Here is a 288,358-nt window from a genome sequence, read left to right as displayed (position 1 = left end):
AGGAGGGGGAAATGTGTGACGTGTGTACAGGAGAGGGAAATGTGTGACATGTGTACAGGAGAGGGAAGTGTGTGACGTGTGTTCAGGAGAGGGAAATGTGTGATGTGTGTACAGGAGAGGGAAGTGTGTGATGTGTGTACAGGAGAGGGAAATGTGTGACGTGTGTACAGGAGAGGGAAATGTGTGACGTGTGTTCAGGAGACAAAAGTGTGTAATGTGTGTACAGGAGAGGGAAATGTGTGACGTGTGTACAGGAGACAGAAGTGTGTAATGTGTGTACAGGAGAGGGAAATGTGTGACGTGTGTACAGGAGACAGAAGTGTGTGACGAGTGTGCAGGAGAGGGATGTGTGTGACGTGTGTACAGGAGAGGGAAGTGTGTAATGTGTGTACAGGAGAGGGAAATGTGTGACGTGTGTACAGGAGAGGGAAGTGTGTGACGTGTGTACAGGAGAGGGAAGTGTGTAACGTGTGTATAGGAGACAGAAGTGTGTAATGTGTGTACAGGAGAGGGAAGTGTGTGATGTGTGTACAGGAGAGGGAAATGTGTGACGTGTGTACAGGAGAGGGAATTGTGCAACATGTGTACAGGAGAGGGAAGTGTGTGACATGTGTACAGGAGAGGGTAATGTGTGACGTGTGTACAGGAGGGGGAAGTATGTAATGTGTATACAGGAGATGTAAATGTGTGACGTGTGTACAAGAGGCAGAAGTATGTAAAGTGTGTCCAGGAGAGGGAAATGTGTGACGTCTGTACAGGAGAGGGAAATGTGTGACGTGTGTACAGGAGAGGGAAGTGTGTAATGTGTGTACAGCAGAGGGAAATGTGTGACGTGTGTACAGGAGACAGAAGAGTGTGACGAGTGTACAGGAGAGGGATGTCTGTGACGTGTGTACAGGAGAGGGAAGTGTGTGACGTGTGTACAGGAGGGGGAAGTGTGTAATGCGTATACAGGAGAGGTAAATGTGTGATGTGTGTACAGGAGACAGAAGGGTGTAATGTGTGTACAGGAGTGGGAAATGTGTGACGTGTGTACAGGAGAGGGAAATGTGTGACGTGTGTACAGGAGAGGGAAGTGTGTGACGTGTGTACAGGAGAGGGAAATGTGTGATGTGTGTACAGTAGAGGGAAGTGTGTGATGTGTGTACAGGAGAGGGAAATGTGTGACGTGTGTACAGGAGAGGGAAGTGTGTGACGTGTGTACAGGAGAGGGAAATGTGTGATGTGTGTACAGGAGAGGGAAGTGTGTGATGTGTGTACAGGAGAGGTAAATGTGTGACGTGTGTACAGGAGACAGAAGTGTGTAATGTGTGTACAGGAGAGGGAAGTGTGTGACGTGTGTACTGCAGAGGGAAGTGTGTGACGTGTGTATAGGAGAGGGAAGTGTGTGGCGAGTGTACAGGAGAGGGAAATGTGTGATGTGTGTACAGCAGAGGGAAGTGTGTGACGTGTGTTCAGGAGAGGGAAGTGTGTGACGAGTGTACAGGAGAGGGAATTGTGCAACATGTGTACAGGAGAGGGAAGTGTGTGACATGTGTACAGGAGAGGGTAATGTGTGACGTGTGTACAGGAGGGGGAAGTATGTAATGTGTATACAGGAGATGTAAATGTGTGACGTGTGTACAAGAGGCAGAAGTATGTAATGTGTGTCCAGGAGAGGGAAATGTGTGACGTGTGTACAGGAGAGGGAAATGTGTGACGTGTGTACAGGAGAGGGAAGTGTGTAATGTGTGTACAGGAGAGGGAAATGTGTGACGTGTGTACAGGAGACAGAAGAGTGTGACGAGTGTACAGGAGAGGGATGTCTGTGACGTGTGTACAGGAGAGGGAAGTGTGTGACGTGTGTACAGGAGGGGGAAGTGTGTAATGCGTATACAGGAGAGGTAAATGTGTGATGTGTGTACAGGAGACAGAAGGGTGTAATGTGTGTACAGGAGTGGGAAATGTGTGACGTGTGTACAGGAGAGGGAAATGTGTGACGTGTGTACAGGAGAGGGAAGTGTGTGACGTGTGTACAGGAGAGGGAAATATGTGAGGAGTGTACAGGAGAGGGAAGTGTGTGACGAGTGTACAGGAGAGGGAAATGTGTGACGAGTGTACCGGAGAGGGAAGTGTGTGACGTGTGTACAGGAGAGGGAAGTGTGTGACGTGTGTACAGGAGACAGAAGTGTGTAATGTGTGTACAGGAGAGGGAAGAGTGTGACGTGTGTACAGCAGAGGGAAGTGTGTGACGTGTGTATAGGAGAGGGAAGTGTGTGACGAGTGTACAGGAGAGGGAAATGTGTGACGAGTGTACAGGAGAGGGAAGTGTGTGACGTGTGTACAGGAGAGGGAAATGTGCGACGTGTGTACAGGAGAGGGAAGTGTGCGACGTGTGTACAGGAGAGGGAAGTGTGTGACGTGTGTACATGAGAGGCAAGTGTGTGACGTGTCTACAGGAGAGGGAAGTGTGTGACGTGTCTACAGGAGAGGGAAGTGTGTGACGTGTCTACAGGAGAGGGAAGTGTGTAATGTGTGTACAGGAGACGTAAGTGTGTGATGTGTGTACAGGAGAGGGAAGTGTGTGATGTGTGTACAGGAGAGGAAAGTGTGTGACGTCTGTACCGGAGAGGGAAATGTGTGACGTCTGTACCGGAGAGGGAAATGTGTGACGTGTGTACAGCAGAGGGTAATGTGTGATGTGTGTACAGGAGAGGGAAGTGTGTGATGTGTGTACAGGAGAGGGAAATGTGTGACGTGTGTACAGGAGACAGAAGTGTGTAATGTGTGTACAGGAGAGGGAAGTGTGTGACGTGTGTACAGGAAAGGGAAGTGTGTGATGTGTGTACAGGAGAAGGAAATGTGTGAAGTGTGTACAGGAGCGGGAAATGTGTGACATGTGTACATGAGAGGGTAATGTGTGACGTGTGCACAGGAGGGGGAAGTGTGTAATGTGTATACAGGAGAGGTAAATGTGTGACGTGTGTACAGGAGGCGGAAGTGTGTAATGTGTGTACAGGAGAGGGAAATGTGTGACGTGTGTACAGGAGAGGGAAGTGTGCGACGTGTGTACAGGAGAGGGAAATGTGTGACGTCTGTACCGGAGAGGGAAATGTGTGACGTGTGTACAGGAGAAGGAAATGTGTGACGTGTGTACAGGAGCGGGAAGTGTGTGACGTGTGTACAGGAGCGGGAAGTGTGGGACGTGTGTACAGGAGAGGGTAATGTGTGACGTGTGCACAGGAGGGGGAAGTGTGTAATGTGTATACAGGAGAGGTAAATGTGTGACGTGTGTACAGGAGGCGGAAGTGTGTAATGTGTGTACAGGAGAGGGAGGTGTGTGACGTGTGTACAGGAGAGGGAAGTGTGTGACGAGTGTACAGGAGAGGGAAGTGTGTGACGTGTGTACAGGAGAGGGAAATGTGTGACGTGTGTACAGGAGAGGGAATTGTGTGACGAGTGTACAGGAGAGGGAAGTGTGTGACGTTTGTACAGGAGAGGGAAGTGTGTGACGTGTGTACAGGAGACAGAAGTCTGTGACGAGTGTACAGGAGAGGGATGTGTGTGACGTGTGTACAGGAGAGGGAAATGTGTGACGTGTGTACAGGCGAGGGAAATGTGTGACGTGTGTACAGGAGAGGGAAGTGTGTGACGTGTGTACAGGAGAGGGAAGTGTGTAATGGGTGTACAGGAGAGGGAAGTGAGTGACTAGTGTACAGGAGAGGGAAGTGTGTAATGTGTGTACAGGAGACGGAAGTGTGTAATGTGTGTACAGGAGAGGGAAATGTGTGCCGTGTGTACAGGAGAGGGAAGTGTGTGACGAGTGTACAGGAGAGGGAAGTGTGTGACGTGTGTACAGGAGAGGGAAATGTGTGACGTGTGTGCAGGAGAGGGAAATGTGTGATGTGTGTATAGGAGAGGGAAGTGTGTGATGTGTGTACAGGAGACAGAAGTGTGTAATGTGTGTACAGGATAGGGAAATGTGTGACGTGTGTACAGGAGAGGGTAGTGTGTGTCATGTGTACAGGAGGGGGAAGTGTGTAATGTGCATACAGGAGAGGGAAATGTGTGACGTGTGTACAGGAGAGGGAAATGTGTGACGTGTGTACAGGAGAGGGAAATGTGTGACAAGTGTACAGGAGAGGGAAATGTGTGATGAGTGTACAGGAGAGGGAAGTGTGTGACGAGTGTACAAGAGAGGGAAATGTGTGACGAGTGTACCGGAGAGGGAAGTGTGTGACGTGTGTACAGGAGAGGGAATTGTGTGACCTGTGTACAGGAGAGGGAAGTGTGTAAGTGTGTACAGGAGAGTTAAATGTGTGACGTGTGTACAGGAGAGGGAAGAGTGTGACGTGTGTACAGGAGAGGGAAGTATGTGACGTGTGTACAGCAGAGGGAAGTGTGTGACGAGTGTACAGGAGAGGGAAATGTGTGACGAGTGTACAGGAGAGGGAAATGTGTGACGAGTGTACAGGAGAGGGAAGTGTGTGATGTGTGTACAGGAGAGGGAAATGTGCGACGTGTGTACAGGAGAGGGAAGTGTGTGACGTGTGTACAGGAGAGGGAAGTGTGTGACGTGTGTACATGAGAAGCAAGTGTGTGACGTGTGTACAGGAGAGGGAAGTGTGTGACGTGTGTACAGGAGAGGGAAGTGTGTGACGTGTGTACAGGAGAGGGAAGTGTGTAATGTGTGTACAGGAGACGTAAGTGTGTGATGTGTGTACAGGCAAGGGAAATGTGTGATGTGTGTACAGGAGAGGGAAGTGTGTGATGTGTGTACAGGAGAGGGAAATGTGTGACGTCTGTACCGGAGAGGGAAATGTGTGACGTGTGTACAGGAGAAGGAAATGTGTGACGTGTGTACAGGAACGGGAAGTGTGTGACGTGTGTACAGGAGCGGGAAGTGTGTGACGTGTGTACAGGAGAGGGTAATGTGTGACGTGTGCACAGGAGGGGGAAGTGTGTAATGTGTATACAGGAGAGGTAAATGTGTGACGTGTGTACAGGAGGCGGAAGTGTGTAATGTGTGTACAGGAGAGGGAGGTGTGTGACGTGTGTACAGGAGAGGGAAGTGTGTGACGAGTGTACAGAAGAGGGAAGTGTGTGACGTGTGTACAGGAGAGGGAAGTGTGTGACGTGTGTACAGGAGAGGGAAGTGTGTGACGTGTGTACAGGAGAGGGAAGTGTGTAATGTGTGTACAGGAGACGTAAGTGTGTGATGTGTGTACAGGAGAGGGAAATGTGTGATGTGTGTACAGGAGAGGGAAGTGTGTGACAAGTGTACAGGAGAGGGAAATGTGTGACGTCTGTACAGGAGAGGGAAATGTGTGACGTGTGTACAGGAGAGGGTAAAGTGTGACGTGTGTACAGGAGAGGGAAGTGTGTGATGTGTGTACAGGAGAGGTAAATGTGTGACGTGTGTACAGGAGAGGGTAGTGTGTGTCATGTGTAGAGGAGGGGGAAGTGTGTAATGTGCATACAGGAGAAGGAAATGTGTGACGTGTGTACAGGAGCGGGAAGTGTGTGACGTGTGTACAGGAGCGGGAAGTGTGTGACGTGTGTACAGGAGAGGGAAGTGTGTGACGTGTGTACAGGAGAGGGAAGTGTGTAATGTGTGTACAGGAGACGTAAGTGTGTGATGTGTGTACAGGAGAGGGAAATGTGTGATGTGTGTACAGGAGAGGGAAGTGTGTGACAAGTGTACAGGAGAGGGAAATGTGTGACGTCTGTACAGGAGAGGGAAATGTGTGACGTCTGTACAGGAGAGGGAAATGTGTGAAGTGTGTACAGGAGAGGGTAATGTGTGACGTGTGTACAGGAGAGGGAAGTGTGTGACATGTGTACAGGAGAGGGAAGTGTGTAATGTGTGTACAGGAGAGGGAAGTGAGTGACTAGTGTACAGGAGAGGGAAGTGTGTAATGTGTGTACAGGAGACAGAAGTGTGTAATGTGTGTACAGGAGAGGGAAATGTGTGCCGTGTGTACAGGAGAGGGAAGTGTGTGACGAGTGTACAGGAGAGGGAAGTGTGTGACGTGTGTACAGGAGAGGGAAATGTGTGACGTGTGTGCAGGAGAGGGAAATGTGTGATGTGTGTATAGGAGAGGGAAGTGTGTGATGTGTGTACAGGAGACAGAAGTGTGTAATGTGTGTACAGGATAGGGAAATGTGTGACGTGTGTACAGGAGAGGGTAGTGTGTGTCATGTGTACAGGAGGGGGAAGTGTGTAATGTGCATACAGGAGGGGGAAATGTGTGACTTGTGTACAGGAGAGGGAAATGTGTGACGTGTGTACAGGAGAGGGAAATGTGTGACAAGTGTACAGGAGAGGGAAATGTGTGATGAGTGTACAGGAGAGGGAAGTGTGTGACGAGTGTACAGGAGAGGGAAATGTGTGACGAGTGTACCGGAGAGGGAAGTGTGTGACGTGTGTACAGGAGAGGGAATTGTGTGAGCTGTGTACAGGAGAGGGAAGTGTGTAAGTGTGTACAGGACAGTTAAATGTGTGACGTGTGTACAGGAGAGGGAAGAGTGTGATGTGTGTACAGGAGAGGGAAGTGTGTGACGTGTGTACAGCAGAGGGAAGTGTGTGACGAGTGTACAGGAGACGGAAATGTGTGACGAGTGTACAGGAGAGGGAAATGTGTGACGAGTGTACAGGAGAGGGAAGTGTGTTATGTGTGTACAGGAGAGGGAAATGTGCGACGTGTGTACAGGAGAGGGAAGTGTGTGACGTGTGTACAGGAGAGGGAAGTGTGTGACGTGTGTACATGAGAGGCAAGTGTGTGACGTGTGTACAGGAGAGGGAAGTGTGTGACGTGTGTACAGGAGAGGGAAGTGTGTGACGTGTGTACAGGAGAGGGAAGTGTGTAATGTGTGTACAGGAGACGTAAGTGTGTGATGTGTGTACAGGCGAGGGAAATGTGTGATGTGTGTACAGGAGAGGGAAGTGTGTGATGTGTGTACAGGAGAGGGAAATGTGTGACGTCTGTACCGGAGAGGGAAATGTGTGACGTGTGTACAGGAGAAGGAAATGTGTGACGTGTGTACAGGAACGGGAAGTGTGTGACGTGTGTACAGGAGAGGGAAGTATGTGACGTGTGTACAGCAGAGGGAAGTGTGTGACGTGTGTACAGGAGAGGGAAGTGTGTGATGTGTGTACAGGAGACAGAAGTGTGTAATGTGTGTACAGGATAGGGAAATGTGTGACGTGTGTACAGGAGAGGGTAGTGTGTGTCATGTGTACAGGAGGGGGAAGTGTGTAATGTGCATACAGGAGAGGGAAATGTGTGACGTGTGTACAGGAGAGGGAAATGTGTGACGTGTGTACAGGGGAGGGAAGTGTGTAATGTGTATACAGGAGAGGTAAATGTGTGACGTGTGTACAGGAGGCAGAAGTGTGTAATGTGTGTACAGGAGAGGGAAATGTGTGATGTGTGTACAGCAGAGGGAAGTGTGTGACGTGTGTTCAGGAGAGGGAAGTGTGTGACGAGTGTACAGGAGAGGAAAATGTGTGATGTGTGTACAGGATAGGGATGTATGTGACGTGTGTACAGGAGACAGAAGTGTGTAATGTGTGTACAGCAGAGGGAAATGTGTTACGTGTGTACAGGAGAGGGAAGTGTGTAATGTGTGTACAGGAGAGGGAAATGTGTGACGTGTGTACAGGAGACAGAAGTGTGTGACGAGTGTACAGGAGAGGGATGTGTGTGACGTGTGTACAGGAGAGGGAAGTGTGTAATGTGTGTACAGGAGATGGAAATGTGTGACGTGTGTACAGGAGAGGGAAGTGTGTGACGTGTGTACAGGAGTGGGAAGTGTGTAATGTTTGTACAGGAGACGGAAGTGTGTAATGTGTGTACAGGAGTGGGAAATGTGTGACGTGTGTACAGGAGAGGGAAGTGTGTGACGTGTGTACAGGAGAGGGAAGTATGTGACGTGTGTACAGGAGACAGAAGAGTGTAATGTGTGTACAGGAGAGGGAAATGTGTGACGTGTGTACAGGAGACAGAAGTGTGTAATGTGTGTACAGGAGAGGGAAATGTGTGACGTGTGTACAGGAGACAGAAGTGTGTGACGAGTGTACAGGAGAGGGAAATGTGTGAGTGTGTACAGGAGAGGGAAGTGTGTGACGTGTGTACAGGAGAGGGAAGTGTGTAACGTGTGTGTAGGAGACGGAAGTGTGTAATGTGTGTACAGGAGAGGGAAGTGTGTGATGTGTGTACAGGAGAGGGAAATGTGTGACGTGTGTACAGGAGAGGGAATTGTGCAACATGTGTACAGGAGAGGGAAGTGTGTGACATGTGTACAGGAGAGGGTAATGTGTGACGTGTGTACAGGAGGGGGAAGTATGTAATGTGTATACAGGAGATGTAAATGTGCGACGTGTGTACAAGAGGCAGAAGTATGTAATGTGTGTACAGGAGAGGGAAATGTGTGACGTGTGTACAGCAGAGGGAAATGTGTGACGTGTGTACAGGAGAGGGAAGTGTGTAATGTGTGTACAGGAGAGGGAAATGTGTGACGTGTGTACAGGAAGCAGAAGTGTGTAATGTGTGTACAGGAGAGGGAAATGTGTGATGTGTGTACAGCAGAGGGAAGTGTGTGACGTGTGTTCAGGAGAGGGAAGTGTGTGACGAGTGTACAGGAGAGGGAAGTGTGTGACGTGTGTACAGGAGAGGGAATTGTGTGAGCTGTGTACAGGAGAGGGAAGTGTGTAAGTGTGTACAGGAGATGTAAATGTGCGACGTGTGTACAAGAGGCAGAAGTATGTAATGTGTGTACAGGAGAGGGAAATGTGTGACGTGTGTACAGGAGAGGGAAATGTGTGACGTGTGTACAGGGGAGGGAAGTGTGTAATGTGTATACAGGAGAGGTAAATGTGTGACGTGTGTACAGGAGGCAGAAGTGTGTAATGTGTGTACAGGAGAGGGAAATGTGTGATGTGTGTACAGCAGAGGGAAGTGTGTGACGTGTGTTCAGGAGAGGGAAGTGTGTGACGAGTGTACAGGAGAGGGAAGTGTGTGACGTGTGTACAGGAGAGGGAATTGTGTGAGCTGTGTACAGGAGAGGGAAGTGTGTAAGTGTGTACAGGACAGTTAAATGTGTGACGTGTGTACAGGAGAGGGAAGAGTGTGATGTGTGTACAGGAGAGGGAAGTGTGTGACGTGTGTACAGCAGAGGGAAGTGTGTGACGAGTGTACAGGAGACGGAAATGTGTGACGAGTGTACAGGAGAGGGAAATGTGTGACGAGTGTACAGGAGAGGGAAGTGTGTTATGTGTGTACAGGAGAGGGAAATGTGCGACATGTGTACAGGAGAGGGAAGTGTGTGACGTGTGTACAGGAGAGGGAAGTGTGTGACGTGTGTACATGAGAGGCAAGTGTGTGACGTGTGTACAGGAGAGGGAAGTGTGTGACGTGTGTACAGGAGAGGGAAGTGTGTGACGTGTGTACAGGAGAGGGAAGTGTGTAATGTGTGTACAGGAGACGTAAGTGTGTGATGTGTGTACAGGCGAGGGAAATGTGTGATGTGTGTACAGGAGAGGGAAGTGTGTGATGTGTGTACAGGAGAGGGAAATGTGTGACGTCTGTACCGGAGAAGGAAATCTGTGACGTGTGTACAGGAGAGGGAAATGTGTGACGTGTGTACAGGAGAAGGAAATGTGTGACGTGTGTACAGGAACGGGAAGTGTGTGACGTGTGTACAGGAGAGGGAAGTATGTGACGTGTGTACAGCAGAGGGAAGTGTGTGACGTGTGTACAGGAGAGGGAAGTGTGTGATGTGTGTACAGGAGACAGAAGTGTGTAATGTGTGTACAGGATAGGGAAATGTGTGACGTGTGTACAGGAGAGGGTAGTGTGTGTCATGTGTACAGGAGGGGGAAGTGTGTAATGTGCATACAGGAGAGGGAAATGTGTGACGTGTGTACAGGAGAGGGAAATGTGTGACGTGTGTACAGGGGAGGGAAGTGTGTAATGTGTATACAGGAGAGGTAAATGTGTGACGTGTGTACAGGAGGCAGAAGTGTGTAATGTGTGTACAGGAGAGGGAAATGTGTGATGTGTGTACAGCAGAGGGAAGTGTGTGACGTGTGTTCAGGAGAGGGAAGTGTGTGACGAGTGTACAGGAGAGGAAAATGTGTGATGTGTGTACAGGATAGGGATGTATGTGACGTGTGTACAGGAGACAGAAGTGTGTAATGTGTGTACAGCAGAGGGAAATGTGTTACGTGTGTACAGGAGAGGGAAGTGTGTAATGTGTGTACAGGAGAGGGAAATGTGTGACGTGTGTACAGGAGACAGAAGTGTGTGACGAGTGTACAGGAGAGGGATGTGTGTGACGTGTGTACAGGAGAGGGAAGTGTGTAATGTGTGTACAGGAGATGGAAATGTGTGACGTGTGTACAGGAGAGGGAAGTGTGTGACGTGTGTACAGGAGTGGGAAGTGTGTAATGTTTGTACAGGAGACGGAAGTGTGTAATGTGTGTACAGGAGTGGGAAATGTGTGACGTGTGTACAGGAGAGGGAAGTGTGTGACGTGTGTACAGGAGAGGGAAGTATGTGACGTGTGTACAGGAGACAGAAGAGTGTAATGTGTGTACAGGAGAGGGAAATGTGTGACGTGTGTACAGGAGACAGAAGTGTGTAATGTGTGTACAGGAGAGGGAAATGTGTGACGTGTGTACAGGAGACAGAAGTGTGTGACGAGTGTACAGGAGAGGGATGTGTGTGACGTGTGTACAGGAGAGGGAAGTGTGTAATGTGTGTACAGGAGAGGGAAATGTGTGAGTGTGTACAGGAGAGGGAAGTGTGTGACGTGTGTACAGGAGAGGGAAGTGTGTAACGTGTGTGTAGGAGACGGAAGTGTGTAATGTGTGTACAGGAGAGGGAAGTGTGTGATGTGTGTACAGGAGAGGGAAATGTGTGACGTGTGTACAGGAGAGGGAATTGTGCAACATGTGTACAGGAGAGGGAAGTGTGTGACATGTGTACAGGAGAGGGTAATGTGTGACGTGTGTACAGGAGGGGGAAGTATGTAATGTGTATACAGGAGATGTAAATGTGCGACGTGTGTACAAGAGGCAGAAGTATGTAATGTGTGTACAGGAGAGGGAAATGTGTGACGTGTGTACAGGAGAGGGAAATGTGTGACGTGTGTACAGGAGAGGGAAGTGTGTAATGTGTGTACAGGAGAGGGAAATGTGTGACGTGTGTACAGGAGACAGAAGTGTGTGACGAATGTACAGGAGAGGGATGTGTGTGACGTGTGTACAGGAGAGGGAAGTGTGTGACGTGTGTACAGGAGGGGGAAGTGTGTAATGCGTATACAGGAGAGGTAAATGTGTGATGTGTGTACAGGAGACAGAAGGGTGTAATGTGTGTACAGGAGGGGGAAATGTGTGACGTGTGTACAGGAGAGGGAAATGTGTGACATGTGTACAGGAGAGGGAAGTGTGTGACGTGTGTTCAGGAGAGGGAAATGTGTGATGTGTGTACAGGAGAGGGAAGTGTGTGATGTGTGTACAGGAGAGGGAAATGTGTGACGTGTGTACAGGAGAGGGAAATGTGTGACGTGTGTACAGGAGACAAAAGTGTGTAATGTGTGTACAGGAGAGGGAAATGTGTGACGTGTGTACAGGAGACAGAAGTGTGTAATGTGTGTACAGGAGAGGGAAATGTGTGACGTGTGTACAGGAGACAGAAGTGTGTGACGAGTGTGCAGGAGAGGGATGTGTGTGACGTGTGTACAGGAGAGGGAAGTGTGTAATGTGTGTACAGGAGAGGGAAATGTGTGACGTGTGTACAGGAGAGGGAAGTGTGTGACGTGTGTACAGGAGAGGGAAGTGTGTAACGTGTGTATAGGAGACAGAAGTGTGTAATGTGTGTACAGGAGAGGGAAGTGTGTGATGTGTGTACAGGAGAGGGAAATGTGTGACGTGTGTACAGGAGAGGGAATTGTGCAACATGTGTACAGGAGAGGGAAGTGTGTGACATGTGTACAGGAGAGGGAAATGTGTGACGTGTGTACAGGAGGGGGAAGTATGTAATGTGTATACAGGAGATGTAAATGTGTGACGTGTGTACAAGAGGCAGAAGTATGTAATGTGTGTCCAGGAGAGGGAAATGTGTGACGTGTGTACAGGAGAGGGAAATGTGTGACGTGTGTACAGGAGAGGGAAGTGTGTAATGTGTGTACAGGAGAGGGAAATGTGTGACGTGTGTACAGGAGACAGAAGAGTGTGACGAGTGTACAGGAGAGGGATGTCTGTGACGTGTATACAGGAGAGGTAAATGTGTGACGTGTGTACAGGAGGCAGAAGTGTGTAATGTGTGTACAGGAGAGGGAAATGTGTGATGTGTGTACAGCAGAGGGAAGTGTGTGACGTGTGTTCAGGAGAGGGAAGTGTGTGACGAGTGTACAGGAGAGGAAAATGTGTGATGTGTGTACAGGATAGGGATGTATGTGACGTGTGTACAGGAGACAGAAGTGTGTAATGTGTGTACAGCAGAGGGAAATGTGTTACGTGTGTACAGGAGAGGGAAGTGTGTAATGTGTGTACAGGAGAGGGAAATGTGTGACGTGTGTACAGGAGACAGAAGTGTGTGACGAGTGTACAGGAGAGGGATGTGTGTGACGTGTGTACAGGAGAGGGAAGTGTGTAATGTGTGTACAGGAGATGGAAATGTGTGACGTGTGTACAGGAGAGGGAAGTGTGTGACGTGTGTACAGGAGTGGGAAGTGTGTAATGTTTGTACAGGAGACGGAAGTGTGTAATGTGTGTACAGGAGTGGGAAATGTGTGACGTGTGTACAGGAGAGGGAAGTGTGTGACGTGTGTACAGGAGAGGGAAGTATGTGACGTGTGTACAGGAGACAGAAGAGTGTAATGTGTGTACAGGAGAGGGAAATGTGTGACGTGTGTACAGGAGACAGAAGTGTGTAATGTGTGTACAGGAGAGGGAAATGTGTGACGTGTGTACAGGAGACAGAAGTGTGTGACGAGTGTACAGGAGAGGGATGTGTGTGACGTGTGTACAGGAGAGGGAAGTGTGTAATGTGTGTACAGGAGAGGGAAATGTGTGAGTGTGTACAGGAGAGGGAAGTGTGTGACGTGTGTACAGGAGAGGGAAGTGTGTAACGTGTGTGTAGGAGACGGAAGTGTGTAATGTGTGTACAGGAGAGGGAAGTGTGTGATGTGTGTACAGGAGAGGGAAATGTGTGACGTGTGTACAGGAGAGGGAATTGTGCAACATGTGTACAGGAGAGGGAAGTGTGTGACATGTGTACAGGAGAGGGTAATGTGTGACGTGTGTACAGGAGGGGGAAGTATGTAATGTGTATACAGGAGATGTAAATGTGCGACGTGTGTACAAGAGGCAGAAGTATGTAATGTGTGTACAGCAGAGGGAAATGTGTGACGTGTGTACAGGAGAGGGAAATGTGTGACGTGTGTACAGGAGAGGGAAGTGTGTAATGTGTGTACAGGAGAGGGAAATGTGTGACGTGTGTACAGGAGACAGAAGTGTGTGACGAGTGTACAGGAGAGGGATGTGTGTGACGTGTGTACAGGAGAGGGAAGTGTGTGACGTGTGTACAGGAGGGGGAAGTGTGTAATGCGTATACAGGAGAGGTAAATGTGTGATGTGTGTACAGGAGACAGAAGGGTGTAATGTGTGTACAGGAGGGGGAAATGTGTGACGTGTGTACAGGAGAGGGAAATGTGTGACATGTGTACAGGAGAGGGAAGTGTGTGACGTGTGTTCAGGAGAGGGAAATGTGTGATGTGTGTACAGGAGAGGGAAGTGTGTGATGTGTGTACAGGAGAGGGAAATGTGTGACGTGTGTACAGGAGAGGGAAATGTGTGACGTGTGTACAGGAGACAAAAGTGTGTAATGTGTGTACAGGAGAGGGAAATGTGTGACGTGTGTACAGGAGACAGAAGTGTGTAATGTGTGTACAGGAGAGGGAAATGTGTGACGTGTGTACAGGAGACAGAAGTGTGTGACGAGTGTGCAGGAGAGGGATGTGTGTGACGTGTGTACAGGAGAGGGAAGTGTGTAATGTGTGTACAGGAGAGGGAAATGTGTGACGTGTGTACAGGAGAGGGAAGTGTGTGACGTGTGTACAGGAGAGGGAAGTGTGTAACGTGTGTATAGGAGACAGAAGTGTGTAATGTGTGTACAGGAGAGGGAAGTGTGTGATGTGTGTACAGGAAAGGGAAATGTGTGACGTGTGTACAGGAGAGGGAATTGTGCAACATGTGTACAGGAGAGGGAAGTGTGTGACATGTGTACAGGAGAGGGAAATGTGTGACGTGTGTACAGGAGGGGGAAGTATGTAATGTGTATACAGGAGATGTAAATGTGTGACGTGTGTACAAGAGGCAGAAGTATGTAATGTGTGTCCAGGAGAGGGAAATGTGTGACGTGTGTACAGGAGAGGGAAATGTGTGACGTGTGTACAGGAGAGGGAAGTGTGTAATGTGTGTACAGGAGAGGGAAATGTGTGACGTGTGTACAGGAGACAGAAGAGTGTGACGAGTGTACAGGAGAGGGATGTCTGTGACGTGTGTACAGGAGAGGGAAGTGTGTGACGTGTGTACAGGAGGGGGAAGTGTGTAATGCGTATACAGGAGAGGTAAATGTGTGATGTGTGTACAGGAGACAGAAGGGTGTAATGTGTGTACAGGAGTGGGAAATGTGTGACGTGTGTACAGGAGAGGGAAATGTGTGACGTGTGTACAGGAGAGGGAAGTGTGTGACGTGTGTACAGGAGAGGGAAATGTGTGATGTGTGTACAGTAGAGGGAAGTGTGTGATGTGTGTACAGGAGAGGGAAATGTGTGACGTGTGTACAGGAGAGGGAAGTGTGTGACGTGTGTACAGGAGAGGGAAATGTGTGATGTGTGTACAGGAGAGGGAAGTGTGTGATGTGTGTACAGGAGAGGTAAATGTGTGACGTGTGTACAGGAGACAGAAGTGTGTAATGTGTGTACAGGAGAGGGAAGTGTGTGACGTGTGTACTGCAGAGGGAAGTGTGTGACGTGTGTATAGGAGAGGGAAGTGTGTGGCGAGTGTACAGGAGAGGGAAATGTGTGATGTGTGTACAGCAGAGGGAAGTGTGTGACGTGTGTTCAGGAGAGGGAAGTGTGTGACGAGTGTACAGGAGAGGGAATTGTGCAACATGTGTACAGGAGAGGGAAGTGTGTGACATGTGTACAGGAGAGGGTAATGTGTGACGTGTGTACAGGAGGGGGAAGTATGTAATGTGTATACAGGAGATGTAAATGTGTGACGTGTGTACAAGAGGCAGAAGTATGTAATGTGTGTCCAGGAGAGGGAAATGTGTGACGTGTGTACAGGAGAGGGAAATGTGTGACGTGTGTACAGGAGAGGGAAGTGTGTAATGTGTGTACAGGAGAGGGAAATGTGTGACGTGTGTACAGGAGACAGAAGAGTGTGACGAGTGTACAGGAGAGGGATGTCTGTGACGTGTGTACAGGAGAGGGAAGTGTGTGACGTGTGTACAGGAGGGGGAAGTGTGTAATGCGTATACAGGAGAGGTAAATGTGTGATCTGTGTACAGGAGACAGAAGGGTGTAATGTGTGTACAGGAGTGGGAAATGTGTGACGTGTGTACAGGAGAGGGAAATGTGTGACGTGTGTACAGGAGAGGGAAGTGTGTGACGTGTGTACAGGAGAGGGAAATGTGTGATGTGTGTACAGTAGAGGGAAGTGTGTGATGTGTGTACAGGAGAGGGAAATGTGTGACGTGTGTACAGGAGAGGGAAATGTGTGACGTGTGTACAGGAGAGGGTAATGTGTGATGTGTGTACAGGAGAGGGAAGTGTGTGATGTGTGTACAGGAGAGGTAAATGTGTGACGTGTGTACAGGAGACAGAAGTGTGTAATGTGTGTACAGGAGAGGGAAGTGTGTGACGTGTGTACTGCAGAGGGAAGTGTGTGACGTGTGTATAGGAGAGGGAAGTGTGTGGCGAGTGTACAGGAGAGGGAAATGTGTGATGTGTGTACAGCAGAGGGAAGTGTGTGACGTGTGTACAGGAGAGGGAAGTGTGTGACGTGTGTACATGAGAGGCAAGTGTGTGACGTGTGTACAGGAGAGGGAAGTGTGTGACGTGTGTACAGGAGAGGGAAGTGTGTGACGTGTGTACATGAGAGGCAAGTGTGTGACGTGTGTACAGGAGAGGGAAGTGTGTGACGTGTGTACAGGAGAGGGAAGTGTGTGACGTGTGTACAGGAGAGGGAAGTGTGTAATGTGTGTACAGGAGACGTAAGTGTGTGATGTGTGTACAGGCAAGGGAAATGTGTGATGTGTGTACAGGAGAGGGAAGTGTGTGATGTGTGTACAGGAGAGGGAAATGTGTGACTTCTGTACCGGAGAGGGAAATGTGTGACGTGTGTACAGGAGAAGGAAATGTGTGACGTGTGTACAGGAGCGGGAAGTGTGTGACGTGTGTACAGGAGCGGGAAGTGTGTGACGTGTGTACAGGAGAGGGTAATGTGTGACGTGTGCACAGGAGGGGGAAGTGTGTAATGTGTATACAGGAGAGGTAAATGTGTGACGTGTGTACAGGAGGCGGAAGTGTGTAATGTGTGTACAGGAGAGGGAGGTGTGTGACGTGTGTACAGGAGAGGGAAGTGTGTGACGAGTGTACAGAAGAGGGAAGTGTGTGACGTGTGTACAGGAGAGGGAAGTGTGTGACGTGTGTACAGGAGAGGGAAGTGTGTGACGTGTGTACAGGAGAGGGAAGTGTGTAATGTGTGTACAGGAGACGTAAGTGTGTGATGTGTGTACAGGAGAGGGAAATGTGTGATGTGTGTACAGGAGAGGGAAGTGTGTGACAAGTGTACAGGAGAGGGAAATGTGTGACGTCTGTACAGGAGAGGGAAATGTGTGACGTGTGTACAGGAGAGGGTAAAGTGTGACGTGTGTACAGGAGAGGGAAGTGTGTGATGTGTGTACAGGAGAGGTAAATGTGTGACGTGTGTACAGGAGAGGGTAGTGTGTGTCATGTGTAGAGGAGGGGGAAGTGTGTAATGTGCATACAGGAGAAGGAAATGTGTGACGTGTGTACAGGAGCGGGAAGTGTGTGACGTGTGTACAGGAGCGGGAAGTGTGTGACGTGTGTACAGGAGAGGGAAGTGTGTGACGTGTGTACAGGAGAGGGAAGTGTGTAATGTGTGTACAGGAGACGTAAGTGTGTGATGTGTGTACAGGAGAGGGAAATGTGTGATGTGTGTACAGGAGAGGGAAGTGTGTGACAAGTGTACAGGAGAGGGAAATGTGTGACGTCTGTACAGGAGAGGGAAATGTGTGAAGTGTGTACAGGAGAGGGTAATGTGTGACGTGTGTACAGGAGAGGGAAGTGTGTGACATGTGTACAGGAGAGGGAAGTGTGTAATGTGTGTACAGGAGAGGGAAGTGAGTGACTAGTGTACAGGAGAGGGAAGTGTGTAATGTGTGTACAGGAGACGGAAGTGTGTAATGTGTGTACAGGAGAGGGAAATGTGTGCCGTGTGTACAGGAGAGGGAAGTGTGTGACGAGTGTACAGGAGAGGGAAGTGTGTGACGTGTGTACAGGAGAGGGAAATGTGTGACGTGTGTGCAGGAGAGGGAAATGTGTGATGTGTGTATAGGAGAGGGAAGTGTGTGATGTGTGTACAGGAGACAGAAGTGTGTAATGTGTGTACAGGATAGGGAAATGTGTGACGTGTGTACAGGAGAGGGTAGTGTGTGTCATGTGTACAGGAGGGGGAAGTGTGTAATGTGCATACAGGAGGGGGAAATGTGTGACTTGTGTACAGGAGAGGGAAATGTGTGACGTGTGTACAGGAGAGGGAAATGTGTGACAAGTGTACAGGAGAGGGAAATGTGTGATGAGTGTACAGGAGAGGGAAGTGTGTGACGAGTGTACAGGAGAGGGAAATGTGTGACGAGTGTACCGGAGAGGGAAGTGTGTGACGTGTGTACAGGAGAGGGAATTGTGTGAGCTGTGAACAGGAGAGGGAAGTGTGTAAGTGTGTACAGGACAGTTAAATATGTGACGTGTGTACAGGAGAGGGAAGAGTGTGATGTGCGTACAGGAGAGGGAAGTGTGTGACGTGTGTACAGCAGAGGGAAGTGTGTGACGAGTGTACAGGAGACGGAAATGTGTGACGAGTGTACAGGAGAGGGAAATGTGTGACGAGTGTACAGGAGAGGGAAGTGTGTTATGTGTGTACAGGAGAGGGAAATGTGCGACGTGTGTACAGGAGAGGGAAGTGTGTGTCGTGTGTACAGGAGAGGGAAGTGTGTGACGTGTGTACATGAGAGGCAAGTGTGTGACGTGTGTACAGGAGAGGGAAGTGTGTGACGTGTGTACAGGAGAGGGAAGTGTGTGACGTGTGTACAGGAGAGGGAAGTGTGTAATGTGTGTACAGGAGACGTAAGTGTGTGATGTGTGTACAGGCGAGGGAAATGTGTGATGTGTGTACAGGAGAGGGAAGTGTGTGATGTGTGTACAGGAGAGGGAAATGTGTGACGTCTGTACCGGAGAGGGAAATGTGTGACGTGTGTACAGGAGAAGGAAATGTGTGACGTGTGTACAGGAACGGGAAGTGTGTGACGTGTGTACAGGAGAGGGAAGTATGTGACGTGTGTACAGCAGAGGGAAGTGTGTGACGTGTGTACAGGAGAGGGAAGTGTGTGATGTGTGTACAGGAGACAGAAGTGTGTAATGTGTGTACAGGATAGGGAAATGTGTGACGTGTGTACAGGAGAGGGTAGTGTCTGTCATGTGTACAGGAGGGGGAAGTGTGTAATGTGCATACAGGAGAGGGAAATGTGTGACGTGTGTACAGGAGAGGGAAATGTGTGACGTGTGTACAGGGGAGGGAAGTGTGTAATGTGTATACAGGAGAGGTAAATGTGTGACGTGTGTACAGGAGGCAGAAGTGTGTAATGTGTGTACAGGAGAGGGAAATGTGTGATGTGTGTACAGCAGAGGGAAGTGTGTGACGTGTGTTCAGGAGAGGGAAGTGTGTGACGAGTGTACAGGAGAGGAAAATGTGTGATGTGTGTACAGGATAGGGATGTATGTGACGTGTGTACAGGAGACAGAAGTGTGTAATGTGTGTACAGCAGAGGGAAATGTGTTACGTGTGTACAGGAGAGGGAAGTGTGTAATGTGTGTACAGGAGAGGGAAATGTGTGACGTGTGTACAGGAGACAGAAGTGTGTGACGAGTGTACAGGAGAGGGATGTGTGTGACGTGTGTACAGGAGAGGGAAGTGTGTAATGTGTGTACAGGAGATGGAAATGTGTGACGTGTGTACAGGAGAGGGAAGTGTGTGACGTGTGTACAGGAGTGGGAAGTGTGTAATATTTGTACAGGAGACGGAAGTGTGTAATGTGTGTACAGGAGTGGGAAATGCGTGACGTGTGTACAGGAGAGGGAAGTGTGTGACGTGTGTACAGGAGAGGGAAGTATGTGACGTGTGTACAGGAGACAGAAGAGTGTAATGTGTGTACAGGAGAGGGAAATGTGTGACGTGTGTACAGGAGACAGAAGTGTGTAATGTGTGTACAGGAGAGGGAAATGTGTGACGTGTGTACAGGAGACAGAAGTGTGTGACGAGTGTACAGGAGAGGGATGTGTGTGACGTGTGTACAGGAGAGGGAAGTGTGTAATGTGTGTACAGGAGAGGGAAATGTGTGAGTGTGTACAGGAGAGGGAAGTGTGTGACGTGTGTACAGGAGAGGGAAGTGTGTAACGTGTGTGTAGGAGACGGAAGTGTGTAATGTGTGTACAGGAGAGGGAAGTGTGTGATGTGTGTACAGGAGAGGGAAATGTGTGACGTGTGTACAGGAGAGGGAATTGTGCAACATGTGTACAGGAGAGGGAAGTGTGTGACATGTGTACAGGAGAGGGTAATGTGTGACGTGTGTACAGGAGGGGGAAGTATGTAATGTGTATACAGGAGATGTAAATGTGCGACGTGTGTACAAGAGGCAGAAGTATGTAATGTGTGTACAGGAGAGGGAAATGTGTGACGTGTGTACAGGAGAGGGAAATGTGTGACGTGTGTACAGGAGAGGGAAGTGTGTAATGTGTGTACAGGAGAGGGAAATGTGTGACGTGTGTACAGGAGACAGAAGTGTGTGACGAGTGTACAGGAGAGGGATGTGTGTGACGTGTGTACAGGAGAGGGAAGTGTGTGACGTGTGTACAGGAGGGGGAAGTGTGTAATGCGTATACAGGAGAGGTAAATGTGTGATGTGTGTACAGGAGACAGAAGGGTGTAATGTGTGTACAGGAGGGGGAAATGTGTGACGTGTGTACAGGAGAGGGAAATGTGTGACATGTGTACAGGAGAGGGAAGTGTGTGACGTGTGTTCAGGAGAGGGAAATGTGTGATGTGTGTACAGGAGAGGGAAGTGTGTGATGTGTGTACAGGAGAGGGAAATGTGTGACGTGTGTACAGGAGAGGGAAATGTGTGACGTGTGTACAGGAGACAAAAGTGTGTAATGTGTGTACAGGAGAGGGAAATGTGTGACGTGTGTACAGGAGACAGAAGTGTGTAATGTGTGTACAGGAGAGGGAAATGTGTGACGTGTGTACAGGAGACAGAAGTGTGTGACGAGTGTGCAGGAGAGGGATGTGTGTGACGTGTGTACAGGAGAGGGAAGTGTGTAATGTGTGTACAGGAGAGGGAAATGTGTGACGTGTGTACAGGAGAGGGAAGTGTGTGACGTGTGTACAGGAGAGGGAAGTGTGTAACGTGTGTATAGGAGACAGAAGTGTGTAATGTGTGTACAGGAGAGGGAAGTGTGTGATGTGTGTACAGGAGAGGGAAATGTGTGACGTGTGTACAGGAGAGGGAATTGTGCAACATGTGTACAGGAGAGGGAAGTGTGTGACATGTGTACAGGAGAGGGTAATGTGTGACGTGTGTACAGGAGGGGGAAGTATGTAATGTGTATACAGGAGATGTAAATGTGTGATGTGTGTACAAGAGGCAGAAGTATGTAATGTGTGTCCAGGAGAGGGAAATGTGTGACGTGTGTACAGGAGAGGGAAATGTGTGACGTGTGTACAGGAGAGGGAAGTGTGTAATGTGTGTACAGGAGAGGGAAATGTGTGACGTGTGTACAGGAGACAGAAGAGTGTGACGAGTGTACAGGAGAGGGATGTCTGTGACGTGTGTACAGGAGAGGGAAGTGTGTGACGTGTGTACAGGAGGGGGAAGTGTGTAATGCGTATACAGGAGAGGTAAATGTGTGATGTGTGTACAGGAGACAGAAGGGTGTAATGTGTGTACAGGAGTGGGAAATGTGTGACGTGTGTACAGGAGAGGGAAATGTGTGACGTGTGTACAGGAGAGGGAAGTGTGTGACGTGTGTACAGGAGAGGGAAATGTGTGATGTGTGTACAGTAGAGGGAAGTGTGTGATGTGTGTACAGGAGAGGGAAATGTGTGACGTGTGTACAGGAGAGGGAAATGTGTGACGTGTGTACAGGAGAGGGTAATGTGTGATGTGTGTACAGGAGAGGGAAGTGTGTGATGTGTGTACAGGAGAGGTAAATGTGTGACGTGTGTACAGGAGACAGAAGTGTGTAATGTGTGTACAGGAGAGGGAAGTGTGTGACGTGTGTACTGCAGAGGGAAGTGTGTGACGTGTGTATAGGAGAGGGAAGTGTGTGGCGAGTGTACAGGAGAGGGAAATGTGTGATGTGTGTACAGCAGAGGGAAGTGTGTGACGTGTGTTCAGGAGAGGGAAGTGTGTGACGAGTGTACAGGAGAGGAAAATGTGTGATGTGTGTACAGGAGAGGGAAGTATGTGACGTGTGTACAGGAGACAGAAGTGTGTAATGTGTGTACAGGAGAGGGAAATGTGTGACGTGTGTACAGGAGACAGAAGTGTGTAATGTGTGTACAGGAGAGGGAAATGTGTGACGTGTGTACAGGAGACAGAAGTGTGTGACGAGTGTACAGGAGAGGGATGTGTGTGACGTGTCTACAGGAGAGGGAAGTGTGTAATGTGTGTACAGGAGAGGGAAATGTGTGACGTGTGTACAGGAGAGGGAAGTGTGTGACGTGTGTACAGGAGAGGGAAGTGTGTGACGTGTGTACAGGAGAGGGAAGTGTGTAATGTGTGTACAGGAGACGTAAGTGTGTGATGTGTGTACAGGAGAGGGAAATGTGTGATGTGTGTACAGGAGAGGGAAGTGTGTGACAAGTGTACAGGAGAGGGAAATGTGTGACGTCTGTACAGGAGAGGGAAATGTGTGACGTGTGTACAGGAGAGGGTAAAGTGTGACGTGTGTACAGGAGAGGGAAGTGTGTGATGTGTGTACAGGAGAGGTAAATGTGTGACGTGTGTACAGGAGAGGGTAGTGTGTGTCATGTGTACAGGAGGGGGAAGTGTGTAATGTGAATACAGGAGAAGGAAATGTGTGACGTGTGTACAGGAGCGGGAAGTGTGTGACGTGTGTACAGGAGCGGGAAGTGTGTGACGTGTGTACAGGAGAGGGAAGTGTGTGACGTGTGTACAGGAGAGGGAAGTGTGTAATGTGTGTACAGGAGACGTAAGTGTGTGATGTGTGTACAGGAGAGGGAAATGTGTGATGTGTGTACAGGAGAGGGAAGTGTGTGACAAGTGTACAGGAGAGGGAAATGTGTGACGTCTGTACAGGAGAGGGAAATGTGTGAAGTGTGTACAGGAGAGGGTAATGTGTGACGTGTGTACAGGAGAGTGAAGTGTGTGACATGTGTACAGGAGAGGGAAATGTGTGACGTGTGTACAGGAGAGGGAATTGTGCAACATGTGTACAGGAGAGGGAAGTGTGTGACATGTGTACAGGAGAGGGTAATGTGTGACGTGTGTACAGGAGGGGGAAGTATGTAATGTGTATACAGGAGATGTAAATGTGTGACGTGTGTACAAGAGGCAGAAGTATGTAATGTGTGTCCAGGAGAGGGAAATGTGTGACGTGTGTACAGGAGAGGGAAATGTGTGACGTGTGTACAGGAGAGGGAAGTGTGTAATGTGTGTACAGGAGAGGGAAATGTGTGACGTGTGTACAGGAGACAGAAGAGTGTGACGAGTGTACAGGAGAGGGATGTCTGTGACGTGTGTACAGGAGAGGGAAGTGTGTGACGTGTGTACAGGAGGGGGAAGTGTGTAATGCGTATACAGGAGAGGTAAATGTGTGATGTGTGTACAGGAGACAGAAGGGTGTAATGTGTGTACAGGAGTGGGAAATGTGTGACGTGTGTACAGGAGAGGGAAATGTGTGACGTGTGTACAGGAGAGGGAAGTGTGTGACGTGTGTACAGGAGAGGGAAATGTGTGATGTGTGTACAGTAGAGGGAAGTGTGTGATGTGTGTACAGGAGAGGGAAATGTGTGACGTGTGTACAGGAGAGGGAAATGTGTGACGTGTGTACAGGAGAGGGTAATGTGTGATGTGTGTACAGGAGAGGGAAGTGTGTGATGTGTGTACAGGAGAGGTAAATGTGTGACGTGTGTACAGGAGACAGAAGTGTGTAATGTGTGTACAGGAGAGGGAAGTGTGTGACGTGTGTACTGCAGAGGGAAGTGTGTGACGTGTGTATAGGAGAGGGAAGTGTGTGGCGAGTGTACAGGAGAGGGAAATGTGTGATGTGTGTACAGCAGAGGGAAGTGTGTGACGTGTGTTCAGGAGAGGGAAGTGTGTGACGAGTGTACAGGAGAGGAAAATGTGTGATGTGAGTACAGGAGAGGGAAGTATGTGACGTGTGTACAGGAGACAGAAGTGTGTAATGTGTGTACAGGAGAGGGAAATGTGTGACGTGTGTACAGGAGACAGAAGTGTGTAATGTGTGTACAGGAGAGGGAAATGTGTGACGTGTGTACAGGAGACAGAAGTGTGTGACGAGTGTACAGGAGAGGGATGTGTGTGACGTGTCTACAGGAGAGGGAAGTGTGTAATGTGTGTACAGGAGAGGGAAATGTGTGACGTGTGTACAGGAGAGGGAAGTGTGTGACGTGTGTACAGGAGAGGGAAGTGTGTGACGTGTGTACAGGAGAGGGAAGTGTGTAATGTGTGTACAGGAGACGTAAGTGTGTGATGTGTGTACAGGAGAGGGAAATGTGTGATGTGTGTACAGGAGAGGGAAGTGTGTGACAAGTGTACAGGAGAGGGAAATGTGTGACGTCTGTACAGGAGAGGGAAATGTGTGATGTGTGTACAGGAGAGGGTAAAGTGTGACGTGTGTACAGGAGAGGGAAGTGTGTGATGTGTGTACAGGAGAGGTAAATGTGTGACGTGTGTACAGGAGAGGGTAGTGTGTGTCATGTGTACAGGAGGGGGAAGTGTGTAATGTGCATACAGGAGAAGGAAATGTGTGACGTGTGTACAGGAGAGGGAAATGTGTGATGTGTGTACAGGAGAGGGTAATGTGTGACGTGTGTACAGGAGAGGGAAGTGTGTGACATGTGTACAGGAGAGGGAAGTGTGTAATGTGTGTACAGGAGAGGGAAGTGAGTGACTAGTGTACAGGAGAGGGAAGTGTGTAATGTGTGTACAGGAGACGGAAGTGTGTAATGTGTGTACAGGAGAGGGAAATGTGTGCCGTGTGTACAGGAGAGGGAAGTGTGTGACGAGTGTGCAGGAGAGGGATGTGTGTGACGTGTGTACAGGAGAGGGAAGTGTGTAATGTGTGTACAGGAGAGGGAAATGTGTGACGTGTGTACAGGAGAGGGAAGTGTGTGACGTGTGTACAGGAGAGGGAAGTGTGTAACGTGTGTATAGGAGACAGAAGTGTGTAATGTGTGTACAGGAGAGGGAAGTGTGTGATGTGTGTACAGGAGAGGGAAATGTGTGACGTGTGTACAGGAGAGGGAATTGTGCAACATGTGTACAGGAGAGGGAAGTGTGTGACATGTGTACAGGAGAGGGAAATGTGTGACGTGTGTACAGGAGGGGGAAGTATGTAATGTGTATACAGGAGATGTAAATGTGTGACGTGTGTACAAGAGGCAGAAGTATGTAATGTGTGTCCAGGAGAGGGAAATGTGTGACGTGTGTACAGGAGAGGGAAATGTGTGACGTGTGTACAGGAGAGGGAAGTGTGTAATGTGTGTACAGGAGAGGGAAATGTGTGACGTGTGTACAGGAGAGGGAAGTGTGTGACGAGTGTGCAGGAGAGGGATGTGTGTGACGTGTGTACAGGAGAGGGAAGTGTGTAATGTGTGTACAGGAGAGGGAAATGTGTGACGTGTGTACAGGAGAGGGAAGTGTGTGACGTGTGTACAGGAGAGGGAAGTGTGTAACGTGTGTATAGGAGACAGAAGTGTGTAATGTGTGTACAGGAGAGGGAAGTGTGTGATGTGTGTACAGGAGAGGGAAATGTGTGACGTGTGTACAGGAGAGGGAATTGTGCAACATGTGTACAGGAGAGGGAAGTGTGTGACATGTGTACAGGAGAGGGAAATGTGTGACGTGTGTACAGGAGGGGGAAGTATGTAATGTGTATACAGGAGATGTAAATGTGTGACGTGTGTACAAGAGGCAGAAGTATGTAATGTGTGTCCAGGAGAGGGAAATGTGTGACGTGTGTACAGGAGAGGGAAATGTGTGACGTGTGTACAGGAGAGGGAAGTGTGTAATGTGTGTACAGGAGAGGGAAATGTGTGACGTGTGTACAGGAGACAGAAGAGTGTGACGAGTGTACAGGAGAGGGATGTCTGTGACGTGTGTACAGGAGAGGGAAGTGTGTGACGTGTGTACAGGAGGGGGAAGTGTGTAATGCGTATACAGGAGAGGTAAATGTGTGATGTGTGTACAGGAGACAGAAGGGTGTAATGTGTGTACAGGAGTGGGAAATGTGTGACGTGTGTACAGGAGAGGGAAATGTGTGACGTGTGTACAGGAGAGGGAAGTGTGTGACGTGTGTACAGGAGAGGGAAATGTGTGATGTGTGTACAGTAGAGGGAAGTGTGTGATGTGTGTACAGGAGAGGGAAATGTGTGACGTGTGTACAGGAGAGGGAAGTGTGTGACGTGTGTACAGGAGAGGGAAATGTGTGATGTGTGTACAGGAGAGGGAAGTGTGTGATGTGTGTACAGGAGAGGTAAATGTGTGACGTGTGTACAGGAGACAGAAGTGTGTAATGTGTGTACAGGAGAGGGAAGTGTGTGACGTGTGTACTGCAGAGGGAAGTGTGTGACGTGTGTATAGGAGAGGGAAGTGTGTGGCGAGTGTACAGGAGAGGGAAATGTGTGATGTGTGTACAGCAGAGGGAAGTGTGTGACGTGTGTTCAGGAGAGGGAAGTGTGTGACGAGTGTACAGGAGAGGGAATTGTGCAACATGTGTACAGGAGAGGGAAGTGTGTGACATGTGTACAGGAGAGGGTAATGTGTGACGTGTGTACAGGAGGGGGAAGTATGTAATGTGTATACAGGAGATGTAAATGTGTGACGTGTGTACAAGAGGCAGAAGTATGTAATGTGTGTCCAGGAGAGGGAAATGTGTGACGTGTGTACAGGAGAGGGAAATGTGTGACGTGTGTACAGGAGAGGGAAGTGTGTAATGTGTGTACAGGAGAGGGAAATGTGTGACGTGTGTACAGGAGACAGAAGAGTGTGACGAGTGTACAGGAGAGGGATGTCTGTGACGTGTGTACAGGAGAGGGAAGTGTGTGACGTGTGTACAGGAGGGGGAAGTGTGTAATGCGTATACAGGAGAGGTAAATGTGTGATCTGTGTACAGGAGACAGAAGGGTGTAATGTGTGTACAGGAGTGGGAAATGTGTGACGTGTGTACAGGAGAGGGAAATGTGTGACGTGTGTACAGGAGAGGGAAGTGTGTGACGTGTGTACAGGAGAGGGAAATGTGTGATGTGTGTACAGTAGAGGGAAGTGTGTGATGTGTGTACAGGAGAGGGAAATGTGTGACGTGTGTACAGGAGAGGGAAATGTGTGACGTGTGTACAGGAGAGGGTAATGTGTGATGTGTGTACAGGAGAGGGAAGTGTGTGATGTGTGTACAGGAGAGGTAAATGTGTGACGTGTGTACAGGAGACAGAAGTGTGTAATGTGTGTACAGGAGAGGGAAGTGTGTGACGTGTGTACTGCAGAGGGAAGTGTGTGACGTGTGTATAGGAGAGGGAAGTGTGTGGCGAGTGTACAGGAGAGGGAAATGTGTGATGTGTGTACAGCAGAGGGAAGTGTGTGACGTGTGTACAGGAGAGGGAAGTGTGTGACGTGTGTACATGAGAGGCAAGTGTGTGACGTGTGTACAGGAGAGGGAAGTGTGTGACGTGTGTACAGGAGAGGGAAGTGTGTGACGTGTGTACATGAGAGGCAAGTGTGTGACGTGTGTACAGGAGAGGGAAGTGTGTGACGTGTGTACAGGAGAGGGAAGTGTGTGACGTGTGTACAGGAGAGGGAAGTGTGTAATGTGTGTACAGGAGACGTAAGTGTGTGATGTGTGTACAGGCAAGGGAAATGTGTGATGTGTGTACAGGAGAGGGAAGTGTGTGATGTGTGTACAGGAGAGGGAAATGTGTGACTTCTGTACCGGAGAGGGAAATGTGTGACGTGTGTACAGGAGAAGGAAATGTGTGACGTGTGTACAGGAGCGGGAAGTGTGTGACGTGTGTACAGGAGCGGGAAGTGTGTGACGTGTGTACAGGAGAGGGTAATGTGTGACGTGTGCACAGGAGGGGGAAGTGTGTAATGTGTATACAGGAGAGGTAAATGTGTGACGTGTGTACAGGAGGCGGAAGTGTGTAATGTGTGTACAGGAGAGGGAGGTGTGTGACGTGTGTACAGGAGAGGGAAGTGTGTGACGAGTGTACAGAAGAGGGAAGTGTGTGACGTGTGTACAGGAGAGGGAAGTGTGTGACGTGTGTACAGGAGAGGGAAGTGTGTGACGTGTGTACAGGAGAGGGAAGTGTGTAATGTGTGTACAGGAGACGTAAGTGTGTGATGTGTGTACAGGAGAGGGAAATGTGTGATGTGTGTACAGGAGAGGGAAGTGTGTGACAAGTGTACAGGAGAGGGAAATGTGTGACGTCTGTACAGGAGAGGGAAATGTGTGACGTGTGTACAGGAGAGGGTAAAGTGTGACGTGTGTACAGGAGAGGGAAGTGTGTGATGTGTGTACAGGAGAGGTAAATGTGTGACGTGTGTACAGGAGAGGGTAGTGTGTGTCATGTGTAGAGGAGGGGGAAGTGTGTAATGTGCATACAGGAGAAGGAAATGTGTGACGTGTGTACAGGAGCGGGAAGTGTGTGACGTGTGTACAGGAGCGGGAAGTGTGTGACGTGTGTACAGGAGAGGGAAGTGTGTGACGTGTGTACAGGAGAGGGAAGTGTGTAATGTGTGTACAGGAGACGTAAGTGTGTGATGTGTGTACAGGAGAGGGAAATGTGTGATGTGTGTACAGGAGAGGGAAGTGTGTGACAAGTGTACAGGAGAGGGAAATGTGTGACGTCTGTACAGGAGAGGGAAATGTGTGAAGTGTGTACAGGAGAGGGTAATGTGTGACGTGTGTACAGGAGAGGGAAGTGTGTGACATGTGTACAGGAGAGGGAAGTGTGTAATGTGTGTACAGGAGAGGGAAGTGAGTGACTAGTGTACAGGAGAGGGAAGTGTGTAATGTGTGTACAGGAGACGGAAGTGTGTAATGTGTGTACAGGAGAGGGAAATGTGTGCCGTGTGTACAGGAGAGGGAAGTGTGTGACGAGTGTACAGGAGAGGGAAGTGTGTGACGTGTGTACAGGAGAGGGAAATGTGTGACGTGTGTGCAGGAGAGGGAAATGTGTGATGTGTGTATAGGAGAGGGAAGTGTGTGATGTGTGTACAGGAGACAGAAGTGTGTAATGTGTGTACAGGATAGGGAAATGTGTGACGTGTGTACAGGAGAGGGTAGTGTGTGTCATGTGTACAGGAGGGGGAAGTGTGTAATGTGCATACAGGAGGGGGAAATGTGTGACTTGTGTACAGGAGAGGGAAATGTGTGACGTGTGTACAGGAGAGGGAAATGTGTGACAAGTGTACAGGAGAGGGAAATGTGTGATGAGTGTACAGGAGAGGGAAGTGTGTGACGAGTGTACAGGAGAGGGAAATGTGTGACGAGTGTACCGGAGAGGGAAGTGTGTGACGTGTGTACAGGAGAGGGAATTGTGTGAGCTGTGAACAGGAGAGGGAAGTGTGTAAGTGTGTACAGGACAGTTAAATATGTGACGTGTGTACAGGAGAGGGAAGAGTGTGATGTGCGTACAGGAGAGGGAAGTGTGTGACGTGTGTACAGCAGAGGGAAGTGTGTGACGAGTGTACAGGAGACGGAAATGTGTGACGAGTGTACAGGAGAGGGAAATGTGTGACGAGTGTACAGGAGAGGGAAGTGTGTTATGTGTGTACAGGAGAGGGAAATGTGCGACGTGTGTACAGGAGAGGGAAGTGTGTGTCGTGTGTACAGGAGAGGGAAGTGTGTGACGTGTGTACATGAGAGGCAAGTGTGTGACGTGTGTACAGGAGAGGGAAGTGTGTGACGTGTGTACAGGAGAGGGAAGTGTGTGACGCGTGTACAGGAGAGGGAAGTGTGTAATGTGTGTACAGGAGACGTAAGTGTGTGATGTGTGTACAGGCGAGGGAAATGTGTGATGTGTGTACAGGAGAGGGAAGTGTGTGATGTGTGTACAGGAGAGGGAAATGTGTGACGTCTGTACCGGAGAGGGAAATGTGTGACGTGTGTACAGGAGAAGGAAATGTGTGACGTGTGTACAGGAACGGGAAGTGTGTGACGTGTGTACAGGAGAGGGAAGTATGTGACGTGTGTACAGCAGAGGGAAGTGTGTGACGTGTGTACAGGAGAGGGAAGTGTGTGATGTGTGTACAGGAGACAGAAGTGTGTAATGTGTGTACAGGATAGGGAAATGTGTGACGTGTGTACAGGAGAGGGTAGTGTCTGTCATGTGTACAGGAGGGGGAAGTGTGTAATGTGCATACAGGAGAGGGAAATGTGTGACGTGTGTACAGGAGAGGGAAATGTGTGACGTGTGTACAGGGGAGGGAAGTGTGTAATGTGTATACAGGAGAGGTAAATGTGTGACGTGTGTACAGGAGGCAGAAGTGTGTAATGTGTGTACAGGAGAGGGAAATGTGTGATGTGTGTACAGCAGAGGGAAGTGTGTGACGTGTGTTCAGGAGAGGGAAGTGTGTGACGAGTGTACAGGAGAGGAAAATGTGTGATGTGTGTACAGGATAGGGATGTATGTGACGTGTGTACAGGAGACAGAAGTGTGTAATGTGTGTACAGCAGAGGGAAATGTGTTACGTGTGTACAGGAGAGGGAAGTGTGTAATGTGTGTACAGGAGAGGGAAATGTGTGACGTGTGTACAGGAGACAGAAGTGTGTGACGAGTGTACAGGAGAGGGATGTGTGTGACGTGTGTACAGGAGAGGGAAGTGTGTAATGTGTGTACAGGAGATGGAAATGTGTGACGTGTGTACAGGAGAGGGAAGTGTGTGACGTGTGTACAGGAGTGGGAAGTGTGTAATATTTGTACAGGAGACGGAAGTGTGTAATGTGTGTACAGGAGTGGGAAATGCGTGACGTGTGTACAGGAGAGGGAAGTGTGTGACGTGTGTACAGGAGAGGGAAGTATGTGACGTGTGTACAGGAGACAGAAGAGTGTAATGTGTGTACAGGAGAGGGAAATGTGTGACGTGTGTACAGGAGACAGAAGTGTGTAATGTGTGTACAGGAGAGGGAAATGTGTGACGTGTGTACAGGAGACAGAAGTGTGTGACGAGTGTACAGGAGAGGGATGTGTGTGACGTGTGTACAGGAGAGGGAAGTGTGTAATGTGTGTACAGGAGAGGGAAATGTGTGAGTGTGTACAGGAGAGGGAAGTGTGTGACGTGTGTACAGGAGAGGGAAGTGTGTAACGTGTGTGTAGGAGACGGAAGTGTGTAATGTGTGTACAGGAGAGGGAAGTGTGTGATGTGTGTACAGGAGAGGGAAATGTGTGACGTGTGTACAGGAGAGGGAATTGTGCAACATGTGTACAGGAGAGGGAAGTGTGTGACATGTGTACAGGAGAGGGTAATGTGTGACGTGTGTACAGGAGGGGGAAGTATGTAATGTGTATACAGGAGATGTAAATGTGCGACGTGTGTACAAGAGGCAGAAGTATGTAATGTGTGTACAGGAGAGGGAAATGTGTGACGTGTGTACAGGAGAGGGAAATGTGTGACGTGTGTACAGGAGAGGGAAGTGTGTAATGTGTGTACAGGAGAGGGAAATGTGTGACGTGTGTACAGGAGACAGAAGTGTGTGACGAGTGTACAGGAGAGGGATGTGTGTGACGTGTGTACAGGAGAGGGAAGTGTGTGACGTGTGTACAGGAGGGGGAAGTGTGTAATGCGTATACAGGAGAGGTAAATGTGTGATGTGTGTACAGGAGACAGAAGGGTGTAATGTGTGTACAGGAGGGGGAAATGTGTGACGTGTGTACAGGAGAGGGAAATGTGTGACATGTGTACAGGAGAGGGAAGTGTGTGACGTGTGTTCAGGAGAGGGAAATGTGTGATGTGTGTACAGGAGAGGGAAGTGTGTGATGTGTGTACAGGAGAGGGAAATGTGTGACGTGTGTACAGGAGAGGGAAATGTGTGACGTGTGTACAGGAGACAAAAGTGTGTAATGTGTGTACAGGAGAGGGAAATGTGTGACGTGTGTACAGGAGACAGAAGTGTGTAATGTGTGTACAGGAGAGGGAAATGTGTGACGTGTGTACAGGAGACAGAAGTGTGTGACGAGTGTGCAGGAGAGGGATGTGTGTGACGTGTGTACAGGAGAGGGAAGTGTGTAATGTGTGTACAGGAGAGGGAAATGTGTGACGTGTGTACAGGAGAGGGAAGTGTGTGACGTGTGTACAGGAGAGGGAAGTGTGTAACGTGTGTATAGGAGACAGAAGTGTGTAATGTGTGTACAGGAGAGGGAAGTGTGTGATGTGTGTACAGGAGAGGGAAATGTGTGACGTGTGTACAGGAGAGGGAATTGTGCAACATGTGTACAGGAGAGGGAAGTGTGTGACATGTGTACAGGAGAGGGTAATGTGTGACGTGTGTACAGGAGGGGGAAGTATGTAATGTGTATACAGGAGATGTAAATGTGTGATGTGTGTACAAGAGGCAGAAGTATGTAATGTGTGTCCAGGAGAGGGAAATGTGTGACGTGTGTACAGGAGAGGGAAATGTGTGACGTGTGTACAGGAGAGGGAAGTGTGTAATGTGTGTACAGGAGAGGGAAATGTGTGACGTGTGTACAGGAGACAGAAGAGTGTGACGAGTGTACAGGAGAGGGATGTCTGTGACGTGTGTACAGGAGAGGGAAGTGTGTGACGTGTGTACAGGAGGGGGAAGTGTGTAATGCGTATACAGGAGAGGTAAATGTGTGATGTGTGTACAGGAGACAGAAGGGTGTAATGTGTGTACAGGAGTGGGAAATGTGTGACGTGTGTACAGGAGAGGGAAATGTGTGACGTGTGTACAGGAGAGGGAAGTGTGTGACGTGTGTACAGGAGAGGGAAATGTGTGATGTGTGTACAGTAGAGGGAAGTGTGTGATGTGTGTACAGGAGAGGGAAATGTGTGACGTGTGTACAGGAGAGGGAAATGTGTGACGTGTGTACAGGAGAGGGTAATGTGTGATGTGTGTACAGGAGAGGGAAGTGTGTGATGTGTGTACAGGAGAGGTAAATGTGTGACGTGTGTACAGGAGACAGAAGTGTGTAATGTGTGTACAGGAGAGGGAAGTGTGTGACGTGTGTACTGCAGAGGGAAGTGTGTGACGTGTGTATAGGAGAGGGAAGTGTGTGGCGAGTGTACAGGAGAGGGAAATGTGTGATGTGTGTACAGCAGAGGGAAGTGTGTGACGTGTGTTCAGGAGAGGGAAGTGTGTGACGAGTGTACAGGAGAGGAAAATGTGTGATGTGTGTACAGGAGAGGGAAGTATGTGACGTGTGTACAGGAGACAGAAGTGTGTAATGTGTGTACAGGAGAGGGAAATGTGTGACGTGTGTACAGGAGACAGAAGTGTGTAATGTGTGTACAGGAGAGGGAAATGTGTGACGTGTGTACAGGAGACAGAAGTGTGTGACGAGTGTACAGGAGAGGGATGTGTGTGACGTGTCTACAGGAGAGGGAAGTGTGTAATGTGTGTACAGGAGAGGGAAATGTGTGACGTGTGTACAGGAGAGGGAAGTGTGTGACGTGTGTACAGGAGAGGGAAGTGTGTGACGTGTGTACAGGAGAGGGAAGTGTGTAATGTGTGTACAGGAGACGTAAGTGTGTGATGTGTGTACAGGAGAGGGAAATGTGTGATGTGTGTACAGGAGAGGGAAGTGTGTGACAAGTGTACAGGAGAGGGAAATGTGTGACGTCTGTACAGGAGAGGGAAATGTGTGACGTGTGTACAGGAGAGGGTAAAGTGTGACGTGTGTACAGGAGAGGGAAGTGTGTGATGTGTGTACAGGAGAGGTAAATGTGTGACGTGTGTACAGGAGAGGGTAGTGTGTGTCATGTGTACAGGAGGGGGAAGTGTGTAATGTGAATACAGGAGAAGGAAATGTGTGACGTGTGTACAGGAGCGGGAAGTGTGTGACGTGTGTACAGGAGCGGGAAGTGTGTGACGTGTGTACAGGAGAGGGAAGTGTGTGACGTGTGTACAGGAGAGGGAAGTGTGTAATGTGTGTACAGGAGACGTAAGTGTGTGATGTGTGTACAGGAGAGGGAAATGTGTGATGTGTGTACAGGAGAGGGAAGTGTGTGACAAGTGTACAGGAGAGGGAAATGTGTGACGTCTGTACAGGAGAGGGAAATGTGTGAAGTGTGTACAGGAGAGGGTAATGTGTGACGTGTGTACAGGAGAGGGAAGTGTGTGACATGTGTACAGGAGAGGGAAATGTGTGACGTGTGTACAGGAGAGGGAATTGTGCAACATGTGTACAGGAGAGGGAAGTGTGTGACATGTGTACAGGAGAGGGTAATGTGTGACGTGTGTACAGGAGGGGGAAGTATGTAATGTGTATACAGGAGATGTAAATGTGTGACGTGTGTACAAGAGGCAGAAGTATGTAATGTGTGTCCAGGAGAGGGAAATGTGTGACGTGTGTACAGGAGAGGGAAATGTGTGACGTGTGTACAGGAGAGGGAAGTGTGTAATGTGTGTACAGGAGAGGGAAATGTGTGACGTGTGTACAGGAGACAGAAGAGTGTGACGAGTGTACAGGAGAGGGATGTCTGTGACGTGTGTACAGGAGAGGGAAGTGTGTGACGTGTGTACAGGAGGGGGAAGTGTGTAATGCGTATACAGGAGAGGTAAATGTGTGATGTGTGTACAGGAGACAGAAGGGTGTAATGTGTGTACAGGAGTGGGAAATGTGTGACGTGTGTACAGGAGAGGGAAATGTGTGACGTGTGTACAGGAGAGGGAAGTGTGTGACGTGTGTACAGGAGAGGGAAATGTGTGATGTGTGTACAGTAGAGGGAAGTGTGTGATGTGTGTACAGGAGAGGGAAATGTGTGACGTGTGTACAGGAGAGGGAAATGTGTGACGTGTGTACAGGAGAGGGTAATGTGTGATGTGTGTACAGGAGAGGGAAGTGTGTGATGTGTGTACAGGAGAGGTAAATGTGTGACGTGTGTACAGGAGACAGAAGTGTGTAATGTGTGTACAGGAGAGGGAAGTGTGTGACGTGTGTACTGCAGAGGGAAGTGTGTGACGTGTGTATAGGAGAGGGAAGTGTGTGGCGAGTGTACAGGAGAGGGAAATGTGTGATGTGTGTACAGCAGAGGGAAGTGTGTGACGTGTGTTCAGGAGAGGGAAGTGTGTGACGAGTGTACAGGAGAGGAAAATGTGTGATGTGTGTACAGGAGAGGGAAGTATGTGACGTGTGTACAGGAGACAGAAGTGTGTAATGTGTGTACAGGAGAGGGAAATGTGTGACGTGTGTACAGGAGACAGAAGTGTGTAATGTGTGTACAGGAGAGGGAAATGTGTGACGTGTGTACAGGAGACAGAAGTGTGTGACGAGTGTACAGGAGAGGGATGTGTGTGACGTGTCTACAGGAGAGGGAAGTGTGTAATGTGTGTACAGGAGAGGGAAATGTGTGACGTGTGTACAGGAGAGGGAAGTGTGTGACGTGTGTACAGGAGAGGGAAGTGTGTGACGTGTGTACAGGAGAGGGAAGTGTGTAATGTGTGTACAGGAGACGTAAGTGTGTGATGTGTGTACAGGAGAGGGAAATGTGTGATGTGTGTACAGGAGAGGGAAGTGTGTGACAAGTGTACAGGAGAGGGAAATGTGTGACGTCTGTACAGGAGAGGGAAATGTGTGATGTGTGTACAGGAGAGGGTAAAGTGTGACGTGTGTACAGGAGAGGGAAGTGTGTGATGTGTGTACAGGAGAGGTAAATGTGTGACGTGTGTACAGGAGAGGGTAGTGTGTGTCATGTGTACAGGAGGGGGAAGTGTGTAATGTGCATACAGGAGAAGGAAATGTGTGACGTGTGTACAGGAGAGGGAAATGTGTGATGTGTGTACAGGAGAGGGTAATGTGTGACGTGTGTACAGGAGAGGGAAGTGTGTGACATGTGTACAGGAGAGGGAAGTGTGTAATGTGTGTACAGGAGAGGGAAGTGAGTGACTAGTGTACAGGAGAGGGAAGTGTGTAATGTGTGTACAGGAGACGGAAGTGTGTAATGTGTGTACAGGAGAGGGAAATGTGTGCCGTGTGTACAGGAGAGGGAAGTGTGTGACGAGTGTACAGGAGAGGGAAGTGTGTGACGTGTGTACAGGAGAGGGAAATGTGTGACGTGTGTGCAGGAGAGGGAAATGTGTGATGTGTGTATAGGAGAGGGAAGTGTGTGATGTGTGTACAGGAGACAGAAGTGTGTAATGTGTGTACAGGATAGGGAAATGTGTGACGTGTGTACAGGAGAGGGTAGTGTGTGTCATGTGTACAGGAGGGGGAAGTGTGTAATGTGCATACAGGAGGGGGAAATGTGTGACTTGTGTACAGGAGAGGGAAATGTGTGACGTGTGTACAGGAGAGGGAAATGTGTGACAAGTGTACAGGAGAGGGAAATGTGTGATGAGTGTACAGGAGAGGGAAGTGTGTGACGAGTGTACAGGAGAGGGAAATGTGTGACGAGTGTACCGGAGAGGGAAGTGTGTGACGTGTGTACAGGAGAGGGAATTGTGTGAGCTGTGTACAGGAGAGGGAAGTGTGTAAGTGTGTACAGGACAGTTAAATATGTGACGTGTGTACAGGAGAGGGAAGAGTGTGATGTGCGTACAGGAGAGGGAAGTGTGTGACGTGTGTACAGCAGAGGGAAGTGTGTGACGAGTGTACAGGAGACGGAAATGTGTGACGAGTGTACAGGAGAGGGAAATGTGTGACGAGTGTACAGGAGAGGGAAGTGTGTTATGTGTGTACAGGAGAGGGAAATGTGCGACGTGTGTACAGGAGAGGGAAGTGTGTGTCGTGTGTACAGGAGAGGGAAGTGTGTGACGTGTGTACAGGAGAGGGAAGTGTGTAATGTGTGTACAGGAGACGTAAGTGTGTGATGTGTGTACAGGCGAGGGAAATGTGTGATGTGTGTACAGGAGAGGGAAGTGTGTGATGTGTGTACAGGAGAGGGAAATGTGTGACGTCTGTACCGGAGAGGGAAATGTGTGACGTGTGTACAGGAGAAGGAAATGTGTGACGTGTGTACAGGAACGGGAAGTGTGTGACGTGTGTACAGGAGAGGGAAGTATGTGACGTGTGTACAGCAGAGGGAAGTGTGTGACGTGTGTACAGGAGAGGGAAGTGTGTGATGTGTGTACAGGAGACAGAAGTGTGTAATGTGTGTACAGGATAGGGAAATGTGTGACGTGTGTACAGGAGAGGGTAGTGTCTGTCATGTGTACAGGAGGGGGAAGTGTGTAATGTGCATACAGGAGAGGGAAATGTGTGACGTGTGTACAGGAGAGGGAAATGTGTGACGTGTGTACAGGGGAGGGAAGTGTGTAATGTGTATACAGGAGAGGTAAATGTGTGACGTGTGTACAGGAGGCAGAAGTGTGTAATGTGTGTACAGGAGAGGGAAATGTGTGATGTGTGTACAGCAGAGGGAAGTGTGTGACGTGTGTTCAGGAGAGGGAAGTGTGTGACGAGTGTACAGGAGAGGAAAATGTGTGATGTGTGTACAGGATAGGGATGTATGTGACGTGTGTACAGGAGACAGAAGTGTGTAATGTGTGTACAGCAGAGGGAAATGTGTTACGTGTGTACAGGAGAGGGAAGTGTGTAATGTGTGTACAGGAGAGGGAAATGTGTGACGTGTGTACAGGAGACAGAAGTGTGTGACGAGTGTACAGGAGAGGGATGTGTGTGACGTGTGTACAGGAGAGGGAAGTGTGTAATGTGTGTACAGGAGATGGAAATGTGTGACGTGTGTACAGGAGAGGGAAGTGTGTGACGTGTGTACAGGAGTGGGAAGTGTGTAATATTTGTACAGGAGACGGAAGTGTGTAATGTGTGTACAGGAGTGGGAAATGCGTGACGTGTGTACAGGAGAGGGAAGTGTGTGACGTGTGTACAGGAGAGGGAAGTATGTGACGTGTGTACAGGAGACAGAAGAGTGTAATGTGTGTACAGGAGAGGGAAATGTGTGACGTGTGTACAGGAGACAGAAGTGTGTAATGTGTGTACAGGAGAGGGAAATGTGTGACGTGTGTACAGGAGACAGAAGTGTGTGACGAGTGTACAGGAGAGGGATGTGTGTGACGTGTGTACAGGAGAGGGAAGTGTGTAATGTGTGTACAGGAGAGGGAAATGTGTGAGTGTGTACAGGAGAGGGAAGTGTGTGACGTGTGTACAGGAGAGGGAAGTGTGTAACGTGTGTGTAGGAGACGGAAGTGTGTAATGTGTGTACAGGAGAGGGAAGTGTGTGATGTGTGTACAGGAGAGGGAAATGTGTGACGTGTGTACAGGAGAGGGAATTGTGCAACATGTGTACAGGAGAGGGAAGTGTGTGACATGTGTACAGGAGAGGGTAATGTGTGACGTGTGTACAGGAGGGGGAAGTATGTAATGTGTATACAGGAGATGTAAATGTGCGACGTGTGTACAAGAGGCAGAAGTATGTAATGTGTGTACAGGAGAGGGAAATGTGTGACGTGTGTACAGGAGAGGGAAATGTGTGACGTGTGTACAGGAGAGGGAAGTGTGTAATGTGTGTACAGGAGAGGGAAATGTGTGACGTGTGTACAGGAGACAGAAGTGTGTGACGAGTGTACAGGAGAGGGATGTGTGTGACGTGTGTACAGGAGAGGGAAGTGTGTGACGTGTGTACAGGAGGGGGAAGTGTGTAATGCGTATACAGGAGAGGTAAATGTGTGATGTGTGTACAGGAGACAGAAGGGTGTAATGTGTGTACAGGAGGGGGAAATGTGTGACGTGTGTACAGGAGAGGGAAATGTGTGACATGTGTACAGGAGAGGGAAGTGTGTGACGTGTGTTCAGGAGAGGGAAATGTGTGATGTGTGTACAGGAGAGGGAAGTGTGTGATGTGTGTACAGGAGAGGGAAATGTGTGACGTGTGTACAGGAGAGGGAAATGTGTGACGTGTGTACAGGAGACAAAAGTGTGTAATGTGTGTACAGGAGAGGGAAATGTGTGACGTGTGTACAGGAGACAGAAGTGTGTAATGTGTGTACAGGAGAGGGAAATGTGTGACGTGTGTACAGGAGACAGAAGTGTGTGACGAGTGTGCAGGAGAGGGATGTGTGTGACGTGTGTACAGGAGAGGGAAGTGTGTAATGTGTGTACAGGAGAGGGAAATGTGTGACGTGTGTACAGGAGAGGGAAGTGTGTGACGTGTGTACAGGAGAGGGAAGTGTGTAACGTGTGTATAGGAGACAGAAGTGTGTAATGTGTGTACAGGAGAGGGAAGTGTGTGATGTGTGTACAGGAGAGGGAAATGTGTGACGTGTGTACAGGAGAGGGAATTGTGCAACATGTGTACAGGAGAGGGAAGTGTGTGACATGTGTACAGGAGAGGGTAATGTGTGACGTGTGTACAGGAGGGGGAAGTATGTAATGTGTATACAGGAGATGTAAATGTGTGATGTGTGTACAAGAGGCAGAAGTATGTAATGTGTGTCCAGGAGAGGGAAATGTGTGACGTGTGTACAGGAGAGGGAAATGTGTGACGTGTGTACAGGAGAGGGAAGTGTGTAATGTGTGTACAGGAGAGGGAAATGTGTGACGTGTGTACAGGAGACAGAAGAGTGTGACGAGTGTACAGGAGAGGGATGTCTGTGACGTGTGTACAGGAGAGGGAAGTGTGTGACGTGTGTACAGGAGGGGGAAGTGTGTAATGCGTATACAGGAGAGGTAAATGTGTGATGTGTGTACAGGAGACAGAAGGGTGTAATGTGTGTACAGGAGTGGGAAATGTGTGACGTGTGTACAGGAGAGGGAAATGTGTGACGTGTGTACAGGAGAGGGAAGTGTGTGACGTGTGTACAGGAGAGGGAAATGTGTGATGTGTGTACAGTAGAGGGAAGTGTGTGATGTGTGTACAGGAGAGGGAAATGTGTGACGTGTGTACAGGAGAGGGAAATGTGTGACGTGTGTACAGGAGAGGGTAATGTGTGATGTGTGTACAGGAGAGGGAAGTGTGTGATGTGTGTACAGGAGAGGTAAATGTGTGACGTGTGTACAGGAGACAGAAGTGTGTAATGTGTGTACAGGAGAGGGAAGTGTGTGACGTGTGTACTGCAGAGGGAAGTGTGTGACGTGTGTATAGGAGAGGGAAGTGTGTGGCGAGTGTACAGGAGAGGGAAATGTGTGATGTGTGTACAGCAGAGGGAAGTGTGTGACGTGTGTTCAGGAGAGGGAAGTGTGTGACGAGTGTACAGGAGAGGAAAATGTGTGATGTGTGTACAGGAGAGGGAAGTATGTGACGTGTGTACAGGAGACAGAAGTGTGTAATGTGTGTACAGGAGAGGGAAATGTGTGACGTGTGTACAGGAGACAGAAGTGTGTAATGTGTGTACAGGAGAGGGAAATGTGTGACGTGTGTACAGGAGACAGAAGTGTGTGACGAGTGTACAGGAGAGGGATGTGTGTGACGTGTCTACAGGAGAGGGAAGTGTGTAATGTGTGTACAGGAGAGGGAAATGTGTGACGTGTGTACAGGAGAGGGAAGTGTGTGACGTGTGTACAGGAGAGGGAAGTGTGTGACGTGTGTACAGGAGAGGGAAGTGTGTAATGTGTGTACAGGAGACGTAAGTGTGTGATGTGTGTACAGGAGAGGGAAATGTGTGATGTGTGTACAGGAGAGGGAAGTGTGTGACAAGTGTACAGGAGAGGGAAATGTGTGACGTCTGTACAGGAGAGGGAAATGTGTGACGTGTGTACAGGAGAGGGTAAAGTGTGACGTGTGTACAGGAGAGGGAAGTGTGTGATGTGTGTACAGGAGAGGTAAATGTGTGACGTGTGTACAGGAGAGGGTAGTGTGTGTCATGTGTACAGGAGGGGGAAGTGTGTAATGTGAATACAGGAGAAGGAAATGTGTGACGTGTGTACAGGAGCGGGAAGTGTGTGACGTGTGTACAGGAGCGGGAAGTGTGTGACGTGTGTACAGGAGAGGGAAGTGTGTGACGTGTGTACAGGAGAGGGAAGTGTGTAATGTGTGTACAGGAGACGTAAGTGTGTGATGTGTGTACAGGAGAGGGAAATGTGTGATGTGTGTACAGGAGAGGGAAGTGTGTGACAAGTGTACAGGAGAGGGAAATGTGTGACGTCTGTACAGGAGAGGGAAATGTGTGAAGTGTGTACAGGAGAGGGTAATGTGTGACGTGTGTACAGGAGAGGGAAGTGTGTGACATGTGTACAGGAGAGGGAAATGTGTGACGTGTGTACAGGAGAGGGAATTGTGCAACATGTGTACAGGAGAGGGAAGTGTGTGACATGTGTACAGGAGAGGGTAATGTGTGACGTGTGTACAGGAGGGGGAAGTATGTAATGTGTATACAGGAGATGTAAATGTGTGACGTGTGTACAAGAGGCAGAAGTATGTAATGTGTGTCCAGGAGAGGGAAATGTGTGACGTGTGTACAGGAGAGGGAAATGTGTGACGTGTGTACAGGAGAGGGAAGTGTGTAATGTGTGTACAGGAGAGGGAAATGTGTGACGTGTGTACAGGAGACAGAAGAGTGTGACGAGTGTACAGGAGAGGGATGTCTGTGACGTGTGTACAGGAGAGGGAAGTGTGTGACGTGTGTACAGGAGGGGGAAGTGTGTAATGCGTATACAGGAGAGGTAAATGTGTGATGTGTGTACAGGAGACAGAAGGGTGTAATGTGTGTACAGGAGTGGGAAATGTGTGACGTGTGTACAGGAGAGGGAAATGTGTGACGTGTGTACAGGAGAGGGAAGTGTGTGACGTGTGTACAGGAGAGGGAAATGTGTGATGTGTGTACAGTAGAGGGAAGTGTGTGATGTGTGTACAGGAGAGGGAAATGTGTGACGTGTGTACAGGAGAGGGAAATGTGTGACGTGTGTACAGGAGAGGGTAATGTGTGATGTGTGTACAGGAGAGGGAAGTGTGTGATGTGTGTACAGGAGAGGTAAATGTGTGACGTGTGTACAGGAGACAGAAGTGTGTAATGTGTGTACAGGAGAGGGAAGTGTGTGACGTGTGTACTGCAGAGGGAAGTGTGTGACGTGTGTATAGGAGAGGGAAGTGTGTGGCGAGTGTACAGGAGAGGGAAATGTGTGATGTGTGTACAGCAGAGGGAAGTGTGTGACGTGTGTTCAGGAGAGGGAAGTGTGTGACGAGTGTACAGGAGAGGAAAATGTGTGATGTGTGTACAGGAGACAGAAGTGTGTAATGTGTGTACAGGAGAGGGAAATGTGTGACGTGTGTACAGGAGACAGAAGTGTGTAATGTGTGTACAGGAGAGGGAAATGTGTGACGTGTGTACAGGAGACAGAAGTGTGTGACGAGTGTACAGGAGAGGGATGTGTGTGACGTGTCTACAGGAGAGGGAAGTGTGTAATGTGTGTACAGGAGAGGGAAATGTGTGACGTGTGTACAGGAGAGGGAAGTGTGTGACGTGTGTACAGGAGAGGGAAGTGTGTGACGTGTGTACAGGAGAGGGAAGTGTGTAATGTGTGTACAGGAGACGTAAGTGTGTGATGTGTGTACAGGAGAGGGAAATGTGTGATGTGTGTACAGGAGAGGGAAGTGTGTGACAAGTGTACAGGAGAGGGAAATGTGTGACGTCTGTACAGGAGAGGGAAATGTGTGATGTGTGTACAGGAGAGGGTAAAGTGTGACGTGTGTACAGGAGAGGGAAGTGTGTGATGTGTGTACAGGAGAGGTAAATGTGTGACGTGTGTACAGGAGAGGGTAGTGTGTGTCATGTGTACAGGAGGGGGAAGTGTGTAATGTGCATACAGGAGAAGGAAATGTGTGACGTGTGTACAGGAGCGGGAAGTGTGTGACGTGTGTACAGGAGCGGGAAGTGTGTGACGTGTGTACAGGAGAGGGAAGTGTGTGACGTGTGTACAGGAGAGGGAAGTGTGTAATGTGTGTACAGGAGACGTAAGTGTGTGATGTGTGTACAGGAGAGGGAAATGTGTGATGTGTGTACAGGAGAGGGAAGTGTGTGACAAGTGTACAGGAGAGGGAAATGTGTGACGTCTGTACAGGAGAGGGAAATGTGTGAAGTGTGTACAGGAGAGGGTAATGTGTGACGTGTGTACAGGAGAGGGAAGTGTGTGACATGTGTACAGGAGAGGGAAGTGTGTAATGTGTGTACAGGAGAGGGAAGTGAGTGACTAGTGTACAGGAGAGGGAAGTGTGTAATGTGTGTACAGGAGACGGAAGTGTGTAATGTGTGTACAGGAGAGGGAAATGTGTGCCGTGTGTACAGGAGAGGGAAGTGTGTGACGAGTGTACAGGAGAGGGAAGTGTGTGACGTGTGTACAGGAGAGGGAAATGTGTGACGTGTGTGCAGGAGAGGGAAATGTGTGATGTGTGTATAGGAGAGGGAAGTGTGTGATGTGTGTACAGGAGACAGAAGTGTGTAATGTGTGTACAGGATAGGGAAATGTGTGACGTGTGTACAGGAGAGGGTAGTGTGTGTCATGTGTACAGGAGGGGGAAGTGTGTAATGTGCATACAGGAGAGGGAAATGTGTGACGTGTGTACAGGAGAGGGAAATGTGTGACGTGTGTACAGGAGAGGGAAATGTGTGACAAGTGTACAGGAGAGGGAAATGTGTGATGAGTGTACAGGAGAGGGAAGTGTGTGACGAGTGTACAGGAGAGGGAAATGTGTGACGAGTGTACCGGAGAGGGAAGTGTGTGACGTGTATACAGGAGAGGGAATTGTGTGAGCTGTGTACAGGAGAGGGAAGTGTGTAAGTGTGTACAGGACAGTTAAATGTGTGACGTGTGTACAGGAGAGGGAAGAGTGTGATGTGTGTACAGGAGAGGGAAGTGTGTGACGTGTGTACAGGAGACGGAAATGTGTGACGAGTGTACAGGAGAGGGAAGTGTGTAATGTGTGTACAGGAGACGTAAGTGTGTGATGTGTGTACAGGAGAGGGAAATGTGTGATGTGTGTACAGGAGAGGGAAGTGTGTGACAAGTGTACAGGAGAGGGAAATGTGTGACGTCTGTACACGAGAGGGAAATGTGTGACGTGTGTACAGGAGAGGGTAATGTGTGACGTGTGTACAGGAGAGGGAAGTGTGTGATGTGTGTACAGGAGAGGTAAATGTGTGACGTGTGTACAGGAGACAGAAGTGTGTAATGTGTGTACAGGAGAGGGAAATGTGTGACAAGTGTACAGGAGAGGGAAATGTGTGACGTCTGTACAGGAGAGGGAAATGTGTGACGTGTGTACAGCAGAGGGTAATGTGTGACGTGTGTACAGGAGAGGGTAATGTGTGACGTGTGTACAGCAGAGGGAAATGTGTGACGTGTGTACAGGAGACAGAAGTGTGTGACGAGTGTACAGGAGAGGGATGTGTGTGACGTGTGTACATCGAGAGGGAAGTGTGTAATGTGTGTACAGGAGAGGGAAATGTGTGACGTGTGTACAGGAGAGGGAAGTGTGTGACGTGTGTATAGGAGAGGGAAGTGTGTAATGTGTGTACAGGAGACGGAAGTGTGGAATGTGTGTACAGGAGAGGGAAGTGTGTGACATGTGTACAGGAGAGGGAAGTGTGTAATGTGTGTACAGGAGACGGAAGTGTGTAATGTGTGTACAGGAGAGGGAAATGTGTGACGTGTGTACAGGAGAGGGAAATGTGTGACGTGTGTACAGGAGAGGGAAATGTTTGACGTGTGTGCAGGAGAGGGAAATGTGTGATGTGTGTATAGGAGAGGGAAGTGTGTGATGTGTGTACAGGAGACAGAAGTGTGTAATGTGTGTACAGGAGAGGGAAATGTGTGACGTGTGTACAGGAGAGGGAAGTGTGTGACGTGTGTACAGGAGAGGGAAGTGTGTGACGTGTGTACAGGAGAGGGAAGTGTGTAATGTGTGTACAGGAGACGTAAGTGTGTGATGTGTGTACAGGCGAGGGAAATGTGTGATGTGTGTACAGGAGAGGGAAGTGTGTGATGTGTGTACAGGAGAGGGAAATGTGTGACGTCTGTACCGGAGATGTAAATGTGTGACGTGTGTACAAGAGGCAGAAGTATGTAATGTGTGTCCAGGAGAGGGAAATGTGTGACGTGTGTACAGGAGAGGGAAATGTGTGACGTGTGTACAGGAGAGGGAAGTGTGTAATGTGTGTACAGGAGAGGGAAATGTGTGACGTGTGTACAGGAGACAGAAGAGTGTGACGAGTGTACAGGAGAGGGATGTCTGTGACGTGTGTACAGGAGAGGGAAGTGTGTGACGTGTGTACAGGAGGGGGAAGTGTGTAATGCGTATACAGGAGAGGTAAATGTGTGATGTGTGTACAGGAGACAGAAGGGTGTAATGTGTGTACAGGAGTGGGAAATGTGTGACGTGTGTACAGGAGAGGGAAATGTGTGACGTGTGTACAGGAGAGGGAAGTGTGTGACGTGTGTACAGGAGAGGGAAATGTGTGATGTGTGTACAGTAGAGGGAAGTGTGTGATGTGTGTACAGGAGAGGGAAATGTGTGACGTGTGTACAGGAGAGGGAAATGTGTGACGTGTGTACAGGAGAGGGTAATGTGTGATGTGTGTACAGGAGAGGGAAGTGTGTGATGTGTGTACAGGAGAGGTAAATGTGTGACGTGTGTACAGGAGACAGAAGTGTGTAATGTGTGTACAGGAGAGGGAAGTGTGTGACGTGTGTACTGCAGAGGGAAGTGTGTGACGTGTGTATAGGAGAGGGAAGTGTGTGGCGAGTGTACAGGAGAGGGAAATGTGTGATGTGTGTACAGCAGAGGGAAGTGTGTGACGTGTGTTCAGGAGAGGGAAGTGTGTGACGAGTGTACAGGAGAGGAAAATGTGTGATGTGTGTACAGGAGAGGGAAGTATGTGACGTGTGTACAGGAGACAGAAGTGTGTAATGTGTGTACAGGAGAGGGAAATGTGTGACGTGTGTACAGGAGACAGAAGTGTGTAATGTGTGTACAGGAGAGGGAAATGTGTGACGTGTGTACAGGAGACAGAAGTGTGTGACGAGTGTACAGGAGAGGGATGTGTGTGACGTGTCTACAGGAGAGGGAAGTGTGTAATGTGTGTACAGGAGAGGGAAATGTGTGACGTGTGTACAGGAGAGGGAAGTGTGTGACGTGTGTACAGGAGAGGGAAGTGTGTGACGTGTGTACAGGAGAGGGAAGTGTGTAATGTGTGTACAGGAGACGTAAGTGTGTGATGTGTGTACAGGAGAGGGAAATGTGTGATGTGTGTACAGGAGAGGGAAGTGTGTGACAAGTGTACAGGAGAGGGAAATGTGTGACGTCTGTACAGGAGAGGGAAATGTGTGACGTGTGTACAGGAGAGGGTAAAGTGTGACGTGTGTACAGGAGAGGGAAGTGTGTGATGTGTGTACAGGAGAGGTAAATGTGTGACGTGTGTACAGGAGAGGGTAGTGTGTGTCATGTGTACAGGAGGGGGAAGTGTGTAATGTGAATACAGGAGAAGGAAATGTGTGACGTGTGTACAGGAGCGGGAAGTGTGTGACGTGTGTACAGGAGCGGGAAGTGTGTGACGTGTGTACAGGAGAGGGAAGTGTGTGACGTGTGTACAGGAGAGGGAAGTGTGTAATGTGTGTACAGGAGACGTAAGTGTGTGATGTGTGTACAGGAGAGGGAAATGTGTGATGTGTGTACAGGAGAGGGAAGTGTGTGACAAGTGTACAGGAGAGGGAAATGTGTGACGTCTGTACAGGAGAGGGAAATGTGTGAAGTGTGTACAGGAGAGGGTAATGTGTGACGTGTGTACAGGAGAGGGAAGTGTGTGACATGTGTACAGGAGAGGGAAATGTGTGACGTGTGTACAGGAGAGGGAATTGTGCAACATGTGTACAGGAGAGGGAAGTGTGTGACATGTGTACAGGAGAGGGTAATGTGTGACGTGTGTACAGGAGGGGGAAGTATGTAATGTGTATACAGGAGATGTAAATGTGTGACGTGTGTACAAGAGGCAGAAGTATGTAATGTGTGTCCAGGAGAGGGAAATGTGTGACGTGTGTACAGGAGAGGGAAATGTGTGACGTGTGTACAGGAGAGGGAAGTGTGTAATGTGTGTACAGGAGAGGGAAATGTGTGACGTGTGTACAGGAGACAGAAGAGTGTGACGAGTGTACAGGAGAGGGATGTCTGTGACGTGTGTACAGGAGAGGGAAGTGTGTGACGTGTGTACAGGAGGGGGAAGTGTGTAATGCGTATACAGGAGAGGTAAATGTGTGATGTGTGTACAGGAGACAGAAGGGTGTAATGTGTGTACAGGAGTGGGAAATGTGTGACGTGTGTACAGGAGAGGGAAATGTGTGACGTGTGTACAGGAGAGGGAAGTGTGTGACGTGTGTACAGGAGAGGGAAATGTGTGATGTGTGTACAGTAGAGGGAAGTGTGTGATGTGTGTACAGGAGAGGGAAATGTGTGACGTGTGTACAGGAGAGGGAAATGTGTGACGTGTGTACAGGAGAGGGTAATGTGTGATGTGTGTACAGGAGAGGGAAGTGTGTGATGTGTGTACAGGAGAGGTAAATGTGTGACGTGTGTACAGGAGACAGAAGTGTGTAATGTGTGTACAGGAGAGGGAAGTGTGTGACGTGTGTACTGCAGAGGGAAGTGTGTGACGTGTGTATAGGAGAGGGAAGTGTGTGGCGAGTGTACAGGAGAGGGAAATGTGTGATGTGTGTACAGCAGAGGGAAGTGTGTGACGTGTGTTCAGGAGAGGGAAGTGTGTGACGAGTGTACAGGAGAGGAAAATGTGTGATGTGTGTACAGGAGACAGAAGTGTGTAATGTGTGTACAGGAGAGGGAAATGTGTGACGTGTGTACAGGAGACAGAAGTGTGTAATGTGTGTACAGGAGAGGGAAATGTGTGACGTGTGTACAGGAGACAGAAGTGTGTGACGAGTGTACAGGAGAGGGATGTGTGTGACGTGTCTACAGGAGAGGGAAGTGTGTAATGTGTGTACAGGAGAGGGAAATGTGTGACGTGTGTACAGGAGAGGGAAGTGTGTGACGTGTGTACAGGAGAGGGAAGTGTGTGACGTGTGTACAGGAGAGGGAAGTGTGTAATGTGTGTACAGGAGACGTAAGTGTGTGATGTGTGTACAGGAGAGGGAAATGTGTGATGTGTGTACAGGAGAGGGAAGTGTGTGACAAGTGTACAGGAGAGGGAAATGTGTGACGTCTGTACAGGAGAGGGAAATGTGTGATGTGTGTACAGGAGAGGGTAAAGTGTGACGTGTGTACAGGAGAGGGAAGTGTGTGATGTGTGTACAGGAGAGGTAAATGTGTGACGTGTGTACAGGAGAGGGTAGTGTGTGTCATGTGTACAGGAGGGGGAAGTGTGTAATGTGCATACAGGAGAAGGAAATGTGTGACGTGTGTACAGGAGCGGGAAGTGTGTGACGTGTGTACAGGAGCGGGAAGTGTGTGACGTGTGTACAGGAGAGGGAAGTGTGTGACGTGTGTACAGGAGAGGGAAGTGTGTAATGTGTGTACAGGAGACGTAAGTGTGTGATGTGTGTACAGGAGAGGGAAATGTGTGATGTGTGTACAGGAGAGGGAAGTGTGTGACAAGTGTACAGGAGAGGGAAATGTGTGACGTCTGTACAGGAGAGGGAAATGTGTGAAGTGTGTACAGGAGAGGGTAATGTGTGACGTGTGTACAGGAGAGGGAAGTGTGTGACATGTGTACAGGAGAGGGAAGTGTGTAATGTGTGTACAGGAGAGGGAAGTGAGTGACTAGTGTACAGGAGAGGGAAGTGTGTAATGTGTGTACAGGAGACGGAAGTGTGTAATGTGTGTACAGGAGAGGGAAATGTGTGCCGTGTGTACAGGAGAGGGAAGTGTGTGACGAGTGTACAGGAGAGGGAAGTGTGTGACGTGTGTACAGGAGAGGGAAATGTGTGACGTGTGTGCAGGAGAGGGAAATGTGTGATGTGTGTATAGGAGAGGGAAGTGTGTGATGTGTGTACAGGAGACAGAAGTGTGTAATGTGTGTACAGGATAGGGAAATGTGTGACGTGTGTACAGGAGAGGGTAGTGTGTGTCATGTGTACAGGAGGGGGAAGTGTGTAATGTGCATACAGGAGAGGGAAATGTGTGACGTGTGTACAGGAGAGGGAAATGTGTGACGTGTGTACAGGAGAGGGAAATGTGTGACAAGTGTACAGGAGAGGGAAATGTGTGATGAGTGTACAGGAGAGGGAAGTGTGTGACGAGTGTACAGGAGAGGGAAATGTGTGACGAGTGTACCGGAGAGGGAAGTGTGTGACGTGTGTACAGGAGAGGGAATTGTGTGAGCTGTGTACAGGAGAGGGAAGTGTGTAAGTGTGTACAGGACAGTTAAATGTGTGACGTGTGTACAGGAGAGGGAAGAGTGTGATGTGTGTACAGGAGAGGGAAGTGTGTGACGTGTGTACAGGAGACGGAAATGTGTGACGAGTGTACAGGAGAGGGAAGTGTGTAATGTGTGTACAGGAGACGTAAGTGTGTGATGTGTGTACAGGAGAGGGAAATGTGTGATGTGTGTACAGGAGAGGGAAGTGTGTGACAAGTGTACAGGAGAGGGAAATGTGTGACGTCTGTACACGAGAGGGAAATGTGTGACGTGTGTACAGGAGAGGGTAATGTGTGACGTGTGTACAGGAGAGGGAAGTGTGTGATGTGTGTACAGGAGAGGTAAATGTGTGACGTGTGTACAGGAGACAGAAGTGTGTAATGTGTGTACAGGAGAGGGAAATGTGTGACAAGTGTACAGGAGAGGGAAATGTGTGACGTCTGTACAGGAGAGGGAAATGTGTGACGTGTGTACAGCAGAGGGTAATGTGTGACGTGTGTACAGGAGAGGGTAATGTGTGACGTGTGTACAGCAGAGGGAAATGTGTGACGTGTGTACAGGAGACAGAAGTGTGTGACGAGTGTACAGGAGAGGGATGTGTGTGACGTGTGTACATCGAGAGGGAAGTGTGTAATGTGTGTACAGGAGAGGGAAATGTGTGACGTGTGTACAGGAGAGGGAAGTGTGTGACGTGTGTATAGGAGAGGGAAGTGTGTAATGTGTGTACAGGAGACGGAAGTGTGGAATGTGTGTACAGGAGAGGGAAGTGTGTGACATGTGTACAGGAGAGGGAAGTGTGTAATGTGTGTACAGGAGACGGAAGTGTGTAATGTGTGTACAGGAGAGGGAAATGTGTGACGTGTGTACAGGAGAGGGAAATGTGTGACGTGTGTACAGGAGAGGGAAATGTTTGACGTGTGTGCAGGAGAGGGAAATGTGTGATGTGTGTATAGGAGAGGGAAGTGTGTGATGTGTGTACAGGAGACAGAAGTGTGTAATGTGTGTACAGGAGAGGGAAATGTGTGACGTGTGTACAGGAGAGGGAAGTGTGTGACGTGTGTACAGGAGAGGGAAGTGTGTGACGTGTGTACAGGAGAGGGAAGTGTGTAATGTGTGTACAGGAGACGTAAGTGTGTGATGTGTGTACAGGCGAGGGAAATGTGTGATGTGTGTACAGGAGAGGGAAGTGTGTGATGTGTGTACAGGAGAGGGAAATGTGTGACGTCTGTACCGGAGATGTAAATGTGTGACGTGTGTACAAGAGGCAGAAGTATGTAATGTGTGTCCAGGAGAGGGAAATGTGTGACGTGTGTACAGGAGAGGGAAATGTGTGACGTGTGTACAGGAGAGGGAAGTGTGTAATGTGTGTACAGGAGAGGGAAATGTGTGACGTGTGTACAGGAGACAGAAGAGTGTGACGAGTGTACAGGAGAGGGATGTCTGTGACGTGTGTACAGGAGAGGGAAGTGTGTGACGTGTGTACAGGAGGGGGAAGTGTGTAATGCGTATACAGGAGAGGTAAATGTGTGATGTGTGTACAGGAGACAGAAGGGTGTAATGTGTGTACAGGAGTGGGAAATGTGTGACGTGTGTACAGGAGAGGGAAATGTGTGACGTGTGTACAGGAGAGGGAAGTGTGTGACGTGTGTACAGGAGAGGGAAATGTGTGATGTGTGTACAGTAGAGGGAAGTGTGTGATGTGTGTACAGGAGAGGGAAATGTGTGACGTGTGTACAGGAGAGGGAAATGTGTGACGTGTGTACAGGAGAGGGTAATGTGTGATGTGTGTACAGGAGAGGGAAGTGTGTGATGTGTGTACAGGAGAGGTAAATGTGTGACGTGTGTACAGGAGACAGAAGTGTGTAATGTGTGTACAGGAGAGGGAAGTGTGTGACGTGTGTACTGCAGAGGGAAGTGTGTGACGTGTGTATAGGAGAGGGAAGTGTGTGGCGAGTGTACAGGAGAGGGAAATGTGTGATGTGTGTACAGCAGAGGGAAGTGTGTGACGTGTGTTCAGGAGAGGGAAGTGTGTGACGAGTGTACAGGAGAGGAAAATGTGTGATGTGTGTACAGGAGAGGGAAGTATGTGACGTGTGTACAGGAGACAGAAGTGTGTAATGTGTGTACAGGAGAGGGAAATGTGTGACGTGTGTACAGGAGACAGAAGTGTGTAATGTGTGTACAGGAGAGGGAAATGTGTGACGTGTGTACAGGAGACAGAAGTGTGTGACGAGTGTACAGGAGAGGGATGTGTGTGACGTGTCTACAGGAGAGGGAAGTGTGTAATGTGTGTACAGGAGAGGGAAATGTGTGACGTGTGTACAGGAGAGGGAAGTGTGTGACGTGTGTACAGGAGAGGGAAGTGTGTGACGTGTGTACAGGAGAGGGAAGTGTGTAATGTGTGTACAGGAGACGTAAGTGTGTGATGTGTGTACAGGAGAGGGAAATGTGTGATGTGTGTACAGGAGAGGGAAGTGTGTGACAAGTGTACAGGAGAGGGAAATGTGTGACGTCTGTACAGGAGAGGGAAATGTGTGATGTGTGTACAGGAGAGGGTAAAGTGTGACGTGTGTACAGGAGAGGGAAGTGTGTGATGTGTGTACAGGAGAGGTAAATGTGTGACGTGTGTACAGGAGAGGGTAGTGTGTGTCATGTGTACAGGAGGGGGAAGTGTGTAATGTGCATACAGGAGAAGGAAATGTGTGACGTGTGTACAGGAGCGGGAAGTGTGTGACGTGTGTACAGGAGCGGGAAGTGTGTGACGTGTGTACAGGAGAGGGAAGTGTGTGACGTGTGTACAGGAGAGGGAAGTGTGTAATGTGTGTACAGGAGACGTAAGTGTGTGATGTGTGTACAGGAGAGGGAAATGTGTGATGTGTGTACAGGAGAGGGAAGTGTGTGACAAGTGTACAGGAGAGGGAAATGTGTGACGTCTGTACAGGAGAGGGAAATGTGTGAAGTGTGTACAGGAGAGGGTAATGTGTGACGTGTGTACAGGAGAGGGAAGTGTGTGACATGTGTACAGGAGAGGGAAGTGTGTAATGTGTGTACAGGAGAGGGAAGTGAGTGACTAGTGTACAGGAGAGGGAAGTGTGTAATGTGTGTACAGGAGACGGAAGTGTGTAATGTGTGTACAGGAGAGGGAAATGTGTGCCGTGTGTACAGGAGAGGGAAGTGTGTGACGAGTGTACAGGAGAGGGAAGTGTGTGACGTGTGTACAGGAGAGGGAAATGTGTGACGTGTGTGCAGGAGAGGGAAATGTGTGATGTGTGTATAGGAGAGGGAAGTGTGTGATGTGTGTACAGGAGACAGAAGTGTGTAATGTGTGTACAGGATAGGGAAATGTGTGACGTGTGTACAGGAGAGGGTAGTGTGTGTCATGTGTACAGGAGGGGGAAGTGTGTAATGTGCATACAGGAGAGGGAAATGTGTGACGTGTGTACAGGAGAGGGAAATGTGTGACGTGTGTACAGGAGAGGGAAATGTGTGACAAGTGTACAGGAGAGGGAAATGTGTGATGAGTGTACAGGAGAGGGAAGTGTGTGACGAGTGTACAGGAGAGGGAAATGTGTGACGAGTGTACCGGAGAGGGAAGTGTGTGACGTGTGTACAGGAGAGGGAATTGTGTGAGCTGTGTACAGGAGAGGGAAGTGTGTAAGTGTGTACAGGACAGTTAAATGTGTGACGTGTGTACAGGAGAGGGAAGAGTGTGATGTGTGTACAGGAGAGGGAAGTGTGTGACGTGTGTACAGGAGACGGAAATGTGTGACGAGTGTACAGGAGAGGGAAGTGTGTAATGTGTGTACAGGAGACGTAAGTGTGTGATGTGTGTACAGGAGAGGGAAATGTGTGATGTGTGTACAGGAGAGGGAAGTGTGTGACAAGTGTACAGGAGAGGGAAATGTGTGACGTCTGTACACGAGAGGGAAATGTGTGACGTGTGTACAGGAGAGGGTAATGTGTGACGTGTGTACAGGAGAGGGAAGTGTGTGATGTGTGTACAGGAGAGGTAAATGTGTGACGTGTGTACAGGAGACAGAAGTGTGTAATGTGTGTACAGGAGAGGGAAATGTGTGACAAGTGTACAGGAGAGGGAAATGTGTGACGTCTGTACAGGAGAGGGAAATGTGTGACGTGTGTACAGCAGAGGGTAATGTGTGACGTGTGTACAGGAGAGGGTAATGTGTGACGTGTGTACAGCAGAGGGAAATGTGTGACGTGTGTACAGGAGACAGAAGTGTGTGACGAGTGTACAGGAGAGGGATGTGTGTGACGTGTGTACATCGAGAGGGAAGTGTGTAATGTGTGTACAGGAGAGGGAAATGTGTGACGTGTGTACAGGAGAGGGAAGTGTGTGACGTGTGTATAGGAGAGGGAAGTGTGTAATGTGTGTACAGGAGACGGAAGTGTGGAATGTGTGTACAGGAGAGGGAAGTGTGTGACATGTGTACAGGAGAGGGAAGTGTGTAATGTGTGTACAGGAGACGGAAGTGTGTAATGTGTGTACAGGAGAGGGAAATGTGTGACGTGTGTACAGGAGAGGGAAATGTGTGACGTGTGTACAGGAGAGGGAAATGTTTGACGTGTGTGCAGGAGAGGGAAATGTGTGATGTGTGTATAGGAGAGGGAAGTGTGTGATGTGTGTACAGGAGACAGAAGTGTGTAATGTGTGTACAGGAGAGGGAAATGTGTGACGTGTGTACAGGAGAGGGAAGTGTGTGACGTGTGTACAGGAGAGGGAAGTGTGTGACGTGTGTACAGGAGAGGGAAGTGTGTAATGTGTGTACAGGAGACGTAAGTGTGTGATGTGTGTACAGGCGAGGGAAATGTGTGATGTGTGTACAGGAGAGGGAAGTGTGTGATGTGTGTACAGGAGAGGGAAATGTGTGACGTCTGTACCGGAGAGGGAAATGTGTGACGTGTGTACAGGAGAAGGAAATGTGTGACGTGTGTACAGGAACGGGAAGTGTGTGACGTGTGTACAGGAGCGGGAAGTGTGTGACGTGTGTACAGGAGAGGGTAATGTGTGACGTGTGCACAGGAGGGGGAAGTGTGTAATGTGTATACAGGAGAGGTAAATGTGTGACGTGTGTACAGGAGGCGGAAGTGTGTAATGTGTGTACAGGAGAGGGAGGTGTGTGACATGTGTACAGGAGAGGGAAGTGTGTGACGAGTGTACAGAAGAGGGAAGTGTGTGACGTGTGTACAGGAGAGGGAAGTGTGTGACGTGTGTACAGGAGAGGGAAGTGTGTAATGTGTGTACAGGAGACGTAAGTGTGTGATGTGTGTACAGGAGAGGGAAATGTGTGATGTGTGTACAGGAGAGGGAAGTGTGTGACAAGTGTACAGGAGAGGGAAATGTGTGACGTCTGTACAGGAGAGGGAAATGTGTGACGAGTGTACCGGAGAGGGAAGTGTGTGACGTGTGTACAGGAGAGGGAAGTGTGTGACGTGTGTACAGGAGACAGAAGTGTGTAATGTGTGTACAGGAGAGGGAAGAGTGTGACGTGTGTACAGCAGAGGGAAGTGTGTGACGTGTGTATAGGAGAGGGAAGTGTGTGACGAGTGTACAGGAGAGGGAAATGTGTGACGAGTGTACAGGAGAGGGAAGTGTGTGACGTGTGTACAGGAGAGGGAAATGTGCGACGTGTGTACAGGAGAGGGAAGTGTGCGACGTGTGTACAGGAGAGGGAAGTGTGTGACGTGTGTACATGAGAGGCAAGTGTGTGACGTGTGTACAGGAGAGGGAAGTGTGTGACGTGTCTACAGGAGAGGGAAGTGTGTGACGTGTCTACAGGAGAGGGAAGTGTGTAATGTGTGTACAGGAGACGTAAGTGTGTGATGTGTGTACAGGAGAGGGAAGTGTGTGATGTGTGTACAGGAGAGGGAAGTGTGTGACGTCTGTACCGGAGAGGGAAATGTGTGATGTCTGTACCGGAGAGGGAAATGTGTGACGTGTGTACAGGAGAGGGTAATGTGTGATGTGTGTACAGGAGAGGGAAGTGTGTGATGTGTGTACAGGAGAGGGAAATGTGTGACGTGTGTACAGGAGACAGAAGTGTGTAATGTGTGTACAGGAGAGGGAAGTGTGTGACGTGTGTACAGGAAAGGGAAGTGTGTGATGTGTGTACAGGAGAAGGAAATGTGTGACGTGTGTACAGGAGCGGGAAATGTGTGACATGTGTACAGGAGAGGGTAATGTGTGACGTGTGCACAGGAGGGGGAAGTGTGTAATGTGTATACAGGAGAGGTAAATGTGTGACGTGTGTACAGGAGGCGGAAGTGTGTAATGTGTGTACAGGAGAGGGAAATGTGTGACGTGTGTACAGGAGAGGGAAGTGTGCGACGTGTGTACAGGAGAGGGAAATGTGTGACGTCTGTACCGGAGAGGGAAATGTGTGACGTGTGTACAGGAGAAGGAAAAGTGTGACGTGTGTACAGGAGCGGGAAGTGTGTGACGTGTGTACAGGAGCGGGAAGTGTGTGACGTGTGTACAGGAGAGGGTAATGTGTGACGTGTGCACAGGAGGGGGAAGTGTGTAATGTGTATACAGGAGAGGTAAATGTGTGACGTGTGTACAGGAGGCGGAAGTGTGTAATGTGTGTACAGGAGAGGGAGGTGTGTGACGTGTGTACAGGAGAGGGAAGTGTGTGACGAGTGTACAGAAGAGGGAAGTGTGTGACGTGTGTACAGGAGAGGGAAGTGTGTGACGTGTGTACAGGAGAGGGAAGTGTGTGACGTGTGTACAGGAGAGGGAAGTGTGTAATGTGTGTACAGGAGACGTAAGTGTGTGATGTGTGTACAGGAGAGGGAAATGTGTGATGTGTGTACAGGAGAGGGAAGTGTGTGACAAGTGTACAGGAGAGGGAAATGTGTGACGTCTGTACAGGAGAGGGAAATGTGTGACGTGTGTACAGGAGAGGGTAAAGTGTGACGTGTGTACAGGAGAGGGAAGTGTGTGATGTGTGTACAGGAGAGGTAAATGTGTGACGTGTGTACAGGAGAGGGTAGTGTGTGTCATGTGTACAGGAGGGGGAAGTGTGTAATGTGCATACAGGAGAAGGAAATGTGTGACGTGTGTACAGGAGCGGGAAGTGTGTGACGTGTGTACAGGAGCGGGAAGTGTGTGACGTGTGTACAGGAGAGGGAAGTGTGTGACGTGTGTACAGGAGAGGGAAGTGTGTAATGTGTGTACAGGAGACATAAGTGTGTGATGTGTGTACAGGAGAGGGAAATGTGTGATGTGTGTACAGGAGAGGGAAGTGTGTGACAAGTGTACAGGAGAGGGAAATGTGTGACGTCTGTACAGGAGAGGGAAATGTGTGAAGTGTGTACAGGAGAGGGTAATGTGTGACGTGTGTACAGGAGAGGGAAGTGTGCGACGTGTGTACAGGAGAGGGAAATGTGTGACGTCTGTACCGGAGAGGGAAATGTGTGACGTGTGTACAGGAGAAGGAAAAGTGTGACGTGTGTACAGGAGCGGGAAGTGTGTGACGTGTGTACAGGAGCGGGAAGTGTGTGACGTGTGTACAGGAGAGGGTAATGTGTGACGTGTGCACAGGAGGGGGAAGTGTGTAATGTGTATACAGGAGAGGTAAATGTGTGACGTGTGTACAGGAGGCGGAAGTGTGTAATGTGTGTACAGGAGAGGGAGGTGTGTGACGTGTGTACAGGAAAGGGAAGTGTGTGACGAGTGTACAGAAGAGGGAAGTGTGTGACGTGTGTACAGGAGAGGGAAGTGTGTGACGTGTGTACAGGAGAGGGAAGTGTGTGACGTGTGTACAGGAGAGGGAAGTGTGTAATGTGTGTACAGGAGACGTAAGTGTGTGATGTGTGTACAGGAGAGGGAAATGTGTGATGTGTGTACAGGAGAGGGAAGTGTGTGACAAGTGTACAGGAGAGGGAAATGTGTGACGTCTGTACAGGAGAGGGAAATGTGTGACGTGTGTACAGGAGAGGGTAAAGTGTGACGTGTGTACAGGAGAGGGAAGTGTGTGATGTGTGTACAGGAGAGGTAAATGTGTGATGTGTGTACAGGAGAGGGTAGTGTGTGTCATGTGTACAGGAGGGGGAAGTGTGTAATGTGCATACAGGAGAAGGAAATGTGTGACGTGTGTACAGGAGCGGGAAGTGTGTGACGTGTGTACAGGAGCGGGAAGTGTGTGACGTGTGTACAGGAGAGGGAAGTGTGTGACGTGTGTACAGGAGAGGGAAGTGTGTAATGTGTGTACAGGAGACATAAGTGTGTGATGTGTGTACAGGAGAGGGAAATGTGTGATGTGTGTACAGGAGAGGGAAGTGTGTGACAAGTGTACAGGAGAGGGAAATGTGTGACGTCTGTACAGGAGAGGGAAATGTGTGAAGTGTGTACAGGAGAGGGTAATGTGTGACGTGTGTACAGGAGAGGGAAGTGTGTGACGTGTGTACAGGAGAGGGAAGTGTGTAATGTGTGTACAGGAGAGGGAAGTGAGTGACTAGTGTACAGGAGAGGGAAGTGTGTAATGTGTGTACAGGAGACGGAAGTGTGTAATGTGTGTACAGGAGAGGGAAATGAGTGCCGTGTGTACAGGAGAGGGAAGTGTGTGACGAGTGTACAGGAGAGGGAAGTGTGTGACGTGTGTACAGGAGAGGGAAATGTGTGACGTGTGTGCAGGAGAGGGAAATGTGTGATGTGTGTATAGGAGAGGGAAGTGTGTGATGTGTGTACAGGAGACAGAAGTGTGTAATGTGTGTACAGGATAGGTAAATGTGTGACGTGTGTACAGGAGACAGAAGTGTGTAATGTGTGTACAGGAGAGGGAAATGTGTGACAAGTGTACAGGAGAGGGAAATGTGTGACGTCTGTACAGGAGAGGGAAATGTGTGACGTGTGTACAGCAGAGGGTAATGTGTGACGTGTGTACAGGAGAGGGTAATGTGTGACGTGTGTACAGCAGAGGGAAATGTGTGACGTGTGTACAGGAGACAGAAGTGTGTGACGAGTGTACAGGAGAGGGATGTGTGTGACGTGTGTACATCGAGAGGGAAGTGTGTAATGTGTGTACAGGAGAGGGAAATGTGTGACGTGTGTACAGGAGAGGGAAGTGTGTGACGTGTGTATAGGAGAGGGAAGTGTGTAATGTGTGTACAGGAGACGGAAGTGTGGAATGTGTGTACAGGAGAGGGAAGTGTGTGACATGTGTACAGGAGAGGGAAGTGTGTAATGTGTGTACAGGAGACGGAAGTGTGTAATGTGTGTACAGGAGAGGGAAATGTGTGCCGTGTGTACAGGAGAGGGAAGTGTGTGATGTGTGTACAGGAGAGGGAAATGTGTGACGTGTGTACAGGAGAGGGAAATGTGTGACGTGTGTACAGGAGAGGGAAATGTTTGACGTGTGTGCAGGAGAGGGAAATGTGTGATGTGTGTATAGGAGAGGGAAGTGTGTGATGTGTGTACAGGAGACAGAAGTGTGTAATGTGTGTACAGGAGAGGGAAATGTGTGACGTGTGTGCAGGAGAGGGAAATGTGTGATGTGTGTATAGGAGAGGGAAGTGTGTGATGTGTGTACAGGAGACAGAAGTGTGTAATGTGTGTACAGGAGAGGGAAATGTGTGACGTGTGTACAGGAGAGGGTAGTGTGTGTCATGTGTACAGGAGGGGGAAGTGTGTAATGTGCATACAGGAGAGGTAAATGTGTGACGTGTGTACAGGAGAGGGAAATGTGTGACATGTGTACTGGAGAGGGAAATGTGTGACGAGTGTACAGTAGAGGGAAATGTGTGACGAGTGTACAGTAGAGGGAAGTGTGTGACGAGTGTACCGGAGAGGGAAATGTGTGACGAGTGTAGTTGAGAGGGAAGTGTGTGACGTGTGTACAGGAGAGGGAAGTGTGTAAGTGTGTACAGGAGAGTTAAATGTGTGACGTGTGTACAGGAGAGGGAAGTGTGTGACGTGTGTACAGGAGAGGGAAGTGTGTGACGTGTGTACAGCAGAGGGAAGTGTGTGACGTGTGTATAGGAGAGGGAAGTGTGTGACGAGTGTACAGGAGAGGGAAATTTGTGACAAGTGTACAGGAGAGGGAAGTGTGCGACGTGTGTACAGGAGAGGGAAGTGTGCGACGTGTGTACAGGAGAGGGAAGTGTGTGACGTGTGTACAGGAGAGGGAGGTGTGTGACGTGTGTACAGGAGAGGGAAGTGTGTGACGAGTGTACAGAAGAGGGAAGTGTGTAATGTGTGTACATGAGAGGGAAGTGTGTGACGTGTGTACAGGAGAGGGAAGTGTGTGACGTGTGTACAGGAGACGTAAGTGTGTGATGTGTGTACAGGAGAGGGAAATGTGTGATGTGTGTACAGGAGAGGGAAGTGTGTGACAAGTGTACAGGAGAGGGAAATGTGTGACGTCTGTACAGGAGAGGGAAATGTGTGACGTGTGTACAGGAGAGGGAAGTGTGTAATGTGTGTACAGGAGTGGGAAATGTGTGATGTGTGTACAGGAGAGGGAAGTGTGTGACGTGTGTACAGGAGAGGGAAATCTGTGATGTGTGTGCAGGAGAGGGAAATGTGTGATGTGTGTATAGGAGAGGGAAGTGTGTGATGTGTGTACAGGAGACAGAAGTGTGTAATGTGTGTACAGGATAGGGAAATGTGTGACGTGTGTACAGGAGAGGGTAGTGTGTGTCATGTGTACAGGAGGGGGAAGTGTGTAATGTGCATACAGGAGAGGGAAATGTGTGACGTGTGTACAGGAGAGGGAAATGTGTGACAAGTGTACAGGAGAGGGAAATATGTGAGGAGTGTACAGGAGAGGGAAGTGTGTGACGAGTGTACAGGAGAGGGAAATGTGTGACGAGTGTACCGGAGAGGGAAGTGTGTGACGTGTGTACAGGAGAGGGAAGTGTGTGACGTGTGTACAGGAGACAGAAGTGTGTAATGTGTGTACAGGAGAGGGAAGAGTGTGACGTGTGTACAGCAGAGGGAAGTGTGTGACGTGTGTATAGGAGAGGGAAGTGTGTGACGAGTGTACAGGAGAGGGAAATGTGTGACGAGTGTACAGGAGAGGGAAATGTGTGACGTGTGTACAGGAGAGGGAAATGTGTGACGTGTGTACAGGAGAGGGAAATGTTTGACGTGTGTGCAGGAGAGGGAAATGTGTGATGTGTGTATAGGAGAGGGAAGTGTGTGATGTGTGTACAGGAGACAGAAGTGTGTAATGTGTGTACAGGAGAGGGAAATGTGTGACGTGTGTGCAGGAGAGGGAAATGTGTGATGTGTGTATAGGAGAGGGAAGTGTGTGATGTGTGTACAGGAGACAGAAGTGTGTAATGTGTGTACAGGAGAGGGAAATGTGTGACGTGTGTACAGGAGAGGGTAGTGTGTGTCATGTGTACAGGAGGGGGAAGTGTGTAATGTGCATACAGGAGAGGTAAATGTGTGACGTGTGTACAGGAGAGGGAAATGTGTGACATGTGTACTGGAGAGGGAAATGTGTGACGAGTGTACAGTAGAGGGAAATGTGTGACGAGTGTACAGTAGAGGGAAGTGTGTGACGAGTGTACCGGAGAGGGAAATGTGTGACGAGTGTAGTTGAGAGGGAAGTGTGTGACGTGTGTACAGGAGAGGGAAGTGTGTAAGTGTGTACAGGAGAGTTAAATGTGTGACGTGTGTACAGGAGAGGGAAGTGTGTGACGTGTGTACAGGAGAGGGAAGTGTGTGACGTGTGTACAGCAGAGGGAAGTGTGTGACGTGTGTATAGGAGAGGGAAGTGTGTGACGAGTGTACAGGAGAGGGAAATTTGTGACAAGTGTACAGGAGAGGGAAGTGTGCGACGTGTGTACAGGAGAGGGAAGTGTGCGACGTGTGTACAGGAGAGGGAAGTGTGTGACGTGTGTACAGGAGAGGGAGGTGTGTGACGTGTGTACAGGAGAGGGAAGTGTGTGACGAGTGTACAGAAGAGGGAAGTGTGTAATGTGTGTACATGAGAGGGAAGTGTGTGACGTGTGTACAGGAGAGGGAAGTGTGTGACGTGTGTACAGGAGACGTAAGTGTGTGATGTGTGTACAGGAGAGGGAAATGTGTGATGTGTGTACAGGAGAGGGAAGTGTGTGACAAGTGTACAGGAGAGGGAAATGTGTGACGTCTGTACAGGAGAGGGAAATGTGTGACGTGTGTACAGGAGAGGGAAGTGTGTAATGTGTGTACAGGAGTGGGAAATGTGTGATGTGTGTACAGGAGAGGGAAGTGTGTGACGTGTGTACAGGAGAGGGAAATCTGTGATGTGTGTGCAGGAGAGGGAAATGTGTGATGTGTGTATAGGAGAGGGAAGTGTGTGATGTGTGTACAGGAGACAGAAGTGTGTAATGTGTGTACAGGATAGGGAAATGTGTGACGTGTGTACAGGAGAGGGTAGTGTGTGTCATGTGTACAGGAGGGGGAAGTGTGTAATGTGCATACAGGAGAGGGAAATGTGTGACGTGTGTACAGGAGAGGGAAATGTGTGACAAGTGTACAGGAGAGGGAAATATGTGAGGAGTGTACAGGAGAGGGAAGTGTGTGACGAGTGTACAGGAGAGGGAAATGTGTGACGAGTGTACCGGAGAGGGAAGTGTGTGACGTGTGTACAGGAGAGGGAAGTGTGTGACGTGTGTACAGGAGACAGAAGTGTGTAATGTGTGTACAGGAGAGGGAAGAGTGTGACGTGTGTACAGCAGAGGGAAGTGTGTGACGTGTGTATAGGAGAGGGAAGTGTGTGACGAGTGTACAGGAGAGGGAAATGTGTGACGAGTGTACAGGAGAGGGAAGTGTGTGACGTGTGTACAGGAGAGGGAAATGTGCGACGTGTGTACAGGAGAGGGAAGTGTGCGACGTGTGTACAGGAGAGGGAAGTGTGTGACGTGTGTACATGAGAGGCAAGTGTGTGACGTGTGTACAGGAGAGGGAAGTGTGTGACGTGTCTACAGGAGAGGGAAGTGTGTAATGTGTGTTCAGGAGAGGGAAGTGTGTGACGTGTGTACAGGAAAGGGAAGTGTGTGATGTGTGTACAGGAGAAGGAAATGTGTGACGTGTGTACAGGAGCGGGAAATGTGTGACATGTGTACAGGAGAGGGTAATGTGTGACGTGTGCACAGGAGGGGGAAGTGTGTAATGTGTATACAGGAGAGGTAAATGTGTGACGTGTGTACAGGAGGCGGAAGTGTGTAATGTGTATACAGGAGAGGTAAATGTGTGACGTGTGTACAGGAGGCGGAAGTGTGTAATGTGTGTACAGGAGAGGGAGGTGTGTGACATGTGTACAGGAGAGGGAAGTGTGTGACGAGTGTACAGAAGAGGGAAGTGTGTGACGTGTGTACAGGAGAGGGAAGTGTGTGACGTGTGTACAGGAGAGGGAAGTGTGTAATGTGTGTACAGGAGACGTAAGTGTGTGATGTGTGTACAGGAGAGGGAAATGTGTGATGTGTGTACAGGAGAGGGAAGTGTGTGACAAGTGTACAGGAGAGGGAAATGTGTGACGTCTGTACAGGAGAGGGAAATGTGTGACGTGTGTACAGGAGAGGGTAATGTGTGACGTGTGTACAGGAGAGGGAAGTGTGTGATGTGTGTACAGGAGAGGTAAATGTGTGACGTGTGTACAGGAGACAGAAGTGTGTAATGTGTGTACAGGAGAGGGAAATGTGTGACAAGTGTACAGGAGAGGGAAATGTGTGACGTCTGTACAGGAGAGGGAAATGTGTGACGTGTGTACAGCAGAGGGTAATGTGTGACGTGTGTACAGGAGAGGGTAATGTGTGACGTGTGTACAGCAGAGGGAAATGTGTGACGTGTGTACAGGAGACAGAAGTGTGTGACGAGTGTACAGGAGAGGGATGTGTGTGACGTGTGTACATCGAGAGGGAAGTGTGTAATGTGTGTACAGGAGAGGGAAATGTGTGACGTGTGTACAGGAGAGGGAAGTGTGTGACGTGTGTATAGGAGAGGGAAGTGTGTAATGTGTGTACAGGAGACGGAAGTGTGGAATGTGTGTACAGGAGAGGGAAGTGTGTGACATGTGTACAGGAGAGGGAAGTGTGTAATGTGTGTACAGGAGACGGAAGTGTGTAATGTGTGTACAGGAGAGGGAAATGTGTGCCGTGTGTACAGGAGAGGGAAGTGTGTGATGTGTGTACAGGAGAGGGAAATGTGTGACGTGTGTACAGGAGAGGGAAATGTGTGACGTGTGTACAGGAGAGGGAAATGTTTGACGTGTGTGCAGGAGAGGGAAATGTGTGATGTGTGTATAGGAGAGGGAAGTGTGTGATGTGTGTACAGGAGACAGAAGTGTGTAATGTGTGTACAGGAGAGGGAAATGTGTGACGTGTGTGCAGGAGAGGGAAATGTGTGATGTGTGTATAGGAGAGGGAAGTGTGTGATGTGTGTACAGGAGACAGAAGTGTGTAATGTGTGTACAGGAGAGGGAAATGTGTGACGTGTGTACAGGAGAGGGTAGTGTGTGTCATGTGTACAGGAGGGGGAAGTGTGTAATGTGCATACAGGAGAGGTAAATGTGTGACGTGTGTACAGGAGAGGGAAATGTGTGACATGTGTACTGGAGAGGGAAATGTGTGACGAGTGTACAGTAGAGGGAAATGTGTGACGAGTGTACAGTAGAGGGAAGTGTGTGACGAGTGTACCGGAGAGGGAAATGTGTGACGAGTGTAGTTGAGAGGGAAGTGTGTGACGTGTGTACAGGAGAGGGAAGTGTGTAAGTGTGTACAGGAGAGTTAAATGTGTGACGTGTGTACAGGAGAGGGAAGTGTGTGACGTGTGTACAGGAGAGGGAAGTGTGTGACGTGTGTACAGCAGAGGGAAGTGTGTGACGTGTGTATAGGAGAGGGAAGTGTGTGACGAGTGTACAGGAGAGGGAAATTTGTGACAAGTGTACAGGAGAGGGAAGTGTGCGACGTGTGTACAGGAGAGGGAAGTGTGCGACGTGTGTACAGGAGAGGGAAGTGTGTGACGTGTGTACAGGAGAGGGAAGTGTGCGACGTGTGTACAGAAGAGGGAAGTGTGTAATGTGTGTACATGAGAGGGAAGTGTGTGACGTGTGTACAGGAGAGGGAAGTGTGTGATGTGTGTACAGGAGAGGGAAATGTGTGATGTGTGTACAGGAGAGGGAAGTGTGTGACAAGTGTACAGGAGAGGGAAATGTGTGACGTCTGTACAGGAGAGGGAAATGTGTGACGTGTGTACAGGAGAGGGAAGTGTGTAATGTGTGTACAGGAGAGGGAAGTGTGTGACGTGTGTACAGGAGAGGGAAGTGTGTAATGTGTGTACAGGAGTGGGAAATGTGTGATGTGTGTACAGGAGAGGGAAGTGTGTGACGTGTGTACAGGAGAGGGAAATCTGTGATGTGTGTGCAGGAGAGGGAAATGTGTGATGTGTGTATAGGAGAGGGAAGTGTGTGATGTGTGTACAGGAGACAGAAGTGTGTAATGTGTGTACAGGATAGGGAAATGTGTGACGTGTGTACAGGAGAGGGTAGTGTGTAATGTGCATACAGGAGAGGGAAATGTGTGACGTGTGTACAGGAGAGGGAAATGTGTGACAAGTGTACAGGAGAGGGAAATATGTGAGGAGTGTACAGGAGAGGGAAGTGTGTGACGAGTGTACAGGAGAGGGAAATGTGTGACGAGTGTACCGGAGAGGGAAGTGTGTGACGTGTGTACAGGAGAGGGAAGTGTGTGACGTGTGTACAGGAGACAGAAGTGTGTAATGTGTGTACAGGAGAGGGAAGAGTGTGACGTGTGTACAGCAGAGGGAAGTGTGTGACGTGTGTATAGGAGAGGGAAGTGTGTGACGAGTGTACAGGAGAGGGAAATGTGTGACGAGTGTACAGGAGAGGGAAGTGTGTGACGTGTGTACAGGAGAGGGAAATGTGCGACGTGTGTACAGGAGAGGGAAGTGTGCGACGTGTGTACAGGAGAGGGAAGTGTGTGACGTGTGTACATGAGAGGCAAGTGTGTGACGTGTGTACAGGAGAGGGAAGTGTGTGACGTCTCTACAGGAGAGGGAAGTGTGTAATGTGTGTTCAGTAGAGGGAAGTGTGTGACGTGTGTACAGGAAAGGGAAGTGTGTGATGTGTGTACAGGAGAAGGAAATGTGTGACGTGTGTACAGGAGCGGGAAATGTGTGACATGTGTACAGGAGAGGGTAATGTGTGACGTGTGCACAGGAGGGGGAAGTGTGTAATGTGTATACAGGAGAGGTAAATGTGTGACGTGTGTACAGGAGGCGGAAGTGTGTAATGTGTGTACAGGAGAGGGAAATGTGTGACGTGTGTACAGGAGAGGGAAGTGTGCGACGTGTGTACAGGAGAGGGAAGTGTGTTACGTGTGTACAGGAGAGGGAAGTGTGTGACGTGTGTACAGGAGAGGGAAATGTGTGACGTGTGTACAGGAGAGGGAATTGTGTGACGAGTGTACAGGAGAGGGAAGTGTGTGACGTTTGTACAGGAGAGGGAAGTGTGTGACGTGTGTACAGGAGACAGAAGTCTGTGACGAGTGTACAGGAGAGGGATGTGTGTGACGTGTGTACAGGAGAGGGAAATGTGTGACGTGTGTACAGGAGAGGGAAATGTGTGACGTGTGTACAGGAGAGGGAAGTGTGTGACCTGTGTACAGGAGAGGGAAGTGTGTAATGTGTGTACAGGAGAGGGAAGTGAGTGACTAGTGTACAGGAGAGGGAAGTGTGTAATGTGTGTACAGGAGACGGAAGTGTGTAATGTGTGTACAGGAGAGGGAAATGTGTGCCGTGTGTACAGGAGAGGGAAGTGTGTGACGAGTGTACAGGAGAGGGAAATGTGTGACGTGTGTGCAGGAGAGGGAAATGTGTGATGTGTGTATAGGAGAGGGAAGTGTGTGATGTGTGTACAGGAGACAGAAGTGTGTAATGTGTGTACAGGATAGGGAAATGTGTGACGTGTGTACAGGAGAGGGTAGTGTGTGTCATGTGTACAGGAGGGGGAAGTGTGTAATGTGCATACAGGAGAGGGAAATGTGTGACGTGTGTACAGGAGAGGGAAATGTGTGACGTGTGTACAGGAGAGGGAAATGTGTGACAAGTGTACAGGAGAGGGAAATGTGTGATGAGTGTACAGGAGAGGGAAGTGTGTGACGAGTGTACAGGAGAGGGAAATGTGTGACGAGTGTACCGGAGAGGGAAGTGTGTGACGTGTGTACAGGAGAGGGAATTGTGTGACCTGTGTACAGGAGAGGGAAGTGTGTAAGTGTGTACAGGAGAGTTAAATGTGTGACGTGTGTACAGGAGAGGGAAGAGTGTGACGTGTGTACAGGAGAGGGAAGTATGTGACGTGTGTACAGCAGAGGGAAGTGTGTGACGAGTGTACAGGAGAGGGAAATGTGTGACGAGTGTACAGGAGAGGGAAATGTGTGACGAGTGTACAGGAGAGGGAAATGTGTGATGTGTGTACAGGAGAGGGAAATGTGCGACGTGTGTACAGGAGAGGGAAGTGTGTGACGTGTGTACAGGAGAGGGAAGTGTGTGACGTGTGTACATGAGAGGCAAGTGTGTGACGTGTGTACAGGAGAGGGAAGTGTGTGACGTGTGTACAGGAGAGGGAAATGTGTGACGAGTGTACCGGAGAGGGAAGTGTGTGACGTGTGTACAGGAGAGGGAATTGTGTGACCTGTGTACAGGAGAGGGAAGTGTGTAAGTGTGTACAGGAGAGTTAAATGTGTGACGTGTGTACAGGAGAGGGAAGTGTGTGACGTGTGTACAGGAGAGGGAAGTGTGTGACGTGTGTACAGCAGAGGGAAGTGTGTGACGTGTGTATAGGAGAGGGAAGTGTGTGACGAGTGTACAGGAGAGGGAAATTTGTGACAAGTGTACAGGAGAGGGAAGTGTGCGACGTGTGTACAGGAGAGGGAAGTGTGCGACGTGTGTACAGGAGAGGGAAGTGTGTGACGTGTGTACAGGAGAGGGAGGTGTGTGACGTGTGTACAGGAGAGGGAAGTGTGTGACGAGTGTACAGAAGAGGGAAGTGTGTAATGTGTGTACATGAGAGGGAAGTGTGTGATGTGTGTACAGGAGAGGGAAGTGTGTGACGTGTGTACAGGAGACGTAAGTGTGTGATGTGTGTACAGGAGAGGGAAATGTGTGATGTGTGTACAGGAGAGGGAAGTGTGTGACAAGTGTACAGGAGAGGGAAATGTGTGACGTCTGTACAGGAGAGGGAAATGTGTGACGTGTGTACAGGAGAGGGAAGTGTGTAATGTGTGTACAGGAGAGGGAAGTGTGTGACGTGTGTACAGGAGAGGGAAGTGTGTAATGTGTGTACAGGAGTGGGAAATGTGTGATGTGTGTACAGGAGAGGGAAGTGTGTGACGTGTGTACAGGAGAGGGAAATCTGTGATGTGTGTGCAGGAGAGGGAAATGTGTGATGTGTGTATAGGAGAGGGAAGTGTGTGATGTGTGTACAGGAGACAGAATGTGTAATGTGTGTACAGGATAGGGAAATGTGTGACGTGTGTACAGGAGAGGGTAGTGTGTGTCATGTGTACAGGAGGGGGAAGTGTGTAATGTGCATACAGGAGAGGGAAATGTGTGACGTGTGTACAGGAGAGGGAAATGTGTGACGTGTGTACAGGAGAGGGAAGTGTGTAATGTGTGTACAGGAGTGGGAAATGTGTGATGTGTGTACAGGAGAGGGAAGTGTGTGACGTGTGTACAGGAGAGGGAAATGTGTGATGTGTGTGCAGGAGAGGGAAATGTGTGATGTGTGTATAGGATAGGGAAGTGTGTGATGTGTGTACAGGAGACAGAAGTGTGTAATGTGTGTACAGGATAGGGAAATGTGTGACGTGTGTACAGGAGAGGGTAGTGTGTGTCATGTGTACAGGAGGGGGAAGTGTGTAATGTGCATACAGGAGAGGGAAATGTGTGACGTGTGTACAGGAGAGGGAAATGTGTGACGTGTGTACAGGAGAGGGAAATGTGTGACAAGTGTACAGGAGAGGGAAATATGTGAGGAGTGTACAGGAGAGGGAAGTGTGTGACGAGTGTACAGGAGAGGGAAATGTGTGACGAGTGTACTGGAGAGGGAAGTGTGTGACGTGTGTACAGGAGAGGGAAGTGTGTGACGTGTGTACAGGAGACAGAAGTGTGTAATGTGTGTACAGGAGAGGGAAGAGTGTGACGTGTGTACAGCAGAGGGAAGTGTGTGACGTGTGTATAGGAGAGGGAAGTGTGTGACGAGTGTACAGGAGAGGGAAATGTGTGACGAGTGTACAGGAGAGGGAAGTGTGTGACGTGTGTACAGGAGAGGGAAATGTGCGACGTGTGTACAGGAGAGGGAAGTGTGCGACGTGTGTACAGGAGAGGGAAGTGTGTGACGTGTGTACATGAGAGGCAAGTGTGTGACGTGTGTACAGGAGAGGGAAGTGTGTGACGTGTCTACAGGAGAGGGAAGTGTGTAATGTGTGTACAGGAGACGTAAGTGTGTGATGTGTGTACAGGAGAGGGAAGTGTGTGATGTGTGTACAGGAGAGGGAAGTGTGTGACGTCTGTACCGGAGAGGGAAATGTGTGACGTCTGTACCGGAGAGGGAAATGTGTGACGTGTGTACAGGAGAGGGTAATGTGTGATGTGTGTACAGGAGAGGGAAGTGTGTGATGTGTGTACAGGAGAGGGAAATGTGTGACGTGTGTACAGGAGACAGAAGTGTGTAATGTGTGTACAGGAGAGGGAAGTGTGTGACGTGTGTACAGGAAAGGGAAGTGTGTGATGTGTGTACAGGAGAAGGAAATGTGTGACGTGTGTACAGGAGCGGGAAATGTGTGACATGTGTACAGGAGAGGGTAATGTGTGACGTGTGCACAGGAGGGGGAAGTGTGTAATGTGTATACAGGAGAGGTAAATGTGTGACGTGTGTACAGGAGGCGGAAGTGTGTAATGTGTGTACAGGAGAGGGAAATGTGTGACGTGTGTACAGGAGAGGGAAGTGTGCGACGTGTGTACAGGAGAGGGAAGTGTGTTACGTGTGTACAGGAGAGGGAAGTGTGTGACGTGTGTACAGGAGAGGGAAATGTGTAACGTGTGTACAGGAGAGGGAATTGTGTGACGAGTGTACAGGAGAGAGAAGTGTGTGACGTTTGTACAGGAGAGGGAAGTGTGTGACGTGTGTACAGGAGACAGAAGTCTGTGACGAGTGTACAGGAGAGGGATGTGTGTGACGTGTGTACAGGAGAGGGAAATATGTGACGTGTGTACAGGAGAGGGAAATGTGTGACGTGTGTACAGGAGAGGGAAGTGTGTGACGTGTGTACAGGAGAGGGAAGTGTGTAATGTGTGTACAGGAGAGGGAAGTGAGTGACTAGTGTACAGGAGAGGGAAGTGTGTAATGTGTGTACAGGAGACGGAAGTGTGTAATGTGTGTACAGGAGAGGGAAATGTGTGCCGTGTGTACAGGAGAGGGAAGTGTGTGACGAGTGTACAGGAGAGGGAAGTGTGTGACGTGTGTACAGGAGAGGGAAATGTGTGACGTGTGTGCAGGAGAGGGAAATGTGTGATGTGTGTATAGGAGAGGGAAGTGTGTGATGTGTGTACAGGAGACAGAAGTGTGTAATGTGTGTACAGGATAGGGAAATGTGTGACGTGTGTACAGGAGAGGGTAGTGTGTGTCATGTGTACAGGAGGGGGAAGTGTGTAATGTGCATACAGGAGAGGGAAATGTGTGACGAGTGTACAGGAGAGGGAAATGTGTGATGTGTGTACAGGAGAGGGAAATGTGTGACAAGTGTACAGGAGAGGGAAATGTGTGATGAGTGTACAGGAGAGGGAAGTGTGTGACGAGTGTACAGGAGAGGGAAATGTGTGACGAGTGTACCGGAGAGGGAAGTGTGTGACGTGTGTACAGGAGAGGGAATTGTGTGACCTGTGTACAGGAGAGGGAAGTGTGTAAGTGTGTACAGGAGAGTTAAATGTGTGACGTGTGTACAGGAGAGTGAAGAGTGTGACGTGTGTACAGGAGAGGGAAGTATGTGACGTGTGTACAGCAGAGGGAAGTGTGTGACGAGTGTACAGGAGAGGGAAATGTGTGACGAGTGTACAGGAGAGGGAAATGTGTGACGAGTGTACAGGAGAGGGAAGTGTGTGATGTGTGTACAGGAGAGGGAAATGTGCGACGTGTGTACAGGAGAGGGAAGTGTGTGACGTGTGTACAGGACCGGGAAGTGTGTGACGTGTGTACATGAGAGGCAAGTGTGTGATGTGTGTACAGGAGAGGGAAGTGTGTGACGTGTGTACAGGAGAGGGAAGTGTGTGACGTGTGTACAGGAGAGGGAAGTGTGTGACGTGTGTACAGGAGAGGGAAGTGTGTAATGTGTGTACAGGAGACGTAAGTGTGTGATGTGTGTACAGGCGAGGGAAATGTGTGATGTGTGTACAGGAGAGGGAAGTGTGTGATGTGTGTACAGGAGAGGGAAATGTGTGACGTCTGTACCGGAGAGGGAAATGTGTGACGTGTGTACAGGAGAAGGAAATGTGTGACGTGTGTACAGGAGCGGGAAGTGTGTGACGTGTGTACAGGAGCGGGAAGTGTGTGACGTGTGTACAGGAGAGGGTAATGTGTGACGTGTGCACAGGAGGGGGAAGTGTGTAATGTGTATACAGGAGAGGTAAATGTGTGACGTGTGTACAGGAGGCGGAAGTGTGTAATGTGTGTACAGGAGAGGGAGGTGTGTGACGTGTGTACAGGAGAGGGAAGTGTGTGACGAGTGTACAGAAGAGGGAAGTGTGTGACGTGTGTACAGGAGAGGGAAGTGTGTGACGTGTGTACAGGAGAGGGAAGTGTGTAATGTGTGTACAGGAGACGTAAGTGTGTGATGTGTGTACAGGAGAGGGAAGTGTGTGATGTGTGTACAGGAGAGGGAAGTGTGTGACAAGTGTACAGGAGAGGGAAATGTGTGATGTCTGTACAGGAGAGGGAAATGTGTGACGTGTGTACAGGAGAGGGAATTGTGTGATGTCTGTACAGGAGAGGGAAATGTGTGACGTGTGTACAGGAGAGGGAAGTGTGTGACAAGTGTACAGGAGAGGGAAATGTGTGATGTCTGTACAGGAGAGGGAAATGTGTGATGTGTGTACAGGAGAGGGAAATGTGTGATGTGTGTACAGGAGAGGGAAGTGTGTGACGTGTGTACAGGAGAGGGAAATGTGTGACGTGTGTGCAGGAGAGGGAAATGTGTGATGTGTGTATAGGAGAGGGAAGTGTGTGATGTGTGTACAGGAGACAGAAGTGTGTAATGTGTGTACAGGATAGGGAAATGTGTGATGTGTGTACAGGAGAGGGTAGTGTGTGTCATGTGTACAGGAGGGGGAAGTGTGTAATGTGCATACAGGAGAGGGAAATGTGTGACGTGTGTACAGGAGCGGGAAGTGTGTGACGTGTGTACAGGAGAGGGAAGTGTGTGACGTGTGTATAGGAGAGGGTAATGTGTGACGTGTGTACAGGAGAGGGAAGTGTGTGACGTTTGTACAGGAGAGGGAAGTGTGTGACGTGTGTACAGGAGACAGAAGTCTGTGACGAGTGTACAGGAGAGGGATGTGTGTGACGTGTGTACAGGAGAGGGAAATGTGTGACGTGTGTACAGGAGAGGGAAATGTGTGACGTGTGTACAGGAGAGGGAAGTGTGTGACCTGTGTACAGGAGAGGGAAGTGTGTAATGTGTGTACAGGAGAGGGAAGTGAGTGACTAGTGTACAGGAGAGGGAAGTGTGTAATGTGTGTACAGGAGACGGAAGTGTGTAATGTGTGTACAGGAGAGGGAAATGTGTGCCGTGTGTACAGGAGAGGGAAGTGTGTGACGAGTGTACAGGAGAGGGAAATGTGTGACGTGTGTGCAGGAGAGGGAAATGTGTGATGTGTGTATAGGAGAGGGAAGTGTGTGATGTGTGTACAGGAGACAGAAGTGTGTAATGTGTGTACAGGATAGGGAAATGTGTGACGTGTGTACAGGAGAGGGTAGTGTGTGTCATGTGTACAGGAGGGGGAAGTGTGTAATGTGCATACAGGAGAGGGAAATGTGTGACGTGTGTACAGGAGAGGGAAATGTGTGACGTGTGTACAGGAGAGGGAAATGTGTGACAAGTGTACAGGAGAGGGAAATGTGTGATGAGTGTACAGGAGAGGGAAGTGTGTGACGAGTGTACAGGAGAGGGAAATGTGTGACGAGTGTACCGGAGAGTGAAGTGTGTGACGTGTGTACAGGAGAGGGAATTGTGTGACCTGTGTACAGGAGAGGGAAGTGTGTAAGTGTGTACAGGAGAGTTAAATGTGTGACGTGTGTACAGGAGAGGGAAGAGTGTGAAGTGTGTACAGGAGAGGGAAGTATGTGACGTGTGTACAGCAGAGGGAAGTGTGTGACGAGTGTACAGGAGAGGGAAATGTGTGACGAGTGTACAGGAGAGGGAAATGTGTGACGAGTGTACAGGAGAGGGAAGTGTGTGATGTGTGTACAGGAGAGGGAAATGTGCGACGTGTGTACAGGAGAGGGAAGTGTGTGACGTGTGTACAGGAGAGGGAAGTGTGTGACGTGTGTACATGAGAGGCAAGTGTGTGACGTGTGTACAGGAGAGGGAAGTGTGTGACGTGTGTACAGGAGAGGGAAATGTGTGACGAGTGTACCGGAGAGGGAAGTGTGTGACGTGTGTACAGGAGAGGGAATTGTGTGACCTGTGTACAGGAGAGGGAAGTGTGTAAGTGTGTACAGGAGAGTTAAATGTGTGACGTGTGTACAGGAGAGGGAAGTGTGTGACGTGTGTACAGGAGAGGGAAGTGTGTGACGTGTGTACAGCAGAGGGAAGTGTGTGACGTGTGTATAGGAGAGGGAAGTGTGTGACGAGTGTACAGGAGAGGGAAATTTGTGACAAGTGTACAGGAGAGGGAAGTGTGCGACGTGTGTACAGGAGAGGGAAGTGTGCGACGTGTGTACAGGAGAGGGAAGTGTGTGACGTGTGTACAGGAGAGGGAGGTGTGTGACGTGTGTACAGGAGAGGGAAGTGTGTGACGAGTGTACAGAAGAGGGAAGTGTGTAATGTGTGTACATGAGAGGGAAGTGTGTGATGTGTGTACAGGAGAGGGAAGTGTGTGACGTGTGTACAGGAGACGTAAGTGTGTGATGTGTGTACAGGAGAGGGAAATGTGTGATGTGTGTACAGGAGAGGGAAGTGTGTGACAAGTGTACAGGAGAGGGAAATGTGTGACGTCTGTACAGGAGAGGGAAATGTGTGACGTGTGTACAGGAGAGGGAAGTGTGTAATGTGTGTACAGGAGAGGGAAGTGTGTGACGTGTGTACAGGAGAGGGAAGTGTGTAATGTGTGTACAGGAGTGGGAAATGTGTGATGTGTGTACAGGAGAGGGAAGTGTGTGACGTGTGTACAGGAGAGGGAAATCTGTGATGTGTGTGCAGGAGAGGGAAATGTGTGATGTGTGTATAGGAGAGGGAAGTGTGTGATGTGTGTACAGGAGACAGAATGTGTAATGTGTGTACAGGATAGGGAAATGTGTGACGTGTGTACAGGAGAGGGTAGTGTGTGTCATGTGTACAGGAGGGGGAAGTGTGTAATGTGCATACAGGAGAGGGAAATGTGTGACGTGTGTACAGGAGAGGGAAATGTGTGACGTGTGTACAGGAGAGGGAAGTGTGTAATGTGTGTACAGGAGTGGGAAATGTGTGATGTGTGTACAGGAGAGGGAAGTGTGTGACGTGTGTACAGGAGAGGGAAATGTGTGATGTGTGTGCAGGAGAGGGAAATGTGTGATGTGTGTATAGGATAGGGAAGTGTGTGATGTGTGTACAGGAGACAGAAGTGTGTAATGTGTGTACAGGATAGGGAAATGTGTGACGTGTGTACAGGAGAGGGTAGTGTGTGTCATGTGTACAGGAGGGGGAAGTGTGTAATGTGCATACAGGAGAGGGAAATGTGTGACGTGTGTACAGGAGAGGGAAATGTGTGACGTGTGTACAGGAGAGGGAAATGTGTGACAAGTGTACAGGAGAGGGAAATATGTGAGGAGTGTACAGGAGAGGGAAGTGTGTGACGAGTGTACAGGAGAGGGAAATGTGTGACGAGTGTACTGGAGAGGGAAGTGTGTGACGTGTGTACAGGAGAGGGAAGTGTCTGACGTGTGTACAGGAGACAGAAGTGTGTAATGTGTGTACAGGAGAGGGAAGAGTGTGACGTGTGTACAGCAGAGGGAAGTGTGTGACGTGTGTATAGGAGAGGGAAGTGTGTGACGAGTGTACAGGAGAGGGAAATGTGTGACGAGTGTACAGGAGAGGGAAGTGTGTGACGTGTGTACAGGAGAGGGAAATGTGCGACGTGTGTACAGGAGAGGGAAGTGTGCGACGTGTGTACAGGAGAGGGAAGTGTGTGACGTGTGTACATGAGAGGCAAGTGTGTGACGTGTGTACAGGAGAGGGAAGTGTGTGACGTGTCTACAGGAGAGGGAAGTGTGTAATGTGTGTACAGGAGACGTAAGTGTGTGATGTGTGTACAGGAGAGGGAAGTGTGTGATGTGTGTACAGGAGAGGGAAGTGTGTGACGTCTGTACCGGAGAGGGAAATGTGTGACGTCTGTACCGGAGAGGGAAATGTGTGACGTGTGTACAGGAGAGGGTAATGTGTGATGTGTGTACAGGAGAGGGAAGTGTGTGATGTGTGTACAGGAGAGGGAAATGTGTGACGTGTGTACAGGAGACAGAAGTGTGTAATGTGTGTACAGGAGAGGGAAGTGTGTGACGTGTGTACAGGAAAGGGAAGTGTGTGATGTGTGTACAGGAGAAGGAAATGTGTGACGTGTGTACAGGAGCGGGAAATGTGTGACATGTGTACAGGAGAGGGTAATGTGTGACGTGTGCACAGGAGGGGGAAGTGTGTAATGTGTATACAGGAGAGGTAAATGTGTGACGTGTGTACAGGAGGCGGAAGTGTGTAATGTGTGTACAGGAGAGGGAAATGTGTGACGTGTGTACAGGAGAGGGAAGTGTGCGACGTGTGTACAGGAGAGGGAAGTGTGTTACGTGTGTACAGGAGAGGGAAGTGTGTGACGTGTGTACAGGAGAGGGAAATGTGTAACGTGTGTACAGGAGAGGGAATTGTGTGACGAGTGTACAGGAGAGAGAAGTGTGTGACGTTTGTACAGGAGAGGGAAGTGTGTGACGTGTGTACAGGAGACAGAAGTCTGTGACGAGTGTACAGGAGAGGGATGTGTGTGACGTGTGTACAGGAGAGGGAAATATGTGACGTGTGTACAGGAGAGGGAAATGTGTGACGTGTGTACAGGAGAGGGAAGTGTGTAATGTGTGTACAGGAGAGGGAAGTGAGTGACTAGTGTACAGGAGAGGGAAGTGTGTAATGTGTGTACAGGAGACGGAAGTGTGTAATGTGTGTACAGGAGAGGGAAATGTGTGCCGTGTGTACAGGAGAGGGAAGTGTGTGACGAGTGTACAGGAGAGGGAAGTGTGTGACGTGTGTACAGGAGAGGGAAATGTGTGACGTGTGTGCAGGAGAGGGAAATGTGTGATGTGTGTATAGGAGAGGGAAGTGTGTGATGTGTGTACAGGAGACAGAAGTGTGTAATGTGTGTACAGGATAGGGAAATGTGTGACGTGTGTACAGGAGAGGGTAGTGTGTGTCATGTGTACAGGAGGGGGAAGTGTGTAATGTGCATACAGGAGAGGGAAATGTGTGACGAGTGTACAGGAGAGGGAAATGTGTGATGTGTGTACAGGAGAGGGAAATGTGTGACAAGTGTACAGGAGAGGGAAATGTGTGATGAGTGTACAGGAGAGGGAAGTGTGTGACGAGTGTACAGGAGAGGGAAATGTGTGACGAGTGTACCGGAGAGGGAAGTGTGTGACGTGTGTACAGGAGAGGGAATTGTGTGACCTGTGTACAGGAGAGGGAAGTGTGTAAGTGTGTACAGGAGAGTTAAATGTGTGACGTGTGTACAGGAGAGTGAAGAGTGTGACGTGTGTACAGGAGAGGGAAGTATGTGACGTGTGTACAGCAGAGGGAAGTGTGTGACGAGTGTACAGGAGAGGGAAATGTGTGACGAGTGTACAGGAGAGGGAAATGTGTGACGAGTGTACAGGAGAGGGAAGTGTGTGATGTGTGTACAGGAGAGGGAAATGTGCGACGTGTGTACAGGAGAGGGAAGTGTGTGACGTGTGTACAGGAGCGGGAAGTGTGTGACGTGTGTACATGAGAGGCAAGTGTGTGATGTGTGTACAGGAGAGGGAAGTGTGTGACGTGTGTACAGGAGAGGGAAGTGTGTGACGTGTGTACAGGAGAGGGAAGTGTGTGACGTGTGTACAGGAGAGGGAAGTGTGTAATGTGTGTACAGGAGACGTAAGTGTGTGATGTGTGTACAGGCGAGGGAAATGTGTGATGTGTGTACAGGAGAGGGAAGTGTGTGATGTGTGTACAGGAGAGGGAAATGTGTGACGTCTGTACCGGAGAGGGAAATGTGTGACGTGTGTACAGGAGAAGGAAATGTGTGACGTGTGTACAGGAGCGGGAAGTGTGTGACGTGTGTACAGGAGCGGGAAGTGTGTGACGTGTGTACAGGAGAGGGTAATGTGTGACGTGTGCACAGGAGGGGGAAGTGTGTAATGTGTATACAGGAGAGGTAAATGTGTGACGTGTGTACAGGAGGCGGAAGTGTGTAATGTGTGTACAGGAGAGGGAGGTGTGTGACGTGTGTACAGGAGAGGGAAGTGTGTGACGAGTGTACAGAAGAGGGAAGTGTGTGACGTGTGTACAGGAGAGGGAAGTGTGTGACGTGTGTACAGGAGAGGGAAGTGTGTAATGTGTGTACAGGAGACGTAAGTGTGTGATGTGTGTACAGGAGAGGGAAGTGTGTGATGTGTGTACAGGAGAGGGAAGTGTGTGACAAGTGTACAGGAGAGGGAAATGTGTGATGTCTGTACAGGAGAGGGAAATGTGTGACGTGTGTACAGGAGAGGGAATTGTGTGATGTCTGTACAGGAGAGGGAAATGTGTGACGTGTGTACAGGAGAGGGAAGTGTGTGACAAGTGTACAGGAGAGGGAAATGTGTGATGTCTGTACAGGAGAGGGAAATGTGTGATGTGTGTACAGGAGAGGGAAATGTGTGATGTGTGTACAGGAGAGGGAAGTGTGTGACGTGTGTACAGGAGAGGGAAATGTGTGACGTGTGTGCAGGAGAGGGAAATGTGTGATGTGTGTATAGGAGAGGGAAGTGTGTGATGTGTGTACAGGAGACAGAAGTGTGTAATGTGTGTACAGGATAGGGAAATGTGTGATGTGTGTACAGGAGAGGGTAGTGTGTGTCATGTGTACAGGAGGGGGAAGTGTGTAATGTGCATACAGGAGAGGGAAATGTGTGACGTGTGTACAGGAGCGGGAAGTGTGTGACGTGTGTACAGGAGAGGGAAGTGTGTGACGTGTGTATAGGAGAGGGTAATGTGTGACGTGTGTACAGGAGAGGGAAGTGTGTGACGTGTGTACAGGAGAGGGAAGTGTGTAATGTGTGTACAGGAGAGGGAATTGAGTGACTAGTGTACAGGAGAGGGAAGTGTGTAATGTGTGTACAGGAGACGGAAGTGTGTAATGTGTGTACAGGAGAGGGATATGTGTGCCGTGTGTACAGGAGAGGGAAGTGTGTGACGAGTGTACAGGAGAGGGAAATGTGTGACGTGTGTACAGGAGAGGGAAATGTGTGACGAGTGTACAGGAGAGGGAAGTGTGTGACGTGTGTACAGGAGAGGGAAATGTGCGACGTGTGTACAGGAGAGGGAAGTGTGCGACGTGTGTACAGGAGAGGGAAGTGTGTGACGTGTGTACATGAGAGGCAAGTGTGTGACGTGTGTACAGGAGAGGGAAGTGTGTGACGTGTCTACAGGAGAGGGAAGTGTGTAATGTGTGTACAGGAGACGTAAGTGTGTGATGTGTGTACAGGAGAGGGAAGTGTGTGATGTGTGTACAGGAGAGGGAAGTGTGTGACGTCTGTACCGGAGAGGGAAATGTGTGACGTCTGTACCGGAGAGGGAAATGTGTGACGTGTGTACAGGAGAGGGTAATGTGTGATGTGTGTACAGGAGAGGGAAGTGTGTGATGTGTGTACAGGAGAGGGAAATGTGTGACGTGTGTACAGGAGACAGAAGTGTGTAATGTGTGTACAGGAGAGGGAAGTGTGTGACGTGTGTACAGGAAAGGGAAGTGTGTGATGTGTGTACAGGAGAAGGAAATGTGTGACGTGTGTACAGGAGCGGGAAATGTGTGACATGTGTACAGGAGAGGGTAATGTGTGACGTGTGCACAGGAGGGGGAAGTGTGTAATGTGTATACAGGAGAGGTAAATGTGTGACGTGTGTACAGGAGGCGGAAGTGTGTAATGTGTGTACAGGAGAGGGAAATGTGTGACGTGTGTACAGGAGAGGGAAGTGTGCGACGTGTGTACAGGAGAGGGAAGTGTGTTACGTGTGTACAGGAGAGGGAAGTGTGTGACGTGTGTACAGGAGAGGGAAATGTGTGACGTGTGTACAGGAGAGGGAATTGTGTGACGAGTGTACAGGAGAGAGAAGTGTGTGACGTTTGTACAGGAGAGGGAAGTGTGTGACGTGTGTACAGGAGACAGAAGTCTGTGACGAGTGTACAGGAGAGGGATGTGTGTGACGTGTGTACAGGAGAGGGAAATGTGTGACGTGTGTACAGGAGAGGGAAATGTGTGACGTGTGTACAGGAGAGGGAAGTGTGTGACGTGTGTACAGGAGAGGGAAGTGTGTAATGTGTGTACAGGAGAGGGAAGTGAGTGACTAGTGTACAGGAGAGGGAAGTGTGTAATGTGTGTACAGGAGACGGAAGTGTGTAATGTGTGTACAGGAGAGGGAAATGTGTGCCGTGTGTACAGGAGAGGGAAGTGTGTGACGAGTGTACAGGAGAGGGAAGTGTGTGACGTGTGTACAGGAGAGGGAAATGTGTGACGTGTGTGCAGGAGAGGGAAATGTGTGATGTGTGTATAGGAGAGGGAAGTGTGTGATGTGTGTACAGGAGACAGAAGTGTGTAATGTGTGTACAGGATAGGGAAATGTGTGACGTGTGTACAGGAGAGGGTAGTGTGTGTCATGTGTACAGGAGGGGGAAGTGTGTAATGTGCATACAGGAGAGGGAAATGTGTGACGAGTGTACAGGAGAGGGAAATGTGTGACGTGTGTACAGGAGAGGGAAATGTGTGATGAGTGTACAGGAGAGGGAAGTGTGTGACGAGTGTACAGGAGAGGGAAATGTGTGACGAGTGTACCGGAGAGGGAAGTGTGTGACGTGTGTACAGGAGAGGGAATTGTGTGACCTGTGTACAGGAGAGGGAAGTGTGTAAGTGTGTACAGGAGAGTTAAATGTGTGACGTGTGTACAGGAGAGTGAAGAGTGTGACGTGTGTACAGGAGAGGGAAGTATGTGACGTGTGTACAGCAGAGGGAAGTGTGTGACGAGTGTACAGGAGAGGGAAATGTGTGACGAGTGTACAGGAGAGGGAAATGTGTGACGAGTGTACAGGAGAGGGAAGTGTGTGATGTGTGTACAGGAGAGGGAAATGTGCGACGTGTGTACAGGAGAGGGAAGTGTGTGACGTGTGTACAGGAGCGGGAAGTGTGTGACGTGTGTACATGAGAGGCAAGTGTGTGACGTGTGTACAGGAGAGGGAAGTGTGTGACGTGTGTACAGGAGAGGGAAGTGTGTGACGTGTGTACAGGAGAGGGAAGTGTGTAATGTGTGTACAGGAGACGTAAGTGTGTGATGTGTGTACAGGCGAGGGAAATGTGTGATGTGTGTACAGGAGAGGGAAGTGTGTGATGTGTGTACAGGAGAGGGAAATGTGTGACGTCTGTACCGGAGAGGGAAATGTGTGACGTGTGTACAGGAGAAGGAAATGTGTGACGTGTGTACAGGAGTGGGAAGTGTGTGACGTGTGTACAGGAGCGGGAAGTGTGTGACGTGTGTACAGGAGAGGGTAATGTGTGACGTGTGCACAGGAGGGGGAAGTGTGTAATGTGTATACAGGAGAGGTAAATGTGTGACGTGTGTACAGGAGGCGGAAGTGTGTAATGTGTGTACAGGAGAGGGAGGTGTGTGACGTGTGTACAGGAGAGGGAAGTGTGTGACGAGTGTACAGAAGAGGGAAGTGTGTGACGTGTGTACAGGAGAGGGAAGTGTGTGACGTGTGTACAGGAGAGGGAAGTGTGTAATGTGTGTACAGGAGACGTAAGTGTGTGATGTGTGTACAGGAGAGGGAAGTGTGTGATGTGTGTACAGGAGAGGGAAGTGTGTGACAAGTGTACAGGAGAGGGAAATGTGTGATGTCTGTACAGGAGAGGGAAATGTGTGACGTGTGTACAGGAGAGGGAATTGTGTGATGTCTGTACAGGAGAGGGAAATGTGTGACGTGTGTACAGGAGAGGGAAGTGTGTGACAAGTGTACAGGAGAGGGAAATGTGTGATGTCTGTACAGGAGAGGGAAATGTGTGATGTGTGTACAGGAGAGGGAAATGTGTGATGTGTGTACAGGAGAGGGAAGTGTGTGACGTGTGTACAGGAGAGGGAAATGTGTGACGTGTGTGCAGGAGAGGGAAATGTGTGATGTGTGTATAGGAGAGGGAAGTGTGTGATGTGTGTACAGGAGACAGAAGTGTGTAATGTGTGTACAAGATAGGGAAATGTGTGATGTGTGTACAGGAGAGGGTAGTGTGTGTCATGTGTACAGGAGGGGGAAGTGTGTAATGTGCATACAGGAGAGGGAAATGTGTGACGTGTGTACAGGAGCGGGAAGTGTGTGACGTGTGTACAGGAGAGGGAAGTGTGTGACGTGTGTATAGGAGAGGGTAATGTGTGACGTGTGTACAGGAGAGGGAAGTGTGTGACGTGTGTACAGGAGAGGGAAGTGTGTAATGTGTGTACAGGAGAGGGAAGTGAGTGACTAGTGTACAGGAGAGGGAAGTGTGTAATGTGTGTACAGGAGACGGAAGTGTGTAATGTGTGTACAGGAGAGGGATATGTGTGCCGTGTGTACAGGAGAGGGAAGTGTGTGACGAGTGTACAGGAGAGGGAAGTGTGTGACGTGTGTACAGGAGAGGGAAATGTGTGACGTGTGTGCAGGAGAGGGAAATGTGTGATGTGTGTATAGGAGAGGGAAGTGTGTGATGTGTGTACAGGAGACAGAAGTGTGTAATGTGTGTACAGGATAGGGAAATGTGTGACGTGTGTACAGGAGAGGGTAGTGTGTGTCATGTGTACAGGAGGGGGAAGTGTGTAATGTGCATACAGGAGAGGGAACTGTGTGACGTGTGTACAGGAGAGGGAAATGTGTGATGTGTGTACAGGAGAGGGAAATGTGTGACAAGTGTACAGGAGAGGGAAATGTGTGATGAGTGTACAGGAGAGGGAAGTGTGTGACGAGTGTACAGGAGAGGGAAATGTGTGACGAGTGTACCGGAGAGGGAAGTGTGTGACGTGTGTACAGGAGAGGGAATTGTGTGAGCTGTGTACAGGAGAGGGAAGTGTGTAAGTGTGTACAGGAGAGTTAAATGTGTGACGTGTGTACAGGAGAGGGAAGTGTGTGACGTGTGTACATGAGAGGCAAGTGTGTGACGTGTGTACAGGAGAGGGAAGTGTGTGACGTGTTTACAGGAGAGCGAAGTGTGTGACGTGTGTACAGGAGAGGGAAGTGTGTAATGTGTGTACAGGAGACATAAGTGTGTGATGTGTGTACAGGCGAGGCAAATGTGTGATGTGTGTACAGGAGAGGGAAGTGTGTGATGTGTGTACAGGAGAGGGAAATGTGTGACGTCTGTACCGGAGAGGGAAATGTGTGACGTGTGTACAGGAGAAGGAAATGTGTGACGTGTGTACAGGAGCGGGAAGTGTGTGACGTGTGTACAGGAGCGGGAGGTGTGTGACGTGTGTGCAGGAGAGGGTAATGTGTGACGTGTGCACAGGAGGGGGAAGTGTGTGACGTGTGTACAGGAGAGGGAAGTGTGTGACGAGTGTACAGAAGAGGGAAGTGTGTGACGTATGTACAGGAGAGGGAAGTGTGTGACGTGTGTACAGGAGAGGGAAGTGTGTGACGTGTGTACAGGAGAGGGAAATGTGTGATGTGTGTACAGGAGAGGGAAGTGTGTGACAAGTGTACAGGAGAGGGAAATGTGTGACGTCTGTACAGGAGAGGGAAATGTGTGACGTGTGTACAGGAGAGGGTAATGTGTGACGTGTGTACAGGAGAGGGAAGTGTGTGATGTGTGTACAGGAGAGGTAAATGTGTGACGTGTGTACAGGAGACAGAAGTGTGTAATGTGTGTACAGGAGAGGGAAATGTGTGACAAGTGTACAGGAGAGGGAAATGTGTGACGTCTGTACAGGAGAGGGAAATGTGTGACGTGTGTACAGGAGAGGGTAATGTGTGACGTGTGTACAGGAGAGGGAAGTGTGTGATGTGTGTACAGGAGAGGTAAATGTGTGACGTGTGTACAGGAGACAGAAGTGTGTAATGTGTGTACAGGAGAGGGAAATGTGTGACGTGTGTACAGCAGAGGGAAGTGTGTGATGAGTGTACAGGAGAGGGAAATGTGTGACGTGTGTACAGGAGACAGAAGTGTGTGACGAGTGTACAGGAGAGGGAAATGTGTGATGTGTGTATAGGAGAGGGAAGTGTGTGATGTGTGTACAGGAGACAGAAGTGTGTAATGTGTGTACAGGATAGGGAAATGTGTGACGTGTGTACAGGAGAGGGTAGTGTGTGTCATGTATACAGGAGGGGGAAGTGTGTAATGTGCATACAGGAGAGGGAAATGTGTGATGTGTACAGGAGAGGGAAATGTGTGACGTGTGTACAGGAGAGGGAAATGTGTGACAAGTGTACAGGAGAGGGAAATGTGTGATGAGTGTACAGGAGAGGGAAGTGTGTGACGAGTGTACAGGAGAGGGAAATGTGTGACGAGTGTACCGGAGAGGGAAGTGTGTGACGTGTGTACAGGAGAGGGAATTGTGTGAGCTGTGTACAGGAGAGGGAAGTGTGTAAGTGTGTACAGGAGAGTTAAATGTGTGACGTGTGTACAGGAGAGGGAAGTGTGTGACGTGTGTACATGAGAGGCAAGTGTGTGACGTGTGTACAGGAGAGGGAAGTGTGTGATGTGTTTACAGGAGAGCGAAGTGTGTGACGTGTGTACAGGAGAGGGAAGTGTGTAATGTGTGTACAGGAGACGTAAGTGTGTGATGTGTGTACAGGCGAGGCAAATGTGTGATGTGTGTACAGGAGAGGGAAGTGTGTGATGTGTGTACAGGAGAGGGAAATGTGTGACGTGTGTACAGGAGAGGGAAATGTGTGACGTGTGTACAGGAGAAGGAAATGTGTGACGTGTGTACAGGAGAGGGAAGTGTGTGACGAGTGTACAGAAGAGGGAAGTGTGTGACGTGTGTACAGGAGAGGGAAGTGTGTGACGTGTGTACAGGAGAGGGAAGTGTGTGACGTGTGTACAGGAGAGGGAAGTGTGTAATGTGTGTACAGGAGACGTAAGTGTGTGATGTGTGTACAGGAGAGGGAAATGTGTGATGTGTGTACAGGAGAGGGAAGTGTGTGACAAGTGTACAGGAGAGGGAAATGTGTGACGTCTGTACAGGAGAGGGAAATGTGTGACGTGTGTACAGGAGAGTGTAATGTGTGACGTGTGTACAGGAGAGGGAAGTGTGTGATGTGTGTACAGGAGAGGTAAATGTGTGACGTGTGTACAGGAGACAGAAGTGTGTAATGTGTGTACAGGAGAGGGAAATGTGTGACAAGTGTACAGGAGAGGGAAATGTGTGACGTCTGTACAGGAGAGGGAAATGTGTGACGTGTGTACAGGAGAGGGTAATGTGTGACGTGTGTACAGGAGAGGGAAGTGTGTGATGTGTGTACAGGAGAGGTAAATGTGTGACGTGTGTACAGGAGACAGAAGTGTGTAATGTGTGTACAGGAGAGGGAAATGTGCGATGTGTGTACAGCAGAGGGAAGTGTGTGATGAGTGTACAGGAGAGGGAAATGTGTGATGTGTGTACAGGAGACAGAAGTGTGTGACGAGTGTACAGGAGAGGGATGTGTGTGACGTGTGTACATCGAGAGGGAAGTGTGTAATGTGTGTACAGGAGAGGGAAATGTGTGACGTGTGTACAGGAGAGGGAAGTGTGTGACGTGTGTATAGGAGAGGGAAGTGTGTAATGTGTGTACAGGAGACGGAAGTGTGGAATGTGTGTACAGGAGAGGGAAGTGTGTGACATGTGTACAGGAGAGGGAAGTGTGTAATGTGTGTACAGGAGACGGAAGTGTGTAATGTGTGTACAGGAGAGGGAAATGTGTGCCGTGTGTACAGGAGAGGGAAATGTGTGACGTGTGTACAGGAGAGGGAAATGTGTGACGTGTGTACAGGAGAGGGAAATGTTTGACGTGTGTGCAGGAGAGGGAAATGTGTGATGTGTGTATAGGAGAGGGAAGTGTGTGATGTGTGTACAGGAGACAGAAGTGTGTAATGTGTGTACAGGAGAGGGAAATGTGTGACGTGTGTGCAGGAGAGGGAAATGTGTGATGTGTGTATAGGAGAGGGAAGTGTGTGATGTGTGTACAGGAGACAGAAGTGTGTAATGTGTGTACAGGAGAGGGAAATGTGTGACGTGTGTACAGGAGAGGGTAGTGTGTGTCATGTGTACAGGAGGGGGAAGTGTGTAATGTGCATACAGGAGAGGTAAATGTGTGACGTGTGTACAGGAGAGGGAAGTGTGTGATGTGTGTACAGGAGAGGTAAATGTGTGACGTGTGTACAGGAGACAGAAGTGTGTAATGTGTGTACAGGAGAGGGAAATGTGTGACAAGTGTACAGGAGAGGGAAATGTGTGACGTCTGTACAGGAGAGGGAAATGTGTGACGTGTGTACAGGAGAGGGTAATGTGTGACGTGTGTACAGGAGAGGGAAGTGTGTGATGTGTGTACAGGAGAGGTAAATGTGTGACGTGTGTACAGGAGACAGAAGTGTGTAATGTGTGTACAGGAGAGGGAAATGTGTGATGTGTGTACAGCAGAGGGAAGTGTGTGATGAGTGTACAGGAGAGGGAAATGTGTGATGTGTGTACAGGAGACAGAAGTGTGTGACGAGTGTACAGGAGAGGGATGTGTGTGACGTGTGTACATCGAGAGGGAAGTGTGTAATGTGTGTACAGGAGAGGGAAATGTGTGACGTGTGTACAGGAGAGGGAAGTGTGTGACGTGTGTATAGGAGAGGGAAGTGTGTAATGTGTGTACAGGAGACGGAAGTGTGGAATGTGTGTACAGGAGAGGGAAGTGTGTGACATGTGTACAGGAGAGGGAAGTGTGTAATGTGTGTACAGGAGACGGAAGTGTGTAATGTGTGTACAGGAGAGGGAAATGTGTGCCGTGTGTACAGGAGAGGGAAATGTGTGACGTGTGTACAGGAGAGGGAAATGTGTGACGTGTGTACAGGAGAGGGAAATGTTTGACGTGTGTGCAGGAGAGGGAAATGTGTGATGTGTGTATAGGAGAGGGAAGTGTGTGATGTGTGTACAGGAGACAGAAGTGTGTAATGTGTGTACAGGAGAGGGAAATGTGTGACGTGTGTGCAGGAGAGGGAAATGTGTGATGTGTGTATAGGAGAGGGAAGTGTGTGATGTGTGTACAGGAGACAGAAGTGTGTAATGTGTGTACAGGAGAGGGAAATGTGTGACGTGTGTACAGGAGAGGGTAGTGTGTGTCATGTGTACAGGAGGGGGAAGTGTGTAATGTGCATACAGGAGAGGTAAATGTGTGACGTGTGTACAGGAGAGGGAAATGTGTGACATGTGTACTGGAGAGGGAAATGTGTGACGAGTGTACAGTAGAGGGAAGTGTGTGACGAGTGTACCGGAGAGGGAAATATGTGACGAGTGTACCGGAGAGGGAAGTGTGTGACGTGTGTACAGGAGAGGGAATTGTGTGACCTGTGTACAGGAGAGGGAAGTGTGTAAGTGTGTACAGGAGAGTTAAATGTGTGACGTGTGTACAGGAGAGGGAAGTGTGTGACGTGTGTACAAGAGAGGGAAGTGTGTGACGTGTGTACAGCAGAGGGAAGTGTGTGACGTGTGTATAGGAGAGGGAAATGTGTGACGTCTGTACAGGAGAGGGAAATGTGTGACGTGTGTATAGGAGAGGGTAATGTGTGACGTGTGTACAGGAGAGGGAAGTGTGTGACGTGTGTACAGGAGAGGGAAGTGTGTAATGTGTGTACAGGAGAGGGAAGTGAGTGACTAGTGTACAGGAGAGGGAAGTGTGTAATGTGTGTACAGGAGACGGAAGTGTGTAATGTGTGTACAGGAGAGGGATATGTGTGCCGTGTGTACAGGAGAGGGAAGTGTGTGACGAGTGTACAGGAGAGGGAAGTGTGTGACGTGTGTACAGGAGAGGGAAATGTGTGACGTGTGTGCAGGAGAGGGAAATGTGTGATGTGTGTATAGGAGAGGGAAGTGTGTGATGTGTGTACAGGAGACAGAAGTGTGTAATGTGTGTACAGGATAGGGAAATGTGTGACGTGTGTACAGGAGAGGGTAGTGTGTGTCATGTGTACAGGAGGGGGAAGTGTGTAATGTGCATACAGGAGAGGGAAATGTGTGACGTGTGTACAGGAGAGGGAAATGTGTGATGTGTGTACAGGAGAGGGAAATGTGTGACAAGTGTACAGGAGAGGGAAATGTGTGATGAGTGTACAGGAGAGGGAAGTGTGTGACGAGTGTACAGGAGAGGGAAATGTGTGACGAGTGTACCGGAGAGGGAAGTGTGTGACGTGTGTACAGGAGAGGGAATTGTGTGAGCTGTGTACAGGAGAGGGAAGTGTGTAAGTGTGTACAGGAGAGTTAAATGTGTGACGTGTGTACAGGAGAGGGAAGTGTGTGACGTGTGTACATGAGAGGCAAGTGTGTGACGTGTGTACAGGAGAGGGAAGTGTGTGACGTGTTTACAGGAGAGCGAAGTGTGTGACGTGTGTACAGGAGAGGGAAGTGTGTAATGTGTGTACAGGAGACATAAGTGTGTGATGTGTGTACAGGCGAGGCAAATGTGTGATGTGTGTACAGGAGAGGGAAGTGTGTGATGTGTGTACAGGAGAGGGAAATGTGTGACGTCTGTACCGGAGAGGGAAATGTGTGACGTGTGTACAGGAGAAGGAAATGTGTGACGTGTGTACAGGAGCGGGAAGTGTGTGACGTGTGTACAGGAGCGGGAAGTGTGTGACGTGTGTACAGGAGAGGGTAATGTGTGACGTGTGCACAGGAGGGGGAAGTGTGTGACGTGTGTACAGGAGAGGGAAGTGTGTGACGAGTGTACAGAAGAGGGAAGTGTGTGACGTATGTACAGGAGAGGGAAGTGTGTGACGTGTGTACAGGAGAGGGAAGTGTGTGACGTGTGTACAGGAGAGGGAAGTGTGTAATGTGTGTACAGGAGAGGGAAATGTGTGATGTGTGTACAGGAGAGGGAAGTGTGTGACAAGTGTACAGGAGAGGGAAATGTGTGACGTCTGTACAGGAGAGGGAAATGTGTGACGTGTGTACAGGAGAGGGTAATGTGTGACGTGTGTACAGGAGAGGGAAGTGTGTGATGTGTGTACAGGAAAGGTAAATGTGTGACGTGTGTACAGGAGACAGAAGTGTGTAATGTGTGTACAGGAGAGGGAAATGTGTGACAAGTGTACAGGAGAGGGAAATGTGTGACGTCTGTACAGGAGAGGGAAATGTGTGACGTGTGTACAGGAGAGGGTAATGTGTGACGTGTGTACAGGAGAGGGAAGTGTGTGATGTGTGTACAGGAGAGGTAAATGTGTGACGTGTGTACAGGAGACAGAAGTGTGTAATGTGTGTACAGGAGAGGGAAATGTGTGACGTGTGTACAGCAGAGGGAAGTGTGTGATGAGTGTACAGGAGAGGGAAATGTGTGACGTGTGTACAGGAGACAGAAGTGTGTGACGAGTGTACAGGAGAGGGAAATGTGTGATGTGTGTATAGGAGAGGGAAGTGTGTGATGTGTGTACAGGAGACAGAAGTGTGTAATGTGTGTACAGGATAGGGAAATGTGTGACGTGTGTACAGGAGAGGGTAGTGTGTGTCATGTGTACAGGAGGGGGAAGTGTGTAATGTGCATACAGGAGAGGGAAATGTGTGACGTGTGTACAGGAGAGGGAAATGTGTGACGTGTGTACAGGAGAGGGAAATGTGTGACAAGTGTACAGGAGAGGGAAATGTGTGATGAGTGTACAGGAGAGGGAAGTGTGTGACGAGTGTACAGGAGAGGGAAATGTGTGACGAGTGTACCGGAGAGGGAAGTGTGTGACGTGTGTACAGGAGAGGGAATTGTGTGAGCTGTGTACAGGAGAGGGAAGTGTGTAAGTGTGTACAGGAGAGTTAAATGTGTGACGTGTGTACAGGAGAGGGAAGTGTGTGACGTGTGTACATGAGAGGCAAGTGTGTGACGTGTGTACAGGAGAGGGAAGTGTGTGACGTGTTTACAGGAGAGCGAAGTGTGTGACGTGTGTACAGGAGAGGGAAGTGTGTAATGTGTGTACAGGAGACGTAAGTGTGTGATGTGTGTACAGGCGAGGCAAATGTGTGATGTGTGTACAGGAGAGGGAAGTGTGTGATGTGTGTACAGGAGAGGGAAATGTGTGACGTGTGTACAGGAGAGGGAAATGTGTGACGTGTGTACAGGAGAAGGAAATGTGTGACGTGTGTACAGGAGCGGGAAGTGTGTGACGTGTGTACAGGAGCGGGAAGTGTGTGACGTGTGTACAGGAGAGGGTAATGTGTGACGTGTGCACAGGAGGGGGAAGTGTGTGACGTGTGTACAGGAGAGGGAAGTGTGTGACGAGTGTACAGAAGAGGGAAGTGTGTGACGTGTGTACAGGAGAGGGAAGTGTGTGACGTGTGTACTGGAGAGGGAAGTGTGTGACGTGTGTACAGGAGAGGGAAGTGTGTAATGTGTGTACAGGAGACGTAAGTGTGTGATGTGTGTACAGGAGATGGAAATGTGTGATGTGTGTACAGGAGAGGGAAGTGTGTGACAAGTGTACAGGAGAGGGAAATGTGTGACGTCTGTACAGGAGAGGGAAATGTGTGACGTGTGTACAGGAGAGGGTAATGTGTGACGTGTGTACAGGAGAGGGAAGTGTGTGATGTGTGTACAGGAGAGGTAAATGTGTGACGTGTGTACAGGAGACAGAAGTGTGTAATGTGTGTACAGGAGAGGGAAATGTGTGACAAGTGTACAGGAGAGGGAAATGTGTGACGTCTGTACAGGAGAGGGAAATGTGTGACGTGTGTACAGGAGAGGGTAATGTGTGACGTGTGTACAGGAGAGGGAAGTGTGTGATGTGTGTACAGGAGAGGTAAATGTGTGACGTGTGTACAGGAGACAGAAGTGTGTAATGTGTGTACAGGAGAGGGAAATGTGTGATGTGTGTACAGCAGAGGGAAGTGTGTGATGAGTGTACAGGAGAGGGAAATGTGTGATGTGTGTACAGGAGACAGAAGTGTGTGACGAGTGTACAGGAGAGGGATGTGTGTGACGTGTGTACATCGAGAGGGAAGTGTGTAATGTGTGTACAGGAGAGGGAAATGTGTGACGTGTGTACAGGAGAGGGAAGTGTGTGACGTGTGTATAGGAGAGGGAAGTGTGTAATGTGTGTACAGGAGACGGAAGTGTGGAATGTGTGTACAGGAGAGGGAAGTGTGTGACATGTGTACAGGAGAGGGAAGTGTGTAATGTGTGTACAGGAGACGGAAGTGTGTAATGTGTGTACAGGAGAGGGAAATGTGTGCCGTGTGTACAGGAGAGGGAAATGTGTAATGTGTGTACAGGAGAGGGAAATGTTTGACGTGTGTGCAGGAGAGGGAAATGTGTGATGTGTGTATAGGAGACGGAAGTGTGTGATGTGTGTACAGGAGAGGGAAGTGTGTGATGTGTGTACAGGAGAGGGAAATGTGTGACGTGTGTACAGGAGAGGGAAATGTGTAATGTGTGTACAGGAGAGGGAAATGTTTGACGTGTGTGCAGGAGAGGGAAATGTGTGATGTGTGTATAGGAGACGGAAGTGTGTGACGAGTGTACAGGAGAGGGAAGTGTGTGATGTGTGTACAGGAGAGGGAAATGTGTGACGTGTGTACAGGAGAGGGAAATGTGTGACGTGTGTACAGGAGAGGGAAATGTTTGACGTGTGTGCAGGAGAGGGAAATGTGTGATGTGTGTATAGGAGACGGAAGTGTGTGATGTGTGTACAGGAGACAGAAGTGTGTAATGTGTGTACAGGAGAGGGAAATGTGTGACGTGTGTGCAGGAGAGGGAAATGTGTGATGTGTGTATAGGAGAGGGAGGTGTGTGATGTGTGTACAGGAGACAGAAGTGTGTAATGTGCATACAGGAGAGGGAAATGTGTGACGTGTGTACAGGAGAGGGAAATGTGTGATGTGTGTACAGGAGAGGGAAATGTGTGACAAGTGTACAGGAGAGGGAAATGTGTGATGAGTGTACAGGAGAGGGAAGTGTGTGACGAGTGTACAGGAGAGGGAAATGTGTGACGAGTGTACCGGAGAGGGAAGTGTGTGACGTGTGTACAGGAGAGGGAATTGTGTGAGCTGTGTACAGGAGAGGGAAGTGTGTAAGTGTGTACAGGAGAGTTAAATGTGTGACGTGTGTACAGGAGAGGGAAGTGTGTGACGTGTGTACATGAGAGGCAAGTGTGTGACGTGTGTACAGGAGAGGGAAGTGTGTGACGTGTTTACAGGAGAGCGAAGTGTGTGACGTGTGTACAGGAGAGGGAAGTGTGTAATGTGTGTACAGGAGACATAAGTGTGTGATGTGTGTACAGGCGAGGCAAATGTGTGATGTGTGTACAGGAGAGGGAAGTGTGTGATGTGTGTACAGGAGAGGGAAATGTGTGACGTCTGTACCGGAGAGGGAAATGTGTGACGTGTGTACAGGAGAAGGAAATGTGTGACGTGTGTACAGGAGCGGGAAGTGTGTGACGTGTGTACAGGAGCGGGAAGTGTGTGACGTGTGTACAGGAGAGGGTAATGTGTGACGTGTGCACAGGAGGGGGAAGTGTGTGACGTGTGTACAGGAGAGGGAAGTGTGTGACGAGTGTACAGAAGAGGGAAGTGTGTGACGTATGTACAGGAGAGGGAAGTGTGTGACGTGTGTACAGGAGAGGGAAGTGTGTGACGTGTGTACAGGAGAGGGAAGTGTGTAATGTGTGTACAGGAGAGGGAAATGTGTGATGTGTGTACAGGAGAGGGAAGTGTGTGACAAGTGTACAGGAGAGGGAAATGTGTGACGTCTGTACAGGAGAGGGAAATGTGTGACGTGTGTACAGGAGAGGGTAATGTGTGACGTGTGTACAGGAGAGGGAAGTGTGTGATGTGTGTACAGGAAAGGTAAATGTGTGACGTGTGTACAGGAGACAGAAGTGTGTAATGTGTGTACAGGAGAGGGAAATGTGTGACAAGTGTACAGGAGAGGGAAATGTGTGACGTCTGTACAGGAGAGGGAAATGTGTGACGTGTGTACAGGAGAGGGTAATGTGTGACGTGTGTACAGGAGAGGGAAGTGTGTGATGTGTGTACAGGAGAGGTAAATGTGTGACGTGTGTACAGGAGACAGAAGTGTGTAATGTGTGTACAGGAGAGGGAAATGTGTGACGTGTGTACAGCAGAGGGAAGTGTGTGATGAGTGTACAGGAGAGGGAAATGTGTGACGTGTGTACAGGAGACAGAAGTGTGTGACGAGTGTACAGGAGAGGGAAATGTGTGATGTGTGTATAGGAGAGGGAAGTGTGTGATGTGTGTACAGGAGACAGAAGTGTGTAATGTGTGTACAGGATAGGGAAATGTGTGACGTGTGTACAGGAGAGGGTAGTGTGTGTCATGTGTACAGGAGGGGGAAGTGTGTAATGTGCATACAGGAGAGGGAAATGTGTGACGTGTGTACAGGAGAGGGAAATGTGTGACGTGTGTACAGGAGAGGGAAATGTGTGACAAGTGTACAGGAGAGGGAAATGTGTGATGAGTGTACAGGAGAGGGAAGTGTGTGACGAGTGTACAGGAGAGGGAAATGTGTGACGAGTGTACCGGAGAGGGAAGTGTGTGACGTGTGTACAGGAGAGGGAATTGTGTGAGCTGTGTACAGGAGAGGGAAGTGTGTAAGTGTGTACAGGAGAGTTAAATGTGTGACGTGTGTACAGGAGAGGGAAGTGTGTGACGTGTGTACATGAGAGGCAAGTGTGTGACGTGTGTACAGGAGAGGGAAGTGTGTGACGTGTTTACAGGAGAGCGAAGTGTGTGACGTGTGTACAGGAGAGGGAAGTGTGTAATGTGTGTACAGGAGACGTAAGTGTGTGATGTGTGTACAGGCGAGGCAAATGTGTGATGTGTGTACAGGAGAGGGAAGTGTGTGATGTGTGTACAGGAGAGGGAAATGTGTGACGTGTGTACAGGAGAGGGAAATGTGTGACGTGTGTACAGGAGAAGGAAATGTGTGACGTGTGTACAGGAGCGGGAAGTGTGTGACGTGTGTACAGGAGCGGGAAGTGTGTGACGTGTGTACAGGAGAGGGTAATGTGTGACGTGTGCACAGGAGGGGGAAGTGTGTGACGTGTGTACAGGAGAGGGAAGTGTGTGACGAGTGTACAGAAGAGGGAAGTGTGTGACGTGTGTACAGGAGAGGGAAGTGTGTGACGTGTGTACTGGAGAGGGAAGTGTGTGACGTGTGTACAGGAGAGGGAAGTGTGTAATGTGTGTACAGGAGACGTAAGTGTGTGATGTGTGTACAGGAGATGGAAATGTGTGATGTGTGTACAGGAGAGGGAAGTGTGTGACAAGTGTACAGGAGAGGGAAATGTGTGACGTCTGTACAGGAGAGGGAAATGTGTGACGTGTGTACAGGAGAGGGTAATGTGTGACGTGTGTACAGGAGAGGGAAGTGTGTGATGTGTGTACAGGAGAGGTAAATGTGTGACGTGTGTACAGGAGACAGAAGTGTGTAATGTGTGTACAGGAGAGGGAAATGTGTGACAAGTGTACAGGAGAGGGAAATGTGTGACGTCTGTACAGGAGAGGGAAATGTGTGACGTGTGTACAGGAGAGGGTAATGTGTGACGTGTGTACAGGAGAGGGAAGTGTGTGATGTGTGTACAGGAGAGGTAAATGTGTGACGTGTGTACAGGAGACAGAAGTGTGTAATGTGTGTACAGGAGAGGGAAATGTGTGATGTGTGTACAGCAGAGGGAAGTGTGTGATGAGTGTACAGGAGAGGGAAATGTGTGATGTGTGTACAGGAGACAGAAGTGTGTGACGAGTGTACAGGAGAGGGATGTGTGTGACGTGTGTACATCGAGAGGGAAGTGTGTAATGTGTGTACAGGAGAGGGAAATGTGTGACGTGTGTACAGGAGAGGGAAGTGTGTGACGTGTGTATAGGAGAGGGAAGTGTGTAATGTGTGTACAGGAGACGGAAGTGTGGAATGTGTGTACAGGAGAGGGAAGTGTGTGACATGTGTACAGGAGAGGGAAGTGTGTAATGTGTGTACAGGAGACGGAAGTGTGTAATGTGTGTACAGGAGAGGGAAATGTGTGCCGTGTGTACAGGAGAGGGAAATGTGTAATGTGTGTACAGGAGAGGGAAATGTTTGACGTGTGTGCAGGAGAGGGAAATGTGTGATGTGTGTATAGGAGACGGAAGTGTGTGATGTGTGTACAGGAGAGGGAAGTGTGTGATGTGTGTACAGGAGAGGGAAATGTGTGACGTGTGTACAGGAGAGGGAAATGTGTAATGTGTGTACAGGAGAGGGAAATGTTTGACGTGTGTGCAGGAGAGGGAAATGTGTGATGTGTGTATAGGAGACGGAAGTGTGTGACGAGTGTACAGGAGAGGGAAGTGTGTGATGTGTGTACAGGAGAGGGAAATGTGTGACGTGTGTACAGGAGAGGGAAATGTGTGACGTGTGTACAGGAGAGGGAAATGTTTGACGTGTGTGCAGGAGAGGGAAATGTGTGATGTGTGTATAGGAGACGGAAGTGTGTGATGTGTGTACAGGAGACAGAAGTGTGTAATGTGTGTACAGGAGAGGGAAATGTGTGACGTGTGTGCAGGAGAGGGAAATGTGTGATGTGTGTATAGGAGAGGGAGGTGTGTGATGTGTGTACAGGAGACAGAAGTGTGTAATGTGTGTACAGGAGAGGGAAATGTGTGACGTGTGTACAGGAGAGGGTAGTGTGTGTCATGTGTACAGGAGAGGGAAGTGTGTAATGTGCATACAGGAGAGGTAAATGTGTGACGTGTGTACAGGAGAGGGAAATGTGTGACATGTGTACTGGAGAGGGAAATGTGTGACGAATGTACAGTAGAGGGAAATGTGTGACGAGTGTACAGTAGAGGGAAGTGTGTGACGAGTGTACCGGAGAGGGAAATGTGTGACGAGTGTACCGGAGAGGGAAGTGTGTGACGTGTGTACAGGAGAGGGAATTGTGTGACCTGTGTACAGGAGAGGGAAGTGTGTAAGTGTGTACAGGAGAGTTAAATGTGTGACGTGTGTACAGGAGAGGGAAGTGTGTGACGTGTGTACAGGAGAGGGAAGTGTGTGACGTGTGTACAGCAGAGGGAAGTGTGTGACGTGTGTATAGGAGAGGGAAGTGTGTGACGAGTGTACAGGAGAGGGAAATGTGTGACAAGTGTACAGGAGAGGGAAGTGTGCGACGTGTGTACAGGAGAGGGAAGTGTGCGACGTGTGTACAGGAGAGGGAAGTGTGTGACGTGTGTACAGGAGAGGGAGGTGTGTGACGTGTGTACAGGAGAGGGAAGTGTGTGACGAGTGTACAGAAGAGGGAAGTGTGTAATGTGTGTACATGAGAGGGAAGTGTGTGACGTGTGTACAGGAGAGGGAAGTGTGTGACGTGTGTACAGGAGACGTAAGTGTGTGATGTGTGTGCAGGAGAGGGAAATGTGTGATGTGTGTACAGGAGAGGGAAATGTGTGACGTCTGTACAGGAGAGGGAAATGTGTGACGTGTGTACAGGAGAGGGTAATGTGTGACGTGTGTACAGTAGAGGGAAGTGTGTGATGTGTGTACAGGAGAGGTAAATGTGTGACGTGTGTACAGGAGACAGAAGTGTGTAATGTGTGTACAGGAGAGGGAAATGTGTGACAAGTGTACAGGAGAGGGAAATGTGTGACGTCTGTACAGGAGAGGGAAATGTGTGACGTGTGTACAGGAGAGGGTAATGTGTGACGTGTGTACAGGAGAGGGAAGTGTGTGATGTGTGTACAGGAGAGGTAAATGTGTGACGTGTGTACAGGAGACAGAAGTGTGTAATGTGTGTACAGGAGAGGGAAATGTGTGACGTGTGTTCAGCAGAGGGAAGTGTGTGATGAGTGTACAGGAGAGGGAAATGTGTGACGTGTGTACAGGAGAGGGAAATGTGTGACGAGTGTACAGGAGACAGAAGTGTGTGACGAGTGTACAGGAGAGGGATGTGTGTGACGTGTGTACATCGAGAGGGAAGTGTGTAATGTGTGTACAGGAGAGGGAAATGTGTGACGTGTGTACAGGAGAGGGAAGTGTGTGACGTGTGTATAGGAGAGGGAAGTGTGTAATGTGTGTACAGGAGACAGAAGTGTGTAATGTGTGTACAGGAGAGGGAAATGTGTGACGTGTGTACAGGAGAGGGTAGTGTGTGTCATGTGTACAGGAGGGGGAAGTGTGTAATGTGCATACAGGAGAGGTAAATGTGTGACGTGTGTACAGGAGAGGGAAATGTGTGACATGTGTACTGGAGAGGGAAATGTGTGACAAGTGTACAGGAGAGGGAAATGTGTGACGAGTGTACCGGAGAGGGAAGTGTGTGACGTGTGTACAGGAGAGGGAATTGTGTGACCTGTGTACAGGAGAGGGAAGTGTGTAAGTGTGTACAGGAGAGTTAAATTTGTGACGTGTGTACAGGAGACAGAAGTGTGTAATGTGTGTACAGGAGAGGGAAGCGTGTGACGTGTGTACAGCCGAGGGAAGTGTGTGACATGTGTACAGGAGAGGGAAATGTGTGACGTGTGTACAGGAGAGGGAAGTGTGTGACGAGTGTATAGGAGAGGGAAATGTGTGACAAGTGTACAGGAGAGGGAAGTGTGTGATGTGTGTACAGGAGAGGGAAGTGTGCGACGTGTGTACAGGAGAGGGAAGTGTGTGTCGTGTGTACAGGAGAGGGAAGTGTGTGACGTGTGTACAGGGGAGGGAAGTGTGTGACGAGTGTACAGAAGAGGGAAGTGTGTGACGTGTGTACAGGAGAGGGAAGTGTGTAATGTGTGTACAGGAGACGTAAGTGTGTGATGTGTGTACAGGAGAGGGAAATGTGTGATGTGTGTACAGGAGAGGGAAGTGTGTGATGTGTGTACAGGAGAGGGAAATGTGTGACGTCTGTACAGGAGAGGGAAATGTGTGACGTGTGTACAGGAGAGGGTAATGTGTGATGTGTGTACAGGAGAGGGAAATGTGTGATGTGTGTACAGGAGAGGGAAGTGTGTGACGTGTGTACAGGAGAGGATAATGTGTGACGTGTGTACAGGAGAGGGTAATGTGTGATGTGTGTACAGGAGAGGGAAATGTGTGACGTGTGTACAGGAGAGGGAAATGTGTGACGAGTGTACAGGAGAGGGAAGTGTGTGATGTGTGTACAGGAGAGGGAAATGTGTGACGTGTGTACAGGAGTGGGAAGTGTGTGACATGTGTACAGGAGAGGGAAATGTGTGACATGTGTACAGGAGCGGGAAGTGTGCAACATATATACAGGAGAGGGAAATGTGTGACGTGTGTACAGGAGACAGAAGTGTGTGATGTGTGTACAGGAGAGGGAAATGTGTGACGTGTGTACAGGAGCGGGAAGTGTGTGACATGTGTACAGGAGAGGGAAATGTGTGACATGTGTACAGGAGCGGGAAGTGTGCAACATATATACAGGAGAGGGAAATGTGTGACGTGTGTACAGGAGACAGAAGTGTGTGATGTGTGTACAGGAGAGGGAAATGTGTGACGTGTGTACAGGAGACAGAAGTGTGTGATGTGTGTACAGGAGAGGGAAGTGTGCAAAATCTGTACAGTAGCGGGAAGTGTGCAATGAGCATTAATGGTGGATCAGACTTGTTGGGCCTAATTCTGCTCTTAAACCTGATGTCTGATGGTCTCGTTCCCTCTCAGTAAATGCTACCTGTCCCTGCAGCATTTTGTGTTTCCCTGGATTTCCAGCAACTGCAATACCTGTTGTGTTTAAAAGAGTGAACTAATAGCATCTGGGTAAGAAAGAATGGTAAAATGGCAGAGCAGAAAAAGATGTTTTAAAGTCAAATCTGAATGTCTGAATACGAGAGACTAATTATCTTGATGTCACTGATCCGATGGAAAGAAGATCTCTGTAATTCTGGTGTGTTTGGGAGTGAGCTGGTGCCGACTGGCAGCTTTCCTAGATTGTTGGATGTTTTTCTTTATTAATGTTTCAGCACAACTTTAATTCATTTCGTCTATAATGAGGTTTTACAGTTCAATCATACATTTTCCAATGCACTGAGCAAGTTTATAAGGAGTGCAAGGACGACAATCCCGGTGACTGGGAAGGGAACGTGAAAATGTTCTCTGGTTACCCAGGTGAGGATTTCCAAAGAGTCGGTCAGCAGACTATCAGAGATTATCATTAGAGGGACTGGGCTGAATATTTAAACAAGTCCACCCTGCACGCCAATAACAGTGACACCTCCCTTCTGTGTTTAACAATGTACTGAATCTTGTGACATCGAGGAACAGGCATCCACTCTGGCCTCAGTCACAGTGAGGAGGATCCTAGCCAAGGTAAACCCACAGAGAGCTACTGGGCCGGACGACATACCTGGTCAGGTGCTGAGGGGCAGTGCGGCCAACAGAACAGAGTTCTTAACGGACGTCTTTAATATCTTTTGAAATGGCCCTCTGTCCCTGCAGGCTTCAAGTCTGAGTTGGCAGCAGCATCTCAAGCTCCGTCACGCCGAACACTAGTGCCCCCAGCGCTGTGTGCACATCTCACTGCAGACCCACGACTGCACTGCCAGGTCCTGCTCAAACTGTATCAAGTTTGCAGAAGATACTACAGTGGTCGGCCTCATCAGCAACAATGAAGAGTCAGCATACAGAGAAGCTTGTCAAATAATGTGAGAGGAACAACATGAGTCAATGTGGACAAGACAGAAGAGATTATTGCGGACTTCAAGAAGGCACAGGTGGACCTCTCTCCATTGCACATCAGTGGCTCTGCCATGGAGAGAGCATGAGGTTTCTTGGTGTGCACACGATGGACAATCTAACCTAGACCCTCGACACTACCCCATGAGTCAAAAAGGTACAGCAGTGCCTACACTTTCTGAGGAGGGTGAGCTGTCCAAGTCTCCCTGCCCCCATTCTAACAACTTTCTAGAAGAGCACCATCAAGAGTCTCCTGTCTGGCTGCATCACTGAGTGCTACAGAAACTGCCAGGCACTGCACCGCAGGAGTTTGAACTGGATCACCAGTGGCTCCTGCCCCACTGTTTGTGACATTCACCACATTTGTGGATGAAGGGCCCAAAACATTGTTAAGGATCCCTACCATCCATCCCACAATGTCTTTGACCCACTACCAGAAGGAAAGAGGTACAGAAACATTAGGACTATGACTGCCAGACTGGGTAACAGTGCCTTCCCTCAGGCTGTGAGACTGTGCCACCGCTGACATCTCATCACTAGGACAGCAAGCTGTTTACCGTTTCCCTCTTAATGCATTTTGAACTATATTTTATTAACCTATTTCTGGTAATAATTTGGTTTATCTGCTGGGCATGATATTTGTTTTGTGGGTGCACTGTGGTCCCGAGGATCGTTGTGTCATTTGGTTGTACATGTGTACAGTCAGACGATGATAAACCTGAACTTGAACAAAAGGAAAAGGGAGAGAAGAGCCACATACAAAATGCTGGAGGAACTCAGCCGATCAGGCAGCCTCCATGGAAATTAATGCACCATCAACGCTTTAGGCTGAGGCCCTTCATCGGGACTGGAAAGGAAAGAGAAAGATGATGCAACAAAATGGTGGGGGGAGGGGAAGAAAAACAAGCTGTTGTTAGTGAAAATGAAAATGAGTTAGACAAGGACTTGGAGATATGATGTGGTGGCCATTACAGAGACTTGGATAGCTCAGGGACAGGAATGGTTACTTCAAGTGCTGGGTTTTAGATGCTTCAGAAAGGACAGGGAGGGAGGCAAAAGAGGTGGCACCACGTGGACGCCATGGAGGGATTGTCTACGGAGTCTCTGTGGGTGGAGGTTAGGAGCAGACAATAGACAGTAGGTGCAGGAGTAGGTCATTCAGCCCTTTGAGCCAGCACCACCATTCAATGTGATCATGGCTGATCATCCACAATCAGTACCCCGTTCCTGCCTTCTCCCCATATCCCTTGACACCGCTATCTTTAAGAGGTCTGTCTAACTCTTTCTTGAAAGCATCCAGAGAATTGACCTCCACTGCCTTCTGAGGCAAAGCACTCCATAGATCCACAACTCTCTGGGTGAAAAAGTTTTTTCTCAACTCCATTCTAAATGGCCTACCCCTTATTTTTAAACTGTGGTTCTGGACTCCCCCAATATTGGGAACATGTTTCCTGCCTCTAGCGTGTCCAATCCCTTAATAATCTTATATGTTTCAATCAGATCCCCTCTCATCCTTCTAAATTCCAGTGTATACAAGCCCAGTCGCTCCAATCTTTCAACATATGACAGACCCGCCATTCCGGGTATTAACCTCATGAACCTACGCTGCACTCCCTCAATAGCAAGAATGTCCTTCCTCAAATTTGGAGACCAAAACTAAACACAATACTCCAGGTGTGGTCTCAGCAGGGCCCTGTACAACTGCAGAAGGACCTCTTTGCTCCTATACTCAACTCCCCTTGTTATGAAGGCCAACATGCCATTAGCTTTCTTCACTGCCTGCTGTACCTGCATGCTTACTTTCAGTGACTGATAAACAAGGATACCTAGATCTCGTTGTTCTTCCCCTTTTCCTAACTTGACACCATTCAGATAGTAATCTGCCTTCCTGTTCTTGCCACCAAAGTGGATAATCTCACATTTATCCACATTAAACTGCATCTGCCATGCATCAGGAAGGGGTCATTAACTTGGAGTTTTTTATAGGCCAACCAATAGTAACAGGGATATTGAGGAGCAGATAGGGAAACAGATCCTGGAAAGGTGTAATAAAAACAGAGTTGTCATGATGGGAGATTTTAATTTCCCAAATATCGATTGGCATCTCCTGAGAGCAAGGGGTTTAGACAAGGTGGAGTTTGTTCTGTGTGTTCAGGAAGGTTACTTGACACAATATGTAGATAAGCTTACAAGAGGAGAGGCTGTACTTGATTTGGAATTGGGAAATGAACCTGGTCAGATGTCAGATCTCTCAGTGAGAGAGCATTTTGGAGATAGTGTTCATAATTCTATCTCCTTTACAATAGCATTGGAGAGATATAGGAACAGACAAGTTAGAAAATTGTTTAATTGGAGTAAGGGGAATTATGAGGCTATTAGGCAGGAATTTGGAAGCTTGAATTGGGAACAGATGTTCTCAGGGAAAGGTATGGAAGAAATATGGCAAATGTTCAGGGGATTTTTGTGTGGAGTTCTGCATAGGTCATTGTCATCGTCGTCATGGCTATCCCTCGAGGTTGAGGATGATGGGTCTTCGTTCTGTTGATCTATTTATAGGCTCTCAAGTGGCTTACGAGTCCAATCTTGGCTTTGAAAGTTCTTCCGCATCCAGCACAGGTAGTTCCAGATGGCAGATCGGGCTTTGGTTGTTGCTGCCTCTCTTTCCATTTTCTTCTCTTTTCTTCTAATTCTGCACATCTGTTGGCTTTGAAAGTTGCTGTTCCTTCTCGGATGATGGCTTGCCAGAGTTTCCTGTCCTTGGCATTGGTTTCCCAATTGTTGCTGTCAATGTTACATTTCTTCATGCTGGTTTTTAAGACGTTTGAATCTCTTCTGTTGTCCGCCTCTTTTACGTTTGCCTTCTTTAAGCTGGGAGTAGAAGCTTTGTTTCGGCAGATGTTCATCTTTCATCTGAACAACATGACCACTCCATCTTATTTCATTCTTGATGATGTAGGCTTCAATGCTCATTGTTTTTGCTTCATTTAGCATGCTGATGTTGGTTCTTCTATCTTCCCAGCTGAAGAGACAGGGAAGTTATGGTAGGGTACAGGAACCATGGTATACAAAGGCTGTAATAAATCTAGTCAAGAAGAAAAGAAAAATCTTAAGAAGTTTCAAAGAGCTAGGTAATGTTAGAGATCTAGAAGATTATAAGGCTAACAGGAAGGAGCTTAAGAAGGAAATTAGGAGAGCCAGAAGGGGCCATGAGAAGGCCTTGGGAGGCAGGATTAAGGAAAATCCCAAGGCATTCTACAAGTATCTGAAGAGCAAGAGGATAAGACGTGAAAGAATAGGACCTATCAAGTGTGACCGTGGGAGAGTGTGAATGGAACCGGAGGAAATAGCAGAGGTACTTAATAAATACTTTGCTTCAGTATTCACTGCGGAAAAGGATCTTGGTGATTGTAGTGATGACTTGCAGCAGACTGAAAAGCTTGAGCATGTAGATATTAAGAAAGAGGATGTGCTGGAGCTTTTGGAAAGTATCAAGTTGGATAAATCACCAGGACAGGATGAGATGTACCCCAGGCTACTGTGGGAGGCGAGGGAGGAGATTGCTGAGCTTCTTGTGATGATCTTTGCATCATCAATGGGGACTGGTGAGGTTCCAGAGGATTGGAGGGTTGTGTATGTTGTTCCTTTATTCAAGAAAGGGAGTAGAGATAGTCCAAGAAATTATAGACCAGTAAGTCTTACTTCAGTGATTGGTAAGTAGATGCAGAAGATCCTGAGAGGCAGGATTTATGAACAGGAGAGGCAAAATGTGATTAGGAATAGTCAGCATGGCTTTGTCAAAGGCAGCTCATGCTTTACGAGCCTGATTTGAATTTTTTGAGGATGTGACTAACACATTGATGAAGGAAGAGTAGTAGATGTAGTGTATATGGATTTGATAAGGCATTTGATAAGGTACCCCATGCAAAGCTTATTGAGAAAGTAAGGAGGCATGGGATCCAAGGGGACATTGCTTTGTGGATCCAGAACTGGTTTGTCCACAGTAGGCAAAGAGTGGTTGTAGACAGGTCATATTCTGCATGGAGGTCAGTCACCAGTGGTACACCTCAGGGATCTGTTCTGGGATCCTTATTCTTTGTAATTTTTCTAAATGACCTGGATGTGGAAGTGGAGGGATGGTTTAGTAAGTTTGCTGATGTCACAAAGGTTGAGGGCTGTCAGAAGTTACAGCGGTACATTGATAGGATGCAAAACTGGGCTGAGAAGTGGCAGATGGTGTTTCACCCAGATAAGTGTGAAGTTTCATTTGGCTGTATTCATGTGTAGGGTTGAATGACAACTAAACTTGAACTGAACTTGACTAAGAGGTAAACTGAAAACTTACAAGAACATAATAGACAAATGACAAAATAAAATTTACAAAGAACATAAAAGTAGAATGCAAATATTTCTATCAGTGTAGAAAAGAAACAAAAGATTAGTGAAGAGAAATGTCAATCCTCTACAGTCAGAAGTGGGAGGATGTAATGAGGAGTGAGAAAAGGCAGAGCAAGCAAGCATTTCAGTTTTGACTTCACTGTAAGGAACCAATCTCCCTCTCCGTATCCGTCTCCGCCACTGCCACCGACAGCCCATTCCACGCACTCTCCATTCTCTGCGTAAAAAACTTACCCCTGACATCTCCCCTGTACCTACTTCCAAGCACCTTAAAACTATGTCCTCTCGTGCTAGCCATTTCGGCCCTGGGAAAAAGCTTCTGACTATCCACACAATCAATGCCTCTCATCATCTTATACACCTCTAACAGGTCACCTCTCATCCTCCATCACTCCAAGGAGAAAAAACCAAGTTCATGCAACCTATTCTCACAAGGCAGGCTCCCCAGCAACATCCTTGTAAATCTCCTTTGCACCCTTTCTATGATTCCCACATCCTTCCTATACTGAGGCAATCAGAACTGAGCACAGTACTCCTAGTGGGGTCTGACCAGTGTCCTATATAGCTGCAACATTACCTCTCGGCTCTTAAACTCAATCCCATGATTGATGAAGGCCAATGCACTGTATGCTTTCTTAACCACAGAGTCAACCTGCTCAGCAGCTTTGAGTGTCTTAGAGACTCAGACCCCAAGATCCCTCTGATCCTCCACACTGCCAAGAGTCTTGCCATTAATGTTATATTCTGCCATCACATTTGAACTACCAAAATGAACTACCTCACATTTACCTCACTTTTTCCTTTCGGTTAGTCCTGACTTTGGGTCTCGGCCCGAAACGTCGACAGTGCTTCTCCCTATAGATGCTGCCTAGCCTGCTGTATTTTACCAGCATTTTGTGTGTGTTGTTACCTCACATTTATCTGGGTTGAACTCCATCTGCCACTTCTCAGCCCAGTTTTGGATCCTATCAATGTACCGCTGTAACCTCTGACAGCCCTCCACACTATCCAGAACGTCCCCAACCTTTGTGTCATCAGCAAATTTACTAACCCAACCCTCCATGTCCTCATCCAGCTTATTTATAAAAATCATGAAGAGTAAGGGTTCCAAAACAGATCCCTGAGGCACTCCACTGGTGACAAACCTCCATGCAGAAAATGACCCGTCTACAACCACTCTTTGCCTTCTGTGGGCAGGCCAGTTCTGGATCCAAAAGTATTGGATCCCATGCCTCCTTGCACCTTATCAAATGCCTTGCTGAAATCTATATACACTACATCTACTGCTCTACCTTCATCAATGTGTTTAGTCATATCCTCAGAAAACTCAATCAAGCTCATAAAGCACAACCTGCCCTTGACAAAGCCACACTGACTATCCCCTAATCATATTATGCCTCTCCAAATTTTCATAAATCCTGCCTCTCAGGATCTTCTCCATCAACTTACCAACCACTGAAGTAAGACTCACTGGCCTATAAATTCCTGGGCTATCTCTACTGCCTTTCTTAAATAAAGGAACAACATTTGCAACCCTCCAATTCTCCAGAACCTCTCCTGTCCCCATTGATGATGCAAAGATCATCGCTAGAGGCTCAGCAATCTCCTCCCTCGTCTCCCTCAGTAGCCTAGGGTAAATCTCATCCGGTCCCAGCGCTTATCCAACTTGATGCTTTCCTAAAGCTCCAGCACATCCTCTTTCTTAATATCTATATGCTCAAGCTTTTCAGTCTGCTGAAAGTCATCACTACAATCACCAAGATCCTTGTCCATAGTGAATACTGAAGTAAAGTATTCATTAAGTACCTCTGCTATTTTGCTCTGGTTCCATACACACTTTCCCACTGTCAGACTTGATAGGTCCTATTCTTTCACGTCTTATCCTCTTGCTCTTTACATACTTGTACAATGCCTTGGGATTTTCCTTAATCCTGCTCGCCAAGGCCTTCTAGCTCTCCTAATTTCCTTCTAAAGTTCCTTTCTATTAGCCTTATAATCTTCTGGGTCTCTAACATTACCTAGCTCTCTGAACCTTCTGTAAACTTTTCTTTTCTTCTTGACTAGATTTATTACAGCCTTTGTACACCACGGTTCCTGTACCCTACCATAACTTCCCTGTCTCATTGGAACGTAGCTATACAGAACTCCACACAAATATCCCCTGAATTACCATTTCTTCCATAATTGTCCGAGAACATGTTTCCAATTTAAGCCTCCAATTTCCTTCCTGATAGCCTCATAATTCCCCTTACTCCAACTAAATGCTTTTCTAACTTGTCTGTTTCTATCTCTCTCCAATGCTATTGTAAAGGACGCAGAATTATGATCACTGTCTCCAGAATGCTCTCCCACTGAAAGATCTGACACCTGGCCAGGTTCATTTCCCAATACCAAATCAAGTACAACCTTTCCTCTTGTAGGTTTATCTACATATTGTGTCAAGAAACGTAAGACACCTAACAAACTCCACCCCATCTAAATCCCTTGATCTAGGGAGATGCCAATCAATATTTGGGAAATTAAAATCTCCCATTACAACAACTCTATTATTATTACGCCTTACCAGGATCTGTTTCCCTATCTGCTCCTCGATGTCCCTGTTCCTATTGGGCGGCCTGTAAAAAAACTCCCAGTAAAGTTATTGACCTCTTCTTGTTCCTAACCTCCATAGACAATGGACTCCACAGAGACTCCATAGACAATCCCTCCATAGCGTCCACATGGTGCCACGCCCCCACCTTTTTTGCCTCCCTCCCTGTCCTTTCTGAAGCATCTAAAACCCGACACTTGAAGTAATCATTCCTGTCCCTGAGCCAACCAAATCTCTGTAATGGCCACCACATCATATCTCCAAGTACTGATCCATGCTCTATGCTCATCCGCTTTGTTCACAACACTCCTTGCGTTAAAATAGACACATCACAAAGCTTCGGTCTGAGTGTGTCCCTTCTCTATCACCTGCCTATCCTCCCTCTTGCACTGTCTACAAGCTTTCTCTATTTGTGAGCCAACCTCCTCTTCCCCAGTCTCTTCAGTTCGGTTCCCACCCCCCAACAATTTGTACAGAGCCCTGGTGAGACCACACCTGGAGTATTGTGTACAGTTTTGGTCTCCAGGGTTAAGGAAGGACATCCTGGCTGTAGAGGAAGTGCAGTGTAGATACATGAGGTTAATTCCTGGGATGTCTGGACTGTCATACGCAGAGAGGTTAGAGAGACTGGGCTTGTACACGCTGGAATTAAGGAGATTGAGAGGGGATCTGATTGAAACATATAAGATTATTAAGGGATTGGATAAGATAGAGGCAGGAAATATGTTCCAGATGCTGGGAGAGTCCAGTACCAGAGGGCATGGTTTGAGAATAAGGGGTAGGTCATTTAGGACAGAGTTAAGGAAAAACTTCTTCTCCCAGAGAGTTGTGGGAGACGCCTAGCTGCTCCTATGCACTGCCTCAAAAGGTAGTGGAGGCCAATTCTCTGGATGCTTTCAAGAAGGACCAAGATGGGTATCTTATGGATAGGGGAATCAAGGGATATGGGGACAAGGCAGGAACCGGGTATTGATAGTAGATGATCAGCCAAGATCTCAAAATGATGGTGAAGGTTCGAAGGGCCGAATGGTCTACTTCTGCACCTATTGTCTATTGTCTAATTCTAGTTTAAACTCTCCCCAGTAGCCTTAGGAAACCTCCCCACCAAAATATTGGTCCCTCGGGATTCAAGTACAACCTGTCCTTTTTAAACAGGTCATACCTGCCCCAGAAGAGGTCCCAATGATCCAGAAATCCAAATCCCTCCCCCCTGCTCCAATCCCTCAGCCATGCATTTATCCTCCACCTCATTCTATTGCTATACTCACTGTCACATGGCACAGGCAGTAATCCCAAGATTACTGCCTTTGAGGTCCTGCTTCTCAACTTCCTTCCAAACTCCCTGTAGTCTGTTTTCAGGACCTTCTCCCTTTTCCTACATATGTCGTTAATACCAATATGTACCACAACCTCTGGCTGTTCTCCTTCCACTTCAAGATACTGTGGATGCGATCAGAAACATTCACTCTAACCAAGAAAGGATACACTTGCCATAAAACCAAAGGTTCACCAGAATGATTACAGAGATAGTGGGACTGATGTCTGAGGAGAGATTGGGTCAACCAGATCTGTATTCACTGGAGTTTAGAAGTTTAGATCTCATTGAAATATACAAAATTCTGTCAAGGCTAGATTGAAACACAAGGCCTCCCCTCGCTGAGGGTCCAGAATGAAAAGGTCACAGTCACAGGATATGGAAATGTCTTTACTCACAGGGTGGTGAAGCAGTGGAATCTATGCAAGTTGTTGAGTATATTTAAGAAGGTAGATACATTTATTTATTTATACAGCATGGAATAGGCCTTTCCAACCCCCTGCGCTGCGCTGTGCTACCCCGATGTAACAAGACCATTTACAATGACCAATTAATCCATGAACTGGTATGTCTTTGGACTGTGGGAGAAAACTGGAGCGCCCAGAGAAAACCCAAGATTTCTACAGATGAAAGTCATCAAAAGTGCAATGGGGAGAGAGCTGGGACCTGGTATCGAGATAAAAGATTCCATGCTGGTATGGAATAATGGAGCAAGCTTGAAAGGCCATACATTCAATTGATACTCCTATTAATGTTTCCAAACTAGTTTCCAGACTAGTCCTGCAGGTAGGGAGGGAGCCCTGCATCGACAGAGGTGCCCCTTCAAACAATACATTTGAAGAGGTATTCAGATCGGGGCATGACAGTGCAAGCGTGTGGATGTTGGTCAGTGAGAACAGCAAGAAGAGTTTAAAGGGAGACAGCTTTATAGAGTGGGCATAGGAGTAGAGGGAGACAGAGTAGGAAGGCTTTGACTCAACAGTGCTTTGGTGTTAACAGGTTGAGGCGAGGTAGGTTATCCGTGCATATTACAGACAGGAAGTATATGTGTGAGGCCACTATGTGCTCGATGTCAGATGTGGGAAATCTGGGAGACTCCCAGCCTCCCGGACGGCCACATCTGCGCCAGGTGAATCGAACTGCAGCTCCTTAGGGACCACGTTAGTGAACTGGAGATGCAGCTCGATGACCTTCGCCTGGTCAGGGAGAGTGAGGAGGTGATAGAGAGGAGCAATAGGCAGGTAGTCACACTAGGGCCTAGGGAGACAGATAAGTGGGTAAAAGTCAGGAGAGGGAAGGCCAGGAGTCAAAGGCTAGAGAGCACCCCAGTGGCTGTCCCCCTTGACAATAAGTACTCCTGCTTGTGTACTTTTGGGGGATGACCTACCTGGGGGAAGCAACAGTGGCCGCATCTTTGGCACAGAGTTTGGCCTTGTGGCTTAGAATGGTGGGGAAAGGAAGACGATGGCAGCAGTGATAGGGAACACTATAGTTAGGGGGTCAGACAGGCGATCTGTGGATGCAGGAAAGAAGTACGGATGGTAGTTTGCCTCCCAGGTGCCAGGGTCCAGGATGTTTCTGATCGTGTCCAATATATCCTGAAGTGGGAATTAGAACAGCCAAAGGTCGTGGTACATATTGGTACCAATGACATAGGCAGGAAAAGGGAAGAGCTCCTGAAAACAGACTACAGGGAGTTTGGAAGGAAGTTGAGAAGCAGGACCACAAAGGTAGTCATCTCGGGATTACTGCCTGTGCCACATGACAGTGAGTACAGGAACAGAATGAGGTAGAGGATAAATGCATAGCTGAGGGATTGGAGCAGGGGGCAGGGATTCAGATTTCTGGATCATTGTGACCTCTTTTGGGGCAGGAGTGCCCTGTACAAAATGGATGGGTTGCACTTGAATCCCAGGGGAACTAATATCCTGGCAGGGAGGTTTGCTAAGGCAATTGGAGAGAGTTTAAACTAGGATTATTGAAGAGATGGTGGAAGAGGCAGTTGGCTCACAAATAGAGAAAGCTTTGAGACAGTGTGAGAGGAAGGATAGGCAGGTGATAGAGAAGGGACGCACTCAGACCGATGGTTTGAGATGTGTCTATTTTAATGCAAGGAGTATTAAGAACAAAGCGGATGAGCTTAGAGCATGGATCAGTACTTGGAGCTATGATGTTGTGGCCATTACAGAGACTTAGATGGTTCAGGGGCAGGAATGGCTACTTCGAGTACCAGGCTTTAGATGTTTAAGAAAGGACAGAGAGGGAGGCAAAAGAGGTGGGGGCATGGCACTGTTGATCAGAGATAGTGTCATGGCTGCAGAAAAGGAAGAGGACATGGAGGGATTGTCTACGAATCTCTGTGGGTGGAAGTTAGGAACAGGAAGGGGTCAATAACTCTACTGGGTGTTTCTTATAGAGCACCCAATTGTAACAGGGACATTGAGGAGCATTTAGGGAGACAGATTTTGGAAAGATATAATAACAGGGTTGTCGTGGTGGGAGATCTTAATTTCCCAAATATCGATTGGCATCTCCCTAGAGTGAGGGATTTAGATGGGGTGGAGTTTGTTAGGTGTGTTCTTGACACAATATTGGAGGCTACAAGATGGGAGAGGCTGTACTTGATCTGATATTGGGAAATGAACCTGGTCGGGTGTCAGATCTCTCAGTGGGAGAGCATTTTAGAGATAGTGATTACAATTCTATCTCCTTTACCATAGCATTGGAGAGGACTAGGAAAGCATTTTAGGAAAGCATTTAAATTGAGTAGAGGGAAATATGAGGCTATCAGGCAGGAACTTGGAAGCATAAACTGGGAACAGATGTTCTCAGAGAAATGTGTGGAAGAAATGTGGCAAATGTGGAAATGTAGCTGAGCGAAGGGCGCTGAGTAGGCTACGGTCAATTATGGAAAACTCTGAACATCCTCTACATAGCACCATCCAGAGACAGAGAAGCAGTTTCAGCGACAGGTTACTATCGATGCAATGCTCCTCAGACAGGATGAAGAGGTCAATACTCCCCAATGCCATTAGGCTTTACAATTCTACCGCCAGGACTTAAGAACTTTTAAAAAGCTATTATTAATGCTTTTTGAGATAGTGATTTAGATGCATATCATATTTTTTACTGAGTTAAGTATTGTATGTAATTAGTTTTGCTACAACAAGTGTATGGGACATTGGAAAAAAAGTTGAATTTCCCCATGGGGATGAATAAAGTATCTATCTATCTATCTATCTAAATGTTCAGGGGATATTTGTGTGGCGTTCTGCATAGATACATTACAATGAGACAGAGAAGGGATGGTAGGGTACAGGAACCATGGTGTACAAAGGCTGTTGTATATCTAGTCAAGAAGGTTCAAAAAACTAGGTAATGATAAAGATCTAGAAGAATATAAGGCTAGCAGGAAGGAGCTTAAGAAAGAAATTAGGAGAGCCAGAAGAGGCCATGAGAAGGCATTGACGGACAGGAATAAGGAAAACCCCAAGGCATTCCGCAAGTATGTGAAGAGCAAGAGGATAAGATGTGAGAGAATAAGATCAATCAAGTGTGACAGTGGAAAAGTGTGTATGGAACCAGAGGTACTTAATGAGTACTTTGCTTCAGTATTCACTACTGAAAAGGATCTTGGCGATTGTAGGGATGACTTACAGTAGACCGAAAAGCTTGAGCATGTAGATATTAAGAAAGAGGATGTGCTGGAGCTTTTGGAAAGCATCAAGTTGTATAAGTCACCGGGACCAGATGAGATGTACCCCAGGCTACTGTGGGAGATGTGGGAGGAGATTGCTGAGCCTCTGACAATGATCTTTGCAGGTTCTGGAGAATTGGAGGGTTGTGGATGTTGTTCCTTTATTCAAGAAAGGGAGTAGAGATAGCCCAGGAATTTATAGGCCAGTGAGTCTTACTTCAGTGGTTGGTAAGTTGATGGAGAAAATCCTGAGAGGCAGGATTTATGAACATTTGGGGAGGCATAATATGATTAGGAATAGTCAGCATATAGACAGAATATAGTATTAATGGTAAGACTCTTGGCAGTGTGGAGGATCAGAGGGAAGTTGGGGTCCAAGTCCACAGGACACTCAAAGCTGCTGCGTAGGTTGACTCTGTGGTTAAGAAGGCATACAGTGCATTGGCCTTCATCAATCATCGGATTGAGTTTAGGAGCCAAGAGGTAATTTTGCAGCTGTATAGGGCCCTGGTCAAACCCCACTAGGAGTACTGTGCTCAGTTCTGATTGCCTCACTTTCTGCACCACAGAAAGGGTGCAGTGGAGATTTACAAGGATGTTGCCTAGATTGGGGAGCATGCCTTATGAAGAACAGGTTGACTGAACTTGGCCTTTTCTCCTTGGGGCGATGGAGGATGTGAGGTGACCTGATGGAGGTGTATAAGATGATGAGAGGCATTGATCATGTGGATAGTCAGAGGCTTTTCCCCAGAGCTGGAATGGCTAGCACGAGAGGGCACAGTTTTAAGGTGCTTGAAGTTGGTACAGAGGAGATGTCAGGGGTTAAGTTTTTTTTACGTAGAGAGTGGTGAGTGCATGGAATGGGCTGCTGGTGACGGTGGTGGAGGTGGATACGATAGGGTCTTTTAAGAGACTCCTGGACAGGTACATGGAGTGCAGAAAAATAGAGGGCTATGGGTAACCCTAGATAATTTCTAAGGTAAGGACATGTTCGGCACAGCTTTGTGAGCTGTAGGATTTCTATGTTTCTAAATATACTCCAGGTGTGGTCTCACTAAGGCCCTGTATGTTTTCTTTTCATTAAACTTGTGGTTCCTTACAACTTTCAAGGCCCCATCTGTCTTCTCAAATTAGGGGAGTTGCTCCCAATTTCGTACTGATATTCTGCACTAAAGCAGCAAGAAAGACTATCATTTTTTTGATTGCAATTATCCAACATTACAATCAAAATTGCTTTGGGATGTGCCAAAACTGTAAATTACAGTCAAATTATTTCATAGCTCTATAAATAAAAACCTCAATTATTCAAACTAAAAAATTAGGAAAATTGGACAGCAAACTTCATTCATGACAGAGATATTCTTATTAAGTGACATTATAAGATTTCTCAGTGCCCTGATGGATAAGAGGTCACGATAGCTCCTGAACCTGTATGTTTCTTGCACAGTCTGGGTCGGTTCAGTCATGAAGATTTACTCCACACCACCATAGGTTTCATTGGGTCTCTACCTGGTGTAAAATGTCTGCATTGCCTCCCATGGTACAATAAGCACAAAGAACAATCGTTCATGCTATCTTTCTCCTTCACACTGTCCTTTCTCCCTGTCAGGCCCTCTCATCCTGATTCCATTCCTATCACCCTCTCATGCTCTCAGATTCTTCGTTGTCACACCTGACCCTTGTTCTCATTCTGTTCCCCCTCACTCTCAGCTTCCTCTCTCCTCACTCTTTGTCCCACTCCCTCTTCCCTCCTCTTGTCTTCATATTCCACTCCCATGTCTTTATTGTTCCACTACTTCCATTCATTCCCCCTCATATTCTGCTCCCCCTCAGATTTTACTCTTGCTCCCCACTTTGCCCCCTCCCTCTCTTGCACTGATTGCTCCTTCCCTCCCCCTCACACCCCAAGCTCTCCTTCCCACCTTATCCTCCCAATGCTTTTTCATCATGCATTCTCAGACAAAAGATATGTGTACAATGAGAAAGGGTGGGGGGAAGAGAGAAAAGAGGGGAGGGGGAGGGGGAGAAGAGGAGAGAGAGAAGGGAGAAGAGAAAAAATAGAGATAATGCTTTTACTTGATGACTTTTCAACAATGTTTCCTTGCATTTACTTTTACAAGAGCTTTTATTTTCCACAATTTATAGAAAACAAATCATTTACAGATTTGGTTAATTGTAGGTGAAATATTGGTCCAGGGCACATAGAATAATTTGAATTTAATACTTGAAAACAAAGTAAAAAGAAAAGTTCTAATATTGTATGGAAATCTCTTATAGGTTAATTCTCATCCTCCTCCTCCTCCTCCTCCTCTTCTTCCTCTTCCTCTGCTTGCTCTGCTGCTGCCAGCCGCTCCTCGATTGCAGCACGGAGTGCCTGCTCCTCCTCCACTGTTGGGTCATCCACCTCTGTGGTATCGGGGCCGCTGGTATACTCTGCCTGCACTGGTGGAGCTGCGGGTGGGCTGTAGTTCTCTGAGCTGTACTTGTGGCCCCAGCCCAAGTAAATATTCTCGAACTTCCTGTCAAAGACAGACAGACAGACATACTTTATTGATCCCGAGGGAAAATGTACAAAGGGATACCAGGCTAAAGAGTCTGAAACATAAAGTGCAAGGATTGAGCTGGAGGTAGCCTGCAAGTATCGCCACACTTCCGGGACCAACATAGCATGGCCATAACTCCCTAACCCTAAATCTTTGGAATGTGGGAGGAAACCAAACCCAGAGGAAACTCACACAGTCACAGCAAAACCATACATAGGCTATCGTGAGCAGTTTTATTCACCCTGTCCAAGAAATCCTACACTTGGGACACTGCGGACGGACCCATAATGGGTTAGGTTGTGTCGAGTGGCCCCTGTGAGATGATCTACTGAGACACTGGGTGGCACAGCAGTGTAGCCGTTAGAGGAATTGGCTTACAGGCCAGCTTTCACCAATCAGGGTTGAATTCCTGGTACCTCTGTAAGGAGTTTATATGTTCTCCCTGTGACTATGTGGGTTTTCTCCGGGTGCTCCAATTTCCTCCCACATTCCAAACAGACGTACAGCGAAGGCTAGTGAGTTGCAGTCATGCTATGTTGGCACCAGAAGTGTGGCACCACTTGCAGGCTGCCCCCAACACAATCCTAAATTATTTGATTTGACATAAATAATGCATTTCACTGACTATTTCGATGTATGTGTGACAAGTAAAATTTATCTTTATAAACATGAATTTGTTAAAATAGATGGTTCAGTTTCAAGGTTGGAAAGTTGACTCTGAATTACTGCTGATAGAGGTACCTTTGCTGTCTTAATGCTATCCACCAGCAGAGGTCCTCCTGCTGTTGAGTTTCCTACTTCATCAGTTCCGTTCTTCTCTACGTAGGAGGAGAGAACAGAAACAGACCCTTCAGTGCTGACCTTCCACTCTGCCACTTTACACGCATTCTGGAATTGAGGGTTATGGTGGAGATGAGTCCATGGCCAGATCAGCCATGATCTTATTGAATGGCGGAACAGCCTCGGCGGGCCGGATGGTCTACTCCTGCTCCTATTTCTAATGTTCTTATGTTAGTGTGGCATTATTACAGCTCAGGGCATTGGAGTTCGGAGTTCTCCGACAGGTCTCCCATCACCCATGTTTGTAGGCACCAATGCTATTATAACTCAGAGTTCAATGCCAGCATACTCAAGGAGTTTGTACATTCCTCCCCATGAACAGGTAGGTTTCTCTGGTTGCTCCTGTTCCCACAGTCCAAAGATGTACCAGTTAGCAGGTCATGGTTAAATCAGGTATTGCAACTCAAAGGGCTGGATGGGCCTATTCTACACTGAATCTCTAAATAAAATAAATAAAATCTTTGGTAAGAAACCCAGAGCACCCTAGGGAAAGCTGCATGATCACAGGAGAATGTGCAAACTCCACACAGATAGCACCAGAGGTCAGGGTTAAACCTCCGAGGCACTAGCTGCACCAATGGCAACCTTAGCACAGTCTTACTGGAAGAAAGAGCAGCCTGGCCAACTCGCCTGAGTCTAGAAAACCTTTCCTGGAACACCAGGTACTCACTTCCCAGTCGCAAAAGTCCATGCTCCTGGCCAGAGATTCGACCGGACTACAGCAACAGCATATTGAGGAATCAGACTGGATGAGGCCTTCATTGTCCAAGGAAGAACACCATTGACTTCTAGGGAGGGGAAAAAAAGCAGAAAGAAAGCATTTGAAGAATTGTAAAAGGAATGCTGTGGAGGCATTCTTCCATGACTTTCTTTTTCCCTGTGCTCCTTGCAATGGTTCTATACTTCAGATTAGTGAGAAAATAGAACTAACCAGAGTGTGGGGCTTTGGAGAGTTTGTGGGAAATAGAACCTTTGACTTGGATGTTGCTGCAAGAGGGGAGGAGGTGTGATCAAGCGCAAGACTGAATAGTTGGTAACAAGTGTTGTACTTGAAAGGATGGATAGGTTCTGAGGGGTAAAGAGGAAGGTATTCAGGGATTAAATCTGTGGGAAGTGTCCCAATGGCCTTATTCTGCTCCTAAACATTCCCAAGTCAGTGGAAGGAAATTTTAGAAAAACTATATTAGGAAAATCCCAAAATGTTAGTGGGAGTGCAAGCAGTACGGGGTTCATTTAGATGACTACCTGCATCCTCTGACAACGGAGTAAGGAGGGGAGGTCCCACCTCTGGCTCAGGCTCATCTGGTGCCTCTTCCTCCTCCTCCTCTTCCTCCTCCAATTCCTCCTCCTTTTTCTGAACAGCATTGAACCAGACACATCTGCCCTGCAACGGGAGAAAAGAACTCAATTTAGAGAATCAAAATTCTCAAGAATCAATGAGGTTTTTCTTTGCAACAGAAACAGTAATATTCTTAAAAAGAAGAGTGGGAAGGAGGGAGGAGAGAAGAAAGTAATACAGGTTTATGTAGGAAATCCCACAGCCTTGGGACTTGGCAGTTGAAAGCATGCACTGCAATACACAATAGAGAGAAAAAACCTGTGAATTACAGTAAGATATATTAAATAGTTAAATTAAATAAGTAGTGCAAAAAAAAAGAAATAAATTAGTGAGGCAGTGTTCATGGGTTCAATGTCCATTCAGAAATTGGATGGCAGAGGGGAAGAAGCTTTCCTGAATCGCTGAGTGTGTACGTTCAGGCTCCTGTACCTCCTACCTGATGGTAACAGTGAGAAGAGGGCATGTCCTAGATGTGGGGGTCCTTAATGATGGACAATGCCTTTCTGAGGCACTGCTCCTTGAAGATGTCCTGGATAACTGACAAATTTCCCTTGTGTTGGTAGGGGTTGAGTGGTGGATTACATTGGAACCAGGTTACCCAGCCACTGGGAGAGAATAAATTAAGAAGAACCTTCCAATAACTGATGGGTTGACAACAAGAGGCACAGACTCAAAGGGACAGTCCACCATCTAGAAGGCTCAAGTCAGGAGTGTAATGGAACACTCTCCACTTGCCTTGGTGAATGCAGCTTCAACAACACTCAAGCAGTTCGACAACATAAAATACATAGCAGAAAGGCACTCCATTTACAATTATTCACTCACTCCACCACTGACACACAGCAGCAGTCTGCTCTGCAGCAACTTACCAAGACTCCTTAGACAGCACCTTCAAAACCCAGCACCTCCACCTGCTAGAAGGAAAAGGTGCAAAACCACCCCTGGAAGTTGCCCTCCAAGCCTCACACCATCCTAACTTGGAAAAATATCACCAATCCATCACCATTGATGGGTCAAATTCTTGGAATGCCCTCCTTAACAGTATCTTAGTATATCCAACCTTAAGTTAAGTCTGCAGCTGCTCAAGAAGGTAACTCACCACCACCCTCTCAAGGACAATTTGGGATGGGTAATTTAAATGCTGGCTCAGCCTGTGAAGCCCACTGCCCTTGAATGAACACAAGAAATAACCAATGGCGAAAAGATTAAATACTTTTTTTTGCACAATAAGTACCTAGTATCTGGAAAGCACTGCCTGCTAGGGTGAATTGTCCGTGGTGTGCAAGAGAAAGCTAGAAAAATATTTTAATGGGTATGAAAGTTACAGCAATGTGGAAAAAGATAGGGGGGATGATACAACTAGTCTGCCCATCAAAGATATACAGTGGATTAAAGCATACTGTCCCATGCTCTCCTGTTCTGATACACTCCACTCCAAATGAGTGGTATTTACACTCCAAATGAGTGGAGTGTATGACACCACTCATAGTATGGTCTATGAGAAATAATGCTGTAAGTACAGTAAACTGGTGATTGAGGTGGTTGCGAAAGGTGCAATAAATAGATAGGATAATAAATGAACCTTTGAACAACATTTAAAAGGCATCTAAAAATCTGATGAAAATGGGTTTAGAGGGAGATGGGTCAAATTCAGGTAAATAGCATTAGTGTAGACAGGAATATTGGTCGGCAAGAATGGTTGGAACAAAGTGCCTGCTTCCATGCTGAATGACTCTGTGAGGTTAACAATGAGTGAAGTGATGAGAATGGAGTTCATCCCAGCCACATATATAGGCAGAGCAACATTAAAGAGGACATCTTCAAAAGGTAATGCCTCAAAAAGGCAGCATCTATCATTAAGGACCCCCATCGCCCAGGACATGCTCTCTTCTTATTACTATCATAAGAGAAAAAGATACACACTCAATGTTTCAGGAACAGCTTCTTCTCCTCCACCAACAGGTTTCTGAATGGACAATGAACCAATCTATGAACACTATCTCGGTATTTTTACTCTCTTATTGGTAGAATCTCAGATGGAGATGAGAGGGCGTACAGGAGCGAGATATACTAGCTGGTTAAGTGGTGTCACAGCAAAAACATTGCACTCAGTGTCAGTAAGATGAAAGAGCTGACTATGGACTTTAGGAAGGGTAAGATAAGGGAGCACGAACCAATCCTCATAAATCAGACCTAGAGAGAGTGAGCAATTTCATGTTCCTAATGTTAAGATCTCTGAGGATCTAACCTGGTACCAGCATACTGATGCAGTTATATAGGAGGAAGGACAACAGCTATATTTTATTAGGAGTTTGAAGAGATTTGGTTTGTCATCTAAAACACCCAAAAACTTCTATAGGTTACTGTGAAGGGGATTCTGACAGGCTAGTATCACTGTCTGGTATGGGGTGGAGCAGTGGTGGGGAGGCTACTGCATGGGACTGAAAGAAGCTACAGAAAGTTGTAAAATTAGTCAGCTCCATCTTGGGTACTAGCTTCCATAGTATCGAAGACATTTTCAAGGACTGGTGCCTCGGAAAGGAAGCATACATTAATAAGGACCCCCATCAGAATCAGAATTAGGTTTATTATCACCGACATGTGACGTGGAATTTGTTAGCAGCAGCAGTTCAATGCAATACATAACATAGAAGAGAAAAAATAATAATAGTTAATAAGTAAATCAATTACAGTACATATATATTGAATAGATTAAACATCATGCAAAAAAAACAGAAATAATTTATATTTAAAAAGTGAGGTAGTTCAATGTCTATTTAGAAATCAGATGGCAGAGGGGAAGAAGCTGTTCCTGAATCGCTGAGTGTGTGCCTTCAGACTTCTGTACCTCCTACCTGATGGTAACAGTGAGAAAAAGGCATGCCCTGGGTGCTGGAGATCCTTAATAATGGACACTGCCTTTCTGAGACAACGCTCCCTGAAGATGTCCTGGGTACTTTGTAGGCTAGTACCAAGATGGAGCTGACTAGATTTACCACCCTCTGCAGCTTCTTTTGGTCCTGTGCAATAGCCCCCCATACCAGACAGTGATGTAGTCTGTCAGAACGCTCTCCACGGTACATCTATAGAAGTTTTTGAGTGTATTTGTTGACATTGCAAATCTCTTCAAATTCCTAATGAGGTATAGTCGCTGTCTTGCCTTCTTTATAACTACATCGATATGTTGGGACCAGGTTAGATCCTCAGAGATCTTGACACCCAGGAACTTGAAACTGCTGACTCTCTCCACTTCTGATCCCTCTATGAGGATTGGTATGTGTTCCTTCGTCTGAACTTTCCTGAAGTCAACAATCAGCTCTTTCGTTGAGTGCCAGGTTGTTGCTGCAACACCATTCCACCAGTTGGCATATCTCACTCCTGTACACCCTCTTGTCACCACCAGAGATTCTACCAACAATGGCTGTATCATCAGCAAATTTACAGATGGTATTTGAGTTGTGCCTAGCCATACAGTCATGTGTATATAGTGAGTAGAGCAGTGGACTAAGCACACACCCCTGAGGTGCGCCAGTGTTGATCGCTCAGTACATGCCCTTGTCACACTGTTACCATCAGGTAGGAGGTACGGAAGCCTGAAGGCACACACTCAACGATTCAGGAACAGCTTCTTCCCCTCTGCCATCCGATTCCTAAATGGACATTGAACCCGTGAACACTGCCTCACTTATTTCTGTTTTACACTATTTGTAATCCAATTTTCTAAAACACACATATATATTCAGTGTAATTGATTTACTTTTATTTTGTTAAGTTAACAAATTTCACGACACATACTGGTGATAATAAATCTGATTCTGTTTCTGATTCTGACTGTTACTGTAATACCGTATATAGTATTTTAATATATTGTACTGTACTGCTGCCACAAAAAATAAATTTCACAATATTATATTAATAATGTTTCTGCAGTTGAGGCACCAACCCAATTATCCCACTCAACCAAGGTCAACAACCCTGTTGGTTTCTTTGACATTCGAGTCTCAGTAATAACATTTCATTTCAAATGATTCTTGGCTCTTTGTGTTTCTACAATCACCATGCAGGTCATACAGTCTTTGCAATTACCACTCCTGCCAACTGCATCTCTCTTACAGATCCTTAGGTATGCCATGCACATGAATCTTTAAATGCACCAGATTGACAGAGTGGGACACTGAGCTCAATTCACAGCATGCTCTGAATTGTTTAAACATTGATCATAAAATTAGTACTATCCATATGTATAGCAAAAGCTCTTTTCACTGGGGCACAGTGTGTGTATATGCATGAAGGATGAAGATAACACAATATTGAAATAAATCACAACTTGCAAGTGTCAATGTCACACCTGTGGAAGGATGTGCTGTGTATGATGGACCCAATTCGCCAGGTTGTCCAAGAGCTCTGGTACTGGAATGCCTTCAAATTCTGAATTCTCCTCGTAGTTCTCCCTCACCAGCCCTTCCTCTTCCTCCTCCTCCTCTTCTCCAAACTGATAGAATCCCAGTGGACTGATCTGAGTACCAGCAGATATCCGGGCAATCTGTGCCCTCAAGTAATTAATCTCATTCCCTGGAAAGGGTGGGTAACTGATGACAGGAGCATCCAAGCTGCCAGTGAAAAACTTCTTGATCTTCCTGGCTACTGTGATTTGGGCTGGTGTAACCGGAGGTAGTTTGGTCCAAACCTTGCCTGGTTCACTACAAACAAAATAGGTATATTTGTTTGTGCCAGAGCGGTTGTCCTCCTTTGGGATAATTGGTGGTGGTTTATACGTTGATGCTGGGGGCTTGTCTTCGACTACCTCTCCCTCTTCCTCTGTATCTTGCTCAGTGTCCTCCTTCGCCTCTTCTTTTTCCTCTTCTTTATCCTCTTCCAACATTTCCTCTGTGTCTTCCTCCCCTTCCCGGAACTCCACCTCTGCTACGATGTAATTCCCTTTGAGTCCCATGATTTTACCCCAGAACCGGCATTTCTGCAGTGGCTGTGTGTCCACTAGCTGCTTCAGTGCCAGGAAAATACGATACATCTCGTTCTTGCTGAGACCCACTCCTGCCTGCTCAAAGTAAAAAGCCATTTCCATCACGTTCGGGAGAGGAGTCTCCAACTGCTGGAAAAGACACAAGAAGAAGAATATAGTCAAGAATGTACCAAGAGAGAAAAAAAGCTTGCTAATTTTTTACAGAAATTTTCACAACCACAGAACGTCTCAGATCATTTTAGAACTAATGCATTTTCAAGCGTGATTTCTGCATAATGTGGATATGAATGGGACACTCAGATGGTATGTTGCCTCCCAGGTGCCAGGGTCAAGGTGCTCAAAAAGCTGAAAGACCTAAAGGTATATAAGTCACCTGGACGAGATTAACTGCACCCTAGAGCTCTGAAAGAGGGAGCGCTGGAGATTGTAGTGGCATTAGTAATAATCTTTCAAAAATTATTGGACTCTGGCATGGTGCCAGAGAACTGGAAAATTACAAATGTCACTCCACTCTTTAAGAAAGGAGGAAGGCAGCAGAAAGGAAATTATAGACCAGTTAGCCTGTCCTCAGTGGTTGGGAAGATGTTAGAGTCAATTGTTAAGGATGAGGTGATGGAGTACTTGGTGACACAGGACAAGATAGTACAAAGTCAGCATGGTTTCCTTCAGAGAAAATCTGCCTGACAAACTCTTTGGAAATCCTGTTGGAACTCTTTGAGGAGATTTCAAGTAGGATAGATAAAGGGGATGTAGTGGATGTTATATATTTGGATTTTCAGAAGGCATTTGACAAGGAACCACACGAGGCTGCTTACCAAGTTAGAATTTATGTTATTACAGGAAAGTTAGTAACATACAAACGTTTGTAGTTAGAGCTTTGGCTGATTGGTAGGAGGCAGCAAGTGAGAATAAAAGGATCCATTTCTGGTTGGTTGCCATTGACTAGTGGTGTTCTGCAGGGGTCGACGTTGGGACCACTTACTTTTCAATTCCTTTTATGCTGTATATAAGTGATTTAAATGATGGAATAGATGGCCATATTGTCAAGTTTGCAGATGATACAAAGATTGGTGGAGGGGCAGGTAGTGTTGAGGAAACAAGTAGGATGCAGGATGCAGACAGATTAGGAGAATGGGCAAGAAAGTGGCAAATGAATACAATGTTGGAAAATACATGGTCATGCATTTTAGTAGTAGAAATAAATGTGCAGACTATTTTGTTAGCAGGAAGAAAATCCAGGAATCTGAGATATAAAGGGACTTGGGAGTCATGCAAGATTTTAACTTGTAGTTCGTTTGGGAAAATCAAGTTAGTAATGGATCTCAAGAAAGTGAGTTTGTTGAATGCCTAAGAGATAGCTTTTTAAAGCAGTTTGTCGTTGAGACCGCTAGGGGATCAGCTATACTGGATTGGGTGCTATGTAATGAACTGGAGGCAATTAGGGAGCTTAAGGTAAAATAACCCTTAGGAACCAGTGATCACAATATGATTGAGTCCAACTTGAAAGTTGATAGGGAGAAAGTAAAGACTGATGTAACAGTATTTCAGAGGAATAAAGGAAATTACAGTGGTATGAGAGAGGAGTTAGCCAAAGTAAATTGGAAGGAGCTGCTGGCAGGAATGTCAGCAGAGCAGCAATGGTGTGCATTTCTGGGAAGGTGCAAGACATATATACAATACAATACAAATACTTTATTCTCACCAAACAATTGATACTAGAGTGTACAATCATCACAGTGATATTTGTTTCTCCGCTTTGCGCTCCCTGAAGTACAAAGTAAATAAAAATTTAAATTATAAATCATAATTAGAAAATAGAAAAGGGAAAGTACGGTACTGCAAGTCAGGTTTGGATATTTGGGAGGTACGGCCCAGATCTGGGTCAGCAGTCTTATCATATTTATCACAGTGTGGTGTAAAGTGAGTCCAAGGATGGAAGATTGGTTTGTGTGATGTGCTGGGCTAGGTTCACGACCTTCTGCAGCTTCTTCCGGTCTTGGACAGGACAACTTCCATACCAGGCTGTTGTGCACCCTAGAAGAATGCTTTCTACGGTGCACCTATAAAAATTAGTGACGGTTTTAGGGGACAGGCCAAATTTTTTCAGTTTTCTCAGGAAATAAAGGCGCTGGTGGGCCTTCTTGGCAGTGGACTCTGCTTGGTTAGACCAAGTCAGGTCATTTGTGATATTCACCCCGAGGAACTTAAAGCTTTTGACCTGTTCCACCTGCGCACCACTGATGTAGATGGGGTCGTGCAGTCCGCTACTCCTTCTGAAGACAACAACCAATTCCTTCATCTTGCTGACGTTGAGGGATAGGTTATTGTCTTCGCACCATGCCACCAGGTGCTTAATTTCCTCTCTGTACTCAGACTCATCATTACCCAAGATGCGGCCTACAATTGTGGTGTCATCAGCAAACTTATATATTGAGTTTGATGGAAACTTGGCTACACAATTATGGGTGTACAGTGAGTACAGCAGGGGGCTAAGTACACAGCCTTGTGGGGCACCGGTGCTCAGAGTGATTGTAGAGGAGAGCTTGTCCCCTATCATTACATATATTCCAAAAATGAAGAAATATTCAAATGGTAAAATAGTACAACTATGACTGACAAGGGAAGACAAAGCTACTGTAAAAGCAAAAGAAAGGGCCGACAACAAAGCAAAAATTAATGGGAAGATAGAAGATTGGGAAGCTTTTAAAAACATAGAGAGAACTAAAAAAATCATTAGAAGGGAAAAGATGAAATATGAAAGCAAGCCAGCAAATAATATCAAAGTGGATAGTAAAAGTTTTTCCAAGTATGTTAAAAATAAAAGAGAAATGAGAGTGGATATATAGGGCAGCTAGAAAATGAGGGTGGCGAAATAATAACAAAGGAAAAGGAAATGGCTGATGAACTAAATGAGTATTTTGCATCACTCTTCACTGTAGCAGTATTTCTGCTGCTGTATAGTATGTGAAGGAAGAGAAGAAGGTGCAGTTACTATTACAAGGGAGAAGGTGCTCAAAAAGCTGAAAGACCTAAGGGTATATAAGTACCCAGACTGATGAACTGCACCCTCGGGTTCTGAAAGAGGTAGCATTAGAGTTTGTGGTGGCATTTGAAATCATCTTTCAAAAACCATTGTACTCTGGTATGGTGCCAGAGGACTGGAAAATTGCAAATGTCATTCCACTCTTTAAGAAAGGAGGAAGGCAACAGAAAGGAAATTTATAGACCAGTTAGCCTGACCTCAATGTTTGGGAAGGTGTTGGAGTCAATTGTTAAGTATGAGGTGATGGAGTACTTGGTGACACAGGACATTATAGTACAAAGTCAGCATTGTTTCCTTCAGGGAAAATCCTGCCTGGCAAATCTGTAGGATAGATAAAGGGGATGTAGTGGATGTTGTATATTTGGACTTTCAGAACGCCTTTGACAAGGCGCCACACATGAAGCTGCTTACCAAGTTAAGAGCCCGTGGTATTACACGAAAGTTACTAATACGGTTAGAGTGTTGGCTGATTGGTAGGAAGTAGCAAGTGGGAATAAAAGGATCCTTTTCTGGTTGGCTGTCAGTGACTAGTGGTGTTCTGCAGGGGGGGTGGTGTTGGGACCACTTTTTTTATGCTGTATATAAATGATTTAGATGATGGAATAGATGGCTTTGTTAACAAATTTCAGATGATAAGAAGATTAATGGAGGGGCAGGTAGTGTTGAGGAAACAGGCGTGATGCAGAAGAACTTAGAGAGATTAGGAGAATGGGCAAGAAAGTGGCAAATGAAATACAATGTTGGAAAATACATGGTCATGCACTTTGGTAGCAGAATAAATGTGCGGACTGTTTTCTAAATGGGAAAAAAATCCAGGAAACTGAGATGCAGATGGACTTGGGAGTCTATGCAGAAAACCCTAAAGGTTGACTTGCAGGTTGAGTCAGTGGTGAGAAAGGCAAATGCCATGTTAGCATTCATTTCAAGAGGTCTAGAATACAAGAGCAAGGATGTGATGCTGAGGCTTTATATAGCACTGGTGAGACCTCACAGTGAGTATTGTGAAGAGTTTTGAGCCCCTCATCTTAGAAAAGATGCGCTGGCATTGAAGAGGATCCAGAGGAAGTTCACAAGGATGATTACAGGAGTGAAAGGGTTATCATATGAGGAATGTTTAATGACTCTGGGTCTGTACTCACTGGAATTCAGAAGGTGAGGGGAGACCTCATTGAAATCTTTTGAATGTTGAAAGATCTAGACAGAGTAGGTGTGGAAAGGATGTTTCCCATGGTGGGAAAGTCTAGGATAAGAGGGCACAGCCTCAGGATAGAGAAGCATCCATTCAAAATAGAGATGCAGAAAAATTTCTTTAGCCAAAGGGTGGTGAATTTGTGGAATCTGTTACCACATGCAGCTGTGGAGGCCAGGTCATTGGGCATATTTAAGGCAGAGGTTGATAGATTCTTGATTAGACATGGCACCAAAGGTTATAGGAAGAGGGTTGGGAACTGAGGTTGAGAAGTAAAAAAAAGGGATCAGCCATGATGGAATGGCAGAACAGACTCAATGGGCCAATGGCCTAATTCTGTTCCTATGTCTTATGGTCTTATTAAGGACCTTCATCATCTGAGACACACCCTCTTTTCAATACCATAAGACATTGGGACAGAATTACGCCATTCAATCCATCACTACTGTTATGGATGAGGAACACGAGCCTAAAGATGTGCACTCATCTTTTTAGAAACAGCTTCTTTCCCTCTGTCATCAGATCACTGAACAATCAGTGACCCCATGAACACTATCTCACTATTCCCCTTTCACACTATTTATTATGAACCCCATCACTTTATACTGGAGCATCAGCTGGAATTCACTGCTCAAGTCCCTTTCGATTTATGAGAATTACTATTTGGCCCATTGGATCCCTGCTGGCTTCTCACCAAGCAGCTGAATCAGTCTTATTCCCCTCCCTCCCAATTATTCCCCTGTAGCTTTGCAATTTATTTTCTGTCACATGCCCATTAATGCCTCAGTTTCCACATACCTAAATTAAGAGATAACCTTCACCTGCCAGTTAACCTACCAGCACAGCTGTGTCCATGCTGATACTAAAGAGGCATGAGGAAGTACTGAGGCTCAGAATGTCTGGTGACGTGTCTATCTGGATTCACTATTATGAATCAACTATAGAATGTCAGTCGATGCTGTGTATAGATAAGCACTTGTTAAAGTATGATAGATTTTTAGCAAAACTGAAGCTGATGAGGTTGGGAGACTGTAGGTCTGACACGGTGGTCAGCAGCACAGGGGCGCCGCAGGGAACCGTACTCTCTCCGGTCCTGTTCACCCTGTACACATCAGACTTCCAATATAACTCGGAGTCCTGCCATGTGCAAAAGTTCGCTGATGACACGGCCATAGTGGGGTGTGTCAGGAATGGACAGGAGGAGGAGTATAGGAAACTGATACAGGACTTTGTGATATGGTGCAACTCAAACTACCTGCGTCCCAATATCACCAAGACCAAGGAGATGGTGGTGGACTTTAGGAGATCTAGGCCTCATATGGAGCCAGTGATCATTAATGGAGAATGTGTGGAGCAGGTTAAGACCTACAAGTATCTGGGAGTACAGTTAGACGAGAAGCTAGACTGGACTGCCAACACAGATGCCTTGTGCAGGAAAGCACAGAGTCGACTGTACTTCCTAAGAAGGTTGGCGTCATTCAATGTCTGTAGTGAGATGCTGAAGATGTTCTATAGGTCAGTTGTGGAGAGCGCCCTCTTCTTTGTGGTGGCGTGTTGGGGAGGAAGCATTAAGAAGAGGGACGCCTCACGTCTTAATAAGCTGGTAAGGAAGGCGGGCTCTGTCGTGGGCAAAGTACTCGAGAGTTTAACATCGGTAGCTGAGCGAAGGGCGCTGAGTAGGCTACGGTCAATTATGGATAACTCTGAACATCCTCTACATAGCACCATCCAGAGACAGAGAAGCAGTTTCAGCGACAGGTTACTATCGATGCAATGCTCCTCAGACAGGATGAAGAGGTCAATACTCCCCAATGCCATTAGGCTTTACAATTCTACCGCCAGGACTTAAGAACTTTTTAAAAGCTATTATTAATGCTTTTTGAGATAGTGATTTAGATGCATATCATATTTTTTTACTGAGTTAAGTATTGTATGTAATTAGTTTTGCTACAACAAGTGTATGGGACATTGGAAAAAAGTTGAATTTCCCCATGGGGATGAATAAAGTATCTATCTATCTATCTATCTATCTATCTATCTATCTAAGGAGATTGTAACTGTTTAATACCAAACTGGCTAAAGGCAAGAGGAGAAAATAATAATGAACAATCTACAAGGAGCACTGCCAGAAGAAAGCAGCTTCTATCATCATGGATCTCCACCACCCAGGCTGGGCTATCTTCTCACTGCTGCCATCAGGAAGGAGGAACAGGGGCTTCAGGACGCATACCACCAGGTTCAGAAACAGTTGTTACCCCTAACCCATCAGCCTCTTGCATCAGAAGGGATAACTTCATTTATGGACTTATAGACTCACTTTCAAGGACTCTATAATTCCTGCTCTCAATATCACTTATTTATTTAATTATTTTTAATTCGCTTTGTTTGTATTTGCACTATTTGTCTCTTGCACATTGATTGTCAGTTTTTGTCTGTAATTTTCCATTGATTCTGTTGTATTTCTATCTTCTACTGTGAATGTCTGCAAGAAAATGAATCTTAGGGTGGTATATGGTTATATTTGCATACTTTCATAATAAATTTACTTTCAGATTCTGCAGTTTCTTTTGAGTCCAAAGGAAAGTCTGCAATAGCTTCCACCAGAGGTCAGTATTGGACCTTCTAGTCTGATATGAATTAACTACCTGAATTTTTGTACATTGAGAACTTTTCAAATGGCAATGAATCTGGAAACATAGTAAACAGGAGGATTTAAATAGATTAATTAAGGACAGATGAAATTTAATAGTGCAGAGAACTATGGTGAGGTAATGTCAGCAGAAACAGCAATACAAACAAAATTGTACAATTTTAAAGGTGTTTCAAGGACAGATAAACATTGTGAATTGTACACTCCAATCTTTGAAAGTGTCAAAACAAATTTTAAAAAAGACTGGTGGAGAACAAAAGAAGCCTTCATATAGCACACAAGGCTGTTGAAGAACTTGACCTCACCTATCACCCCACCAGCCTCCGCATGCAGCATAACCTCCATAACTTCCACCATCTCCAACTGGATCCCGCCACCAAGCATACCTTTCTCTCCCCCCACTTACTGCTTTCCACAGGGATCACTCCCTACATGACTCCCTTGTTTATTCATCCTTCCCCACTGATCTCCCTCCTGGTACTACACCTGCCCCTACACCTCCTCCCTCACTACCATTCAGGACCCCAAACAGGTGAGGCAACACTTCACCTGAGAGTCTGTTGGGATCACCTAGTGTATCCGGTGCTCCCAGTGTGGCCTCCTGTATATTGGTGAGATTCGACGTAGATCGGGAGACCACTTCACCAAGCATCTGTGCTCCATCCACCAGAAAAAGTGGGATCTCCCATTGGCTACCCATTATAATTCCACTTCCCATTCCCATTCCGACATGTCAGTCTGTGGCTTCATCTACTGCCATGATGAAGCCACAATCAGATTGGAGGAGCAACACCTTATATTGCATCTGGGTATCCTCCAATCTGATGGCATGAACATTGATCTCTCAAACTTCCAGTAATGGCCCCCTCCCCCTTTCCCTCATCATTCCCCATCCCCATTTCCCTCTCCTTACCTGCCCATCACCCTCCAGTGCTCCTCCCCCTTCCCTTTCTTCCATGGCCTTCTGTCCTCTCCTATCAGATTCTCCTTTCTCCAACCCTTTGTCTCTTTCACCAAGCAACTTCCCAGCTCTTTACTTCACCCCTCCATCCTCCTGATTTCACTTATCTACCAACCTTGTATTTCTTCCTCCCCTCCCCGCACCTTCTTACTCTGACTTCTCATCTTTTTCTCCAGTTCTGATGAAGGGTCTCAGCAATTTACTCTTTTCCATAGATGCTGCCTGGCCTGCTGAGTTCCTCCAGCATTTTGTGTGTATTTGCTTGGATTGCCAGCATCTGCAGATTTTCTCTTGATTGAGATTAACAGACTGGTGTTAAGACTTGACCAGAAATGTCAACTGTCTATTCCCTCCATAGATGTTGCCTGATGCGTTGAGTTCCTCCAGCATTATATTGCTCCAGAGACCAGCATTTTCAGTCTCTTGTGTCTCCAATTGTTCATAATAACTTTATTTTGATAATAAATTTACTTTGAACTTTTCATATAACTGGTTAGACTTCAGATGGAATACTGTTCTGGGCTTGGGGAAGATGTAGATATTTTCTTCAATGGTATCAGAAGTATGAAAGATGTGAGTTACATGCAGTATATGGAAAAGATGGAGAAGCAGAGAATACATAGAACAGTACAGCAAAGTTACAGGCCATTAAGCCCACAATGCCAAACTAATCTAAATCTCCTCTGCTCATAAATGATCAATATCCCTCCATTCCCTGTCTAACAGTCTTTTAAACACCACTATCATATCTACATCCACCACTACCCCTGCAGCCCCTTCAATGCACTTACTAGTCTGTGTATAAAAAAACTTGACTTACACATCTCATTTAAAAGTTCCTCCTCTCAGCTTAAAATGCATGTCCTCTACTACTTGACAGTAGTTTTTGAATGCTTTCAGTAGAGAACATAAGGTGGCGCTCAAAACCTTGAATGGTTTTAGCTATAAATACAAGCAGAAAATGGTAGAATGGGCACTAATCATAGTTGCAAGATAATTCCCAAAATTATTGGAGACTGCAACAGGAAAGAAAAGTCAATGGCCTGTACAACCCCTTCTGAAACTTCTCAGCAGATGTCAGTGAGAAGCATTTCTGAGCAGCCCAAGAGCTGAGGGCAATTAGACCGTAAAACCATAAGACATAGGAGCAGAATTCGGCCATCTGGCCCATCGAGTCTGCTCTGCCATTCAATCATTGCTGATCCTCTTTTTGTCTCCTCCTCAACCCCAGTTCCCAGCCTTCTCCCCGTAACCTTTGATTCCATGTCCAATCAAGAACCTATCAATCTCTGCCTTAAATACACCCAACGACCTGGCCTCCACAGCTGCAAGTGGCAACAAATCCCACAAATTCACCACCCTCTGGTTAAAGAAATTTCTTCTCATCTTTGTTTTAAATAGATGCCTCTCTATCCTGAGGCTGTGCCCTCTTGTCCTAGACTCCCCGACCATGGGAAACATCCTTTCCACATCTACTCTGTCTAGGTCTTTCAACATTCAAAAGGTTTCAATGAGATCCCCCCTCATCCTTCTAAATTCCAGTGAGTACGGATCCAGAGCCATCCAACGTTCCTCATATGACAACCCTTTCATTCCCAGAATCATCCTTGTGAAACTCCTCTGAAGCCTCTCCAATGCCAGCACATCTTTTCTTGGATGAAGAGGCCAAAACTGTTCACAATACTCAAAATGAAGCCTCATTATTTCCTTATAAAGCCTCAGAATCACATGCCTGCTCTTGTATGCTTGACCTCTTGAAATTAACGCTAACATTGCATTTGCCTTCATCACCACTAACTCTGCCTGCAAATTAACCTTTAGAGTGTCTGCACAAGGACTCCCAAGTCCTATGCATTTCAGATGTTTAGATTTTCTACCTGTTCAGAAAATAGTCTGCATATTTATTTCTACTACCAAAGTACATGACCATGAATTTTCCAACATTGAATTTCATTTAGCATTCTCCTAATCTAAGTCCTTCTGCAGCCGACCTGTTTCCTCAACACTACTTGCCCCTCCACTAATCTTATCATCTGCAAGTTTGCAGATGATACGAATCCATCTATTCCATCATCTAAATCACTGATATACCACATAAAAGAAGCAGTCCCAACACCGAACCCTGCGGAATGCCACCAGTTACAGGCTGCCTACCAGAAAAGGGTCCTTTTATTCCCACTCGCTGCCTCCTACTAATCAGCCAGTGCTTTACCTTTACTGTAATACCATGGGCTCCGTTGTCAAAGGCCTTCTAAAAGTCCAAATATACAACATCCATTGCATCCCCATTATCTATCCTACGTGTAATCTCCTCAAAAAATTCCAACAGGTTCATCAGGCAAGATTTTCCCTTAAGGAAACCATGCTGACTCTGTCTTATCTTGTCCTGTGTCACCAAGTACTCCACAACCTCATCCTTAACAATTGACTCCAGCATCTTCCCAACCATGAGGTCAGGCTAACTGGTCTATAATTTATTTTCTTCTGCCACTTTCCTTTCTTGAAGAGTGGAGTGACTTTTGTAATTTTCCAGTCCTCTGACACCATGCCAGAGTCCAATGATTTTTGAAAGATCACTACTAATGCCTCCACAATCTCTACTGCTACCTCTTTCAGAACTCTAGGGTACAGTTCATCAGGTCTGGGTCATTTAGTCTTTTTAGCCTTAAGTCTTTTGAGCACCTTCTTCCTTGTAATAGTAACTGTTCTCACTTATCTTCCCTCACATCCTTCAACAACTGGCACACTGCTAGTGTCTTCCACAGTAAAGACTGATGCAAAATACTCATTTAGTTCATCTACCATCTCCTTGTCCCCATTATTATTTCTCCAGCTTCATTATCTAACAGTCGTAGATCCACTCTCATCTCTCTTATTTCTTATATATGTAAAAAGCTTTTACTATCCACCTTGATATTGTTTGCAAGCTGGCTTTCATATTTTATCTTCTCCCCCATAATTCTTTTAGTTGCTCTCTGTTGGGTTCTAAAAGCTTCCCAATCCTCTGTTTTCCCGCTAATTTTAGCTTTGTTGGATGCCCTCTCTTTTGCTCTTACATTAGCTTTGACTTCCCTTGTCAGTCACGGTTGTACTATTTTGCCATTTGAGTATTTCTTCATTTTTGGAATGCTTCTGTCCTGCACCTTCCTAATATTTCCCAGAAACTCACGTCATTGCTGCCCTGCCAGCATCTCCTTCCAGTTTACTTTTGCCAACTGCTCTCTCATACCACTGCAGTTTCCTTTACTCTACTGAAATACCACTATGTCAGACTTTACTTTCTCCCTATGAAATTTCAATCATATTGTGATCACTGTCTCCTATGGGTTCTTTTACCTTAAGCTCCCTAATCACCTTCATTACATAACACCCAATCTCCTAGTAGGCTCAATACCATACTGCTCTAAAAAGCCATCTCATAGGCATTCAACAAACTCACTCTCTTGAGACTCATTTCCAGTCTGGTTTTCCCAATCAACATGTTGAAATCTTCCATGATTATCATAACATTGCCCTTTCGATACACCTTTTCTATTTCCGGTTGTAATCTGTGGTCCACATCCCAGCTACTGTTGAGAGGCCTGTATATTACTGCTATCAAGGTCCTTTTACCCTTAATTAATTGTTCTTGTTTGGTTACCCTGACATTAATCAGTTGACTCAAAGTTCAAAAAGGTTCATTGTTTTGCAAGCATTCACAGTAGAACAAAGAAATTCAATAGAATCAATGAAAAACTACACGCACAACGCAAATGCAAACCAATGCAAACTGTCTTGTTATGATAACATAAGTTATTGAGTCCTTGAAAGGAAACCCAAAAGTTGTTGAATCAGTTTAGGGTTGAGATGAGTGAAGTTTTCTATGGTGGTTCAGGAGCCTGATAGTTGAGTGTTCAAAACTGTTCCTGAACTTGCTGATGTGGGACCTGAGGCTCCTGTACCTTCTTCCTGATGGCAGCAGTAAGAAAAGATCATAGCCTGGATGGTGGGTGTCCTTGATGATGAATGCTGCCTCTTTGTGGCAGCACTCCTTGTAGATGCGCTCAGTGCTGGGGAGTGCTTTGCCTGTGATGGACTGGGCTTTTCCATTCATAGGCTTTGGTGCTTCCATACCAGCTTGTGATGCAATTGGTCATGATACTAGAGTACAGGAATGAATTCCCTGGTGTGATATACAGATGAATCATCAGTGAGCTGTTGGTACCTACTGTTGATCTTCCACACTACACCACTCATTCAGCCTCTGTACATTTCTGTTCCACAATACCTGGCATCTGCTGTCTTCCCAATTTGTTACACCTACTTAGTGACAATGCAAACACTTACTTAGTGAAAAGGACAGGAAAGGGAATAACAGGGACTAGTGTTGTGTAAATAAAACTGATTTGTGGGCAGAACATTTCCAGGAATTTCTGGGCTAAATTATCACCAAAGACTAAGTCACTTGATCAGGAAAACAGTATTTACCACTTCTTCCTCAGGATCCACTCCCTCTTCTTCCTCCACTGCCTTGATAAAGAGGGATTTCTGAACTTCCGCTAAACTGTATGCCAATGAAATTTCATATTCATCTTGCAACGTGTCTATCTTCTTGGAGAACTGTAACTTCTTGATTCTCTTGCTGATATCTTCGATGATGTCCACAGCATTGACGGGCCTTTCGTCCAGCACCTTGGTTATCAACTCAGAGAGGTGATCATAGCTAAAAGGGCAGTAACAAAGAGATTAAAGAATTTCATGTTACCTCCTACCAGATACATTCTTTTTAACTTCTTTTAAACCTTCTCTTCTGTTTTCTTGCTTCCTTCTCCCTCTGGAATATCTGCCTAATATAGTTTTCCTTGAGAAACATGCATAAAAATGCTAGAGGAACTCTGCAAAATCAAACACATGTATCTGTGATCCTCACTGGGTCCAAACTAGAAAGCTTGGAAATGGAGCTAGGAACTATGTAGCATGAGTAACAGATGTAGGTATGATACTTTTCAGCATCTGCAGAAAACTTGGGTTTGTGTATTTTTCCTTTGCTGTTTCCGCCTATCACCAACCACAATCTCTAACTTCTCCCCCAGTAGCTCATCATCCCCCACCTTACCTGGTTTCACCTATTACCCAACAGCCATGATTTAAGCCATGAACAATGCATACTATGACCTCATTATAAACCTTAATCTGTAACTTCCGTATGGGTTGCAGCAGGCCAGATACGCTGATAAGCACCATCTTCTCAAGGCCAATTGGAAGGGAACTATAAACACCGACACCCACTGCCTGCAGATTGATCCTTAGAAATTAAATCATGGGGCTTTCTATCTCTTATTCAGTAGTGTGGACTACAATTCATACATTGCACAGGAATCAGTGCAGGGCATCAACCAAGCTGTGAGCAGTCATTGCCTTTCAGGGAGGCTGCGTGGATGAACAATCTCACCCAGTATGTTGAGATTCAGTGGGTAGTGTGTATTGGTAGGAAGCATATGTAGAATGATGTCAATGTAGTTAGAACAAAGATCAAAAACTTGGAGGAACAGCTGTTAGCTACATACATTCACAGGAAAGAAAGCACATAAAAGAAACTTTGTAGATTAAAGTAAGGTTTCTTGTTATATATTTTATCCTACCAAGGACACCGTAAATCCTATAACTTCCCCACAAACTGGAGCAGGATTCAATGTCACAGATTAAGTAAATACATTATTGAATTCAGGAGGATATTGTTGCCCAAGACTGATAAGAATGTGGTGTTTGTCAACATGGGTAGACGCATTTAAGTAGAGACATAGGACAGAAGAAGGAACCACCATTCCTTGGTCTACAAAAGGCATAAACAAAAGAGATTCTATAGATACTGGAAATCCAGAGTAACACACACAAAATGTTGGTGGAACTCAGGTCAATGAAAATGAAAAAGTCTACATTTTAAGCTGAGACTCGTCATTAGGACTGGAAAGAAGGGGGAAGATGCCAGAATAAAAAGGCAGGGAGAGCTGAAGGAGGACAAGCTGGAAGCTGATATGTCAAGCCAGCTGCCTGGGAAAGGTAAAGGGCTGGAGAAGAAAGAACCTGATAGGAGAGGAGAGTGGAATGTGGGAGAAAGGGAAGAGTGTGCGGCAACAGGGGAAGTTGAGACGGGTAAGGAGAAGAGGTAAGAGCTAGAGTGGGGAATAAAAGAACAGAGAACAGAGAGGGGAGAAGAAAAAAAACAAAAAAGAAAATTACCAGGAGGAGGATAAATTGATGTTCCTGCCATCAGGTTGGAGGCTACCTAGACAGAACACAAGTTTCTGCTCCTCCACACTGAAAGGAGCCTCATCATAGCAGAAGAGGAGTCCACAGACTGACATGTCAAAATGGGAATGGAGACAGGAATTAAAATAGTAGGCCACAGGGAAATTCCACTTTGGTGGATGGAGCAGAATTGCTCGAGAAAGCAGTCTCAGGAGAATGTCATTGCCTTGAGAGTGACACGAATGTGGTGTTTGACATCAAAAGGAGCACAAGGGTAAGATAGGGGCAGTTAAGTAAAGATTACGCACAGACATGGGGACAAAAGGACAGAAACCATATTCCTTAGTTTACACAGGGACATGGGGTCAGAAGGATGGAAGTTACCATACCTTTGATTACACACAGACATGGGGACAGAAGGATGAAAACCACATTCCTTAGTTTACACACTGATGTGGGGACAGAAGGATGGAAAGCACCATTCCTTGGTTTACACACGGACATGGGTACAGAAGAAAGGAACCACTATTCCTGGGTTTACGCACAGAAGAAAGTAAACCACCATTCTTTGATTTACACAATGACATTGGCATAGAAGGAAGGAAACAACCTTTCCTTGGTTTATGCACAGACATGGGGACAGAAGTAAGATAACCGCCCTTCCTTGGTTTACATGTGGAGATGAGGTCAGAAGGAAGGAAACCACCATACCTTGGTTTACATGTGGAGATGAGGTCAGAAGGAAGGAAACCACCATACCTTGGTTTACATATGGATAAGGGGACAGAATGATGGAAAGCACCATTCCTTGGTTTACAAAAGGGATGATTTAAGCATTGTGTTAATAAGTGAGAATAAGTGAATCAAAATGGCAGTGGGAAGTATTATGAGAACTTCAGTAAAACTCCAATTAACTGTAAAGCAACAAATTTAACATCTTATAAGACAGTGATCTGATTCTAACCCAACCATTTAGTAATCCAAATAGGTCAGCATCTGAATAAATGCTGATTCCCACTGTTCCTTCTGATCACCAGTGCCTGGCTCCCTGTGCTTCCTTCCAGGGACTGTCCCAATTGCTGAGCTCCTTTCCATACACCAGGGCCCCAGTTCCCTCTCTCCATTTCAGCTCTCCTGGTTCTGTTTTCACATTACAATTAAGCTTAGTGAATTCACTGGAAAATCTATCTTTCTACTTCATTAAAAAGGTATATTATTAGATAGTTCAGAAAATCTGCAGGTCTGTCACCACCATGTCAGATTAAAAGAGTTTTCTTCTACTTCTCTTTACTAAAAAGGGGCATGCTATTTGTTACAGTAATAATTAGCTTTGCAAATAAAATACATGTATCCCAAATAATCAATCTTTAAGTCAGACAGTTGTAAACTGAGGATTTACTATATGCAGATAGAGTTAGATAAAAGAGGCTCCTGAACCCTGGAGGGCCAGGTGGGCCCCTCTTTAATGAAGCCCTATTTTTAAACTCTACTGTACATAGCTACTGAGGAAAAGTGAGATATCTACTCAAATTGTGCTGAGTTTCATAAAATTGAGACTAGGCTGCAGACAAGATGGAGAAAACTGTGGAAAACTAATATTGACTTGTTACGAACCCCGTAACTGGGTCACTTACCAGCAAAAATAGAGAGGTCCGTTGAAGTCTGATGATACTATTTTTAACAGTATTTATTGGTAAAAATACACAAAAATAATATCAATGCAAATATACAGATAATATACGTCGTCAATACTAAATCTAAAAGTGCGGGTATAATAATAATCAATAAGAAATAAGCTCTATCATTGTCTAGGGGATAATGTATTGTTCGATGCAAATATAAAGTTCACTCAGTTCATGCAGGCTGCAGCCTTTGGGGACCACTGGGTTGTAATGGTTGGAGAGAGACAGAGATTTTGAGAAACTTGCCGGCTTTCCTTTTATGATTTCGATCCGTCAGGAGTCCCGTTGGTGTGGCCGTTCACTTGTGGCCTCTCCTTTAGCTAAGCTGTTCTTCCGTGGTGAGCCCGCCAATCCCAGGCAAGGGAAGGACGCACACGAGCCCCCACCGGCTGTCGCTATTAAACGCTGTCACGGGATTTCTAGCGTTTCTCCTGGTGCGTCTAAAAGGGTTGTTCCCCAGACCCTCTTTTATCCTTACTCACGGGGTCTCAGATGTCAATCAGGTTGGGATGATGCAATCCCTCAACCAGCCCACTCTGGTCGTCCCCTGAGGGGCTTCAATGAATAGTACAGTACTCAATACACAATTAATAGCCGTTATCAATGGTTTTGTTTCGCTGAGGCCAGGACACATTCCAAACCTTGTGGATTCTCTCTCATTTCCTGGGTCCCAGACCCGAATTAATAGTGATCTTGCGATTCTCAAAAAGGAGGGGGTGACTTTGTACCCTTCGGCCCCTCAGAGTTGTGGCACATTCATAACAGCTTTTTTATTAATACTGGTAACGTTAATAAAATTCAATGGGTATATTCAGTTGCGGGGGAAAAGCACATAAATATTTTTGTTGTCTTGTGGCTGCATTGGGAACCAACTGTTCTCCTTCCTCAGCTGTTATTCTGCAGCAGTGAGCATTCAGCCAGTTAGCCCTGAATGCAAGTAGAATCGGCCATTCCACTCCCTCTCACAGGCCCCCAACATGACTCAGGAGTACAAAACCACTGGCCCACTTACTGCTCAAGTCACAGACAACTCTCCAAAACCTCTTCAAACAATCGATCACTCCTACAACTTCTCCCATTGACTGACAGTGGCTGCCCCTGACACAAGGTCCACAGGAGGTTCATGGGAATGAAAGGGTTAATGTATGAGGAATGTTTGATGGCTCTAGGCCTGTACTTGCTGGAATTTAGAAGAATTTGGTTTAAATTTCATTAAAACCCATCAAATATTGAAATGCCTAGAAAGAGCATGAAAAGTTATGGGTAGAATGTGTTGAGAGGAATAATAATCAGCCATGATGGAATGGCAGAGCAGATTCATTGGCTTCTATGTCATAGACTTTAATATTGCTACCACTATCTCAATGCAATTGCCCCCTCTCTCTGAAATCAACATGTTTCTGTCAGAAAACAGAAGAGAGAAAGAAACAACAGATTATTATATGAGGATATGAATAGGGTGGCATCTGGGTCTATCGATGGAGAATCTGCAATTTGCAAAATACAAAGTTCTGACGATGAAGGAAACGGAGCCTCTCTGGAGCAACAAGACATATGGATAGAAGTTTCACGAGGTCAATCAACAATGGACCAAAAATATACCACCTATAGCATGAACTGGTTTATTATTGACACATGTATCAAAGTACAGTGAAAAGTTTTGCATACTGTTCAATCAGATTAATTCATTACACGGTGCATTGAGGTTGAATAAGGTAAAACAATAACAATGCAGAGTGAAGTGTAAAAGCTACAGAGAAATTGCAGTGCAGGTTAGCAGTAAAGTGCAAGATCATAACAAGGTAAATTGTGAGTCCATCCTATCATACCAAAAAATCATTTAATAGTCTTATAACAGTGGGTTAGAAACTGATCTTGAGCCTGGTGGTACGTGCTTTCAGGAACTGAAGTACTGTTTGTGAAAGAGTCTCTGAAACAGAAGACCAGGCCATCCTAGATCAATGCTCTATGGAAGGACTGAGTTTAGGCACATCCCTGGTGATCTGAAAACAACAGTTCAATAGACAGTGGAGGTTCAGCAAAAGGAGTAATGAAAGTCAAAGCTGAAAGTTCAAAGTAAATTAATTATCAAAGTGTCACCTTGAGATTCATTTACTTGTGGCATTCATGGGAGAACAAAGTTATAGAATTGAATCAATGAACAACTATGCACAAAGACTAACAAACAAGCAATGTGGAAAAGATAAACTGTGCATATACAAAAATAATAATAATAAATAATACTGAGAACATGAATTGTAGAGTCCTTGAAAGTGAGTCAGCTCAGTGTTGAGGTGAGCAAAGTTATCCGTGCTGGTCAGGCAACTGATGGGTGAATAATTGTTCCTGAACCTGGTGGTGTGGGTCCTGAGGTGCCTGTACTCCTGAAGAGAGCATGACCTGGATGGAAGGGGACCTTGATGAAGCAATCTAAGCCATAACTGTTGACTAAGTCCTTCGTATAATGAATGATTGCACCATCAGGGCCAAACGGATAAAAAGGAAGAGTCAGAGAAATTATAAAAGGACTTTCATAGAATGATAATAGAACAGTAGGTGACCATTCAGCCCTATGACTGTACTTAGCTGCTATAAGAGCAATAGATAATTGCCCATCCTCACCCATTTCATGTTCTTTTTTTCCCCTTCAAAGTCACATTTGATTCTTTCACTACCATCCTGCTAGGCAAAGCATGGTGTCACCTTTGGTACTTCCTCTAATCAACTTAAACACCCCCCCCACCACCCCCCCCCCACCCCAGTTCTCAATGCTCCCATGAATGGGAACAGTCTCCTTCTCACTAGTTGTATAACAAAGAACACTCCTTTTTCAGTAAAGGCCAGCAAAACTGCTTTAAGTGTGGAGTAAAGGAAAATTACATTCTAGATGTTAATTGGGAAACTTATTACAGATCAAAAGATATAACCAAAAAAAAAACTATCATGGAAACCTTTGCCTACAGCTCAAATGGGAAATAAAAGACATGGGATCTGATAGCAAGAGCACCAGTTAGCTGGGATAAATGACAAAGGAAATTGTAAAATCATAGCAGGTGGCTGAGTTATGAATCAAAATTCAGCATCTGGAAAAACTCACAATTCATCTGTGGATGATAAAGTTGAGCGGCACTCGCCTTCTGGATGCTACAGCTACCCCAGTTTCCTTCCACACCTAGAAGACGTGCTGGTTGGTAGATTAATTGGAACGGGGGGAGTAAATGGGGATTGGAACAAAACAGGTTAAAGGGAAATAAATGGGAAAATAAGTTAAATGAGATGCTTTGAGAGCCAGGATGAACCTGATGGGATGAATGGCCTCTCTTTCATGAGGAAATAAGAATAACGTGAGCATACTTGGCTAGGTGGTCCAAAATGCAAAGAAGCAACAGCTCATAGCAAAAGACCAAATTAAGACTGTGGTGGGGAAGTGGTGCAATTGACACTGAGTGCATGCTGGAGGTCCTACTAGTAGACCAGCTGACATTTGAATCACTCCTTTAACATGGTGAAACAGCCACAGTAGGACACTGAGGCACAGAAGATATTTGCATAGGTAACGTATAGCCTGGTCAAAGAGCTTTGTGTTAAGGAGTGCTATTTTGGACTGAAGATATCAATGCCAACTGCAAAGAAGGAAAACTTTGAGTGGGTGATCACCCAACTCAACAGCTGCAGATGCCGATAAGAAAAGCATTTAGATCTTTTTTCAAATGTGTTTTAGAGGGCCAATTGCATTGGGACAAGAACTGTTAGGATGGGAAGCAGCTTATTCCCCTAAGCCATTGCCACCATGCAGGTCTCATCACGTAGGTCGCATTATACTGTTCACTTTTTAAACTTGTATATGCATCTTTTAATTTATTAATCTATTTGTGGTAATATTACTTTATATGTTACGTGTGAATTATATGCACTGTGTTGTGCCCATTGCTTCGAAGAAACATCGCCTCATTTGCAGGTATATGTGTGTACAGTTTAATGACAATAAATTGGAACTTGAAGTAAACCACATAATGTACAAACACAATGGTGTGGGGTTGTGCTGCTGACACACAGCTCCAGCAGACCCAAGCTCAATCCTGACCTTCAGTGTTGTCTGTGAGTAGAGTCTGCACATTCTCACTCTGTTTCCACCCACATCCAAAATACCTGCAGGAATGTGGATTATTTTGCCACTGACGATGCCATTGCCATCACCCTCCACCTGGCCCTAACCCACCTGGACAAAAAAGACACGTACGTTCAAATGCTGTTTATAGACTTCAGTATTCAACACAATCATCCCTCAGAAACTGATTGGAAAGCTGAGCCTACTGGACCTGAACACTTCCCTCTGCAACTGGATCCTAGACTTCCTGACTGGGAGACCTCAGTCAGTCCGGATCGGAGGCAGCATCTCCAAAACCATCACACTGAGCATGGGGGGCCCCCAAGGCTGTGTGCTCAGTCCACTGCTGTTTACTCTGCCAACCCATGACTGTGCTGCAACACACAGCTCAAACCACATCATCAAGTTCGCTGATGACACGACCGTGCTGGGTCTCATCAGCAAGAACAACGAGTCAGCTTACAGAGAGGAGGTGCAGCAGCTAACGGACTGGTGCAGAGCCAACAACCTATCTCTGAATGTGAACAAAACAAAAGAGATGGTTGTTGACTTCAGTAGGGCACGGAGCGACCACTCCCTGCTGAACATCGATGGCTCCTTGGTAGAGATCGTAAAGAGCACCAAATTCCTTGGTGTTCACCTGGTGGAGAATCTCACCTGGTCCCTCAACACCAGCTCCATAGCAAAGAGAGCCCAGCAGTGTCTCTACTTTCTACGAAGGCTGAGGAAAGTCCATCTCCCAACCCCCCATCCTCATCACATTCTACAGGGGTTGTATTGAGAGCATCCTGAGCAGCTGCATCACTGCCTGGTTTGGAAATTGCACCATCTTGGATTGCAAGACCCTGCAGGGGATAGTGAGGTCAGCTGAGAAGATCATCTTCTTCTCGCCATTATGGATATTTACACTACACGCTGCATCCGCAAATCAAACAACATTATGAAGGACCCAACGGACCCCTCATACAAACTCTCCTCCCTCCTGCTGTCTGGGAAAAGGCATTTGGGCTCTCACGACCAGACTATGTAACAGTTTCTTCCCCCAAGCTATCAGACTCCTCAATACCCAGAGCCTGGACTGACACCTTATTGCCCTATTGTCTTGTTTATTATTTATTGTAATGCCTGCACTGTTTTGTGCACTTTATGCAGTCCTGGGTAGGTCTGTAGTCTAGTGTAGTTTTTTTCTGTTTTGTATTTTACGTAGTTCAGTCTAGTTTTTGTACTGTGTCATGTAACACCATGGAAAAATGTTAAATCATTTTTACTATGTTCTGTACAACAGTTATGGTTGAAATGACAATAAAAGTGACTTGACTTGACTTATAAAGGGGTGGAATCAAGGGGGAGTTGATGGGGAGAATAACATGGAACCAGTGTAAATAGGTGTTTGATGGTCAACACCGAGCCAGTGAACTGAAGAGACTGTTTCCATTGTACAGTATATGACATTGTGATTCTCTCATTGTACCTAAATTCCGTCATGGGGGTCAGAGCAAGGTGAAGATGTGGGAATTTATTAGAAGTGATATTGAGGAAAATGGCAGAGGAGAAATGAGGTATAGATGTGTGATACAAGAGGGATAGGAGTTCTCGTGAGAGACTCCCAGCAGTTAACTTACAGGTTGAGTCTGTGGTAGGAAAGGCAATGCAATGTTGGCATTTATTACAAGGGGAACAGAATATAAAAGCAAGGAGATAATGCTGAGTCTTTATAAGACACTAATCAGGCTGCACTTAGAGTATTGTCAACAGTTTTGGGCCCCATACCTCAGAAAGGATGTGTTGTCATTGGGGAGAGTCCAGAGGAGGTTCATGAGGATGATTCGGGGAATGAAGGGTTAACATATGAGTATTTGGCAGCTTTCGGCCTGTACTCACTGGGATTTAGAAGAATGTGTGGGGATCTCACTGAAACCTACCAAATGTTGAAAGGACTAGATGGGGTGAAAGTAGAATGTTTCCTATGGTGGGGGAGGTATACAGAATTAGAGGGCACAGCCTCAAAATTGAGGGGTGACCTTTTAGAACAGAGGTTTTAGCCAGAGGGTGGTTAATCTGTGGAATGCTCTGCCACAGACTGCAGTGGAGGCCAAGTCCGTGGGTATATTTAAGGTGGAAGTTGATCGTTTCCTGATCAGTCAGAGCATAAACGGATATGGCAATAAGGTAGGTGTATGGGAATGAGCCATGGATCAGCCATGGTGGAATGGTGGAGCAGACTCAATGGGCTGAATGGCCTAATTCTGTTCCTATATCATGGTCTAAGAAGTAATGAGGCTAAAGTACAGGTGACCCAGGTTCCATTCCCGCTGCTGCCTGTAAGGAGCTTGTACGTTCTCCCTGTGACCCCATGGCTTCCTTCCAGTGCTCCGGTTTTCTCCCACATTCCAAAGTTGGTAGGTTAATTGGTCATTTTAAATTGTGACATGGCTAGAATGGGGGGGGCGGGGGGGGCCTAATTCACGCTGAATATCAATTATAAAATAATAATAAAGGAAGGAGAGATGGCAGGGTAGGTGAGGAAATGAATAAAAGTAACATTTGTTAATTCAAGCTTTACATTTAAGTACTCACAGGTTCAGATTAGATATAGTGCTTTTCTGTAACAAATAAGCCTTTGCATTTCGGATCATAGTTTCACTTGCAAAATCCAGGTTTAGCTCAGGCTCCATTTGCACCAGCTTCTCCTCGCTGTTTTCCGCGCTGGACGCTTTGCTCTGTCGCGCTGACTCTCTCCGCTTTGGGCTAACCACTTTACCTGTAGTCTCCGTCATCTTTAGCTGCCTGGAATTTCCTTCCCCTCTTTTCCCTCTGACACGTTCTGCTTCTCTAATTTGTCTTTTCCTTCAGTTTATTTTCTCCATTGCCATTATTTCTATATAATTCTGCTTCTATTTCGCTTCTTTATTGTACTCTCCCACTTTATTTTTCACCTATCTTTCTATAACAGTGTAATACAGATTCTTTCTCCTTAATCACACTTTCAAACAATTGTTTCTATCACTAAAACCCCTACAACTCGATTACCCGATCACTGTTAGCCTCTCCTCTCAGTAACAAAATGCTCCCGCTTAATAACTTTCTTTTAATCTTCGACACTCCTTTCACCCTATAATGAACTCCCTCCCTCCTCCCCTCACCCCTCTATTTTCCTTCTACTCCAAGACCCAGGCAGGCCGGGCCTACCCATCTCCATTGCGACTGTTGCTATCATTCGATGCGTTGCTAGGTAAAACCAAACAACGCCAATGCGTCTCTTCGCTGCTAGGGAGAGCGTTCCAATACGAACGTCTTGCGTCATCACGACTCATTGAAGGACTGCCGACGTCAAGGTGAGCGTGCAATTACCCACGTCTTACATCTTTGCAGCTTACCGCTGGGCGTCAAGGTGAGCTGTACGTCTTACGTCATTGCGGACGACAGCGAAGGACTCAACGCCGTCAAGGTGAGCGTGCCATAACGTAAGCCGAACGTCATCGCAGCGTACAGCGAACGACTGCTGAGCCGCAAGGTGAGCGTTCCACAATCTACGTCATCGAGTTTACGGAGGAGCAGAAACGATTGGAATGTAACGGGCGAAGGTGTAGAACAGGGAGAGGGTAGAGGAGGATAGGTGAAGGGATATCGCAGGAGCTATAAGAGGGGGCGGGGGGATTAAGAAAGGTAAGGGGAGATTAATTGGTCACTGTAAATTGTCCCGTTAATTAAGTTCGTCAGGGACTGCACAGCATTGCTGGAAGGGACAGAAGTGCCTAATAAATCCTTTCCAAAAGGCTCAAAGCAAATTGTAGTTCAGTATGACACACCCACAAACATTTTCACCCAATCTCCATTAAGTTTTATTTCATTTAGTCCACAGCAGATAACGTTTCATTGGCTCTGCACTCAACCCTTGAACTTCTGGACATTCAATACCATCATCCCCTCAAAAATAATCGATAAACTCTTTGGCCTCAAGTCCTTGTGCAATTGGATCCACAATTTTCTCACTTGCAGACCACAGTCAGTTCAGATTGGCAACATCTCCTCCACTATCTCCATCAGCACATGAGGCTATATACTTAGCCCCCTGCTCTACTCACTTTATACTCATGACTGAGAGGCTAAGCGCAGCTCTAATGCCACATGTAAGTTTCCTGATTGACGCCACTGTTGTTGGCCAAATCAAAAGTGACAAATCAGAATAAAGGAGAGAGATTGAAACAGCCCAACCTCTCACTCAGTATCAGCAAGACCAGGAAGCAAGTAGTTGATTTCAGGAGGAGGAAACCAGAGGTCCATGAGCATTTCTTCATCGGGGATCAGAGGTGGAGAGGGTCAGCAGCTTTAAATTCCGCAACATTGTGGTGAAAGGTGAGAAGTTTAAGAGGAACATGAGGGGAACTTCTTCACTCAGAGTGAGAGTGTGGAACGTGCTGCCAGCACAAGTGGTGCAGACAAACTTGATTTCAGCGGCTAAGGTCATTTTGGATGGGTACATGGATGCAGGTTGATAGGAATAGCCAAAGGCCTTGTTTTTGTGCTGTACTTTTCTATGATTTATCTCAGAGGAGCTGTCCTGGGCTCAGTGCCATTACAAAGAAAGCACAGCAGAGGCTCTACTTTCTGAGAAGTTTGCGAAGATTCGGCATGATAGCTAAAACTTTGACAAACTTCTATAGAATTGTCATGGAGAATATCACTGCTTGCATCACATCTGGTCTGGGAACAGAAATGCTCTTGAACAAAAAGGCCTACAAAAATAGTGGATACCGCCTAGTCTATAATAGGTGAAGTCCTCCCCATCATTGACAATATCTACAACGAGCACTCATCAGCATCCATCAAGGACCCCCACCATCTAGGCTATGCTCCCTTCTCACTGCTGGCATCAGGAATGAGGTTCAGGAGCCTCAGGACCCACATCACTAGGTTTAGAAACAGTTATTCAGGAACTATCAGAGTAGAACCAGAGGGGCAACTTCACTCACCCCAAAACTGAACTGATCCTACAATCTTCGGACTCACATTCAAGGACTCTTCAACTCGTATTCTCAATATTTACTGCTCATTTATTTATCAACTTTTTGTATCTGCACAGGCTGTTTGTTGGTCACTTGTGTGCAGTATTAATTGATTCTATTCTGTTTCTTTGTTTTTACTGTGAATGCCCACAAGAAAATGAATTGCAGGGTTGTATGTGGTGACATATGTAATTTGATAATAAATACACTTTGTACTTAGAACCATAGAACCATACGTTGTCTCATTTTTACTATGCACTGTACCAGCAGTTATGGTCGAAATGACAATAAAAGTTGACTTGACTTGACTTGAGAACCACAGAACATTACAGCACAGAAACAGGCCTTCTGGCCCTTCTTGGCTGTGCCAAACTATTTTTCTGCCTAGTCCCACTGACCTGCTGCTGGGCCATATCCCTCCAAACCCCTCTTATCCATATACCTGTCCCAGTTTTTCTTAAATATCAAAAGTGAGCCTGCATTCACCACTTCATCTGGCAGCTCATTCCACACTCCCACCACTCTCTGCGTGAAGAAGCCCCCCCCTAATGTTCCCTTTAAACTTTTCCCCCTTCACCCTTAACCCATGGCCTCTGGGTTTTTTTCTCCCCTGGCCTCAGTGGAGAAAGTCTGCTTGCATTCGCTCTATTTATACCCATCATAATTTTATACACCTCTATCAAATCACCCCTCATTCTCTTATGCTCCAGGGAATAAAGTCCTAACCTATTCAACCTTTCCCTGTAACTCAGTTTCTTAAGTCCCGGCAACATCCTTCTCTGCACTCTTTCAACCTTATTAATATCCTTCCTGTAATTAGGTGACCAAAACTGCACACAATACTCCAAATTCAGTCTCACCAATGTCTTATACAACCTCACCATTACATTCCAACTCTTATACTCAATACTTTGATTTAAAAAGGCCAATGTACCAAATGCTCTCTTTACAACCCTATCTACTTGTGACGCCACTTTTAGGGAATTATGTATCTGTACTCCCAGATCCCTCTGTTCTACTGCACTCCTCAGTGTCCTACCATTTACCTTGTATGTTTGACCTTCCGAAGTGCAATACCTCACACTTGTCCGCATTAAACTCCATCTTCCATTTTTCAGCCCATTCCTCCAACTGGTCCAAATCCCTCTGCAAGCTTTGAAAACCTTCCTCACTGTCCACTACACATCCAATCTTTGTATCATCAGCAAATTTGCTGATCCAATTTGCCACATTATCATCCAGATCATTGATATAGATGACAACACTGGACCCAGCATTGATCCCTGTGGCACACCACTAGTGGCCTCCACACAGAGTAGCAATCCTCCACTACCACTCTCTGGCTTCTTCCATTGAGCCAATGTCTAACCAATTTACTACCTCTCCATGAATACCTAGCAATTGAATCTTCGTAACTAACCTCCCATGCGGGACCTTGTCAAAGGCCTTACTGAGGTCCATGTAGACAACGTCCACTGTCTTCCCTCATCTACTTTCCTGTTATCTTCCTCGAAAAACTCTAATAGATTGGATAAACATGACCTACCACGCACAAAGCCATGCTGACTGTTTCTAATAAGTTCCTGTCTATCCAAATACTTGTAGATCCTATCTCTTAGTACTCCTTCCAATAATTTACCTACTACTGACATCAAACTTACCGGACTATGAATACCCAGATTACTTTTAGTGCCTTTTTTAAACAACAGAACAACATGAGTTATCCTCCAATCATCTGGCACCTCACCCATGGATACCGACATTTTAAATATATCTGCGAGGGCCCCTGCAATTTCAACACTGGTCTCCTTCAGGGTCCAAAGGAATACCCTGTCAGGTCCTGGGGATTTATCTAATCTGGTTTTCCTCAGGACAGCAAGCACCTCCTCCTCTTCAATCTGTATAGATTCCATGACCTCACTACTTGTTTGCCTTGTTTCCATAGACTCCATTCCAATTTCCTTAGTAAATACAGATGCAAAAAACCCATTTAATATCTCTCCCATTTCTTTTGGTTCCATACATAGCCGACCACTCTGATCTTCAAGAGGACTAATTTTATCCCTTACTATCCTTTTGCTCTTAACATACCTGTAGAAGCTCTTAAGATTATCCTTCACCCTGACTGCCAAAGCAACCTCATGTCTTCTTTTAGCCCTCCTGATTTCTTTCTTAAGTATTTTCTTACTCTTTTTATACTCCTCAAGCATCTTATTTCCTCCCTGTTGCCTATATATGTTATACATCTCTCTCCTCTTCTTTATCAGAGTTCCAATATCTCTCGAGAACCAAGGTTCCTTATTCTTATTCATTTTGCCTTTAACCCTGGCAGGAACATACAAACTCTGCACTCTGAAAATTTCTCCTTTGAAGGCCTCCCACTTACCAATCATATCCTTGCCAGAGAACAACCTGTCCCAATCTACGCTTTTTAGATCCTTTCTCATTTCTTCAAATTTGGCCTTTTTCCAGTTTAGAACTTCAACCTGAGGACCAGATTTATCTTTATCCATGATCAAGTTGAAACTAATGACGTTATGATCACTGGAACCATAGTGTTCCCCTGCACACACTTCCGTCACCTGCCCTAAATCATTTCCTAATAGGAGATCTAATATTGCATCCTCCCTCGTTGGTACATCTATATATTGATTTAGAAAACTTTCCTGAACACATTTCACAAACTCTAACCCATCTAGACCTTTAACAGTATGGGAGTCCCAATGTGTGGAAAATTAAAATCCCCTACAATCACAACTTCCTGTCTCCTGCAGTTGTCTGTTATCTCTCTGTCTTACTGCAAGTTAAAACTTGTTTCCAGGTTTTAATGATGGCTCTTCCACCTGAAATATTAAACTTCTCATCTGCCTGACCTGCTGAGAATTTCTAACATTTTTCATTTCAAAGCACAATACTCAAGTTTACTCAACCCTTCAAATTCAAGGCCTCACCAACTAATTTTAGCCTTGGGACCTTGGTAACCGTTCAGCTTGGTAAATCGCCAGATAACTAATGCACAGTAAGACTTGAGATTCCCTCTATCAAACTTTCAACTGATCATCCCATGAAAGTCCCAAAAGGTCTCAGCAACATCTTGAACTGAAAATCTTTCAGAGTTAAATCAGATATATGACAAAATCAAGAAATTAAACCAAAAAGTGCTACAAAGATCTGACAGTGGAGAGAGAAACAGTTCATGTTTGAGGCTGAGGACCTTTGGTCATTTTCCAGTGTTTACTGATTTAATTTTAGGTATTCAACATGTGCAGTTTTTTATTTTCAGGATCCAGAAATTCACAGATCAGGAAACTTAACTGATTTACCAATTATTGTAGGTAATCATATTTCCCTTAACTAAAGGAATTCAAGCTGGAGAATTTGAGGTGTAGCTATTTGCTTAGTCCATTCTGCACTGTAATGAGATTTGTATAAATTAACTGAAAGAATATCATCCATAACCAGATATATAAGAGGCACATTGGGGAGTAATGAGATCATTACTAATGATCTAATGAGATCATTAGAGAAGGAACCAAGAGTGGGGCTGAAGGAGCTGACAAAGGGGTGGGAGAAGGAAGAATTAAGTCAACCAGACCTGATCTTGATCTGGAATAAACACTCAGAGACCACTTCATTAAGTGTATCTGCTCATTATTGCAAATATTTAATCAGCCAATTAAGTGACAGCAACTCAATGCATAGAAGCATGTAGGCATGGTCAAGAGATTCAGTTGTTGTTCAGACCAAACATCAGAATGGGGAGAAATAAAAAAATGACTTTGAATGTTGGTGCCAGATGAGATGGTTTGAGTATCTCAAAAACAGATGATCTTCATAAGGCATGGGAGGAGAATTAGGCCACTCAGCTCAGAGTCTGCACTACCATTCCATCATGGCTGATTGGAACCCTCTCAACCCCATTCACCTGCCTTCTCCCCATAACATGACACTGACTAACCAAAAACCCATCAAATTCTGCTTTAAAGATTTGGCCTCCAGTCATCCGTGGCAATGAATTCAAAGATTCACTAGCCCTAGCTGAAGAAATTCCTTATCTCTGTTCTAAATGAATGTCCCACTATTCTGAGGCTGAACTCTGTTCTGGACTCACCCACTATAGGAAACATCCTCTTCTATTCCACTGTCTAAGCTTTCAATATTCATTAGGTTTCAATGAGACCCTCCTCCCCTAATGCTTTCATTCTTCTAAACTCCATTGTGTTTGAACTCCAGGGCCATCAAAAACTTCTCATAAACCTTGCGTTCCCAGAATCATTCTTGTGAAACTCCTCTGGTCCCTCTCCAATAGCACATTTTTTCTTAGATAAGAAGCCCAAAACTGCTCACAATACTCCAAGAGCAAAGTCTCATCTTTGTTCTTCTATTTTAGTCCTCTCGAAATAAATGCTAAGATTTCATTTCCCTTCCTTACCACTGGCTCAAGCTGCACTTCAGCTTTAGGGAGTTCTCCACAAAGACTCCCAAATCCTTTCGCAGCTCTGATTTTTGAAATTTCTCCCTCTTTAGATTAGAAAATAGTCCACATCTTTACTCTTTCTACTAAAGTGCATTATCATACATTCCCTACACTGTATTCTATCTCCCACTTCTTTGCCCATTATCCCAATTTGTTCAACAACTTCTGCAGAATTCCTACTTCCTCAACAGTACCTGTCCTTCCACCCATCTTCATATCACCTGCAAACCTGGCCACAAAGTCTTCAATTCTATCATCCAAATCATTGACATGCGACATAAAAAGAAGCGATCCCAATATAGACCCCTGTGGAACCCCACTTGTATGTGGGGTTCCACAGCAGCCAACCAGAATAGGTCCCTTTTGTTCCAACTCTGCGCCTCCTGCCAATCATGTGTCCATGCTTGTACCTTTCCCGTAATACCGTGGGCTCTTGTTAAACAGCTCGTGTGGCGCTTTGTCAAAGATCTTTTGAAAATCCAAGTAAACAACATCCACTGACTCTCCTTTCTCTATCCTGCTTATTATTTTCTCAAAGAACTGCAACAGATTTGTCAGGCAAGTTTCCCGAAGCAAGTCATGTTGACTTTGGCCTATTTTATCATGTGCCCCCAAGATCGTCGAAAATTCATCCTTGATAATGGACTCTAATATTTTCCCAACCATTGAAGTTAGGCTAACTGGCCTATAATTTGCTTTCTTCCACTTCCCCCCTTAAAGAGACATTTGCAATTTTCCAGTCTTCTGGAGCCATTCCAGAACTTAGATCATTACACAGTCTCTTCAGCTACATCTTTCAGAGGTGTAGTCCCAGGTCCAGGCAACTTACCAAACTTAAGACATTTCAGGCTCCCAAGCACCTTCTTCTTAGTTATAGCAACTACACTCACTTCTGAACTTCTGGCATATCGCAGTGTCTTTCACAGTGAAGACTGATGCAAAATATTTCTGCCATTTCTTTTTGCCCCGTTACTACCTCTCCAGCATCATTTTGTAGCAGTCCATTATCAACTCTCACCTCTCTTTCATTCCTAATATCTCCAATAAAACTATTGTATCCGCTGATATTTTTGGGTAGCTACCTTCATATTTCATCTTTTCTCTCCTGGTTATTTTGTTGGGTTTTCAAATTTCCCAATCCTCCCTCTTTTTTTTTGTTCTATTATATGACCTCTCTTTGGCTTTTAGGCTGTCTTTGACTTCATTTGACACCCAGTTTCCTCATCCTCCCTTTAGAACAGGGGTTCCCAACCTTTATGCCATGGACCTTGGGCATTAAGCAAGGGCACAGTGGAGCCCAGGTTGGGAACCCTTCCTTTAGAATACGCCACCTTTGGGATGTAGCTATCCAGTGCCTTCTGAATTACCTCCATAAACTCCAGCCATTGCTGTTCTGCTGTCATCCCTGCTGGTGTCCCCTTCCAATCAACTTTAGCCAGCTCCTCTCTTGTGCCTCTGCAATTCCCATTACTCTATTGTAATACATCTGACTTTAGCTACTCCCTCTCAAATTGCAGGGTGAATTCTATGATATTATGATCACTGTCTCCCAAGGGTTCCTTTACCTTAAGCTCCCTAATCAAACCTACAACACTAAATCCAGAATTGCCCGTTCTGTAGTGAGCTCAACCACAAGTTATTCTAAAAAGTCATCTCATAGGCGTTCTACAAATTCCCTCTTAACCTGACTTTCCTAATCCACCCACATATTGAAATCCCCCATGACAATCATAACATTGCCCTTATTATATGCCTTTTCTGTTTCCCAATGAAATTTATATCCCAATTCCTGGCTACTGTTTGGGGGCCTGTATATAACTCTCATTTCCTGGGATTTTCTTGTACAACAGACTCTAACAGTTTACAGAGAATGGTGCGAAAAACAAAAACAACATCTAGTGAGCGGCAGTTCTGTGAGTGAAAGCGCCTTGTCAGGTCAGAGGGGTATGGCCAGACTGACAGAAAGATGACAGTAAATCAAATAACCATATGTTACAACAGTGGTGTGCAGAAGTATCTTTGAATTAACATGTCGAATCTTGAAGTGGGGGTGGAGCTTAGGAGGATTAATGGCGCCTAACAGCGACTCCTTTGCTTGCATCTTTGGAAACAGCTCTATTTCTACCTTTAATATCTTTATTTTTCCCATTCAGTGTTACACGCAGGCTTCGGTTCTTTGCAGGATGAGACCCGTTCTCGGGGTTCCACGCCTGGCTGCTATTCGACATGCCAAGGGCTCGGCCTGAGAGTCTCGATCGTGTTCGGAAGTCTAAGATCTCAGGGCTCTGGAGACAAGCGGATCGAGGTCGGTGTCACGGCTGAAGACGTGTATTGTTGGGGAGGCTGGAAAATCTTTTGCTGTGGGCCCGAAGACCCGAGGTCTTTGCGATTTTCAGACACAGAGCTCGAAAAGCGTGACAAAATAGACTTTTAAGATTGTAAACCAGCGGGTTGTTGTTATGTCTCCCGCTCACTGTGAAAATAGGAGACACCTCCCTCTCCCTTGCCGGGGAGAGAGAGAACCTGTGGGTTGTTGAATTCGGATGAAATGCGAAGCTTCTGGGGTAACTGCAAGGTCCGTGTCTTTGCTATCGCTTAGCACACACTTGGGCTCGGTGATTGTACCGATGTGCGTTTATTTTTGCTGGTGGGTGCAGGGGGAATCGTTGCTTGTTGCCGCTTACACGCGGGAGGGAGGAGCTGGGGGGGACTTTGGGGTTCTCACGTTTAACTGCCATTCATTCTTTGGGGCACTTCTCTGTTTTTGTGGATGTTTTGTGAAGAAAAAGCATTTCAGGATGTATATTGTATACGTTTCTCTGACATTAAACTTGACCTTTGAATGTGCTACAGTAGGAGATGACACCGGGTTCCACTCCTGTGGCCACTTTATTAGGTACGCTCCTATACCTCATAAAATAGCCACTGAGTGTGACATCAGTTGTGTCTGTACAGACACAGAGCTGCACTAAGTAACTCCCTCGCAATCTGAGTTTAAAGTCAGACACTAAATTTTATATACATGTTGCCAACTCTCCAAACTTTAATTAATTTCACATTCTTACAGCTGTAGATGTAAAACTCTCCAGCAGCCGGCCCACTGCTTATGACAGTCATATTACACAAGGTCAAACAGCCATACTTAAACACTTTGAAATAAAAACAAAACATTCTTAGTGGAACTTCAAAGGAAATATGAACAGGTTTTGCTGAATGAATACCAATCAGAATGAAATTAATCTATTACATTGGTGGAATTGCTTAAGAAATAAGTTCAAGTCTCTGAACACACAGTAAACATAAGAATTCTGAAGAGAGCTCCTTCCAAATTCATCTCCGATTCCAAGGTAGGCTCCAATTTCCTTGTTGCATAAATACAAGGAGAATAGGCAGTCTTCTTTCTCCCCATCACATCAGTGGTGCTTCACATGAGCTGCCAGAAAATGGGATGAGTGTTCAGAATCGGTTTGCATGCTTGGATAATATCAAGAACTTGGGTTCAGCAACTGGGTAGAGTGGAGTAAAATATGTGGATTCAATCCTAATTCTGGGCATGTCCTACAGTTGGAAATGGCAATACTGAGGGCTAGCACAACTGATGTGTACTGGAGCTACTGGTCAAAGAAGAGCAAGGTATCCAACCACTGCTCTTTCCTCAACCATTACTATCTAAACAGTGACTGGTTATTTAATTATAGCCCAATATGGACCTAACTAGACCTTAATAAAAAATCGGATCAGATCCAGGCACAACTCCTGGAACAGGAAAGTTCAGTGACAAACTACAGCTTTCACTTTCCTTTGAAGAGTGAAACTTTTATTTGTCCTTTTAAGCTTGTATTTTGTTACTAATCAGCTTGCATACCATGGATATGTACCACGATTCATTCTTAACTGATTTTCCTCACAGCAGATTTGCGTTTGGTGACAGGCTGTTGATCGCTGTCTCCTGCTGCCTGGCACTGCTCAGATCCCTCGCCATTCTTCTCAAGAGCCACACTGGACGGGTCCTGCCCGGTTGCCTGTTCTGGGAGGCTGGCTGATTGCCCGCTGCTGGATGTTGGCTCCCCCTCTGCCACCGGTGGGTCATCACGGACCAGGATCACCTGCTCCGTGACATCTGGTGCTACCAGCTGTCCTACTTCATGGAGCAGTGGCTGTTGACCAGTTTGTTCGCTGGCTTTTGGATCCTGTTCCGAAAGCAAGTTGGAGAGATGCCAGTCAAAGGGCAGCTTGTTCAACCACCACCCCCCACCTCAACTCCCCAATCACCAGAAGCAGCTTGTTTAGGACAGGAACAGTGCAGACCAGGTTTAGCATAATATCCCACCAACACGCCCATCCTGCCACCCTCCCTTCCTCCAATGAACACCCTCCACTCCCTACCACCTCCTCATACCCCACCACCCTCTCCCTCCACCCAAAGCTTCCCTCACCCCTTCCCCACAACTCCCTCCCTCTCTCCACCCACCACCCCCATTTAACCACACCATATTCCCCACACCCCACCCCCTTCCTCACCCCACCAACCACCTCCCTCACCCGCATCTCCTCTCCTCCCTCCACCACACCCCCAGCAGTCCAGCTCCACCCACACCTTCCAGAGGTTGGCCAATAATACAAAGGAGCAGGATGAGACCATGTGGTTCATCTAGTCTGCTCCACCATTCCATCAAGGCTGATTTATTTTCCCTCTCAACTCCATTCTCTTGCGTCTTCCGCATAACCTTTGATGTCCTTCCTAATCAAGAACCTATCAAGCTCCACTTTAAATATACCCAATGACTTGTCCTCCACAGCCGTCTGTGAAAATGAATACTAAAGATTCACAATCTCCTGGCTCACTGTTCCCTCTAAGCTGCGTGGGTGCATGGCTGCGCAAGAACTAAAATGCTCCCACACACATAACCTTTGTTGCTGTGCAGCTAGAAATTTCTTTCCCTATATTAACATAATTTTGAAATTATGTTAATATAATTATGAAATATCCTGCAATTAAACCAACCTTTACTTTGAAACATTTTAGAACTTCAATGTACTTACATTGTCAGTGTTTCAAGTTACAACTATTACAAATTGCAACAATAAACACAGAATGGAATTCAATAGCTCTGCTAAAAAAAAAGAGCATTGAATGCCGACACCATCTAGTCAAAATATTTTTTTGCCATTGCGCCCGTCAGTTGTTTTGACTGCCCGACATCATTTACTTGTATTGTGAGTTGTGGTTTGTGTTTGTTTGGTGTGAAAAATCCTATATTCTGACATTTTAGATCAGCAATCTTTTAAAAAATCATAATTTTTAAATTAATAACTGTTAGAACAAGGTAAAATTTCATTTCTACAAAATTGTTTGCATGACTATACATCAATTCATTCAAAGTGTGTGTAACCACTTGGATAATAGATTTCCTGACAATGACCGGCAAACTTTTGACCCTGTTGCTATTATAAATGAAACCGATTTTGAATTTGGAAAACAGAATGTTGTACAACTGAACTACAACAAAAGTATTGCCTCAAAAATATCTTAACAATATTGTGGGTTCAAATTTATCATTTCTGGGAAAGTTTAATTAAGATGTTGATATGCTGAGCTATGAGGAAGAATTTGAACCATCAATTCTTGTTGACATTGTCAGAACATTGCCTAGTGCTGACTGTGAACATGAATTCAATCTTATGGATTCATTCAAATGTTAATCCAGAAACAGACTAGAAGTGGAACATTTGGATGATCGAATGACAATTAAGATGCATCTTTCATCTGGATGGGCAATTAATCTGTACAGTGTTTATAGACAATGGACTTGTAAGAGAGATGAGAAAAAGTTTATGAAACATGTACTGTATTTCATTACACCCTTCAATTAATAAATAAAATCAAAAGTATGTTCCTCCCCCTTTTCTTTCTTCCATGGCCTTCTGTCTCTTTCACCAATCAACTTCCCAGCTCTTTACTTCATCCTTCCCCATATCATTATGTATTCCTCTATCCCCTCCCCCCACCTTTAAAAATCTGCTCCTCAGCTTTCTTCTCCTTTGGGTTTCGGCCCAAAATGACAACGGTACTCGATGATGCTGCCTGGCCTGCTGAGTTTCTCCAGCACTTTGTGTGTGTTGCTTGGATTTCCAGCATCTGCAGATTTTATCTTGCCTGCAACTCAGATGGTCAGCAGATTCAGTGTGATAACCTGTACACTGCAACTCTAACACTCCAGACGGAGTGTGGGTGGCACAGCAGGTAGGGCCACTGCCTCAACACACAAGAGACCAGTTTGCTCCTGACCTTGGCCTATTCACAATCGGGGACCTATACACAGAAAGGTGCTGGAAAAGGGGCAGTCATCATGAAAGATCCTACCCATATTACTTGTGAACAGTCTGTCCCACTCCCATTAGGGAGGAGACCACATAGCATCCATGCCAGTACTACCAAGGTTAAAAACAGTTACTTTCTCCAAGCAGCAAGGCTGATCAACACCTTCAATCATTAACTCCACCACTACTGTATTTTTCCTGTCAATCACCTTATGTACAGCCTAGTGTCACGTTATGAACATACAGCCAATGTATGTATAGTTGTTTGTTTAAATATTGTGTTCTTTATCTTTTGTGATATTTTTGTGCTGCATCAGATCGGGAGTAACCATTATTTTGTTCCTTTTTACACCTATGTACAGGAAATGACATGAAACAATCTTGAATGCTGTCTCTGTGGTCTGATCATAAGGATTACCCCTAGCTGCTACACTTTCCTCCCACCTCCCCATGTGGAGCAGTGGCCACCATATATTGCCTAGTGTATGGGTAAAATTCAGGGTAACTTGATGGGAAAGTGGGGAGAATAAAGTGGGATTTGTGTCATTGGGAGGTTGATGACCCAGGGCCTGTTTCCATGTTGCATGACTGTGTATTACATCGTGTCGCTATAGGCTTATAATTAACTTCTCTTACCTTGAGTACAATCTGTCCTTCACGTCCAGTCTCCATGACAACCACTCCCTGGGATGGTTCATCCAACGCCATCGGCCTCTCCTCTTCCTCCTTCACGTTTATGATGATTGTCGGTTGTGAGGTGTCTCCAATACCTTCGGGATCACTGACACTGTCGCCAACTTCCATCGGCTCGTCCTTTGGTGGCACTGTAGAGGACGCAGCCAGCAGACTGGGCGGAGCACGCACAGCCTGGTCGACGGTGTTCGGGGCCGTCTCTACCACGGGGCTGACAGCAGGCTGGCTGGCAGGGGCTTGGGAGGTCTCTACAGGCGGGCTGGCAGCAGGCTTACTGGAAGAGTCTGGAGGAGCCTGGGCAGGGGTATTTGGCACACTCTGGGCAGGGGAGCTTGACGGAGCCTGTACAGCAGGGCTCGGAGCTTGGCTGGGAGGCTTCAGGCTTGGGGAGGTGGAGGCAGTCTGTCCAGGGGACTTCAAAACTCCGAGCTTTGGTGGGGTGAGGGTAGCATGATGGGGGTGTAATTGTGCTGCCATCTGCTTGAACTTCTGCTCCTCCTCCAGTTTCCTCTTGAGGGCTTTCTCTTGAGCCAGGCGCATAGTGATCATATCCTTCTGCGTGTGAGCAACAGTCAGGTGCTGCAGCTCTTCCTGCAAAGCAATGGGAAACAGTCCAAACCGTCATCAATGAGGCAGCTAGATCTGAGACAGCTTTAGAGCTGCTGTTTTCAGTCCCTAAATTAGCAGGTTTATAGCATGCAACCAGAAATAAAGAAGTTTTCGATCAACAACCCAGTGAGTCATTAGGGGTTCGACACATACATCACTATCGCAATCAGGCTTAATCTCACTGGCAAATGTCATGAAATTTGTTGTTTTGTGGCAGCAGTACACTGCAATACATAATAATGAAAACTATACATTTAAATTAAATAGGCAGCGCAGAAAGAGCGGGGAAAATACTGAGGTAGTGTTCATGGGTTCACTGTCCATTCAGAAATCTGATGGCAGAGGGGAAGAAGCTGTTCCTGGAATGCTGTGTGTCTTCAGGCTCATTGCTACCATCTCCTTCCTGGTAGCAATGAGAAGAGGACATGTCCTGGGTGATGGGGGTCCTTAATGTTGGATGCTGCTTTTTTGAAGTATGGTCATTTGCTTATTCTAGCAAGCACACGAACAACGCAGGCTGGAGGCGACACAATAGCATAGCACTTCACCTAACACTATTAAAGCACCAGCGACCTGGGTTCAATTCTGCTGCTGACTAGGAGTTTACGTGTCCTCTCCGTGACAGAGCTTACGTTTCCTCTCACATTCCAGGCGTATACAGATTAACTGGTCACACAGCATGGGTTCATTGGACGGTAAGGGCCTGTTTCTGTGCTGTATCTCTAAATAGATATCTGAATCTCTAAAATAACAACAATAAAACACTGGAAACACTCAGCAGGTCAGACAGCGTCCAGGAAGAGAGAAACAACATTATCGTTCTCAATATTCTTCTGTTTTTGTTTTGTTTTAATCTGCATCTGCAGATTTTTTTGAAAGAATCATCTGCACATTTAAGTTTACCCATATGTGGCATTAGTGTTAAATAGCAAGTGCCGACTCAGTGAGATGAAAGGTCTGTATCCTTCCCTATGACTTCCAGCATCCAACCAAGGAACAACAAACACACAATTACTAGACTAAGCAACAGTAATTATTATAGATTCTCACATGTGCCAACTATTACACCTTACAGTATTGGCTTTACTGGTGTCTAGGTGTTGGTTAACATCTTAGAAATTCACAAATTCTTCCTGCTATAGAATTCAGTGCAGATTCACCTCAAGGAGTGCAGTGTTTTCCCTCCGCCAATAGATTTCTAAATGGACAGTGTACCCATTGTTACAAGGATTTATCCCGTAGTAACACAGGAAGGGGAGGAGGCTGTGTGTCTGAGTCACCTGGTTTGAACCAGTCAGAGTTGAAAAGAATAAAAGGCACGAGGCTGAGGGCAAAGACCACAGAACAATGCTGGTTGTAACTCTGCACCAGAACCAATAAGGTGACCGAGGTGGGTTTGGTGGCCTCAAGCCACAAGATGAAAATGTGACATTTCAACTGATAATAAGTGCTTAAAAGTAAGGAATTCAAATACAAGGGGGCGACAACTCTCCAGAAAGTAACCATCACAGATGTGGAGGACCCACAGACACAAGACCACAAGACCAGAATTATGTCATTTGGCCCATCATCAGCTCTACCATTTCATCATGGCTGATCCTTTTGTCCTCTCAGCCCCAATCCCCTGCCTTCCCCTAATATCTCTTCATGCTCTGACCTATTAAGAAACTATTAACCTATGTTTTAAATGTACATAAAGACTTAGCCTCCAAAGCTGCCTGTGGCAACAAATTCCACAGATTCACCACTCTGTGGCCAAAGATATTCCTCCTCATCTCCGTTCTAAAAGGACATTCCTCTATTTTGGGGCTATGTCCTCTGGTCTTAGCTCTCCCACCATAGGAAACATACTCTTCACAACCACTCTATCAAGGCCTTTCTCCATTCAAGAAGTTTCAATTTGGTCAATAATCATTCTTCTGAATTCTAGTGAATACAGACCTAGAGTCAAAGGTTTTTCATATGACAAGCTGTTCAATCCTGGAATCATTTTCATGGACCTCCCTTGAACCCTCTCCAGTTTTAGCACATCCTTTCTAAGATAAAGGGTCCAAAATTGCTCAGAATACTCCAAGTAAGGCCTCACCAGTGCTTTATAAAGTCTGAACATTACATCCTTGCTTTTATATTCTAGTCCTCTTGAAATGAATGCAAATATCGCATTTGCCTTCCGCACCAGACTCATCCTGCAAGTTTCAGGGAATCGTGCACAAGGACTCCCAAGCCCACTTGCGCCTCAGGTTTTTGTATTTTCTCTCCAGCTCATTGCTTCTACCAAAGTGCATGACCATACACTTTCTGACACTGTTTTCCACCTGCCACTTCTTTGCCCATTCACCTAATCTACCCGTCCTTCTGCAACTTCTCTACTTCCTCAAAATTACCTACCCCTCCATGTATCTTTGTATCACCTGCAAACTTCGCAACAAAGCAATCAATTCCATCATCCAAATCATTGATATATAATGTAAAAAGAATTGGTCCTAACACAGACTGTAGTGGAACATCACTAACCACCGGCAGCCAGTCAGAAAAGGCTTCCTTTATTCCCACTCTTGGCCTCCTGCCAATCAGCCACTGTTTTATCCCTGCTGGAAACTTTCCTTTAATATCATGGGCTTGTTAAGCAGAGTCATGTGCGGCACCTTGTCAAAGGCCTTCTGAAAATCCAAGTACACAACATCAATCCATCTACCCTGCTTGTTATTTCCTAAACAAATCCAACACATCTGTCAGGTACAATTTTCTCTTGTGGAAACCATGCTGACTACAGCCTATTTTATCATGTGCCAAGTATCCCAAAACTACATCCTTAATAATCAACTTCAACATCTTCCCAACCATTGAGGTCAGACTAACTGGCCTATAATTTCCTTTCTTCTTCCTCTCTCCCTTCTTAAAAAGTGGAGTGACATTTGCGATTTTCCAGTCCTCCATTCCAGAATCTAGTGATTCTTGAAAGATTATTACTAATCTCTTCAGCCACCTCTTTCAGAACCCTGGGGTGTACACCATCTGGTGTAGGTGACTTCCAGTTTACCAAGAACCTTCACTCTAGTTTATATATATATATATATATATATATATATCTATATATATATCTCTATTTCTATCTCTCTCTATTATATATATATATATAGATATATCTATATCACACACACTACACCTTCTGAATTACTCCCAGAAATTCCAGACATTGCTCCACTGTCGTCATCCCTGCCAGTGTTCTTTACCAATCAATTTTGGCCAGTTACTCTCTCATGCCTCTGTAAGTCTCTTTACTCCACTGTAACGTTGATACATCTGACTTTAGCTTCTCCTTCTTAAATTTCAAAGTGAATTTGATCATATTATGATCACCGGCCCCCAAAGGTTCCTTTTCCTTAATTGATCTCTAATCAATTCTGGTTCATTGCACAAAACCCAATCCAGAATAGCTGATCCTCTTGTGGGCTCAACCAGAAGCTGCTCTAAAAAGCCACCTTATAGACATTCTAGAAACTCCCCCTCTTGGAATCCTGCACCAACCTGATTTTCCCAATCTACCTGCATATTGAAATCCCCATGACTATTGTAACACTGCCTTTTGGCATGCACTTTCTTTCTCCCTTTATAATTTGTAGACCACATCGATACTACTACTTGGGTGTCTATACATAACTCAAGGGTCTTTTTACCTTTATAGCTCCTTTAGCTCTATCCACAATGATTCAACAGTTTTCAACCCTATGTCACCTCTTTCCAATGATTTGATTTCATTTTTTAAAACCAACAGAACAACACACCCTCTGCCTTCCTGCCTGTCCTTTCAATACAGTGTGTATCCTTGGACATTAAGCTCCCAGCTATAATCTTCCTTCAGTCATGATTCAGTGATGCCTACGACATCAAACATGCCAATCTGTAACTGTGCTACAAGTTCATCTACCTTATTCCATATACTGCGCGCATACATTACAACACCTTCAATCTGGGATTCGCCCTTTTTGATTTAGTCTCCTTTTATGTTGTAATTCACCCTGTTGACTGCAATTTTGCCCTATCATCAGCCTTTCCTTGCAAAGAGTCTCACTGCATATTGCCTGTTTGTAAATCAACTACCTCATCTTCAGCACTTCTTCCCATCTTCCCATCCCCTGCCAAATTAGTTTAAACCCACTTGAGAAACTCTAGCCAACCTACCCGCAAGGATAATGGATATTACTGGCACTTGGCATATGCAGCAATCCAGATATCACTACCCTGCAGCTCCTGCTTTTGAGCTTTCATCCTAGTTTTCTAAAATCTCTCTTCAGGACCTTCTCACCTTATCTACCTATGTCATTGGTGCCAATATGTATCAAGTCTTCTGGCTGCTCGCCCTCATCCTTGAGAATGCCATGGACCCGATCTGAGACATCCCCGATCCTGGCAGCAATATACCATCTGGGGGTCTCTATTATGCCCACAGAACCTCATCGTTGTCCCTCTGACTAAAGAATCTCCTATCAACATTCCACTTCTCTTCATCTTTCTGCTCTTCTGAGCCACAATAGCAGAGACCCAGTCACTGTGACTCCCCCCAGTAGGTCGTCCCCCTCAATATTACCTAAAGTTGTATAATTATTATTGGGGGGAATCGCCACAGGTGTATTCTGCACCAGCTGTGCATTTCCTCTCCTTCCTCTGACAGTCATTCAGTTATCTGTCTCCTACAATCTAGAGGTGACTAGTAGCTCCTGTCTATCACCTCCTCATTTTCCCGTATGAATCAAAGGACATTGAGCTGCAGCTCTGGTTCCTTAATACATTCTCTCAGGAGCTGCAACTCGGTATTTATCTGGGAGACTGTAAGTCTCCCAAACTTCCAACATTTCACACAGAGTACAAAATACTGAGCCTGGAGCCATTCTCACTAATTGAGAGATGAACAAATAAGAACAGAGAGAGAGCAACTTGCAAGATACCTTACTTCACCCAAGGCTGATCTTGCCAAAGCCTGACGAGCCAGAGCCACTCGGAAGACTGACACACTCAGAAGGACGGTCATTCTGCTTGCACCTGAGTTATTTTTATTGGCCCTTTCTAATGAATTCCTGTTGCTGATTGGTCACCCCTCAACTCAGAGAAACTGCAGCAAAGCTCTGCCTTTAAAAATCTTCATTGCTGTCTTGATTAAAAGGCCACTCTTTCTATGCAGTCCTGACGTTGATTGTCCAACTCAGGGAAATCTGCCGTAAAGCTTTACGTTTTCGATTTCGAACTTGGAGATTATATCAGGAACCTGAGGAACACATGACCAATGCAGACCCCTTTCCTGGGTATTACCTATTCTTTGACTGTTCATGGGAGAGTCATGTGCACATAGTATGACATCCGTTAGTCTCACGAGACCATGGATCTGCGCCTGGAAAGTCTTCCCCAGAGCGTAGGCCTGGGTAAGGTTGTATGGCTGTTGTCCATGCTGCAAGTCTCCCCTCTCCACACCACTGACGTCGTCCAAGGGAAAGGCAAGGGCCGATACAGCTTGGCACCAGTGTTGTCGCAGGAGTTGCCAGAATGAGGTTGAAGACAATGTCGGACTGCCTTAGGGACTCCAGCTCCAGATTTGTCCTCAGGGTTTTCTCCCGAAGTCTTTCCCATGAGTGGGTATGGCCGCCAGGCAGCGGAGGTTTGAAATCAGAGTTTTCCCTCTCTTAGATGGACTGCCTTCCCAAGCTGATGAGCTCCATCTACCCAATAGTGCACATAGTAGATTGTGTAAATTCACATTCTTGTGAACTGAGCCAACAAAGGTACTTGTCAGTAAATACAGATTCCCACTGTGACTAACTGATCATTTTAACAAAGGGGTATTCCTTATACCATGAGCACTACCCATTTTTCCCGCTCTTTTTGCACTATTTAATTTTTTTATATATACTTATTGTACTTCATAGTTTAATTTTATTATGTATTGCAATGTACTACCGCCACAAATGACAAAGTTCATGACAAGCCAGTGATATTAAACCTGACTCTGCCTTAAAGCATGAGCTGCAACTCTTGCTATTGCCAGCATCCATGCCAGAGGGATATCCCAGGTTAAGTTCAACTAAATGAATTGGCTATCATTTTATTTAAAATCTCCCTGGCCCCCTTCTCCCCTGAAGATGTGGAGAACAAGACAATGCAGCTAATAGGCTTCACAACTGTGTGGAATAAGTGAGATAGAAAGGAAATCTGGTATTTTTTATTATGTAGGAATTCAAAAGCTGAAAAACTGGAACATAACAGAAGACCGCCTTCCTCCTTCGTTTCTAGTTCTGAAGAAGGGTCTCGGCCCAAAATATTGACTGTTTATCTATTTTCATAGATGCTGACTGACCTGCTGAGTTCCTCCAGCATTTTGTGTTGTTGTTGCTCAGTTGTTGAGTCCGACTCTTCATGACCTCATGGACTCCTGCACACCAAGCCTTCTTGTTCGAAACTGCTTCTCCAAGAGCCCCCAAGGTCTTACACATTGTCTGAGTAAAATTTCTGTCCATCGTAGCCTCTGTCGTCCTCTCCTTCTTTAACCTTCTGTTTTACCTAACATGAGAGTCTTCTCCAAGGAATCCTCTCTTCTCATAATGTGGCCAAAATTTTGAGCTTTTGACTTATAATCAAGTCTCCTCAAGAGCAGTCTGGCTGTATTTCTTCAAGTATTGACTTGTTGGATCTTTTTGCTGTCCAACGAATTCTTAACACTTCCCTCCAGCATTCTAGTTCAAAGGCGTTGCTTCTTTTGTTTTCATCCTTACTCTGTCCAGCTCTCACAGCCATACATCACAACTGGAAATACCATAGACTTGACTATACAGATCTCTATAGACAATGTTATGTCTCTGCTCTTCAGTGTTTTATCTAAATTTCTCATTGCTGCCCTCCCCAGAAGTAAGCACCGTTTAATTTTGTGGCTGCAGTTACCATCTATAGAAATCTTTGAACCGAAGAAGACAAAATCCGTCACTGCGTCTACTTCCTTTCCACTTATTACCACAGAGTTAATAGGCTGGTCAACATAATCTTGGTTTTCTTAATATTGAGCAACAAGCCAGCTTTTGCACCTTCTTCTTTCAATTTGATTAGAAGCTTCCTCAGATCCTCCTCACTTTCATCCATTAGAGTAGTATCGTCTGCATATATTTAATATGTTAATATGTTAATATTTCATCCGGCAATTTTGATTCCAACATTTGAGTCCTCTAGACCAGCATTCCCCATGATGTGTTCAGCAAGTAGGGTGACTGTATGCAGCCTTGTTGTACTCCATTCCCAACGTTGAACCAGTTTGTTGTTCTGTGTTCAATTCTGTAGCTTCTTGATCTTCGTATATTCTCATTAGGCAGATCAGATGTCTAGGTATCCCCATTTCTTTAAGGATTTTCCATAGTTTATTTGAGTAGTCAATAAAACACAGATAAATACTTTTCAGGAATTCCCTCGATTTCTCCAATATCCAGCATTTAACAATTTGGTCTCTGGTACCTCTCTCTGCCTCTTCTAAAACCAGCTTGTATATCTGGCAGTTCTCGTTCCATATATTGCTGGAGTTTTGTGCGTACTGCTCTGGATTTCCAGCATCTGCAGAACCTCATGTTTTTAACAGAAAATACTGTAAGTACTTGGGAGGCACATTGGAGCAGCAGGTAAAACTGCGGCATCATAACTCCAACTACCTGCATTAAATCCTAACCTTTGATGCTATTTGTGTGGAGTTTGCACATTCTCTGTGACTCTGTGGATCCCGCTCAGTGCTCCAGTTTCTTCCCACATCCTAAAGATGTGCGGGGGTGACAAGTTGATTAACCACTGTAAATAACTCCTAATACGTAGATGAGTAGTAGAGGTGATGGAATACAGGAAAGTGAAAATAAATGGCATCAGTGTAAATGGTGCATGGTGGTTAGCATGGACTCTATGGGCCAAAGGGTCTGCATCTGTGCTTGCTGGCTGTATATCAAGCACCATGACCAAAGCTCTTCAACCTGAAACGTTAACTCTGTCTCTCTTTCCACAGATACTGCCTGACCACCCACCCCACCCCCCACCACCACCTGAGTGTTTCGAATATTTTCTGGATTTTGATTTTTTGTTTGTATACTGAAGGTCAACTTCTCCATGAATAAGCCTATGCTCGGCTGCAAAAGGAGGAGGATTGGACATGGGGCTAGCAACCCCATCATGTAAAAACACAGCGCTAGAGAAAAGCTAGCAAAAGCTTCAAAGACCTCTTTCGGGGAGAGGAAGGATCTTCGCCTAGAAGATGTACGGATGGCCTACACCTGAGAACTCTGTTAAGCTGCTGTCGGAAGCCTATGCCCCCAATAGCGGTAACGAGCTTAAGAAGAGATGATAATACTGTGGGTTGTCTTCATAAGTAATTGTGTTGTTGCAAATCATTTTGTGACGGCTAGAGAAACATGACCAAAGGCAAGTTGCAAGTAACTGCAAGTCCCTTCTCAATACCCGGCACCTTTCAGTTCCAAACTGTAAACCAAAGTTCCTCATAAACAGAGCTTGAAATTTTTAGCCATTTTGAATACAAAATCCTTCATATATTGTGAACAAAACCTTGCACAAAATGGAATCATTATATTGAAAATCACAGGAATTTAAAATACAGCACCTAAAACAGTTGAACAGTCAGTAATTCAGCTGATGTAGTGAGAAAGAGATAGTGTCTTAAACATAAGAGATTTTGCAGATGTTAGGAGTCCAGAACACTTGCAAAATGCTAGAGGAACTCAGCAGGTCAAGCAGTATCAATAAACAGTTGATACTTGGAATAGAGAAATAAACAGTTGATGGTTTGGGCAGAGACCTTTCATCAAGACCCTTCATCCTGTGTCCATCCTACTCCGTTTGTAATTGTGGCTTAAAAGGATTATGGAACAAGCCAGTTGGGCGAGCAGAACTTTAGTCTCTCAATAGTGCAAAAACCTTGGATAGAGCTCTGTACTACAACAATGCATCCATAATAATTCCTCAAAGTCATCTTTGTCATAAAACAGTGACTGATTGCAACCATTTGATCTATCAAGTCTATGCCAGCTCTCAGGCAATTCCATTGATCCCATTTCCCCTACTTGGGGCAATTCACAATAACCAATTAACCCACTGTGTAATTAGATGTGGGAGGAAACCACGACACCATGGGAAAAGACAAATTCTACACAGACAGGACAGGATCAAATCTGGATTGCTGAAGCTCCACTAACTATTGCACACCTGAGTTGCCCAAATTCCATGGACAGGAAAAACAAAGTAGGAACCATTAAGCACTGAACTATGCAAGGGGTATGTGGGTTTAGGAATTCCGCCTCGGTTCCAGCCCAGCTGCGAAAGGAGGAGGGTTGGGCATGGGGCTAGCAACTCCATTCCATAAAAACCCAGTGGTTAGAGAAATGCCAACAGAAGCCCCAAAGACTTTATCCTGGGGAGAGGAAAAAGGATGGGTTACACCTGCGATAACTTGAGAACTGGCCCAGGACAGGATTTTGGCGAACTGCTGTAGGGGTGATAGGGTTAAAGATGTGGATTTAAGAATCTGATTTTGTATTTCATTATGTGAAGGAGTTCAGACCCAGCTAATAAAATTCAATCCATGGTAGGTTCAGTGACACTCACCTCATTTATGGGTTTAGCTTCCATTGGTTCCACTTCTGACTTCGAATTGGCCTCCAGCACAATCATTATAGATTTTGGAATGTGATTTTGCTGCAAGTAAAGTTAAAATAATGAATGATGATTTTGCTGGCAGCAGCAGACTGCATAATCGGCAAAAGGAGCTACAACTGCTGGCTTATGTCCAATAGCTGACCAATTCCAAGGTCTGCGATACCTTTTAATCCATGTTACTAACTAATCCTTCCATTGCTCAGTAAATTCTGAACAAGCTGCACATCCTGTTATCACTGGAAACATTGCACAGACTAACAAATGATGTTTCAAATACGTCAATTCAAAAGATTAGGTGAGCAGTTCAACCCCCTCTCCGGTTCAAACACCATTCTTCATCAATGCTGCATCAAAATTCTAGACTCCTTACCATTAAGTACCTTCACCATGTCAACTGATTGAACACTGAATGACAGCATTTAGTCTCTCAGACCTGTTCCAACATTGAACATGGTCCTCTGTGACCCCAATCAATATAGTCGGCCCTTTTTATCCAAGGGTTCAACCAACCGCGGATCAGGAAAACCTGGAAGTTCTCTCTCCTGCACTCGTTGTTTGAGCATGTACAGACTTTTTTTCTTGTCATTCTTTCCTAAACAATACAGTATAACAACTAATTACATACCATTTACTTTGTATTAGGTATTATAAGTAAGTCGGAATAGGTACATCCGGTATTATTTAGCGTCAGTTAGTCAAACGTTTGTCTTAGTATATAGTATACATTTTATATTTCTATGCATATAAAATACTTAAGAAACGTATGTACTTCAATAATTAAACCACTGCATTGCTTAGTAATAACTGTAGCTTTCAAGGGGGCAAGGCCTTTCACATACTCCATTATTTTCACTTTATCCTTTAAAATTGTTCTGATCATTGACTGACTGTAGCCTAACGCTTCTCCAGTGACTGATGGTGTTTCACCTCTTTCCGATCGCTTTATTATTTCCACTTTATTTTCATTCGTGATCGTTTTCCGTCAACGGAACAGAAACACTGCGGATTCAGCAGCAGCCGCGGGTGGCGGATCCCGAGCTCCACCGGGTCCTAAAGTCCACCGCACTGAGACAAGTTAAATAAGGGACCTGAGCTTCCACGTTTTTTGGTATCCATGGGGGGGGGGGGGGGTCCTGCAACCAATCCCCCACGGATAAGGAAGGCCAACTGTACATGTCTTTTCATTCTAAATGTACCAATCTCAGGCAATCGACTTAGCAGGAATTGCTGCTTGAGGATGTGCTGGATTATTTCTGGAATTGTGCAGAAGTGTTTCCTAACTCCAGTCCTGAAAAGCCTGGCTGTATTTTGAAATGTTCCCTCCTAAATCTAAACAATTCTAAACTGGAAAGCTGGTTCTAAACTGGATCTAAAAAGCGTGGATTGGGACAGGTTGATTTCTGACAAGGATGTCGTTGGTAAGTGGGAGGCCTTCAAAGGAGAAATTTTGAGTGCAGAGTTTGTATGTTCCTGTCAGGATTAAAGGCAAAGTGAATAAGAATAAGGAACCTTGGTTCTCGAGGGATATTGGAGCTCTGATAAAGAAGAAGAGAGAGATGTATGATATGTATAGGAAACAGGGAGCAAATAAGGTGCTTGAGGAGTATAAAAAGTACAAAGAAATCAGGAGGGCTAAAAGAAGACTTGCTTTGGCAGTCAAGGTGAAGGATAATCCAAAGAGCTTCTACAGGCATATTAAGAACAAAAGGATAGTAAGGGGTAAATTTGGTCCTCTTGAAGATCAGAGTGGCCGGCTATGTATGGAACCAAAAGAAATGGGGGAGATCTTAAATGTGTTTTTTTATGTCTGTATTTACTAAGGAAACTGGGGAGGAGTCAATGGAATTAAGGCAAACAGGTAGTGAGGTCATGGAACCTATACAGATTGAAGAGGAGGAGGTGCTTGCCGTCTTGAGGCAAATCAGAGTAGATACATCCCCAGGACCTGACAGGGTATTCCCTCGGACCTTGGAGGAGACTAGCGTTGAAATTGCAGGGGCCCTGACAGATATATTTAAAATTTCGGTATCTACAGGTGAGGTGCTGGAGGATTGGAGGATAGCTCATGTTTTCTGTTGTTTAAAAAAGGCTCTAAAAGTAATCTGGGAAATCATAGGCTGGTAAATTATTGGAAGGAGTACTAAGAGATAGGATCTACAAGTATTTAGATAGACAGGGACTTATTAGGAAGAGCCAACATGGCTTTGTGTGTGGTAGGTTATGCTTAACCAATCTATTAAGAGTTTTTTGAGGAGGTTACAAGGAAAGTGGATGAAGGTAAGGCAGTGGATGTTGTCTACATGGACTTCAGTAAGGCCTTTGACAAGGTCCCGCATGGGAGGTTAGTTAGGAAGATTCAGTCGCTAGGTATACATGGTGAGGTAGTAAATTGGATTAGAAATTGGCTCATTGGGAGAAGTCAGAGAGTGGTAGTGGAGGATTGCTTCTCTGAGTGGAGGCTGTGACTAGTGGTGTGCCACAGGGATCAGTGCTGGGTCCAGTGTTGTCATCTATATCAATGATCTGGATGATAATGTGGTAAATTGGATCAGCAAATTTGCTGATGATACCAAGATTGGAGGTGTAGTGGACAGTGAGGAAGGTTTTCAAAGCCTGCAGAGGGATCTGGACCAGCTGGAAAAATGGGCTGAAATATGGCAGATGGAGTTTAACATGGTAGGGCACTGCGGAGTGCAGTAGAACAGAGGGATCTAGGAATACAAATTTCCCTAAAAGTGGCGTCACAGGTAGATAGAGTAGTAAAGAGAACTTTTGGTATATTGGCCTTTGTAAATCAAAGTATTGAGTATGAGAGTTAGAATGTTATGGTGAGGCTGTATAAGGCATTGGTGAGGCCAAATTTGGAGTACTGTGTGCAGTTTTGGTCACTGAATTACAGGAAGGATATTAATAAGGTTGAAAGAGTGCAGAGAAGGTTTGCAAGGATGTTGCCGGGACTTGAGAAACTGAGTTACAGAGCAAGGTTGAATAGGTTCGGACTCTATTCCCTGGAGCGGTAGAAGAATGAGGGGAGACTTGATAGAAGTATATAAAATTATAATGGGTATAGATAGAGTGAATGCAAGCAGGCTTTTTCCACTGAGGCTAGGGGAGAAAAAGAACCAGAGGACATGGGTTAAGGGTGAAGGGGGAAAAGTTTAAAGGGAACATTGGGGGGGGCTTCTTCACACAGAGAGTGGTGGGAGTGTGAAATGAGCTGCCAGATGGAAGTTGTAAATGCGGGCTCACTTTTAACATTAAGAAAAACTTGGACAGGTGTATGGAGGGATATGGGTCAGGTGCAAGTCAGTGGGACTGGGCAGAAAAATGGTTTGGTACAGCCAAGAAGGGCCACAAGGCCTGTTTCTGTGCTGTAATGTTCTAAGGTTCTATGGTTCTGATACAGGAATGGCTTTTCTCAATCCACTCTACTAGTTTATTAAGTAGTTTGAAAATTTTAAATTACAACAATACCATCTTATATTCTGTGTCTCTTTTGTTGGTTTGGACTGTTACGTACCTGTGACACGTGACAGTGGTACCCTTGTCACGTGACTGGGGTTGAAGTTATACTGGATTTGAGGTAATGGTCTTGTGATGGTGGAGTGATGTCATTTTCCCGCCAGTAAAGGTCATGTGACAGGTTTTTTTTTACAGGTTATAAAAGGAAGACCCACCCTGTGAGGTGGGGCAGTTCGTGGCTGGATTTGCCAAGTTGACTTCATGCCACTGCGTAATTTAATGTGATGACGCAGTTTAGTTGAAAAATGAAGTTTTATATAATGCCTAAAGTTTAAAAGGTCATTGCCAGCAGTTTCTTTGCTGGTGGAGAGTGAAGATAAGAATTTGGAAGATAAAGATCAAGGAGAATCGATTTTCGACGGTGGATTGGTTTCGACCTTATTTGATCCTCATTCGGAAGGATTCCGTTGACTATTCTTGCTGTTAATCCCTGGGATGACCAGAAAGGATTTGAGAATAGTGTGGAAGGAAAGGTCAGTGCCTTTAAACCGTTACATTTCATAAAAGTATTCATGGGAAAAGTTCGACGCCGGGGATCGAAGGACGACGACGTGGAAGAGAATTTGAATCGCCTTAAAAAGTCTCTCCTTTTAAAATGGACTGTGAGCTTTTGAACTTTCCGCATACCGCTTTAAGGAACTGTTTTTTTTTCAACATCGTTGTAAGAACTGTTTTTGCTGCATCGCTTTAAGAACTGTTTAAGCTGTCGCACAGCAGCTGTTTTCCGGTTACGTTTGAGTTTGTTTACTTTTGGGGGGTTTGTTTTCAGTGTTTAATAAACGTGTTATTTGTTATAAAAACCCTTTGCCTAACTCATATATATTGATTGTTGCCTGAATATGTAACAGGGCACAACAATTGCTGTTTTCCTTGCAGTTCAGCTTCCTTACGTTTTTTTTAAATTTTTACATAATTATCTATGTATAATTGTTCAGTGTGTTTTTCATAATTGCAGTTGCCTTTCTGGAAACTTCTCAGTTTCAGTAGTGGGTATTGAATAAGGCCTATCTTATTGATTGATGTAAATGATGAAATTTGGTTTGTGTGTCATTAGCAATCTGGTACAAGAGGACCAAACCATGTTGGTTCACTCTCTAAATCTCTGCTCCTTTCTTTGCCACTAGGCTCAGCTCTTTGCTATCTTCCTTTCCCCTCGTGCTTCCTTGTTCTTGTAACCCTTAATAAATGACCAAAAGAAACAATTTTTATGCCTCATTCTTGACATCCAAAGAACCATGGGTTGAAAAACCATTGGGATCCAACATTTTGTAAACTGAACCAGATATATTTTGATAAATTTATGCTGCATTCCTCCCAAGACCCATTTTTTTCCTTTGTTGTCACCACAACAAATCACAATAGTAAAGAGCCTAACCCAGCATCATTCTTTTTCCCAAGTCCATTGCTTCTATACATGACATTTTAAAGAATCACCTGTTTCACTGCTTGTAGCTTTTTTACTATTTACAAAGAAGTCTATTCAATGCTTTTTTATCACCATAATGCACTTCCTTCCATTTGCCACACTTTTAGCCAATGTTTCTTTGTATTCTATATCTTGCTTTTACAGTGTCCTATCATGTCATAGTAAACATGAATATACGGTATTCTGTCTTTCTAAACAAATCATACACAAAGACAGTGGATTCCAGTTAATTAATCAGGGCAACTGCTTATTTGGGACAACTGTTAAAAGAGCAAAAACTAATTTGAGAAAACTGCCGGGATACCCTTTGTTAGTACTGTGCCGCTTAATTAGGCCAGGTGACCTTTGTCAAACAGTTTCTAAACTAGTGTCAGTTGTATGCCCTTGCTTGGCTGTTAGACACTTCACTGTGTTTATAGTGAACAGTTTTTAAAATAGCATCCGTTGAGTGTATTTATGTTCAAAACGCTGTGATTTTTGTCACTGATGATTGGTAAGGAATAAGCAGCACGACAATTCAGAACTGTTTTACTCACTACAGTTTCAAGCATTCAGTCTTGGAGATGCCAGAAACAGCTAAGACTGAAAATGAAACAACTTCACTACTTCAACAAGTTAGGACTATGAGGAATTTAAAGGTATCAAAATCATCTTGAATGTTAAAATGAAAGTGAAAATTCGGAGGATGTAATCATCGATGGATGGCATTGAATGAAGGCAGTCCATTATCAACACTAGGTGTCTGCACTGATTTTGTTCCTTGGTTACACTAGATGAATCTCTCCATTGACAAATATCAGGAAATATAGTTTTATAGTACTGTAGTACTTTTGGTAGTATTCTAATTTGTTCTGTGTTACATTGAAATATGTATTTTTTACTCAGTTTCTTTTTTTAAAAATATACAATTCTAACTATTTCCATGAAAATTTGGCCACTCAGTTGAGCCAAATGTATTGGTCCTGATATGTCCTAATGAACCTGAATCTACTGTAAGGTGATTAGCTTCCCTTGGTAAAACACCACATCTATTTGATTGTGGTGATCAAACTGTATTAGATTTGAAGAGGAATTAAAGAAATACAAAGGAATAGGAGGATTGCAGTAGTGGCAGTCCAAAGTTGATGAAGGGTCCTATAGATATAGTGTAGATACATTTTTAATAAGGCTCATGAAGAGCTCATGAAGAGGCAGCACAGTATAATAGCGGTTAGTATAACACTATTACAGTGCCAGCAACCGGGTTGAGTTCCGCTGCAGCCTGTAAAGAGTTTATACCTTCTCAGCATGACCATGTGTTTCCCCCCACATTCCAAAGATGTACTGGTTAGTGGTTAATCAGTTCCATGGGTGTAAATAGGTGTCACAGGCTTGTTAGACCAGAAGGGCCTGTTGCAATTAATTTATCAACACTGGCAAGCTATTAAAGACACTAGTAACAGCTCTCCCCATTCCTCTTCTCCTAACTTCCAACGCCGTTGCACAGTGGTACTCTGACTAACTCTGCTGGTGTCAGTCATATTCAGCCACTACACTACTCAGAAACAGTACAGGTATTGTCTGTTGCATCTTAAAAAAGCTGGGAGTTACAGGAAAGTAATTCTTTTCAACCCAAACGGCATCTACATACCTGGTGTGGCGTGAAAGAACGCACGTGTGTCAGGAGTGGTTCTCGGAGTTCTGGGCATTTCTCGAAAACATTGGCAAGTTGGGTGGGTGGAAGTTGCAACAGCACCTGGAAGGACTGAGGCTTTGTTCGTTGGCAGCACTTAATGAAGCCTTCCCACACCTTGGGATACTTCCAAACCTGTATCAGCACAGAGAAGCTCCAGCTCAATAACCAGGTTCCAAGTACCCCAACATCGCCAGTCAACTGGTGTTCATACAGTACAGTACAATAAACATAACAAAACAACCCAAGGGCTCTGTTACAAACTAAAACTGACACCATCTCATGAGGAGATACTGGGGCAGATGAATAAATAATACGATATTCTGCAGATGCTGGAAATCCAGATCAACACTAACAAAATATGGGAGGAACTCTGCATCTATTGAGAGGAATAAACAGACAACGTTTCGGGCCAAGACCCCTCAACAGGACCATCAGTCCTATCAATACTGAAGCTTTAATGCCGATAGGACTAATGGTCCTGATGAGGAGTGCTTCAGCTCCATTCACAACATGCAAAGTTTTCTGGTGTCCAACCATTTCAATTCTTATCCCCATTCCCGCTCTGACAAGTCAGTCCATGGCATCCTATTCTGCCATGATGAAGAACTCTCAGGTTGAAGGAGCAATACCTTGTATTCCACAGATTATCTCCACTCTCCAACTTCTGGAAGTTACTCCAATCGTTCTCTCTTCTTAATTTCTCCATTTTGGCCTCTTTCCTCTTCTTCTCACCTGCCTGAAATTTCCCCTTCCCATTCCCCTGCCCCTCCTCCTTCCCATTCCCCTATCAGATTCCTTCTTCTCCAGCCCTTTGCCTTTTCCACTTATCACCTCCCAGCTTCTTACTTCATCTCCCCTCCCCACCTACCTGGCTTCACCTATCACCTTCCATCTTGTACTCCTTCCTCCACCTCTTTATTCTGGCTTCTTCCCCTTCCTTTCAAATCCTGACAAAGAGACTCGACCCGAAATGTTAACTATTTGCTCATTTCCATAGATGTTGCTGGGTTCCTCCAGCATTTTGTGTGTGCTACTACAGAGGAATAAATGTTTGGTTAAAGAGAAAAACAGGTCACAGGCTTAATCAGGAAACAGAGAGAAGGCTTAAGCCTATAAGACCATTTGGCCCATTGACCCTGCTCTGCCATTCAATCATGGCTGATTTATTTTCTCTCTCAACCCCATTATCCCATCTTCTCCTCATAAACTTTGATTCCTTTACTAATCAGGAACTTAGCAGCCTCCATGGACTGAAAGCTGAAGATACTGCTGCCAATTAAATTTGGGGATGATCAAAAAGTCAGAGTTTAAGAAGTTTGAGCATCTTGGGAGGGGACTTAAAAAAATTTAAGATAGCATAGCAGCTAGCATAACGCTATTACAGCTCAAGGTGTTGGAGTTCCAAGTTCAACTCTGGCATCCTCTGCAAGGAGCCTCTATGGAATGTGTGGGTTTTCTCCAGGTCCTCCCACAGTCCAAAGACAGACTGAGCAGGTTAATAGGTCATTGTAAATTACCCCATGATTAGATCAGGATTGAATCAGGATTGTTGGGGGTTGCTTGATGTTGCTAAGAGCATCTATTCTGTGCTGTATCTCTAAATAAATTAAAAACAAAAAATAACCCTGGAGGGAACTGAACGCAACTCAGTGACATACTCATTCCATTGCCAAAGAAAAGTCAAATTCACCTCCTTCCCCCATTACCTGCTTCATTATGAGGCGGGACAGGATGTTCATAACAAAACCCCCAAGACGTGGATACATGGTGAGGGACTGAATGACTGTTCTCATCAGCAACATCGGCAGTGGGCTCTGTTCCATCAGTTGCTGCATCACAACAGCAAGAACCTCTGATGTGTACACATTCCTCTCCGCAAAGCACAGGTTTGTAGCTTAAAAGGAAAAAAATCATAAGCAGTCTGAAGCAAATTTATTATCAAAGTACATGTACCCCATATACAACCAAGAGATTCATTTTCCTGTGGGTAGTCATAGTAAATACACAAATCACAAGAGAATCAAGGAAACATCATACCAAAAAGGATACAAAAAACAAACTGTGCACATACAAAAAGAAAGACAAATAATAATTGATAAGCAATAGAGAACATGAGATGAAGAATCCTTGAAAGTGAATCCATGGGTTGTGGAAACAGTATTGGACTCAGCTTTACTTACTTTTAACTCTGAAGGGAAAACAATAGTTATTTATACAAGAACCTTAGAGTTAGAAATGTGTCCCAACCTTTCACAGAATAGAATCAGAATCAGGTTCACGCAAATTTGTGAAGCGTTCCATTTTTTTTTTGCTTGCCTGGACTGGGAGTATGCCTTATGAGAAAAGGTTGAGTGAATCCCGCCTTTTCTCCTTGAAGCAACAGAGGATGAGAGGTGACCTGATAGAGGTGTACAAGATGATAAGAGGCATTGATCATGTCGAAAGTCAGAGGCTTTTTCCCAGGGCTGAAATGGCTAACACAAGAGGGCACAGTTTTAAGGTGCTTGGAAGTCGGTACAGAGGAGACGTCGGGGTAAGTTGTTTTTTTTTAAAAACGCAGAGAGAGGTGAGTGCGTGGAATGGGCTGCCGGTGACGGTGGTGGAGGCAGAAACAATAGGGTCTATTAAGAGACTCCTGAATAGGTACATGGAGCTTAGAAAAATAGAGGGCTACGCATAAAGCCTAGGTAGTTCTAGGTAAGGACATGTTTGGCACAGCTTTGTGGGCCAAAGGGCCTGTGTTGTGCTGTATGTTTTCTATGTTTTTATGTTTCTTATTACCACCAGCATGCATCATGAAATTTGTTAACTTAGCAGCAGCAGTTCAATGCAATATATAATAAAAAAGAAAAAAGTAAATCAATTACAGTATACAAATATTAAATAGATTAAAAAATGTGCAAAAAAAGAGAAATAATTTATATTAAAAATGTGAGGTAGTGTCCAAGGGTTCAATGTCCATTTAGGAATCGGATGGCAGAGGGGAAGAAGCTGTTCTGAATCGTTGAGTTTGTGCCTTGAGGCTTCCGTACCCCCTACCTGATGGTAACAGTGAGAAAAGGGCATGCCCTGGGTGCTGGAGGTCCTTAATAATGGATGCTGCCTTTCTGAGACACCGCTCCTTGAAGATGTCCTGGGTACTTTGTAGGCTAGTACCCAAGATGGAGCTGACTAGATTTACAACCCTCTGCAGCTTCTCTCAGTCCTGTGCAGTAGCACCCCCCCCCCCCCCCCCCCCCCCATACTAGACAGTGATGCAGCCTGTCAGAATGTTCTCCACGGTACAACTATAGAAGTTCTGAGTGTATTTGTTGACATACCAAATCTCTTCAAACTCCTAATGAAGTATAGTCGCTGTCTTGCTTTCTTTATAACTGCATCGATATGTTGGGACCAGGTTAGATCCTCAGAGATCTTGACACTGAGAAACTTGAAACTGTTCACTCACTCCACTTCTGATCCCTCTATAAGGATTGAAATGCATTCCTTCATCTTACCCTTCCTGAAGTCCACAATCAGCTCTTCCATCTTACTGACATTGAGTGCCAGGTTGTTGCTGTGGCACCACTCCACTAGTTGGCATATCTCACTCCTGTACACCCTCTCGTCACCATCTGAGATTCTACCAACAATGATTGTATCGTCAGCATATTTATAGATGGTATTTGAGCTCTGCCTAGCTACACAATCATGAGTATATAGAGAGTAGAGCAGTGGGCTAAGCACACACCCCTGAGGTGCACCAGTGTTGATTGTCAGCGAGGAGGAGATGTTATCACCAATTCGCACAGATTGTGGTCTTCCGGTTAGGAAGTCAAGGATCCAATTGCAGAGGGAGGTACCGAGGCCCGGGTTCTGCAACTTCTCAATCAGGATTGTTTGAATGATGGTATTAAATGCTGAGCTATAGTCAATGAACAGCATCCTGACGTAGGTGTTTCCGTTGTCCAGCTGGTCTAAAGCTGTGTGAACAGCCATTGAGCTTGTGTCTGCCGTTGACCTATTGTGGCAATAGGCAACTTGTAATGGGTCCAGGTCCTTGCTGAGGCAGGAGTTCAGTCTAGTCATGACCAACTCCTCAAAGCAGTTCATCACTGTCGATGTGAGTGCTACCAGGTGATAGTCATTAAGGCAGCTCACATTATTCTTCTTAGGCACTGGTATAATTGTTGCCTTTTTGAAGCCATTCAACCCCCAGACAATAGGAATCATTTGGAGAGGACAGCAGAAAAACTAGGTATTAGGGAGAATCTAAAGGTGAAGGGAATTAGGAGAAGTACAGGTCACAGAAGCATTATCCAGAATGCTCATCTACAAAATGTAACTGATTGACTTATACACTAAGTGGCCACTTTATTAAGTATGCCTGTACATCTGCTCATTAATGCAAATATCCAATCATGTGGTAGCACAATGCACAAAAACATACATACATGGTCAAGATGTTCAGTTGTTATTCAGACCAGAGAAGAAATATCTCAGCGACTTTGATCATGGAATGATTGTTGGCACCAGATGGTGTAGCTTGTGTATCTCAGAAACTGCTGATCTTTTGGGATTTTTGCGCACAACAGTCTCTAGAATTTTTAGAGAATGGTGCAAAAAACAAAAAATAAAATTCCACTGAGTGGGCATAAACAGCTTGTTAGTGAAATTAATTGGAAATGGGACTAATAAGACAAGTCTTTGAAAACAATTGACAGGATTAGAAAAAGCTACAGACAGTTGTAGACTCATCCAGTAGACTCACGGGACTAGGCTCTCCATCATTGAGAACATCTTCAAAAGGCAATGGTTCATAAGGCAGTGTCTATCATCAAGGACCTTCACCATTCAGAGCATGCCCTCCTCTCATCACTACCATCAGAAAGGTCAAGTGACTGGTATAAATGGCCTTATTGTATAGATGAGTGGTAGAATCTAAAAGGTTTGATGGGAATGTGGTGAGAATATTATTAAAACAGAATTAGCTGAAATCAGTGCTTGTTGGTCAGTGAGACAATCACTGGTCCTAGATGTTCATTGAGCAGAAGATGTACAATTCTAGCTGCTCCATTACAAGAGTGTGAAGTCTTTGGAAAGGGTGCAGAAGAGGTTCAACAGCATACTCCCTGGATTAGAGGGTCTGAGCTACAAGGAGAGGTTGGCCAAACGTGGCTTATTTTCTCCGGAGTACTGAAGGCTGAGAGGAGACCTAATACAAGTCTATAGAATTAAGAGAGGCACAGATAGGGCAGTCAGTCAGAATCTTTTCCCCAGGTTATAATTATCAAATACTAGAAGATATGATTTAAGATGAGATGGGGAAGCTTTAAAGGAAATGTGCAAGGTAAGTTTTATTTTACACAGAGAGTAATTGGTGCCTGGAATGGGCTGTCAGGGGTAGTGATGGAAGCAGAAAGAAACTGTTAGACATATGACTCTGCAGGAAATGGAGGGATATGGACCCTATGCAGGCCGAAGAGATTCAATTTAATTTGGCATCACGTTCAGCACAGACATTAAGGGCTGAAGGGCCTGTTCCTGTGTTGTACTATGTATAACACTATGTACAACACCCCATGTTGTCCTGTGTTCCGATGTTCTGTGATCCATCTCCATGCTATATAACTACGTAAACTGACATCCCATAGCAAAAGCAGACAGCTCAGCTAATTTTCCTGACAGAAATGGGAATAAACATTTTACTCAAAATCAGCTTTCTCAAACCATGCCCATGTTTAATGTAATTGGCCTCAGAACACGAGATTCATCAATGAGAGTATTGGATTGTTTGCCAGGACCCTGCAATCAGCTGGGGGAGGGTGCAGTGAGAGATAAGAAGAAAATACAGAGATACTGTGGGTATTAGTTACCTTTGATTATTGACTTCATGTCGCATTTGGTAGAGTCTATGTTGTGCAGAGCAATGAGAAGATCACCAGGGGTCAAGGGAGAAATAGCTGCTGAGCCTCCCTCACCCACTAGAAGAGAAGAAGAAATATTACATAGTTCGGACTTTAAAGTCTTACAGTAGGCAGAGAATGTAGACTCCCACGTACACCCCATCTTATGCTTATTAACAGCAAATTACATCCAGCAAGTAAAATTCCACCGCAAAACATTACCTCCACCTTATTCCCATCCAATGGACAACTCCCGTTATTTAATGTGGCCCAATTCCACCCACGTGAACAATGAACACACTAAACCGTATGTCTTTACACTGTGGAAGGACACCAGAGCACCCACCAATCACAGACAGAATGTACAAACTTCTTACAGACAGCGTACCCGGGTCACTGGGGCTGTAATAGCATTACACCAGCCACTACACTACCATGCTGCCCTAGAGATTTGGCTTGGTTTATTATTATTGTCACGCATACCGAGATACAGAAAAGTGCTTTTTTTTGTATGTCATTCAGTCAGATCATGCTGTACATATGCATATCAAGTTATAGAAAGAAAACTTAATTTGATATAAAAGCTACTGGGAAATTGCAGTGCAGGAACATTGATATTAGTGATATAGAAGCTGTCCTTGACCCTAGTGGTATGTGTTCCCACTCCGCTCAAGGATGCCTCTCACCTTAGACATTCTACCTTCTCTCCTCTCCTGGGAAGACAGGCTGAGAAGCACCCTAGGGTGAGAAGACAGGGTGAGAAGTATCCTTGACCAGAGTGGGAGTTGGGCGATGGAAGGTGGGCAGCGGGAAGAGTGGCCAGAGTCAATAAAAAGGAGGCTGGTAAAAGGCAGTGTACAACTCCAGGGTGCGCCTACAGGACACTGAAAATGACAGAACCTACAGCCTCCCATCATATGAATGCAATTCCTTCACTTCCCAACACAGCACACAATTTCTCCTCCGTTACCAACCCCCACCTCCCTGCAAACATCACCACGACTCACTGTGTGTAGTCCCCAGAAGCCGGTTAAAGACCTCCTTCACCACAATGGGATTCAATTTGATTAGTTTGGGCAGCGCCTGGATTACTTCTTTCTGTGAAAGAGAGTTAGTACAAGGTTACTTATTATTTCAAGAAACATACTGAAGCAGCTTCACACATGACACTCGCTGCTGTATCAGGGAACTTCTGCTGTTGAGGGAAGGACAATGAAATTAGCTATAAACTCAAAACAGTTTAGAGATTGCACCACATTTAGACTTGGACACTGGCTATTTTCTCATCAGCAAGTTGACCACAACGATCCTTGATGTACAGTATGTTAGCACTTATCTTAGATCCTCCTCTTTTCAAGGGTCATCTTGCTCAAAAGGAGAGTTGAGTTTTCATGCAAAGTCCTTAAGACCATAAGACACAGGAGCAGAATTAGGTTAGTCAGCCCATCAAGTATGCTCCACCATTCCATCATGGCTGATCCCGGATGTCACTCAACTCCTTATAGCTGCCGTCTCGCCATATCCGTTGATGCCCTGACCAATCAGGAAACGATCAACTTCTGCCTTAAATACATGCTGGACTTGACCTCCAGTGCAGTCTGTGGCGGAGCATTCCACAGGCTTACTACTCCCTGGCTACAAAAATTCCTCCTTACCTCTGTTCTAAAGGGTCGCCCCTCAATTTTGAGGCTGTGTCCTCTAGTTCTGGATACCCATACCATACGAAATATCCTCTCAATATCCACCCTATCTAGTCCTTTCAATATTCAGTAGATTTCATTGAGATCCCCCTGCATTCTTCTAAATTCCAGTGAGTACAGGCCCAAAGCTGCCAAATACTCTCCTATGTTAACCCTTCATTCCCAGAATCATCCTTATGAAACTCCTCTGGACTCTCCCCAATGACAACACATCCTTTCTGAGATATGATGCCCAAAACTAGTGTCTTATAAAGGCTCAGCATTAACTCCCCTTGACATAAATGTCAACATTGCATTTGCCTTCTTTACCACAGACTTAATAAATTAACCTCCTGGGAGTCTTGCACAAGGACTCCTAAGTCACACTGCACCTCTGATGTTTGAACCTTCTCCCCATTTAGATAATAGTCCGCACTATTGTTCCTTTTACCAAAATGCATTATCATACATTTCCCAACACTGTATTCCATCTGCCACTTTTTTGCCCCTTCTTCCAATTTGTCTAAGTCTTGCTGCAATCGCATTGCTTCCTTAGCATTACCTACCCCTCCACCCATCTTCATATCATCCACAAAATTTGCCACAAAGCCATCAATTCCATAATCTAAGTCACTGACAAATAATGTGAAAAGCAGCAGTCCCAATACTGGTCCCTGAGAAACACCACTAGTCATTGACAGCCAACCAGAAAAGGCCCTTTCTATTCCCACTTGCTGCCTCCTGTTTGTCAGCCATTCCACTACATATGCCAGTATTTTTCCTATAACGGCATAGGATTTCATCTTGTTAAGAAGCCTCATGTGTAGCACCTTATCAAACACCTTCTGAAAATCCAAGTAAATAACATCCACTGCCTCTCCTAGGTCTATCATATTAAGTTAACCAATAATGTCAACAGGTTTGGGGCACAGAAGGTTCAATAGGTAAAGTAAAGCAAGGCAAAGCAGTCAGAAAGGAAGCAAAAACCTGGAAAAGTGTGCAAGGTGCTAAGAGGCACAGATCAAGCAGATAGCCAGATACTTTATCCCAGAGCGGAAATGGCTAATATGAGTGGAGATAATTTTAATGTGATTGGATGGAAGTAGAGGGGCATTGTCAGGAGTGGTGATGAAGGCTGACACACTAGTGACATAAGACATTCTTAAGATATTCTTTGGTTGCAAGATGGTGCCAACAACCAACTGTGACATCCTGCAGACAGCTCATGAAATTACTAGACACTTTTCTGCTCTTAAATATATCTCTCCTGAACTGTGATCTATTTCCATTTGAGGATGTGTTTTTGAGCCAACTAAATGAGCTGGTGCTTTTGCGATCTCCTTGGGGATATGGTGACAGACAGATGTGAAGGTCATCGATACCTAATAGCAGAACAGAAACCTGTGGTTGGGTTCATTACACTCATTAAAGTGTTGAGAAAGATTAAAAATGATGAGGCCAAGAGCAGCAAACGAATGTGTTCTGTGCCATCTGCCTGTCCTCGAGCAGTCTCCCTCTCACTGCAGCCGGCAGAAGGTGCAGGAGTCTTGGGCCCCACATGGCAAGGTTCCATCAGCTCAGTGGACTCATTCTGCATTTTGATGTTCAATGTCCTCAGCACTGAAAGCAGCTGTGGATTCACTTTTGAGGGACTCTGCAGTTCATGTGACGTGTTTTTGTTTACACTTTTTTTTACTATTTGTATGATTTGATGGCAGCGTTAGCTCTGCAGCCTCTTTCTCTGCGGTTTGATGATATCTAATGTTGTGTAATATTCACACTTTTTGTTGTTTGTGCTATTATTTCTATTTTCCATGCATAAGGTGTTTGAGTTTAGGGTGTAGGGTTTTCTTTAGACAGGTTCTATGATGTTCCTTTGTTTCGTGGCTGCCTTTGGGAAAACAAGTCTCAGAGTTCTATACTGTATACATACTTTGATAATAAATGTACCTTGAGACTTGAATAGGCACTGGATGTAGGAGGAAAGGGTTAGATTGATCTTAGAGTAGGTTAAAAGGTCATCACAACATCATGAGCTCGAGGGCCTGCACTGTACTGTAGTGTTTTATGTTCTTAAAATGGGATTCTCTGACCACTTATCTGTCATGCTAATTTCTGCACACTGATCACCGATTAAACATATCAAACCACTTCAAAGGGAGATAAAGATCAGACCAGAAGAAGCAACTTCAACATTACAGGACAGATTTGAAAACATGGACTGGAACAGATTCAAGCAGACGGCTTCCTGCAACAATCATATTAACATCGGTGAATACGCAAGATTTGTGACTGGCTACATAGAGAAGTGCACTGAGGACATCACTACTATTAAACATATGTGGGGATAAATCAAGGCTGACAGCATTGGCTCATGGCTGAGAGGTCCGGATGTTGCCTTCACATCAGCAGATAAGACAGCTCTCAGGCCTGCACCATCAGGAAGACAAAACGGGATTATTCACAGAGCCACTTCTGCGACACAAGAGACAGAGGGTGCATGTGGCAGGGCATTCAGACCATAACACTACAAGTGCACACTGCATAACAATGACAGTGACACTTCTCTTCCTGAATGTCTTTTACGCTCAGTTTGAGTTATGGAATGAGGAAGGCTCCCAGCCCACTTCTCCCCAACTCCCACTCCCCCCCACCCCCCGAGGAGCAGGCACTCTGTCTAGAGTGAGGAAGATCCTATTCAGACCATACCTGGTCGGGTGCTGAGAGACTGTGCAGCCCAGTTACCTGAAACTCTAGCAAACATCTTCAACATCTCTCTGGAACAGTTCATTGCCCCCTACAGCCTTCAAGACAGCTAGTATCATCCCGGTGCCCAAGAGGGCAACAGTAACCTGCCTCAATGACTACCATCTAGTAGTAATGACATCAACAAGAATGAAGTGTTTTGAGCAGCTGGTTATGATTTGCATTAAATCCCATCTTCCTGATACACTGGGCCCCTTCCTATTCGTTTATTACTGAAATCGATCCACTGATAGTGCCATAATCTCACACACCACTTCGTCCTGTCCCACCTGGAAAATGATGCCATATGTGCCAGGCTGCTGCTCATTGACTTCAGCTCTGTGTTTAATACAACCATCCTTTAGAAGCTAGAAAGGAAACTGTCCCCTTGGATCTCAACCCTTCTCCCTGTAACTGGATCCTGAACTTCTAGACAGAAAGTCTATGTTGGCAGAAACATCTCTAGCTCCATCACGATGAACACCAGTATTCCCCACAGCTGCAAGCTCAGCCTGCTGCTGTTCACATTTCTGACACATGGCTGCATTCTAGATTCAGTTCAAACCGAATTCAGTTTGCTGATGACTGCAGTGATGCCAAGAGAGGAGGTAGAGCGGCTGGTAGAATGGAGTGAGCACAACAACTCGAGTCTCAACATGGACACGACCAAAGAGATGATTGCTGACTTTAGGAATGCGCAGGTTGACCACTCCTCACTGCACGTCCATGGCTCTTCTATGCAGAGTTAGGAGAACCTAGTTTCAGAGAGTGCACATAATAGACGATCTCACCTGGTCCCTCTTTGGTCAAGACAGCACAACGCCATCTCCACTTCCTTAGGAGACTGAGGCTCTTCTCCCTGCACCCGATTGTCCTGACCAGTGGCATTGCCATCTGGTACAACACCTGCAAGGCATCTGACCGCGTCCCTACAAAGGACTGAGAGGATCGTAAGAGTCTCTCTTCCACCTATCTGAGATACTTATCAGGAGTGATGTGTACTCAGGGCCCTTAGCGTTGTCAATGATCCCTCCCATCCATCCTACATTCTCCTTGACCTCCTACCATCAGGCAGGTGGTACCATAGTGTTTCGACAAGAACTGTTCGGATGAGAAACAGCTTCTTCCCCCAGGCCATAAGACTACTGAACCCCCTCCCAACACCCACGACTCATCATGTATGAAGCGCCAGTAATGTTAAATTGTTTTCTTTCTAACTTGTATCGTATATGCATCTTATTATTTGTGAATTTATTTGTGGTAATATTACTTTGTGTTGTGTTTGGGTTCTATGTACTGTGCTGTGCACCTTGGTCTGGAGAAACACCTCCTTTGACAGTATACATGCGTACACTTGAATAACAATAAACTGAACTAGAACTTCAATGGGAAGCCTCTTGCTATTTCATATCCATAAGGACTGACACGTTACCCTCCCGCTCCTTCCGACACTCTGTCCCCTCCATTGTTACTCATTTTCCTACTAGGAGCCATCTTTGCCATAACTTCAGTCTGAAAACATTATAGTACCTTCTCAAGGCCATTCAACACCGGGATCAGAAATCTGACGTCTGGAACCCTCTTGTGGTAGAGATCACGGACTCGCTTCACCAGCTCCGGTGACGGAGGAACTGAAATTATATCGGATTGTTACTGGATAACATTCAAGCTCTATTAACAGTTTCTGTCAACCAGAAAGAACAACAAATTACAAATCAGTGAATAAGAATGAGGCAGGTGGAAACGGACATTGCTGAAGTCTTTGTTCTTACCATGTTGTTGCAAGAACAGACACGGCCATTTTGAGAGACTGTCCTTGCAATTACCATTTTGTTAACTGTTTGGTGAACTGATTCTTGCTCAGTGATAACTTAATCAGAGCAACTGAACATGGGTACAATGAGTTTCCTTTAGAGACCATTTTCAGTTAAGAAGATCTTCATGATGTAAAATGCAGCTTATAGAAGGAACAACATGTGATCTGGTCATCTAGATCCAGTGTTTGGCTGAACCAGTCTGAGTTGGACAAAAGAAATCCCGCAAGCCACAAGACTGAAGGAAACAGCCATAAAGCAATACTGCTTATAGCTCTCGCTATATCCATTCAGAACTGACACAGGTCAGTCAGATGGCCTTGAACCAACAGAATTGAAATATCATAGATTGATAAGGAAAAAAATAAAAATGATGGATTTTAAGAGCACAATCAGTGAGAACTCTGTGGAGACCAACCTTTTTTCTTTGACTGATCATGGAGGGTCAGGGAAACCTGGTGTATTTAATTTGTAAATTCACATGCTTGTTACTTGAGACAATAAAGTACTTGTCCATAAATAAATATTCTGTGCCTAATTGATCATTATTGAGAAAGCATCCTTGTAACAAGCCAATGAAGGAAAAGGACAAGCATGTCATGGTGGATAAATATTCCTTCCCCACCAGGATCCCTTTGCTACACTGAGCCTTCAAAGTTGCCACAAACCCAACTGTGAAACTGAATTCAATCGCTCAGTGTTTGACCCCAGCAAAAGAAAATCCAGCAGAGAACAGAAGTACCTTGACAAAACTACAATATGGCAGATATTTATGTTGGCCAATGAAACAAAGTACTCAACATGAAACATACATTCAGTGAAAACACACAAAATGCTGGTGGAACACAGCAGGCCAGGCAGCATCTATAAGGAGAAGCACTGTCGCCGTTTCGGGCCGAGACCCTTCATCAGGACTGATGAAGGACGTCGACAGTGCTTCTCCTTATAGATGCTGCCTGGCCTGCTGTGTTCCACCAGCATTTTGTGTGTGTTGTTTGAATTTCCAGCATCTGCAGATTTCCTCATGTTTGCACATACATTCAGTGGCTGTTTTATTGGATACAACTGCTTATTAATGCAAATATCTAATCAAGCAATCACTGGCAGCAACTCAATGCATAAAGCCATGCAGACATGGTCAAGAGTTTTGATCAGACCAAACATTAGAATGGGGAAAGAAACGTGGTCTAAGTGACCGTGGAATGATTGTTGGTGCTAGATAGGGTGGTTTGAGGATCTCTTAAATTGATCTCCTGGGATTTTCACACTCAACAATCTCTAGAGTTTACAGAGAATGGTGCGAAAAACTAAAATCATCCAGTCTGTGGATAAAAATGCCTTTTCTGGTCGGAGAATAGCTGGACTTGTTCAAGCTGACAGGAAGGCGACAGGAACTCAACTAACCACGTGTTGCAACAGTGGTGTGCAGGAGAGCATCTCTGAATGCACAACACATCCAACCTTGAAGTGGATGGGCTACAGCAACAGAAGACCATGTCATGTTCCCATCCTGTGCCTAATGAAGTGGCCACCAAGTGTATATCCTGTGATATACTGTATATTCTACATGATCAGAAAACTGTAGCAGGAACTATAGAGTGAACTTTAAGCTTTAATTTTCTAAAATATAGTTATGTAATTGTCTTCATGCCTAAATACTCAACACAGCCGTAGAGCAGACATTTATCTCCTATAATTCCTCTCTGTGCTCACGGCTCAGGAGCGAATATTTCCCACATTACTTATGCTCCGGATAAATTCTGCAGTCTGTAGACAATTATGTCAAATTATTACAGATCCCAGTGATTACCTTTGTCTGTTAAAATGTGCAGGCAGCGGGTCACAAGGGTTTCAGCACCTTTCGGACAGTTCTCCACCAACAGTAGAAGTTCAGGAGAATTCATTCCCATTCCTCGAATCTGAAACGACACCAACAGCATTGAGATGGAAATTGATGGTCTAAAAGTGCTCAGTTTTGTTTCAACACCATTCCATTATTAAATTAACGTAACACACAGAAAATGCAGCAGGAACTCAGGTCAGGCAGTATCTGTAGAGGGGAATAAACAATTGCTGTTTCAGGCTGAGTCCCTTCATCAGGAAGGAAGGAGGAAGAAGCCAAAATGGGAAGTTGAGGGGAGGGGAAGGAGTGCATGTCTGTCTGGGCTGCCATACATACCCAATTCTAAGAATGGTGGCGTTCCTGCAGCATTAAACTCTTTGACTTACGCTGGACCAATGAGCCAGAGACACAAGTTCAAATCCCACCATGGGAGGTGGAGAATTTAAATGAAGATATGAAATCAGTGCTATCAACAGACAAGCCAATAACTTTTGGAAAAAAAAACATCTGTTGCACTAATAGTATTATTTCAGGAAGGAAAAGTGCTGTCCTTATCTGGTCACACTACATATAATCCTTACCCACAGCAGCATGACTACATGCGACATTAACTGTTCTAGCAAGCAAACTATCTGTTTGCTAGAAGAATAATGTGAGCTGCCTTAATGACTATCACCCAATATCGCTCGGTAGCTCTCAAATCTACAGTGATGAAATGCTTTGAGAGGTTGGTCGTGACTGGAATGAAGCTCAGCATTTAAAACCATCGTTCCCACAATCCTGATTGAGAAGTTGCAGAACCTCGGCCTCTGTACTTCCCTCTGAAATTGGATCCTCAACTTTCTAACCGGAAGACAACAGTCTGTGCAGATTGGTGATAACACCTCCTCCTCGCTGACTATCAACACTGGTGCACCTGAGGGATGTGTGCTTAGCCCACTGCTCCACTCTCTATATACTCATGATTGTGTAGCTAGGCAGAGCTCAAATACCATCTATAAATATGCTGATGATGCAGCCATTGTTGGTAGAATCTCAGGTGGTGACAAGAGGGTGTACACGAGTGAAATATGCCAACGAATGGAGTGGTACCACAGCAACAACCTGGCACTCAACATCAGTAAGACGAAAGAACTGATTGCGGACTTCAGGAAGGTTCAGACGAAGGAACACATACCAATCCTCATAGAGGGATCAGAAGTGGAGAGAGTCAGCAGTTTCAGGTTCCTCAGTGTCAAGATCTCTGAGGATCTAACCTGGTCCCAACATATTGATAAAGTTACAAAGAAGGCAAGACAGCGACTATACTTTATTAGGAGCTTGAAGTGATTTGGTATGTCAACAAAAACACTCAAAATCTTCTATAGATGTACCTTTGAGAGCATTCTGACATGCTGTATCACTGCCTGGTATGGGGGGGGGGGGAAGGGGGGGCTACTGCACAGGACTGAAAGAAGCTGCAGAGGGTTGTAAATTTAGTCGGCTCCATCTTGGGTACCAGCCTACCAAGTACCCATGACATCTTCAAGGAGCGGTGTCTCAGAAAGGCAGCATCCATTATTAAGGACCTCCAGCACCCAGGGCATGCCTTTTTCTCACTGTTGCCATCGAGTAGGAGGTACAGAAGCCTGAAGGCACACCCTCAGTGATTCAGGAATAGCTTCTTCCCCTCTGCCATCCAATTTCTAAATGGACACTGAACCCTTGAACACTAACTCACTTTTTAATATATAGTATTTCTGTTTTTTGCACAATTTTTAATCTATTCAATATACGTATACTGTAATTGATTTATTTATTATTATTTTATTTTGTGTTTTTGTTTCTTCTATATTATGTATTGTATTGAACTGCTGCTGCATTAACAAATTTCACGACACATGCTGGTGATAGTAAACCTATTCCGATCCTGACTATTAGATCAAAGCACAATAAGAACACAATCAATAACCAATTCTAGCAGCAGCCCGACATTCAAAATTCAAGTTTATTAATCACATGTACATTGAAACAAGCAGTGAAAAACGATGTGGAAAATGTAGCATTCAAATTGCATGGAGAAAATGGTACTAAAACAGTGATGATATCATTCATATTAGTAATGTTGGCTCAGGGATAGGTATCGGTCAGGAGACAGTGGAAAATAGTCTCAATCTTCTCTAAAACAAGAACATCAGAACTTGAAAAGGAGTAACCATTTGGCTGATCTTTTGTACTCAGTCATCCTTACTCACAAAGGAATTATGTACAAACCTCCCTGGAACTGTATGATCATGCACTTTGGCAGAAGGAATAAAGGCTATGTTCTAAAAGAGTGTAGTGAATTCAGAAAATGGAGATGCAAAGGGACTTGGGTGCCCTAGTGCAGCACTCACTCAAGTTAATTTGCAGGTTGAGACAGTAGTAAGAAAGGCAAGTGCACTGTTAGCATTCATTTCAAAAGGACCAGAATATAAAAGCAAGAATGTAACGCTGAGGCTTTATAAGGCATTGGTCAGATCACATTTAGAGCACTGTTTTAGGCCCCATATCTAAAAAAGGATGAGCTGGGTTCACAGGACGTTCATGAGAATAATCTTGAGAATGAAAGGGTTTAACATATAGAACAGTACAACACATGAAGAGGATTTGATGGCCCAGTCCTTTATTTGCTGGTTTAGAAATATGAGGGGGATCACATTAAAATTTATCAAATATTGAAAAGCCTTGATGGAGTGGATGAAGAGAATTTTTCAAATAGAGGGAGAGTCAAGGAGAAGAGGCTTAAGCCTCAATGGAAGGACATCCCTTTAGTACAGAGATGAGATGAGGAGGAATTTCTTAAGCCAGAGGATGGTGAATCTGTAGAGTTCATTGCCAGAGATTGCTGCAAAGGTCAAGTCACTGGTTATATTCAAAGTAGAAGCTGAATCACAATCGGGTTTAATATCACCAGCATATGTCATGAAATTTGTTGTGATAGATCCTTGATTATTAAGGTTTCAGACAGAAGGCAAGAGAATGGGAGTTGAGAGGAATAATAAATTAACCATGATCGAATAGTGGAAAAAAACTCAGTGGGTCAAATGACCTGATTCTGCTCCTACTTCTCACTGATGTGCTGCTGGGCAGTGACAATGCCTTTTAGACTAACATCATGAGCAGTGGTTAAAACAGTCCATGCAAATAATCACCTTTAGGTAAGCTTCAGCTTGCCAAATCAAGCACAAAGGATCTTGGCCTCGGTTGTACATTGCACCCATGCTCCTGGCAGCCCAGTATTCTGATCCCAGCCCCATCAGATACCAATCACTGACATCTCACCACTTGCCAGCACAAAACATCAAGTGCAGTCCCGCTCACAGCAAACAGGTTCACCAGAGCCCACAGCAGAGGACTTTGCAGGAACACATCATGAGTATGTGAATGGCAAGTTTGCAGGTGGAGGACACAGTGGTTGAGCTGTACTGTTGCCTCTCAGCTCCTACAACCCTGACCTCAAGTATCACCTGTGTGCAGTTTGCATGCTCTCCCTGTGACAAAGTGGGCTTCCACCAGGTCTTCCTGTTTCCACCCACATCCCAGTCAGGCAGATTAGTTTAATTCTCCTTAATGTGCAGGTGAATGATAGAGTGCGTAGAGGGAGGAGTTTAATGAGAATAAAATAGCTTTGTATTGCCTAGGAGTAAATGGGTGGATAGTGGTAGGTGAAGCCTCAGTAAATCAAAGGGCCTGTTTTGTCAGCGACTTGAGATTTAGTGTACCTCAGTGTTGCCTTCTGCACTAACCCCACATTCCCCAATTCCTTACCACCAGATCCATCACACCCACCCAAAGACACACAAAGTCCCAGTAAAACCAGACCTCCCCCTCCCTGAGAAAAGCAGTAGAGCACTGGTGTAATTAAAGTCAGATCTCAGAATGAGACAGAGAAAAGTGTGCTACTCTCTGAACTCGGGCTTGGGCTTACCGGTTGCTCGATGACACGCAGTACAGTGCGCTTGATGTCAGCAATGGCCTCTGTGTAGACAGCAGCAAGCTCGTGGATGAGTTTATGGTTCTGGGGAAGTAAAGCAAGGTACAAATACAGGCACTGTTTCACCGTCTCTTCCGTCCAAGGAGCTGCCACCTCTGTCATGTCGAAAGAAATTAAAAAGAAAGTCAGCAGGTAAAAATAGCACACTATTCAGACAGCAGATGCTAACCCATCACTCCTGCAGGTAGACAGCTGAGCTTCGCCCTCTCAGAGTAATTTCATCCATACAGAACAGCACAGCACAGGAACCAGCCTTTCAGCCCACTATGTGGTGCCAAACTAATCATTAAAACCATACTAAATTAGTCCCTTCTGTCTACACAATGTCCAGTTCACCACATTTCCTGCACATTAAGACGCCTACCCAACTGCTCTATCATCTAAAACACTTGCAAATTTCTACAGATGTGCCATGCAATTCAAACTAATTGCATTACTGTCTGGTATGGAAAGGCAACTGCACAACATCAGAAAAAGCTGCAGAAAGTTGTAAACCCAGCCAGCTTCTTCATGGGCGGTATCCTCCCCCAGCATCCAGGACACCTTCAAAAGGAGATGCCACAAAAAGGGAGCATCCATTACCCCATCACCCAGGACATGCCTTCTTCTCATTGCTACCATCAGGGAGGTACAGAAGCCTGAAGAGATACACTTAATGTTTCAGGAACAGCTTCTTTCCTTCTGTCATCAGATTTCTGAATGGACAATTAACCCATAAATACTACTTCTATCATTTCCCCTCTCTTTTTGCACTTATTTATTTTTTTAATATAGGGGTGACACCGTAATTTATAGTTTTATATTATTATATACTGTAAAGTACTACTGCCACTAAACAACACATCCCACAACATATGCCAGTGATGTTGCATATTGGGTTCGGAGCTAGCAGCATGTTCTTTGTTGAGATGTGTGAACTCTGGGAGACCTCCAGACTCCCTGATAACTGTGTGAAGTGCACTGCATCCAGGTGCAGCTCCTTAGAGACCGTGTTAGGAAATGGAGCAGCAGCTGGACAACCTTCGGGTCAGAGGGAAACTGAGGAGGTGACAGACAGGAACTATGGGGCGGGGGGGAGTCACCCAGTTGGACGACCTTCGGGTCACAGGGGGAAACTGAGGTGGTGAAACACAGGAACTATGGGGTGGGTGGGGGCAGTCACACAGGTACCAACCTCTTGCAACTAAGGTGACTGTCAGGAAAGGGAATAGGCTACCAGTGCAGAGTACCCCTGTAGCCTACTGGAGGAAGCCACAGCAACAATATGCACTGAGTCCGGCTCCATGGCTCAGAAGGGAAGGGGGAAGAAAAGGAACGTAGTACTGATAGAGAATTCCATGGTTAGAGGAGCAGAAAGCAGTACAAAAGATACCTCAGTGGTGTCTTCGCATCCCTGGTCATGGTCAGGGACGTCTCAGATCTGGTCCATGATATTCTAAGTGGGGAGAGTGATAGGGCAGAAGCCATGGTGCATATTGGTACCAACGACACAGGTAAAAAAGGGAGGGGGTCCTGGAAAGAGGGAGTAGAAGGAATTAAGCAGAAAGCTGAAAAGCAGGACCTCCACATTAGTGATCTTTGCATTGCTGTCTATGAGAGCAGGTATAGGATGATTTGCAGATGAATCCGTAGCTGAGGAATTGGTGCTAAGGGTAAGGTTACAGATTTCTGGATCGTTGGGATCGCTTCTGGGGAATGTATGACCTATACAAAAAGGACAGATTACACCCGGACCTGAGGGGGACCAATATCCTTACAGGCAAGTTTGCTAGAGCTGTGATGGAGGGCTTAAACTAATTTGGCAGAGTGATAGTGCTGAGGATGGGGGAGTTAGTAGACAACTAGATCCAGTGTGTAGTGAAATTGTGAGGAGGAATAGGCAGGCGATAGGGCGAATTGCAATCAGTGGGATGAGTTAAAGTATAACAGGGGGCCAAAATCAACAAGGGTAACGAATACAGGACTGAAGGTGTTATATTGGAATGCACATAGTATACAGAATAAGGTAGATGATCTTGTAACACAGAGATGGGCAGGTATGATGTTGTGGACATTTCTGAGTCGTGGCTGAAACATCCAAGGATACATGTTGTATCAAAAGGACAGGCAGATGGGCAGAGGGATGGAGGTGCTTTACTGGTAGAGGTGACATAGGATTGGAAGATGTAGAATCCTTGTGGGTAGAGTTAAGGAACTGAAAAGGTAAAAAGACCCTTTTGGGAGTTATATACAGACCTCCAAACAGTATAACCATATAACAATTACAGCACGGAAACAGGCCATCTCGGCCCTTCTAGTCCATGCCGAACGCTTACTCTCACCTAGTCCCACTGACCCGCACTCAGCCCATAACCCTCCATTTCTTTCCTGTCCATATACCTATCCAATTTTTTTTTAAATGACAGTAGCCAGGATGTGGACCACAAATTATAAAGGGAGATAGAAAATGCATCTCAAAAGGGTAATGTTGCGATTATCATGGGGGATTTCAATATGTAAGCAGATTGGGGAAAATCAGGTTACTGCTGGATCGCAAGAGAGTGAATTTAAATTATGCCTACAGGGTGGCTTTCTAGAGCATCTTGTGATTGATAGATAGATAGATACTTTATTCATCCCCATGGGGAAATTCAACTTTTTTCCAATGTCCCATACACTTGTTGTAGCAAAACTAATGACATACAATACTTAACTCAGTAAAAAAATATGATATGCATCTAAATCACTATCTCAAAAAGCATTAATAATAGCTTTTAAAAAGTTCTTAAGTCCTGGCGGTTGAATTGTAAAGCCTAATGGCATTGGGGAGTATTGACCTCTTCATCCTGTCTGAGGAGCATTGCATCAACAGTAACCTGTCGCTGAAACTGCTTCTCTGTCTCTGGATGGTGCTATGTAGAGGATGTTCAGAGTTTTCCATAATTGACCGTAGCCTACTCAGCGCCCTTCGCTCAGCTACCGATGTTAAACTCTCCAGTACTTTGCCCACGACAGAGCCCGCCTTCCTTAACAGCTTATTAAGACGTGAGGCGTCCCTCTTCTTAATGCTTCCTCCTCAACACGCCACCACAAAGAAGAGGGCGCTCTCCACAACTGACCTATAGAACATCTTCAGCATCTCACTACAGACATTGAATGACGCCAACCTTCTTAGGAAGTACAGTCGACTCTGTGCCTTCCTGCACAAGGCATCTGTGTTGGCAGTCCAGTCTAGCTTCTCGTCTAACTGTACTCCCAGATACTTGTAGGTCTTAACCTGCTCCACACATTCTCCATTAATGATCACTGGCTCCATATGAGGCCTAGATCTCCTAAAGTCCACCACCATCTCCTTGGTCTTGGTGATATTGAGACGCAGGTAGTTTGAGTTGCACCATATCACAAAGTCCTGTATCAGTTTCCTATACTCCTCCTCCTGTCCACAAAGGGAAGATTAAGCCCACTAGGAGAACAGCAATTCTGGCTTGAGGGCTATGTAATAACCCAAATTTGATTAAGGAGCTTAAGGTAAAGGAGCCCTTGAGAGGTAGTATTCAAATATATCATAGAATTCACCCTGCAGTTTTGAGAAGATAAAATCAGATGTATCAGTATTACAATGGAGTAAACAGATGCATGAGAGAGGAACTGGCCAAAGTTGATTGGAAGGGGACACTAGCAGGGATGATGATAGAACAGCATTGGCTGGTGTTTCTGGGGGAAATTCAGAAGGCACAGGAATTATGCAACATAAAGATGAAGTAGTATTCTAAAGGGAGGATGAGGCAACTGTGGCTGACACAGAAAGTCAAAGACAGCATAAAATATAAGTAAAGGGCATATAATATTACCAACATTAGTGAGAAGAGGGTTGAAAAGCCTTTAAAAACCAACAGAAGGCAACTAAAAAGCCATAAAGAGAGAAAAGATGAAATTTGAAGGTAAGCTATTCAGTAATATAAGAGGATACAAAAATGATTTTTCAGGTATTTATAAAGAGTAAAAGAGATACGAGAGCAAATATCGGATCATTGGAAAATGATTCCAGAGAGGTAGCAATGGAAACAAAGAAATGGCGGACGAACTTAATAAGTATTTCGAGCAAGTCTTCATATGATAGACACAAGCAGAGTGTCAGGGCAGAAGTGTCGTTGCTACTTAGCGGAAGGTGCTTCTGAAGCTAGAAAGTCTGAAGGAACACAAATCACCTGAACCTGATGCTCTATACCCGTGTTCTGAAGAGGGTAGCTGAGGAGACTGTGAAAGAATAATCTTTCAAGAATCACTCCGTTCTGAAATGGTTTCTAGAGGACTGGAAAATTGCAAATGTCATTCCAAGAGGGAGGCAGAAGAATTGAAATTATAGGCTAATTAGCCTGACTTTAGTGGTTTGAAAGATGTTGAAAACTATTATTAAGGATGAGGTTTCAGGGTACTTGGAGGCACACGGTAAAATAGGCCAGTCAGTATAGTTTTCTCTTGGGGAAATCTTGCCTGACAGAATTTTTGGAATTTTTTGAGGAAATAACAGGCAGAAAAAACAAAGGAGAATCAGTTGATGTTGTTTATTTAGATTTTCAAAAGACCTTTGACAAGGTCCGCACATGAGGCTGCTTACCAAGAGCCCATGGTATTACAGGAAAGGTACATGGACAGAAGATTAGCGGACAGGCAGGAGGCAAAGAGTGGGATTAAAGGGGGCTTTTCTGGTTGGCTGACGGTAACTACTGGTGTGTCACAAGGGTCAGTGTTGGAACCGCTTCTTTTGATGTTATATGTCAATGATTTGGATGAAGGAATTGATGGCTTTGCGGACGGTACAAAGATAGGTGGAGGGGTAGGTCATGTTGAGTAAGCAGAGTGTCTGCAGAACTTGGACAGATCAGGGAAATGGGCAAAGAAGCGGCAGATGGAATATAGTGTAGGGAATCATGCACTTTGGCAGAAGGAATAAAAGCGAGGTCTATGTTCTAAACGGGGAGAAAATGCAAAAATCAGTGGTGCAAGGCCACTTTGGAGTCCTCATACAGGATTTACTAAACATTAACTTACAGAGCACGTCAATGGTAAGGAAGGTAAATACAATGCTAGCATTCAATTTAAGCGGACTAGAATATAAGAGCAAGGATATAAATCTTAAGCTTTATAAGGCATTGATCAGATTGCACTTGAAGTTTTGAGAGCTGTTTTGGGCCCCTTATCCAAGGGAAGATGGGGAGGGTTGAGGACGGTCGCAAGAATGATCATGGATATGGAAGTGTTTACATATAAGAGGCATTTAACATTTCTGGGCTTGTACTCACTGAAGTTTAGGAGAACAAGGGGGGGAATCTCACTGAAACCTTTTGAATACTGAAAGGCCTAGATAGAGTGGATGCGGAGAGGATGCTTCCTGTAATGAGTCTAGGACCAGAAGGCACAGCTTCAGAATTGAGGGACGTCCATATAGAATGAAGATTTCTTTAGCCAGACGATGATTAATTTGTGGCAGGCCAGTTCATTAGCTATATTTAAGGTGAAGGTCGTTAGGTTCTTGATTAATCAGGGCATCAAAGGTTACAGAGAGAAGGCAAAAGAATGGTGTTGAGAGGGATAATAAATCAGCCATGATGGAATGTTGGAGATCATATGATGGGCTGAATGGCCTAATTCTGCTCCTATGTCATATGATATTAAACCTGGCTCTCTTAAATACCTCTATCACCACCCCTGACAGCATATTCCAGGCACCTATCACTCAGTGTAAAATAACTTGGCCACACACCTCCTTTGGTCTTGCCCTTTCTTACTGAAGTACCCTCTATTCTCTAAACTTTTCATAATCTTATAAACTTCTTTCAGGTCTCCCCTCAGCCAATCCAGAGGAAACAACATGAATTTGTGTAACCTCTCTATAGTGCACATGCCCTCTAATCCAAGTAGCATCCTGGTAAACCTCTTCTACACCCTCTCCAAAGCTTCCACATCCTTCCTATAATGGGGGTGACCAAAACTAGAACATAGAACAGGAACAGACCCTTTGACCCACAATGTTATGCAGAACTAATTAAAAAAGCCCCTTATACCTACAAAAGTCCAGATCCCTCCATCCTACCATGCCTACCAGCCTCTTAAATTCTTCTATTAAATGTAATATTCCAGATGCAGCCCAACTGTAATTTTATAAAGAAGCAACATTTCTTTTGATACTTATCTATCCATAAGAAACAGTAAAATCCTAGCAAGACTACCGCAGACTTTCTCACCCATCACGTTAACGTGCACATTTAAGATCTGCTCACTGCAGGCAAACTGTCTTCTTTACTTCAACCTCAAAGAGTCCAGAGTGACAGAGTACACACAGAGCTCTCACCTGTATCTTTGTCAGCCCCAAAGAGAATGGAGGGCGGATTGGGGTGCACCAGCAGTTGCAAGTAATTCAGAGCAAACTTCTCGATGTAGTCACGCAGTTGCTCTTTCTCATACATTCTTTTAATGAACATCAATGCCTGTGAGCGGACCTAGAGACAAAATCGAGTATCACTAGGAGTGCGCTATCACTTCTGGATGCCTACAGCACATAAACAAGCTGATTTTGAAGGGGAAAATGGATCACCACTGTAGGCAGAGGTCAGAAAGACTCTACATCTTCCTCCATGTCTGCAGATTTACCCAGTGTCAGCTGCCAGACCTCCCCAAGTTAGCGAATGCCAAGTCAGAAGAGTACATTTGCATTTCGATATAGTACAGTCTGACTGGTTTCATCACTGCCTGGTCTGGAGCAGAGGGTTGTAGACTCAACCAGCTCCTCCCCACCATCAAGGACACTGTCAAGAGGGCAGGCAGTGCTTCAAGAAGGTGGTATCCATCATTAAGGACCCTCATCGTCTGAGACGTGTGCAATTCTCGTTTCCACCATCGGGGAGGGGGTACAGAGGCCCAAAGACACACTCCTAATTCAGAAACAACTTTTCCCCCTTCACTTTCTGATTTCCTGAGGTATTTACTTTTGTCACTTTTATGTCTTTGAACAATACTGCTGCAGCAAAACAATAAATTTCACATCTTATCAGTGAGTGGTAATAAATCTAATTCCAGTCATTCACAACCTTGGGCTGGTCTCAAAGCTTTCATTACCAATGAAGCATTTCTGAAGTGCAGCTACTTTGCAATGTAGGAGTCACTGGAGATAACATACTCACACCTCACACTAAAAACTAATTAATGATCCAAGTTACATTAGTTGAGAGGTAGATACCGAGGAAATCTCATTTAACACCCAAGCGCTAGCCTGGATTGTGTTTAAGATTTAGAGCAATCCTAAGAGTAATTATATAGAGTAATACAGCAAAACAAGGTCCTTTGGCCCATCAATTCTACAGCCATCTTTTACCCATCTACACAAATCCCATTTCATTTTTACCATATTCCAATCAATTCCTCCCAGATTCAACACTCACCTATACACAAGGAGTAATTTACCACAGCCAAATGACCTACCAACTTATGCACATCTTAAGTGGGAGCAAACTGGAACACAGGAAACCCATGAGGTCACAGGGAGAACATGCAAACTCCACCCAAGATCCACAGACCATGCCATTCAGATTACTTGGAATGGGACAAATCCACACCTTACAAAAGACAATAACAATGTCACCCTCTGAACTATAGCAACACATACAAAATGCTGGAGAAACTCAGCAGGCCAGGCAGCATCTATGGGGAGGAATAAACAGTCGGCATTTTAGGCCGAGACCCTTCATCAGCACTCATTTTATACATGTTACACTAGATTTCCAGCACCTGTGGAATCTCATGTTTATTCTCTGAACCACGCATGACACCAAGAGTCAAGGAGCTTCCTCCTATAAAGTCAGCTCATGAATTTCCAGAAAAGGAGTCCCAATACCTACTCACACCTAGCACGAATCCAGTCTTCAGGAAAGAGATCTGAAAGTAAATTGATTATTAAAAGAAAGCAGATAATTGTTAAGGATTTAAAGTGGGGAACAGATCCCTAGCCCATTCTTCCCAAAGCCCCACAGAAAGCTGGAAACAGCTGTTTCTTGTGACTTCACCTTGTCCTTCTCGTGGGAGCTCAGATCAAGCAGCACATGAAGGTACTGTAACTGTTTCGAGGGGCGTTTGAAGACCAGATCTCTCAGTGTCGACATTCCCAGGTAGATCCGAGTCTAAGGAAAGGTAGCGAGGAAACCAAAGTCAGCTTCTCATTGGAACAGGTTGAATAATGTGGCCAGCAGCCACAGAACAATGGCCTGCAACTTACCTCATCCTCACAATACCTCCGGATCACTTCTAATGCATTATCAGTTATAGATGGAGCCTCCAGAACCAGCTTTGTAAACAGCCTAGTGAGAGGAGACGTACAATTAAAAAACACCAAAGAAATTACAGGAAACATTCCAATCGATTAAAGGAGAGTCTGCAGATGAATTATAAAGACCTAAAGCTTGTGAGTATAAAAATCACCAACCTGCATTGAAATAGTGCTTTTTGTGTAGGACAAAACATCCCAAGGCTCTAAATAGAGATAACAGACCTGAAAGGTTAACTTTCTCTCTCCGCAGATGTTGCCTGAACTGAAACATTTTCAGAGGGCCTAGAGAAAACACGGACTCCTGAGAGGATGTCACTATTTAACTCTGAGCTCTGACACCCAAAGCTATAATAACATCATGCTAACCACAATGCTACCATGAGGGCCAGTATGATTAGTTTCACAGAGTGCGCAGCACTTAGTGAGAACAAGGGTACAGGCAGCAGTATTTTACGTGGCCTCTACTTCAGAGAATGTATGGCAGAATGAACAACTTCCCAAAATTGGAGAAAGGCCAATTTTGACAGCATCCGAAATGATCTGGCAAGTGTGTTTGAGGAACAGGCTGTTTGCTGGCAAAGATGCACTTGGAAAGTCAGAGGCCTTCAAAAACATAATTTTGAGAGTACAAAACTTGTACGTGCCTGTAAGAATAAAAGGTAAAGATAACAAGTGTAGTGAACCTTGGTTTTCAAGAGATATTGAGGCCCTGTTTAAGAGAAGGAGGAGATGCGTAGCAGGTATGAGCAAGTAGGAACAAATGAAGTGTTTATGGAGTACAAGAAATGCAAAAGAACACTTAAAGAAATCAGGAGGGCTAAAAGGAGGCATGAAGTTGCTCTAGCAGACAAGTTGAAGGAAAATCCTAAGGGATGCTGCAGGTATGTTAAAAGCAAAATGATTGCTCAGGACAAAATTGGTCCTGTGGAAGACCAGAACGGTAATCCACGTGTGGAGACAAAACAGATGGTGGAGATCTTAATGTAACCTTTGCATCTGTATTTACTTGGGAGACAGATACAGAGCCAAGTGAGGCAATGTGGCATCAACTTCAAGAACCTTCTATAGGATCCAGAGAAGGTGGTGTTTGCCACCCTGAGGCAAATCAAGGTGGATAAATCCCCAGAGCCTGACAAGGTATCCCCTTGTCAGGCACGTGCAGAAATTGCTGAGGCCCTAGCAGAGTTATTTTAAATATTCTTAGCAACAGGAAATGTTGTTCTGCTGTTTAAAAAAAGGCTCTAAACAGAAACTGGGAAATCATCGGCTGGTGAGCCTCACATCAATTGTGGGAAAGTAATTGCAAGGTATTCTGAGGGATCGAATATACAAGTATTTGGATAGACATGGGCTTGAGGATAGTCAGCATGGCATGGTGCACGTAGGTCATGTCTAACCGATCTTATAGAGTTTTTCAAGGAAGTTACCAGGAAAATGGATGTTATCTACATGGACGTTAGTAAGGCATCTGACAAAGTCCCACATGGGAAGCTGGTCAAGAACAGTTGCTTTGCTTCCAGGATGAGGTAGACATTAGCTTTGTGGGGGAAGCCAGAGAGCTGTAGTTGAGAGTTCCCTCTCTGACTGAATGCCTGTGACTCGTGGAGTGCCGCAGGGATCGGTGCTGGGTCTGTTGTTGTTTGTCATCCACATCAATGATCTGGATGAAACTGTGGTTAACTGGAACAGCAAATTTGCAGATGACACCAAGATTGGAGATGTAGTAGACAGTGAGTAAGGCCATCATGGCTTGCAGAAGGAACTGCATCAGTTGGAAAAATAGGCTGAAAAATGGCAGATGGAATTTAATACAAGGTTTTGCATTTCAGTAGGACCAAACAGGGTAGGTCTTACAGAGTAAATGGTAGGGCACTGAGGAGTGTGGTAGAACAAAGGGATCTGGGAATATATTTACATAATTTGTTGTAAGTGGCATCACAGGTAGATGGGGTCATAAAGAAAGATTTTGGTACATCGGCCTTCATAAATCAATATGTTGAGGACAGAAGATGGCATGTTATGTTGATGTGCTGTAAGACATAGGTGAGGCCAAATTTGCAGTACTGTGTCCAGTTTTGGTCACCTACCTACAGGAAAGATGAAAACAAGGTTAAAAGAGTGCTGAGAAAATTTACAAAGATGTTGCCAGGTTGGAGGAACCCAAGTTATAGGAGATTAGAAAGTTTTTGACAGGAACAGGCCATTCAGCCCAACAAAGCTTGCCAAATTGCTATTCACATAGTGTGTGAAAATAACTATTGAGTTTACATTTGAGAAGATTACATAGGTTAGGTCTGTATCCTTTAGAATGTAGAAGATTGAGAGGAGATTTGATATAAGTATACAAAAATATGAGGGGTAAGTGCAAGCAGGCTTCTTCCAGAGGTTGGGTGGGACTACAACCAGAGATCGTGGCTTAAGGGTGAAAGGTGAAAAGTTTAAGGGGAACATGAGGGGAAACTTCTTCACTCAGAGGGTCATGAAAGCGTGGAATGAGCTGCCAGCACATGCGAGCTCAATTTCAATGTTTAAGAGAAGTTAGGATAGGGATGTGGAGGGCTACGATCCAGGTCTTTGGGAGTAGGCAGCTTAAAAATTTCGGTATGGACTTCCTGGGCCGAAGGGCCTGTTTCTGTGCTGAACTTCTCTTTGACTCTTTAACCAAAAATGCAGTTACGCAGCTAAATCAGAATGATAAAATAAACTGTAAGCTTTTACATCAGAATCATCTTTGAGGAAAGAAATGTATTTACTTAGCACTTTTCACAAATTTTGCTGTCAATAATATAGCAGACAATTTGCAGTTGTCTCCTACATTGAGTATTTCATTGGCAGCAAAACTATAAGTAGTTTTTTTTTGTTTGGTTCACTGCCTGTTTTTAAAATAGTGTGGATCAGTAAAAACGATTCAAGGTGACCCATTGGATAAATTGACATTTGGTACAATAAAGAGAGCAATAAAGATACGTCATTAGAGAACAAAATGGAGTAGAATGGAAGATGGTGTAACCAAAGAGAATAAAAAAATTCCTTCAACTTTCCAAACAACACACACAAAATGTTGTGCCAAGCTAAAAAGCAAAGCTATATGGAAAGTTGAAGGGCAAACACGAGGAGATCTGCAGATGCTGGAAATTCAAACAACACACAAAATGCTGGTGGAACACAGCAGGCCAGGCAGCATCTATAGGGAGAAGCGCTGTCGACGTTTCAGGCCAAGACCCAAGGCATGCCTGGCCTGCTGTGTTCCACCAGCATTTTGTGTGTTGTTTGAATTTCCAGCATCTGCAGATCTCCTCGTGTTTGCCCTTCAACTTTCCATATAGCTTTGCTTTTTAGCTTGGCACAAGTCAGTGTTCTGAGTTGTGATCAGAATACTGGAATCAAGTTCAACCAGTGATCTACCCCATTGAGAGATGCAAAGAGAAAACTGAACAAGCAACACAAAGAGTAAGGAAGCAAGTAAATTTCCCACTGTCACTCCTACTGACCCGTCCTTCTGGTCTGGTTTCTCTTGCAGGCCGGACAATAGGCTAGTCAGACACTCATCATAATTCTCAAGGCTGCCATTGGGCCATTGGCTGAGATACAAGTTGTACTCTTGGTAAAGCCATGCAAATGCAAGGTCAACACGGTTTCGGATATCCTCAAGGATGAAATCCAGCATCTCGACTTTCATTCTCCCATCAAATTGCGTCACAAGACGTGCCAGGATCTTCACACGGATCTGGGTAAGAAATTCATTAATAAACTTTACATGCAGTCAGTGGAAAGGAAAATATCACAAAACTTTTGATGAAAATTTGCTTCTCTGCATTATATACAAGTCTCCAATCTTGGTTATATCCAACTTTATTTGTCACATGTACATCGAAACAAAGAGTAGGGATTAACGGGTCCTTTTCAGAATAGCAGGCAGTGCCGAGAGGGGTACCGCAAGGTTCGGTGCTGGGACCGCAGCTGTTTACAATATACATTAATGATTTAGATGAAGGGATTAAAAGTAACATTAACAAATTTGTAGATGACACAAAGCTGAGCGGCAGTGTGAAATGTGAGGAGGATGTTAGGCGGATGCAGGGCGACTTGGACAGGTTGGGTGAGTGGGCAGATGCGGTTTAATATGGATAAATGTGAGGTTATCCACTTTGGTGGCAAGAACAGGAAGGCAGGTTACTATCTGAATGGTGTCAAGTTAGGAAAAGGGGAAGTACAATGAGATCTCGGTGTCCTTGTTCATCAGTTACTGAAAGTAAGCATGCAGGTACAGCAGGCAGTGAAGAAAGCTAATGGCATGTTGGCCTTCATAACAAGGGGAGTTGAGTATAGGAGCAAAGAGGTCCTTCTGCAGTTGTACAGGGCTCTGGTGAGACCACACCTGATTGAAACATAAGATTATTAAGGGTTTAGACACGCTAGGGGCAGGAAACATGTCCCCGATGTTGGGGGAGTCCAGAACCAGAAGCCACAGTTTGAGAATAAGGGGTAGGCCATTTAGAACAGAGTTGAGGAAAAACTTCTTCACCCAGAGAGTTGTGGATCTATGGAACGCTCTGCCTCAGAAGGCAGTGGAGGCCAATTCTCTGGATGCTTTCAAGAAAGAGTTAGATAGAGCTCTTAAAGATAGTGGAGTCAAGGGATATGGGGAGAAGGCAGGAACGGAGTACTGATTGTGGATGATCAGCCATGATCACATTGAATGGCAGTGCTGGTTCAAAGGGCCGAATGGTCTACTCCTGCACCTATTGTCTAAGGTCTATTGAAACACACAGATAAATTAGTCATTTCCGTTGAGGATGTGCTGGAAGCAATCCACAATAGTCACCGTGCTTCTGGCACAATATAGTATGCCCACAATTTACTAACCTCATCCCTCATGCCTTCAAATGTGGGAGGAAACCCAAGCATCTAAAGGAAAGCCACATGATCATAGGCAGACTGTACAAACTCCTTACAGATAATGGCAGGAACTGAACCCCGATCTAGCTGGCACTGCAAAGCGTGGAATTAATCATTAAACTACTGTCTAGTCCAGCTACGCAGCAGGAAACTCGCTCAGCCTCCTTCAGTATGTGGTTATGACTGCACACCTTTTAAAATGCTACTCAGCTACCTGATCAGAACTGCACTACAATGCTGAAGGAACTCAGCAAGTCAGGCAACATCTATGGAAATGAATAAACAGTTAATGGAGCAAGGCTTAATCAACGTGGATTGCAAATTTGGATTAATTCAGATTTATGATGTGCTATAGCTTCTACTTCTGGTCGCTCATTTTTGTTACCAGCTTTGGGTGATTTTTGAATCGGGATGGCCTGCAGATAATGAACACTGAGCTGAACTGAGCCTTTTGATTGTGTGTTCTAATATTCTGTGTTTTCGCTCATTTTTTCTGTTGCTGTTTGCACAATTTTTTTTGCACGTGGGGGTAGTGGGTTTGATGTTTGATATTTTTCTTTGAATGGATTGGTTCCATGGTTCTTCTTTGTTTCATGACTGTTTGTGAGGAAGACAAATTTCAGGGTTGTATACTGCATACATGCTTTGATGTTTCAGACTGTAAAGGAAGGGAGAAGATGCCAAAATAAAAAGATGGGAGGAAGGAAAGGAAGACAAGCTAGAAGGTGATAGGTGATGGCAGATGCTTTCACGTTATACATACCGGACCAGCTCCGCCTCGTGCCACTGCTTTCTCAGAGTTCAGGATGCGCTTCAAGGCACCAATCTTCAGCTTATCTATCTTATCTGCAGGCAACTGCTGCACCACGTCACCCAGACGAAAAACCTTCTTCCGCCCACTCTGTCCCATCGGCCTGAAACTGACAGAGAAACCGATCAATGATTGGAAAGGATCCAACATGTTCTAAGCCAAAAATAAAATTACGTGCTTTTGTAGCATCTTTATTGCAAAACATCCCAAGATTTCACACAGGAACATGACACAGAATTTGACACTGAACAACACATGGAGACAACAGACAGCTTGGTCAAAAAGGATGGCTTCGAGGAGCATTTTCAAAGTGGATTGGGGAGGGGATTCCAGAGCTAAATGTCTTGTGGCTGAATGCTGACCCAAAGATTGGAATTGGAACACTGAGGGTTGGAAGAGATTAAAGGATAAAGACGTGTTCGTGATATGATACCCGTGAAATCTGGCAGATTCTGGGAACTCAGAGCAATACACACAAATAAACAGTTGACATTTTAGGCTGAGACCCTTCATCAGGACTGGCAAGAAAGAGGGAAGAAACAAGAAGAAGGGGGAAAAGGGGAGGAGGACCCAAAAAGCAGAATTTCCTAGTGGCCAATCATTTCAATTCCTATACCCATTCCTGTTCCAACATGTTGATTCATGGCCTCCTCTTCTGTCACAATGAGGCCACTCTCAGGTTGGAGGAGTAACACTGCAATATTCCTTCTAGGTAGCCTCCAACCTAATGGCATGAACGTTGATTTCTACAACTTCTGGTATTTTTATTCTCTCACCCACTTCCCTCATCTTCATTTTCCCATTTTGGCCTCTCACCTCTACTCCTCACCTGTCTATCCCTCTGATGCCCCTCCTCCTTCCTTTTCTCCGATGATCCACTTTCCTCTCCTATCAGATTCCTTATTCTCCAACCTTTTGCCTTTTTCACTATCACCTCCCAGCTTCTTACTGTATCACCCCTTCCCACCCAACTGGTTTCACCTATCACCTTTCTAGATTGTCCTCCCTTCTCCCCACCACCTTATTCTGACTTCTTCCCAATTCCTTTCCATCCTGAAGAAGGGACTCGGCCCAAAATGTCCTTTCCATAGGTGCTGCCTGACCTGCTGAGTTCCACCAGCACTTTATGCGCACTACTAAAGAAAGCCATGTAGTGATTTGAAAACAAAAATAAAAACTTCAAACCTGAGTTTGTATTTAACCAGGAGCTAATGTTGGTCAACCAGCTGAGTTGATGGAAGAAAGACATATTTGTCTTGGAGAGCAAACACGAGGAAATCTGCAGATGCTGGAAATTCAAACAACACACACAAAATGCTGGTGGAACACAGCAGGCCAGGCAGCATCTATAAGGAGAAGCACCGTCGACGTTTTGGGCTGAGACCCTTGTTCCTGATGAAGGGTCTCGGCCCGAAACGTTGACGGTGCTTCTCCTTATAAATGCTGCCTGGCCTGCTGTGTTCCACCAGTATTTTGTGTGTGTTGTTTGTCTTGGAGAGTCAGGACTGAGGCTGCAGAATATTACTGTTTGTAAAATATCAGGCAGCATGTCTTAAGGTGACTTAATATTTCAGTTCCTAGCTCCACTTAAGAATTTGCATGTCAAAATAAACTCAATCTCTTGACAAAATCCCAATCGATTACAGATCTTTGCTAGGGTTGTGAGTTAGTTTAATATTGCTGTCCTCATTTCTGCCTGATAGTCCTGAGAGATCTCTAGAGCTCTGCACTACTGTTGACAATCATGGTTACAGCAAGCATGCCCAAGCTCTGGAATTCCCTGCCAAAATTGCTGTCACTCACTAAAATATGCCTTGGTCCAGCCATTCGTCACCAGTCCTAACAGTTCTATGTGGCTCAGTATCAAATTGTGTCAGATTACAAACTTGAGATGCACCTTGATACATTCCAAATACACAGCCTCGGATCAGCCTGATAGTGTAACCAAAGGATAGAAATTCATGGAGGAGTTCAGGACGATTAATGGCGCCTAACAGCGACTCTTTTGTTTGTATCTTCGAAAACAGCTCTATTCCCATCTTTAATATCTCCATTTTTCCCTTTCAGGGTTCTTTTGAAGACCCTCACCTGAAGTTACATGCTGACTATGGTTCTTTGAGGGAATGGGACCTGCTCTCAGAGTTTCACAACTGACCACTATTCGGCACACCAAGGGCTTGGCCTAAGAGCTCAGCTCGCCTTTAGAGGACCGAGATCTTGTGGCTCTGGAGACAGGCGGATCGAAGGTCAGTGTCACAGCAGGAGATCAGTGTGTCATCAGGAGAGTTGGAAGATCTACAGCAGTATGCCCAGAGACCCGAGATCTTTGGGTACAGAGCTCAGAAAAAGCAATGCAATGGACTTTTAGCATCGTAAACCAGCGAGTTGTTTGTTATGTCTCCCCTCTTGCTGTGAAAACGGAGACAACTCTTTCTCCCTTATAACGGAGACAGAGTCTGTGGTAGTCTTTGGGGTACTGCAGGTCTGTGTCCTTGCTGTTGCTTTGCTCACGCTTGTGTGCTCCGTGCTTTTTTTTTGTCAATGGGGGAGGGGGGATTGTTGCTTGGTGCCGCTTACGTGTGGGAGGGAGCAAAGCTGTGGGGAACTTTGGGGTTCTAGTATTTAACTGTCATTCATTCTTTCAGGGCACTCCTTGTTTTCGTGAATGGTTGGGAAGAAAAAGCATTCCAGGATGCATATTGTATACATTTTTCTGACATTAAATGTACCTTTGAATCCTGTGCAACAAACCCATATGAAAACTGATTTCCCAAATTGGTGCATTGACCAATTACCTGGACTGATTTGAAGGCATAATGGGTTCTGGTCGTCTCTTTGCTTGCATCTCCTCTTGTGAGAAGTGAACAGGTGCCCCAACAACAGAGATAGCTTGGCCTTGCCCCCGCATCATGGAGTAACGTCGTCTAATGTCAGATTTACCATCTTTCCCTTGTTTCATGTCTTCATCTGCCTGAAGTTTCATCTGGTCAACACCTAAGGAAAAAACATTTGGCCAGTGAGAACAACCACATTCTAGAGAGAGAAAGTTGACATTTTACCTCCAGATCAAACCAAATAGCAACGACAAAAACAGCATGGTCAATGACAGGCAGCTTGTACTCTCTGCAAAAACATCAGCACAATTGCAGGCTGACATTTCACTGTAATACTGAGAGAGCTGTGTCCAGTCACCAGTTAAACTGAGACTCCCTCAGGTTACTGCAAAAAATTCCCCATGGTGTAATTTGACTACCTACATAAATAGAGCCTGAAAAGCAAGGCTCTAGAGATCAGGACAACTGGTCAGGTGGTCACGGGAGACAGAAGAATGGTTACAGGATTGCCTTGAGTCAGTGGAGTAGGCCACGTTCAAGAATACATCTGAGGACCTGAATACTACACAAGGGTCATAAAAGACTTTATTAGAACAGCTGTGGATGAGTTTGTCGCTCAGGATTTAACGCAATCAGATGCCCTGGATGAACCATGAGATCTGGAATTCGCTGAGAGCCAGATCAGAGGCATTCAAGAATGCTACAAGAGATGCAGGTATGATCTCCAGAAAACCTTCTCAAAGGCGAAGTGGAGATTCTGGACCAGACTAGAATCAATAAGGGATGCTTGACATCTGTGGCAGGGTTTGAATACCACAACCTCCTACAAAATTAAATCTTGTGATATAGGGGACGGCACAGCTTCACTTCTGAATGAGCTCAAAGCCTTTTGTGCTCACTTTGAGCACCAGAACAGGGAGGAACCTTTGCACACCCCCGTGTCTCCCAATGATCCTTTGGTCTCGGTATCTGAAGATGATGTGCCGGCTTCCTTCAACAGAGTGAATCCAAGGAAAGCATCCTGTTCGGATGGAGTACCTAGTCTAGTACTGAAGACTTGTGCTGACCAACTGGCTGGTGTGTTCATGGATATCTTCAACTTCTCGCTCCAGAAATGTGTGGTACCCACATGCTTCAACCGTACCAGTGCCTAAGAAGAGCATGGTAACCTATCACAGTGTTTTGAGAGGCTAGTTTTGAAGCATATCAGCTCCCTGCATGAATGGCAACTGGATCCACTCCAATTTGCCTACTGTAGCAACAGCAGATGCCATCTCACTGGCTCTTCACAAACCTTGAAACAGCAAAGATGCATACATCAGGATGCTCTTTATCGATTACAGCTTGGTATTTAACACCATCATCCTCTCAGAACTAATCAGTAAACTCCAAGGCCTGGGCCTCAGTACTCCCTTGTGCAGTTGGATCACGGATTTCCTGATTTGCAGACCCTAGAAATCGGATTGACTAAAGCATCTCCACCACAATCTCCATCAGCATGGCAACGGGGATGTGTGCTCAGCCTCTGCTCTACTCGCTTTACACTCATGACTGTGTGACTAAGTACAGCTCAACACCATACGTAAGTTTGTTGATGACACCACTATTGTGGGCCGTATGAAAGGTGGGAGGAACTGCATACAGGAGGGAGAGTGAAAACTTGGCTGAGTGGTGTCATAACACCAACTCTCACTCAATGTCAATAAGACCAAGGAACTGATTGTAGACATCAGGAGAAGGAAACCAGAGGTCCATGAGCCAGTAACCATTGGAGGATCAAAGATGGAGAGGATCAGTAACTGAACCCTGGACCCATCATATAAACATTATTGCGAAGAAAGCACGACTGCACCTCTACTTCCTCAGGAGTCTGTGGAGATTTGGCATATAATCAAAAATCTTGGCAAAACTGATATAGATGTGTGGTGGAAAGTGTGGTGACTGGCTGCATTGCGTCCTGGTTTGGGAACACAGGTGCCTTTGGGCAGAAAATCCTACAAAAGGTAGTACATTACAGGTGAAGCCCCCCCAACCATTGAGCACATCTACGTGAAACGTTGCCACAGAAAAACAGCATCCTTCAAAGATCCTCACCACCCAGGCCATGCCTTTTTCTCGCTGCTGCCATCAGGTAGAAGGTACAAGAGCCTCAGGATTCGCACCATCAGGTTCAAGAACAGTTACTATTCTCCAACCAACAGGCTTTTGAACAAAAGGGGATGAATACACTCATTCTATTCCTGGTATTCCTACTTCAAGGTTTCTATCTTTTTACTTCATACTTGTAATTTATATTTGCATTTTCACAGGCTGTTGTTCATTGATCCTGTTACAGTTACTATGCCTGCAGGAAAAAGAATCTAAGGGTTGCTTATGGTGACATGTATGTACTCTGATAATAAAATTTTACTTTGAATTTTGATCATGATGAAATCTCTCCAAAGAAAATTCAGAGCAACAAATATAAAATTACTTTTTTTCTGGTTGGTCCTATGTACAACACTGGTACATAATAGGTTGGTGCAATACAAGACGGACAGTTAAAATCTAAAATCAGCCACCGATATACATGTCTGCACCAGTGAACATCTCCATCTGTTGTAAAGATTCCTCTTCTATTTGATAGTGAATGAACAGAAGCCCAAGGAGATAAGATGCTGGAACCTGAAGCAATGAATAAACAAACTGCTGCAGGTCAATTGGGATCTGACGTAAAGGAATAACTGATGTTTCAGGTCAGGACCCTGCATTAGGCCATCACTGAATTCCTTCAGCAGTTTGTGTCCATTGGACCCAGCATTATTGGATTCTGAGCTAATTAGCTCTGAAAAAATTGCCCAGTACTACTGACTCCTGAATCATGACAAGAGAAGAAACATCTTCAGCCACAGCATGGAAAATCTTGAAAATTACTTCCCAAGAAGCCAATGGAGATGCTGTCAGTGAGATTTTAGATATTAAGAGGGCACAACATCAGAAAAGGACATCCCTTTAGATAAACAATGAGGAATTTCTTGAGCCAGAGGGTGGTGAATCTGTGGAATTCATTGTCACAGGCAGCTGTGAAGGCCAAGTTACTGGGTATACTTAAAGTGGAGGTTGATAAATTCTTGATTAGTCGGGGCATCAAAGGTTGTGGGGAGAAGGCAGGAGAACGAGGTTGACAGGAATAATAAATTAGTCATGATTTTATGCTGGTGAAGACATGACAGGCCAAATGGCCTAATTCTGCTTCTACATCTTATGATGTTAAGGTTATCAAGGAATTTGAGATCGGTACAGAAACACTGCGGAGGTAAAAGATTGTGACCTCACTGAAAAACAAGCTCAAGGGACTTGGTGCCTCTCTCATGATTCTATTTCTTATGTTCTCAATTTAATGTATCAATTACTGCTGGTAATATTTACAGTAACCTCATCTAAATAAAAACGTGAGCACAAAGCAATGAATGAATACTGGTCTTGTGCTAACAAAATCCATGGAAAGTCCAAGAACTTTCTCGTTACCTGGTCCAAGGCCTGCCGATGTCATCTGTGTGGCCATGAGTCGGGCTAAATGTTTAATCTGTGCATCTGTTCCTGCTGACTCCACAGGGGTATAGGTAGCCTGGAAAGAGGCTGGCATCACATCAGGTAAATAAACCATGCTGATCAGAACCTGAAACAAAGAGCAAGGGGTTCACTACGGGTCCCACACACCACAAAGGTATCTACTGTACTTGGTATCATACCTGAAAAATCCTAAACATTATTTATTTATGAGGTTCAGCGCGAAATAGGCCTCTCTGGTCTTTTTAGCCACACTGCACAGCCCCCCCCCCCCCCCAATATAATTCTAGACTAATCACGGGACAATTTACAATGACCAATTAACCCACTAACCGGTACATCTTTGGACTGTGGCAGGAAACTGAAGTGCCTGGGGAAAACCCACGTGGTCATGGGGAGTGCAGACTCTTGCAGAAAATGTCAGAATTGAACTTTAGTTGTAATAGCATCACTCTAACTGCTATGCTAACATGGCTACCATATTTTGTCACAGGAATTGATAGACATATCCTATACATTCCACATTGCCTTTATCCCCAATAAAGCCTTGAAATACAACTACTCAAAGTCAATTTTATCATACGAGACTCTGATAACAGTGGGGTAGCTATCCTTGAGCTTCAGCACATTCTCAATATGTGCTTTAAGGTTTTTGCACCTTCTGCCCAAAGGGAGAGTGGAGGAGAGAGAATGCCTTGAGAGGCTGATTATCCTGGTGCCTTTACTGAGGCAATTAGAAGTATAGACAGAGTCCATGGAGGAGAGGATCTTTGGTAACTTTGCACTCACCAAATTCGCCACATTCTCTGGCGAGAGTAGAGGCATGAGAAACTGTGCCGTGACGTCAATGGCAGACTGTGTGTTCTGGGATGACGACGGTTTAACAGTGGAAACTGACGCTTGCTCAAGATCTTTGTCTTCATCATCTTCTCCTAAAGGTTCTGTCAGGAACACAATTACCACTTACAATGTGCACAAATTCTTGTGAAGCTGGGGCAAACAAAGGGTAGCTATGCATCAACTTTGGCTCAGTGAGTCCCTCCCTTGCTGCCACATTATAGAATGCAGCAATATACTCCACAGGGGTGTCTAGGCTTTTGAAATGTCAGGTTTACAGGCAAGACCATGGAACAGAGTGGCTGCTCAGCACTTCCTCAGGCACCACAATGAAAGGTGCAGTGATATCAAATAAGAAATCCCAGAGCAGCATCTGTGGAAACCAAACTCATTTGACAATCTCAAACATGAACTACTTCTATTTTCCACGTGTTTCTCCCCATAGTAATCCTTGAAGGAATCCTGAATCTTTTTCTACTTTCAGAGTAACATTGCACAGAAAAAGGCCCTTCAGCCCACCTTGCCAATCAACAAGAGCTCACTTTCATTAATCCTAACTTTCAGCCAACCCATTTTGTTCTCCATGTTCCCAGCAGAATTAGAATCAGGTTTAAGAATCTGATGGTGGATTCTGATCGAATCTGATGGTGAAGCTGTTCCTTAAACATTGAATGTGTCTTCAAGCTCCTGTACCTCCTCCCTGATGGTAGTAATGAGAAAAGGGCATGTCCTGGGTGAAAGGGATCCTTGATGATGAATGCCTTCTTCTTGAGGCATTGCCTTTTGAAGATGCCCTCATCGAAGGAGTTGGCTGAGGTTACAACTGCTGAAGAGTCTCAGCCCAAAACACTGACTCTGCTTTTCTTCCCCCATAGATGCTGCCTGGCCTGCTGAGTTCCTCCAGCATTTTGTGTGTGCTGCTTACAACTCTCTGTACATTTTTCCAATGCTATGCACTCCATACCAGACAGTAATGTAAACCCCCCTCCCCAGCCAGATTCTGTCACTCACCCGCACACTAAGGGTAATTTAACAGTGCCCAATTAATTCACCAACCAACATTTTCCTGCTTTTATTTCAGCTGTCCAATATATGCATTTCCCCCCAATTTCAATTACTGAAACATCAATTTCAGATTCTTGCTCGACATCACTTGAACTAAATTCCACAATGTCCCAGAAAAAAAAACAGAAGTACGTCTTAACCAGTGTTCCTCTAGATAAATGCTCCGATTAACTTCATGACATTATTAAACATCTTTTTCCCTTCCTGTGATGGCCTCAGCAAATTCCCAACCTCTCCGCTGATTATTTGCCTGCCAAAATCATTGGGATATAGGGTCTGTGAAGTATATTTTAATAATGCAGTTGGTGATCTAGGTACAGAATGAGTTCTCCAAGGTTTTAAAATTCCTATCAGACCTAATTATAAATAAATTACCAACTTTCTGCTCAGACTAAGAACACAAAACAAGCTGTGATCAACTTCTACCCAAGAGCGTTAGTCAATGTCCAACAATCTCCTTGACACCCTACCATCAGGTAGCTGGTACTGTAGCATTAAGACAAGAACTGTTAGGATGGGAAACAGCTTCCTCCTCCAGGCTACAAAACTACTGAAGCTCCCGTCACCATGTATGTATTTTTGAAAACTACAGAACTACTTTCAGATGGAAAATATATTGTTAGCTGCCCCTGGGTAACACTGCACATGATGCATTGTTCTGCACAACTCTCAGTAAACCGCTGCCCTTTTAATCCATCCCATTTGTGTCACATTCAAGAAATCACAAAAAAAGTGCAAAATAGGAGGTGTTGCGTATAAGAGCAAGGAAGTCGCGACAGCAGCTAAATTTCATTAGGAGCTTGAGGGGAATTGGTATATCACCAAAGACACTCGCAAACTTCTACAGATGTACCATGGACAGCATTCTAGCTGGTTGCCTTACTGTCTGCCATGAAGGAGTCACTGCACAGGACTGGAAAAAGCTGCAGAAAGTTGTGAATTCAGCCATCTCCATTATGGGCACTGGCCCCCTAATGTCAAAGACACCTTCAGAAGACAGTGCCTGAAAAAGGAAACATCGATCATGAAGGACCCCCATCACCCACGACATGCCATCTTCACATTACTACCATCATGGAGGTAGTACAGGGTCGTGAAGAACAAACACAAAGACACACACGCACGCGGAAAAAGCTTCTTCCCCTCCACCATCAGATTTCTGAATGGATGTATGTATGTTTATAATTTTTATTATTGAGTATTGGGAAGTAGTGCTGCCACAAAACAACAAATTTCACTACATGTGCCACTGATATTAAACCTGATTCTGAAGTCACACTGCAGCCACATAAAACCTTAATGAGACCACACTTCGAGTATTGTGTGCATTTCTGGTCACCCCATTATTGGGAGGATGTTGAGACTGTATAGAGGGTGTAAAAGAGGCTCACCAAGCTACTACCTGGATAACAGCAAATGAGCTACAAAGGTTGGAAAAACTTGGGTTGTTCTTGCTAAAATGGAGGTTGAGGGGAGATCTGATAGAAGTTTTGAAAAAGATGAGAGGAATAGATAGGATAGACAGAATCTTTTCCCTGGGTAGAAATGGCAATCACCAGAGGATGTGTGTTGAGTATGTAGGGTGAGAGTGGGAAGTGTTTAAAGGTGACATGTAGGGCAGAGAGGGTCATGATGGTCAGCAGTGGAAGCAGGCAGCTTGGTGGATCTTGGGGCTGTTAGGCTGATAAATGACATCTGCATGGAGCGCTGTCACAAGACAGCAGCATCCAGAGTAACTTCTTCACTCAGAGGGCTGTGAGAGTGTGGAGTGAGCTGCCAGTACGTGGTGCATGCGAGCTCGATTTCAACGTTTAAGAGGTTTGGATAGGTACATATGGATAGTAGGGGTTTGGAGTGCTGTGGTCCTGGTGCAGGTCGATGGAGTAGGCAGTGAGTGGTTTTGGCATGGACTAGATGGGTTGAAGGGCCTGTTTCTATGCTGTACTCCTCTATGACTCTATCACAATTGGCACATCATGGGCAGAATGGCCTACCCTGTGCCATGCTGTTCTGCGTTCAATTGTTCTAGGGCTATGCAGCACATTTTGTTTTTACCAGATTTTCATCTTTCAACATTACATTCACCAGTCCTGACAATCAGTGCTCAAGCATACATCAATATGGAGGATTCTACCTCTATCAACCTTCAAGTTGTGACTTCCAGACCCACACTCTCCGAAAAAATTTGTTTTTATCTCAACAACATCAATTACTTTAAAACTATGCCTCTTTGACCATTCTTAAAAGAAATTTATTTTGGCTCCTCAACTTTGAATTCAGATTTCCTTTTAGTCTCTTCTGTTCTACAGAAACTAATCCTAGCCGTGGTCTAAATAGCATTACAACAATCTTAACTTAGCTACTTGCTTTTATAAACACAAGAGGTTCTGCAGAGAAACACACACAAAATGCTTGAACTCAAGTCAGACAGCAGCTATGAAAATGAATAAAACAGTTAACATTGTGAACCGAGGTCCTTCATCAAGACTGGTAAAAGGGGAAAGACGCCAGAATAAAAAGGTGGAGAGGTGAGAAGGACAAGGTGGGTGGAAAAGATAAAGGGCTGGAGAAGGAATTTGATAGGAGAAGATAGTGGGCCATGGGAGAAGAGGAAGGAGGTATATTCTACACCTTGGCTAATAAAGGAACGAATTCTTGAAAGACCCTTGGACACGCACTCACTTTGTTCCTCTTCAAATGCATTCTCATACTTTACTAAATTCAATCACCAGTTTGAATAATTGGTGCAATTCATTAAATGAAATGGTTTCACAAAAGAAATCCTTCTCCATAAAAACTGATAAAAAAGGTAAAAAAATACCAAGATCAAATAGACAATTTCAAAGAATTCAAAGTTAGAAATATTTCAGTGTAAGAACGTCTCTCAAGGATTTAACAGAAAGCAGACCTAAAGCAGCATTTATGAAGCAACTGTCACACTAAATGCAGATTCTCTGCATCACGAATTGTTTTTGAATCACAGTTTACTACCTCAACCTCTTCCCCAGGCAGAACACAATCATAGAGAGTTCATGAATTTGGGTGACAGCCCTCTTACCCATTTTGATTTTCTTGAGGCCCTGCTCAGTCTCCTCGCGGTGACGTTTCCGCATATCTTTCAGGTTGGGCATGTTGCGAGCGATCTCCTGCTGCTGTGTGCCGAGGTCCAGCAGAAGTGTAGTGATTTGTGCGTGGAATTCAACGGAGGATGGGTGCTTAAGGACACTCAATAAGTGCAGCTTCAAGTTCTTTCGTACACTGCTGACCTGCGACTTCGCCAGCGTCGGCGGCAGATTGGCTGGAACCAGAAATCAGGTGTGAAAGATGTGAACCTGTACAGCACAAATTCCTCCCTCACAACCAGGACAGCAGCTATCACACAAGCCCCACAATTAGCTATGCTCATCAAACCTAGGAGGCTGGGAAGGAACAGGCTTGAATCATAAAGAAATGGCACTGAAGCTAGCAGTGGAGATGTGCCAGTCACCAGTAGCTAGGGCAAATCAAACTAAATAAGTTGAGTAACCACAGCAAATTCAGCAAAACTTACTGAACACAAGCTGGCAGAGTGCCAGTTATACACCGCAGAAAGAGGCCCTTCACCCAGCTCATCCATGCCAACTTCGTTGTATACCTGAGCTAATCCTATTTTCCTGCACTTGACCCATATCCCTCTAAATCTTTCCTATCCAAATGTATTTTATACATAGTAATTGTAACTGCCACTACCAATTCCTCTAGCAGCTCATTCCATAAACGTACCACCCCGTGTGGGAAAAACTTGCCCCTCAGGTTCCCTATAAATTTTCATCTTACTCTTATTTCCTCTGGTTTCCCTTTTCAACTCCCCCTCCCTGGAAAAAGATCATTTCCCGTAACTGCCCCATGATTTTATAAACCTCAGCCTCAACCTTCTAAAGCTCCAAGGAAAACAGTCCCAGCCCATCATTCTCTCTTTGTATCTCAAGTCCTCCAATCTCAGTAATATGCTTGTCAATCCTTTCTGTACTCATTCCAACTTAATGCCATCTTTCTGGTTAGGCGACCAGAACAGCACACAATACTCCAAGTGCAGTCTCACCAACATCTTGTACTGTTGTACCAAAACTTCCCCAACATCCTGTTACATGTTGAACATCATGGTGGTGAATTTTGTGAATTCTTTACTCACAAGGGTGCTCAATCACCAAGTATAGTCTCTCAAAACAGAGACTACTTGATGCTTGGAGTTTTAAGAAGCACGAGTGACACTGAGGTTCTAAAAATAAATAAGCTGATGTCTTACTGAATGGTCCAGTGAGAGTTAAGGGGTCATGGACCATGCTTCTTTTAATTCTTATATTATCACTCAGTATTGTGACTCAGTAATCCTCTAAGTGAGTGTTGGGGGTCATGGACACTTAAGACAGTGGCAGCAGTGGCCTCAAATGTCTCCATAACCATCTGTGGCAACGTATTCCACAGATTTACCACCACCTGGCTAAAGAAATTCCTTCTCGTTGTTTTAAAGGGATGTCCTATTCTGAGGCTGTGAGATACCCCCTCTGTATATCCACTCTGTCTAGGCCTTTTAATATTTGATAGGTTTCAATTAGAACTCCCCCATATTCTTCTAAACTTTAGCTTGTACAGGCCCAGAGCCAAACACTTGTCATACATTAACCTTTCATTACTGGGATCATTCTCATGAACCTTCCCAGGACCATCTCCAATGTAGAATTGGAGAATGCTACTGAAGGAATCCTATTCTCAGATATTCTGCTCTTTGCAGAACTAGGCCCTTACAGCTGAACTATAAAGGGTATTACAGGATAACTTTGAATTGTAGCAGGGCCGATCTCTGATATCTTGGAGAAGAATCCTTCAACCAACATTGACCAAAATCATTAAACTCTGTTCTTCCCTCCATAAACACTAACTGATCTGCTGAGTATTTCCAAAGTTTTCTGCTTTTTGAATATCGAACATCTGCAGTTATTCTTATTTTGGTTTTGATCAGTTCATCTGGCCATCCGGCTGCTCACTGTCCCATCACAGCTGTTTGTCCAGTTCCATGTTGTTAACAATTTCAGTTATGAAGGAAAAAGAACCCTGACACAACCAGAGGTCTGCAAGGCCATAAAACCATAAACACAGGAACAGAATTAGGTCATTCAGCCCATCAAGTTTGTCCATCATGGTTGATTTATTATTCCTTTCATCACTGTACTGCTGACTTCTCCATGTAACCTTTGACACCCAGACTAACCAAGAACCTTTCAACTTTCACCTTAAGTATACTCAATGACTTGGCCTCCACAGCCGTCTGTGGTAATGAATTCCACAGATTCACCAACCTCTGGATAAACTGCACACTGTGTTCACAAATCACCGTGAGCTGACTTGTGCAAGAATGACTCATCAGAAACATCATGAAAGGAACCATCTTTTTTCTCACATCCTCACCATGAAGAGTCTCGTATGCTTGGATCACTTCAGACATGTACATTGGTCGTTGCCTGGCAATGGTTGCCAAAGAACCCAGGGCAGCTGTAAGGTTGATACTGGAGATGGCAGGGTGAACCATAAATTTCAGGAGGTGATCCAGTGCCATTTTCCCCTCTTCCTGAAGTGCACCTGGAAAAAGAAGATAATAAGTAATCCATGTGACCACATTCCTAGTAAAGCCCTCCCCCACCACTGAGCACATTAACACAGAGCACTATCACAGGAAGGAATCATCCATCGTCAAGGACCCCCACCATCCAGGCCGTGCTCTCTTCTCATTGCTGTCATCAGGGAGGTGGTACAGGAGGCTCAGGCCTACACCATCAGGTTCAAGAGCACTTATTACCCCTCAACCATCAGGCTCCTGAACCAGAGGAGCCAAATTCATTTGTAATTAATTTAGATCACTTTATAGAGATCTGTTTTCACTTTAACATGAAAGAGTCTTTTTCTGTTGATCAGTGTCAAAAAAGCCAAATTAAATCCACTGTGATTCAATGCTGCAAAACAATAAAAATGAAAACTTTGGGGGGGTGAATACTTTTTATAGACACTGTATTTAATATATACAAGAACATTGACAATGAATTTACTTTGAACTTTAGTAGATTGATCAGGATCAGGGAATAATGTCAATAAATGCTTCTTGTATTACAAACATGCAAGTGAAAAATATGAATTTGCAAGGCTCAAGTCCAATGGTAAAAGCACCAGTACAATTAATATTAAGATTTCAACTAAATGCTTCAATGCTTTTGTTTTTTCCCCCCAGACTTCCTTCTCTGCCCGCCAGGGAAATAATTTGCCACAGTCCATGTGCCTCCTTGGACACAAACACCAGTATCAGGGTAATCCTGCAGATAGGCACAGATTTAAGGTAATTGATAAAAGGGGGAAAAGCTGAAAATTGTTTCATACAAGCTTGTTCTGAAAACCAGAACAAACTCAATGAGCTAAATAGCTTCAGTCCACGTTGCTTCTGAACATAATACCATGAAGCTATTCCCTTGGAAGAAGGTGGAAGAAGATTTACAAGCAACTTTATAAAGAGATGGCTTTATAAAGGGCAACATGGCAGCAGAGCAGTGAGTGGGATGCTATTACAGTTCGGGATGTCAGAGTTTGGACTTCAGTCCCACTGTCCTCTAGTTTTTGCACGCTTTCCCCTTAGAATGCATAGCTTTTCTCCGGGTGCTGTTGTTTCTTCACACAATCCAAGGGCTTACCAGGTAGGTTAAATAATCATTATAAAACGTCCCGTGATTAGGTTAGAGTTAAATTGGGGTTGTCAGGGGTTGCTGGGTGGCACAACTTGAAGGGCTGGAATGCCCTAATGCATGTTGTACCTCTAAATAATAAAGACTGTAAAGATGCAGAAAAACTGAAGTGGAGTTCAGTTGGATGGCTCTGTTACAATTAAATTTGTAACTCTCTCCATGTGCTGCTACCAGCGCTCCACCATCTCCCTCGCCTTTAGAGAGCAGGAATACAGAAGAAAGTCAGGGTGAGAATGAGAGTCAATGTGAGACAACTCTGGGGAGCAGGTCAAAAATTTTAGCACAGGACTAATGTAGAATCTCCAATTATATATACACACACACACACACACTTACCTAATATGTATACTACTTGCTATAATTTGGAATTTTTATTATATATTGCAATGAACAGCTGCTGCAAAACAACAAATTTCATGACATATGCCAGTGAGATTCAGATTCTGTCAAGCTAACAAATTGACACAAAGCACAGAGGTTTGATGAGGGAACAGTTCAGAGCTGCAGAAAAGTCATAATCCAGTTTTATCCTTACCACTCGACAACAGGGAGCAAATTGCTCTTCAGATACCCACATGCTTTAATGAAAGGGTGGTCTTTCACAATGCGATCCAGACTAATGTCATTCTCCTGCCGTCGGGGAACATCAGAATCAGGTGTGCGAGGTGACAGGGTGATGATCAAACTCTCAATGAACTTGATGGCGTGAGTCCGGATTCCATCATTATCAGAATCCAGCATCATGACGATGTCATCTTTCATGGCGCTAACCATATCCCAGCATGCCTCCTCCATTTCACTGATGATTTTTGACTTTACTATCCACTGATTAAAACAAAGAAGGTGTTAAAATATTCTTGGCAAATAAAACACAAGGCACTTACAATATGTAGTCAATGCTCTGAACATAACACTGTTAACATGATAAGGGAGCACAGATACAAAGGCATTTGGAATTCAACAGTCAGAGCCAGTCATACAAATCCACAGCATCAAAACAGGACCTTCAGCCCATCTAGGCATGGCAAACTATCAATCTGCCTAGCCCGATCAATCTGCACCTGGACCATAGCATCCATTCCCCTCCTATCCACGTAGCTATCCAAATTTCTACTAAATGTTGAAATCAAACCACTTCCGCTGGCAACTCATTCCACACACACACCACCCTCCGAATAAAGTTCTCCCTCATGTTCTCCTTAAGCATTTCAGCTTTCACCCTTCACCCATGATCTCTAGCTCTTGTCTCACTCAAACTCAGTGGAAAAAGCCTGCTTGTATTTACCCTTTCTATGCCCCTCAATATTTGGTATACCTCCATCAAATCTTCTCTCATTCTTCTACACTCTAGGGATTAACATGCTAATAAAGGGAATGAAGTCTGCCAGAAAGAAAAGAGCAGGTGACCAAAACATTGGGCAAAAAGTGCTGAGAAGGAGTGGGACAGAGGGACAGAAAAATTTTAGCAGAAGAATTGAAAAGCTTAGCACCTGAGAGTGCAAGTGACCACCAATGGTACATAGTTTGAAGAATCAGAGAAGCACAAGAGGCCAGCATCGCAAAAATTGCCACAGGAACACTGAAGTGGTTTCAAGCAATAACTGCATAATCGCTCTATCAGTATAACTAAAGCAGCAGGCACACTGGTGGAAAGCAAAATGCATGATCTTGCTGTCGAACATAGATGCTAGATGATTTCCTGCAAGCTTTGCAACTTTTTGTGATTAAGAAATAAGGGGAAAGAGCAATGAACCACGTCAATCTCAAGCCAACTGCGCTACTTTTTGCCACATGTTCTCTCTTGACCTTTTTCCTTCCAATCTAGAGGACAAAATGTCTAGACACAATTCCAGAATGAACCAAGGCAGCCATCCCATTTATATTATTAAACTCCAGTTCAAATTCATCTCAGGCTCACCACTTCCTTTGCTACCCTCCTCCACACCACTCAAAAGCACTTGGCATTTTTACTACTCTAGATTTTGTGGCGTGTGGCCAAGTGGTTACGGCATCGGTCTAGTGATCTGAAGGTTGCTAGTTCGAGCCTCAGCTGAGGCAGCATGTTGTGTCCTTTAGCAAGGCACTTAACCACACATTGCTCTGCAACGACAAGCTGTATAGGCCCTAATGCCCTTCCCTTGGACAACATTGGTGGCATGGAGAGGGGAGACTTGCAGCATGGGCAAATGCTGGTCTTCCATACAACCTTGCCCAGACCTCAGTCATCATCGAAAATCGATGGACAGCCGAAGAAGACGACTCTAGATTTGAACCCCACATCTATACTTTCAGCCTCTTAGGAATTCTTTCCCTTTGGTTTAGGTCAAAGCCCAGTTTCTTCAGGCCCAAGTCCAAGTCTGTTAGAGACTAGAGGCTGTTCCAGGGGGGTTAAAGGACTGTGTAAGTGGGAGGGAGGAATGGGGTTAGTTTTGCTATTGCTTGTTGTGTTCTTCCAAACATTGTGAGCATGCTCTGTTGGCACAGGAATGTGTGGCAATACTTGTAGGGTGCCCCCAGCACATCCTTGTGTGTGTTGGCTGTCAACGCAAAAGACACATTTCACTGTATATTTCGATGTACACGTGACAAATAAACTTGAATTTTGGTGCCGACTCTCAATGATGCTCCACAAAATAAATAAGGATAACCATTGTCCATCACACCTGTGCTAGCTCTTTGCTCTGTGACACTCCCTTGCTCCCACATCTGCAAATGTCACATTTTCTAATTTAGCAAATTCAGAGAATGACAAAAGCACAAAATGAAAGGGAAGAAAGAACAAGTAAAGCCGAAAGAATTAGAAAATAAAACATGCTGGACGGAATTCAAAGTAACCTGAAGAAAAAGTAAATACCCTGATATGTGCCTGAGCCAAGATTTTCCAGTGTAGGAGCAGGCTCTTCAATGCATTTTGTCTTTGCTGGCACTTGGATGATATCCAAGTAGCCTGCACTTCTTTTCCTTCCCCTGAACTCCACAAAGTTTCACTCATTTAAGTTCTTATACAACTTTGAAAGTTATTATTGAATTTGTTAATAAATTTTTCAGACCTCTACATCGAATATTACATACATTTGCACCTGCTAGCTGATATCCTCCCTTCAACAACATTAACTAATTATTTACACTCTCAGACAGACTTTTTTTGCTATGCAAAAGAACACTACTAGGAATCATTCTGGAGTTAATGCATTTATGGATAGCATAATTATTATTTAGTTTTATTTTATTTAGAGATAATAGCTTTTCCAGCCTTTCCATCTGTGCCATCTGAATTAACCTTCGCCTAATCATGCAATCATTTACAATGATTAATTAACCTACTAACTTGTACATCTTTGGACTGTGAAAGGAAACTAAAGTACCTGGACGAAATCCACACACTCCATGTACAAACTGTAAAAACACTGCACTAATCGCTATACTACCATGGTACTCACAAACCTGTAGGTTATGGAACTTGTGGATTAATCCATGTTGTGAATTTATGGATTAATTAAAATGAGTAACTGTCTTCAGGAAATAATACCTGACGCAGTTCAACTTCCAAATGATACCTTGTAGCTACTGAAAGCAATCATTTGGTATGGGACGTTCTGATTCTGTCTCATTGAAATTACCTAGGGGAAGACACTTTTATTTATTTAAAGACACAGCACAGGTACAGGTTCTTCCAGCTTAACGAGCTGGAGCTGCACAACTATGCCTAATTGACCAATTAACCTGTTAGCCCATACATCCATACATCTTTGGAATGTGGGAGGAAACCTGAGCACCCAGAGAAAATGCACACAGTAAAGGCGTCCCAGATGAATTTTTCCTGTTGTTATCGCATTGTTAAAGGTGTATCCTGCCACTTAATGCACAGTCCAGAACAGATTTGTTTTGTCACTTAACCTTGTTGTTAGTTGTATATTCATGGAGCCATCCCTCGACGCTGTAACAAAAGGGGTATATTTTGGGCGCTTTTGCAACAAAGGACTTCTGCAAATCAAGATGTGCTACCATTGTAAACATGTCATTCTGTAAACTTACCTGACTATAATCAAAATATTAATGTAGGTGACTATAGCAATTCAAGATTCAAGATTGTTTAATGTCATTTCCTGTACACAAGTGTAACAAGAACAAATTAATTGTTATTGTTACTCTGGATCCAATGCACAAAGATACAGAACACAATAATAATAATTAATAAACACAGTAAATACAATTACATAAGATAGATTACCTGTATGCCCATAAAGTGACACTAGGCTATACATAAGGTGACTAATGGGAAATAATAAAGTCGTGGTGAAGTAGTGAGTGAAGGTGTTGCTCAGCCTTTCTACTTGGGGAAAGTAACTGGTTTTGAGTCTGTTAATCCTAGCCTCCTCTCCGTTGGACAAACAGTCGACGAGCTGGGTGGGTGGGAAACTTACTGGCCCTTTTCTGGCACCTTTCTCTTTTTGTCTTTGATGGCGGGGAGACTGGTGCCAGTGATGTATTGGGCAGATTTGACTACAAGTTGTAGAGTCTTTCTGCAGTGTAGTTTCTGTACCAAGCAGAGATGTAGCTTGTTAAGTTGCTGTCTACTGCGGATCTGTACAATTACTTAAGTACAGATGTGCAAAATCCAGGCTTTCTTCAGTCTCCTCAGACACTGTAGTTAATAGTTTATTGTTATCTTTGTACAGAAGTAGCATAATTACTACGTCCAAGGTTACACGTTGCATAGGAAGGACAGAAAGATCGGCAGGGGGGTAGCATGGCTCTGTTGGTAAAGAATGGAATCAAATCAGTGGAAAGATGTGACATAGCATCAGAAGAAGTTGAATCCTTGTGGGTTGAGTTAAGAAACTGCGAGGGTAAGAGGATGCTGATGGCCTCCAACAGTAACTGCAGCATGGACCACAGATTACAACAGGAAATAGAAAAGGCTCATCAAAAGGGCAATGTTACGATAGTCATGGGAGATTTGAACATGCAGATCGATTGGGAAAATCAGGTTGGTAATGGATCTCAAGAGAGTGAGTTACTTGAATGCCTACAAGCTGGCTTTTTAAAGCAGTTTGTCATTGAGCCTATTAGGAGATCAACTGTACTGGATAGGGCATTATGTAATGAATTAGGGAGCTGAAGGTAAAAGAGCCCCTAGGAGCAAGTGATCACAATATGATTGAGTTCAACTTGAAACATAGAAAACGTACAGCACAATACAGGCCCTTCAGCCCACAAAGCTGTGCCAAACATGTCCTTACCTTATAAATTACCTAGGATTACCCATAGCCCTCTATTTTTCTAAGCTCCGTGTACCTATCCAGGAGTCTCTTAAAAGACCCTATCGTTTCCGCCTCCACCACCAGCAGCCCATTCCACGCACTCACCACTCTCTGCATAAAAAACTTACCCGACATCTCCTCTGTACCTGCTTCCAAGCACCTTAAAACTGTGCCCTCTCGTGCTAGCCATTTCAGCCCTGGGAAAAAGCCTCTGACTATCCACATGATCAATGCCTCTCATCATCTTGTACACCTCTATCAGGTCACCTCTCATCCTCCGTCGCTCCAAGGAGAAAACGTCAAATTCACTCAACTTATTCTCATAAGGCATGCTCCCCAATCCAGGCAACATCCATGTAAATCTCCTCTGCACCCTTTCTATGATTTCCACATCCTTCCTGTAGTGAGGCAACCAGAATTGAGCACAGTACTCCAAGTGGAGTCTGAGCAGGGTCCTATATAGCTGCAACATTACCTCTCGGCTCCTAAATTCAATTCCATGATTGATAAAGGCCAGTACACCGTGTGCCTTCTTAACCACAGAGTCAACCTGTGCAGCAGTTCTGAGTGTCCTATGGACTGTGACCCCAAGATCCCTCTGATCCTCCACACTGCCGAGAGTCTTACCAATAATGCTATATTCTGCCATCATATTTGACCTACCAAAATGAACCACCTCACACTTACCTGGTTTGAACTCCATCTGCCACTTCTAAGCCCAGTCTTACATCCTATCAATATCCCACTGTAAAAATCACGAAAAGTAGGGGTCCCAGAATAGATCCCTGAGGCACACCACTGGTCACTGACCTCCATGCAGTATTCAAACTTTAATAAGCAGAAAGTAAAGTATGACATAGCAGTATTTCAGTGTAATAAAGGAAATTACAGTGGTATGAGAGAGGAATTGGCCAAAGTAAATTGGAAGGAGCTGCTGGCAGGGATATCAGCAGAGCAGTAATGGCATGAGTTTCTAGGAAAAATGAGGATGGTGCAGGACAGATGTATTACAGAAAAGAAGAAATACTCAAATGGAAAAACAGAACAACCATGGCTGACAAGGGAAGTCAAAGCTAATGTAAAATAAAAAGAGAGAGCATACAACAAAGCAAAAATTAGTGGGAAGATAGAAGATTGTGAAGCTTTTGAAAACCTGCAGAGAGAAACTAAAAGAATCATTAGAAGGGAAAAGGTGAAATATGAAGCAAGCTAGAGTCAATTGTTAAGGATGAGGTTATGGAATACTTGGTGACACAGGACAAGATAGAACTAAGTCAGCATAGCTTCCTTTAGGGAAAATCTTGCTTGATGAAACTGTTGGAATTCTTTGAGGAGATTACAGAAGACCTTTGACACAGTGCCCAATGTGAGGCTGCTTACCAAGTTCAAACTCATGGTTTCACAGGAAAGTTACTAGCATGGTTAGAGTATTGGCTGATTAGTAGTAGGCAGCGAGTGGAAATAAAATGATCCTTTTCTGGTTGGCTGCCAGTGACTAGTGGTGTTCCACAGGGGTCGGTGTTGGAACAGCTTCATCTTATGCGGTGTATCAATTATTTAGATGCTGGAGTACGTGGCTTTGTTGCCAAGTTTGCAGATGATATGAAGATTGGTAGAGGGGCAGGTAGTGTTGAGGAAATAGGTAGGCTGCAGAAAGACTTAGAGGAGAATGGATAAGAAAGTGGCAAATGAAATACAATGTTAGAAAATACATGGTCATGCACTTCCGTAGTAGAAATAAATGTGCAGACTATTTTCTAAACGGGGAGAATATCCAAAAATCTGAGATGAAAAAGGACTTGAAAGTCCTTGTGCAGATCACCCTGAAGGTTAACTTGCAAGTTGAGTCGGTGGTGAGGAAGGCAAATGCAATGTTAGCATTCATTTCCATTTCAAGAGGTCTAGAATACAAGAGCAGGGATGTGCCGCTGAGGTTTTATAAGGCACTGTTGAAGACTCACCATGAGTACTGTGGAAGTTTTGGGCTCCTCATCTAAGAAGAGGGTCCACAAGCAGTTCACAAGGATGATTGTGGGAATGAAAGGAGGAACATTTGACGGCTCTGGTTTCCCACGATGGGGGAGCCTCAGGATCGAGGGGCATTCATTTAAAACAGAAATGGACGCAAAGAAATTTCTTTAGCCAGAGGGTGGTGAATTTGTGGAATTTGTTACCACAAGCAGCTGCAGAGGCCAGGTTGTTGGGTGTACTTAAGGCAGAGACTGATGTTCTTGATTGGACATAGCATCGAAGGTTACAGGGAGAAGGCCGGGGAATGGGGTTGAGGAGGGGAAAAAAGGATCAGCCGTGATTGAATGGCAGAGCCGACATGATGGGCCAAATGGCCTAATTTTGCTGCTATGTCTTATGGTCTAAAATATAAGTTGGGTGAGTAGGATTCATTCTCATACTATTTTTCTCTCTCTCTCTCTTTCTCTCTTCCCCCGCCCGCCTCAACCCCTCATTTTTCTGCTGTATGAATAAAAGACTTTTATATTTCCTAATTGCAGCTTCCATGTGTTTCAGTTTTAGTCAGTCACATTCCTGCTACTGATTTAACAGAAGAGCAGGTCTCAATACTGAAGCTTTCTGTGGCTGACACACAAAGATTGAAAAACGATGACGCATGTATTTCTTACCTGCAGTGCCACCTTGTACAGCTGTGTCATGGTCAAAATGACCTTCTTCACCACATTGACGTTCTCATCCTTTAGCAGCATGTTGAGATTGGCAATTAGTTTTGGCAGCAGCTCATTGTCACGCTTACTGGAGTGGGGGGGGGGTGATGAAAAGGTGGAGACAGAGTCAGGAATGAAGTGAGCTTTAAAAGTAGAAAGAAGAGTTTTAAAATACCAGTAGATGTACTAACCATGCCTCTTCCATGAATCCAATCACAAATTTACGAACATCAATCCACTTATCTGACTGAAATGCAATCATTTCCTAAAAACAATGAAATTGATTTGTTAATTACTAGCATTACAGCAATAAGCAATCACACCACCAATGTACTAGATTCATTGTCAAGTGTTCTCAAATTCAAGTTCAGTTTAAATGTCATTCAACATGTACCAGGCCAAATGACACTAAAACTAAATCAAGGAAATAGCCGGGATTCCCTGCTATGCCAATGAATTGAGGCAGAACACCGTGCCGAACAGTTTCTGACTAGTGCCAGTCACGTGCACTTGCACGGCCATTAGACACTACACCATACTTAGAGCAATGAGCTTTAAATAGTGTCAGTTGCATGAGTTTGTGTTCAAAAGGCATCAATTTTTGTCACTGACATTGGACGAGAAATGAGCAGTAAAGTACGGTAATTCAAAACTGGTTAATTCATTACACTTTCAAGTATTCAGGCATAGAAATGGCAGAGTCAGCCAAAAGTGAAAATGGAACAATTACACTAGTTCAACAAGTTAGGAATTAATGAAAGTATCGACAATAATCTTGAATGTTACAAGGAAAATGAAGATTTGGAGGACGCAATTGTTGATAGCATTGTATGAAGGTAGCTGATTATCTGCACTAAGTATGTGTGCTGATTTTGTTTATTTAGTCATTCAAAAGAACACAGCAGATTAATTCATCTGTCAATAACTATTAGGTACTAATACAGTTTTATAGTACTGTATTACTATTGGCAGTGTTCTAATTTGTTGTGTATTTTGTATAAATGTAAAATATGTTTAAATATTTTGGTTAAATATGTAAAATGCTACTCAGATAAACAATAGTTTGTCTTTAATTTCCATGAAACTGGGGCTAATCGGAGCAGCCGCTTAACTGGGCCAAAATGTACTGGTCCTGACACGTCCCAATTAACTTGATTACCTTGAAAACCTTGATTAGTGGGCACTGAGTGGATTGTGAAATATTCACAAGGTGTGGTTTTGCACTCAGGTTCAGGGTTCAACTCCTACTTCAGAGACTGGAACATTAAGCCTAGGCTGACACTTCACTGCACTAGTACTGTCGTCTTCCAAATGAGAAGTTAAACCAATTTTATAGCACTTTTGAAACAAGAGCAACTTAGTTGTGGATACAAAATGTGATTCCACCTAACATTAGATACTAATGGACTCTGACTGAGCTGAGTGGTCACTTATTTTGTAATAAGTGAAAAGATGTGGGCTACGCAGGCTATTAGCATTTAAATGTTCATCCCTAGTTGCTTGAGAAGGTGGCAGTGAGCTGCCTTTTTGAATCTTATGCTGTGGATATACATTACAGCAACTCACCAAGACTCTTTGGAGAGGGAGAGAGTTTGAAAGTTGTCCCGGGCGACAGAAATATTGGGTCTTATCCTTGATTCAAATCTGAATTTTAAAATCCCACATAAAGAAAGTGACCAGAGCAGCATTTTTACATTTAATATTGAAAAGGTACTCGTGTTTCTATCACACAATGTTGCTGAAAAACTAATTCATACCTTTATATCGAATAGACTAGATTACTGAAATGTACTTTTTATTGACCTCCCAAAGTAATCCATTAACAAGATTCAACTCATTCAAAACACCACTGCTAGACTTATAACTAAAACCACAATGAGGGAGCTCATCACTCCCATCCTAGCTATGCTGTATTGGCTTCCTGTATCTTTTAGAATTAATTTTAAAGTTCTCAAAGCTCTCAATGGTCTGGGACTGGAATACATCACAGAATCTTTCTGTTTTATAATTCTGCTTGAGCTCTTGGGCCTTCTTAAATTTAAACAATCGCCCTCAAAAGATAATTGGCAGGTCAGCTTTTTTGAACTACACTCCTGGAACTGTGGAACTCAATACCTAAAACTATAAGGGATGCAGACTCCATTGACATTTCTAAACACTAGCTCAAAACCATTGCTTTCTTCCAGTGTCTTTAAAAGACACATGACCCTAACCATTATCAAACTCTTCAGAGATTGTCTGCCTGGCATCAGTGGTCACACAACCAGGACTTGTGACTTCGCTCATACAACCGTCCACCACCTGCTCCCATGGCTTCACATGACCCTGATCCCGGGGGAGCTAAGCAGTGCTACACCTTGCCCAAGGGAGACCTGCAGGTAGAGACACATCTCCAGCCCGCCACCCTTCAACACCAACACCTGGCCTAAGTATTCATAACGGAATTGCAAACCCCATTCCCATTTCTCTCCAGTCATGAGAGAGCACTGATGTTCAACCAATACCACTGGAAAATTCTCTGATTTCTGGGAAGAACGAAAATACTCACGTCTAAGAAGTTGTCAAGGAGTGTGGGATCCTTATTGACAATCAGCTCCTGAACCTAGAGAAGGAAGAAACAAAGAATAAAATGTACGGTTCCCTGCAAGAAGCAAACGACTAAATTAACATAACAAAGATGGCAATGATTGGAACCATTACAGCATTTGATAGTAGCATTGAAAAATGGGTAACTTACATTGAAAGAGTGGAGTTATATTGTGACGCTAACGGTATTACTGATGAAAAGAAATCCAGCATCTTACTGCATGTTATGGGAGCAAAAACATACTGGCTGCTATGGAGCTTGTTAACCCCTGAAACCCCAGCTGACAAAACATTCAAGCAAATAGTAGGCACTCTCCCAACAGCATTTAAACCCCAAACCACTGGTCATTGCTGAACAATTTAAATTTCACAAACGGAATCAGAGCAAAAATAAAAGCATTTCTGAATACAGTTGGCCCTCCTTATCTGTGGGTTCCGCATGCGCGGATTCAACCAACCGTAGATCAGGAAAACCCGGAAGTTCTCTCTCCAGCACTCAATTGTTTGAGCATGTACAGACTATTTTATCTTGTCATTATTCCCTAAACAACATAGTATAGCAACTACTTACATAGTATTTACATTGTATTTGGTATTATAAGTAATCTAGAGATGATTTAAAAGTACAGGCAGTCCCCGGGTTATGAACAAGTACCGTTCCTGAGTCCATCTTTAAGTCGGATTTGAAGTCGGAACAGGTACATCCGGTATTATTTAGCGTCAGTTAGTCAAATGTTTTTCTTAGTATATAGTATATATTTTACCTTTCTATGCATATAAAACACTTAAGAAACATATGTATTTCAATAAGTAAATCACTGCATTGCTTAGTAATAATTGTAACTTTCATCAGGGCAGAGCCTTTCACATGATCCATTCAAATTGTTCCAATCGTTAACCGACTGTAGCGTATGCATTTCCAATGACCGATGGCGTTTCACCTCTTTCTGATCGCTTTATTACTTCCACCTTATTTTCAATCGTGATTGTGATTATTTTCGTGAACAGAAACACTGAGGATTTAGAGCTGCGCCAGGTCCTAAGGTCCACCGTACTGATACAGGTTAAATAAAGTCCGGGGTTCTGCTGGGTCCTAAAGACCACAGCACTGGGACAGGTTAAATAAGGGACTTGAGCATCCGCGTTTTTTGGTATCCATGGGGGATCCCGGAACCAATCCCCCACGGATAAGGAAGGCTGACTGTATTGTGCTGAATTGTGCAAATTATCAGAACACTGTCAATTTGGAGCAGGTCAATCTGATGCATTGAGGGACAGGTTAGTGTCTGGCTTGCACTGTGAAACCACACAGAAGAAGCTCCTGTGTGAAAAAGACCTTAACTTAGAGAAAGCCTGGAACATTGCAATATCATTGGAAATAGCAGCACGGGGTGCTTCAGATATACAATAAAAATCTTTGGAATATGCTACAAATAAAATGTCACTGAACAGAAATGAAGGAAAGAAATGTTACCGTTGTGGGAACATGTTGCATGACCCTGAGGACTGTTGGTTTAAAGACAAAGAATGCAGAAAAATGCATGTCCAAAATTTCACAAAGCCAGACCAGTGCCATACGCAATGCGTCCTACGGTAGAGGCTGAGCTGAAAATTCTGGAGCAGACTGGGGTCCTGTCAAAGGTGGATTGGAGTGAATGGACCACACCTATTCCAGTGATGAAGAAAACCTCCAGCACAAACAGGAAAACCAAGCAAGGTGCACATATGTGGAGACTTTAAAGTGATTGTTAACCCAGTTCTCCGCAAAGTACAGTATCCTCTAGCTCATATTGAGGACATCTTTGCTTCTCTGTCAGGAGGGGAACATTTCACAAAAATCAATTTGGCCCAGGCTTATCTCCAAATGGAAATCGATGATGCAGCCAAGAAATAACTGACAATAAATACACACAAAGGACTTCACCAGGTTGGTGTTTGGGATAGCATCAGCTCCTGCAATCTGGAAAAGGGCAATGGACCAGGTCCTGCAGGGGATTCCAGGGACTCAGTGTTACCTGAATGACATCATTGTCACCAGCAAAGTTGACGACGAACATCTTTCTAACCATGAACAAGTGCTCACTGAGTTACGAGAATATAGGCTCACAGCTAATCGACAGAACTGTGAGTTTTTCTAAAAGGAAATCTCATACTGTGGGCATGTGATCAACAAGCATGGTTTACACATGTCTCAAGACAAGATAGAGGCGGTGCTTAAGGCATCACCACCTGAAAATGTGTCTCAGCTGAGAGCATATCTTGGACTACTGATCTATTACCACAAGTTCTTGCCTAACTTATCCACAGTCCTACATCCACTAAATGCATTATTACAGACAAGGACACAATGGAAGTGGACTGAGTAGTCAGAAAGCGTTTCAAGAAACTAAGAGACTCATAACTTCAGAAGGGGCGCTCGCGCATTTTGACCCCCCCCCCTTACCAATCCGACTGGCTTGTAATGCCTCACCCCAAAGGATAGGAGCTGTGATATCACACAAGATGACTCAGAAAGACCAACAGCCTTTGCCTCAAGAACTCTAACTTCAGCTGAACACAACTACGCACAGATTGCCACTAAGCCTCATGTGGGGAGTCAAGAAATTCAGTCACTATCTGTGTGGTCAAAAGTTTACCCTGTTGACTGACCATCAGCCTCTCGTGTCAATCTTCAACCCAAGGAAAGGCGTTCCAGTGATGAAAGCACAAAGGCTGCAGCGATGGTCACAGGTATGACATTGAACACAAGGGGACCAAGCAACACGGCAACACAGATGGTTTGTCACGTTTACCACCTCCGACTTCAGAGGTAACTACACAAATAGATTCAGCAGAGGTCTTTCACACAATAGTTGAACAATTACCAGTGACGAACAGCCTCATTGAAAGAGAAACACACAATGACCCTATGTTATCACAATAAAGGGATGGCCAGCACATGTTAATACACTGTTTCCAGTCTTCTCAGCGAGGAAGGAGCAGCTGTCAGTGTGTCGGGGAACACTAATGTGTGGTTCACGAGTTGTGATTCCTCCCAAGCTATGCACCAGAATGCTGGAGGAACTGCATGAGTGGCACCTGGGTACCGTGATGATGAAAAGTCTTGCCCGTGTCTAGGTGTAGTAACCAGGAATCGATAAACAGATTGATGACTTGACCAAGAACTGCTCTGGATGTCAAAAGATCCAGAACACACCACCACAAGCCCCTCTCCATCCATGGGAGTGGCTCTCATCACCATGGCAATGAGTGCACATCGACTTTACTGGACCATTCATGGGTTTATTCTTTTTAATCACCGTTGATGCACATTCTAAATGGCCAGAGGTCATCAAAATGAAGACAATCACATCGGAAAAGACCATTACAGTTCTGAGGGCCGTGGTCGCCAGGAATGGCATACCACAGCGAATCTGCACAGACAATGGACGACAATTTATCTTTGAAGAATTCCAAAGTTTTGTGAAGAACAATGGAATCAAGTACTTTGCATCTGCCCCTTACCATCCATCTTCAAGTGGCTTGGCAGAAAGATTTGTGCAGATGTTCAAGAAAGCCATCAAGGCAATGGACAGCGAAAATCGACCACTGCAACACAAGATAGACAACTTCCTCCTTGCCTATCGTAATGCAGTACATGTAACCACTAATCAGACTCCAGTGATGATGTTTCTGAACAGGAACCTGAGTCCCGCATGGATCTTCTCAAACCAGATGTACGGCGGGATGTGCAGAACAGTTCAAACACTTGAGTCCTAAGTCAACACGGAGCTTCGGTGTGGGACAATCAGTTCTTGAACGTGATTACCGGACTGAAAAGTGGCAGCCGGGTACAATTTCTGCCATAGACGGGCCCCTGATGTATTCAGTGGAGGTGGGAGAGAACGTATGGAGACGTCATGTGGGCTAAATCCTGGATGCTCAGGTGAAAAACACAACAACACGTTGCCCGGACTCCCCAACATAGAAGCAAACACTCCTGAGGTGACAGCATCAGCCTCATCTACAGATAAGCCTGTCATCAGTGCTGATGACCCACCTGATGTACCTGTGGAGACTGATTCCCCAAAGCAAACGTTTCAGGACAGACATTACCCGGAGGCAGAGAAGACCTCCCCAGTGACTTCAGTTCTAAATGGGTCTTAGACCAAAAGCAATAAAAAAAGAAAAAGGCTTGTTATAATTTGATATTATTAAGTTACTTCGTTATAATTTGTAAACAAATGGTAGGTGTTTGTATGTTAAGGGTAAACATATTTGCTTAGCATAGTGCCCCAGTAAAAAAAAAGTTGATACACAATAAAAATAAAAGGGGAGGAGTGTACCTTATAGCCTACATTATAATATGGAACTACTTTATGTTGTAGTAACACATCGTTGCTTGCGCCATTAGACACGTATTGATCTTTATGTGTGTGTCAAGTTCAGACTATACCAGTAAAGAACCATGAAACTTAGTTCCCGTTTCCAGTGTTTTTATTAATAATAGTGATGTCTACCTGCTGCCTGATGTAACTGAGCTGGTGATGTCTACCTGCTGCTTGATGTAAATGAGCTGGTGATGTCTACCTGCTGCTTGATGTAACTGAACTGGTGATGTCTACCTGCTGCTTGATGTAACTGAGCTGGTGATGTCTACCTGCTGCTTAAAGTAACTGAGCTGGTGATGTCTACTTGCAGCCTGATGTAACTGAGCTGGTGATGTCTACCTGCTGCTTGATGTAACTGAGGTGGTGATGTCTACCTGCTGCTTGATGTAACTGAGGTGGTGATGTCTACCTGCTGCTTGATGTAACTGAGCTGGTGATGTCTACTTGCTGCTTGATGTAACTGAACTGGTGATGTCTACCTGCTGCCTGATGTAACTGAGCTGGTGATGTCTACCTGCTGCTTGATGTAACTGAGGTGGTGATGTCTACCTGCTGCTTGATGTAACTGAGGTGGTGATGTCTACCTGCTGCTTGATGTAACTGAGCTGGTGATGTCTACTTGCTGCTTGATGTAACTGAACTGGTGATGTCTACCTGCTGCCTGATGTAACTGAGCTGGTGATGTCTACCTGCTGCTTGATGTAACTGAGCTGGTGATGTCTACCTGCTGCTTGATGTAACTGAGCTGGTGATGTTTACCTGCTGCTTGATGTAACTGAGCTGGTGATGTCTACCTGCTGCTTGATGTAACTGAGCCGGTGATGTCTACCTGCTGCTTGATGTAACTGAGCCGGTGATGTCTACCTGCTGCCTGATGTAACTGAGCCGGTGATGTCTACCTGCTGCCTGATGTAACTGAGCCGGTGATGTCTACCTGCTGCCTGATGTAACTGAGCTGGTGATGTCTACCTGCTGCCTGATGTAACTGAGCTGGTGATGTCTACCTGCTGCCTGATGTAACTGAGCCGGTGATGTCTACCTGCTGCCTGATGTAACTGAGCCGGTGATGTCTACCTGCTGCCTGATGTAACTGAGCCGGTGATGTCTACCTGCTGCCTGATGTAACTGAGCCGGTGATGTCTACCTGCTGCTTGATGTAACTGAGCCGGTGATGTCTACCTGCTGCTTGATGTAACTGAGCCGGTGATGTCTACCTGCTGCCTGATGTAACTGAGCCGGTGATGTCTACCTGCTGCCTGATGTAACTGAGCCGGTGATGTCTACCTGCTGCCTGATGTAACTGAGCTGGTGATGTCTACCTGCTGCCTGATGTAACTGAACTGGTGATGTCTACCTGCTGCTTGATGTAACTGAACTGGTGATGTCTACCTGCTGCTTGATGTAACTGAACTGGTGATGTCTACCTGCTGCTTAAAGTAACTGAACTGGTGATGTCTACCTGCTGCTTGATGTAACTGAGCTGGTGATGTCTACTTGCTGCCTGATGTAACTGAGCCGGTGATGTCTACCTGCTGCCTGATGTAACTGAGCCGGTGATGTCTACCTGCTGCTTGATGTAACTGAGCCGGTGATGTCTACCTGCTGCTTGATGTAACTGAGCCGGTGATGTCTACCTGCTGCCTGATGTAACTGAGCTGGTGATGTCTACCTGCTGCCTGATGTAACTGAGCTGGTGATGTCTACCTGCTGCTTGATGTAACTGAGGTGGTGATGTCTACCTGCTGCCTGATGTAACTGAGCTGGTGATGTCTACCTGCTGCTTGATGTAAATGAGCTGGTGATGTCTACCTGCTGCCTGATGTAACTGAGCTGGTGATGTCTACCTGCTGCTTGATGTAACTGAGCCGGTGATGTCTACCTGCTGCCTGATGTAACTGAGCTGGTGATGTCTACCTGCTGCCTGATGTAACTGAGCTGGTGATGTCTACCTGCTGCTTGATGTAACTGAGGTGGTGATGTCTACCTGCTGCTTGATGTAACTGAGCTGGTGATGTCTACCTGCTGCTTGATGTAACTGAGCTGGTGATGTCTACCTGCTGCTTGATGTAACTGAGCCGGTGATGTCTACCTGCTGCCTGATGTAACTGAGCTGGTGATGTCTACTTGCTGCTTGATGTAACTGAGCCGGTGATGTCTACCTGCTGCTTGATGTAACTGAACTGGTGATGTCTACCTGCTGCCTGATGTAACTGAGCTGGTGATGTCTACCTGCTGCTTGATGTAACTGAGCTGGTGATGTCTACCTGCTGCTTAAAGTAACTGAACTGGTGATGTCTACCTGCTGCTTGATGTAACTGAGCTGGTGATGTCTACTTGCTGCCTGATGTAAATGAGCCGGTGATGTCTACCTGCTGCTTGATGTAACTGAGCTGGTGATGTCTACCTGCTGCTTGATGTAACTGAGCCGGTGATGTCTACTTGCTGCCTGATGTAACTGAGCCGGTGATGTCTACCTGCTGCCTGATGTAACTGAGCCGGTGATGTCTACCTGCTGCTTGATGTAACTGAGCTGGTGATGTCTACTTGCTGCCTGATGTAACTGAGCCGGTGATGTCTACCTGCTGCTTGATGTAACTGAGCTGGTGATGTCTACCTGCTGCTTGATGTAACTGAGCCGGTGATGTCTACCTGCTGCTTGATGTAACTGAGCTGGTGATGTCTACCTGCTGCTTGATGTAACTGAGCTGGTGATGTCTACTTGCTGCCTGATGTAACTGAGCCGGTGATGTCTACCTGCTGCTTGATGTAACTGAGCCGGTGATGTCTACCTGCTGCCTGATGTAACTGAACTGGTGATGTCTACCTGCTGCCTGATGTAACTGAGCTGGTGATGTCTACCTGCTGCTTAAAGTAACTGAGCTGGTGATGTCTACCTGCTGCCTGATGTAACTGAGCTGGTGATGTCTACCTGCTGCCTGATGTAACTGAGCTGGTGATGTCTACCTGCTGCCTGATGTAACTGAGCCGGTGATGTCTACCTGCTGCCTGATGTAACTGAGCCGGTGATGTCTACCTGCTGCCTGATGTAACTGAGCCGGTGATGTCTACCTGCTGCTTGATGTAACTGAGCTGGTGATGTCTACCTGCTGCCTGATGTAACTGAGCCGGTGATGTCTACCTGTGCCTGATGTAACTGAGCCGGTGATGTCTACCTGCTGCTTGATGTAACTGAGCTGGTGATGTCTACCTGCTGCCTGATGTAACTGAGCCGGTGATGTCTACCTGCTGCTTGATGTAACTGAGCTGGTGATGTCTACCTGCTGCCTGATGTAACTGAGCCGGTGATGTCTACCTGCTGCTTGATGTAACTGAGCTGGTGATGTCTACCTGCTGCCTGATGTAACTGAGCCGGTGATGTCTACCTGCTGCTTGATGTAACTGAGCTGGTGATGTCTACCTGCTGCCTGATGTAACTGAGCCGGTGATGTTTACCTGCTGCTTGATGTAACTGAGCTGGTGATGTCTACTTGCTGCCTGATGTAACTGAGCTGGTGATGTCTACCTGCTGCTTGATGTAACTGAGCTGGTGATGTCTACCTGCTGCTTGATGTAACTGAGCCGGTGATGTCTACCTGCTGCCTGATGTAACTGAGCTGGTGATGTCTACTTGCTGCCTGATGTAACTGAGCCGGTGATGTCTACCTGCTGCTTGATGTAACTGAGCCGGTGATGTCTACCTGCTGCCTGATGTAACTGAGCTGGTGATGTCTACCTGCTGCCTGATGTAACTGAGCCGGTGATGTCTACCTGCTGCTTGATGTAACTGAGCTGGTGATGTCTACCTGCTGCCTGATGTAACTGAGCCGGTGATGTCTACCTGCTGCCTGATGTAACTGAGCTGGTGATGTCTACCTGCTGCCTGATGTAACTGAGGTGGTGATGTCTACCTGCTGCTTGATGTAACTGAGCTGGTGATGTCTACCTGCTGCTTGATGTAACTGAGCTGGTGATGTCTACCTGCTGCCTGATGTAACTGAGCCGGTGATGTCTACCTGCTGCCTGATGTAACTGAGCTGGTGATGTCTACCTGCTGCCTGATGTAACTGAGGTGGTGATGTCTACCTGCTGCCTGATGTAACTGAGGTGGTGATGTCTACCTGCTGCTTGATGTAACTGAGCTGGTGATGTCTACCTGCTGCCTGATGTAACTGAGCTGGTGATGTCTACCTGCTGCCTGATGTAACTGAGCTGGTGATGTCTACCTGCTGCTTGATGTAACTGAGCTGGTGATGTTTACCTGCTGCTTGATGTAACTGAGGTGGTGATGTCTACCTGCTGCTTGATGTAACTGAGCTGGTGATGTCTACCTGCTGCTTGATGTAACTGAGCTGGTGATGTCTACCTGCTGCCTGATGTAACTGAGCCGGTGATGTCTACCTGCTGCTTGATGTAACTGAGCTGGTGATGTCTACCTGCTGCTTGATGTAACTGAGCCGGTGATGTCTACCTGCTGCTTGATGTAACTGAGCTGGTGATGTCTACCTGCTGCTTGATGTAACTGAGCTGGTGATGTCTACCTGCTGCTTGATGTAACTGAGGTGGTGATGTCTACCTGCTGCTTGATGTAACTGAGCTGGTGATGTCTACCTGCTGCTTGATGTAACTGAGCTGGTGATGTCTACCTGCTGCTTGATGTAACTGAGCTGGTGATGTCTACCTGCTGCTTGATGTAACTGAGCTGGTGATGTTTACCTGCTGCTTGATGTAACTGAGGTGGTGATGTCTACCTGCTGCTTGATGTAACTGAGCTGGTGATGTCTACCTGCTGCCTGATGTAACTGAGCCGGTGATGTCTACCTGCTGCTTGATGTAACTGAGCTGGTGATGTCTACCTGCTGCTTGATGTAACTGAGCCGGTGATGTCTACCTGCTGCTTGATGTAACTGAGCTGGTGATGTCTACCTGCTGCTTGATGTAACTGAGCTGGTGATGTCTACCTGCTGCCTGATGTAACTGAGCTGGTGATGTCTACTTGCTGCCTGATGTAACTGAGCTGGTGATGTCTACCTGCTGCTTGATGTAACTGAGCTGGTGATGTCTACCTGCTGCTTGATGTAACTGAGGTGGTGATGTCTACTTGCTGCCTGATGTAACTGAGCTGGTGATGTCTACTTGCTGCCTGATGTAACTGAGCTGGTGATGTCTACCTGCTGCCTGATGTAACTGAGCTGGTGATGTCTACCTGCTGCCTGATGTAACTGAGCTGGTGATGTCTACCTGCTGCTTGATGTAACTGAGCTGGTGATGTCTACCTGCTGATTAAAGTAACTGAGCTGGTGATGTCTACCTGCTGCTTAAAGTAACTGAGCTGGTGATGTCTACCTGCTGCTTGATGTAACTGAGCTGGTGATGTCTACCTGCTGCCTGATGTAACTGAGCTGGTGATGTCTACCTGCTGCTTAAAGTAACTGAGCTGGTGATGTCTACCTGCTGCTTGATGTAACTGAGCTGGTGATGTCTACCTGCTGCTTAAAGTAACTGAGCTGGTGATGTCTACCTGCTGCTTGATGTAACTGAACTGGTGATGTCTACCTGCTGCCTGATGTAACTGAACTGGTGATGTCTACCTGCTGCCTGATGTAACTGAGCTGGTGATGTCTACCTGCTGCTTGATGTAACTGAGGTGGTGATGTCTACTTGCTGCCTGATGTAACTGAGCTGGTGATGTCTACTTGCTGCCTGATGTAACTGAGCTGGTGATGTCTACCTGCTGCCTGATGTAACTGAGCTGGTGATGTCTACCTGCTGCCTGATGTAACTGAGCTGGTGATGTCTACCTGCTGCTTGATGTAACTGAGCTGGTGATGTCTACCTGCTGATTAAAGTAACTGAGCTGGTGATGTCTACCTGCTGCTTAAAGTAACTGAGCTGGTGATGTCTACCTGCTGCTTGATGTAACTGAGCTGGTGATGTCTACCTGCTGCTTAAAGTAACTGAGCTGGTGATGTCTACCTGCTGCCTGATGTAACTGAGCTGGTGATGTCTACCTGCTGCTTAAAGTAACTGAGCTGGTGATGTCTACCTGCTGCTTGATGTAACTGAGCTGGTGATGTCTACCTGCTGCTTAAAGTAACTGAGCTGGTGATGTCTACCTGCTGCTTGATGTAACTGAACTGGTGATGTCTACCTGCTGCCTGATGTAACTGAGCTGGTGATGTCTACCTGCTGCTTGATGTAACTGAACTGGTGATGTCTACCTGCTGCCTGATGTAACTGAGCTGGTGATGTCTACCTGCTGCTTGATGTAACTGAACTGGTGATGTCTACCTGCTGCCTGATGTAACTGAGCTGGTGATGTCTACCTGCTGCTTGATGTAACTGAGGTGGTGATGTCTACTTGCTGCCTGATGTAACTGAGCTGGTGATGTCTACCTGCTGCTTAAAGTAACTGAGCTGGTGATGTCTACCTGCTGCTTGATGTAACTGAGCTGGTGATGTCTACTTGCTGCTTAAAGTAACTGAGCTGGTGATGTCTACTTGCTGCTTGATGTAACTGAGCTGGTGATGTCTACTTGCTGCCTGATGTAACTGAGCTGGTGATGTCTACCTGCTGCCTGATGTAACTGAGCTGGTGATGTCTACCTGCTGCTTAAAGTAACTGAGCTGGTGATGTCTACCTGCTGCTTGATGTAACTGAGCTGGTGATGTCTACCTGCTGCTTGATGTAACTGAGCTGGTGATGTCTACCTGCTGCTTAAAGTAACTGAGCTGGTGATGTCTACCTGCTGCTTGATGTAACTGAGCTGGTGATGTCTACCTGCTGCTTGATGTAACTGAGCCGGTGATGTCTACCTGCTGCTTGATGTAACTGAGCTGGTGATGTCTACCTGCTGCTTGATGTAACTGAGCTGGTGATGTCTACCTGCTGCCTGATGTAACTGAGCTGGTGATGTCTACTTGCTGCCTGATGTAACTGAGCTGGTGATGTCTACCTGCTGCTTGATGTAACTGAGCTGGTGATGTCTACCTGCTGCTTGATGTAACTGAGGTGGTGATGTCTACTTGCTGCCTGATGTAACTGAGCTGGTGATGTCTACTTGCTGCCTGATGTAACTGAGCTGGTGATGTCTACCTGCTGCCTGATGTAACTGAGCTGGTGATGTCTACCTGCTGCCTGATGTAACTGAGCTGGTGATGTCTACCTGCTGCTTGATGTAACTGAGCTGGTGATGTCTACCTGCTGATTAAAGTAACTGAGCTGGTGATGTCTACCTGCTGCTTAAAGTAACTGAGCTGGTGATGTCTACCTGCTGCTTGATGTAACTGAGCTGGTGATGTCTACCTGCTGCTTAAAGTAACTGAGCTGGTGATGTCTACCTGCTGCCTGATGTAACTGAGCTGGTGATGTCTACCTGCTGCTTAAAGTAACTGAGCTGGTGATGTCTACCTGCTGCTTGATGTAACTGAGCTGGTGATGTCTACCTGCTGCTTAAAGTAACTGAGCTGGTGATGTCTACCTGCTGCTTGATGTAACTGAACTGGTGATGTCTACCTGCTGCCTGATGTAACTGAGCTGGTGATGTCTACCTGCTGCTTGATGTAACTGAACTGGTGATGTCTACCTGCTGCCTGATGTAACTGAGCTGGTGATGTCTACCTGCTGCTTGATGTAACTGAACTGGTGATGTCTACCTGCTGCCTGATGTAACTGAGCTGGTGATGTCTACCTGCTGCTTGATGTAACTGAGGTGGTGATGTCTACTTGCTGCCTGATGTAACTGAGCTGGTGATGTCTACCTGCTGCTTAAAGTAACTGAGCTGGTGATGTCTACCTGCTGCTTGATGTAACTGAGCTGGTGATGTCTACTTGCTGCTTAAAGTAACTGAGCTGGTGATGTCTACTTGCTGCTTGATGTAACTGAGCTGGTGATGTCTACTTGCTGCCTGATGTAACTGAGCTGGTGATGTCTACCTGCTGCCTGATGTAACTGAGCTGGTGATGTCTACCTGCTGCTTAAAGTAACTGAGCTGGTGATGTCTACCTGCTGCTTGATGTAACTGAGCTGGTGATGTCTACCTGCTGCTTGATGTAACTGAGCTGGTGATGTCTACCTGCTGCTTAAAGTAACTGAGCTGGTGATGTCTACCTGCTGCTTGATGTAACTGAGCTGGTGATGTCTACCTGCTGCTTGATGTAACTGAGCTGGTGATGTCTACCTGCTGCTTAAAGTAACTGAGCTGGTGATGTCTACCTGCTGCTTGATGTAACTGAGCTGGTGATGTCTACCTGCTGCTTAAAGTAACTGAGCTGGTGATGTCTACCTGCTGCTTGATGTAACTGAGCTGGTGATGTCTACCTGCTGCTTGATGTAACTGAGCTGGTGATGTCTACCTGCTGCTTGATGTAACTGAGCTGGTGATGTTTACCTGCTGCTTGATGTAACTGAGGTGGTGATGTCTACCTGCTGCTTGATGTAACTGAGCTGGTGATGTCTACCTGCTGCTTGATGTAACTGAGCTGGTGATGTCTACCTGCTGCCTGATGTAACTGAGCCGGTGATGTCTACCTGCTGCTTGATGTAACTGAGCTGGTGATGTCTACCTGCTGCTTGATGTAACTGAGCCGGTGATGTCTACCTGCTGCTTGATGTAACTGAGCTGGTGATGTCTACCTGCTGCTTGATGTAACTGAGCTGGTGATGTCTACCTGCTGCCTGATGTAACTGAGCTGGTGATGTCTACTTGCTGCCTGATGTAACTGAGCTGGTGATGTCTACCTGCTGCTTGATGTAACTGAGCTGGTGATGTCTACCTGCTGCTTGATGTAACTGAGGTGGTGATGTCTACTTGCTGCCTGATGTAACTGAGCTGGTGATGTCTACTTGCTGCCTGATGTAACTGAGCTGGTGATGTCTACCTGCTGCCTGATGTAACTGAGCTGGTGATGTCTACCTGCTGCTTGATGTAACTGAGGTGGTGATGTCTACTTGCTGCCTGATGTAACTGAGCTGGTGATGTCTACTTGCTGCCTGATGTAACTGAGCTGGTGATGTCTACCTGCTGCCTGATGTAACTGAGCTGGTGATGTCTACCTGCTGCTTGATGTAACTGAGCTGGTGATGTCTACCTGCTGCTTGATGTAACTGAGCTGGTGATGTCTACTTGCTGCCTGATGTAACTGAGCTGGTGATGTCTACCTGCTGCCTGATGTAACTGAGCTGGTGATGTCTACCTGCTGCTTGATGTAACTGAGCTGGTGATGTCTACCTGCTGCTTGATGTAACTGAGCCGGTGATGTCTACCTGCTGCTTGATGTAACTGAGCTGGTGATGTCTACCTGCTGCCTGATGTAACTGAGCTGGTGATGTCTACCTGCTGCTTGATGTAACTGAGCTGGTGATGTCTACCTGCTGCTTAAAGTAACTGAGCTGGTGATGTCTACCTGCTGCTTGATGTAACTGAGCTGGTGATGTCTACCTGCTGCTTAAAGTAACTGAGCTGGTGATGTCTACCTGCTGCCTGATGTAACTGAGCTGGTGATGTCTACCTGCTGCTTAAAGTAACTGAGCTGGTGATGTCTACCTGCTGCTTGATGTAACTGAGCTGGTGATGTCTACCTGCTGCTTAAAGTAACTGAGCTGGTGATGTCTACCTGCTGCTTGATGTAACTGAACTGGTGATGTCTACCTGCTGCCTGATGTAACTGAGCTGGTGATGTCTACCTGCTGCTTGATGTAACTGAACTGGTGATGTCTACCTGCTGCCTGATGTAACTGAGCTGGTGATGTCTACCTGCTGCTTGATGTAACTGAACTGGTGATGTCTACCTGCTGCCTGATGTAACTGAGCTGGTGATGTCTACCTGCTGCTTGATGTAACTGAGGTGGTGATGTCTACTTGCTGCCTGATGTAACTGAGCTGGTGATGTCTACCTGCTGCTTAAAGTAACTGAGCTGGTGATGTCTACCTGCTGCTTGATGTAACTGAGCTGGTGATGTCTACTTGCTGCTTAAAGTAACTGAGCTGGTGATGTCTACTTGCTGCTTGATGTAACTGAGCTGGTGATGTCTACTTGCTGCCTGATGTAACTGAGCTGGTGATGTCTACCTGCTGCCTGATGTAACTGAGCTGGTGATGTCTACCTGCTGCTTAAAGTAACTGAGCTGGTGATGTCTACCTGCTGCTTGATGTAACTGAGCTGGTGATGTCTACCTGCTGCTTGATGTAACTGAGCTGGTGATGTCTACCTGCTGCTTAAAGTAACTGAGCTGGTGATGTCTACCTGCTGCTTGATGTAACTGAGCTGGTGATGTCTACCTGCTGCTTAAAGTAACTGAGCTGGTGATGTCTACCTGCTGCTTGATGTAACTGAGCTGGTGATGTCTACCTGCTGCTTAAAGTAACTGAGCTGGTGATGTCTACCTGCTGCTTGATGTAACTGAGCTGGTGATGTCTACCTGCTGCTTAAAGTAACTGAGCTGGTGATGTCTACCTGCTGCTTGATGTAACTGAGCTGGTGATGTCTACCTGCTGATTAAAGTAACTGAGCTGGTGATGTCTACCTGCTGCTTAAAGTAACTGAGCTGGTGATGTCTACCTGCTGCCTGATGTAACTGAGCTGGTGATGTCTACCTGCTGCTTGATGTAACTGAGCTGGTGATGTCTACCTGCTGCTTGATGTAACTGAGCTGGTGATGTCTACCTGCTGCTTAAAGTAACTGAGCTGGTGATGTCTACCTGCTGCTTAAAGTAACTGAGCTGGTGATGTCTACCTGCTGCTTGATGTAACTGAGCTGGTGATGTCTACCTGCTGATTAAAGTAACTGAGCTGGTGATGTCTACCTGCTGCTTGATGTAACTGAGCTGGTGATGTTTACCTGCTGCTTGATGTAACTGAGCTGGTGATGTCTACCTGCTGCTTGATGTAACTGAGCTGGTGATGTTTACCTGCTGCCTGATGTAACTGAGCTGGTGATGTCTACCTGCTGCTTGATGTAACTGAGCTGGTGATGTCTACCTGCTGCTTGATGTAACTGAGCTGGTGATGTCTACCTGCTGATTAAAGTAACTGAGCTGGTGATGTCTACCTGCTGCTTAAAGTAACTGAGCTGGTGATGTCTACCTGCTGATTAAAGTAACTGAGCTGGTGATGTCTACCTGCTGCTTGATGTAACTGAGCTGGTGATGTTTACCTGCTGCTTGATGTAACTGAGCTGGTGATGTTTACCTGCTGCTTGATGTAACTGAGCCGGTGATGTCTACCTGCTGCCTGATGTAACTGAGCTGGTGATGTCTACCTGCTGCTTAAAGTAACTGAGCTGGTGATGTCTACCTGCTGCTTGATGTAACTGAGCTGGTGATGTCTATCTGCTGCCTGATGTAACTGAGCTGGTGATGTCTACCTGCTGCTTGATGTAACTGAGCTGGTGATGTCTATCTGCTGCCTGATGTAACTGAGCTGGTGATGTCTACCTGCTGCTTGATGTAACTGAGCTGGTGATGTCTATCTGCTGCCTGATGTAACTGAGCCGGTGATGTCTACCTGCTGCTTGATGTAACTGAGCTGGTGATGTCTACCTGCTGCTTGATGTAACTGAGCTGGTGATGTCTACCTGCTGCTTGATGTAACTGAGCTGGTGATGTCTACCTGCTGCTTAAAGTAACTGAGCTGGTGATGTTTACCTGCTGCTTGATGTAACTGAGCTGGTGATGTCTACCTGCTGCTTGATGTAACTGAGCTGGTGATGTCTACTTGCTGCTTGCACTGTCATCAATAAACTAAAAGCCCAATTTCATGAGCTCCAATTTCATTCAAAATCAAATTATGCTAGCTGTTCAACTAGCTTGGTTAAACAGTTTTTTAAATTTTCAGCCTTGCTTTCAAATCCCTCCATGGACGCTCTCTCCTTTGCTGCTCTAACCCTGAAGACCATAAAACAAAGGAGCAGAAGTTGGCCATTCGGCCCATCGAGTCTACTCTGCCATTTCATCATGAGCTGAGCCAATCTCCCCTTTAGTCCCATTCCCCCGCCTTCTCACCATAACCTGATACCCTGACTACTCAGATACCTATCAATCTCTGCCTTAAATACACCCAATGACTTGGCCTCCACTGCCACCCGTAGCAACAAATTCCATAGATTCACCACCCTCTGACTAAAAATTTTTTTTCACATCTCTGTTCTGAATGGGGGTCCTGCAATCCTCAAGTCATGTCCTCTCATACTAGACTAAACAACTTTGCCACATCCACTCTGTCCATGCCTTTCAACATTTGAAATGTTTCTATGAGGTCCCCCCTCATTCTTCTAAACTCCAAGGAGTACAGTCCAAGAGCGGTCAAACGTTCCTCATATGTTAACCATCTCATTCCCGGAATCATTCTAGTGAATCTTCTCTGAACCCTCTCCAACGTCAGCACATCCTCATCACATTCTACAGGGGTTGTATTGAGAGCATCCTGAGCAACTGCATCACTGCCTGGTTCGGAAATTGCACCATCTCGGATCACAAGACCCTGCAGCGGATAGTGAGGTCAGCTGAGAAGATCATCAGGGTCTCTCTTCCTGCCATCACCGACATTTACACTACACGCTGCACCCGCAAAGGAAACAGCATTGTGAAGGACCCCACGCACCTCTCATACAATCTCTTCTCCCTCCTGCCATCTGGGAAAAGGTTCTGAAGCATTCAGGCTCTCATGACCAGACTATGTAACAGGTTCTTCCCCCAAGCTATCAGACTCCTCAATACCCAAAGCCTGGACTGACACCTTGCCCTACTGTCCTGTTTATTATTTATTGTAATACCTGCACTGTTTTTGTGCACTTTATGCAGTCCAGTGTAGGTCTGTAGTCTAGTGTAGCTTTCTCTGTTTTTTTTTATTACATAGTTCAGTCTAGTTTTTTGTACTGTGTCATGTAACACCATGGTCCTGAAAAACATTGTCTCATTTTTACTTTGCACTGTACCAGCAGTTATGGTCGAAATGACAATAAAAGTTGACTTGACTTGACTTGAAATAAGGAGCCCAAAACCGCACACAGTATTCCAAGTGAGGTCTTACCAGTGCCTTATAGAACCTCAACATCACATCCCTGCTCCTATACTCTACTCCTCTAGAAATGAATGCCAACATTGCATTCGCCTTCTTCACCACCGACTCAACCTGGAGGTTAACCTTAAGGGTATCCTGCACGAGGACTCCCAAGTCCCGTTGCATCTCAGAATTTTGAATTCTCTCCCCATTTAAATAATAGTCTGCCCTTTTATTTCTTCTACCAAAGTGCATGACCGTACACTTTCCGACATTGTAATTCATTTGCCACTTCATTGCCAATTCCCCCAATCTATCCAAGTCTCCCTGCAGACTCTGTTTCCTCAGCACTACCAGCTCCTCCACCTATCTTTGTATCATCAGCAAACTTAGCCACAAAGCCATCTATTCCATAATCCAAATCATTGATATACAAAGTAAAAAGAAGTGGCCCCAACAGAATGGGATCCCTTTATTCCCACTCTCTGTTTCCTGCCAATCAACCAACGCTCTATCCATGTATGTAACTTCCCCGTAATTCCATGGGCTCTTATCCTGTTTAGCAGCCTCATGTGCGGCACCTTATCAAAGGACTTCTGAAAATCCAAATACACAACATCCACTACATCTCCCTTCTCTAGCCTGCTTGTAATTTCCTCAAAAAATTGCACTAAGTTATTGTAGATGCAATTCAGGATTCCAGAGCATCTTGATTTAAAAAATTCCCTCTATAATCTCAGCCACTCTTTCTTCAAGAAACACTAAAACCTATTTCAATGACCAGAATCTATCCTAACCTCATTGTGTACAGCAATGTTAAATTAATTGTGATTATACATCTGGTAAGTAGTAAGCAATGTTAAAGAGACAAGTCTAACAAACCACCTCTGTTAAATAATGTGCAGTATCACAACTGCTTTGGAAAGCAGTATATTATTGAACAAGCAACACCAAGGGATTCAAGATTCAAGATTATTTAATATCATTTCCAATACACAAGTGTAAAGAACAAAATAATTGTTACTCCGGAAGCAGTCCAAACAAACCAAAATAAGACAAACAGCACAATAATAATAAAGCCATAATAAATACAAATATGCAAGATCGCTTATAGACATAGGTTGAATTTATGTACAGTAGTGTATGTACATATGATTGACAGGAAGTAATAAAGTAGTGGTGGTTGAGGGTGTGGGTTAGTGGGTTGAGGTACTGATCAAAAATACTGCTTGTGGAAAGTAACATTAATGAGTCTGCTGGTCTTGGCATGGATGCTGTGTCACCTCCTCCCTGATGGGAGTGAGAAGTGGGTCAAACAGACCATGAACTCAACACCACTATGCCCGCTTTGAAGGGGGCATCACGACAGCTGAGAAGATCCCTACTGCACCTGATGACTCTGTGATCTCTGTCTCAGAGGCCGATGTTAGGCTGTCTTTAAAGAGAGTGAACCCTCGCAAGGCAGAAGATCCTGATGGAGTACCTGGTAAGGCTCTGAAAACCTGTGCCAACCAACTATAGGGAGTATTCAAGGACATTTTCAACCTCTCACTGCTACAGGCTGAAGTTCCCATTTGCTTCAAAAAGGCAACAATTATACCAGTGCCTAAGAAGAATAAAGTGGGCTGCCTTAATAACTATCGCCCGATAGCACTCACATCTACAATGATGCAATGCTTTGAGAGGTTGGTCATGACTAGAATGAACTCCTGCTTCAGCAAGGATCTGGACCCATTGCAATTTGCCTATCGCCACAATAGATCAATGGCAGACGCAATCTCAATGGCTCTCCACACGGCTTTAGCCCACGTGGACAACACAAACACCTATGTCAGGATGTTGTTCATTGACTATAGCTCAGCATTTAATACCATCATTCACACAATCCTGATTGAGAAGTTGCAGAACCTGAGCCTCTGTACCTCCCTCTGCAATTGGATCCTCGACTTCCTAACTGGAAGACCACAGTCTGTGCAGATTGGTGATAACCTATCCTCCTTGCTGATGATTAACACTGGTGCACCTCAGGGGTGTGTGCTTAACCCACTGCTCTACTCTCTATAAACACATGACAATGTAGCTAGGCATAGCTCAAATACCATCTATAAATTTGATGACGATACAACCATTGTTGGTAGAATCTCAGGTGCTGGCGAGAGGACGTACAGGAGTGAGATATGCCAACTAGTGGAGTGGTGCTGCAGCAACAACCTGGCACTCAACGTCAGTAAGACGAAAGAGCTGATTGTGGACTTCAGGAAGGGTAAGACGAAGGAACACATACCAATCCTCAGAGTGCAGAAGTGGAGTGAGTCAGCTGTTGCAAGTTCCTGGGTGTCAAGATCTCTGAGGACCTAACCTTGTCCCATCATATCAATTAAGTTATTAGAGAGGGAGGGGGCTACTGCACAGGACCGAAAGATGCTGCAGAAGGTTGTAAATGTAGTCAGCTCCATCTTGGGTACTAGCCTACATAGTACCCAAGACATCTTTAGGGAGCGGTGTCTCAGAAAGCCAGCGTCCATTATTAAGGACCTCCAGCACCCAGGGCATGCCCTTTTCTCACTGTTACCATCAGGTAGGAGGTACAGAAGCCTGAAGGCACACACTCAGCGATTCAGGAACAGCTTCTTCCCCTCTGCCATCCGATTCCTAAATGAACATTGAATCCTTGGACACTACCTCACTACCTACTTGTTTATTATTATCAATCTCTTTTAGATTATGTATTGCATTGAACTGATGCTGATAAGTTAACAAATTTCACGTCACATGCCAATGATAATAAACCTGATTCTGAGCATGATTGTTGGGATCCTTCATGATGCTACTGACCTTCCTGTATATACATCCTTGATGGCAGGTCAACTGGTGCCAGTGATACATTTGGATAGTGTTTAGATACACACTATAAAATCGGTTAAAATAAAAACCTGCTTTGTAGTCTCTCCTGATTTACTGACCTGTTTGAGAATTGTGATTTTGTTGTCGGTAACAATGAGAGCAGCCTGATTCAGTAGATCCACAACCTGTAAAATAAACCGTCTATTGATTATTCCCCAATTTTACCAACAGATAACAGAAATCTCCTATGAATTTACCTCCCGTCTCCTTAATGTCCTCCAGTATTAGACATTTTAACCCCGAGAGAGAGAGATACCCACTGTCTATCTATGCGTCTCATAATCTAAACTATCAGGTCTTCCCCTCAACCTCCACCACTCCAGAGAAAACAATCAACGTTTGTCTCACCTCTCCTCAATCCAAGCAGTATCTAGAAAACCTCTTCTGCATCCTCTCCAAAGCCTCTACATTCTTCCTAACATGTGTCAGTGACAACTGAATGCCATACTCCATTGTGCAACTTAACTAGTTTTATAAAGCTCCAACTCTTAAACTCAATCCCTCAACATACCATAAGCCTTCTTTGCCACTCTGAGGATTATGGACGAGGACTCCAAGATTCTTTTGTACATCAACATTTTTAAGACTCCTTCCATCAAGAGTAATGTCACTTACACTTGCAACACCTCACTGATCTGCCAGTTCCCTGCCCAGATCAGCAACTCAGTTTTTCCACATTACCACCAATCTTCATATCGTCTGAAAACTTACAAACCTACCCATCCACATTTTCATTCATATTATGAGTTGTTTATACAGTATATACAATGGATTCCAGTTAATTGGGACACATTGGGAACCGGTACATTTTGGCCCAGTTAAGCAGCTTCCCCAATTAACCTAAGTTTCAGAGTTATCAATGATGGAGAAATTCATTCAGTGTATGCTGTACATGAACAAAATCAGACACCTCTTGTAGATAATGGACTGCCTTCATACAATGTTTTCAATGATTACATCCTCCAAATCTTCATTTTCATTCCAACATTCATAATTGGCAACAACTTTACACTCTTTGTAGTTCCTAAAATTCATTTTCACTCCTGACCATTTCTTGCATCTCTAACCCTGAATACTTGAAACTACAGTGAGCAAAATAGTTGTGAATTGTCTTTCTGCTTATTTCTCACCAACCATCAGTGAAAAAAATCACTGATTTTTGAACACAAATACATGCAACTGATGCTACTTAAAAACCATTCGCTCGAAGCACAATGTACTGTCTCAAAACCACACAAATGATGCTAGTTAGAAATTGTTCAGCACCATATCCTGCCCCAATTACTTTTTCTTCAAGAGTTGTCCCAAGTAAGCAGCTGCCCCAACTAACCAGAATCCAGAGTACATCTTTCACACATGCAGCAAAGAAGATGAGGGATAATTAGTTAAGATGCCTAAAAGGGTTCTATTTTTTCCGCTCTTTAATTGGGCTCTTCTCTTTGCTGACAATGCTGCTTACTGTGAGACCAGTCATGGGATTTAGCTCATTTCAAACAGCATTGTTAATAAACACTCTCTTTCAAACTACTGTATAACTACATTTTTTTTGTAGACACAGAAATAAATGCAGAGTGTAAGACATAAGAAATAAGAACACAAAGAGGCCATCCAGCCCATCGAGTCTGTTCTACTATGGCTGATCCATTTCCCTCTCAATTCCATTCTCCCAGCTTCTCCCTGTAACCTTTCATGCCTGGTATAATCAAGAATTTATTCACGTCCACGTTAAATACACCCAATGACCTGGCGTCCATAGCTGGTTGTGGCAAAGAATTGCATTCACTCACAACTCTCTGGCTAAAGAAAGTCCTCCTCAACTTTGTTCTAAATGGATGTCCCTCTATTCTGAGATTGTGACCACTGGTCCTGGACTCCCCCATCATAGGAAACATCCTCTTCAGATCCACTCTATCCAGGCCTTTCAATATCTGATAGCTTTCAAAGAGACACCCTCCCCCATTCTTCTGAATTCCAGCGAATAAAGGTCCAGAATCATCAATCACTCCTCATACGATAAGCCTTTTATTCCCAGAAACATTGTCGTGAACCTACTCCGAACCCTCTCCAATGTCAGCACATCCTTTCTTAAATAAGGGTCCCAAAACTGCTCACAATACTCCAAGCAAGTCCTCACCAGTGCTGTATAAACCCTCAACATTATATCCTTGCTTTTAAGTTCCAGTCCTCTCAAAATGAATGCTAATATCACATTTACCTTCCTTAACACCAACTCTAACTGCAAATTAATCTTTATGGAATCCCGCAGGACCCCAAGTCTCTTTGTACCTCTGATTTTTGAACTTTCTCTCCAATTAGAAAATAGTCAACCCTTTCATTCTTCTACCAAAATGGATGACCATACACTGCCTGACACTGTATTCCATCTGCCACTTCTTTGTCCATTCTCCTAATCTGTCCAAATCCTTCTATAACCTCCCTGCTTCCTTAACACTACCTGCCCCACCACCTATCTTCATATCATCCGCAGACTTGGCCACAAAAGCATCAATTCTCTCATCCAAATCATTGACGTACAATGAAAAAAACAGTCCCAACACAGACCTCTGTGGAACCACACTAGTCACCAGCAACCAACTAGAAATGGCTCCCATTATTCCCACCCTTTGCTGCCTCCCAATCAGCCAATGCTCTATCCATCAATGCATCTTTCCTGTAATACCATGGGCTCTTATCTCGTTAACCAGCCTCATGTGCGGAACCTTGTCAAATGCATTCTGAAAATACAAGTACACAACATCCACTGATTGCCCTTGGTCTATCCTGCTTGTTATTTCCTCAAAGAATTCTAAAAGATTTGTCAGGCAAATTTCCCCTTAAGGAAACCATAGAAACATAGAAAACCTACAACACACACACAAAGTTGTGCCAAACATGTCCCTACCTTAAAAATTACTAGGCTTACCCATAGCCATCTATTTTTCTAAGCTCCATGTACCTATCTCTTAAAAGAACCTATCGTATCCGCCTCCACCGCCATTGCCAGCAGCCCATCCCACGCACTCACCACTCTCTGAGTAAAAAACTTACCCCTGACATCTGCTCTGTACCTACTCCCCAGCACCTTAAACCTGTGTCTTCTTGTGGCAACCATTTCAGCCCTGAGGAAAAGCCTCTATCCATACTGATTTTGGCTTACTTTACCATGTGCCTCCAAGTACCCCGAAATTACATCCATAACAATGGCCTCCAACATCTTCCCAGCCACTGTGGTCAGTATCACTGGCCTATAATTTCCTTTCTTCTGCCTCCTCCCCTTCTTGAAGAGTGGAGTCACAATTTTCCAGTCCTCTGGAACCATCCTAGAATCTAGTGATTCTTGAAAGATCATAACTAATGCTTCCACAATCTCTGCAGCTACCTCTTTCAGAGCCTTGGACTGTTGTTCATCTGGTCCAGGTGATTTAGCTACCTACAGACCTCTTACCTTCCCAAGCACCTTCTCCTTAGTATTAGCAATTGTACTCACTTCCAAACCCTGACACTCTCAAACTTCCAGCATACTGCTAGTGTCTTCCATAGGGAAGACTGATGCAAAATATTTATTGTTTGCCCACAATTCCTTTCCCTCCCATAACTTCCTCTCCAGCGTCATTTTCCAGTTGTCCAACAACTACCGGTACTCTCTTCTTTACTTTTTATATATCTGAAAGAATCTTTGGTATCCTCTTTAATATTACTGACTAGCTCACCATTCATCTTTTCCCTCCTTATGGCTTTTTAGCTGCCTTGCTGATTTTTCAAATTTTCCCAATCCTATTATATACTAGGATTTATACGCCCTCTCTAAAAGAACATTGATCACGTGCAGCCAGAAGGGATTAATTTAATTTATTCAGCACATCATGGGTCAAAGGATCTTGTTTTATGACTGCACTGCACTGTACCAAAGAAGACTTTGAGAAGGGGATTAGGCGACAGATTGACGTAGGGGTGAAATATTACAAGACTTGACATTTCACTTATGCCACATAATTCGTTCCCCGCCCCCCTCTCCCATCCACTACATCAAATCTCCCACCCCCTTCATCCCTGTCACTCCACCCTCTTTGCACCAGCTGAATCCAAATTTCTCGTCAATTTCTTTCCCCTGAGCTCCATTCTTGCAACTTCGAGCCACTTCCCATCTCAAGATCCCTAATCAATTCATCCCATCCTTTTCCATTACCACATACCAACCCATCCAGCCACGGCCCTCAACCCTCTGCCTCCTCACCCTCTCACTGGTTGTCAGACTCTCGATCGCATTATTCTCTTCCTCATTGAAGTATTGTGTGGCGAGGCAACGGCGGGAGGAGCCGCTATCAGCGGCCGGCCCAGCCGCTGCCATTTCGGGGCCTAGAGCACAATCCCAACCGCAACTCACACCGAACTCGGCCTCAGCGGCACCACGCAGACATCACTTAGCTTGCATCATCACAATGCGCAAGCGGCAGCCTCGTCGCACTACGCATGCCTTACGGGTAACGGTGCGGTCAATAAACTACATCGCCCAAAATCCCTCACGGCAGACCCAATTAAATCAACTTTATTGGTCTTGCTGAGCGGTCTCAGCTGAAACGTCAACTCTTCATTCTTTTCCATTGATGCTGCCTGGCCTGCTGAGTTCCTCCAGCATTTTGTGTTTCTAGCATATGCAGATTTGCTCTTGTTTGTCATTGGTTCTGATATGAGAACATGTACTTGCAGTCTTTGGGATTCTATAAACATTGCTCGACCTGCTGAGTTTCTGCAGTCTCTTGTCTGTCCTCTATACTTGGAGTATGTTCACGGATGTTTTGCCGATTGTTGCCTACTTGCAGTATTTTCTCTTTATTTACTGACACCAGCATTGGATGTATGTGATGTAATTCAGGGTGGTGGAAGGTATGTGATGTAATGTTTGAATGACAAGGTGTCCCGGGCTACTGTGACCTGGTCTAGCTGATTACAATATTGGCCCAAACCAAGATTTTCAGCTATGGGAATCCTATGACATGAATAAGAAAGAAAGACGCAGAAAAAAAAACATGAGGCACAAAATGCACTTGGTGACCAAGAATTCACAAAAGAGGTCCCACTAATAGATGAGAAAAATGGCAGCCATGCAGATCTGCAATATAAGTACAAACAAATTTGAACTTCATATTATGCGGCACAGTAACATACAATGTGTATTTTAATGATCACACTGAAACTTTAACCTCATTGGCTGCCTTATCAGTGGACGTGTACACAGGCCATAGAATTTCCCTACTGAATTTCCCTCCTCCCCACTTCGGTCTTCCCTGTAATGTTGCTTGAAAGGTCTGGGCCTGAAACATCAACTGTTTGTTCCTCTCCATAGATTCTGCCTGACCTGCTGAGTTCCTCCAGCATTTTGTATGCATTGCTCTGGATTTCAAACATCAGCAGAATCTCATCTGTCCTCAATAGTTTGGTATCAAAATACTTATTTGTGAATGTCTTATTAAGTGGCCTGACCCCCTCTGCTACATTAAAAATGTTGCCTAAAATTCAACTGTTGTAATCAAAGATGGTGATGGATCAGCATATCGGAGGGAGATTGAAAATCTGGTTTAATGGTACCGCAACAGCAACCTCTCACCCAGCAAAACCAAAGAGCTGATAATCGACAACAGGAGGAAGAAGCCAGAAGTCCATCAACAGCCCTCATTGGGGGATCAGAGGTAGACAGGGGCAGCAACTTTACATTCTTTGCCATTAGCATTTCAGAGGATCTGTCCTGGGACCAGCACATGAGTCAGCACAAATGAGAGGTGACAGGCCTCTGCTTTCTTACAAGTTTGTGTAGAGTTGGGAAGTCACCTAAAATTTTCACAACTTCTATAGATGCACATTAGAGAGCATCTTCAGCAATTGGATCACACCCTGATATCGGTTAATGCTCAGGTACAGAATAGTCTACAGAAAGTGGTGGACACAGCCCAGTCCATCACAGGAAAAGCTCTCTCTCCATTGAGCACATTTACAAGGAGCACTGTAGCAAGAAAGCAGTCTCCATCATCAAGGACCCCCACAATCCAGGCCATGCTCTCTTCTTGCACTGCTACCAGGAAGTACAGGGATCTCAGGACCCACATCACAGTTCGGGAACTGTTATTATCTTTCAACCATCAGGTTCATGAAGCATAACACCATAGTCCATAGGACATAGGAGCAGAATTAGGCCATTTGGCCCATTGAGTTTGCTCCACCATTTAATCATGGCTGATCCTTTTTTTTCTCCTCCTCAACCCCAGTTCCCGGCCTTCTCCCCATAACCTTTGATGCCATGTCCAATCAAGAACATATCAATCTCTACCTTAAATACACCCTGGCCTCCACAGCTGCATGTGGTAACAAATTCCACAAATTCACCACCACAAAGTACACTGCAGATGCTAGGGTCAAAACAATATGTACAACAAGCTGGAGGAACTCAGCAAGTCGGGCAGCATCTGTGGAAACAAGTAGTCAACGTTTTGGGCCGAGATCTTTCGTCAGGACTGAAGAGGGAGGGGGCAGGGGCCCTATAAAGAAGGTGGGGAGAAGGTGGGAAGGAGAAGGCTGATAGGTGCCAGGTGGAAAACCAATCAGAGGAAAGAACAAGGGGTGGGGGAGGGGAATCAGGGAAGGGATAGGCAGGAAAGGTGAAGAAGGAATGTAAGGAGAAAGCAATATGTGTAGTAGAAGAAAGCAGAATCATGAGAGAGGTGATAGGCAGCTGGAGGAGGAGGCAGAGTGAAACTGGGATGGGGTAAGGAGGGGGTGGGAACTACCGGAAGTTGGAGAATTCAATGTTCATGCCAAGGGGTTGGAGACTACCCAGACAGTATATGAGGTGTTGCTCCTCCAACCTGAGTTTGGCCTCATCATGGCAGTAGAGAAGGCCATGTATGGACATATCTGAATGGGAATGTGAAGCAGAGTTGAAGTGGGTGGCAACCAGTCTCACTCTGCCTCCTCCTCCACCATTGTCCTTGTACCAAAAAAGACCAAAGTAACACGTCTGAATGACTGACGTCCTGTCGCACTCACCTCAATAATAAGCAAATGCTTTGAGAGGCTGGTCAAGGACTACATCGGCAGCACGCTATCACCCACACTGGGCCCCCTACAATTCACCTACCAACACAACCAATCAACAGATGTCGCAATAGCCACAGCTCTACATGCCACCCTTACACATCTGGAGAAGAAGGATGATTATGTGAGAATGCTGTTCTTGGACCACAGTTCAGCATTCAATACATAATTCCATCCAGGCCCGACAGGAAGTTCAGAAACCTCGACCTTGACCTGCTTTGTGCAGCTGGATCCTGGACTTCCTGTCAGATCGCTGTCAGTTGGTCACCTCCAACCCTCTGACTCTCAATACAGGATAGATAGATAGATAGATAGATAGATAGATAGATAGATAGATACTTTATTCATCCCCATGGGGAAATTCACCTTTTTTTCCAATGTCCCATACACTTGTTGTAGCAAAACTAATTACATACAATACTTAACTCAGTAAAAAATATGATATGCATCTAAATCACTATCTCAAAAAGCATTAATAATAGCTTTTAAAAAGTTCTTAAGTCCTGGCGGTAGAATTGTAAAGCCTAATGGCATTGGGGAGTATTGACCTCTTCATCCTGTCTGAGGAGCATTGCATCGATAGTAACCTGTCGCTGAAACTGCTTCTCTGTCTCTGGATGGTACTATGTAGAGGATGTTCAGAGTTATCCATAATTGACCGTAGCCTACTCAGCGCCCTTCGCTCAGCTACCGATGTTAAACTCTCCAGTACTTTGCCCACGACAGAGCCCGCCTTCCTTACCAGCTTATTAAGACGTGAGGCGTCCCTCTTCTTAATGCTTCCTCCCCAACACGCCACCACAAAGAAGAGGGCGCTCTCCACAACTGACCTATAGAACATCTTCAGCATCTCACTACAGACATTGAATGACGCCAACCTTCTTAGGAAGTACAGTCGACTTCAGGACTGCGTACTGAGTCTCCTCCTTTACTCCCTGTATACCCATGACTGTATCGTCACCCACAGCTCCAATCTGCTAATTAAATTTGCTGACGACACTACATTGATTGGCCTTATCTCAAACAATAACGAGGTGGCCTACAGGGAAGAAATCATCACCCTGACACAGTGGTGTCAAGAAAACACCCTCTCCCTCAACGTCGCAAATACAAAGGAGCTGGTTGTCAATTACAGGAGGAATGGAGATAGGCTAACCCCCATTAACATCAATGGATCTGGGGTTGAGATAGTGAACAGCTTTAAGTTCCTGGGCATAAACATCACATAAACTTACATAGTCTGTACATACCAGTTCTGTGGTGAAGAAGGCACAACAGTGCCTCTTTCACCTCAGACCGTTGAGGAAGTTTGGTATGGGCCCCCAAATCCTAAGAACTTTCTACAGGGGGACAATTGAGAGCATCCTGACTGGCTGCATCACTGCCTGGTATGGGAACCGTACTTCCCTTAATCACTGGACTCTGTAGTTATGAACTTCCCACTATTCAGGACATTTACAGAGACAGGTGTGAAAAAAAGGACCCGAAGGATCATTGGGGACCCGAGTCACCCCAACCACAAACTGTTCCAGCTGCTACCATCCCGGAAGCAGTACCGCAGCATAAAAGCCAGGACCAACAGGCTCCGGGACAGCTTCTTCCACCAGACTGATTAACGCATGCTGATTTGAGTGTATTTCCATATAACACTGACTGTTCTAATTATTATAAATTACTATTGTAATTGTACATTTCGACGGAGCCGTAACGTAAAGGTTTTTACTCTTCATTATGTGAAGGGTGTAAGTAATGAAGTCAGTTCATTCAATTCCCCTCTTGTCTGTATACTGATGTGTTATTCCGAATAAAGTTTACGTTTTGAAATTTATGACACGGAGCGAGAGAACTTAGGGTGGGGAATGTTTCACTGACGGAGACGTGTTCCGGGGACTGGGTTTAGTGCGGGACCGGACGAGAGCGGAACCTGATGGTCTTGCTTTAGTCCGAAGTGTGAAGACAAATACAAATACTTTATTGTCACCAAACAATTGATACTAGAGCGTACAATCATCACAGTGATATTTGTTTCGCGCTCCCTGAAGTACAAATCGAAGTTCGGAGAGTGGCAGCAGGCAAGGGCTTGATGATACTCATGTCTCCGGAGGGTGGTGAGGAGAGGGAACGGTAGTGCAGGGGAAAGGCAGGGCAGCCATTGTGTGTGTCTCTCACTCTTCTCTTCCCAGACGTCAGACCAGGAAAGCCACTCACTCACTCCTTTCCACCCTCCTCTCCCGAGACTTAGACCCGGGGAGCTTCTCACTCCTTCCGTCCCCTCTCCCACTCTTTCCCCAGACCTCAAATCCCGGGGAACCACTCACTCCTTTCCACCCTCCTCTCCCGAGACTTAGACCCGGGGAGCTTCTCACTCCTTCCGTCCCCTCTCCCACTCTTTCCCCAGACCTCAATCCCGGGGAACCACTCACTCCTTTCCACCCTCCTCTCCCGAGACTTAGACCCGGGGAGCTTCTCACTCCTTCCCTCCCCTCTCCCACTCTTTCCCCAGACCTCAATCCCGGGGAACCACTCACTCCTTTCCACCCTCCTCTCCCGAGACTTAGACCCGGGGAGCTTCTCACTCCTTCCGTCCCCTCTCCCGCCCTTCTGTCTTGCACTCCGCAGGGTTTTACGCCCAAACCTTGGTTGTATCTCTCTTATTTTCCCATGCATGCATTGTCATTTCCAAGACATTGTTCCAGCATGCCTGGCATCCTCCCAGAGAAATTCCATTTCCCTCAGTTGTGCACGTGGCCTTGATAAATATAGTTCCTTGCAATTTTCTCAGTTTAACAATTTTGTGAAAAACATGAGAGTTTGAATATGGGAGGAGGGGGATAAATAAGAAGATTTGGCAGTTTGGGAAGGACTGAATGTGTCATTCAGGAGGCTTGGCTGGTCAAAGTTCAAAGAAAATGTACTTTGAACCATGCAGAACCAGTAAACAACCAGCTGGAGGAATCCAGCGGGTCAGACAGCATCAGTGGAGGGACAGGACTAGTCAGTTTATCTCAGATCTGTAGCCTGAATCAGGACACAGTATTCTGGTTGTTTATTTGTTGCTCCGATTCTAGCACCAGTAGTCTCTTTGACCGTTGCTTCCCTTGGTATGTAAAAGAAACAATAAGTACTGGAGGGGAGGGTTCAATTGAATGTGTGTGCTGGAGAAATGGACATATGATGTGAAAGCATGCAAATTAAAATTAGAATTCTTAGGAGCTTACTGTTATTTCTTTATGAATTTATGTTTTATAAGCAATCATGCAAGTCAGAGTTAATTATCTAACTTTTATTCCCCAGGTCATAGGTTAATAAGGGGAGATTTGAAATGGGTATACAAAATTATGAGGGGTATAGATGGGGAAAATATAAGCATGTTTTTTCCATTGAGTTGTGTGGGACGACAACTATAGGTCATAGGGCAAGGGTGAAAGGTGAAATATTTGAGGGGAAACTTCTTCACTCAAAGGGTGGAACAAACTGCCAGCAGAAGTGGTGGATGCGGTGAGGACGTGGAAAGGAGATCTGTGGATCCAGGTGCAGATCGATGGGACTAGGCAGAATAAGAGCCACGTGGACTATTTGGGCCAAACTAGTTTCTGTGCTGTAGTGCTGAGTATATCTAATTTGGATACCTGGTTTCGCTTGCAGAGACATTTTCCTGAATGGCTTCTCCTGTGATGGTTCTGCGTCTCCCTCGGGCTCCTGACGGACAGAGCAGGGGTTTTGACCCAACATCAGCCCGCTATCACGCCTTAGCGCCTTCCTCCATTCAAGCTTCAAACAATTGTTCTAGTCCCTGTCTTCAGGAGGAGCAGAGATCACGTTCTTTGCTCCGGGAACGCTTTCTACAAAGTCTGATTACAATGACGGGGAAGCCAGTGACCTTTACAATGTACGAGCGGGTCAGTGTCACTGCAACATTCACTGCCTCAGACATTGACATCCTGAACTTCCAAGTTTCTGACCTGCAGACACCATTAGGTGTTCAGAAGGAAGCGTTACTGCGTTGTACTGACATCATAGCTTGTACATTTAACCTTTAACATACTTAGAATGTCTCTATAACCTGTCCACTGGGTCAGGTTTGAGTTATAACACTGGGGGTGAGATCATACGCTGATCTCTATGCTGAGGATTTCTACTTCAAAAAGATACATTTGTTCTCCAGAGGGGAGTTACAGGTTGTCTGAGGTGAGAGGTATAAAGTGCACATTTATTACTAACATATCTAAATTTTGTTTGTTCAGCAAAATTCAGAATAAAAATTTAAGTTTATAGGAGCATGATTCTAAAGTGCTCCATTTTTTTCCTGATCATTGGAAGCCTCTCAGCATTTCTCACAGTAACTTGTTCCTTCACCGATCGATGATACAGCAACATTTCACACTGTTTCCCTATTTCTAAAAACTGTACAAGTTTTAAACCAAAACTGGCTGTAATGTAATTTATCTTTTCTTATCAGTGAAAATTCAAGTTGTGCATTGTAAATGCAGAAGTACAATTAAATTGCAGCAGCATCACAGGCACATTACATCATAAGCAACATTTTCAAGAAAAACAAATTAAATGCAAATTAAACACAATTTTTGAAATCCTAATCAGAACAAAAGAAAACAAAACAAAGTTGTCTTAGTGTTGCTAAACTGATTAGGATTCTCTGGGGTGATTCAATAATTGTTTGATTATTGTTCACAAACTTGATGGTGTGGGACTTGAGGTCTCTGTACTTCCTGCCCAATGGTGGCTGCAAGAAGGTGGCATGGCCTGGATGGTGGGGAGCCTTGATGACAGATGTGGCCTTCTGTAGACACTACTGATGCATCTTTGTTTGAAAGTTATACAATTATTGGGATTCTATCAGACACTGAAAAACCTAGATAAGTGGCTGAGGAGAGGATGTTTCATTAGTAGGAGAGTCTAGGATCTGAATAAAGGGAAATTCCATTAAAACTGAGATGAGGAATCTCTTCATCTTTGATTCTTGGAATTCATTGCTGGTGTCGCTTCGACCCAAGGTGTATTTAGGGCAAAGATTGAGAGGTTCAGGATTGGTAAGGGGGTCAAGGTTTATGGGGAGAATGCAGGATTGGGTTGGTGGGAAAAATAAACAGCCATGATTGATTGGCAGAGCAGACTAGTGTAGATGGGACAAATGGCCTAATTCTGTTACTATATCTTACAGTAGATGAGAGTGGGGACTAATTGAACAGATCTTGCAACCATCCAGCATAAACATAACAACAGAATTCATGATGGTGCACTGTACCAGTCTCTGCTAGGCTGGTACAGAAGTTTGTAGACTCAGCCAGCTCCATCATGGACTCAAGACTCCCCAACATCTTTAAAAGGTGATGACTCAAGAAGGCAACATCCATCATTAAGGACCCTCACTATCTAGGGCATGCCATCTTCTTGTTACCACCATCAGCACGAAGATCCACATTCAGCGTTTCAGAAAGTTTCTTCCTTTCATCATCAGATTTCTGAACGGTCCATCAGCGTTGCCTCACTATTCCTCTTTTGCACTATTTATTTACTTATTTTTATTGTAACTATATTTTTTATGTTTTACACAAAACTCATTTCATAACATATGCTGGTGATAATAAACCCGATTCTGATTTTGGGAACAGATACAATGGTGAGGTAGGACCAGCCTACTGTGAAGAAGCAGGCAGTCCATATTCTTGATTCATGAGGCAAGAGCCCTTACCAACATCAGCCAGCAGCTCTCACTTCACTTTAGTCTGGAATTACACACTGGTCCAATAGTTTTCAACATAAATAGTATGAATATCAGATGTTCAACATCATTAGTAGACAGCACTCTGATAACAGGTTCACGTATCGCCCACCTCCTCCTTGCCCTCAACCACCACTACTTTACAAGAAGGGGGTGAGCAGACTCTATTTTCTAAGGAAGCTGAGATCCTTCAACGTGTGCAGCAGGATGTTGGAGATCTTTTACCAGTCTGTTGTAGCGACTGCAGTCCTTGCGGCTTTATCTTGGGGGAGCAGCATCAGTGCTGGTGATACAAAAAGACAAAATAAACTCTTCAAAAAGGCTGGATCCGCCCTTGGCTACAAACTGGACCCTTTTGAGTTAGTGGTGGAGAGGATGTCACTAAACAAACTTACCCATTATGGTACATCTTCTCCATGACCTACTGAATAAACAGCAGAGCACCCTTTCAAACAGACTCATTCAGCTCCACTATCACAAGGATCATTACAGAAAATCTTTTGTACCAAATGCTACAAGCACATACACAGTTCATCTCTGTGTGATAGGAGAAAAAAAATCCAGTCTGTTTAATTATTTCATACATTCTTGTTGCACATTGGTAATTATTGTTCTGTACTTTATAATACTTCATGACGAGTGTGCACTCATAAGTTTGTTTTTAAATGCTACCATAACGAAAGGTTTTCCTACTTGGAATCAATAAAATATTTATTATTGTTATTGTTTATCATTTCCTGTTGGAGTCACCTTATGTACACAAGGTCACCCACTGGATAGAGAAATTCCTTCTCATCTTCTGTTCTAAAAGGAAGTCCTATTCTGAGGCTGAGCCCTCTGGTCCAAGACTCACTCGCTATTAGAAGCATCCTCTCCACGCCCAATCTATCTGAGCCTTTCAACGTTTAAAATGTTTCAATGCAATCCCTCCCTCCCACCTCCATTCTTCTAACTCCTGTGAGTACCAGACCAGATTCATCAAAGGCCTCTCATACATTTACCCTTTAATTCCCAGGATCATTACTGCTGTTGTGGAGATTGAGATGGCTGGGTTGGTCCATTTGACAGCCGTCGTAAAGTTGCCCACGACTTTTCTCCCAAGTGGCAGAACCCAGAGCAGGAATTCGTATTGCTATTAACAGAAAATATGTATATGTCACTTTGATTACTGTGAAGAGGAAGATAATTAAACAACTTATGGAGAAAAAAATGTCATTAGTATTCTTAAAAGACATTCCTCTAAGCTCAATTTACAAAACATAAATAGGCTAGATCAGCCACGATTAGTTTTGCCCATTTATTCTCTTCTCCCTCAATCAGATTCCACTTAGACTGAAACTTACCATTAACGTTCAAAGTCAATTTATTATCAAAATACGTATATATCACTATATACAACCTAGAGATTTATTTATTAAAGTGGAAAACTTGTCCTCTTTTCCTCTTTAAAGGAGTCTGTCCTCTGACCTCTTCCCAAGCTACTCTTCTAAACCAGGACTTTAATTGCTTCTAAATTAGGTCGGCAATTAATTTAAAAAAGAAGGCACGTGTCTCAATATCCGTCCAATCATTGGCATGAAATAACCAGTTGTGGGCGGGGTTTCAAGCCGTCGTCAATATCACTACGTAGTCAAACTAGTTTCCTGATTGGTGGACAGGGTGTCGATCACATGCCTTGCGGCCGTTCTGCGCAGGCGTAGCTGCTTTTCTGGCGGTTCGGGGTGGGTGCGCGGAGATCGGTCGCCGGTTCCCAATATGGACCGCAGTGGCCCCGCCGGCTTCAGGCAGCGTAAGTTACGTACGTGGCCCACTTTTAAATATGTTGGCCAGGCGACGCCCCAAACGAGTGGCGAAATGTTCCCTGTTCGCAAATGGCCACCGGAAAGGAAAGACCAGTTGCGGGGCGGCTTCCTCTTCGGGGACCCTTCTGTGGTCCCCCCGCGGGACTGCCGAAATCGGAGACCCCACACCCAAGGGGTCTCCTTCGTCCACTGGTGTTAGATAGTGACCACCCCAGAGGAAAGTGATTAATCCCGGGGGTGGTGAGATAAGATGGGGGGGTTAAACCAGGGGTGAATGGGGAAAGGGGGTGGGCGGACGTGGGGAGAGGGAAAGGGGTGGGCGGACGGGGTCTGGGGGAGAGGGAAAGGGGTGGGCGGACGGGGTCTGGGGGGAGAGGGAAAGGGGTGGGCGGACGGGGTCTGGGGGGAGAGGGAAAGGGGTGGGCGGACGGGGTCTGGGGGGAGAGGGAAAGGGGTGGGCGGACGGGGTCTGTGAGGAGAGGGAAAGGGGGTGGGCGGACGTGGGGAGAGGGAAAGGGGGTGGGCGGACGGGGTCTGGGGTGAATGGGGAAAGGGGGTGGGCGGACGGGGTCTGGGGGAGAGGGAAAGGGGTGGGCGGACGGGGTCTGGGGGAGAGGGAAAGGGGATGGGCGGAAGGGGTCTGTGAGGAGAGGGAAAGGGGTGGGCGGACGGGGTCTGGGGGAGAGGGAAAGGGGGTGGGCGGACGGGGTCTGGGGTGAATGGGGAAAGGGGGTGGGCGGACGGGGTCTGGGGAGAGGGAAAGGGGTGGGCGGACGGGGTCTGGGGGAGAGGGAAAGGGGATGGGCGGAAGGGGTCTGTGAGGAGAGGAAAAGGGGTGGGCGGACGGGGTCTGGGGGAGAGGGAAAGGGGGTGGGCGGACGGGGTCTGGGGTGAATGGGGAAAGGGTGGGTGGACGGGGTCTGGGGAGAGGGAAAGGGGTGGGCGGACGGGGGGGAGAGGGAAAGGGGGTGGGCGGACGGAGTCTGGGGGAGAGGGAAAGGGGTGGGCGGACGGGGTCTGGGGGAGAGGGAAAGGGGGTGGGCGGACGGGGTCTGGGGTGAATGGGGAAAGGGGTGGGCGGACGGGGTCTGGGGAGAGGGAAAGGGGTGGGCGGACGGCGGGAGAGGGAAAGGGGTGGGCGGACGGGGTCTGGGGGAGAGGGAAAGGGGTGGGCGGACGGGGTCTGGGGGAGAGGGAAAGGGGTGGGCGGACGGGGTCTGGGGAGAGGGAAAGGGGTGGGCGGACGGGGTCTGGGGAGAGGGAAAGGGGTGGGCGGACGGGGTCTGGGGGAGAGGGAAAGGGGTGGGCGGACGGGGTCTGGGGAGAGGGAAAGGGGTGGGTGGACGGGGTCTGGGGAGAGGGAAAGGGGTGGGCGGACGGGGTCGGGGGAGAGGGAAAGGGGTGGGCGGACGGGGTCTGGGGGAGAGGGGGTGGCTGGATGAGGTCTGTTCGGTGTGTGAGTGTGGGGAGGGGGTATGGGCAGCAGGATTTGCAGTGAGGTGGGAGAGAGATTTGGGTGGACAGATTCTTGGGGTGGGTGAGTGTGGTTATTGGATGGGATCTGGAAAGGGAGTTGGTCAGGGTCAGAGGAGTCTAGATGTTGATGTGGTTTGAAATGAACATGGCTTTAGGGAAACTCCAGATAGGAACTCTTCTGTGGGAAGTGGAGGCTGCTCCCTAACAAGCTTCTCCCATCACACTGTTATTATCACAAAGACCTTGCAGTTTGAGGGGAAAGTGGGTGCTTTGGGTGAAATTGGAGATTTATTCCTAGATTAGTGTTTCTTATGCTTCAGATCTTCAAAAGCTTCAGAGTTTCTTTAACCAAATAAGCCCAAGACATGATCTTGGTGTTAGCATGAATGTGTCATTGATACTATAACTCCCTCAGAGCTCTAGCCCAGTGATAAAATAGTTATGTTCTTTGTCCCAAATGTTGCCATTATAAAGCACTTGTGAGAAATCTTACATAACTTGCAAGATATTAGAGGCTGCAAAGAGTTTATAGTTTATGCAGCTTGTTTCCTTTCACAGTCCCACACATTGGTTTAGGATCTATTTCCATTGATCAGCTACACTTCTATGTTAATATAGCCCCTGAAAGTACAGTGTCCCATCCTTTACAGAAGTTAGCAGTGGAGAATGAATATGGGCTAGACAACACAAAATCCTGGAGGAACTCAGCAGGTCAGGCAGCATCTGTGGAAAGCAATAAAGATTCAACAGAAGAGTCCTGTCCTGAAACATTGACTCTTAATTCCTGTCCATAGATGCTGCCTTGCCTGCTGAGTTCTGCCAGCATTTTGTGTCCGTTACTCTGGATTTCTAGATTTTGTTTATGGTGTGCTGGACAATTTTGTTTTTGCATGCCTCAACTTGATGAAGTGTTGGAGAAGATATGAGTGGAGCTTTCTGAAATGAGTTTCATATGAGCCTTGTGGAGCAGCTTGAAAAAAAATGAATAAAAAGAACACAAGACAGCAGTCTGCTGAGAGGGTTATGCATTCTATCTGTTACTGATTATAATCGGCTTAACATAATTGTACCTTGATATTTACTGGGCTATTGCCCCTCAAGACCCAAAAATCATTAATTTGTAGCCCTGCCCAAGTGATCTGAATCAAGATGGTCAAAATTTTGCAGCATTATGAAATGTACCTATTTGTCCTATCTGAGTATTTACAACATGCTTGCCTGCTTTTGCATTATCGTGTTGCGAGTGGTGCTACAGTAGCGTAGCAATTAGCATGATGCCAGAGTTTGGGGTTCAGTCCTGGCATGTTTGGAAAGTAGTCTGTACATCCTCCCCATGGAATACATAGATTTTCCCCAAGTGCTCTGGATTCGTGTCTCAGTCCAGAGGTTAGTGGGTCATTGTAATTGTCCCGTGATTAGACTACGGTAGGTTAAATTGGGGTTGCTGGCGGTGCTCAAAGAGCCAGAAGGGCTGTATCTAAATAAAATAAAGGTAAATGTCTTCTATGGGAACCAGTTTTTCATGAAGCCAGTTATTAACCTGCCAGAACCAGGTTTAAACTTGCCTAATAAAAGAAATCCAATGCTTTTCCTGAACAACACACACAATGAGCAAGTCAGGCAGCCTCAGTGGAGGAGAAGAAACAGTTGACATATTTGGGCGGAAATCCTTCAGCTGCTTGATGTGTTAAGTTCCTCCAGCATTTTGTTTGTTGTACAAGATTTGAGCATTTGCAGAATCTCCTGTTTTGCCAGCACATACACTACTCGTAAGTTTTAACTCCATGTGCAATCTCTTCCCACTGCTGATGTGTGTATACTTGATCAAATGCCTTTCCTAGTTGCCGTGAAATCAATTGATAGTGGTTGGGGGGGAGTGGAGGTTGTGATATTTTTACACTAGGGCATTTCACTATGTTTCCATATACATGTAACAAATGAGAATCTGAACTAGAGCTTCTCTGAGGAGCTGGGTTGAGTTGGTGTTGTTCTGTTAGCCAGCTTATTCTGTTTATTATTTTTTTGGTCGAGCACCTACGCTCCATCCGCCACAACAGACAGGATCTCCCGGTTGCCACCCACTTCAGCTCACATTACCATTCAGATATGTCCATACATGGCCTCCTCTACTGCCATGATGAGGCAAACTTCAGTTGGAGGAACAACATCTCATATACCATCTGGGTAGTCTCCAGCCCCTTGGTATGAACATCGAATTCTCCAACTTCCGGTAATTCCCTCCCTCTCCCTTCCCCCATCCCACCTTCAGTCTATCTCCTCTTCTAGCTGCCTATCACGTCTCATGACTCCGCCTTCTTCTACTATCCATCGTGCTTTCCCCTTAGATTCCTTCTTCACTTCTCCTGCCTATCCCCTCCCTGCTTCCCCTCCCCCACCCCTTGATCTTACCTCTGATTGGTTTTCCACCCTCCCCCCACCTTCTTTATAGGGCCCCTGCCCCCTCCTCCTTTAGTCCTGACGAAGGGTCTCGACCCGAAACGTTGACTGCTTCTTTCAACAGATGCTCCTGACCTGCTGAGTTCATCCAGCTTTTTTGTACGTCTGATTTGACCATAGCATCTGCAGTGTACTTTATGTTTATTATTCTGTCCCTCTTTCTTCCAGCTACCAAGGTGAGAGCGAGGGTCCCAGGGCAGCCCAGTCACCTTTTCGAAGACACCAGTGGAAATATGGATGTTCCACCGTTTGAATCTGGATACGAGGGGCCTTCTTCGAGCTTCGGCCTGACAAGACCTGGCATCCTCGGTGACCCCATGGTGTCTGACTTGGCGATGGCTTATGGGAGCAGTTTGGCCAGTCACGGGAAGGACATTATGGATAAAAATGTAAGAGGCTTTGGTAAAGCCAGGCAAATCCTTCAGTCAACACACAGAATCTTCCTCTTTACTATTTCATTCATTCCCAAACCACGAGTTTTCAGCATATGGAAACAGCTGTTGACCTGCACTGGCTATCAGTATATCTCAACACCAATAGGTGTAGTTTATTTATTTTCTGGCCCTTTGAGCTGTGCTGCCCAGCAATCCCCTAATTTTAATGCTCACCTAATCACGGAACAATTAACAATGACCAATTAACTTACCAACTGATATGTCTTTGGAAATTGGAGCACCTGGAGGAAATCCCAGGATTAATAATCCAGCCTTCACAAGAATTTTAGATTCACCACCCTCTGCCAATTAAGGCCTGACCCAGATATCTTCAGGTCATGCAAATGTTTTTAGCTTGTGCTTGGTCATTCTTCTTAACCATATGAGGGTGCATTGTCTCTGTACCTTTCTGTCTGCAGATTGATCGATTTATTCCAGTGAGCAGATTGAAGTATTACTTTGCTGTGGATACTGTTTACGTTGGAAAGAAGCTGGGTCTCCTCATCTTTCCGTACATGCACCAGGTAAGGGATGTGACTCTTTACTGGCCTTAAAGTTCTGGAGGATTCTTTTGTGGATAAGTGTATCCTGATCTTAAAACTCACGGAATCTTCAGGAATCTTGAGTTCCTTTGGGATGTAACAAAGCGGCCTTTGTGTCATCTCGTTTAGAATCATCCCTAGAGCAATGCCTACTGATCTGGCAGTTTGTGCATTTAATGGGTTTCTTGTGCCACATTGCCTTACAGAAGTTTATTTAGAAATGCATTCCAGAATAGGCCTTTCAACCCCCGATTTAACTCTTGCCTAATCAACAAAGATTTTACAACTTGCTAACCAATACATCTTAGGAACACACGGAGCAAACCCATGCATTCCATGGGGAGACACAGGTGATGTCGGAATTGAACTGTGAACTCCACGTAAGCTGTGATAGAGTGGCAGTAACCACTGCACTACTGTGGCATCCAAAATTGTTTTGCTTCTGTTAACATGTAATGTAAAATTGTTTCTGAAGTCTTGGTGCCACTTCACATGAATCCTAACACAGTGCTTCTGTTTGCAATATTGGTAAATAGTAATGGAACTGAAATGCAGACAAGCAGAGTGGTCAGTCTTGGTTCCACAGAGACAATACTGTGATACTTGTATAATTAAAACCTTTATTTGATACTTGTTCTCTTTACTCTCGAGATGATACTGTCTGTCTGAAAAGGAATTTCTTTAGCTAGAGGGTGGTGAATCTGCAGAATTTAGTGCCACAAGTGGGTGTGGAAGTCAAATCATTGGGTCCTTTTAAAGTGGAGGGTTGATGGGTTCTGGATTAGTAAAGGCTTCAAAGGTTACAAGGACAAGGCAGGAGAATGAGGTTGAGAAGGATAATAAATCAGCCATGATGAAATGGTAGAGAAGACTGGGCTGAATGGCCTGATTCACAGTAACAGGTATTTCTAGCTAAAGGAGCCCAATTGTGCCCACGTGACCAAATAACCCATTACACATCTGACTTTAGAATGTGAGGGGACTCTCACACGGTCCTTGCAGGTAGTGGTGGGAATTGAGTCTGGGTCACTGGTGTTGTAATAGTGTTACACTAACCTCTATTCATCTTGAGGATGTTGTATATGATACAGTGCAGGCTGAAGCAAGGGTAGCTTTTCACTGAAAGCCCTCCCCACCATGGAGCACTCTTGCAAGAAAGCAACATCTATCTTCAAGGACCACCACCACTCTTCTCACTACTTCCATCAGGAAGAAGGTACAGGAGTCTTAGGACTCACACCACCAGGTTCGGTAGCAGTTATTACCCCTCAAGTATCAGGTTTTTGAAGCAAAGGATAACTTCACTCACTCATCACTGAACTGTTCCCACAGGACTCTTCATCTCATATTCTTGATATTTTTTATGTACAGTTGTCTTTTGCAGAATGGTTTTGTTCATCCAGTTGTATATGGTCTTTCATTGACTTTTATTGTGTTTGTACTTGTGTATGCCTGCAAGAAAATGAATCTCAGGGTTATACATGGTGATGTATGCTTTGACAACAAATTTAATTTGAACTTTGAGAGGAGGTAGGAACATAATGATGAAGAGTTGGAGCAGAAGAGGGTCCAGATGATGTGTGAAGCAGAAAGGTGCCAACTCAGCTAGCTTAATCACGGGCACTAGCCTCCCCATCATTGAAAACATCTTGGAAAGGCGATGCCTCAAAAAAGCAGCATCCATCATTAAGGACTTCTATCACCCACGATGTGCTCTTTTCTCATCAAGGAGAAGACACAAAGCCTGAAGGTGCACACCCAATGCTTCAGTTTCTACCCCTCCTCCATCATATTTCGTAACAATGAACCAACCCATGAACACTATCTCAGTATTTTTTTGCTCTTTTGCCAACTTGTTTAATTTAGATTTTTAATATAGTATATATTTAATTGATATTCTGTTATGTATTGCACTGTAATGCTACTGCAAAACAACAAATTTCACAACATATGTCAGTGATATTAAACCTGATTCTGATTCAGAAGAAGCTGAGGAAGATGTGCTGAAGGTGACAGCATTCTGTAATAACATGGAGATAGACAGTTACAGGAGGAGAGAAAGGTTGATTTTAGAAAAAGAATGATCAAAGAGCAAAGTTACAGCAGCTCTTCACCCTTTTTGTTGACAGAGCTGGGAAGTGCAGTATCAACAAGACACCCCTGTGGCTCCCCGGGTTGAGGTAAATGCTCCTGACTTGTATATTCCAGGTGAGTGTCTGAACTATTTGATCAGTAGTGCCTGCAGTTACAACCAGGATTATAAATTGTTCCAGTGTTTTGACACAGTTTTCAGCAAGAGGCAAAATTTTGTACAGACCTGACATCAATGGACACTCTTCATCCATCCTCTCCCTCTTCAGTGCGACTGAATCTGCTTGTAGAATGGTCGCATGTTTCCTGAAGTGTGGAATTTTGCTGCCTCCAATTTATGTAACCCTTAGAATTAGTAACATTGTTGGACAAATAGGTTGGGGTGCACATTTCTGATGAATGTTTAAATGTTGTTGGGAGTCAAAGCTCTTGTGCACTCATGGTACGCATCTCTCCCAACAAGCACCCATTTGGATAGTTACTGGTTTGTGTGTTTTTGGAACCAAGCCTGATCAACACATCCACTTTCCAGCAGCCTGGGTTTGGAATGGTCAAAATCAAGACCAGAGGATCAATTCTCTTTTGAATTGTGAAGTTTTTTAATGCTGTCTCACCTGAGCCCCATTTACACCACAAACCATGAATTTGAAAGTACATTAATAATATAAGAACATACGAAATCGGAGCAGGAGTAGGCTATCTAGTCCGTTGAGCCTGCTCCGCCATTCAATAAGATCATGGCTGATCTGACCATGGACTCCTCTCCACTTACTTGCCTTTTCCCCATAACCCTTAATTCCCCTACAATGCAAAAATCTAACCAAACCTTTTTTTTATTGTGTTTACTGAGGTAGCCTCCTCTGCTTGATTGGGCAGAAAATTCCACAGATACACCAGTCTTTGGGGAAAGCAATTCCTCCTCATCTGTCCTAAATTTACTCCCCTGAATCCTCTGGTATAGTCTCACCTACCAGTGGAAACAGCTTTCCTGCCTCTGTCTTATCTGTCCCTTTCATAATTTTGTTTCTATAAGATCTCCTCTCATTCTTCTGAATTCCAGTGAGTACAGTCACAAGTGGCTCAATCTCTCCTCATAGACTTCCCCCCCCACAAATCTCTGGAATCAACCTGATGAATCACTTCACCACCACCTCCAAAGCCAGTACATCCTTCCTCAAGGAGACCACAACTGCAACAGTAGTCCAGGTGCTGCCTCACCAGTACCCTGTCAGTTGCAGCATAACCTCCCTGCTCTTAAGTTCAATCATTCTAGCAATGAAGGCCAACATTCCATTTGCCTTGATAGCCTGCTGCACCTGCAAACCAATCTTCTGTGGTTCATGCACAAGCACTCCCAAGTCCCTCTGTACAGCAGCATGCTGCAATATTTTACAATTTAAATAATAATCTGATCTTCCATTTTCCTTCCAAAGTGGATGACCTTGCATTTACCAGCATTGTACTCCATCTTCCAGACCCTTGCCCACTCACTTAATCTATCTATAGCTCTCTGCAGACTCTCCGTATCCTCTGCACAATTTGCTTTTCCATTCAATTTAGTATCATCAGCAAACTTAGGTACACTACACTAGTCCTGTTCCAGATCGTTAATGTATATCATGAACAGTTGTAGGCCCAGCACCAACCCCTGCAGCACACCGCTCACCACTGATTGCCAATCAGAAAAACACCCTTGTATTCAACTCTCTGCTTTCTATTGGTTAACCAATCCTCTCCCATGCTCACACATCACCCCCAACTCTATCCATCCTTATCTTGTGTGGCACCTTATCGAACACCTTCTGGAAAACCAAGTAAATTATATCCACACACACAAAATGCTGGTAGAACACAGCAGGCTAGGCAGCATCTGCAGGGAGAAGCGATGTCGATAATATAAATTATATCCATCTGTTCCCCTCTATCCACTGTGCTCACTGTATCCTCAAAGAACTCCAGTAAGTTTGTCAAACAGGACGTGCCTTTGCTGAATCCATGCTGTGACTGCCTGATGGATCCATTTCTTTCCAGAGCCCCGCTATTCCTCCTTTAATGATGGCTTCAAGCATTTTCCCAACTACAGGTATAAAACTATGTGGCCTATAAGTACCTGACTTCTGCTTGCATCCTTTTTGTTTTGAACAGTGGCATGATATTTGCCTTCTTCCAATCTGCTGGGACCAGTCCAGAGAGTTTTGGTAAATTTATCACCAAAGCCTCTACTATAACCTCTGCCATTTTTTTCAGTACCCTGGGTTGCATTCCATAGGACCAGGGAACTGGTCTGTCTTTAGGCCTACAGGTTTGCTCACTCTACCTCTTTACTGATAGCTATTTTATCGAGGTCCTCGCCTCCCATCGCATTCATACCAACTCTCTGGCATGTTAGATGTGTCCTCCACTGTGAAGATTGACACAAAATAGTCATTCAAAGCCTCGGCCATTTCCTCATTACCCAGTATCAGTTCTCCCTTCTCGTTCTCCAAGGCACTTATGTTCACTTTAACCACCCTTTTCTGCTTTATATAATTAGAAAAAACTTGTACTATTTTGTGTTTTTAAATTTTTTCTCTAATCTTCCAGTTTCCCGCTACTCTTGGCAACTTTGTACACATGAGCTTTTAGTTTGATGCCTTCCTTTATTTCATAGAAACATAGAAAACCTACAGCATAATACAGGCCCTTTGGCCCACAAAGCTGTGCCGAATATGTCCTTGCCTTAGAAATTACCTAGGGCTACCCATAGCCCTCTATTTTTCTAAGCTCCATGTACCTATCCAGGAGTCTCTTAAAAGACCCTGTCGTATCTGCCTCCACCATCACCAGCAGCCCATTCCCATACACTTACCCCTGACATCTCCTCTGTACCTGCTTCCAAGCACCTTAAAACTGTGCCCCCTCGTGCTAACCATTTCAGGTCTGGGAAAAAGCCTCTGACTATCCACATGATCAATGCCTCTCATCTTATACACCTCTATCAGGCCACCTCTCATCCTCCGTCGCTCCAAGGAAAAAAGGCCGAGTTCACTCAACCTATTCTCATAAGGCATGCTCCCCAATCCAGGCAACATCCTTGTAAACCTCCTCTGCACCCATTCCATGGTTGCCACAATCCCCTCTACCCTCTGAGTACTGAGCACAGTACACCAAGTGGAGTCTGACTAGGGTCCTATATAGCTGCATCATTACCTCTCGGCTCCTAAGCTCAATCCCATGATTGATGAAGGCCAATGCACCGTATGCTTTAATCACAGAATCAACCTATGCAGCAGCTTTGAGTGTCCAATGGACTCGGACCCCAAGATCCCTCTGATTCTCCACATTGCCAAGAGTCTTACCATTAATACTATATTCTACCATTATATTTGACCTACCAAAATGAACCACCTCACAGTGATCTGGGTTGAACTCTCAGCCCAGTTTTGCATCCTATCAATGTCCCGCTGTAACCTCTGACACCCCTCCACACTATCCACAACACCCCCAACTTTTGTGCAAATTTACTAACCCATCCCTCCACTTCCTTATCCAGGTCGTTTATAAAAGTCACGAAGAGATCCCAGAACAGATCTCTGAGGCACACCACTGGTCACTGACCTCCATGCAGAATATGACCTGTCTACAACCACGCTTTGCCTTCTGTGGGCAAGCCAGTTCTGGATCCACAAGAGCAATTTTCCCTTTGGATTTCATGCCTCCTTACTTTCTCAATAAGCCTTGCATGGGGTATCTTATCAAATGCCTTGCTGAAATCCATGTACACTACATCTATGGCTCTACCTTCATCAATGCATTTAGTCACGTTCTCAAAAAATTTTAATCAGGGTCGTAAGGCACAACCTGCCTTTCACAAAGCCATGCTGACTATTCCTAATCATATTATGCCTCTCCAAATGATCATAAATCCTGCCTGTCAAGATCTTTAACATCCTGATCTTTACTTTCAGAATCTTTACTAACCACTGAAGTAAGACTCACTGGTCTATAATTTTCTGGGCTATCTCTACTCCCCTTCTTGAATAAGGGAACAGCGTCCGCAACCCTCCAATCCTCTGGAACCTTTCCCATCCCCATTGATGATGCAAAGATCATTGCCAGAGGCTCAGCAATTTCCTCCCTCGCCTCCCACAGTAGCCTGGCATACATCCAATCCCATCCAGTCCCGGTGACTTATCCAACTTGATGCTTTCCAAAAGCTCCAGCACATCCTCTTTCTTAATATCTACATGCTCAAGCTTTTCAGTCCGCTGTAAGTCATCGCCGAGACTCTTTTCCATAGTGAATACTGAAGCAAAGTACACATTAAGTGCCTCTGCTATCTCCTCCGGTTCCTTTTTTTTGTAATTTATTTTTTTATTGAAGTTCATCATCAAACAAACATTTCCATAAGATGTATTTCAGACATTGTACATGTATATCACAAATCTCCACAAAGTATTTATCTGAGGTACACACCTCAGAAAAGAGTGGAAAGAAAAAACAAGCAAAAGGAAAGAACTATGTACAAGTAGGGAGTGATCTTTTTTAACAACATATTCATTGATTTGTGAGAATAAAATCAGGCCTATGAGGCATTATGTAGTTAAACCATTTTTCCCAGTATGAATAAAATTGTTCCAAATTGGATAAAATTCTCTTACATTTGATTGGATTTAATAGCCCATTAACATTAAAAGAAATGAATTTTACTTTGTCCTTGGCCATCTATTTATCTGTCAATGTATCACTGAAATTAGAATAAAACTTAATCGATCTACTCCCTGAACAAATGAGAACCAAGAAATGCAAATAATAACAAAAATGGCAAAGAACGTGTGATTCCAAGGCTGAGGTCTCTAGTAGATGACCCTGCGATGGGCTAGAGGAAATGTCTAGCTGTGGGGGATAACCCCTCCTACTTGTGAGTTGAGGGCCCCCATTGCAGTATTCATAAAAGTCAGTGAACAAATCCATTACACAGAAAAGATTTCCCTGTGTACTCCTATATATATACACACACACAAATATATATATACACACACATATATTACATATATATTCTCATTTTGGTGGGGAAAAAGGAGTGTGAGTGAATAAAGAATAACAACTAAGTAATATAAAATCCACATTATAATAAGTATTTCTCGAGATAGGTATATCACTGTGTACTTTTGCTTCCGTTTAACTTCTCAGCATTTTTAAAGTTAGCCAAACCTTATGGCTCTTCTGAAGGGGGTGAGGACTGTCTTTGGGGAAACTCCCAGTCTCTTCCTGATATATTTCTCTCGGCCTCCTCCCATCTCCTGCCTTCTCGATTCTCGCACTATTTCCCAAGCGGAGCGGGATAATTCCTCAGCCAGGCTTTCCCTCGTTTTGGTGACGCTGACGGGCAACCCTCTGGCCTTCATGTCTGTAGTCGCCTCTTCCACTGTCTGGTACAGCCGTGTCCCGTTGTCATAACACACTCGAAGTTTAGCAGGGTACGGAGTTTGAAATCTAATCTTTTTTTGCTTTAGTACTTGCTTTACTTCAGAGTATTCTTTGCGTTTCTGCAGGACCGCGGGGGGGTGGGGTAATCTTGGTCGAAATGTATTAATTTGTCGTTGAAAAACACTCTTCTTACCCCAGGCCCTTCATAGAATCTCCACCTTGGTGCTATACCGAAGGAATTTAATTATTATTGAGCGTGGTTTTCTATCCCGGGTAGGTTTCGAGAAGACCGCACGATGGGCTCTTTCGACTTCCAGCTTCATAGCCGAGGGAAGATCGAGCGCATCCCACAGTAACTTTCTGACAAACTCCGTCATAGACAAACCCTCCGCTCCTTTGGGAACATTGTAGATTCTGATATTTTTCCGCCGTGATCTTCCCTCCAGGTCAAGCAGTTTACCTTCTTGGTGATGTAATATTTTTATTTTCTTACTCAGTATCCGTTCCACGTTTTGAACGCGATCTTCCAGCTTCTCAATTCGAGTCTCTGCTAACGCTATTTTTTGATTGACGCTGGCGAGCTCTGACTTAATATCACGGAGCTGCTGTTTTATATCTTTCTGGACCTCCATTATTTCTTTCAAGATTTCGATCATTTTCACCGCTTCGCCTGAACGAGGCCCAGCGTCTGCCTCGCTGGCATGCGGTTGGGTAGGAGAGCCACTCGCTGCACTCCTCTCAGCCGCAGACTCTGCGGTGTCGCTTTTTTAATTTCCATTCCTTTTCCCCATTCTTGCCCCTCTTCAGTTCAAATATTTTCCAAAAAATATATTTGATGGGTTAACGGGGCTTAATACGTGTTTTTCTGGAGGAGCTAGTGACTTAAGCTGCCATTCTCGACGATGACGTCACCAGAATCGTCATCTCCTCCGGTTCCATACACACTTTTCCACTTCTCTCACTTCTTATCCTCTTGCACTTCTTGAGGTTTTCCTTAATCCTGTCCGTCAAGTTCTTCTCATGGCCCCTTTTGACACTCTTAATTCATTCTTAAGCTCTTTCCTGCTAGCTTTACAATCTTCTAGATCTCTATCATTACCTAGTTTGTTTGTTGTTGTTTGTTTTTTTTTGAAGTTTTCAAACCTTTCCTTTGTTATCCATGGCTGGCTCTCCCCACCCTTACTGTCCTTGCTTTTAACAGAAATATATTTTTGTTGGGCACAGTGGAAAAATCTCTTTGAAAGTCTTCCACTATTCTTCAGTCGTCCCACCATATAGGTGGTGTTCCCAGTCTACCCTATCCAACTCTTCCCTCATCCAGTTGTAGTCTCCTTTGTTTAGGTATAATATATACTGGTTTTAGATCAAACTATTGCACTCTCTATTTGTATGGTAAACTAAATCATACTGTGATCACTTTCCAAGTGGACCCCTAACTACAAGATTGCTAACTTTACCTGTCTCATTGTATAGGACCAGATCCAAGATAGCATGTTCCATTGTAATAACATGCTGTCCAAGAAAGCTATCATGTATACATTCTATGAAGTCTTCCAAGGCTGTCTTGACCAACTTGATTCACCCAATCAATGTGCAAGTTAGTCTCCCACGATAACTACTGTTCCATTCTTACATACCTCAGATATTTCTGTTTTTTGCCTGTGCCACTGTAATGTTATTATTCAGTGGTCAACAGACAAATCCCAATAGTGAATTTTTTTTCCCTTTACGATTCCTAATCTCTACCCAGATGGATTCAAAATTTTGCTCCTTTGATCTTAGTCTCTCTCACTATCACCCTGAACTCACCTTTAATTAAGAGAGCTACCCACCTCACTTACTTTCCTGCTATCCTTCCTTATTACTTGATATTCTTGGACAGTTAATTCCTAATCCTCTCCACCTGCAACCATCTTCCTGGAATGGCCAATAAATCATACCCCTTTATACTGATTTGTGTTACAAGTTAACTGACCTTGTTTTGAATACTATGGGCATTCGGATAAAGTGCCCTTACACTCAATGTGCTTTTAAAATCTAGTAGTCTTTGTCTCTTTTGCACTTTTCTGTACTCCACCCCTGCTTTTCTCATTTAAACTTTTGCTTTATCTTTATCCACACTTTTCTCTTTTACTTTATCCGTACTTCTCCAACCTGTTGAACCCACCCTCCTGCTATTTATGTACAGCTCAACTGAGCCATTGGGAAAGGGGTGGGATCAGTTAAATGTCAGGTATTTGACTAACTACATATTTCCCTTGGCGGATTATGGTTAGCACATTTGCTGATGATTATTGCACTCTGAAACAGTCTCCAAACAGTAGGGTTGCTTGTAAACACAAATTGAGAAATTTCTTTCATTATTGATCTCAAATCCAAAGCTATTGACTTCAGAAGTTGCCAGACACCACTCCCTAGCCCCTGCTCCATTGTTCTCCCTAGTATTGGCCTGTAACTGAATCAAACTATTTAAAATCTTTGTGCCTAGTCCATTCAGCCCATTGAGTCTGTGCAGGATCTCAGAGCTATGCCATTCCCCCACATTCTTCTGTAAGCTGTCTGTTTTTTTCATGTCCTTCATTTCAAGTTCAGCTTACTGTTTTTGAACCATACATGTGTATACTGCCAAACCAAACAATGTTCCTCCAGATCAAGGTGCACAGTATACATATAATTCAAGAAGCACAAAGTAATATTACCACAAATAATAAGATGCATTTACGATACAAGTTTAAAAAGTAATTGGTACTGGTGCTTCATACATGAAGACCATATGCTGAGATTCATAACCTGGTGGCAGGGAGTTCAGTAGTCTTACTGGAGGACGAAGCTGTTTCCCATCCTAACAGTTTTTGCTGCAGTACCTCCTGCCTAATGGAGGGGTCAAAAAAGTTTGTTGGACAGATAGGTCTTTACACCCCTTACTATACCCAACTGCCCCCCCCCACCCCATTTTATACCACTCACCAACACTGGGTAATTCACAGCAGCTACTTAACCTAAAGGCATGCAATTGTGTAGGTAAAGCAGTACTTGGGGAAAACCATTTAAAACTTGCACATTCCACACGTGACAGCAGCAGCTGGAATTGAACCCAGTTTGCTGGAGCTATGGACCAGCAGCACCATTCACCACACTACAATGTCAGCCAATTCTGCCTTTTCTTCCCCAGATGGGAATTGTCTCGGTCTTGTCACCCTTTTCAATCCCTTCATGGTCCTAAGTAATGCCCTTCACCGCTACATCTTTTGGCTATCTCCTCCAAGGTTAGCCTAACACTATTACAGCTCAGGGTGATGTCATCTGTAAGGAATTTGCACATCCTCCCCGTGAACACATGGATTTCCTTTGGATGCTCCAGTTTTTCTCTCGGTACAAATTAACCTACCAATCAGTTGGTTAGTTGGTCATTGACTTGTGATTACGTTAGGATTAAATTGGTTACAGGGCAGTACAGCTCTGTTACAAGAATTAGTATTTATGACCAGTCACAGAGAATCTGTGTTCACTGACAGCTGGAAAATTTACTTTTGTTCTAAATCGGAGAGACCAGCCAGTTAGTTTGCTTGTTACTAAATGCTAATTACTCAGGGAAGACACTATGCGTGTTCCATCATACCAAAGAACACCTCGCAAATAACTTCTTATTTGGAAATTATCTCTAGACCAGCAGATGATCAGGAGCATCAAGTACAGTCGGCCCTCCTTAACTGCGGGGGATTGGTTCTGGGACCCCCCCCCCCCGCGGGTACCAAAAAACGCATTTGCTCAAGTCCCTTGTTTAACCTGGCTCAGTGCGGTGGTCTTTAGGACCCAGCAGAACCCCGAACCTTATTTATTCTGTTCAGAGCGGTGGTCTTTAGGGCCTGGCGCAGCTCTGAATTCATAGTGTTTCTGTTCACGAAAATAATCACGATCATGATTGACAATAAAGTTGAAGTAATAAAGCAATCGGAAAGAGGTGAAATGCCATCGGTCATTGAAAAAGTGTTAGGTTACAGTCGGTCAACGATCGGAACAATTTTAATGGAGCAGGTGAAAGGTCCTGCCCCAATGAAAGCTACAATTATTTCTAAGCAACGCAGTGGTTTAGTTATTGAAATATGTATGTTTCTTAAGTGTTTTATATGCATAGAAAGGTAAAATATATACCATTTAATAAGACAAACGTTTGACTAACTGACACTAAATAATATCGGATCTACCTGTTTCAACAAAACAGATTCAGGAACAGAACTCGTTCATAACCTGGGGACTGCCTGTACTTTTAAATCATCTCTAGATTGCTTATACCTAATACTATGTAAATAGTTGTAATACTGTATTGTTTAGGGCAAGGGTGTCAAACTCATTTTAGGTCACGGGCCGGATTGAGCAAAATGCAGCTTCATGTGGGCCGGATCAGTCGGACGCGTGCGAACGCAGCTTTCATTGCCTCCGTTTTTTCAGCCTGCTCTCATGTGTCTCAGTCTCTGCTATAACTACAAAGTGTTTCACTTTACAAATTCCGTTTCTTATGAAGAAGACTGCCGAATAAACACTAAAAACCCTGAAAACCTGGTACCTGAATAAACTCAGCATTAGCCATATCATACGCCATAGGTGCTTCGATTACTGGGGCCAGCTTTAATAGTAATTAGATATTATCTCGCAGGCCAAAGATAATTCCACCGCGGGCTGGATTTGGCCCGCGGGCCTTGAGTTTGACATATATGGTTTAGGGAATAATGACAAGAAAAAATAGTCTGTACATGCTCAAACAACGAGTGTTGGAAAGAGAACTTCCGGGTTTCCCCCAGTCTACAGTTGGTTGAATCTGCGGATAAGGAGGGCCGACTGTACTTTAAAGCACTTTGATATGGCTATTTCTGAGCATAATCAGTTCACAAGACAGCTCACAAAATGGAGGCCACAGAGCAACTGCACAAAATGGCAGCCTCCATTCTTTCAACCTCATTGCAAGAATAAAGACAATTAGTTTGTCTACTTCCACTGTCCTCGGCCCATCCAGATTCACTGACTTGAAGACTGTAGTTCTTTCTGGCCAGCAGCTTGAAGGGCCTGTTCTGCACTGTATCTAAATAATAACTCAGAATTCTATTTTATTCCCAGAGTTGATTGCTACTCTATCCACAGCTCTGCAGAGTTCTGGGTAACTTGTCTCTCTGACACTCCTTAAAACCAATGTCTTTAACTTTTCCTGCTGTGTCTGTGTCAGATTTTGTTGTATCAAACCTAGGGATATTTAGCTAGATAACTTCTGCTCAAACAGAGGTTGTGATGAATTGACTCACTTTGTTGTTCTGTATCTAATGGTTGTATCTCTGTCTCCAGCAATGGCATTCATCACGTATTTACTGGTGGCTGGGTTTGCTCTTGGGACACAGAGCAGGTAAAAACTTTGTCACTGTCTGTTGTTTCCCTCCCCCCCCCCCCTCCCAATCTCTGAACCAACCAGCTGTATAGTTGAGAAGTTTAAGTAAGATGTTGGGAGGCAGGATAATGCATCTTTGTTGTTTTTTAAAAAAAGAAAGGACATTAGCACTCTGAAAAAACACGTTTTGTTTGTGTTGTACCTTGACAGCTGCAAAGATTATTTTTGTAATGCAGTAAATATAGTAATCCTATTTTGCATATTTGTAAAGACTAACGTAACAATATCCAGGTATTGATCTTTAATGCCAGCTAAGGGATAATTGTTGGCCAGGATATCAGGCGTCACGTTTGTCTTCACTGTGTCCCGGGGGGATCAGGGTTTTCATTTAATGACAAATTCAAAAGATGGTAGTGCGGTTCCCTTCATGCACTGGTGCACGAGTCTGAGGCAAGAACAAAGTTATAGCAGCATGGAAGCTGGCCCTTTGGCCCAAATCATCCATGCCCAGCCAAGATGTCTTATTTCAGCTAGTCTCACTTTCCTGATTTTGGTCCATTTCCTATCCAAGAATCTGTCCAAATCAAACTGAGCATTTTTTTTCTTTTTCAGATGCCAAGCACTCTACACTTGCAGTTATTCTACTCTAGTTTCTTGTCCCTTCCAAATAGCCCAAAGCAAAGAATGGGCTTGCCACATCAATTCTGCTTTCCAGCTGGTTAGTGGGAGGGTGTACAGGTGAATACTGGGATGGTTCTGTATTCCTGCTGGGGACAGCCCCTTGTGCTGTGGATGAGATCACTCCAGATTATAGCTCAACATTCATGGACTCCTCTTCTGTCATGATGAGGCCCTCTCAAGGTAGAGGAACAGCCCTCATAGGTAACCTCCAACTTGATGGCAGGAACAAGGATTTCTCCTTCTGGTAATTTTCCCTTCCCCCTTCCCTCTTCTATTCCCTCTGGCCTCCAGCCTCCTCTCCTCACCTACCTATCACTTCCCTCTGGTGCCCCTCTTTCCATTTGTCCCATGGTCCACCCTCCTTACCTGTCAAATGCCTTCTTTTCCAGCCCTTTACTTTCCCCACCCACCTGTCTTTAGCTATCACTTTCCAGCCCGAAACATTGACTCCTTGTTCCTTTTCATAGATACTGCCTGACTTGTTGAGTTTATCCAGCATTTTGTGTGTTTGTCTCTGTAGGGTATGACTGGCTGCATCCAATCACCCAGTGCATATTTTAACTCTCACCCAGCATTGTTTGAGCTCACTCTTGTCTCTCCCCACAGGTTCTCTCCAGAGGTTCTAGGGATGCTGGCCAGCACTGCGTTAATCTGGCTGGTCATTGAAGTGCTTGCTATCTTGCTCAGTCTCTATCTCGTCACGGTGAACACGGATTTAACCACCATTGACCTTGTTGCCTTTGCGGGATACAAATACGTTGGGTAGGTGTGTGAGCTTTTGAGTGTGCAGACAGGGCAGATGCGTTTGTGAGCACGTCCTGATGCTCGGTGGCTCTCGGGGCATTGGGTGGGGGTATGGGCATTGATGGCTTTGCAATGACACGACATCTGATTTCTTCCCCACAGGATGATAGCTGGAGTCATTTCTGGGTTGTTGTTTGGAAGAATGGGATACTACATTTCTTTGGGATGGTGCTGCATCTCGGTAGTGGTCTTCATGGTAGGTGCATGGAGAATGTACAAACTTCAATTCCCACCGCAGACTGTAAGGAGTTAATTCATTTTCCCATGACCACTCTGCTGTTATTTCCCACACTCCAGTCAGAGTTGGTAAGTTGCACACATGCTATGTTGGCGACAGAAGCGTGGAGACACTTGCGGGGTGCCCCCTCGGTTTGTGCTGGTCATTGATCCAGTGCTTCGATCTACATGGAACAAATCTAAATCTTGTTTATTATAATGTTTAGGTTTAGTTATTTAACTTGGTTCTCCTTCCACAATCCACTAATATTTAACCACTCCTACTGGGGCATAGGATGCCAATGGCAGCTCAGTGTCCTGGGCCAAAGGTTAATCAGCTCTGTGGCTTCTGTTTTCACCACACGACTTCATGTGTTTTCCAGGCAAAGATCCATTCTCTCCGGGGAGCTTCTGCTAGTTTTTCTGTAGCACTGAATTTTTACAGAATGGGGTTGCTAGCCCCATGCCCAACCCTCCTCCTGAGGCTGGTTTGAGATTATTTATCTGTTAAGGGAATTAAGATCTATTGTCTCCCCTTGAATTTCTGGATCCTAACTGCTCTGTGGGAGAGGGCTGCAGTGTTGCTGACTCGAATACAGTTCAGTGTCATCAGCTCTCCTGTGATACAGTGTATGGCTCATCCCTGCAGTGCAGTACTGGGAAGATTGACCCTTCCAGTCTCAGTCACAAAGCACAAACAAGCTCTTCAGCCCAACACATCTGTGCTGACTATTAAACGTGCATTTATACTGATCCTACATATTCCCAATCTATCACAAGATTTCTCCACTCATTGGCCTGCCAACCTATCAGCTCACTTGTCTTTGGGATGTGGGAGGAAATCCACTCAGTCACGGAGAAATGGACAGACTCCACACAGACAGCACCCAAGGCCAGAGTTGAAGCTGTGAAGCAGCAGCTATTCTAGTTGCTCCATCTGCTTGTTCTGTCATCTCTGTGCCTGTTGGGTCTGCCATTGGCCTTGCAGGATATTCAACCTTGAGATTGCTCCTGTTCTTGCCTTGTCTGCCATCTGTGTATTTCTGCATGTTTAGCTTAATCCTTGCAACATCTTAATTCTCTACTTCTCAAATATTTCAGATTCGAACTTTGAGGCTGAAGATCCTCTCGGAAGCTGCAGCTGAGGGAGTTCTAGTCCGGGGCACCAGGAATCAGCTGAGGATGTACCTGACCATGGCCATTGCTGCAGTGCAGCCATTCTTCATGTATTGGCTCACCTATCACTTGATCAGATAGGAGAACGGGAGAGCTTCCTGCTGTCCCTGGGGTGGGGCTTCACTGATCCCCCTAGATACTGGGGATTGGCGAATGTAAACAAGTCTGTCACTCTGGGTGGATGCAGCAAGACTTGGCTGCCTTCCCAAATAGACTGCTGGGGGTGGGTGAGAAGGGGTGTGTGTGGGTGGGATATCTCACTGAACAAGAGGGGGGTGGTATAAAGCTGTGTGCATGCATCCTCCCCTGGGTGAGGGGTCACAAGATAGTTTAGTCTCCCCAAAGAGGATGTGACTATCCAATTTCCAATGAAGGTAGGACATTGAGGAAGGGAGGGAACACATGATACTGTCTTCTCTGAGGAATGGATGTGGAATGTGGCTGTTTCATCCACAGTGGAACTTTTTCTACTTGACTGCCTGTATAATTAATGGGTTTTGAATTTGCAGGGAAGTCAAGCTGATGGACAAATCTGTGGTGAATCTGCTTACCACTGAGGGGAATATTTTAATATCTATTTATAAACAGAGGAAATAAAAAAAACTATTGTTCATCAGTGTTGCAATTATTTTATTGGGACTGGTTCCCTTTCATGTCCAGAACCGATTTTCTTCCAAGTTAAAGAAATGTAATTCTGATGCCTCACTGAACCACTTGTTCAGTGCTCACTGTTCCCATGCAGGAGGCTTTCCCTCCACGCAGCTGATGAATCCAAAGAAATGGCCGAGAACATTGCAGGAATTGCCAGTCAGCGTTGAGTTGACTCAATGTAGTTGAGTTAGGAATTCCAGCTCCAGATTTTCCCTCCGGGTTAACTCCCAAAGCCTTAACCATATAACATATAATAATTACAGCACAGAAACAGGAAGTGAGCATAGAACTTGCAGTACTGGGGTAGCTTGTCAACTAAAGAGAGGAGTGTTCTTTATGTAGCCAACTATTATCTGAGATACCCCCACTGGAATAGAGGCAGAAGTAGATGTGGAGGAAACAACCAAGCAACAAGGAATTGTCCAGGGCTCTGGGTAGAGAAGGGTTGATTAAATTGATCGCTGCTACCTCTAGTGTTAGATTCTGTGTCTTGGAAAATGTCATCCTGTTACACCCTCAATTTCTCCCATTAATCCAGCTCCACTCCAGCTTGCTTGAAAAGCAATGAAATGTGGTTTACTTATAAAATCTTGTTAAATCTGGATTTCTGGAAGTCCTGTGTCACATAGTTTCCTGTGCTGAGGCATCGCAGTTACTGCTCTGATAAGGGTAGAGTATTTTCAATCCAGGCACCAGAACTGCTGAGACTTTGGCTAACTAATTCCATCAATAAGACAATATTGAGTATGTTCGTGTGAGTCAGAAGTGAGTTAAATATTTGATCAAAAGGATTATAAATCTGCTATTGTAGTAATTCTCCAAGATGCTCATGAGCCACAAACTGAGAATGTCAGTGTTTAATTGTGGCAGAAGTTTGAAGTATGTGCAGTGTGTTATGGTCCTCATTATATCAGCTACAAATTAATAGTCCCTCTCCAACCACACTGTCTAAACTGCACACAGTTAAATTAATAAAGTTAGCATTGTTCAATTGACATGCCTGGTGTAGTATTATGTGAGTGTTGTACAATGGAGGAGTTGTCTTTTGAATGAAGTATTCAGAGGAATCTACCCTTTCAGATAAACAGAGTACAACATGGCACTCTTGTCCTGATCCCAATCATCATCTCACGACTCTGAGTGAAGCTCCCTAGTTTACTTCATTAAAGCAGTGAATACACTTGGAAGATAGAACAGTACAGGCTCTTTGGCCCATAATGTACTAGCCTAATTAGGCCTTCATTTGGTTGGTGTTGA

General features: G+C 45.4%; 4 protein-coding genes across 7 annotated transcripts; 2 read left to right on the top strand and 2 right to left on the bottom strand.

The window, feature by feature from the left end:
- Positions 1-112,512: 112,512 nt before the first annotated feature.
- LOC140716354 (radial spoke head protein 4 homolog A-like) lies at positions 112,513-143,121 on the bottom strand. Its single transcript, XM_073029005.1, has 6 exons — positions 142,492-143,121; positions 132,364-132,598; positions 119,421-120,182; positions 114,979-115,117; positions 114,404-114,521; positions 112,513-112,869 (listed from the first exon to the last, which is right to left on the bottom strand). Exons 1-6 carry the CDS (start codon positions 142,689-142,691, stop codon positions 112,629-112,631), a joined length of 1,695 nt encoding a protein of 564 aa, XP_072885106.1. The 5' UTR covers positions 142,692-143,121; the 3' UTR covers positions 112,513-112,628.
- Positions 143,122-152,409: 9,288 nt separating this feature from the next.
- LOC140716353 (symplekin-like) lies at positions 152,410-255,593 on the bottom strand. 2 transcript variants are annotated; one of them, XM_073029003.1, is made up of 26 exons: positions 255,397-255,593; positions 251,222-251,287; positions 230,854-230,907; positions 228,497-228,570; positions 228,267-228,393; positions 220,939-221,188; positions 219,045-219,215; positions 216,658-216,897; positions 212,487-212,638; positions 211,656-211,806; positions 208,110-208,308; positions 205,267-205,423; positions 203,096-203,331; positions 199,554-199,635; positions 199,345-199,458; positions 197,637-197,784; positions 191,240-191,400; positions 187,258-187,366; positions 185,164-185,264; positions 180,217-180,307; positions 179,180-179,287; positions 175,031-175,218; positions 173,280-173,456; positions 166,651-166,740; positions 156,355-157,002; positions 152,410-153,587 (listed from the first exon to the last, which is right to left on the bottom strand). In XM_073029003.1, exons 1-26 carry the CDS (start codon positions 255,508-255,510, stop codon positions 153,288-153,290), a joined length of 4,308 nt encoding a protein of 1,435 aa, XP_072885104.1. In that variant the 5' UTR covers positions 255,511-255,593; the 3' UTR covers positions 152,410-153,287. The 2 variants fall into 2 exon arrangements, with proteins under 2 accessions (XP_072885104.1, XP_072885105.1); XM_073029004.1 differs by having other exon boundaries at positions 205,267-205,417.
- A 4,558-nt stretch (positions 255,594-260,151) lies between these two features.
- On the top strand, positions 260,152-264,711 carry gemin7 (gem (nuclear organelle) associated protein 7). Of its 2 annotated transcripts, none has more exons than XM_073029001.1 (2): positions 260,152-260,320; positions 261,894-264,711. In XM_073029001.1, the coding sequence occupies exon 2, from the start codon at positions 261,908-261,910 to the stop codon at positions 262,286-262,288; it is 381 nt and encodes a 126-aa protein (XP_072885102.1). In that variant the 5' UTR covers positions 260,152-260,320; positions 261,894-261,907; the 3' UTR covers positions 262,289-264,711. The 2 variants fall into 2 exon arrangements, with proteins under 2 accessions (XP_072885102.1, XP_072885103.1); XM_073029002.1 differs by lacking the exon at positions 260,152-260,320 and adding an exon at positions 261,014-261,349.
- Positions 264,712-265,645: 934 nt separating this feature from the next.
- yif1b (Yip1 interacting factor homolog B (S. cerevisiae)) lies at positions 265,646-288,096 on the top strand. Of its 2 annotated transcripts, none has more exons than XM_073028997.1 (8): positions 265,646-265,777; positions 269,892-270,112; positions 270,577-270,681; positions 272,829-272,907; positions 283,534-283,591; positions 284,861-285,016; positions 285,161-285,254; positions 286,376-288,096. In XM_073028997.1, the coding sequence occupies exons 1-8, from the start codon at positions 265,744-265,746 to the stop codon at positions 286,529-286,531; spliced, it is 903 nt and encodes a 300-aa protein (XP_072885098.1). In that variant the 5' UTR covers positions 265,646-265,743; the 3' UTR covers positions 286,532-288,096. The 2 variants fall into 2 exon arrangements, with proteins under 2 accessions (XP_072885098.1, XP_072885097.1); XM_073028996.1 differs by having other exon boundaries at positions 265,652-265,786.
- Positions 288,097-288,358: the final 262 nt, after the last annotated feature.

The sequence above is a fragment of the Hemitrygon akajei genome, chromosome 25, assembly GCF_048418815.1.
Source record: "Hemitrygon akajei chromosome 25, sHemAka1.3, whole genome shotgun sequence".
Classification (NCBI taxonomy): Eukaryota; Metazoa; Chordata; class Chondrichthyes; order Myliobatiformes; family Dasyatidae; genus Hemitrygon; species Hemitrygon akajei.
Note: the sequence above shows the minus strand (reverse complement) of the source record. Positions and strands in the feature narration are given on the sequence as shown.

Excerpts from the sequence above, each read along its gene's own strand:
- LOC140716354 (XM_073029005.1), bottom strand. The coding sequence starts at position 142,691 with ATGACGGAGACTACAGGTAAAGTGGTTAGCCCAAAGCGGAGAGAGTCA. Across the intron at positions 120,183-132,363 it reads TGGATCCTGAGGAAGAAGTG|CAGTTGGAGACTCCTCTCCC; the intron begins GTAAATACTGTT and ends TGTCTTTTCCAG. Across the intron at positions 114,522-114,978 it reads TCCGTTGTCAGAGGATGCAG|AAGTCAATGGTGTTCTTCCT; the intron begins GTAGTCATCTAA and ends TCCCCTCCCTAG.
- LOC140716353 (XM_073029003.1), bottom strand. The coding sequence starts at position 255,510 with ATGGCAGCGGCTGGGCCGGCCGCTGATAGCGGCTCCTCCCGCCGTTGC. Across the intron at positions 208,309-211,655 it reads ATCGGCAGGCCTTGGACCAG|GTGTTGACCAGATGAAACTT; the intron begins GTAACGAGAAAG and ends TTTTTTCCTTAG. Across the intron at positions 157,003-166,650 it reads AAGCTAAACCCATAAATGAG|GAAGAGCTGCAGCACCTGAC; the intron begins GTGAGTGTCACT and ends ATTGCTTTGCAG.
- gemin7 (XM_073029001.1), top strand. The coding sequence starts at position 261,908 with ATGGCTTCTCCTGTGATGGTTCTGCGTCTCCCTCGGGCTCCTGACGGA.
- yif1b (XM_073028996.1), top strand. The coding sequence starts at position 265,744 with ATGGACCGCAGTGGCCCCGCCGGCTTCAGGCAGCGTAAGTTAC. Across the intron at positions 270,113-270,576 it reads AGGACATTATGGATAAAAAT|ATTGATCGATTTATTCCAGT; the intron begins GTAAGAGGCTTT and ends TTCTGTCTGCAG. Across the intron at positions 283,592-284,860 it reads GCTCTTGGGACACAGAGCAG|GTTCTCTCCAGAGGTTCTAG; the intron begins GTAAAAACTTTG and ends CTCTCCCCACAG.